The 255,489-nt window shown below is 41.1% G+C and overlaps 8 protein-coding genes across 15 annotated transcripts in view; 5 read left to right on the top strand and 3 right to left on the bottom strand.

Annotated features, from left to right (window-relative positions):
• Positions 1-35,527: 35,527 nt before the first annotated feature.
• Positions 35,528-43,115, top strand: LOC123958729 (carbohydrate sulfotransferase 8-like). Its single transcript, XM_046032297.1, has 3 exons — positions 35,528-35,645; positions 40,373-40,410; positions 41,852-43,115. The coding sequence occupies exons 1-3, from the start codon at positions 35,594-35,596 to the stop codon at positions 42,998-43,000; spliced, it is 1,239 nt and encodes a 412-aa protein (XP_045888253.1). The 5' UTR covers positions 35,528-35,593; the 3' UTR covers positions 43,001-43,115.
• A 7,733-nt stretch (positions 43,116-50,848) lies between these two features.
• LOC123958728 (BTB/POZ domain-containing protein kctd15) lies at positions 50,849-89,921 on the top strand. Of its 3 annotated transcripts, none has more exons than XM_046032295.1 (5): positions 50,849-50,991; positions 66,018-66,193; positions 72,559-72,703; positions 76,976-77,281; positions 86,474-89,921. In XM_046032295.1, the coding sequence occupies exons 2-5, from the start codon at positions 66,030-66,032 to the stop codon at positions 86,630-86,632; spliced, it is 774 nt and encodes a 257-aa protein (XP_045888251.1). In that variant the 5' UTR covers positions 50,849-50,991; positions 66,018-66,029; the 3' UTR covers positions 86,633-89,921. The 3 variants fall into 3 exon arrangements, with proteins under 3 accessions (XP_045888251.1, XP_045888250.1, XP_045888249.1); XM_046032294.1 differs by lacking the exon at positions 50,849-50,991 and adding an exon at positions 62,657-63,486; XM_046032293.1 differs by lacking the exon at positions 50,849-50,991 and adding an exon at positions 63,595-63,836.
• A 717-nt stretch (positions 89,922-90,638) lies between these two features.
• Positions 90,639-172,370, bottom strand: LOC123958726 (transcription initiation factor TFIID subunit 4). Of its 5 annotated transcripts, none has more exons than XM_046032288.1 (14): positions 170,987-172,370; positions 167,422-167,582; positions 157,959-158,111; positions 156,946-157,107; positions 156,356-156,445; positions 155,235-155,444; positions 149,128-149,203; positions 147,927-148,041; positions 141,332-141,501; positions 136,324-136,454; positions 132,229-132,354; positions 127,715-127,771; positions 115,102-115,224; positions 90,639-92,893 (listed from the first exon to the last, which is right to left on the bottom strand). In XM_046032288.1, exons 1-14 carry the CDS (start codon positions 172,356-172,358, stop codon positions 92,720-92,722), a joined length of 3,120 nt encoding a protein of 1,039 aa, XP_045888244.1. In that variant the 5' UTR covers positions 172,359-172,370; the 3' UTR covers positions 90,639-92,719. The 5 variants fall into 5 exon arrangements, with proteins under 5 accessions (XP_045888244.1, XP_045888246.1, XP_045888245.1 ...); XM_046032290.1 differs by having other exon boundaries at positions 156,985-157,107; XM_046032289.1 differs by having other exon boundaries at positions 157,959-158,108.
• A 605-nt stretch (positions 172,371-172,975) lies between these two features.
• Positions 172,976-183,337, top strand: lsm14ab (LSM14A mRNA processing body assembly factor b). The gene is made up of 10 exons (XM_046032881.1): positions 172,976-173,287; positions 173,989-174,152; positions 175,237-175,387; positions 177,819-178,013; positions 178,202-178,282; positions 178,814-178,990; positions 179,787-179,940; positions 180,318-180,344; positions 180,940-181,180; positions 181,282-183,337. The coding sequence occupies exons 1-10, from the start codon at positions 173,164-173,166 to the stop codon at positions 181,303-181,305; spliced, it is 1,338 nt and encodes a 445-aa protein (XP_045888837.1). The 5' UTR covers positions 172,976-173,163; the 3' UTR covers positions 181,306-183,337.
• A 933-nt stretch (positions 183,338-184,270) lies between these two features.
• Positions 184,271-185,473, top strand: ss18l2 (ss18, like 2). Its single transcript, XM_046032322.1, has 4 exons — positions 184,271-184,432; positions 184,761-184,837; positions 185,009-185,093; positions 185,182-185,473. Exons 1-4 carry the CDS (start codon positions 184,364-184,366, stop codon positions 185,236-185,238), a joined length of 288 nt encoding a protein of 95 aa, XP_045888278.1. The 5' UTR covers positions 184,271-184,363; the 3' UTR covers positions 185,239-185,473.
• A 114-nt stretch (positions 185,474-185,587) lies between these two features.
• Positions 185,588-222,330, bottom strand: LOC123958743 (granule associated Rac and RHOG effector protein 1-like). Its single transcript, XM_046032321.1, has 14 exons — positions 222,265-222,330; positions 209,324-210,784; positions 200,505-200,717; positions 199,615-199,755; positions 199,248-199,343; positions 198,327-198,488; positions 197,820-197,978; positions 195,764-195,861; positions 194,695-194,820; positions 192,417-193,507; positions 190,363-190,528; positions 189,307-189,444; positions 188,933-189,008; positions 185,588-187,648 (listed from the first exon to the last, which is right to left on the bottom strand). Exons 2-14 carry the CDS (start codon positions 209,825-209,827, stop codon positions 187,304-187,306), a joined length of 3,315 nt encoding a protein of 1,104 aa, XP_045888277.1. The 5' UTR covers positions 209,828-210,784; positions 222,265-222,330; the 3' UTR covers positions 185,588-187,303.
• A 1,352-nt stretch (positions 222,331-223,682) lies between these two features.
• gpib (glucose-6-phosphate isomerase b) lies at positions 223,683-232,674 on the top strand. The gene is made up of 18 exons (XM_046032501.1): positions 223,683-223,853; positions 224,062-224,152; positions 224,461-224,529; positions 224,737-224,856; positions 225,031-225,114; positions 226,742-226,888; positions 227,293-227,364; positions 227,454-227,498; positions 227,592-227,645; positions 228,340-228,400; positions 228,819-228,862; positions 228,986-229,138; positions 229,396-229,525; positions 229,719-229,795; positions 230,556-230,684; positions 230,975-231,050; positions 231,653-231,719; positions 232,250-232,674. Exons 1-18 carry the CDS (start codon positions 223,735-223,737, stop codon positions 232,371-232,373), a joined length of 1,662 nt encoding a protein of 553 aa, XP_045888457.1. The 5' UTR covers positions 223,683-223,734; the 3' UTR covers positions 232,374-232,674.
• Positions 232,675-243,544: 10,870 nt separating this feature from the next.
• Positions 243,545-255,489, bottom strand: part of LOC123958771 (WT1 interacting protein) — a 28,608-nt gene continuing 16,663 nt past the window's right edge. Inside the window, exons 1-7 of one of the 2 annotated variants that reach the window (XM_046032374.1) lie at positions 252,585-253,044; positions 252,221-252,288; positions 250,731-250,793; positions 250,308-250,438; positions 249,960-250,011; positions 249,115-249,183; positions 243,545-247,473 (exon numbers count right to left, since the gene is read on the bottom strand). In XM_046032374.1, coding sequence (XP_045888330.1) covers positions 247,321-247,473; positions 249,115-249,183; positions 249,960-250,011; positions 250,308-250,438; positions 250,731-250,739 — 414 coding nt within the window. In that variant the 5' untranslated portion in view covers positions 250,740-250,793; positions 252,221-252,288; positions 252,585-253,044 and the 3' untranslated portion in view covers positions 243,545-247,320. Of the gene's footprint in view, positions 247,474-249,114; positions 249,184-249,959; positions 250,012-250,307; positions 250,439-250,730; positions 250,794-252,220; positions 252,289-252,584; positions 253,045-255,489 lie in introns of those variants that run through there. The other variant, XM_046032373.1, reaches the window with a different exon arrangement.

Raw genomic sequence — 255,489 nt, 5'->3', positions numbered from 1 at the left:
AAGGCAACACAGCTCATCACCCTGAACACACCATCCCCACTGTCAAACATGGTGGTGGCAGCATCATGGTTTGGGCCTGCTTTTCTTCAGCAGGGACAGGGAAGATGGTTAAAATTGATGGGAAGATGGATGGAGCCAAATACAGGACCATTCTGGAAGAAAATCTGATGGAGTCTGCAAAAGACCTGAGACTGGGAGGGAGATTTGTCTTCCAACAAGACAATGATCCAAAACATAAAGCAAAATCTACACTGGAATGGTTCACAAATAAACATATCCAGGTGTTCGAATGGCCAAGTCAAAGTCCAGACCTGAATCCAATCGAGAATCTGTGGAAAGAACTGAAAACTGCTGTTCACAAACGCTCTCCATCCAACCTCACTGAGCTCGAGCTGTTTTGCAAGGAGGAATGGGCAAAAATTTCAGTCTCTCGATGTGCAAAACTGATAGAGACGTACCCCAAGCGACTTACAGCTGTAATCGCAGCAAAAGGTGGTGCTACAAAGTATTAACTTAAGGGGGCTGAATAATTTTGCACGCCCAATGTTTCAGTTTTTTATTTGTTAAAAAAGTTTGAAATATCCAATAAATTTTGTTCCACTTCATGATTGTTGTTGGTTCTTCACAAAAAATTACAGTTTTATATCATTATGTTTGAAGCCTGCAATGTGGCAAAAGGTTGAAAAGTTCAAGGGGGCCGAATACTTTCGCAAGGCACTGTATATATTATTTGTGTCTCCCTATATATTTGTATACTGTTCTGTGGTCCTCCATTTGTTCAAATTTCGCATCTCTTCTTACTTCTAACAAACCAGACAACTACTACTACTGCTACTGCTAATTCTTCTGAAACGCACTCTGTAGAGCAGTTTGTCAGTTTGGGCTACTGTAGAAATGTAGAAACAACATGGACCCATGATGTATGTAGATAGAAATGGCTCATTCTAAGGTAATAAAAACATAACGGTTCATTATGTAAGGTTTTTATACACCACTTGAAACATAGTTATGTACATTATATTGATTTCTGTCCTCCGTTAAATATCACACACTGGACCTTTAAACATTAGGTTTCTTTATTCTAACATACCAATACAAAAGTTAAGTAGTACAAGGAGGGCACAAAAGGTTATATAATGGTCAGGTTATCATGAGGTAAGAGGGATTACTTAGCAACTACTTGGTTTAATGTATCACTTAACTAGGGGGTGGACAAAAAGAGTAACTAATGATTAAGTAATGAGTCATTAATAAGTCGTTAATTTTGTGCCACTCAGTGGCTGATTCAGATCAGGAACGACTCATGAAGAAAGTGGTCAGTGGGCCGGTTCACAGATATTTATGAAATAATCATTATTTAATTATTCATTCAATAGTCGAAGATTCGCAATTGCCGCGCACAAAAAAACACACATGATTCGACTATAGGCAGGACTTGACGATTCTGATTCGACTATGTAAATCCTTAGTCGGGGACAGCAAAACTGAGTAAAATATACTGACTGCAGGAATTAAAGGATCTCAGGACAGAAATAAAGCCAAAGCAGATTAAGAATATGTTCAAGTTTTTGTTTTATTTGATTTGATATACGCTTCATAGCAGTTTCTATTTTTCTGGATCCTTAGAGCCATCAATATAAAAAGTGCAGGTATGGTCATTGTATAGTCACATGTTCAATACACCCTCCAATAATGTATGTCCATGATCTATCTCTATATAAACATTTGGCTCTCATTCAGTTTGCAACACTGAGCTCTGCAACCTCACTGCTACACTGCTGCTTGCTATCAGAAATTTAACTCCCTCCATCTCCCCAGCCTTCTCCTGTATTAGCATTTGTGTGTGAAATGTGTTCTTGGTCATTAAATACTTTCAAGCTCTGCCAGGGAGTTTGTGAGCTGAGGGACAGTCTGTGTCCTCAGCTTGTTCAGATTTGTTTCAGAGCATCACATGAGCAGAGTCACTAAAGAAATATCGCTGCAATACATGGTTAAAACCTTGACATGTGTCCTCACTGAACTAGTGTACTGGTTTTCTCAACTGAGAATTTAAATGCCTAGTCATATATTCCCATTACTCTACCTTACTGATTGCCTCCAGAAACTTTCCATTGATACCATGGATGTATAAAGACAGCTGGATACGGTGTCACCACTCAGCCTTTCTGTCAGTCTGTCCCAGTTGCCTCTCGATGTAGTGCAGAAAAAACATTTTCCATATAGACCTTCATTATAAAAGACTTGTCTATGAAACTGTTGATGGCCCCTCAACCTGCAAACAAGGTAAATTATTACTCTTTGTATTATACATTTTTGATCCATGAAGGCTTTATATTTGTAACACTGCAAAAGCAACTTTAAAGTTCATGACATCATCCCATTGTAAAGTCTACGAGCTGAGCAGGAACGTAGAGATGGGGCCAGCAGTTGTGCACATGTGCAGTGGGCTGCATAATGGAGAAGTTTAGCTAGAGAAGTGTTTTTGACTTTTGACACTTGGCAAGACATTTTCATTTAAGTGAATGGGCGCCATCTTCCGGTTTTACCAAGCATGGGGGAGTTTGTCTTTGTTAGATTAATTACTATTTGTTTGTTTTATAATGGTTTCTTGTGTTGGCTTGCTTGTTTGTACTGATGATGTTTACCGATACATGTAACACCTTCATTTACCTGTAAAGTTGTCAGAGACAAAGACACCCCTGAGTGGAATATCGTTCTGCCTAAGCTAATTATTCAGTAGATTTACGAGCCTATTTAAGGGAGTTGTTCTTTGTAGGACAAGAGAGAAAGATTCCCGTGTAACTGTGTGTGTATGTGTGTGTGTGTGTGTGCGTGTGTGTGTGTGTGTGTGTGATGTTGCCTTTAGTTAATTGCATTTTCCACAGTTAAGCCAAGTATGCAATTTTGTCTTTTGTTTGTTTTTTTTGTACATTTTTGTTATGTGCACTTTGCTTGTACAGTGTATATAAGTCACCTATTTTAGTCTTTAACAGCATCTCTGAATCTGCCTCCTGCCACCTTCTTAAACACAATAGTTTTTTACTTACACATGCTATGGGTATGAACATGAGGACATTAGGGTGAATATTAACGGACATTTTTTTTGTCTCGTTTCCCGCTGTATCGTCATGTAAACCATCTGTCTTTTGTCTCGCAATAAAAAAAGTGAATATAAACTTGAACATATGCTTAAACATTCATGTCTGTTATCAATAAATTACACCATCTATTCCAGTTTTACCTGGTTCTACAAAATAATCATGTAATTATCACCAATCAAAACAGTGATCAAACAGGGTGAGAACACCCTCAAGTCATCAAAAGCGAGGTAGAGGTATTCTGGTCCTTATTTCTGCCAGCAAAAACCCTCTCCTGAAGTCTAGAGTGAGTACAAGCTCAGAGGAGCTCTTATTTCATTAGCAGCTGGGTTCTGTGAGCATCCCCAGTATAATACAGGCTTTGCAGTCCCCTAGGAGAATCCAGAGTGGCTGTGCCAAAAGTCAGGAAATGAATCACCATCTCTCCCTCTAATCCCTTTCACCACCTTCACTAGAGAGAAGTCAGAGACTATACGCTCTAGTCTTCATGTGGCAAAGTACATGTGCACACCATTGTCTGGACCATTCTTCATTGTAAATATGCTGCAAACACTGGATTAGGCTTTGTCAGTGTTCTCCACGGACGCCACCCCAATAAACCATCCAGAGCCCCAGAGGCAGTCACTCACCATTACCCTGCCTAATCACTGAACATGCCGCTGTCTTCCATTAATGGACTGACAGTGTTGTGCAGCATCTGGCATGTGAATTGAGCGGCACACGGCCTGCTTTACCGAGCACCGTATTGGCCCGTCATCTCGGTGAGCTGTGTAGTGTAATGTTGTGTGATCTAATGAGATATCCTGCCTGGTAGTCACCGTTTGAGGAAAAGGGGCTGCTCCTAATGTTGAGATGAGCACCACTGGGGAGAGAAATGACACTGTGGCAGTGGATGATGATATCTCTCTTTCATAGATTAAACTGAGCCCTTTATGGTGTTATGTGCAAACAGTATGTAAGTCCTTACCCAAAGTAACAGTGGAGGTAAATTTAAATGTACCTTCGTTGATCCCATCCTCAGATAATGCAATTTTATGCATGCTGAACTCAGTTCCTTTTCAGTGCAAACTTTGGATTTACTAAAACAGACACATTTTACAAATAACAATTAGCGTACTGAACAATTTGAGAAAATAAGTAATATTAAATAAAAAATTTAATAATAAGTAAATCTCTAATGATGTACTCTACTGCCATGTTTTCATTCTCTCTGTGCTTCTATAACTCAGGGGCTCGAAGACCAAGGTGGTATAGTAATAGAGATCATATAGAGAACTGATACACACTCTCCTCTGATTTGCTGACACTATGAATCACTCACGTTACCTGTATATCTTCACATATAACATTACAACAAACTGAAAATGGTTTACAAAAGCATTTAATTTCTTCAAGATCAGTTATAAACAAAAAAAGGATGTCTGACATATGTGTCTCTTGTTTGAAACTCAGCAAAATGCTTGCCAGAATACATCAGAATCAAGTAGAGTAAAAAAATATATACAGTGCTACAGTACTCTTACTATACTGATACACAAACAGCCAATCAATATGTTGATTTAGTTAGTTAGTTAGTTTGGTTAGTAAGACTATGCATGTATTGAGCGCAGGACAATTTGCAGTCAGCCCTACTTTAATTTCTGGCATTGATATGTTTTAGCTAGTCCCTGCCTGTCAATAATTGAAACGTACTCTCCAAAACATCTTTCCCAAACATCTCTTAATAAGGCACCCTGCGGCAATATGCGCTGTGCTGGAGGAAAAGGAGAGTGTCAAGATGTTTTCTGTCTCCCACCGTGCTCAGAAATCCACAGTAATAGTGAAGAATTGAGTGTAGTAACCATTTTGCTTGTGACCTAGAAATTAACAGTCTAACTAGAATCATACAGAGACTCTCCTCGTAGACTGCCTTTCATGGTAACTTCTTATGGTTGGAAGTTTGCATGTAGACACCAGAGAAAAAGCTATGTTTCTGATTATACAGGTAACAACATCAATGTTGGTGAAATCTGAATGCAAACTATCCACAATTGCACTTATCACATTCTTGTGTGTGTCCTTTTTAAATTGTATATTATACAAGGTTTCTCTTTTTCTGCAGGTGCATCAATAAAAGCACAACCCCTTTTGCTGTCATGTGCACATGTTTGTGTGGGCAAGTAATATAATAAGTACTAACATAACTTTTATGTCCAGAACAAGTAGTAGAAGTATGTATGGTGCACACACCATCCAGGAGACTGCTGTTGGTGTCCTGTTTGAAACCAAAAGTCAGTTTTGACTTATTTTATATTTACATTAACATTGGCAATCTATTTAATTCGTGTCACATACTTATACATACTTCATACATAGCTTAACTTATGGGCGTAACTTAGAATGATTTAACCATATAAAAGTAGATGCACATTCAAAAATACAGTTGCAGTATAAAGGACCGACAAAAAAAATTTATTGACAAAACTGCAAAACTTTGGCTGTACAATACAAATGTTTTAGAAAAAATGTGCTACACTTAAATGCAGATAACTGATCATTATAATTGAGTGGCACCCGAGGCAAGTCCTTCCACATATTTAAAAATACATTGTTACATTGACTTTGTTACTGTCCTATTTAATATGACAGTCTGTGTGTACTTGAAAGTGAACATCACCTGACACCCACACACACACACCCCCAGGGGGTTGGGCCATGGATCATTTTAGACAATGAAGGTGAGTGCAGCAAGGTGGACGAGAGAATAAGACCATGCAAAACCTGTGAGAGCCTCTGCAGCTGTTCACTCACAGATGCTGTTTTGATCCAACAACTAAACCAAAATCTAAATGTCCTGATCTCCATCTCCACCCCTGAACACACATACATACTCGCTCAGTAAAAACAGCTTTACTACAAACCAGTAGTATGTAAGTATGCATGATGTGAATAGTCTTGAGTAGGAATTAAAATCCCATTAAGTCAAATGGATTGTTGACCTTCCCTCTGTTAGGGAAAATTATGCAAGCGATGAACTCTTAAAATTATTATGCAAAACCGCTTCTTCCCCATGTAATTTTCGAAAAAAGAGATTAAACCGCAAATATGAATCATTACCCACCCTTTTTAAAAAAACAGAAAATATCCTCATATTATTGCCATGAAATTATTATTCAGGGGTGTCACTTAATGCACTACATCTGCATTTGCTGTCACTAAATGTAAGTTCCAGGGAGCAGCGTCAGACAGAGAGATAAAAATGAATCCTGCTGAGGATATTAAATTATAAAGATATTAAAAGAGCTTCTCAGGGGGATATGAGGTACTGTCTATGGACCAGAGCATTTTAATAACAATAAAGTATTGCTTTGGATATTCATAATAAAAATGGCATGATCTTTTCAGGCTGCTTTCTTTCATTTTGAGAATTATTTATTGGTTTCTGGCACACTACAGCTCAATGAAGTGGCATCTAGAAACTGAGCTTGTCTTCTTTATCCAGCTATCCAATTTACATACAAAGAATAGCTGTCTTTTCAACTTCAGAAAGCTTGGTGAGATTAATCCCCATGTACGGGGTGTTTCTTTTTATATAATGCATTCCTACATGGCTTTACAATCTTCAAAACATTTTCAGTTTGACATAAGAAGGGCAGCATAAACACATTTATATGTAAAAACAATGATGAAACAAACAACTGTGAAATTTTCTAAATCGTGCTTTTGGTGCAGTTCATTCATTGTGTACGCAGCTGTCAGCAAAATATGGTTTATCTTAAACTGTGTACAACCACCAGGATAATACTTTTTTTTTGACAAAAACTGAGCAATGTTGAAGACATTTGATTATTGCACTGCAGTAGATCACGGTTTTCATTTACTTCTGATATTGATATATTTTTTCCAACTACCAAATATAGGCCAAATCTAAATAATTTAAACCTTTAGAAAACATCTTTGTAAGACCTGGAACTGGTCATGTTTGAGTAGCCATAAATGCATTGGAAACAAATCTACTGTAGATACTCATGAAATGGACCAACCTTTGTTATCTGTATATAAATATTATATCAGAAGGTAGCAGCAAAGCATTGATACTCACTATTCCTCATTTTAGAGATTTTACATAGCAACTTGTTTGCTTGGATTTTTAATACAGTTGTTTATTCCGTATTCACATCATGTGGGGAGAGTTAGAGTAGCAATAGGAAGTTTTTTTTTTAAGTTGCCAATTCTTTCTCTCTTCTACTCAAAACCTTACAAGCCCATATGAACCAGTTTTAGCCTGAGATCCTCAGTCAGGGATCTCTTGTCTTTTCTGAGTTGAGGCAAAAGACTTGGAGGGTGACTGAGCCTCTGCTGTCAGGGTCCTGTGGCTCTCGAACCACCTGAATCACTGCATAGATGTAGTTGTAATATCAATCCAAAAAAATAGGGAGAGCTTATTGTGGTTCCAGTCATGTTTTCAAAAAACATATATTTATTAACATGCTTTTACTTTTGGCTTTTGTTCTTATCTTACTGTTTTGTTTGTCTTTGCTTAATAAGTATAATCTGCATTGTTTTCCTCTTTGCACTTTTTTTTTGCTGTCAAGTACTTTGTGTAGTATTTTTGCATCAAGCATGAAGTGTAAAGAACATGTGTCTGATATCTGAGTGTAGACATAAAGCATTACTTTTGACACCCATGTAGTTGTAAAAGTATTGCTAATTGTTGCAGAGGAGCATTTCAAGCAAAATACAATTTGTGGTACATGCTTTGAGTTCAAAAAAGGCAACATCAGATATGAAGATGACTGCTGTTGGTAAGCCAAGTAAGTCTTATCTCTGAGTTTCCTCGTCTACCAGAACATGCAACTTTTCCCTCAATAAATATTAAAAAAGTGAGACCACACTAGCATCAGTAGGTGGGGAAAACATTTTTCAGATGTCTTTTCCTCTATAGTTTCCTCTATAGTCATGAATGGTAAATGCTACAGTATAATGAAACAGCTGCATGCATATGGTATTTTATATAAATTTTCGGGTACTTTCTGATACTTCTATTTCACCAAATATCAGAGGAAATATTGTACTTTTCATCCCACTATATTTATCTGACAGATATGGTTAAAATACAGTGTAGCTCCATGGGAATAAATTGTATAAATATATTTGTATTTTTCTTGAGATTTGTTAATCCTTGGCAAACACTCCAACAAATTGCAAAGACATGATGTCCTCCTTTTCTTGCCTCTCTTGCTCTGGTAAAAAAAAACAACAACATTGAACCTCCCAGGTGCATGCTGTTCCTTTAAACCTGAGGTGCTTTTATAGCTGTCCAGTTCTTATGAAACAAAATAGACAATTTGCAAAAGAAAATGCTCTGTGATTAAAATATGATCTAAATAAAGAAAATATCTATAATGAATCAAACATTCAAAAACACAATAAACCCTTAACCAGCTACAACATCATATTGCTGCTTGCACGTTAATTAGTAATATAAATTCTATGTATAATAATGAAGATATTTTATGTATATTTTGATAATAATACTTAAGCAAATCATACTAATAATTATTTTTGCTTGAATACAATGTAGAATGACAAGATTTTCAGTTGTAACAAAATATTTTTAGATTGACTTATTGCTACTTTTACTGAAGCAGTACTTCTCCACCACTGCTGCTACATTAGTGTTCAGCTCTTAATGTGAAACCTTTATTTGTGTGACCCACAGAGACAACTCTTCCAACCTTTTAGGGTTTTCCTCCAGCTTTTTTCCCCCTTCTATAGACTCCTGTTGATGTCCCAATAAATAGCCGTTGTACAGCTTTGGAAAATCACACAGAAATAGGATCTTCTTTTTTTTATGACTGAGAATCAGCAGACTCTCATTTCATTTGTCAAGCAGGATAGCACCCATCGATTGGTCAGTCGTGTGCAGCCAAACCATGACAGGTTTTCAAAGGTTGAGTCAGGTCCAGCTTTGCCTGGGCAGGTCTGCGTGCAGGCAAGTGCCTGAGACAAATACCAATAAAGTAGTTTCATTAGAATTAGACCATTCACTGCTATTCTTTGCACACGGCTCCTTCTATTGTTTATTTTATTTTATTTGCTTATCACTTCTGGGTTGCAAAAGCATACCATGTGAATACGATACAACTTTGGTTGTCTTTGGGTGTAACTAAACAAAGCTAAAGTTAAAGCAGCCATTACTGATATGTTACACAATGTATCAAATGTGAAAACAATGTGACGTTGTGAAAGGGGGAGCTCATAGTGATGATCCCACAGAGCATTATCACCTAAATCTGCAGCTCTCCTCTGCTTTATTGAGATTTAAAGTGAGTTTCAGCTCAGTGTTTAGCTGTTTGTTTTCAGGCACAACAGGCAGCTGTTTTCAGAGAAAAAGCTCTAAAAGCTTACTGTACACTACCTGCTCTGCACTAAACAGCAGTGTTTTCTAACATCTTCACCAACTTCAAAGCTGATTTGTTACCGTGATGCATGCTGGTTAGAAATTGTGTCCAACTTTCACCGGCACTGCAAAATATCAGTATGTCACGGGAGCAAGGCGGCTACAAGTGCCGAGTCCGGCGGCTGCAGTTGCTTTTCTCCGCCTCCACAAAGTTGGAACCACACTTTTGCCTGGTCATTCATTGATGTCAGCTCACAGTAAGCTCAAGCAGGTAGATTGTGTCTGACTTGACGCCGTTTTTATACCCCGTCCCTGCAGTCTTATGCAGCTCATGTTAGACTATCAAGTCGGCGAAAGTCAGCCGCTGTCATCTCGAATGTACCTAATGTTGTGTGTTCACAACTTGTCTCCGCTGCTGTCAAGTGGCCAGAAAATCAGTTATTGCCAGTTTGAATAAAATGCAGAAGTCTTTGTGTTGAAAGTAAGATGTTCTGTTGAAAGGAAATTCCACTTTTGTATAACAGTTGCACAAAAAAAGATACACACAAGGGACCCAACTAATGTTAGTAAGTGACTGACATACATTTTAAATAATGTGTGTTCTTGGCTTTCTTGATCCTGTGATTTCATTAAAGTAACATTGTTGATAGAAATCCATCCATCCATCCATCGTCAACCGCTTATCCTGCATACAGGGTCGCGGGGGGCTGGAGCCAATCCCAGCTGACATTGGGCGAAAGGCGGGGTACACCCTGGACAGGTCACCAGTCCATCGCAGGGCTGTTGATAGAAATCAACTTTTAAAAAAAAAATCTGTATTTGAGTATAAACCATGTTCACCTGTGGCATGCCTCAAGAAATCTTTTTTTTTTTAGCTCTTGGTGTTATCTTGTTTGGAATTTCATCCTGCTCCTTCTTACATACATGCATGCGTGCATGCGTGCGTGTGTGTGTATTTTTGTGTGTGTGTACCTTCTGTGGTGAAGGTGGGGGTACACTGACCTTTGTCTGATGGATTGTTTTCTCCCAAATTAAGACATAAAGGAGGCGGATGGGGTCATGGAGAGAAGGTCTGTGTGTGTGGGTGTGTGTGTGCCCTGTAGAAAAGAGGAAGGGGGTTCTTTGAGTACCTAGAGATGAGCTTCTGCTCTGCCATGTAATTATGTACTCCTCTTTCACCTCCCCCCACTCGCCTTTTCTCCAATACTGCGTCTCCTCTCCTCTTTTTTTCCTCAGCTCTCATTCTGCAGCAGCTCCCAGCTGAGCCGCAGGTGGTAGCAATCTCTCTGTCCCACTACTCTAACTGTATACACACAGAGCTGAGAGCTGGAGGGCTGCTGCCCAATAACACAGGCTTTACCTCTATGACAGCACAACCACAATCATGTGCACAGCACAGCACAGCACAGATACACGCACACACAAAAAACACACATGTGCACGAACATAAAACAGTGCTTTTGCACATATTGCTTATACACGGGCACACATGTAGATATATAAACAAAGACCCACACCCATTTGTTCGCATGGGTTCCTGTGAAATATCAGCTTTGTTTTAATTCCATAATCCTTCTCTTAACCTCCATCCTCTTCACTACAAAGCTTAAAGCTGCACCAGACGAGATTGTGATGTACAAACACATCCATCTCAAGCCTAAATCACAACCTGGGGCTGCGCAGACAGAAGTGTCCCATCCACACTCTTTGTTCTCGTACACTACACCTGGACACAAAGGTAGCTGTGACAAAATGAAGTATTCCACGACAAAAAAGTGAGTATGTTAAACAATAAACTGCACATGTGTTTTAGGGAAAGGGAATTCTGCAGAGATTATTAAAAGGATCATAGTTAAAGTGTTTAATCAGATTGCCTTTGAATTAAACAGTGAGTCTAACACGTTATCAATCTCTTGTAGTTTGCATGCAGTTTTGTCACACTGTTCAAAATGAATTAAATTCATTTTCCTCATCTCTTAATGTACCCCTTAATTTGGATACAACCACCCTTCCTGTGCTTGTCTCCATCGACAAATGGTTGATGTTTACATGGTTTAGGATTGAAAGTGCTGACAAGTAAAAGTGGCTCTGTTTTGTTTTATTAAATATCTTATCACAAGACATTGTGTCATTTAAATTTCAAAGTTGAGTGCCCAATCATAACCAGATGTAGTTTGATATATCTGTGTTCATATATACATACTTCCTATGCTATGTCTAGCCTGAATTTCACAGGGAGCATTTCACTATGCGGATACATTTTCTTTTCTTATGGAAACTTACAGTCATCAACTCTTTCTTTCTCTCTCTGTTCTTTCTAATGCTCACTCTAAAACACACACAGCTCCCTGTGGAATTATCTCTCTTTTTATGGGGGGCTGGGTTCATTGTATATGACGGTGGCCTTTCGTTTTGCTAATGTAGGTGATTTTCTCCCCATGAAAGCACTGTAATCCATCTCCTGCTCGCAGGGGTGGCGATTTATCGTGTGCACTGGGCGTTAACACACCACAGCTAAGAACAGATGCAGTGCTTTAACAGATAACACGCTGGAATAAGATGGAGCATTCAGATTAGCTGTGGTGTCAAATAAATTGCATGCTATTGGAGTAACCCCGGAGTTCTAAAACAGTATCCTCTATATCAGATCTGCCGTAGGTTTTGGCATGACAGAGACTAAATGAAGCGTGGCTTTGCTTGGGTTGCTTCCACATGGGACCCTCAGCATGCCTCATGTTTGACAGTGGAGCCTTCACATACAAACACATACACAAACACACTCAACACACGCAGTCACAAGCACATACATGTGCATACGCATGCAAACCTACGTTTCTCTCATAGCTTCCCCTCTCTGTCTCTAATCAGATGCTCTCGTCTCTCAGTCTTATGCTAATATTTGCTCTCAGTAGTTTCATTAAAGATCTACATGTGGAAATAGGATCAGCGGAATTCACTTCTTAAAAAGCCAGATTTTCTTTGGTGAATCCTTTATTTATGGCCTTTCATCAGGGTTTGACAAGCGTGACCCAGAGAGCGAGAGTATATAACTTTATACATTTTTTCTGTGATATTCAATTCCACTCCTAATATCCTGGTATTAATGTCTAATTTTCTGCACCATGACCATGTTCACTAGAAAATTAAATTTTTGCCTCAGAATGAAAACATTTAGGACTTCAATTATCTAAGGAGTAATTACAAATGCATGCCTGTAGCTGCATTAATGTTGTAATAATGTGCTTAATGTAGAAAAAAGTGGTTCTAAAATGAGACATCACAGCGCTGCTTAGCTTTCTGCTGCAGCTCAGGATTCTCCAACTTTTTCTTAGGTATGACAAAATGTTTCGAAACATTACACCTGCTGATTTGTCCTCGTCCACACTCTGCCAGGTCAGCAGCTTAAATCAAATGGCGAAGAGAGCATTTTATTTTGTTGACTCATGAAAACTATTGATTGAGTGGTGCTGGTCCAAGTCCTGATTTTCTCCTTTAATCACTTCATCACATTTCCTCAATAAAACTCAAAGTTTATATAGACTACGCCAAGAGACCCAGGGGAGACACACCCAAAACACAGGAATGCATGTGTAAAAGCAATACAATACAATACAAACTGCATCTGAGAATGGACCTTGACAATCAATGGCCACAACACTGAAGTACCCATTGGCTCCCGAATATTGTGGGAGAAGTGGCATCATCCTAAACAAACACACACCCGCCCTCGCCCCACGGCCAACCTTTTTGCCTTTCAGCCTCACAGCCATTAGAGCCCTTTTTGTGGTGTCGAAGCGATGGCTGCAGCTTTTCTTTATTGATGGGAATGTTTATTAATATTTGAAGGCCCTTTCAACTTGGCATGAGAGGAAAATAGGAAAACAGTGGGCCTTTGTATGTGGCATTCATCCTGCTACAGCACAATATGGTCCTCTTCCTAAAAGCCCTTTATAACAGCTGTGTGAATCCTGTTCTGTGGCGAAATGTCAGTATCACCCAAGGTCCCATCAGCCACACCCACCACAGTGGTGTAAATCACATCACCCTCTCCTTTCTTTCTTTCTTTCTTTCTTTCTTTCTTTCTTTCTTTCTTTCCATCTGTGTATTTAATATTAATGATTTTCCAAGAAATCAGACAAAGATGGCCACAGTGTGAGGAGGTGAATCCAGAGTTATTGCTCCAGTGATTCATCTTGCAGCAGATGGCCTCCTTTGTGTGAGCATGCATGTGCATTTTTGTGCACATTAACCAGCATCCGCGTGAGACATGGGAAGAGAGGCAAACAGAGAAATGGAAGAAAAGATGACCAGAGATAGCAAGAGGTACCCACACAGCCGGGGTTGCTGCCAGGTCAGGATGATTCGCCCTTCCACCAGCTCTCTCCACACCAGTTGCTTTGGAGTAAATCCAGCTTCAGCTGCCTCTGGTGAAAACAGAGCTGACCTTTTCCAGCACTCAGAGCTGCAGGATATGGACTCTCAAAGGGTTGTGATCCCCAACTTGGCATCACTTTCACTGATTTGTATTGCTTTCTCTTGTTGTAGAGCGTTGCAATCAACATAGTGCACACCATGTTATTTGGAATTTGTGTCCTTGCATATTCTTCTGATCCCGACATGCGTGTTAGCATCTCACCAAAAGGGTCGGAGCACAAGGGAAAGCCTCCTGTATCCTCTACTGGACATTTATGGGTTCAGGCTTTCACTCACTGCCTCAGGAAGCCTGCAGCCTGCCCTGACACCCTCCACAAGCTCAACCATGTCACTCCTCCTACACGGCTCCTTCTGGCTGCTTCAAACTCAGAACTCTGCTGTTGGCACACAAGGCTATGATACTGGTGATGTAGGAATTGAAGCTTATTCTATTGCTGCACTCACTGTAGGTTGCTCAGAGCTAGCACATCAACTAAATGACTGTAATGAAAATGTGACGCTCGAGACATCAGGATGGTTTCTACAGCCCACACGGCTGTCTCCTAAAAAGATAAAGTGATTCATTTTGTTCAAACCCACCAATATCAAAAGCTGTCCATCAACTTGGAGACAATTTGCCAATGTTAATATTATCCCCTTATCTGTCTCACATTTTATCAGACAAAGCAAAGAGAAAAGAAGCTGTGTTCAATGTCTTTTGATCATGACACAGACTGTCCAGCTCTGCTCCCCAAGAAATATAACACCATTTTCTTTACTTAGATGGATGCCAACTTTTTCTCTAAGATTTGCAGGAAAATTATGAAGACATTTGGAATACTCTTAATGAAATATTCGAATGATGGTAAAATAGAAAAACATTAGCAAATACCAGCATGAAACAAATCATTAGGCCTGAGGTGAAGTTATCTTGATGCACTCTCTTTTTGTGCGATCGTTTTACTTTAGTGGCAGAGCAACTTCTGGCTGCTTTCATTTTTTCATATTATGACCTTATCCCTGGGTACTGGGAAAAGACTGTCTCTCTGGAGCCAATCGCAGGGAGATTGCTAAATTTTAAGAGTGAAGAAAATTGGAAGTAAAATGTGAAAAACTGGCGAATAAGGAGAGTGTCTACCCACTGTGCTGTTTGTCACAGGCTGCAACATTAGAATTGAGCTTCCGTGTATATGCCAGAGATGCTCACAAGTCACTGAGCTAGAGTCCAAGTCAAGTCTCAAGTCACTCGTCGTTATAATGAATGTTGTATCACCTGCTGCGTTCAATCCAGGCTGTTTTTAATAGTGCTTAACTATAAGGGATTCTGTACCTGTAACCTGTTTTTCAATTAAAGAGCACAACCATGCAATATGCAATGAAATTAATGACAGCTTATAAACTAATGTAAGTCAACACACACCACGGACTCACAAACTAGTATAACATTAACTAAATAACACTGTAACGTTACATGATCAACAACAAACCTGTTTGCAGCCAGCCAGCAGGACGTAAATGATTCAGTTAATCGACCACCACAAGTTTGGCAAGCAAACAAAGGCTCATTCATCTTTTCATTACGAATGACAGTCAGAGTTAACCTCACGATGTTTGTAGCTAAAGTAAGAAGCAAGCTAACATTAGATAACCAATGCTGAACTAAACATGTTTAATAACCACAGGTTACTAACCTATTTTGCATTCGAGTCCTGCTGCTCAAGTCCGAGTCTCAAAGTCTTTTGAGGACGAGTCAGACTTAATCCACACTCGAGTCCGAGTCTCAAACTCGAGTCGCCATCTCGGGTATATGCCACTGTGATGAATGATGCCTCCCAGGTTTCATTTGTAATTATGTTAAGTGGCAGATGTACAGTCACCTTTACTATTTGTTGGCTGTGGATTATGCCTGTATGACAGAAGGACACCCTTTAGACCAACACTCAACACAAACTGAAGGTGAGATAATGACAATACCGGTAATTAGCTTACATTTGGTTTCTATTGAGGCCAAATGGTGCATGTCATTCAGCAGGTTCACATTTGTACCAGTGGGAGATACTTGTTAAGATGCATTTTCCCCTACCGTAGGTATGCATAATCACAGTCACATACTCAAAGTGTGAGGATGACAACAGGAGTGTTATATGGTCCTATTACAGCACAGCTGCTACAGTTTCCTTGCATATTCTTTCTCAAACTATAACTGCAGTTTGTACACACTCATGTAAACCACAAATTCTGGAAGATGTCTTGTGAAAAGTGGTGGTGCTATTTTTCAAACAAAACCACCAACTTTTGTTTTTAATAAATAAATCCTTACAACCACTAATTCTCTGTAATTTGTAATGATGCAATCTTTATGGCACTCACTGTATTTTCTGTGTTTTGTGTTACAGTTGCTAGTGTGGTGTATATATATATATATGTGCATTTGACGCATAACAGTTTAACATAGCACTGTAGCAGCCGGATAGAGATTAGTGACCTTTTAAGGGGAGAGCAGAGGTCAGTGGTTATGTGGAGACTCAGACCCTTATATGGTGTCTAACAGATGCCTACACTTATCCTATAGAACTGTGCCCTTATATGGATTGGTGCCTTAGTTTGCAGACTCAGACCCTTATATGGTGTCTAACAGATACCTAAACATATCCTATATAAGCTATGTTTGATGTACAGAGAGACAGAGTGGTCATCGGGCTGGGTCACTCTCCAAGCTGCTGCAGAGCTTGTAATTGAGGCTGAACTCCTTGATGTAATAAACTTTTATGATCAAGAACAGTGTCAAGCGGATTTCTTCTCAACACATCATCGCAGCATTATTGTCCGGACACCACACTAGCTGGTTATTTGCAAATCATCAACATTTGGTGATGGACCTGATGGCTCAGAGACAGTTTGACTCAATTCTGGCAGCTGCTGTCTGGTTCTGCAGCATAAACATCAGCAGAATGTGAATGGGCGTGTCTGGCACATATATCCAACAAAACAGAAAATGTAAAAGTACTCATACATTAATTCAGAAAATCCCATATTAGGGACCATAAGTTGTTTTGTAACAGAATTCATTTGACAAATTTGAGGTGAAATCTAAATGAATTGCATTGTATTTATATGACCTCTTAATTAATATTGTTGTTTTTGAAGCTTGACACGGCCCAGTAGCTTTACATCAGGAGGATGAACACCTCATCTATAACTATAATTCAGCTTTAACCCATAACAATGCTCTGCTCCTGAAATAGCCATTCATTTGTGATTATATGTCACATTTTATCTCTTTCATGAAGCACACTGCGCTTTTGTTCCCATTTGGTTTAATTATTACGGTGTTTCCTGGTAAATGTTTTAATTCCAAACGTTTGATATGGTCCACATGTACACCAGAGACCCACCTTAAACACAGGATATGGGATTAGATATTCAAATGAAGCAGCTCGTGCTACATCAAAGTGTCATAACCTTCAAAATGATGGAAACGCTCAATAGGAGGTACTCGTTCTATGCTGGCAGGCAGCGCAATTACTGCCCCGCACTGTGGGGGACAAAGGGTGCAACCTGGAGCAAATAACACTTGAAACTTCCTGTCTCCTTGCTGACTGCTGGTGCAGTTTTATTTCAGCTAGACACAATCTATGATACTCTCCATGTTAACTGGTTTGAAAAAAGAAGGATTGCAAATAGTTCACTAGCATCAAGGGATGACTTTCAATAAATCGCAGTGAAGGTGCTGCTCTGCTATGAACGAAACCCTGATCCAGCACCAGATTCTCCACAAATACGCGTGGCGAGATAGGAGCGGGGTGACCATCAGCCAAATACACCAAATGTCTGAACCTGGATTAGGAAATTGAAAGCAAGGCAAGTATTTGTATAACACCTTTCAATAGCACGGAAGTTCTGCTTTATACAGCACATACAAAATATTAAGACGAGCTATAAAAGAAGGAGGAACTTGGTGGTGCTCTCGAGCAAGCCCACATCAGCATTATGAACAGAAGGTGACTCACATTTTAAACATAGCACTCATACAGTTCTTTCCTTGGATAGCAATGTTTTTTTTGTTAGGTTTTCATTCTTTGTTTTGTTTTTGTTTTGTCTCCTCCAACTCCCGAGGGAAATATCTGGTTCTTTTATCAGCTCAGTACTCCGCTATGTTGACCGCAGCTAGTCACTTTTGTCTGTCTGACGTATTTTTTAGAGATTTATAGCTGAAAACAACTGTCTGCTCCTGCTGGAAACAATGATAAGGTGAACGAGAACCAAAACAGTAAAGTTGCAGGCGGTACAAACAAAACAAATAGCTGACAGATGCTAAAATGCTCCATGAAGTATGAGGGCAACTTGGGTGACAATTCTCTGTAGGATTGTCATTACCAGCAACCATTTGCACTTTACACATAGTAATTTGACCTATTGTTAATGTGAAAATATTGAGTAGAACAGCTTTAAAAAACCAAGGCAAGGAAAGAGATCAAATTAATGGTAGTCAAAGTCCACCACTGGCTTTGGCTGAATCTCTCTTTGGACACTAATAGAATTAGTCGCCCATTTTCTGTGAAAGCACTGTGAAGATTAATGAGAGGTATTAAGTCTATAGCCATGTCATACTTCAACTATTTCTTTTCCTTTCAATGTATAAATTGGCCGCGGGGAATAACATTATCCCATCAGCTCATAATCTCACCTGTTCATTGCTGCTGTCTGGCAGCCATCATTGTAACTTGGCTGCTATTGTTCTTCTTATGGAAACTCTGATTGTACACACTGTAGACTGTTGCTCTTTCACTTTTACAAACTCCCTCCTTTCTTTTCTGGTATTAATGTTGCGCAGTATTATTTTGGTGGAATGGTTAAGCATGTCATTTATTCATTACCTAGCCAATCTCCGCCAGGCTGAACCTCCGAGCTGTCAGGCGTACCCACAAGCTGAGGCTGTAATAAGATTTTGAGAGTCTGTCATTAATAATGCTCCGCTGACACAATGCAGGGCTGATCTATCCAGGTATGTGGGTTTGTGGGCCGCCATCATTAGGCGGGATGGCTGGCAAAGTGGTTGACTCCCTCCTCTCTCTTCTTAGTGAGCTATCAGCTGTTTCCTATTCATCTGCTGTGAATCCCCTACAAGTCTGTCAATCACCTGAATGGCAGCTCATCTTCCTGGTAGCTGATGCCATCCCAACTCTGTTGTTCACTTAAGGCTGCCACGGACAGCTTGCTATTACACTGATGCACAGGACGTATTAATGGCTTAAAGGTCCAGTGTGTAATATTTCTGATGCTCTACTGACAGAAATGCAATATAAGATCCATAACTATGTTTTCAGTGGTGTGTAAAGACCTTACATAATGAACCATTATGTTTTTATTACCTTAGAATGAGAAATTTATATCTACATAACCGTGGGTACCCCCTGCTGTGGAGGTCGCTGTATTTTGTCGTCAGGTTTGTACCGTAGCCGTCTACAAACAAACAGCGCTACAGAGCTTGTTTCGTCATCACAGCGTTCTTCTTCTGCTTGTGTAATTCCGGTAGTTTAGACGCCCGTCACTACATTGAATACGTACAAAGAAGAAGAAGAGGGAATAATAATAATAATAGTAATATACAGTCTCCGAGTAGTCTTCTGATTTATTAGAAGTAATAAGAAGAGAAGTGACATTTGGACAACTGAAGGAACACACACGTGCTATTTAGCACGAGAGCCGACAGCCAGACAGAGTCGAGACACACAGCTGATGGCAGAAATCAAGGATTTTGTGGATTTTCACAGATGGAATTCTATAACGTTAATGTGGGACAGATGTTTTAAAAGCGGTGCTGAAGTTTTCTGTTTTCTGCTGGACAGGTAAATAAGTTTGTCAGACTTTAGCAATTCAAATGAAAACTGTTGTTTGATAGCTATTAGCTGGCCATAATCACAGAGAGTCGTGACATGTTTCCGCTGTCCGTGGTGTAAAATATGGATTAATTTCATGGCGCCCACTTATTCTCCAGCCTGTGGTTTGGCTTTCCTGGTTACAGTTATGTTAGCTAGACAATCAGCTGATCAGTAACGTTAATTGGCAATAAAACCTTAAGGTTAGCTTAGAGCATGGAAGGATCAGCCAGCTAAACTTTTACTGACTGGTAGAAAAACATGTATTGTTAGTTGGATTGGTTTATTCTCCAGCGCTGTGCTTTGGCTTGTGGTGTTATGTCAGTTGGATTCATTTCATGTAGTTACTCTCTCTCTCTCTCTCTCTCTCTCTCTCTCTCTCTCTCTCTACAGCGCTCTGTTTTGGCTTTGTATGTTATGTTTGTGAGAATCAGTTGATCGGTAATTGGCAATAAAAGGGCAGCTTCCAGCATCGAAGCTCAGATCAGCCAGCTAAACTTTGAAAAACTATGTAGTTGAATTGTAACTTCATATAGATTTTCCACCGGTGCTCTGTTATGGCTTTGTTACATGGACAGAAATGCGCCGTTACCTTCCTGAGACAAACAGATGATGAATGTTATTGGAAATGAAACGGTGACAGTGGGGAAGCTCAGATCAGCAACTAAACTTCACATTTTACTGCACTGGTGGAAAAACATGTATTTCTTTTTACTGCTAATGGTGATGTATAACAAGACCGTGTGCCTATCAAGTGACCAATAATAAATACTTTTCGAATTTACATTAAAAAAACTTGCTTCCCACTGTGCGCACAAATATGTAATTTGTATTTTCACATGCTAAATGTCAATTAAAACGTTGCACCGTTTTACCACAAACTGAAATTATGGCTGTCAGTACTACTTTGTGTTTCTGTTGTTTTTCAAAAAATTAAATAGACATTTTGGTAATATTTGCATGCTTATCTAATTAAGCAAAGCGAGAGGAACCTTGATCCTCCCCAGCCAATGCCTTTGTAAACTTCATGTATTATGTGGTTTATAATGGGCTGTGGTGCAGAAACAGTGAGGCTTACATTATCCTGAGATCTGTCAGTGGTCTTACTTGATGCACTAGATGTGATAGTAAATAACACCACAGAGTACGGTCCAGACCTGCTCTTTTATGAAAAGCACTGCGAGATAACTGTTGTTGTGATTTGGCGCTATATAAATGAAATTGAATTGAATTGAATTGAATAGTGTTTGAGAATTTCTTCATTTACTTTGGTATGTTAGTCCAGATGAGCCAACCCTCCCAAGATGTAAAATACTGTATTACAGGAGCATGAGACATCACGTAGCACTTCATTTCTTCGTGTGGCTGTTGTTTATTAATGAAAAAGTAACAATAATATTCAAAAAAACATATGGTTTTACATAATTTAAATAATTTCTTAATATATCAAAAGAAACCTAATTTCTTGAATGGCAATCTCTTTTATCTCATAGATGATATCTTTGTCCTGTCTCAGGCACCATAGCTATACTGCTCGCTTGGGTAGGGGAGGGGGGGGTGCAATTTGCAACCCTCACCACTAGATGTCACTAGAACTTACACACTGAAAGTTTAAGTAGTGTGACAAGATGCTTTCGATTGCACAAGTATTAAGCTTAATCTGATGTTCAAACCCTGCAGGGACACAGTAACACAGCATTCAGCGCATTTTGTTTTTAAAAATTGTTAAACAAAAACAGAAGAGCACGAGGTATAAGCCTAGAATAACAGGTGTAACAGATACCAAATGTGGTTTGCAGGTATTACATGATATGAATGATGAATGATTGACCTCGGTCAATGAATAATTATAGTGTGAGAAGCTGAGGAGAGCATCTCATCTACCCACTTCTCTTTCTCTTTTATTTCATTGTCATATTTAGGTCACATATTGTTCTGTTGCACTTCACTGGTATTCTGTTTCTTGTGCTTCTTTGCTTTTTGTTTCTCTCCCTCTGCTTTCTTATTATCTGTCTTTCTGTCACTCTGCCCCTTCATATCATTTTTTCACTGCTTCTCTCTCACTTTGCTCTCCATATCCTTCTATCTCCCAGTCTCTTCTCTCTCTCTCTCTCTCTCTCTCTCTCTTTTTTGTTTACGCTCGACACCCCCCATACAGCCCACCAGGGTTTCTGTCCTGGTTGTCGACACTGCACAAACTAAAGATCTGGTACATTTGTTATAAGTCCATTGTCAGCCAGTTCAAAGTGAGCTCCATTCAATAACACAGATCTCCCATAGAACCAACACTCTCGCAACGCACCACCGGCCAAACTCCCGCTCGCCCGGAGCCCTCATCAGTCGAACCTGCTTTTCATGCAACATCAGAGCTGTCAGTCAATCGACCCACTGAGGGTAGAAACCGGCCAAGTTCTGCAGCACAGTCTCCTAGCACAATACACTACAAAACAAGACAACAAGACTTTGTTATAAAGGCAAACAGCCACAGCAGGTGGAAGGAATAACTTCTTCCAATTTTTTATTGTGGGCATTTCACTGATGCTGTGAATGCAATGATAAAATAAGCTTAAAGTTTTAGGTCAACAACATCAAACAGCCAGCAGCACAATAACAGTGTTGGGGAAGCTACATAGTTTAAACGTGAGATGACTGGGCATGGAGCTGAAGTGCACACTTTCTGCAACAAATTGTAACACAGGCTGAAGCACAGCTGCCAATCAGAGCCGTAATCCTCTACTGTTCACCAGCAAATAAGCTTCTCTAAAGCTGTTGAGAAGTGAAGGCGAATTTCAACCTCAAAACACGTCCACTATTATGTACCATCAGCCAGCGATATTTAATTTATTAAATTAAGATGAAAAATTTAATTTAAATCTCTTTGCCAAACCTTAACCTGCCTCAAATTTATTACTATTTCATAGATAGATTAGATTTTTTCAGGAAACACTAACAATGAGGTAGTGATAGCAGTTGCAGGATAGTAGGTTTCCTCCCTGTACAGTTGTGTTGTAAAGTTGCAGCTCTAACTATGTTCGACTCTGGGGGACTTAAAACTGTGTCAGACAAAATGACAGGGCTGAATTTTTTTGTTCCCATCCATTTTATAGTACAATGCACACCCAATTTTGTAGTAATAGACACCACTCTCAGTAAATCAGTCTCCCACTCTGAGCTCAGCTGGTTTCCTTCATCTGTCATTGCCCTACTCATGGCTTCTGTATATTAACAATCAAAGTGCACACTGTTAGTAATTGCAAATGAAACATTATGTCTCAATTTTCATTCAAGTGTAGACAATCTGGACATATCGAATACTGGACATGCTCACTCTCAGTAAGAGTTTGTGTTTTGCAGTCAGTTTAGGAAACAGGAACTAGTATTTTAATGTTTGTCACATAACAGGCCTCACACACTGAGCCTACAGAGTTCAGCGAAGGACGGCATTGAAGATTTAGTTGATTGAGTTAGATTACTTGTTTTGCATCTTGGAGTAGGCTAAATAATATTTGAATATCAAGGCACTTTCATTTCTGCTTCTATATAAAACACACAAGTGTGGGTGGATTTTTTCAAGTTACTGGAAAAGTATTAAATGCTCATTTTCAAAAAAAATCCTGAATACATTACAAAATAATAACTTAATTAGCTGAATACAATGACCCCAGAGCACATACAAAAAATGTGGATAGGTTTTAAACTTTATTTCATTTAGAGGTACTGACTCAGGAAAAGTGCATTAGATTAGATATCAATAGCTATGTCATTCAAACGACTAAAAGGTTCATTTCAGAGTTCCAAGGCATGAATGTGCACGCACACACTTTTTGTCTGACCAAAAGTGGAGTGTTACAGAAATCATATATATTATACTATATTCAACGCTTACTAAATGTACACTGATGTTTAGCTGGCTTAATTCCAACATAATTCCCCCCCAAAATGATAGCTATGTTCTTAGATGTAAACATTCATGTCACTGAAAACTTGTTGTACAAGTTTATTGAATATGATAAACCCTTGAGATGAACCATCTTGTTTTCGAGGGGGTCCTACTATACAATACAATACAAAACAAGAGACAAATCAAACATATTACAATCATAAGAAAAACAAAAACAAAACACAAACAATCAACAACACACTACAATGAAGAAAAAGAAAGAAACCTCAAAAAGATAAGTACTTAGGTGAATTCAACCAGGCCATTTAAGTGAGTTATACATTATACAGTGATGAGTATTATAGGAACATCCAAGAGAAAATCTACAGAGATTATTGTATGCTGTGTTGAGGGGTAGAAGGCTGGTTTTAGATGCATTTTGATAAACAACATCGGCATAGTCAAAAAATGGCAGTATAAGTTGTGTGGCAAGGTTTTTCGGACGCTAAGTGTAAAACAGTTTCTGGATCGAAATAAAACAATGGTTGCAAAATGAATTTTGTGAAGGAGGTGATCAATGTGAGGTTTGAATGTACAGTGAACAAAATTACAAATGCAACAAATTTGTTTTTGCCCCCATTCATCATGAGCTGAACTCAAAGACCTAAGACTTTCTCTATGTACAAAAAAGGCCTATTTCTCTCAAATATTATTCACAAATCTGTCAAAATCTGTGTTAGTGGGCACTTCTCCTTTGCCAAGATAATCCATCCACCTCACAGGTGTGGCATGTCAAGATGCTGATCAGGCAGCATGGGGATTGCACAGGTGTGCCTTAGGCTCGAAAATGTGCAGTTTCACTGTATGAGGGGGTCCAAGTGGGTCCGGAAACCAGTCAGTATCTGGTGTGACCACCATTTGCCTCACGCAGTGCAACACATCTCCTTCGCATAGAGTTGATCAGGTTGTTGATTGTGGCCTGTGGAATGTTGGTCCACTCCTCTTCAGTGGCTGTGCGAAGTTGCAGTCAGGTTGAGACCCCGATGAGGACGACAAGCCCAAGTATTTAACTTTATCAACTCCATACACGTTATGATTAGATTATTAGATTTTGTTGTAAGACTCTGTCTTGAACCAAAGACCAGTAATCACATCACAGTGGTGTTGGGTTGAGACTGTGTGTTAGAGATGGCCCAATCAGGACTTTCCCCTCAGCTGGATACAGCTGACAGAAGTCCTCAAACAATTCACTGCTGGCTCTCTCATTTCATTTCATTTATGCTTTTTCTACCATTTCTTCTCTCTCTCAGTATATTCCTTTACTCACTCTCTCTCTTCCTTTTTGTCTCTCACCCTTTATTTCCAACACAATGTCCATTTCTCTATTACCTCCCACCTTCACTCCCTCTACCTGTTTTCCTTATTCCTCTCTTGTCGTTCAATCATTTTTTGTTTCTTGCCATCACATTTGTCTCTCTCTCTCGACATATTGATCTCTATTTCACTCTCTCACTTTGTTTCCTGCCTGTCTTTCTCTCATCTGATTTCCCTCTCCTGTTTTCTCTCTGACAAGATATATGCTTGGCCTCCCACCCCAATTCACACATGCACACCCACACACGCACTGGTGCACACATCCCCTTCTCTCTTTCCGTCCATCTTATCTGGATCTCTACCAGCCCCGGGAGTTCTGGCCCGTTGCCCGCCCTCCTTGGAGGAACACAGCTGAGCGGAGAGAAAAGAAGAGCAACACCTAAAGCCCAGCCTCCTTAGCCGGATCATATACACACATACCCACACTGTGATATACTCACACCAGAAATGTGTGGAGTATTGCATGAGCACTAGGGTCCTTGCAACTTGACTAAATAGCAAGTCTCATGGGTACATTTCCTGATGAATCACAGTTTTCACTGGACTGCAAATGAAATTGCTTTTTTTTTTTTTTTTTTTGCTACTTCTGGAACTTTTGATTGAACTGAATTGGAACAATTTCAGCACACTCGCCTTGCAGAAATCTCAAGGTGTAGACCTATATGGTATTGGTAAAAAGAAGGCAGTGATGTGCCTCAGCCCTCTCAAAAGTCGTGACAATAGCGGTGACAGAGTGGCCGGCTAAATTTTTTAGTGAAGGAAGTGTTGCTTGGCAGATCACTTACAGACAAATTCAGAAAGACCTTGACTTACATTCGCTGACAAGCAAGGTCAGAAGTTAATAAAATGATTCTGGACACAACTTTAGACTTCTGTGTCAGATAAAACCCTGCTGTAACTAATAACATAATGATGGCTCAGTTTGATTAACTGTCTCAGTAGCAGCCATCATTAATGTTAATAATTACATTGTCAAAATGCCTGCCATGAAATGATCAATGATGACTAATGTTGGAAAACTTTAGATAGATATCGCTGTGTAATATCACAGTGTGATAGTGAGTCAGTTTGCTGACACTATGACCCTGTAATTTCCAAATGATTTCGTACGACATTTTCTGAAAAGATCTCTGTAATTTTGTACTGGTCACAGGGAAAATTGAGAGAATTCAATTTGTACATGTCCAATAAGGTTATGTGATTAACTGAGGGGGTTTTTGTCAGTGGAAAACAGTGAACATACAAAGTTATGAAATTTGTCTAAAGATAAGTACACAATTATATGGCTAAAGTTTCTATTAATAACAATTAATTCATATTTACTTTGGTTTAAATGGAGCTTGTCTTTCAAAGAAATAAATATTTTTTCCATTTTGCCATACAATTACGAGCAAATTATATGATTCTTTATGGGAAACGTCTAAGGAAATCACAAGGACAAATTACAGACCCATAAAATGAAGCATTACTCTTCTGTGTATTCAACAAATGGACTAGAAAATTTCCCATCATGTAAATGCAGAGTAAAAAAAATGTTGAAGTGCAATGAACCAGTTATTCACCACCAGGTATAAAAACACACATACATGCAAAGTCATCCTTCCAAATGCCAGCAAGCGGTCTATCTTTTCTTATCAGTTTGAATGGTCCTAATGGAGACATTGTTACTGCTTATCAAACTCACAGTGCTTAACAAGGAATTACCACAGCTACGACAATCATGGCCGAAAACCGGCCCACTACCAGGAGCCTGAAGGGCAACCACGAAGTGTGTACACAAAGTGTGTGATGTGGACACACACAAACATACGTACGCATGCAAACATACACAACATTCACGTGCACCTATTCATAAAGCACACACACATATACACAAACATGAATGCACCTACTCACACGTGCCAGCAGCAGCAGTGGGCGGTCCCCTGCGAGACAGAAACACACTAATGGATAATGACAGGGTTTGACAGCGGGAGAGTGAGCTGAGTCACTTTGGGCGCACAGGCAATGAATAAAAGAACGGGAGTGCTGTCTGAATATCCCTCACTGACTGGATTTCCTTTGATACCATACTATTCCTGCCAGTCTCCCTTGGTAATCCTGCTCATTACACTGTGCTGTCCCTCTATTGTGAGACTGGCAGCAGCAGCTAGTATGAGAGTGGAACAGGAGGGACAAAAAGTCATCCTCACTGGCTAGCCAGCACCAGAGAAAGGCAGTAACCAGTATTTGTATTTTCCTGTCTACGTCTTGATGAACATTCAGCTTACACTGTAGACCTATCTCACCATCACTGGCTGACACGCAAACACAAGATCTGATAAATTAATACGTCTCAGCATCTCTTCAACATGGCAGCCCCTTTTGTCCAACTCGAATGAAAGTATGTGTATGTGGTGTTTTCTTTGAAGCATGTTTTTTCCCCCCAGAACTACAGACGCTTGCTGTTTTGCTCCCGTGTCATCTTCTAATAGGAAGATTCACCCTTTTCACATCGGAAGCTGTGGATCGGTACTGTTCAGTGAAAGGAACCAATTAAAAAGTTCCGTGAAACCTGCCAGTCATATCATCGGACTGCTTTCTGATTTTGGCTTGTGTTTGACAGGCACACTTTAAGACAAAAATGACTTGCTGTTTCACTTCTTGCATCAGCTGATAGCAGGAACATTGGGTTTCTGAACAATATCACAGTAAAAGCTGCTATTGTCTTTGGGTGCATCTGCCCCACTGTGTTAGGTCCAATTAAAACCATCAGCAAGCTCAGCTCTGTCCAGCATTGGCTTATTGTTCAAAAGACCATGGTTTTGCCAAAGTCATCATTTGTATTGCCCCTGTCTGTTCTCCCAGAGCCTCAGACACAAACAGCTCTGACAAAAGGCCAGATGCCTAGTTTATCTGATTAACCCACTACTTCTTTAGCTAGGCAACTTGTGAAATCTATTCCAGGAATCCCCGACTTGTATATTTCCCCTCATTCCAGGTGGACATGTTAAATGTTGAGCTCTCTCCGTCAGTGTCACATTGACACATAAATGCTATTCCAATTATTCTGCGCTCTCTCTCTCTCTGCTCGCTGTCAAATTACCAGCACTGGGATCGGAGCGTGGTGCTCATTGCACCTCTCTGGCATTTTCCCTGACAGGGAGAAGAAAGGAGCCTGAGATAGCAGAGCGAGGGAGGGCTTGGGGCTCAATGAGCACTTTAAATGCTGAAGCCAGGTAATCAGACAGAGTCCGTGAGACCAGGGGAGAACTGTGGGGTTGAAGACGTTTTGCCTCGGATAGTTTTCAGCTGATTTTCCCGGCAAGACTGTAGTTTATGAATACCTCCACATAGGCACAAAATAAAATAAGAAATGCTTGCAAACTGAATTGCTGCTCCCTTATGAACTACCGTTTCTTTAGGGGGGGTTTACACAGTAGGCAGGCTTAGACAGGTAAATAGCATGTGAACTAAAGTCTTGTAAACTTGTTTGGACTGGCAAAGCAAATCTGAGTTTAGAGTTCAAAACATCCTTAAACAGTTGCTTTTGCAGTGTTTGCGCAAGACATAACTTCCAGGAGCCATTTATCGATCAACAGAAGCAGAATTTAGTTGAAAGATTTTGGTCACATTCAAAGTCAGTATCTGCTCCAGCAGTGTTGCTTTTATTTAGGTGCAGGTTGATTTTGGGGTTTTTGTTTTCTCCATAGTAGGCAGAGCAACGGGCTGGCAGTCAGCTGCAGCAAAACTAAACTGTGTTTCTTAAATGACACCTCAGCTCTGGGGACCTTGGGGCAACAGCCACCTGACGTGTGTAAGAGTTATTTCAGGCATAAGGGAGTGTCAGTCAGCAATCACACACAGGCACACACACACACACACACACACACACACACACACGCATACACACACACACCTCATTAGAAAAGCTGTAGAGGAGTTGAGTAAGTGCTGCTCTGTTCAGATGTTCACACATACTTCACTGCCTGTCAGAGCCCAACCACACAGAGCAGTGTGGGATGAGAGGCTTGTGGAAATAAAAGTGTCTAAGAAGGAAACTTTTACTGTCATTATTTCCATCGTTATTGCTGTGCAGAGCTGAAGAGAGGGAGACACCTGCTGTAGTCACAGGAGTTATAATGGTGCAGATTTTGTAGACGTGCTGTTATGTTTATTGTTTGGTGCTATTTTTATAGATTTACTGGTTATCAAGAACGTAGCTGGGAGCTACGCAGAGGGCACAGAGGGGAGCAAGAGGAAATTATAGGTTGGAGACTTGAGGCCAGAGGTGATGCGCTGGAGAGGAGAGGAGCGGAGGGGAGAGAAGAGATAAAACACTTGGGGGAGGATGGAGTAAAAGACCAGCATCTGGAGGGGAAAGAATGATAATGGAGGGAATGTAGAGGAAAACAGAGGCGAGACCAGAAGCGAGAAAGAAGAAAACAGGAAAGTGCTCAGGGCTAATCAGAAGTTGCTATGAAGGCCTGGAATGGTCTTGGTTGTGGGGCGGTTGGAGCCCAGAGGTGAGCTAGCAGGCATGTTAAGAATGCATGGCTTTAAGGCCACTGAGAGAGAAATAAGGTTGCTTGGAGGACTGAACCGAGGTCCTGTTCTTCCCTGTGTGGTTGCTTATGACAGTTTGTCAATCTGAGCTACACTTTCGTGTCAAAGAGACTTTCACAACCGTAGTCATCTATTATACTTAACTGCATTAGTTTTACTGAAGAGGATTATGCCATTTTTATTAGCAGTCTGTGTGTAATCCCAGAGGACTGCTCATGCAGGATTAGAGAACCTTGTGATTTCACTCAAATTAATGCATGTTGACCAGATTTACAATCACTTATCATCTACTCTTCCTCCTGTATATTGACCCATCACTAAACAAGCACTACTGAAAAAAAGTAATCCTCCAGAATCCATTGCTAAACCACAGGGGAGACACTGTAGCATATTATCACAATAGCTGCCAAAAGTGTCACACATTACATGTCCACAACTGCATTATTTTTTTTAAGGTAGTTCACTTTCTAAGCTCATGAAAAGTGTAAAATTTTTACTAGATCACAAATCTGTATGTCTCTATATACTTAAAATGATATGACCAGCCATTGTGAAACTAATCTGGCTCAAATAGAGCTTAAGCCATGTTAGCAAATAACTCATATTGGCCAGGATGGTTCAGTGATTTGTGAAATTCTCTGTGACTTGAATTAGGGTGAATCTGCTGTTTGTAAATTGTAAAGTACAAATCTTAAATTTCTACCATGTTTTATTTAAGTCTACGGTTCCCTTACTGTACTGACTTTTTGAAAAGCCATTGATTTTTCATCTTCTTTTACCTAATACATATTTTATCTTCCTCTTTTCAGTAGCAGTTTGTTATCTATAAAAGTTTTAAATATATTTTGCTGCAAAATCCTATTTTTTCAGAAATCAGAGAAATCAAGAAATAATAATAGATTCAATTATCATCTAAAAACATGAATATGGGTAGTATTTCATTGTTTGCATTTAGTTCCAAAGTAATTTTAATCCTTTCAGTGCACTGTGCAGGACTGATGTGAAATGTAGACAGAAGGTGAATGCTGACACTTTAGTATTCAGCCGCGGCCCCTTTGCTTTACTCACATGTCTGGATTCATCAGTCCCTGCTGTAATCAGTAGTGCTCTGACAGGAAAACAAGGGGTGTGTAGGAGAACGTGAAGCTAACTCAAATGAGAGGCCAGGGTAAACAGTGACAGGGCCAATTCCAGTTCCCAATCTCACTGCAAATAGAGGTGAACAGGGGAGCATAGAGACTTAACAAAGACATAGCAGCATCTGATCACAGCACCTCTGCGCACAGCCAGTGTACCAACAGGTCACAATAAAAGGATTTGGCATTGACTTTAATCTAGAAGAAATGAAAAATTGTGTGTGGGGGGGGGGGGACATAAAAGAGGGCATCAAACAACTCATGCAATCCCTCTCAAAGCCTGTGCACAAAGCCCTTAAATGGCTTTGTAAAAGGCAAAAAAAACATTATGTTTAGAATTCTTTAATTTGTTTGAAGGGTACAGTCAAAGTCAGCACCCCTTCTCCAATAAAAGCCATCAGTTAGCTCTCAAATCAAAGGAAACATATGGTGGATAATGAAATGAAAAGTTTTAACTATACTAAAATACACAGAGAATGACAAAATGTCTCTGCCCTTTTCAGCCAATTCCAGACTAGTGTCTTTTTAGTCAATGTCGCTTTTAGAAATATAATCATTTATGCAGCTGTTCTTTTGCAATAATCCTAAGAAAAGTTTGTGTTTGAAGAGATAAAAGAGATATGATATTGTTTATTTAAATAAGGCTGTTTTTATTTTCATGTTTCTCTTCAGGTAAATGTAGCCCTCATTTTAGCACCACCAACTGTCCATGGTCCAACAGTGTAAGGAATCATCGCCTCCAGCTCAATAAGCACGTTTTCAAACCTTTTGGAGATCTCATTTGTTTTGTATTTATTCATTTAGAATGTAACATCTAGTAGGGATAAGGGGGATAAAGCTTTTGCTGAAGCAGGCCCTCCTGTACGTGATTATCCTGCATCAGCAGGGGGGGGGGTCGAGGAGAGCAAAGCCACAGCAGAGCAAGTGGTCAGTTTGTTTCAATAGTGTGTGTTCTTTCCATGTTAGGCCAGAGGAGGTTACTTCAAGCTAATATGAGTGGGGAGAATAATCAGTTGGACAACTGTCAATTTTTTAGGACCTTTCCGTTTGTGATACCGAGCTTGTACAAAAGCAAATGGTTCCATATAATGTGAATTGATGGATGACTGTGTGGCATAGCAGGTGTACTTGTGCCGCTTTTTTATTTACAGATGATTGAAAGTTGTTGTTGTTGACAACCTTGCCGATGTCAGTGGTGTGTTGGTTAGATACAGATGGTGGAAGATTGGGTTTGTGTTGTGAGCAATTCCTTTGTTTCTGAGACCTTGAGGTAAAGGAAGGAAGGGGGGAACAGCCCATTACTGATTTTCTGACTCTGACAACAGAGTTAATGAGGACTCCAAGAATGGGTGATGGTTGTGTCATCTGCATATTTGTACTTAGTGATCGAAGGTGTGCTGTTACAGTCATCTGTACATATTGTATAGACGATTAGACTGAGGACACAGCCCTATATGTATTTGTGTTGGTGATGACAGTGTGGTGCGTGTGTTTTTAATCCTTACTGCCTTTGGTCCATTGCTTAAAGTTAAAAAAAAACATATTTAGAACAGAGCAGAAGTCAATGAAGAGTAGTCTGGCATGGTTACTATGACTGTCTAGATTTTGCAGAAGTGAATGCAAAAGTCAAGTAATGTCGACTTTATTGATACATCCGAGTATCACAAATTTGCTTCAAGGGGCTTTACAATCCGTACAGCACCCTTTATCCGTAGACCATTGATTTGGATAAGGAAAAACTCCCCAACACACCTTAAAGTATAATGGGGAAAAGTGGAAGAAATCTCAGGAAGAGAAATAAAGAGCTTCCAGGACAGACAGACATGTCATAGGGTAGTAAAATGGAGTTATTTCGGGGGGCCCTGGTTCTGGAGGTAAACGTTATGTTAATCAACAAGATTATGTGACTCACAGTTTGAACACTTCTACAGCTTTGATCAGCATACATCACTCCCAGTTAAATCACCAGTACAAACTGTTAGAAAATATCTGGTTCTTTGATAAAAATTTGAAAAAGCAGCCAGACTTGGTGTACTTAAAAACTTTGAGGTGACGGAGACTGAGATCTCGTTTTTCCTGAATGAATATTGAAGAGTTGTTAACAGCAAAACAGGCTTTTTAGATGTTTCCACCATGCCTGTTTAAAAGAGACTGAACTGTGATGATCACTGAGCTTGCACACTGAGGAAGCCTGGATGTTTTGAAAAAAATTTGCCCAATTTGCTTTTATTTGGATGTTTGGGCCATGAACAACATATCAAACTGGCTTTTGCATGGGAAAACAAAGCCCCCTATCAGTTTACATGCCGGATACCATTTTCATTGGGATTTCAATGGCCACAATAATTTAGCTAAAGTTGATTTCGTAAGCATGGTTAAAAGTTCTCATGTCTAATAAAGTCAAATTATTTTTGTGTTTAGGGCCAGATTTCTGATTATTATTATCCTACGTTATTAGTTATAGTATTACTCTAAGATACAGTAAATGTGATTGCCAAATGTTTTTTACAGTCTACATCCTTCGTTTTTTTACACAGCCGCCCATACAGTTTTTCAGAATTGCGGCTCTCTACACAGTGTGTCTGTCTTCTCTTCCCCTTTGAATAGTTGATTCAGTACTCAGGCTCTAGATGCGTTAGAGTACATTGTTCCCTCATGTCATCAGTAGCTCTGTTGAAGCCTCTTCTTTATCTAGCTGTGCCTGTTTAAGTTCCAGGACAGCATACAGCAGTGCAGATTTGACTGTGTGAACTCCTCTCACAAATTCCAGGCTTCTAACCAGAAAAAAATTAACAAAATCTCCACTTACTGTGTGGACTTTTTGAATTCCATCGGCTTCCCATTGTCATCAGCATCGGAGTGGTTCACAAAAGGAGCACGCCAGTGTGTAGTCTATGCCTAGGTCAAGAGCTCTGGAGCATCTAAATAAGATGTGCCAATTAAAGCCTCCTGCACCTCGTCTCAGCCGAGATAATTCACTTAACCCCAGGCTCGCAGCTGACAGGTAGCATTTGTTTACACATCCCTCCTCGTGCAAGCTGCCAGGCCCCGTCCTCTACATTGTATTAAAACGAGCCGCCTCTCACCACAGCCCCACAGCTCGCTGACTCTCTGTTTCCATGGAAATGTGCCCTAGGAAGTCTTTGCGTCTCCTAACTTTCAAAGTACCCCAAGTAGGATAGACTCTGAAAATATATTGTTGTCAAAATGAATTGTCATAACGGTAATCAGTCCCAGAATTGATGCTGCTTTTCAGCAGCTTCATATCGGTGTAGTTCATTATTTCCCCTCCTGCTGTGTTCAGTGCCCAGTATTACCAGCATGAGAAAATAATTTGAAGATTGAACAGAAAAAGAAGCCCAGTCTTGGAGCAAATTAAAACATGAGGCGGATTAATATAGCTACCTACTTCATTGCCCCACAGAGGCAGTTTCTCTTAGTTTCTCAAACGCAGTTTCACAATTTTCTGGCTCTGTATAGAGGGTTTTTTTGCTAAAGCACTGTACAGTATGTCCATTTAGACGAAAAAACCCGCTGACTCAATTTCAGTGTTAAATTAGCCGATCTTGTTATTTACTGCAATATCAAAGATAGCCTGAGTGCTTTTTTTGAGGTGTCAGTTTTCAAATCATATTTTTATACATTTTGAATTCAGTCTTAATAAATTTTAATTAAGTATGCATACCACTTTATAATGAAGCATCCTTAACCCATTCACCAACTCATACGCAGGAGGAAGATGTGCAACTGCACTGCCTCAGAGCAGGGGAGCAAAGTGCTCTGAAAATAGTGCAAAGGTGTTAATGCAGCACCACAGTCTCACATCATAAATAGTCCTCCACCAAGCTCAGTTTTTTATCTCACTGAATGTTGATGTACTATTTGTATGCTTAGCCTGTGCTCTGCCACAGAAAATTATGAGCCAAACCATGTGTTATTTATGGTGCATGGAAGTCACTCTGATTTAATGTGGCGGGGGATTGGAGGAAGTGTCTTCTATTTTATTTGAATGCCAGCTAATGAGAGAGCACATCCCTGCCGATTTCAAGTCTTCCCAACATTTGACCTTCATGTGGGGTCAGGAGGTGGAAGGGGAACCCATACATGGCATTGTGAACATCATGTAATTTATGGATTTCACTAATAACTCTATCCTCGGGTGCACCCTCGGAGGTGCAGTAAAAAGGAATTGGGTTGAAGAGGTCAGGAGAATGTCATGATGGGGTTTAGGAGTGAGCTCCAGAGGCAGGTTAATACACACCACTGGTTAGAAACAGTTTACAAAATTACATTGTCCTTTATCATAATAATTACCGCATATAATATACATTTTTTATTCAAAGCTACAATATGTATACAGCGGTGATCTACACTAAACAAAACAAAATCACACCGTTATTACCAGCAACTCCCATCTCACACCCTCTTGTCTCATTCTTTCAAATCACTCATGTCAGTCTCTCATAAATGTATTATAAAGTCATAGTACCATATCACCATATCAACTGTGGCTTCATTAACTAGAAGGTAGCTTTAAAGGAGCGTGGTCATCTATGATCTTTATCAACCACTGCTGATGAGCAGAAGGAACTGCAGCAATATTGACAGAAGTCAAAAGAAAAAGAAAAAAAAACTCTACTTCATAACCCCTACCATAAATCTCCAGCCTACAATTACCCTGTGTTTGAAACAAACAACAGACAATACAGACTAATAAGGTGTAATTAGAACACAGAGCCAGAAACAGAAATGTCAAATGAATACAAAAGCTATCACCATGCAACAACAATACAATACATCAATAATAATGAATACAGCTTTGTCGTTTGGCCTAAGAAGAGACATTTCATGTCTGATGCTTTAAAACTTTTGTAGGTGGTCTTCTGATGCCAGTCGCTTGCTCATGGCACTGTGCTCCATCAGTGAATAGTCCAATAGGTAAGAGAAGGAGAGTGGGAATTTCAGTGACAGAGGAGTAAAAGATTTTAATTGCCAGATGTCTCGGCACCAGGAAAAGTAATGTTTAGTTAAGGCCCCTGTAGATATATTAAATATATATATAAGGTTTATTATATATATATATAAAAAAAAATTGCTAACACAAAATAGCATCTCTGCTACAGTGGCACATGCATTTTAAAAAGAGAAGGAAAATATGTAGCTGACAGGCATTTGATTGTCAGTCAACCCAATCAGCAGACAAGCATTACAGCACTGATGCTGAATGTTGGCTTTGGTAGTGGTGGAAGAAATATTCAAATCCTTTACTCGAGAAAAACTACTAATACCACAATGTAATAACACTCCATTCCAATTTTAAGATCTGCATTTATACTGTTACTCAAGTACAAGTACAGAAGTTTCATCAGCAATATATACTTAAACCAGCCATCAATATTTTTATATTAATAACTGATCACATGAGTTGTATGTATATGTAAGAGGTCACTCATACTAACAAACCCACAGGGAATTATCAACCAAGCTCTGCAGTTCCCCTCAGGTCTACAAAGATTTATAGCATATTTTAGCATATATTTTTGGTTTTCAGGTCCACAACTTCACTGTTTTGGTTTAGTCTCACTGCTCTAACGCAGCTATTTTCAGAAAAATGGAAGCTCTGAAAACTTTGCGCTACCTTCCCAGCACTAAACAGCAGACATAGTGGAGCATTTAGTAGCTACAGAGCCAGATATTTCTCTCAAGAGTTGGTTGAGACCAAAAACAGAACTGAAAGGCCGTAAAGAGAATATTATGATGATGATACATTGTACACATGTAATTACTGTAAGCAGCAATTCAGTGTCATATTTTATATCTATATTCTATAGAACTCTATATACTATTGGGTAGTTTACCATATAGTACTGCATCATATTTTAAAATGTGATTATATGGTTTGTATATGAAATATTAATCTGTAATGTAAGCAGTGACTCTAGCTGTCAAATGTAGCAGGGACGTAAATTGTGACATGCAGATTTATGGACTTGGCTGAAGTCAGTCTGTGACCCTGTGTAACTGAATCCTAGACCTCTGATTGGACAGACTCGTTATGTAAAACGTCAATTAATCAAATTAAATTACAGTGTTTGTTGGCATTCATCTCTTCTAATACAAAATCCTAGTTACTGAATGAGTCGGGTATGGCGTCATTGTTCCTTCTACTACAGGAAGGAAACAGGGGGAATAGTCTGTTTCTTGGTGTCCTGGTTGTTTGTTTCATTTACAGTACACTGAAATCACTTGGATTAAAGATGTGTTATCGATTCATCATTTGCCAAACCTGTACTTTGAGTTGTGAATGCCTTAGAAAATCTTTAAGCTTCCAATACCTTCCTTCACAACACAAGCCAGTCTTCAGATGATGATACATACAAATTTTAGACTCCCCGTGTTTGGTTGTTACAGAGCCACTGCAAGCATGTCTTCAATCCTGAATCACTGATTGCTCACCCATCACCTCCTCCTCCCCAACTGCTGCGCTCTCTGGCCCCATCCTGGAGGATTTCAGCACCGACTGAAACATCGTTTTATCTCTTACCACAACAAGTTAAAACATCAATGGGCCAGAGCTTAAAGCCTAATACCTCTGTTCTCAAGCGTTTTTCCTCTGATAAACCACACCAGCATGCCAGAGCCCTGTATTCCCACACAGAGTCAAGTGAAGGAGGAGTATGTGTGCAGAGTGCAGGTGTGGGTGGTTCGTTGGGTAGAGAGAAGAGTGCAGCTGGTTGGGGTCACAGTGGCTCAGTGTGCTGAATGACTAATGAAAGGTTTATGGTGGCGCAGCATGACTGCCTAGCCTGAATAGTGGGCTGGAGGAGGACACGCCTTGTCTGGCTTTTAGCACCCTCCCGGTCTGTCTCTGGTTAAAAACAGGCATTTAACAAGTTCTCCCAGAACATAGGGACCACAATCTTTCACTTAACAAGCTCATTATTTCACATTGTTTTTGTCCTTTGCTCCTCCTCGGCAGCAGTGGCAGGGAGAAGGATGTTTGATGTGTGTCTCTGTTAGAGAGTTGTACAAGGATCTTTGAGAGGAAGGATGATAATGGATCTGCTAATGATGTGGCCCTTGCTTATATGGATCCTTGCAGTAATGCTGGGTCGTCCGCATGAATATTCAAAGGCTTTGTCTCTGAGAGAGAGGTGGTTGCTCAAGGTTACTTTAGAGGGCAACAGGGGACCAGACTCAAGAGGCGATTCTGCTTTTGAATCAGCTTCCGTTATCGGCAAAAGTACCTGAGAATCAAAGCAAAAACTTATCAGATGCCCTCTTTTTATCTATGCTGTGAACACTTTGTGTTTGTATGAGTTTACTGAAACCCCGTAGAGCTTCTAAAAGAAGATACCAAGGTACAACTACCAGAGTTTGACATTTTATGTCTGGGGATAAAACACAATATTGGTTGACTGTTCTCTTCCCATTTGATTCCCTAGGTGGTGCATTTATCCTAAATCTCTCCATTAGTGCTGCAGATGATCCTTTTTGTGAATGCTAAAGTATACAGTGGTAAAGTATACAGTAACAACAAACCTGTAGACAGTGTAATATCCAAATGCCTCTCAACCAATTACATCTTGGAAGAAACATTCACTTTTAGATAATTTACACAATTAGCTTTTCGAAAAACTTGTGTTTCTACTGTAGCTACTACATATATATATGTGGAATTACCACGATGAATTTTCTGCATCTCACAGATGAAACCCCAGTCGTGACAATTTATCACTGTTTCACTGCTCAGCAGTAAAAATCAATAGCATTGTTATACTGAGTGGAATTGACTGAGTGTGAAATTGCAATCAAACAGCTACTATTACCCTCAAACAAATAGACACTACAGAGATAAATGATGTTTACAAATCCTCATGAAATTTAGTTCACATTGTTATATTACTTGTTTCAGTTATACTTATTATGGAAAAATGTTCCTCTCATGAAATATAATTTTGCCTCCTTACTTTAGAGTCTATTGCATTTTCAGAGCCAGAATTCACGCTCTCTTTGCAAACATATTAAGTCTAGATTTATCTAATCAAATCAACAAACGTCAGTTTCATTTTCTTAACAACTTCAAACAAGACACCTGTGTCGCAGAGTGCTGAACAGGACAACAGGGTGTCATGTATGCTCAGTTCAGTGCCTTGGACTTGAATTTAATTTAGCCATGTTGCATTTCATTTAGCTTCCTGCTTCAAAAGCTTTCCCTTTGCGCAATAAAGGATTTAAAAGTTTACTCTGCTTGAAGGTGCCACATAGAATCACAATGTGTGACATGTATTGACATCAACAGCCGTGACAAACTTGTAGCAACGGACAGAACACCTCTTAGAAGGAACCAATTAAATCTTTGGAGATTTCAATTACCACCTTGATGGGGCTTTCAGGATCAATAACTAAGTCTGTACCTTGACAAGATAGTCAGGGTTACAAGGGGCTCGTGCAGCGCCGTCAGTTTACGACAGCAGACTACTATTGTTGCCTTTGGGCGTGTTTCCCTGGTGATGACATCTGTGTTCATTATATTATGATAAATAGTCATGTGCTGCACATGCGCCAATGTAAACTGAAATCAAAGATGCACACCCTACGTAAGCTTTCATTAGGGTTAGGAGATCAAATAGCGCTGCAACATCCAAACAAGATTAGAAAATGTCACCCGCCACCTCCCTACGCACTCTTTTTTCTTTTTTTTTTTCCTCCGCCGCCTCTTCCTCCAGTGTCTCGTTCAGAAGAATGAAGACAAGTAAAGATTTAACACGCAGAGCTAGACAGGAGCACAGAGCTCTCCAGTGCATACTAATCTAAAACAACATTGCATCTGGGCAACGCGTTTTTATTCCCCACCGAGGCGTTTGTTAAGTGTGAGATAGGGATCTGCAGATCTCATCACTTAGAGAGGGTTGCGGCCTGCATCTACATGCCCACCACCCCCACCACCCCACCCGTCCTCGTGCAGGTTCCTATCACTTCCACCCTCAAATTGGAAGTGACAGGCCACTCAGGCAGAGGTGTCTTCGCTGCCCCCATCAGCAGCCATGCAGCCCCACTCAGAACTGTCAGCCTGATTATACATCAGCAGGATGGGGGGACCTAAGGAAAGGAGATGTCCAGCTGGAGACAGACCACTAAACACATCGTCTGTCCTGCTGCTGCACATCTGCCAATACACATACCACCTGTCCCCAAGGCTGCCACAAAGCCACTCTCTATGTCTCTATCGCTCCCCTGCTGTCCTCTAGAAATTCAACAAACTGCACTCTGGTCAACAAACTATATCTTTTTCTTTCATTGGTTATGTTTCATTTCATTTTTTCTTTCTCCTCCCAAATTAAAACAAATAACATATTGTTTTCCCCTCTATTTCTTGTGCTCTTTCCCTCCCCTGTCTCCTCCTCAGTGCATGCTAGTGGGAGCACAACTCATTTACCAACTTTTCATGCTTGTGGCAGCTCATTACACAGACAGAGCTACCTGTCTTCCCTCTGTGGACTAGTTGAGCAGTGGTAAAAAGTAGATGTTCTAACTAATAGGAAGAGTTAAATTATTGCAGCCTCTGATGCATCAGCACCTGACTCTTTACCAGGAAGGACAAAAATACATGTTGTTTGCTTAAGTGCTGATTTTCTTGTCTTTTTCCTCTTCTCTCTCCCTAGGCGTGAAGCTCGGAAGCACTCCACGGCAGTCCAGAGAGGTATGTGTTTACTCCGTTCCTCCCAAAACACAGATACACAGGTGGCTCCCAACTGTTATCTAGTGCAAAAAGTGATTGTTAGCCTTGTAGCTCTCAGTGTGTCTGATAACATCTGTGTAGAGAGGCTGACCTCACACTGTGCATTCAGCCAGAAGGACTTTACTGAGTAAACGATCCCAGTCGCCAGGCCTAGATTCCTCACGGTGTGATCACACATATTGTTTTTTCGTTCATCTTCCACAGTAGAAGCTTCCTTTCTTGTATTAATGTGTTTTTTGTTAGTTTACATCCATTCTGGATGAATGATGAGCCAGCATTTGTAAAGAAAAGTCACATGGATTCATAAGAAGTTTATGTAGTCCATTAGGCTTTTAAGCATTAGTAATTACTGGATAGCACTTCTAAATTTGCATTTAGAAGTCAGTTCCTGTATTTTTTAGACAGCTATTTGCACAAGAATAATTGTGAACTGAATTGTTCTCATGTGTCTGAAGAAAACAAAATGAAAGTTCCAAGGTTTGAATAAACAATTGCAAGGGGTAAAATGTGTCCTAAATTGCCACACAGCATTGTAAAGGCATCAAGGATTTGAATCAGGGAGGTTCAGAAGACAGAGCAACATCATGTTTGACTCCAAGACAATACATAGACAAGATTTTTATATCAGACATGCAGCACCAGTGCTACTGTACCTTCTCTCAGCTGACCCCTGCTTGCTCCCATCTCTGCTGTCAGCACCAATGAGAGACTTACATCAGTGCAAACCCTGGAGAACGTGATGTCTGGTGCATACGTTGTTGCCCTGTGCTCGCGTTGCACATTAAACAGACAGAGGAGGACGCTCTCCTCTCCCCCCCTGCCCCCTCCAGGTGTCCCTACAGATGAAAGAATATGGCCATTTAAGTCAGTAGGGAGATGAGCCAAGATTCATGATGGTTTCATCACCTTGTCTGTTGTAAAATTAAAATTATACATCCAGTCCATTGGTTTTATGATGTCATTACAGCATTTAATTGAAATAAAATGTCAGAATGCAGGATGGCCTTGGGCATCATCTGATGATAATCAGGCAGTAGATGATTCTAATTTAGATTCACCATTAAGTGTTTATAAGACATTTATATGATATTACAGTTCAGTTTATTGATAGGTCATGGATGGCGTTGGGCAGTGTGTGACATTTGCCTGTAACGTAGACCTGTGTTTAAGATGTAGTGAAACAGCACCATCAAGTGGCCTATTTTAGTACTTAAGGCAACATGTGGGGTAAAAATGTGGTTGCTTCTGGTAATGAAGCACTTACCACTTCATTAAGTAAAAAGTACACATTTTATGTTCTTCAAATAATTACTACATTATCATCCGAAAATTTTGCTGTTTGTTTGGTCTAAAAAAATGTTTGCTACTGTCTACTACAACCTGTATTGTCATTTTTTTATAGACTCTATCAACGCAAGACAGAGAGAGAGGCAAAACTGACAATTATCAGGACCCTCGAGCAGCGGACAGCATGTTGTCCAGCCCGATCCCTCCAATGCAGTTCCCACACTTTGAGGAGAGTAGACAGATGGCCACCCCTGGATCTCGGGAGCAGGACATAGACTCCCTTCATGTCTCCAAAAGACACCGCAAACTGCTGAAAACAAGTCCTCCGATCCATCACACCAACAAAAATGTTTCCTCGTCCTTTTCCTCTTCTTCCTCCTTATTCTCAGTTTCCTCCTCTGCCTTAGGTTCTTTTTGCTCTGAGAGCTGGAAAAAGCTCTTCAATATCCTCGAAGCACGGCGGCAACTTATGAAAGAGATGTGTGCTAAGTACAAAAGCAGTATCTCCAGAACCATCACACGTCATCATGTGAAACACCTCTTCGTGGAGGACCGGTACAAGTTGTTGTACTGTCAGGTGCCCAAGGCGGGCTGTTCCAACTGGAAGAGGACCCTGATGGTGCTGGCAGGCCAGGCCCCCAATGCTCAGAGTATTAAACATGACACAGTCCACTATGGCCACCATCTCAAGAAACTTGACAGCTTTGACCGACAGGGAATCATGCACCGTCTGGAGACCTACACCAAAGTCATGTTTGTCCGAGAGCCCTTGGAGAGAATGGTGTCGGCTTACAGGGACAAGTTTGAAAATCCCAACAACTACTACCACTCCCTGTTTGGGAAACCTATCATCTCAAAGTACAGGGTGAACGCGTCCTGGACAGCCCTGAAGACAGGTAGCGGGGTCACTTTCAAGGAGTTTGTCCAGTACTTGCTGGATGTCCACCGGCCCGTGGGAATGGACATCCACTGGGAGCAGGCAAACCAGCTCTGCAACCCCTGTCTCATAGACTATGACTTCATCGGCAAATTTGAGAACATGGAGGAAGAGTCCAACTTTCTTCTGCGATTGACCGGGGCACCACCCAACCTCACTCTGCCCAGTTTTAAAGATAGGAACCCAACTGAGAAGAGGACCTCTATGCAGATCACACAAAAATACTTTTCACAGGTCAGCTTGTTGGAAAGACAGCGAGTCTATGACTTCTATTATATGGACTATCTGATGTTTAACTACTCCAAGCCTTTTAAAGATTTATATTGACTGACTCCTGTCAAGACGCTTGAATCACAGTCACATTCCACTATGTCTATATCTTTACCATGACAGAAATTTTAACATAAAGAGGCTCACTTACATGCTCACATGGATCTTTGCATCTAAGCAGAGAGATCAGAGAGACCACACTTCTTCTGATTTTTCGCAAAAGCTGCTTTTTATTAATACATTTCTACCAAATTATCTTCATTTTAAGAACAGCGAGATGAAAAGATTCCTGTGATGTATTAAATACTTAAATTTTTTTCTAAAATGCAAATTATTTATTCATTACTGGCACGTGGTGAGGTATAAAAATAAAATTATAAATGCTATGCTTCTAAAAAAAAGTGGATTATTGTTCAACAGGCTTTAAATTATGCCTTACTGTGAGTCAAATAGTAAATGCGTTTTATGGTATAATTCAACAGAGGTAACACATGGGGTTTTATATAGGATCCAATCACATTTCTAAATTCAAAAGTGATTTCAGTATACAATACAGTATGTTATGTGAGCCCCTACCACCTACCTTTAGAATAATCGTACCAACACATTCATGGATATAGTTGCTTTAGTCCTTGGTTGACCTCAGATGAAGATCCATTAATGATCACCACCATGTACTGTAATTTGTTCAAATTGCATTTTTTGGTTTAAATATATGCATTTGCTATTTGATTTACAGCAGGTTAGGCATCAGTATACCTCTAAATGTCAGTACATACTAATACAGATATTTCATGTAAATGGTTTTACTAAACATAAACCGTAACAAAATGAAACACTATAAATAGTATAAATCTTTAAAATGTGTCAAGTGCTGCCCACTCGGAAGCTGTGTGCACTTATTGTAGCATTTTTGTACTTCTAACTTTGTCAGTTAGGTTTGTGCTTTAGTCTAACACATACATGTGCTGTAGGTCCCCCATCACTAGAGGTATTTACTTTGGTGGCTGTTGTTAAATCCAGGTACTTGCAGGGTAGAAAGTGTTGCTGCCAATATTTCCTAATGCCTGTTAGTGTTACAGACACTAATCATTCAGAGTCTGTGGACACCGTTGGCAACCAAAAGGACAAAAGTCAACATTGCAAAAATCAGACTAAAAAAACATAAAAACAGATGACAGTCTAAAAATTTATGATTTGGACATTTTGACAGGATGAGAAAATGAAAACAAAGTGCGCAAACTTCTCCATCTATCACACTAAACACCCTGACAGCAATCACTTGCAAGTCAGTAACTCTGTATCCTTTCTATGTACCACATCTATTCTACTTCTACTTCTTTTTCTGACACTACTGTGTAAAATTGTACAATGGGCATTCAGATGACTATATATTTTTCTATGTATTTCTAAAATATATACTGTATATTCAGTGCTTCTTGGTGAAGTTATGTTTATTTCCTTTTTGATGTCATTGATTGTTCTTTCAGTAATACCAGTGTAGAGTGTCGTGTAACAGAAGAGTTTTTTTCCAAAAACAAAATATCCACCAGCTGTAAACCACAAGTCTAACTCTCAAGAGACTAAAGGACTACAAAAATCTGCAGTACCATTTAAAGTGCAGAAAATAAGTTTGATTGATGAAATGACACCACTCGGTGCTTTGGAGGTACCAAGAGATTTAAAAAATAAAAATAAAAATGGATATATAAAATTTTGGAAATTAGCTCTTTAATTACTTATGCCTAATCTGTTTGGTCTCCCCATAGGCTACTAGACCCTGTACAGATGAGCTGCATTCCAGCTAGTTACCCATCCTGGCTAATGACATTTTTACCCATAGCAACTCCACTGTGTGTGTGTGTGTGTGTGTGTGTGTGTGTGTGTGTGTGTGTGTGTGTGTGTGTTTCATGTTTTTATATCCCAGTGGGGACTTGAACCTGAATGCACAATAACCAATGGGGACAAAAAGCAGTCTCTACCCATGAGGTCCTCAGGGGTAGAGAGTTAAGACTTGGTTATAGGATTCAGGTTAGAATTAGGTTACCGTTAGGGGTAGGGTACGGGTTAAGGTTAGTATTATGTCAATGAGATGTTCCCACGGGGATAGAGGAACAAATGTGTGTGTGTGTGTGTGTGTGTGTGTGTGTGTGTGTGTGTGTGTGTGTGTGGGGTACTGAAAGAGCTGTTCAGATGTTTTACAAACTCGTGCATTGCATCTTTTGGAAACTTATATACACACACTGCTAAAAAAAATCACAAAGACACACTGAAGGTATACATTTAGCCTGTGTGTAACATTACTACACTGCTATATTCCTAACACACCACCCAGCTAACACTAAAATCATAAAACTTTTTTTTTTGATTTGCAGTTTGGACCATATAACAATGTCAACTAGTGGAAACTGCACTGGAAATCTTAGATCTTGAGCACTCTAACATTTTTAAATTATGGGATCTATTACAACTCTTTATACAGTAAGACTAAACACATTGAAGATGCTACAAGATTTAATTTTTCTTTATTTATATTGACTGTATGGAGACCTCAGCCAAGGTTTTTCCAGATTAAAGTTGAGTTTAAAGCTTCTTGTTTCAAAGTTTAAGCTTACTGTACAAGTGGGTGCAATGAAGAAGTGACTAAATAATAATATTACTATGACACCAAAATAATAGATGCAAGTGAATACTTGGGTTAAATTTTACAAACAGATATCTTGAATTAACAAAAAACAAAGTAAAATAAACTAAAAAGAAATCAAGAAAACGAGTTACTGAAGTGGGTAACAGTATATTTTTACAAGGGCACGATGCAAACATGAACTCTGAGCTATTGTGATGCTGGGAACTACCTTTGGCTAGTTTCCTGTAAAGTAGCCATCACTCTTCAGCTATACACTTTGCAGCTCACTAGAAATGTGTTTTATATAACCAAATACTTTATAAAGAGACATATTTGCCTATGAATAAAGGTAAATTTATGTTGCTTAAATCTATACACACTATAATCAACTTTTGACAACCTTTAACGATTTTGGTGGTATTACCCTTTCACGGTGATGGTAATTGTATGAACGTTTGTCAGTATAGTGCGTTGGCTTTTGCAATTCCAAAATTTAATCTTTCTTTAGGTTATGGTCAGATTCAGTGTAGGTATAGCCAATCTCTGGCCAAAACAGCTATTGCATAATGATGAGTATTACTCTTGCAAATACTCTGACAGCCTCTGCCCCCTGCTAATAAAGTTTTCTTGGTATGTGGGTGTATGGACAAATTTATCAAAAGCGTAATTACAGTAACAAGTGAATGTATAACTGTTTATTGTTGGTGCAAAAGTGTATAAAATATGATCTTAAGCCCTTTGCCTTATTTTACACTGCCAATCAAATGGTGTATTTCAGGAAGACATTCTTCAGGTGGTTATTATTTCTGGCTGATGAGTGTCTACTAATAAATTCTCTTTAGCATTTTCAATGTATGCTCTTTTTTTCATGCAGTTAGTTTTCTTGTTGTTTTGTTTGTCTCACGTCCAATGTGTTTTATGAACTTTGAAGAGTCAGTTAATGAGCTCCAAGATGAGAATCAGCAGTACAAAGCTTCGCTTTGGCTCAGTGTCTGTCAGTATATTTGTGTTAGTGCCTTTTTTTATTCATTGTTTTTGAATGCAGAAGTGTATGCAGCCACGGTAGAGGCTCTGTGACGCTGCATTTAGACACAGCAGTACTTTAAGCTACGTGCTAATGTCAGTGTGCTTATATGCTCACAATGTCAATGGTAACATGCTGATCATGTCAGGTATAGTGTTGGTGGAAATGTCATTAGTTTTCATCAGTGATCAGGTATTTAAACCAACATATTGGAAAGGTTTAAACTGATGCTGGTGCTATATAAAAAGCCAGAGGTTCACCAAAAATATTACAATTCATCCTGAGGGGGGCATGTCTGTTCTAAATTACACGGGAATCTATCCAATAGTTGTCAAGCCATTTCACTTAAAGCCACAAATGTCGCCGTCAACCTCATGGTATTGCAGAAGGAAAAGTAGAATACATGGTCTGTGAACCATGAATATCTGAAGATTTTGTGCCAATCCATCTAGTCGATGTTGAGATATTTCACGGAATAAGACCAAATGTACACAGAATCTGGCTGCGCCCCGTTCCAGCTGTACTTTGGCTCTTTTGCAGTTTCAGTGTCCACTGCTAATGTTTCAGAAGTGGATAGCCACATTTATAATATAGTTTAGAGTTGTTTTGACGACGATGAGTGTGTTTAATAAGTATAAATATAAAGTCGCAGCTTATCTAGATGTGGCAGCAGATGCTTTTTGGTTGTACTTGAATATGACAACTTTTTGTTGCTTCATACCTCCTCACTGATCACTGATTTTAAACGTCAATACAGTTGTTTATTCTATTTGAAGATGCCGTGATCATAAAATAATGATTTTATCTGCTGCTCAGCAGATTGGTAATGCCTGCTGGTCAACATAGTGTTTATAATCTGCAATCAAATTTTATACTTTTTCCGTTGTCAGACAACAGAAACAGAAAAATATGTTAATGAGAACAAATGTATTGTGAATTTGGCGAGAATGGCAGCAGATAATGTCTGGAAGGTGATGCAAATGGACCCTATGTATGTCAATCATAAGTGAAACATTTGTGGTGCAGCTAGAAGAAAAGTCAGGGGACCACCAAAGACATCCTCTGGGGACCATGTATGTCTGTACAAAATGACAATCATTCCAGTAGTGATATTTGAGTCAGGACCAAAGTGGTGGACCAACCAACCAACACACTGACCAACATTGCATCCATATTGCTATGCTGTCTGCATGGCTAAAACAATAAAATTGATATTGATCAGGTAATGCACATGCAATGTGGGAGCATATTACTACAACCCACTTCCTTTACCTGTCCTGAATCTTCTACAGCCTTTATTTAACCTGCATTTGTTTTCACTAAGAGCATGTTATTACTCAGCACAGACTTGATGCATGCATGCAGCTATCCAGTACAACCACATCTTGCTTCTGTTGGCCACTGCATAGCTTTACAGGATTTAATGAAAGTTAGAAAGCTACACAGAGCAGGTTGACTTCCTGACAGACCCAATTGATACCAAGAGGTAACTCTAAAGTGAGATCATAAAAACAGATAAAAATCATGAGATGAAGTCGTGGGTCCATAGCAGGGAGCTGTTTGTAGCACATTCATTCTGGTCAGTGAGTCTTTGTATCAAAAGATATCACAGAGATGATGGCAAAGTACGCTGCCAAGAAAATGGTTTCTATTTTACTCTAAAAGAAAAAAACTGTCATCAGTCTGTGATATTCTCTGTTCACCAGTAGGGATTTGTGATAATTGAAATTTCTGGTGCACCAGGTTCAGTCTGCCTCACCTACTTCTACTTCATGTGTTGGTTTTCAACATTTCCCACGATGGCTTTTGAAAAGTCTCAGAGAATAACTTCTTTCATGCAGCTATCGGTCTACATAAAGGAGAAGAGAAAAACTGCAATGGCAACACAGTTTCCAATTTTCCGTTTTGTTTATAACATTAAAGTTTTATAGTCACAACAAAGAAAAGAAGGTGTTGACTATTACTCAAAACAAATCTAGCAGTTGCGCTGCATTGTGGTCAACTGCCTACTTTGTGATGGATTCCTCAGTGTATAATTACTTAGCATTGTTGCAGGATGGTAGCTCTAAAAGGCTTTAGGATGGATTTTCCTTTTCATGCATTCATTTACTTCCACTGGGAAGACATGATTTCAAATCAATTTTGGTATTTTTAAATGTCACTAAGCAAACATTTAAAGCCGCACACAAGATGACACCTAACTAAAATGCCCTAAACTAAAGAATAAAGTGTGTGTGTGTGTGTGTGTGTGTGCGTGTGTGTGTGTGTGTGTGTGTGTGTGTGTGTGGATAGCATCTACTCACAATGACCTTTGCTGCCTTCTCTTGTAATCTAATGACTCGACACAGCTAGAGCACCACTCTTCAACTCACTACACCAGTGGTTTTCTGTCATTCTCCCCATCAGAAACCAAAAAAGTTTCATGCAACCCCACCTCATGAAAATGGACTGAATTCTTATCAATCATAAATGGTATTGGGGAGCAAAAATTTTTAAAAAGGAACCAAGTTGAATTTGATAAGCATCAGCAAACTCTTGTCTTTTTATTTACCTACATACATGAAGTTTTTACAGCTTAGTTCCAATTAATTTTTTCCCCGTTTTATCCACCCTCCCCCTCTTCAGTGGCTCTATGCACCCCCAGCCCCCCCCAAAAAAGAAATTTGAGAACCACTACACTACACTAAACACTAGGCCTACTCACAGAGAAATAGCTAGCATACTCAACTAAACTACACTCACTAGTAAATTAACTAATTTGAAATTTAGTAGTTATGGACTCTTTCTCTTTCTTTCAGTATTTTCAAGAAGATATATTTTATTATGTTGCTATAACCTATAAAGAAAATACAGTTGTACCGGAACAGATACAGTAGTGCACAGAAGCCATTTCCATGGTTACCGCACATAGCATCTGGTGTTTACTCGCGGCATGCTGGTTTGCCTGTCTATCTACATGGGGAATGCAGTGAGAATCCCATGGATCCAAGCGGGTATTAAGTCGGTGTCACTTAACATGTGAAAAGACCTTAAGACTGAGACAACAAGTCCTTGAGCTTATCTAATTAGCAAATCAGCTTTGTATGTTACCTTAGTCACCGACAACAGGTTCACTAGCCTAGCATAGTAGTGTGTAGCACTCTTTTCAACATCTCTTTTTCACAAAGTTATTGCAAAACTACTTGACTTAACTTCACACGTTTTCACCAGGGATTCAAAACACACTTAATTCTTACACTTAGGTAAAGATGGAAATAACTATCATTGCACTGTATGAAATGAATTGATCACAGACATACTAACTTGCAAGATATCTAAGTGTGTATAATAATAATAATATTAATAATATTAATAATAATAATAGTAGAAAAACATTTATTTTTTAGTTAAATGCTGATCACACTTATTTGTAGGAAAGCCAGTTTCTTCAGAAACAGATTTTGGAGTACTGCTAAGGTGAAATACAGTAGGTGCCTAAGTAGCCTTAATGCAATGGAACCCTACTACTCATGCTCAACCCCCAATTGGCTCACAGAACTGGGGTCCTCAGGAGGAAGGACTGCAGTTGGACCCTTCTTGGATTTTCACCCAGGAGTCCGCCATTCCTGTCCTGTATGAAAACAAAGATCAATGTTGACTTATTTTAACTTCCCTAACATATTTAACTCATGTAAATAACTTTACTGATGTAACTGTACTTTTTTAAAGCCAAACCATGATCTTTTCCCAAACATAACTAAGTAGTTAGTAGTAGGGTTGGGTATCATTTAAAGTATTACGGTATCAGTACCAAAACCAGTACAATTAAAGTGATACCAATACCAATAGAGTACGTCATTGGATACCTTGCGTGAAATGCCACCTGTTGAAGCCACAGTTGATTGGTAGCCTAAAATTATTTTATTGTTGTTATGGATGAGCAAGGAGATCTATGTCTTTTTTAAAATAACTCTTATAACATAACATATTGGGAAATTCTATCAGATCACTTCTCATCGTACTTTGGTCATCCTCAGAGGAAGGACGACAGCTTGGGAGTTTTTTTGTATTTGAATGAGAGAGGAGGAGTGAAACAGTTTAGTGACCAAATGAGTTGAGGAAAACAAATTTAAGTTAAATTTTTCTTGAAAGTAAACAACTGAGAATTAGTTTGTTAACTTTAACAAACTGAATCGAACGATCTCCACAAGTGTTTTTTCCTTTAGCGGTGAGCAAACCTCCTCTAAAAAAGACGACTGTAAGAAGTAGGCCTATGAAACGAGTAAAGAACCTGTTTAAACAAGTCACCAAACTACACTAAAGAGTCTAAAGAAGCAAACAGAGGAAGCGAGAATCTGCATGTCCAGCTGATCACACAGACTGCATCTGATATCTGTTGCGGCTGCAGCCGGTTGCTCTGTGAGTAAAATCAGCTGATCACTGCTGCGCCACAAAAGCATTTAGTTGATATGATGGAACGCATCGATCAGTGATGTGAATAGCAACTAAAAATGTACAGAATAGTGTTAAATGATACCAGTAGATGAAACCAATGGAAAGCCAAGACTGTGGTGATAAAATTGCAACAGTGACGAATTTGCCTGAGACCGCAGCCGAAGGTGAGCTGTTAAAATCACAGCCTTACAAGCGGGTGCAGGCACATGAGGGGCTCTTCTCTTTCTTTTGGTGTGCTTCTTGCATGTTTGGCTGCAAAACCATAAAAATAGTAATTTTTGCCGCGATCTGGCTACAAAAAGATTGATTGAAGTAGTGGTTTGACTGGAGACGTTTCGATACTACTCCATACTGTTTCAGTCGATACCATAAAGGTATCGAGTAGCGATACCCATCCCTAGTCAAATGGGGCATGTTCAATCTGAAAACAGTGTGCACCAGTTTCCGGATTTGGTGGGTGTGTCAGAGGTGATATGCATATAAACCTTACTGTATTAAAAAGGCAGTGCAATGCAGTGCACTTGCGTGACACAACAGGGTGTTTAATGCGCCACTGTTTACATTTAAATAAACTTTTCACTATGTTTTGTCGGGGCTGAGCGTGCCCCTGGTCACCTGACTTATTCCGTTCATGCACGTTAAAAACTACTGAAATGTGCCATCTTTAATGCTTTTAAATGACATGAGAAAAGCTGAAAATGCATGGCCATGATATCACGTTGCAAGTAGCCATAATGCCTATTCTGAGGCAAAGAATTTGCTTATTTCCATTCTGTGATTAGATCAGAGTAGGTAGGCCTACCATAGGGTGCCTGAATGTGCACTAGTTTGCATGATTCTCACACCCTCTACCTACATTTAAAAAGGGAGAAAATCTGTCACAGCAGCATTTTTGTCATGCTAGCAATTTGCCTTCCCAAATGACATTGTTTTAATAAGAACAAATAGCAGCCTTACTTCTTTTGCTGTTGTGCTGGATATATACAGAGTGTGTGTGTGTGTGTGTGCGTGTGCGTGTGTGTGCGTTTGTGTGTGTGTGTGTGTGTGTGTGTGTGTTTGTGTGAATGTGCGATTATGTGTATGCTTGTGTGGCAGATGAATATTGCAGCACAAATTGATCACTCTGTAGAGTTAGAAATTTGATTAAATGCTCAAGGCTGATTTCTGCAACAGCTCTTGTATAAGTCATGAGAGCACTTTGGGGGAAGTTAAAACTGTGAAGAAAACAAAAGCCATCCATTTACCTCATTAGTGTGCGTGGAAAATCTTGACATGCTTTGAAGAGAACGTGCTTGTGTAGCTAAATCAGCTTAAGGGCCCAAAGCAGACATACAAGGGAGGCAACCAAACATCATCCCAAAGTGATAAACAACCTCGCCTTGGTTGGGAGGACTGGAAAAAGAGACTTTGCTCCATTTTTCAAGTATTATTGTTATAGGTTCTTCAGTTAATCCTCATGTTTGCCTTCAAGCCAGCATTAACATGGGTGATGACAGGCTTCTGCTGATTCTCTCATGACAGAGCTCTATCACACAAACATTCACGGGTGGGCACGCATGCACACAAACGTACAGTACAAAGACACACACACTAGCATACTGACACACACACAGTCTACAATGGCAACAACTGCATCAGTACCTTCGCAAAATCTCCCATTTATTAGCATAGCAAAACCAATCTGACTCCTCGGTTCATTGGGGTGACATTTGTGAGGCAGAAAATATTTCCCTAAACATCAAAAACAAAACTTCCCAGCTTCACATGGATGCAAGGTTAAATTCCCCCCCTTTCACGTGAAATCCTTGTTTGTTTTTGGTAATGCGTTGCAGCATGCTCCAGACACATCTCTCTGTGATATAAACCTCATTAAAATGATTTGCCCAAACTCTGTTATTAATCAAGCAGAGCAAAAATGACAAGTGGGAAATAATTTTTATGGAGAAATCTCAAAACTCAAGTACTGCTGAGGACATGTGATTCCCAAACATCTCATTTGGTTAACTAGCCTGGCCCTTTTATCAACACGCTGCTCATTCTGGAAACAAGCACTTATGTATCACTTGGCAGGATGGAGCGAGTGATGGTATCATGAGTATGAAATGAAATCTCAATCTGTCATTATTTCATTTTTCGTTGTGTTCTCCAGCAGGAACTTTCAATGCCATGAATCACTCCCATTTGTACACTGTATTTAGCAGCTCCAAAATTGGACACTGAGATAGAAAAATGTGAATGATTTAAATGTGCTAGTATTGTATACTCTTTAAATTCACGCAAGAAAGAATGGAAGCATTATTGTTCAGGCATCACCACCTTCTCAGTGTTGGCTCTTCTCCTATGTTACACACAGATATCAAGTCTCTTTTCAGAAAGGATGTCTCTTAGGCAAAGCTTTTACAAGAATGTGATAAAGTTGAAAAGCCCTGCTGTGTAGTGTCTCATATTGTAGACTTTTTGTACATAACCACATGATGGCAGTACTGCATCTGAAATATTACAAACCCCAGCTCTGGTTTTGCTTTTGGAAGAATGATGCCTTGAGTATTCTCATGCACATGGAGGTATGTGTAGTATAGTAATGTGCACTTTGGTATCCAATTTGCTGCCACCACCTGTCAAGATTCTTTTTGACATTAAAAAGCCCACGAAAGCCACTGCAAGTCTTCTAATTAAGCTGTGCGGGGGCATTGACATGAATTATGCAGCAGCTTTAATGAATTCGAATCAATAAACACAGGATCTATAATGAAGCCAGTTACACAAGCTGATGTGGGCAGAGTAGTTCTTTAACCTTGGGGCTATATCTCGACCAGGCTGACATACCTGCCGGGAATGGCTGAGCCATTTGGCTGGATAGCCCTTCCTTTGCTTTTTTATATGTGTAACACCCCCCCCCCCCCCCCCCCCCCCCAATACACACACTCTAATGACAGCATATTGTTGATGTATTTTTAATGTAAAAACACATCAAGGGTTGAGGCTAACATCTGGGTGGTGATGTTGATGGACAGGAGGAGGAAGGAGGCACACCAAGATCCGAGTGTAAAGAACAGACGAGGAAATACAAAGATAGACCACACATTAATGTACTAGCTTATTGTGTTTTTCAATATAAAATTGGAGAGGTAGCATATCAGTGATTCACAGACCCACTAATAATGAATATTTGTCATTTCCTTTGTTAGCATGAGAACAAGGTCTGTGAGCTTCTGCAGTTGATTTGTGTTGCAACGTTGGTCGCTTGTTGCTCACAATGCCTTCCAACACTGAGCACAGCGTTCTAGTGTGGAAAACAATGCTGCCAACTCTCTTGGCTGAGCAAAAAAGTCAGATGACATCACTCACCAGTTTGTAATTCAGTATGTTTCATATGTGCGTGATGATCAGACTTGCTATATTAGAAGAGCAAATGATCAGCATAAAAAATGTATTTAAGTTGCCATAGACTGTGACTGAGAAATCCACCGACAATCTCTTTATTTGGCAACAGTAGCTGAAAATGAATGGAGAACATGATACATGGAATGAAGCTGCAGAACGAAGATGTCTGGAAATTCCTGTGGAGTTTTTGATATGCTACAGATTGCACTTCAGTTAACCAATCAGTTTATGAGGGTAAAATGCTAAGCAAAACATAGAAACCTTTCTCTAAAGGTAAGAAGCTTACCATGGAGAACATAAAAATATCCAACTCAAATCACCAAAGGATTTCATTCATATTTTAGCCATGTAGTTGCATTTGATCGGTATCTTTCTGCCTGTCATTTCACACACTCTGTCCAAACATATCTATATAATGTACACACATTTTGAGCCACAAAAAATCAAACAAATCTCAAACTAAACTTTTCTTTCATGTTTAATATCCCATTGGTGAACAGGCCTTAAACCACTGTTAATTTTCATGACTTTTTTAACAAACTGCAGCACCACAGTCTCCTTAACCTATTCCCAACAATACAGTGTTGATTCTCAAACAGAAATAACAAACATGTAGGTGGAAAACAGTTTGTGCTTTCCATAAACCAGCTGGGATCCCCTGCCAGTTTAAAACAGCTTGGGTTCTTTATCAATAAAGGTGCCTCACACATCACAGAATGCGTCAACGTCTCATTTTTAAAAGAAGTTTTATTCACTTCGCTTTAACAATAGTGAAAGCGTTTTTTAACTTTCTCCTCTTAATTCCTCGTTGCTGGCAGCTCTCACAAACACCCAAAAAGGCAGTCACTGCTTCTCTCTCCCTTTCAAGGAGAAAGGTGAGCTTTCAATGAATCACCCCCTACTCCCGCCGTGCTCTGAACTATGTCTTCCCTTCGTCAAGCAGCGTGAGTGATGGAAGTGACAGAGAAGACACCTGCCCTGAACCACCGCTGACAGAGAGGGAGAGAAAGGAGAGAAGTGGAGGGAGGGAGGGAGGTGCACTGCCTGATGGGAGAAACACACAACGAGGCAACAAACTTGCAGAGACAATCACTTATAGTGACAGGCCAGGAGGTGCCGTGCTATTAGCAGGCCGTAGGGTAGGCCCTGAGCACGGCCCGTCCTACCTAGGATGGATGGGCCTCTCTCGGGACTAAATTAATACTGGGAGTCTAGTGAATTGCTTTTGGAACAATGTCCTCCTAAGGAGCTAATCAGACAGGAGTTATCTAGAAGTGCCTGTAGGCTGGCTGGCGTGGCTGCAGCACTATGGCTGCCTGGCAGAAGGCAGGTGCACCACGCCGACTCACAGCAGTTCATTCCCGAGCAGGACGCAGTGGTGGGGTTACTCATTCGACTCTGGTGATGATGAATCCCAAGAGTCAGAGTTTCCAAAGAGAGAGTTTTCCTGGAAGTACTAATAGTAAAGCAACACGATCAGACAGGGAGGTTTTAAACTGAACCACAATAACAAAATTAATTTTCAATACTTATGTGAAATCTTTGAGAAAACAAATTTTGCCAAAATAGTTTCCTTTTTAACTTTTAACCTGCCATAATCAATTTTCCTAGCCACTGGGGGACCGCAGATCAATCTGTAAACACAACAAAGACATATTGCCACCTTATAATGTTGATATGTTGAATGTGTTGACAATTTACATCCAGCAGACACAGAGAAACATTAGCACTCTTTTTTGCTAAAAACAGTCTGCTGTGGTGTTGATGTGAGTCGAGAGTTTACTAATCAGTTAAGTTGTGGGCCGTAAACTTAACAATGCTAAACTCCATACTGCAAAAGAACTGCAGAGACAGGTAAGAACTGTCACTACAAGAGACCCCATTCTCATTATACCTTTCATCCATTGTTAATCCAAATATATTGATTTGTGCCACTTGAATCATTTCTCATGTCTCATTTGTCATTGACGAAATCAAATAAGCATGTAGCATATTTGGAATAAAAACTCAGATTTCCACATAACTGAACAGTAAAACAAATTCTAATTCAAATACAGACAAAGAAAAGGGACAGACACAGCCAGTGGAAAATGATTTTGTACAATCTTGGATTTATGCTTCCAGACAAACCAAAGAGGATCCAAACTATCTCGTGGCTGACAGTGCTTTGCAAGTTGTCTACACAGTGGCTTCACAGAAGCTCCATATCAGAGGTATAAACTGACAGGATGAGGTCAGAGCTGAAACAGAGGGGAAAGCAACACTGAGATACATACACGGGTGAACCATAATGATGTGTGAGAGAATAAACTCACTGGTTGCATGCACAATGAAACCCAGTGTTACTTATGGCCACTTAGCACAAAGTGTTGGTGAAAGAAAAACAATGTCTGCAGGGCACTGGCTTCTCAGCCTGCATCAGGCCAGCCTGGGAGAGATAGGTGCCTCTGGCGAGCCCCAGCCTTGGCTCTGTCTTACCCTCTGGAGGACGGCAAGCACATTCAGACTGGGATTCACTGCACAAAATAGATATGTCATAGGTTAACAGGCTTGTAACACCATGTTCAACAAAAACTGAGATGCCGGCTCTGGTTATTGTGTAGAAATGATGCCAATAAATGCTGCTCAGAGGAAAAGCTACTTTGTTGTATCAACCACTGGTACATTACAATTATATTTAGCCAGTGATGAAGGAAGTACTCAGATATTTGACTTAAGTAAATACAATGTCAAAGTACTCCATTACAAGTAAGTTTTGCATTCACCATGTAAAAGGTACAAAGTACAAAATGTACTACAAAGCAGTTTACAGTTATAGCTGGTAGTTTAATTCATTCCTGAGAAGATTAGTGGTTTAGGAAAAAAGAAAACATTCTGCCAAAAAAGTGTATAGTAATTTCTCTAATCTTTACTTTTTCATGAAGGACTGGATAATTCCATACCTCTTTTAGCCTCAAACTGTTATTAAGAAGAAAATGCCTAAAAAGTTTAGAAGGGAAACATCTCTTTGTTCTCAATCAGTGGCATTAAATGGAAACATTACTTTACACAAGTAAAGTATGTTTTTGAGTAAATGTACTTTTCCACCACGATATGTAGCTGATACTTTTATCCTTTAAGTTTGCCTTAAGCTGTCAACAATAACAGTCTATAGTACATTTCACAGTTAGGTGCAAATGAAAGCTCATAGTGCAATTATGCACAGCTCTTGTTTTTCCTAAATAAAAGCCACAGAAATATTTTTTTTAAAAAGTCTAGTATTCCTCCATATGGTATGCGTTTAGAGATTATTTTACCACCCACTGTTCTGTTTACTGTAAAGGGAGTAAAACTCAAAGGACATGATGACATGCAAAACTACGTCATTCCTTGTGTGTCTGTAACAACAAATAAAGAATCCACCTCCGTTCAGTGTATGAAAACTGGATTTTCACCAACTAAAGTTGGTGGGATTGCATGTTGTGACCATAAAATGTCATCAGCCAGCAGCCTCAGTCCCTATCAGGCAGTCTGCTGCACAGAGCACTCTCCTCTAGCCTTGGGCTCTGGCCACACTAGCTGGCACCCTTCCCCCCCGTCGCCTCTCTTTCTCTCTTTCTCTTCCTCTGTCTGTCTCTCCTTCTCTCTGTCTCTCTTTTACCAGGGTGCAGTGACCCACCCTTGCCTCCCACCCCTCCCTTCTTTGTCACCCTGAGGCACTCAGCTTCCATAGTGTCAGTGCAGAGGCCTCAGTGTTGACAAAGCAGCAGGCCTTCAGAAGACACATCAAACCCTGTCCCTCCTCTGTGCTGTTAGGGAGCTCAGTGCACAACAAAAGGACAGGGACTCCAGTTTCAGTCTCAGGCCATTACTAGTCCCAACAACATGGCTGCAGACAGAAAAAGGCCCTTGAGGATGCTGTACGTATCACGACTTACAAACACGAGCCGGATCAGCTCAAACCGTTCAAGACGAGATTCGTGTTTTCTGACTGTTGTGATGACAGTGCTGTGATGGATGATTGTAAATATAAAGCATAAGTCAAGGCTGCGGGTTGATGCCATCATGACACATGCACTCTAATGAGAACTGTGGGTGCTCCACAGTGCCAGGGACTTCCCCCAAGGCATGTTGAGTGGGGGGAATGGTATGTGATGCATACCAGATGTGATTGGATGCATCACACTGTTCACGTTGTTACTGCTAACCAAATTGTAGCAGCAACAAAAGCAAAGGATCATTTTTCCTCTGTTCACACATTCAGAGCATGATGCTGGATATGTGCAAGACTGGTTTGAGCCAGAAGCAGAATAACACATTCCAGAGGATTTTTAAGACTTTCAGAGAGAATTGAACTTCGAATAACTGCCTGGTTAGGAGAGTTTTGGTGAAGGATACAACAATGGACACAAAACAAAGCCACGGTATCACCACTCCCTCTCTGACCAAACAGGGAAAATGCTTGATTTCTGGGCATTTTGTAAATGCATCCTTTACATTCACACATCAAGATTTCATCTTTCATCTTCCAAACTTGATGAGAAAGGCCTCACTTAACTGACAGCCTTTTCCACAGGTACTGAGCAGTTACTTGCAGCTTGTATATATTCTGTGATTAGAGCATCAGACCACATGATGGCAGCATAAGAGATTATTTAACCAAATTTCAAATGCAGATCCAGATTTGGATGTTCTGTAAGACCAGAAAAGAGATCATATTTATAAGGTGACTCTGAGCTTGAAGCAGAAATTCTATCTAGTTTGAGCTGAAAAATTATAAAATCACATTCATTTCAAATCTGCCCATCAGCACTGTCACTAAATAATTGACTCTTTTCACTTTTGTGCTTTTTGAACATTTCTGCCACACCAGTTTTTTTCAGATATTTCTCTAATCCCCCCCCAAAATGACCCATATGATTGTTATATATTCTGTTATCTCTATGATATTACGGGATTTAATTGTTTTTATTGTTGCCTTTATGTATAAACAGCATTTTACTGTTGTAGCTGGTTGAGGTGGAGCTAATTTTAATTATTTTATACACTGTTATTAGTTTAATTTATAAAACCGCATCGTATTTTATATGCTCATTATTGTTATGTTATGTCTGCATTTTTTTATGTGTAATGTAACTAGTAACTACAGATGTCAAATACATGTAGTGGAGTACAAATGGTGAAATGGAAATGCTTTAAGTAAATACTAAGTAAGTAAACTACCTCAAATTTGTATTTAAGTACAACACTTTGAGTAAATGTACTCAACTTTCTACTACTGCATACCAGAAACTCTGACTACTGCTTTTTAAGGGGTAAAAATCGACTGCGTTAGCAGCACTCAACCTTTTTACAATTGGTTAATATTCACTAAACACCTCAACCAATCAACACGATAATCTGAGTACACCAAAGAGATAACTTGACAGCATCAGGGTCATCACAATTTTACCTGTAAAAGTGAGATTGACTCAAAACAGCAGCTCTCAGAAGTACACAGAAAGTACACACTCTCTTTATGCTCGGCTTTTTCGGAAACTTAATTGCTGGCATTAAGCACTTCAGGGAATTCTGCGCTGTGCTTGTTTGTGTGCAACACAACTCCACACATTCTATTAATAAACTGACACCCTCTTACCCTCTCTCTCTCTCTCTCGCTGAAATAATGAACAATAAGTGTCACTGCTGCACCTCAGACACACACCAACATCAAGCAGAATGTCAAATGGCTGGAAGAACGGAGCGATTGACAGCAACCGGGCTCCACAAGGCATGTAGATTACTAAAAGCAAGTTCTGAACGTTCTTTCCAAACTTTCTCCACATGCCAGAGGGGAAACAGGAGTGTTGATCTGATGTGAAATGCTTGAAAGAGATTCTTGATTCTTGCAAATGCCCGCATTTAGAAGGGTGGATGTGACTGTATTGTATCTACTGTTTTCACCTCAGTGCATAAGTACAGTGTGTAGGTGACCTGGGTTATGTGGATCACAAAGATACTTCCATGAGCCAGATGGCCTTGAGGCTTTGATGGAAATGACATGGGTGTGGGTACATGAATTTGGGCTCAGGTGGAAACCCCAGACATAAACAATCTTCTACCAAGCTCTACCTATGAATCAACAGGACTCTTAAATTACCACTAAGTACATCTGTATAGAGGGATCATTGAGTGTGATGGTTTCTGCACAGTGTTGCTGCTAACCAGCAGATGGTACTATGTCTCAACTTCATGTGATCTGTACACACAGAGAAAGCCAAATATTGATTCCTCGATGTTGGACCTTGACCTTGTTGCTTGACCTTGTTGTGCAATCTGTCTTTCCCAAAAAAAGACAAGAGCACACATTTAGTCCAACAAAGCACTGTTTCTAAGTCTAATGAAGTGTTAAATTGTGGTCATAATGAATGAATGTGCCAAAATAATATGGTAGCGTGATGAATGTTTTTTTTACCAAAACATTACCTCATCCTCTGTCAAAGTAAATGTGCTGAAGGATTTTTTAGTAGAACATAGCAGTGGTTATAACCTCTAAGGCACCAAGTGCTACTACATGCTGTAACTAAAGAGTTATTCATACAGTTTTTGTTAGAAAAGCTTTAAAAATCATAAATCATCATCTGGTGAAAGGACAATAAGCAATAAGGAGAAAGACACATTAGTGTTTTCCTCTGTTCCACTTTAGGCAACACCACTAATGGCACCTGATTTTGAACCTACAGGCAAAGTTATTATTGTTATAGGGTCATGCATTAATTCATACACTTCATTAGCATATGATGTCTGAAGGAGACTTTGAAATTCTGACAGATTTTCAGTTGTTCCTTTCATGTAGCCTATGCAGTTTAATCTTTTTTTGTTGCATAGCTTAAACATCTTAACTCAAAATTAAGCAAAAATCTATATTGATTTGACCTTTGTAGTTTAACAAAGGCAAACATCTGAAAATTGTGGGCGAATTTAGTGTAACAATCCTTTAATGATAACTAGAACAGAGCTGTTATCTCTGTCTGCACGTGCATCTGGGAGACCAAACATCAATAATCTCATTACTTGGGTCAAATAATCAGATGTTGCATTTTTTCTTCCCTGAAAACATGTGTTTTTGAATCACAGCGATGTTTTTGTACCGGTGACAGATGAAGAGCTTGGAGTGTCTTTCCCCTGCTGGGGTGCGGGTCAGGAGGGTCAGACATTTGGGTCTGTTGTGAAATCTTAAATCTTCATGCAAATCCTCAAGATGACCTACTTTATCCCTTCCACATAGACACTCCGCTAAAATCCATAAATTAAGGAAATTAACTGATGGGGCTCGGGGCCACTTTGTAAGCTATTTAAATCTTTAAATTTACAACATCCCTGCATACTTCATGTAATTGAACTAACTCCGGGCTTGTTTCCTTTAATGAGAAAAAAAATCCAGTTTCCCCTCCAGTTTGTACCTCTGGAAACAACAAATCTGTGCCTGAGGGGAAGATGGGAGCGCTCTGGGGCGCGCTGAGGTCTGTCTAATTATGAAGACTTGGCCCTCTTCGAGAACAGACGCATTCTCACACTCCCACTAGTCCTGCTGTCAGTTCACCAGCATAGGCCTAACAATTTTATTTCCTTTTGTTTAAATACTTCATTTTATACTTAGGCCTATTTTAGGACCTGCAGGAAGACCATGTAAGTCCCGAGGAGTCTCACGGTGATGCCGCATACTATTAGGGTAATTGTCCATAGGATTCCATATTAATAGGAAATCATACATTTTCGTCTGGGTGATAAACAATATAAAAGTTTCCCAAAAAGTGAGACAATATTTTCCGTGGACCAGTAACACGTTCCTACACTGGTTGGCGCCAAATATCAAGAAACGACTATCACACCTCTCTCAGGATGCTGGTACACAGTAATTACTGGGCTCAATGTTGCATCAATTATTCATAGTTATTTACCCGCTAATAAACAAACATGCAACTAAATAAAATAATCGTCTCCTTGGTGTGAGCACCTGCTTGACTCTCTCTCCCCCCTTCAAAACAGGCGCACTACTTCACCACTTGCATTGTGTCTTTATGAGTTGAAAAACATATGAACAATGATAAGCCAGAATCTTATTTTCCAAAAGTCTGGAGGCTGCCTGCTTTCATTGGAGAGTGAATGGTGTGGGGGGTGGAGGGGGGGGAGTTCTGGGCAGATATCTCCATCTAAGCCCTGCGCTATAATTGAAATGGCGCATTTGGCTGCAGGCAGGTTGTGAGGGCGCTTTCTGCAGCAGCGTGCATGCATGTCTATAGACGTCATTTGATTTTAATGGCCTGCAGGAAATTTGGCGTTACAACTCCAGACATTAAGGCAAGAGAGAGAGGGAGAGACAGAGAGAGCGGGAACACGGGGGAAAATCACCGCATGAAAGATATTGGTTCAAGGATATCTCTACATTTTCAACATATTTTTCTACTGGGACTTTATCAACAAGTTACTGCGCCTTTATTGCATGTTGTCTGAGTGAAGGACTATGGCAGCTCGCCTGGTTTTAAACTTTAAATCTGGGCTGGAGATGAAGATGGAAATGCATGCCTACTAGCTGGAACTGCCCTGGGGAACTATTACATCAGACGAAATGACAATGATTAAAATCTGATTTTTGCTGCTCTAAATCTATTGAGCAACTAACAGTTTCCTGTTAGGTTACCGTCCTTTCTAACTTCGCACCGTTAAGGGCAACGATCTACTTTTGCCAGAAAACAAGATAAGTTATTATATCTGTGCAGACATAATTTCGGGAAAAGCGGGGTATCACGTTTTCTTCCTTGAGAAAATTGCCTGGGCGAGAGAGTGGAGTTGAGCTAATTGTAGCCTAATCCCTGGCCCAGAGGCGCTTGGGCAGCCCGGAGCAAGAATTTTCTTTTTTAGCTCTGCTCTGTTATTTAGAGACGGATTATTGGCTTTCTTCTTCTCATAACAAACCACAGGGGCAGTTTCATTTAGGCAAAAAAAAGCAGACAAGAAGCTGAAATACGAAGCAGGAATCCAACAAGAGTGCACATTTTTACGCGTATCCAAATAAGCGCAGAGAAGGGGAAGGAGATCATCTCATCCATGTACAAGGTAAGGACGCTTCCTGTGCGCTTTGGTACAAAGAAGCTTGGTGAGGACAGGTCGAGGCAGCCTTGCAATAGAGCCTTTAAAGCCACAGAGACTCTTTGTAAGCAGTCCACCCCGGCCACAGCCTAGTGTCTTTTAAAAGGCGGTTTTGTGTGGGATACAGAGCAAAGACTTGGCTTTCCAGTGCGACAGTGTAGATTCGTGCTGGAGCTGGATGGCGTTGTAGTTGTAGCTTACTACAAACTCGGGGGCATTTGGAGAAAATATTTGAAAAATTTGGGGGTTACGCGGACAGCACCTGGGACTGACCGCCGGCACGGATTTCCTCTGGACTCCCTACAATGTTTGAAACGGTAGGGTGACAAATTTAATATTACAGAATCAAATGTTTTTTTCCGGACAGTGCGGGGCTTAGTCTCTAGGCTACAGTTATTGTAGAGCATGGTCGAACTGGCGCTAAAGTGTTATGTGAATACTGCTCGACCCAAAGTGGGTTTCCTTCTTTTATTACAGACTGGACACTTAGCAGTGGGTTTTATCAACCAGGTGATGGATTACACGTGTCGGGATTATGCTTTAAATTGTACAGCAGGAGTAAGACGCCATATTGAGCATTTGGTAGAATTAAAGGCAGAGCACAGGCTTGTTGTGTTCGTGTGGTGTGTGCTGTTGTATCGGATTGTTTCCTATTCTAACGTTTCCATGTCTGTTTTATGGTTATTTTAATTGTGGGTTATCAGGATTATTTTATGTGGTTGTCCTAAGTGCGAAATCAGTTACGGTAAAGCGTACAGGGTCTGTACGCAGCACCTCTGAGTAGAAAGTTGATGCCTTTACAGCTGCTGTGATCTTGTAGAGGAATTTATCATATGTGGTGTGTGTGTGTGTGTGTGTGTGTGTGGAGAGAGGGGGGCATGATTGATTGGGAGAAGGCGGAGATGAATGTGTCTATTTCTCTCCATTTGTTCCCTGGTATAAATCCAGCATATCGTAATTTAATTAGTTAATTGAGAGAGAGAGAGAGAGAGAGAGAGAGAGAGAGAGAGAGAGAGAGAGTTACCGGCAGTGGGACAGCCCGGTATATATGTACCCCAAACTTCTTAGGTCTTTCCAAGTTTTTTTTCCTTTTCCTGGGATTCGAAATGTGATCCCGTCCTCTTGTAATCGTTTTAAACGAACATGATACTGCTGTGAGGCGGCAACACCCGGCCAAAAAAAAAAGGCTCCAGTCTCACTTTGTGCCCAACGGCACTTCTCCGAGGGGCTGATCTGGACTTTCACAACGGCCTTCAGTTTATCAGTCATGACACTGAAACTGCCCATATGTGCAACAACGAACGGATCTAGTCTGCAGATGTACTGAAGGGTGGAATGGTATTATCTCAATCTGTCTTAACCCAGTTATAGTTTACTGTGGAGCTCCAAGTATTATTTAACCAAAGCCGGGGGGGGGGGGGGCTGTGACCTTTAGACAGTGATCATTAGGAAAACGTCCTTTGAAAAAAGTCTAAATTCTCTAATCTAAATCACTCTGACATTATGTTTTCTCCATGTACGATTTACACTAAAATGTGGTCAGTCAGAGAGTAGGTGGTTTACCTGCAGCTGTTGGCAAATAAAATTACGAACCAGTAAGTTGGAGATAAATGCCTCCTCTGCTCCTCCAGAAGAACTAAGGAATGAAATGTTGGCGTATCGAAGTGAATTAAAAATATGTTCTCAGACATTTTAGCAGCTAATCAAACTCCACCAGCGTGCATTCTCCCAAATCTGAAACTTATTTTATTGGCCTGTAAATAGTGAGGTTTTTTAACTAATTTTGTGTGTAGTTATTTCAAACATTATGCTTCTGATAGTGAGGCACGCCATACGTGGAGTAGGATGCTTCCAGCTTTGGCCTGTTAACGTGGACAGATGCTTGATCTTAACAGAATTCTGGTGCGTCTTCACGGAACTTATTTCTGGTGTGCCATAACTTACACAGTTCAGCAACATAAGACACAGCTGTCTGTCGTTAGATGTCAAACCATCACCTTAATGTTTTTATTTTGAATGTATGTGTGTTAAGAGAAGAAGTTGCCCCCCGCCTCCCCGCCGTGTTTTCCTTGCTCTCAGATTGGTGGTTGGTGTGTCTGGGAGCATCACGTCTAACACATAAGGCGACCTTTAATTAGAATATTGCAGCAGCAGTTTGTTTTATTCCCCTGGAGGCTGACACCTAGCATTCCTCCCTCTCTCCACCCCTCTCTCTCTGTCTATCTATCTGTCCATCTCTCTCTCTATCTCTCCCTCACCCCGGTTCTCTAATAAGCATCCTCCTATCCTCGCCTCCGGTGCTGCATGAAAAGATGCAAACATACTTAATTAGAGCGGTGGCAATAATTTCCAGGCGAAATATGCGACCAGACAGACATGGAAGTGATCTGATACCATTCAGAAAGGATACTATTCGCTTCCCTGTGTAGGATCACCGTGTTGTTGTTGTTTTTTCCTTTACCTTTATTCCCATGGCTTTTCTGTACACTTGCTTTCAGGAGGGAAGAAGCATGTCACGGCTGTCTCTGACCCGGTCCCCGGTCTCTCCCCTGGCCGCTCAGGGGATCCCTCTGCCGGCTCAGCTGACCAAGGCGAACGCCCCGGTGCACATCGATGTCGGGGGACACATGTACACCAGCAGCCTGGCGACCCTCACCAAGTACCCAGACTCAAGGTAAGACACGACCCTGGCTTTCTCACATGCTTTAGCCTCATTGCTGAAGTTAGTTCATTAATTCATTCCGTCTGTCTTAATTATCGAAAATAATATTATTATTAAGGAAATGTCTGCATTTTGAAGTGGATTTTCATCTTGTTTGTGAGACAATCAATATGTAGTCTCTCATTCTACTTTATAATGGCACACCTTTCCTAATTAAATCTCCAAAGAGATTTCAATCAGTGATATCTCAATTTAACAGCATTGTATTGCATTTTAGTCATTATGTCAATGATTAAATTATTTGGCTGGGGTTTGTCTTAATTAAGTCTAATTGGATTTATACTGTTAACAAGTCATACAACTGCACTGCAACTTCTATACTGACAGTTGTCCTCTGAAGTTACCAGTTTAATATCTTTTCAAACCATGTGGGGACATTTCTCTTCCCTTCATTATTTCACAACTCTCACAGCTTTAAAATGATGAATTTGATTGTTTTTGTTTGCTTTGGTCAGGATTATTTTAATTGTTTATTAAATACCTCCAAGGCTTTTGTTTTATCTTCTTTCACATGAGGTGGTTGTTTTTGAAAATCTAGCTGCTGTCAAACTGGCAAGTACAGAATGTTTTACTGCTGATTTTAATTTACACACCACACAAACATTTCTGAGTGCACTACACCCCCTTTCTCAGTCTTTTTTTTTCTTTTTTTGTCAGTAGATCAGGGTGCTGTTAGGAATCTTTGGAGGAAAAACAATGACGTAAATGTTCAGATCCCTGTCATCAAAGCTAATCTGAGGCAGGTTCAAATCTGATTAAAATCTAGTTCATTGGCGTGTTACATATTGATTTTCTTGACTATTTTATAACCAGCATTTTCCACCATCAGATCTTCTTTGCAGAAGAATCACGTGTTCAAACAAAATGTTTATTTTACAGATATAAGATAGATGTGTTGTAATAAAAGTTCTATGCCTTTAAAATATATATTCCGATTTATATTCCTAACAACATAGTTGTTATTATAATTTTTTTCAAAGAGCCTTGAACATTATATTGCAGTCAAACTTTAAAATGTCAACACCTAAAAGAGTGACTTTCTATTCACTGAATATTTATGTAGACAGCAAAAGAAAAGGACTCCAGCTCACTCAGGCATCTGATTCTCTCACACATAAAAGCAAACAGCGTTTTTATTTTTGAAATTTCATGATGATTCAGATTGTGTAAGAGCTGTTGGTAATCCACCCTCCCACTTTATTCACGTTTTTAGCTCCATCAACAAACAAGGTGGCGCCACCGGAGGTGGCTCTAAAAGCAAACGCACTAATGATAAAATTCTATGCATATGAATTTTACCCCTTTATAACTAGGGGATGTTTTAGGCCCCGGCTTTTTCCTCTAATGCAGTGTGTCATTCATTACATTATACAATCTTTGATTCTGCGTCAGCTGACAGAGTCCCATGTGGGGCACCATAAACATTCACCAGGTTGTTAGAAAATCTGCCAAATTGGCTACAGGAAACAATCCACAAAATCCCTTGGTAATAAAGTCTTGATATTCAAAGAGTCCATTGACAGGAAATCCCTGACAACTCTCCTTCTATTCCCGACTGCAACATGTCATGAGAAAAATAAAGCTCATCCCAGACAAGGGTTTATGATTGTTTTTGTTATTAAGAGGCCTTTTTTGGCCACTGTCTCTGTGTTATACTGGGTTTATCCAGGGGCCACAAGACAAGAGTTTTTTTTTTTATCAAATGTGATAATGTTATTTGGATCGCAGTGTTTTTGAAGGTGTCGGAGCCAATCAAAACTGCTAGGAGATTTTCATTTGCTTTAAAGCATGTTTGAACACATCTCAAATAGTTGTTAAACAGCAGGACTATTTTTGTTATTTAATTTGTATTAGGAGTTTGTGGATTGCTATTGTGTTTCCTTGTTTTTTTATGCTCCGGTGCAGCTTTACAATTTACAAAGAGGTTATTCATAGGGGGAGACACACAGGGCACCATGCAAATGGAGCACAGAGTCATGTCAGAGCACCCAAACAGTGTTTTTACAGTGAGAGTAAAGACCGGATACCAGTGTGAGTGTTGGTTGGAGTGCTCTTTCCTCTCTCTGTCTCTCTTTCACACATGCTCCTTTGCTCCCTCTCCCTCTCTCTCTCTTTTTCTGTGTCTTTCTCACTCTGGATCACACACACAGACACACACATACACTCACTGTTTGTCTCACTCTGACTCTCTCTCTCTCTCTCAGCCTCCTCAGTGTACAGTTGGCCTCAGGGCTTCACTTTCCACTGGAGCCAGTGGAAGGAGGGGCCCTTTTGTGTGAATTAGGATAATGGCTGACAGCAGAAAGCAAAACAATTACACTGGCATAGCCACATACGCTGCATTCGGCCTTGTCCAGTCGAGCAGGGCGCGTTGGTAAACGTGATGACTAAAAGACCAGGGTTAAAGAGTTTAAAGTTGATGATTACTTTTAATAGATTGGCTCCTAAATAATGTAGCATGCCAAGAGAAAGTTAGTCTAGTAACTAATGTGTGGTTATTCATCTTCTTCTGTGCGGGCCATATTAAGGGACAGGGGTCATAAAACATTGATGCACACTCTGTGTAGCTCTCAGAGAGACCGTCTGAGCAGTCACTTGAACAGAAGCTGAGGAAATTAGGGGAAATGTTCCAGAGACAAGGAAACTATTTTGAAAGGACCACTGGACATTTTTCTCTTTGATGACTGCGTCCAGAGACGATAGATCTCTACTGGCCTCATGCTATTTAGTGATCCCCTGTATGTAATAGTTTACATCTCTGTAAGCTGAAATCACCATAAATAATAGAAAATAACATCTCGTCATTTACCATATGTAACTTTCAGAAAATTTGATATTTTTCCTTTCATTTTTTACTCCATTTCATTATAAGGCCTCTTATCTGTTGAAACCATGGCCCCAAGTGTTTTTTTGCTTTTTAAAGAGGCTATATGGCATGAACACACTGCTATGATCTACAGTAAAATTAGCTCTTAGATAAGACTTTTAGTTTTAATCACTTAACATGAAATAATAATGAGAATTAATTGTTACTCTTGCACAGAATCAGTCAAGTTATGTAGCTCCAAAATAACAGACACAATGTTTTCATGAAATGCAGATAAACACTTTGATTTTTAGCAACACATATTGTGAGTATAAGTGTGGAGATGTTTGGTAAAAGCCTTAATACAGCCAATTCATCAGTGTATATGCAATTGAGTTTCTCAAAAACAATTCACAACATGGAGCCATGTAGGCAAATACTGGACATAAGAGCCCTACATGATGAAATGTATTCTCAGTGAACCATGTAAAAACGTTTGTATTTTAGTGTAGAAATGTGTAAAGGCATTAAGAATCATTGTCGTGTAATCATTCAGCTAAATTAAAATTACATCTCTTATTTTAAAACTTTTGTCACAAACCCTTAGGGAGAGCTTTTTGAGGACCGTCATTAAGCAGGACTCAGCGAATCAGAGCCAGGCACAGCAGCGATCTCGTTTTTAACTTTAGATTCCCACCTAATCAGAAGCCACTGTGGGCAGTTTGGACACACTCACCGAGATCCCTGGGTGTGTTTGTTTCACTTTGCAGGAAGCTGCTGTGCGTCTTACATTCATTAGATGTCCATTAGTGTTACAGTTTCCAGATAGCATCTTTTCTTGTAGGATCAGTTGTACCTGTGCTGCGTCCCCCTCCCACCTCCTGCAGACAGTTGCTGCAGCGAGGATCCTGCCAGATATTGCCCACCAACTGCCCCGCTGCCTGCCCTCACTTGGCACCACTGGGGTGGGAGATCTGAGCTGTTCCTGTCCTTGATAACCTCCCACACCCACCACCTCCCTCCCCGTCCCTGACTCTTTCTCTCTGTCTTTTATGTAGTTCTGTCAGCTTTTTTTTCACCCACTCTCTCCATCTCTTTCTGTCTCTTCTCTTATTCTGTTTCTTTCTTTCTCTCCCTCTTTCTTTTTCCCTCTTTACTTCCATCCTCTGCATTTTTCTCTTCTGATTTTTATGTCTAGTTTTCCTTAAATTTGCTTTAACCCCTCTTCTTTCTCCCTGTCAGTCTCCTAGTCTGTTTATGTATCTTCTCTCTTAATTTTTCTATGTAGCCCCCCCCCCCTTTTTTTTTCTCTCCCTACCTGTTTAAAAACACCCCCCATCCAATTCAGGGATTTAACAGAAAGGAGAAAAAATGAGAAAGAGAGAGAGAGAGTGAAGGGAGTAGAAGAGAGGGAAAGAAAAAGAAAAACAGGCAGCATTTTAATTGCTTTTTAAAAAAGTGGAGATGAAAAACAGAGTTAGCCTGGAGGGGTATGGTGAAATTCTAGCTGGAAGAATTGCAAGACCATATGAGAAAGGAACACCTCGGGCAAAACAGGGAGATGAGTATTGGTTTTTTATAAAGCATTTTGCATCGATTTCCAGAGAAAGCGAGTAAAGGAGAAGGACGGAGACGGTGAGAGAGAGAAAGAAAGAGTGAAAGAGAGAAAGGGTGGCAGGAGGGGAGAGAGGGAGGGAGAACCATCTTTGCTCTGCTTCTTCACACAGTCAAGTCAAAGAAAAAGAAACATGGTGAATTTGACGTGATAGCTGCAGTGTGTTGAGCCGACACGTCAGGGTCAAGAGATACCTGATACAGCCATTAACACACTTTTACAACGTAGCAATTGTAATTGTAAATTCAGTAAAAATGAGTCTGTGGGTGAAGCCAACCCTGCTGTTTGTTCATTGACATTCCCACTGCGGCTCCCTTCCAGTGTCTTGTAATAGAGTTTGACAATGCCAATGCTCAGGCAGTGGCTGGGTCTAAGTGTGTGTTGGTAAGCATGTTTGCAAATAGGTTTTATGATTTTCTTCGTTGTACAACTTTGTCAGCCGACCTAGAAGCTGCTACTGTGATTAAAGAGCTGATTACATCACAATTATGATATTAACAGCAACGCAGTGTCCTGCCAAGAGCTGTTTCTCAGAAAGACGATAGGAAAATTTGCAGCGAAACCGTTAAGGAGGTTACATCCAACAGATTTCTTGTGTAAATCACTAGTACGACTTGTTTACAGTGCACAGAGGTTCCAGGTTTCTCTGCTAAGGGAGCTGTGGGTTTTGTTTCTACATGAGTCAAAAAATAAAAGCAGATTTTCACACTTCAGAGTTACAAAAACATACGCTTTGTGAGTAATAAAGTTTAGCAAACACTCCAACAAGTTGCATCTTCAATATTTAGAGATGCTAATAAAATTATTTTTAATTATTGAATAGGGACATTTGGCACGTGGAAATGAAGAAACAGATAGAGTGGAGGGGCCCAGATGAGATTATTAGACCAGCGAGAATGGGACCTGCAGGTAAGCGGCAGGAAAACCACACAAAGATGAGGGGAAATTAATACCTGTCCAAGGGTATCTCGAGGCACGGTGCCAACATGGTGTGATGAAAGTTTAAAGATAACAGCAATTTCCACTCTTTACCTTGATGAACCCCTGTAGCCAACTTTAACTAAGCCCTTAATCTTGCAGTATACTCGTGGAAGGTGTTAACCGTGGGACACTATAGGCAGCAACAAGTGTCATCATTACACCAAAGTTTTGTCTATATTTAGTAAAAGCTTAAACACATACATCTAATTACTGTTTCTAGCTATTGTGTTTCTTTATAGGAAAACAGTGTGTGACTTCATTTTCATTTTAAGACAGTCCAATTTCACCAAAATATCTGTTTTAAACGGACAATGCAAGAGTCACAAATTTATCTTCAAGCAAACTCTTATTATATTGACAAAATTAGAAAGTGAGATTGAGTCTCGTATAAATACAATACAGAGCATGTGACCAATTGTAACCCTGTATTAATGGCATGCGGTATGGGTGCAGCTGTCTAAATTCATCTCACATTCATAACAAAGTCAAACTGTAAAAGTGAAATATTTTTTTCCCCCAGATGTCCTCCTCACATTAATATGTGGCCCTCCACCATGTCCTACCTCTGTTTCATTTCCACCCCTCTGACAGATGGTATAATAGAGCTGTAATGCTACATTCATACTATTAATTTCTGTAAGTACAAGCAGCAAACGTGTGTGTTGGTATAATCTCTCTGCAGAAGGGACACTTCAAACAAGTCTGGAATGGAGGAACTGTGCCTTAAGCCCCTTGTTTCAACCTGGGATGCTAATGCATTTCAAGCTTAGTGCTAATAAAATTGAAAAATAAATGGAGGGTAATTGTTTCATGCATTTGAAGGGAGCTGGCTCATTCCATTACGTGTGTGTGTGTGTTTGTGTGTGTGTGTGCGGCTTCTTGCGTGCGTGTGTGTTTGTGTATTTCAATTTTCAGAATCAGTCGTCTGTTCAATGGCACCGAGCCCATCGTGTTGGACAGCTTGAAGCAGCACTACTTCATAGATCGGGACGGCGAGATATTCCGCTACATTCTCAGTTTCCTCAGGACCAGCAAATTGCTCCTTCCAGATGACTTCAAGGTATACATCCACACCACAACATACTGTTTGTACTTGTCTGCACCATCACTTTTGTACAGTTTGAATAACATAACATAAAAAGCTTGAGTATGTAAAGCCATCTGCCCAGACATGCAGTAGTATTGAGCAAATTTCCTGATTCTTCTCATGATAATACACTAAAGTGTGAATATGTATGCATTTATGAACGTCTAACTGTCCTCTCAGGGGTTGCCTGTTTTCAAAATAGACCTAATACCACAACAGCGCCACCAGTTCTGTTTTCAGTGCCTAATCTAGACTCACCCTCCTTCTATTCAACGCATTCATTACGTAGTATAAGCAATAATTACAAAACTTTGGGGTGGGGTGTGGGATGTGGAAGACACACAGTTAGAGTTTAAAGTGGTAGAGAGGTAAAATGCTAACTGGCTAACTGGAGCATGGCCCTGTGTTGTGTGTGCCAAAGCCCTGAGCTGTTGTCTTTCACTCAGAGTGGTTTCTATAGAGGTGAGTCCAGGTGAAATAGCCTGTACGCCCCCCTGTTCCCTCGCGCTCTGATGACCAACTCCCACGCAGACAGGAAGTCTCACTGACAATCAAGAACTCGCCGGGAGAGCTGTGGCTTGATGGTGCAGTTTAATGCATACTAACACACTTTGTATCGGCTGATCGGCTAGCCGTTAACTTTGTCTGCTTGCTGTTTGGTTGAGCAGGTAGTATCAGTTGGTTTATCAGGGCTTTTTTACAGACAACAGTTGCCTTCTGCTGCTGAAATTGAGGTTGATGAGAGCAAACAGAAAACCATAAAGTTCGGCCTAAAAAAATCAAAACAATGAGCTCAAAGACGATAAAATGCTCTGTACAGCATTTACATTACGCTTAGTCAGTTAATCCATTGTCCATATAATTACTGATTAGTGCAGTTTTAAACCAAACTGATGGCATAACTAGCAAGCTAGTCTCACTTCACAACTTTCCACACAACAACATGTGGCTTTGTCAGAATTATTATATATTCCACCTGCAGTTCTTTCCTGTTTTTATTCAGTGATGCTGCTTCCTATGTGTACTCTATTCTTCACTTCTACTCCACCTTAACTTGCGTGACCTTTCCACCGGGTTCGCTTGTTCATCATTCTCTACAAGGGAACAAGGCGAGGCCAAGCCACATGGAGCCGGCGGCAAACTCTCCAGGCCTCACGGATAGTCTGAACAAGAGCCAAACCTCTGACAACAGAACATGACATGAAAGTCCTGCATATTTTCTGCAAATGATGGCTTGACTCAGTACCGATTAGTTTCCCCCCTTCTTATTCATGCCATTCCCTCCCTTTCTGTGAAGTCTTGACAGTCCAATCAGGCACCACGGTTGAAGAGAATGCATTGGACCTCATTGTTTCAACTCATTACGATCCCCTCGCATAAGCCTGTGTTGATCTGCATACCTTTCAATTTGCGTGAAGCCGGGAAAAAAAATGCAAATACTGCGAGGCGGAATTGAGCATGTCCTTATCTGAACACAATCAGGCTTGCCGTCGCCAGAGGGCTGGGTCTGTTCTGCTGCTGGCAGCCACGGCGCTGTGTGTTTTGCTAAATCAATGTGAAAGTCTGAGCAGAATAGGAAAAGAAATTTTTCAGCCTACATCAGTGGAACAAAATATTCACTATTAATATCCTCCCTCATCTCATTATTCAAACTACAATTAATCACAAGAGTGTAAGCAATGCTCAGTCATATTGAGGGCATGGTTATAACCGTTAAGAGTTAGTGGCTTCTGCATCGGTTTATTCAGGCTTTTCTATTGCACTTTAAATCAATAATGCTATGTTTCTTTAGGTATAAAATGTTACAAATAACAGTTTTGTGGGTGCTATATAAAAGATGAGAATCGGCTGGATGTTGCGTTGGTGGCCTGTTTAATCAACAGCCTGTGAACCTCTACTTGTGTGGCTTTAGTCATTTTTTGTCCAAAAGATACGGTAGGTCTTTATCAGCCCTCCGACTCCCTCATAGTGACAGTTTCCATCATTTTCTTGCTCTTCTTCTCTTTCGCTGCCTCCCCCTCTGTCTCTGCTTCCGTCTGTCCTTCCCTGAGACGTTGCCTTGCCAGTGGGCAATCAGGTCGGATCATTATTTTGAAGCTCAAACGGGCTGTCTGGACACAGGATTGGGGGATGAATTGTCTCATAGAGCTGGCAGCAGTAGCAGCAGCAGCTCCAGCAGCCAGGACGGAGCTGTTGGCCTGTCTCCCTCTCATCCTCACCTCAGCGCTTAGGATTACTCTGTTGTTTTCTGCACTGCACAGGATGACTAAAGTGCCTCGCAGACAGACCCCTGTTAAAAACATATCCATCCATGGCTTCAGACCTGTGAAGGATGAGGAGCTACACTTTGATACAGAGAGCTGCCTGAAGGGGAGTGTCTCAGTATGAGTTTTGTCAGCTGCAGCAAGAAGGCCAGGAGAGAAAAAGACAGGGAGAAAGGGAGAGAAAAAGGGGAAAAAAAGGACCCACCACCCCCCCTTCGCATTCTGAAATCTTAGATATTAGACCGTCAGCTTAAGATGTATTGCGTCAACGCTCGTCCAGATGGAGTTGTATTTGGGTGTCGTTCACATGCCTCAGATGAAGGCACAGCTTAGATGACAGGGTAACCCAGCGAAGGGAGGCTTTTCAAGGCTAAAGTGTCTGACAGAAGCAGCAGGGTTAATGAATATGCTGTTTGCTGCCATGCTCTGTTTCTATACCCAGCAGTGGCCCGGAGAAGGGAAGGGAAAAAACTCTTTTTAGATCAGGGATCACCGGCGGCCGCGGCACCCAACACCCACAGCCACCAATGATGCAGACTGTATGAAACATATGTTATTTCTGCAGCTCAAACACACATTGTTTCACTTTTCAAGCACTCAGACTTTGCACTGCACCAACAATATCTATCTTTAGCTAATTAAGATGTGCCCAAATTCACAATTGGGCGTTTGCTGTGGTTTGACAATGTCCATACACTAAAACAAACTATAGCCAGGAGCTAAGGAACATGAACATCATGTAAGAATAAACTTTGAATGGCAGTAATGGAAGTTCATAAACTGAGAATGTGCATTAAGCTGTCATTATTTGTCACTGTGAAACACAGAACACAGACTTATTAATTACTAATTGTTTAGTAGAAAGATTTGCAGCATTTAGGTGTATCCTAATTAAATCTTGTTCTAATAGGAGTGTAACATTAACATAAAACTCCCCCCATGTGAGGAATACATTAAAATCCTCCTTGGCTGATTGTCCTCATGTTCACTTGCACATATCTTTTTCCTCACCTCCCGTCTGCCTCCAATAGCGAACCTCCAGCTCCCCGTATTTTCTATGGTAGCGGTGAATGATAGTGCCATCTGGTCTTGTGGGAAATTAGAGGCAAGAGCGCAGGGGCAAATGGCCCCCAGCAAGCCCTGCCCAGGAGGGGGAGGCAGACAATCTGCTTCAGACTGTCTGCACACAGGAATGCACCATCCCACTTCACTGGAGCCCTCTTGATGGCCTTTCTAGAGTCGGCTCACTACGACATGCTAAAGGCTAGCACGGCTCTGCCAAGAGCCACTGTGGAGGAGAGCTGCAGCATGGCTATGCTGTGTTTATGAGTGTTGTCCTGCTGGTCGGAGGACATTACATAGAAATTGTTTTACATAGAAATGTGACGTATTTATCAAATTTTTATCCAGAGTAACTTAACATGAGTGCAAATTTTAACATGGCTGACATCACGAGAGTCCTTAGTAACGTGTTTATGGTTCAAAATCAATGTTTCTTTCTTTCTCTCTATTTGCACTCCTTGGTAATGGTTTCTTGTAACAGCCAGTGAGGACAAAGGGCAGTGTTGTTATCTGACACACATATATAAATGTGTTTTCTGACAATATATTCAGAAATATGGTAGGACTTATTTGTTCTCCCATGCATGCCTGTACCACGCAGTTAGTGTTTCACTACTTTAGAGGGGTCAAAGTGCAGATGCAGCCAGAACAGCTCTCCTTGAGTAATTAGAGGTTAAGTGTCTTGCTCAAGGACACTTTATCATTAGTTGCTGTAGGCCAGGCATCAGGAAATCTTGTAAATACACCTTCCACTGTCATTTTAATGTTGCACAATAGTGTATGTGTAGGGTTTTGTCCTGATGACCTTGGAGTTGGTGATGAACTGTAATGTAGTGAAACTCATAGTGTGTTAGTCACACATATAGCCAAGAGGAGGCAAAGTCACTGCGCTCATCTCCCTTGTCATCTGCCTGTATAGGACTTCCACCTGCTGTACGAGGAGGCCCGCTATTACCAGCTGACGCCCATGATTAAGGAGCTGGAGCGCTGGAAGCAGGAGCGTGAGCAACGACGAATGGCACAGCCCTGCGATTGCCTGGTGGTTCGCGTCACGCCTGACCTGGGCGAGAGGATCGCCTTGAGTGGGGAGAAGGTCCTTATCGAGGAGATCTTCCCGGAGACTGGAGACGTTATGTGTAACTCAGTCAATGCCGGCTGGAACCAGGACCCAACGCACGTCATCCGCTTTCCTCTCAATGGCTATTGCAGGCTCAACTCCGTCCAGGTAATACACTGGAAATCCCCTTCTGGTTATTGTAATTTTCTCTCCCTCTGCATGTGGCACATTTATCTAGTTGTAACTAAAACAATACCACATTTTTGTCATGTTAGTCAAGCAACCCAGCACAGCATTGGCACTGTGTTTTACAGGGGCTATGGGGTTATGTCCTGTTTTCTTGTTGGATATACAAGTAGAAAATACCATTTACATTATGTACTTAATGTTAGTATTCTGCTTAATTGCAAAATCCAAGTCTGAGTAACGCATGACAGCCCTGGACAGATAGATTTGGACAGACTGATTTGGCAAAATAAAGCAAGAGGATACTATACAAACAGTCACAACAGTAATACTATAGTGATATCATATGAGAAATAGACCATAAACATATATTTTGTTGTTACAGGTGTAATATAAGATATAACGATAAAAAACTAGATTATATTCAATATTGAAGGAGAATCATCATGAGGTTTTGAACTACTTTTAAATCTATTATGTTAACGTCACATATCCACTACGAGATACCAAGTTAATTTTAAGAATATTAAAGGTATATTATACTGTGATTGAAAAAGCTAAAGAATAAACTGAATGAAAGAATTGCTGTGAAATGGAAGAATATTACATTTTCAAAGCAGCCTGACATAAGTTTTGATTAAGCTTCATATCAGGTTCAAACCACCAAAAAACAATTTTTTTAGTTAGGTAGGTATGAAACGTTGGTTTGAAGGTAGAAACAGTTGTGCAAAACAACCTAAGTTGGCACAACATGCAACACATTAAATGGTAATGCATAAGTAGACATAACTTAAGGAAAACAATACAAAAAAATTTAACAAATGACTAAAAGGCTCTTTGCTAACCACAATACCTACATTAAGATAGCATCCAGCTAACTATGGAGCTTATCTCAGTGGCCACTGCAGGCCTTTGGTATGCAGGGTTGGATACTTCCTGGAGCAAGTAAACAGCAGTGGTTCGCAAACTTTTTCTGTCAGACGCCCCTTCATGAGTAAAAAGTTTAATGCTCCTCCACCCCAGCATAAGTGGATTTCGTTTTTATCAATCATTAACAATGATTAACAACAGCCGATTGAAATAAACATAAGATTCAGGTTAGCAGAATAGCTTTGCTAGCATCAGAGCACTTTTGTTTGTTTATGTCACCACATGAATCGTATTCAAGCCCATTCAAGTCCTCTCAACATCCTTGCTCCCCTGTGGTGGCTCCATGCCCTCCAAGTCTGATGGTGTCATAAGGTGTTCAGATGGATGTGAAAGCACATTATGTAATGCATGCATCTCTAAGATGTGACTGACACAATAATGCTGAAACACTTAATATAGGCCTATAGTTAAAGTGTCACACAGACTAAAGTGTTTCTTAATATAAGGTCTCCTTATCAAAACCTTTGTGTTTGTTTTGGCTTGACACTAGTTCTGCATCTGTTCAAATTTGATTTGGCACTGTACGTCTTTTATGGCATCGGTCCCGTCTTTGAGGTTAGCCATAGGACACAATTTCACAGAGAAGCTTTGCTATGAGTCAGTCAACATGATTTGTGGCCTTGTATACACTCTGCATGTTGCCACAGTGGAAACTTTATTTACCTTTATTTATCCAGCAAAGGATTTTGCTGAGCAAGCAAACCATTTTTTCAGCACCACTCTTCAACACTTCTATACACACTTAAACACCTGGCTGGCATTTGTTTTGTACAACTTTGATGGCTACTGTCCAGCTGCACTGGTGTTTATGAACCTTAGCTGCCTTGCTAAACAGCACTTTGATAACAGAGACTGTCAGGTGTTTACCCTAAAAGATACAGAATATTTTCTAGATTTTGTTTTCAGGCCACTAGCCAGTATATTGACTGGCATATACACTTAAGCTAGAACTTCACCTCAAAACTTTGCTTCAAGGCAGTTGGCATGATTTGTTGCCCTTTATACTTGCATTCTGCCACAGTAGAGATAATAGCTTGTTGTCAATAACTGAGATAATAACTACTATGATGGAGCAACAGTCAGTTTGTCAAGAGATTACCACAGTTAATGACAGGTGGCTCTTGCAGCCGTAGCCTGGAGCCTGGCCTGTCCTTTGTAGTATGTGACTGCTCATTATCTTTTGATTGTACTCACACTACGCGCAGTAAATGAATATAGTACTGATATGATCTCAAAAAACAGTAAAGACATTTAAAACAACTTCAGAAAACTAGTTTTGTAGTTGTGTTACCCAGAGAGGTCTGTGTGAGGGAGAACAGGGGGAAACATAACAGCCTCACACCACAGGCTTGATATAACACACTTCAATGCCCACAGCCATGAGCAGGCCAACACATAGAGGAGCCTTTTCCCCCCCCCCCCCCCCCCCCCCCCCCCCCCCCCCCCCCCGGCACCCAGAGGGAGCCTCTCCCAGGCAGGCTAGTGTGCTCTGACACCTCCACCTCCCTTCTGCCAGTGTAAGAGACCACCTCCAGGGAGGAGAGCCGAGCAAGCAGGACAAAGCACGCGTGGACTGCGGCCATGTTTTCCTGCGAAGAAATGAAGAAGAGGAATGGAAGGGGGGGGAATGATATGCATAATTTACGCTTTACTCCTTTTTAAGACACAGCTCCTTTTTAAAAAAGACTCCAATATAACACTGCTCAAGGCAATTGAAATACACGTATTGCATTTTTTAATACCATACTTACAATTTCTCAAACAGCCTAAACCGGTTTATACTTCTTTTATAGATTTTTAAATGACTTGCAATATAATTAATTGGCCGCATCAACTAACACAACATTTTCCCACTCTGTTTACCAGTGAGACTAGTTATGGAATGTGAGCGCGCATCTGACTAACATTGTCTGAAGGAGTTTTTATTATTTAGGTTTTTATTGGGCTGCTCCTCTGAAGGCGAGGAGAGCTGAAATCCTCTTTTCAGACGAACTACAAGGAGAGAGAGGAACTGGATCTTTAAGGTTTCCTGTAAGCAATGCTCCCTTTCGGTTAAGGTGGTGTTAGTTGTGGCATTGGGCTCTTTTTTGTCTCATGCTGGCCCCTTTAAGACACACAGATACACAAAATGCTGTTTGAAAAAAACAAAAAGTGTGAACACACACACACACACACACACATATGCAAGCACAGTAGAGGGGCCCGGCTCATTGAGTCGATATAGATGAGGACACAAGGAGCAGATGGAGGTGTTTTTCGGTGTAAGGGAGATTTTTCTAAACAACTTACTCATTCTGTCCTCTCTCATTGTTGCATGAAGGTATGAGAAGGTTAGGAAAATAATCCTCGTCTTACCCACCAGACAATGAGCCTCTGATCAGATTTCAGTCCTGGACCCCAACCCAGGGGAACACTCATACAACCGCACCCTGCCCACAGAGGAAGACAAGGAGAGAAGGGGGTGGGGTGTAAACAGGGCTGATCTGTCTGGAACAGAGTAGTTATGACTGAGATCCTGACGGATGGATATGTGGCAACTTTTAAATGTAATCTGTTTTCTATTTGTTGAGAACAGAGAGAATTCATATCAGTCTCAAATAATTTTATTAAAGCTAAGGTACGGTTGGAATCTGCTAGACCCTGTGATACGTTTGTCACAATGAGATAATATAACATCTCTCAATACTTGTACACTGCATGATTAGCACACCAACCTAGTTTCTGTGTTTATTATTCAGTTTTTATTGACCTACAGATAAAGTAGCACCCCTAAGGTCAGTAAAATTGGTTGTAATTTTGAGTAGATCATCTCACTCAATTACTTAGTGACATTCAACCATTTATTGAGTATGAAAGGTTACTGTATCATCTTCCATTTACATTTAGAAATATAACAATACGGTTTATAACAGTCTACAGAAAGAATATCTTGGAAGGAAAGTATTACAGTGCATATTGTAAATTGAGCCTCTACTTTAGTTCTTTATTCTGTGTATTCAAATGTGAGAGAGTGAGAATAAACAACTCCACCTTGGCGAGTGATTCTCCATGAAGTCATGAATGGAATTTAGAGAATAATGCAAACCACCTGCTCTGTGATGTGGATCCAGGGGAGAGAAACAGAGAGCAGCAAAGGCACTTAACGGAGGGAAAACATTTAGCCAAAGAGTCACAGAGGTGTACACACACGCGTCCCAGAGCTGGAGCCGGGCCTGCTGATCCATACATCACCGTGATGAAGCACTCAGATCAGACCAGAGCCAATCCGTCCTTCATCAATGTGACAACGGAGGCATTCGTAGAGAGGGGCCCCCTGTCCCCCTGCTGCCCAGGCGGAGAACGCAACACGTCGCAACACTCTCTTACATGTCACACTGCCACTCCATCAATCCTATGCTGGCTGGAAAGAGAAAGCACATTTCGTCAGAGCAGACAGGGCCACACAAACACCTGAGCTGTGCTTCTCAGTGGCCTGAGTGGCCAAGACAATGACACCGCTGCGGTTAGGGGTCTCTGTGCTGTCTGTGTGGCTCAGTGGGTAGAGCACAATATCAGGGCATTTGGGCCCAACAGGCAGCAGATTAACCTGCAGTGGGATGAGGATAAACACTGGACCACGTTGCCTGCTGACAGCTTTAGCAGTTGGTGCCAGAAAAATGTTTTTTGTTTGTTTGTTTGTTTTTTTATGTTGTATCTCTTTGTTGGACGCAGCATGGTCAGGTTGTGAGAAGTAGTTCTTTCTACGAGTGACCCTGGCAGCAGCCAGTTATGATACAGCTTGAGGGAAAAGAGACTGACCAGGAAGAGAATTAAGAGATGATGAAGTTCTCACACAGTTGAATTAGAAGAAATTAACTTCAAATAAAATGGAATGTAGAATGAGAAAGTGCCTCCAACCACATCATTACCTTGTTATAAATACTGTCAAAGAAGTGTCCTAAAACATTCTTCAACCGAGTTATACAGCTGTAGTAATGTCACATAAAAAAAGGTCTTATCAATGGTGAAAGAACTATTCAGATGCTTTATTAATTCTTTTATTCAAAATCATTCTCAGGTAAAGGTACAAATATATTACCAACAGAATGTATTTAAAGTATCAAAAGTTAAAGTACTCAAGAATGAATAACACTGATGGTTATTTAATGTCATATTATTGCATCATTATTTACCGATGCATACTGGTAAGCAGCAATTTAATGTTTCATTTGTTCGAGGTAGAGCTAATAACAACTTCATATGCTTTATGATTGATTAATTTATAATTTTATATTTTAATAGCTGATCATTTATTTTGTATGTAAAATATCAATCTCCAAAGTACGGTAGTAATCATTGCTGTCACATAAGTGTAGCGGAGTAAAAAGTTTCCCTCTGAAATGTCATGGAGTAGAAGTATGAAGTAACATAAAATGGAAACACTCAAGCTAAGCACCTCGAAATTGTACAGTACAGTACAGTAAATGTACTTGTAATGTTATTCAATTCAATTCAATTCAGTTTTATTTATATAGCACCAATTACAACAACAGTTATCTCAGAGCGCTTTTCATAAAGGACCAGGTCTAGACCTTACTCTGTGATGTTATTTACAGAAACCCAACAATTCCCACCAAGAGCAAGCACTGGGTGACAGAGGCAAGGAAGTATTTCCACCAGTTATGTTCCACCACTGGTCACCATAGTTTTAGCCAGAAACCACAGATGACTTAGAAAAGTTTACTGAATGAGTCAAGTCGTGTGAGATACTTCATCCTCATAAGTCTATTAAGCTTAGTCTGAACTGTACGTGCAGTCCCTTTGTTGAATGTCCTAACCCTAAATACCTCTGTTCCCTGTCTAGCTCAGTAGGTATTTACACTACCAGGGTTAGGCGTTGCATTGCATCCAGGGTCACCTGATCTAAACTAAACTGGATTTTTAAACAGACACTTTAAATAAAAGTGTCCATTAATCCAGTAATGTCAGCGCCACAAACACAGCTTCTTGATCATGTGCCACAAATGCTATGAGAATATATTACACTGTCAAAGTGTTTCTGTTGCTTATGTTTCCTAAAAAAGCTGGCAGATGGCGGAGAGAATTAGAAAGAGTTGGAGCTTCTCGGCTGTTTTATGCCAGATGCTCGCGATAGGCAGAGGATACGATGCAGAGACTGCGCTCCTTGTCACATATTAAAGACTGTGCATAGTTAAACAAAAGAGACCCCCTGAGTGCAGAACCCATCACATGCTACAGTGTGTGTTTGTGTCATACATGTCAATCAACTCTGAGCCCTGTGCCATGAGGAGCAAGTGTCTTCCAGCACCTCCTGAGAGGTGTTGCAAGTGTGTGTGTGCACTCCGGTGGCCATCAATATTACATTGTGCTCCGGTTTACAGCCCTGAGACTCATCCGCTTTGATTCCTGCCTCGCCATCTTCACTGCGTTGGAAATACAGTGCTGGAAGGTTAGAGTAGTGAGGCTGATATCCCTATTGCGACCCAAGATTGAGTGACAGCTCAGTGAGATGGTTATATGCTGAATGGTATGAGTGTGTTTTGGGGACAGATCCCTGTGCAGCCAATTCGACCCTGAAACAGTGAGAATGGTTTATTATGTTTCAAATGTAGGATCACTGGAGATGAAGAGTGTGACGAGAGGCTTTTGTTCAGTTTTCTGCTTCAATCACACAAGCAGGAAAAGACAAGAACAAGTGCGAAAGTTCAGGGTAGAACTTGCAAACTTTGGCAATGCACTGTAATATCTTCTGTACCTGTTGTAGTCGGTTTTCCTGTCTTGTAGGGGAATATCTCAAGCATGGTCACAGCAATACTGGACTCAGGGAAGTTCATCGCTAAGTTCAAAGAAGTTAACATGAAAAGGAAAAAAGCAAAGAATGCTAATTAGCTATAATTCCATTTCACGGAAATCATCATGCTTGGGATGAAACTTTGACCAATCAAATAGCTCACATGCAACTTGCTGTTGCTGTGAATATTTTGCTATGGTTTCGCTCAAGTGAGGCAGGAAAGTAAGCAGAGAAATCTGCATAAGTACAACATAAGCTGGGATCTGAAAGCCTGCAGTCACAAGTATGTTGCGCTGAACTGAGCCACCAGGACATGTGTTAGCTTTTTAAGAGGGTGCATTACTTTCTGTTGTCAGCTGGGATTGATTTCAGGACATTGTCCTGTGGACATTGAAACCTTTTGCTTGGATACATCTTAATTATTCAGTGTATTGTTTATTCCCCCATGGCACTGATTCACTGTCAAACTGAATGTTAAGTTTTTTTTATGACTTCTTATAGTCATTACAGTATCCTTGAATCAGTTACAACTATCTATAATAATATCCTTAAGTCTTTTGTGTTGCCATGCATTAATGATAAAAGTGTTTTCAGACTATCTTTATTGATCAGGCCATTCTCCTCTGTGACCAAATTCATTGCCGAACATGACAGAGTCCCACATGCGTTAAGAGATGATGGCGAAAAATGCAATGTGATGCAATGATCAAAGAAGGCTATGTAATATCATTTCCATAATCGTTAGGCTCCTCCGTCGTCTGTCATGGATTTGGGAGTGTTTGATGCTTGGGCAGGTCTCTTAATTAGCCATCCTCACCATCAGCTGTCTGCCGCCCCTTCTGTCTCACAAATTACAGAGTTGTCGTTGTCGTATGGCCAGAGGACGAAAAAGGAGGGGGTGTAACTTTTCCAAGTGGTCTTTTCTGCTTACAAGCAGCACGTCGGCCCACATTTTAGTTTTAATCAGGAAGTGTGTGTGCGTATGGGGAGGGCGGCACGGGGTGTTCAGGTCTGTTCAACTAATTTGTGTTGCATTTGTAAGTTTAAATTCTTGCCCACATATCATTAGTGTCTCCGTATATTTGTGTGTGTGATTTATCTGCTCTGCTCTTGTGCGAATCCCGGGAGAGGCTGCAGCCCTTCGACCTGGAGGCCTAAACGCCCCACTTTAGCCCTCCGATGGGGCCCTGGCTCCTGTAATTAGAGAGGTCATCCTTCGCCATGAGTGTATGTGTCAGTGTATGTGTGTGCATGGGAATCTGAAGAAACCAATCTATTTTGTGTGAACTTCTCTGGTTCTGTATCTGGCAGGAGGGGTTAGCCCTTGGCGAGACCTTTCATTTTTATGCGCTGCACACTCCATTAAAAAGGACGGGGGAATAAGTAAATACACAGCACTCCACGCACTGGGATTTAGATATACCCCCTACAAAAAAAAAAAAACAACATCCCACAAGGATTACAGCAGTTGAGGAGAGAAAAGCGATGTTGGAGTGTTTGTGTCTGAGTGTATCTAGTCTGGACTAGTGTGTGTATCAATGCCCAGACTTGAGGGCTAACATGCTTCCCCGTCTCCCGTTCTCTCCCTGCAGCTCCAACATTTTGTCCTCATGCAGATCACCCATAACTCCCTATCCTCATTCCCCACACGTCGCTCTCTCCTTCGCTCACGGACCTCACTTCTCCTCTCACCCCAGCCTCATTACTCAAATTAGGAGCTCCATTAATCACCACGCTGAGCTCCACTCAGCCCCTTAACACACCTCACTCACACTCTGCTTTCCTCATCCCTTTGAGCTCATGCCCTCGGTTTAGTAGCCAATCCAGTACAAGCAGCATGAATATTGCAGACCTGGTCTGATGTCGGCGTGGCCTCTGGTTTTCCTCCATCACTACGTGAGGTTGGAGGAGAGGCAGGTTAATGACACATGGTGTATGTTGAGACTAATGAAGATCTGAGGATGATGTGAGAATGGATGGCTATCCAAAACTATGTTTACATTTAAAGAAAAGGTTTGACATTTTGGAAGGTATGCTTATTTTCTTCCTTGACTAGAGTTAGATGAGAAAATTGATACCACTCATGTTGGTATGGAATATATGAAGCTACCCATGGCAGCTGGCTAGCCTGGATTTATTTGTTCAATTTGTACAAAAACTGAAGTGTAAAGTTGACAAATCATCATTTTACTGGAGAATAGCCAAGATAGCTGTATCCCCGTTTCCAGTCTTTGTGCGAAGCTAAGTTTGCTGGCTGCTGGTGGTAGCTTCATATTTACCAAGACTGTGGTCTCAGTCTTCTCGACGAACTCTTGGCAAAAAAAAGTATGCAACCAGAAACTTTAATCTTAATCATTAATACTTCTCAGTTAGATTTAGCTCTTTTGACATGACAGTTCTGATATTGATGCCCTTCTCTTCACTTCCTTCCTCTGTCTTCCTGCCTTTTTTAGGTTCTGGAACGTCTTTTCCAGAAAGGTTTCAGCGTGGCGGCGTCTTGCGGAGGCGGCGTGGACTCGTCCCAGTTCAGTGAGTACGTGTTGTGTCGTGAGGACCGGCGGAGTCTCTCCATCAACACTCCCATCAGGATAAAACAGGAACCACTGGACTAGAGCATTCTGGGAGAGGGACTGCCAAACCCCCCAATACTCCTTCTATCTTCTCACACCAACCCATCCTGCCTACCCCTGCCCCCACCCTGCCCTAACAGAACCGCAACAACCCCAACATACCTAAGTATTAGCAGAGGCTTGTTAACCTCACCAGCTCTGCAGAACTCTAAGGGGAATGTACCAAACAAAGGAAAAAAAGTATCAGCAGCAAAAGTTTTTGATTATGTTAAATAATGCCCAAAGAATCCGGGACTGTGATGAAAACAACAACAACAACAACTACCACAAATGGACTCAGCAGCAGCTCACTAGAACCATTTTAGCTGTCCTAACCCTTCTGGAGTGACACACCGCCCCACTCCTTGATCCCCAAAGCACTTCTAAACACACACACAGCCCACCCTTCAACGCCATCTTTCAGCGGTGTATCATCCAGGTCTGTGTCTGAATGAGGCCAATCTCTTGTTTGAGTCTGGCCTGTTGCGGGACAAGGAAGCTTCGGCAGGCAGGACGATGTTAATGATGACAGTAAGAGGACATAATCCCATCTCACGAGTCTCCCAAAAGGCCCCAGTTCCTGGGACCCCACAACCCTCCAACCCTATCCACCTCACTCCACAGGCCTCGCTACAGACAGCTGAGCCTCGCCGATAACAGGGTTGTTTGCCAAACTGATTGTTTACTAAAATTTTCATTGTTGTTTCTAAAGTATGTTCTTCTTGCTCCTTTTGCTGTTCTTATCATGACATGGTGTAAACAATTATTATTAATAGGATTATTTTTAATGTCTCTTTTTTCCTTTCTCCAATATGAAGGATGTATGAACGTTGTATTCATTAGGCTTTGAGAGCTTGTGAGGGAGCGTTTCTTGGCAGTAGCTGCAGAAACTCAGATGTCTGCAGGCTATGTGGCTAAAGCGATCTGGCTGGCAATGCATTCAGAGCCGGAAAAAGTCCCATTGTTCAAGCGGGGATGGAAGAGAACCTGGATGTTTCGACATTGTTTATAGTCAAATGTGTGGCCCACATTAAAAAAGTGCTCTGAAATTTCTGCTTATTAGCTGTAAAACATATCTCTGGTCTCTGATCAGATTCTCACTCACGAGCACAACTTCGTATATAGCAGAAGTTTAAGAAAGTTCGTCAATTTGAAGTTCAGGTTGAAGTTGCACAAGCTCTAAGTGTGTTGCAGTTTTAATGAGTTAGAATGTTGTAGACTTGAGGACCAACGTGGAACGCTGACGTTTACCAGTATGTCTCATGATCAGCAAGAGATGTACTCTAAATGCTTAATATTTCTTTGCACTTAAACATTTCTTACAGACCTGCCCTGTTCCCACAAAAACACTTGTTTGAATCCAGTAACAGTGCCAAGTCAGGTTGTTTATCTTCCCATGTTTTAGGAGACTAGAACATTAAAACATTTTAAACAGACAAAACTTACAACAGAACAAATATTATAGGTACCAAAGGAGACAAGGTGACTATTTTTTTGATTGTAAAAACATAAAGACGTCAACTCTTTTTACAGTTTATAGCTGAACAAGAAACAACGCATCATTGAAAACTGTGTGAAGGGCAGCAATATTAGTTCCTGCAGGCCACCAGTCTAGCTCACAGAACCTCCAGACAAAGTTTGAGAGACAAAGTCTCCTTTTGTTTTAATATTGTCACTTCTAAGCCAAGATTATTTCAATGGTTCTTCACATGTATGCATGGTAGAACCCTAAGTGAACTGTACTCCAGCATCAGTGTGTTATTCACAAAGAGGCGAGTGGGCGGCATTTACTCTATCCTGCTCTCATTCTTTTGGTCTTATTCTCAACGTTTCTGGATCAAAGACAGAAACAAGAAAGGCCAAGTTTTCATGCTTTATATTTGTGTGTAACTTACAGATGCTGTTTCTTCCATTCCAAAAGACTGATAGAAAAAAAGAAACCCATTCTGATCTTTGTGGGCTCCAGCAGTTGTTTGAGTTTAACTGGGGTTGTTTCTATAAACTAGCTGTTCATTAAAAGTGGGTGGTAGTTCTTCTGACCATGTTGCCCTAATATCTGCTCTCTCCGGATGGCCGCTGATTAAACAAGGCCACTGAGTGGATAAAGATGAGCTTGGTGTAAGTGTAGCTCCCAGTCCAGCACGCCCCTCCCTGGGGGACTCTCACAATCAAGCACATCTTTGTTCTGACCTGCCAGTGGCTTGCGCCTTTGCATCCAGTCGCCTCAAAGGGAATGGTCAACCAGGCCTTTCATGTGCCGGGGCATGTTGGGCTCTTCACAGTGCTCCTCATCCCCCTCCGCCTCCCCGAAAGCTCCCAGCTCAGTGGTGCCAGTAGAAACTCGGGTTGCACCCCCTGCTGCTGTGTCATCCCCATGCCCTGATTTTCAAAACACTCCAATGCTGTGGCTCTCTGGACCACATCACAACAAACCAAACAAACTGATGAGTCAAATCTGAGCATTCTCAGAACATACTGTCCAGCCAGGCGACTTGACTCTGCCGCTGATCCCGAGATCTTTCATCCAGTTAATCTGAGGTGTGGAAACTCATCTGAGTTAGTTCTTTAGGAAACAGGGGTAAAGCAGGAGCCATGTTAAAAAGCACATCTGCTGGAATTACTTTTTTTCAGGGGGGAAGGAAAAAAGGCATGCTTTCTCACCGATGTGGCATTTTTAAATCAGAAAACAAGCTTTTAACAGCTTTAAAGAGCCACAGGGTCATGCACACATGAATAAAAATAAAAACATAAATGACTGTTCACACCTACACTTAAAAGGAACAAAAATTGCAGTTTTGGGTTTCTCTGTCTGCAATAACCTATCCGGGGATGCCCCTTTCAACTTAGCATATAAGTGTCAGGTTACCTACAGAGCTAGACAAATTTGACAGGACTGGAAACTTCATAGACATGTTCACACATGCCACCCTTTCAGATGAAGTACTGGTCAGTGTTTCAGCCAGTTCAGATGGCATTCACTCCACCTCTGAGGCGGGTCAGTTGTACAGTTATTGTATATTGAATTATCAGGACTCTGGGTTTTACGCGACCCTCGTGTTTTTAAGAGACCTCTTAGTCCTCTTCACAAAAAGAATGAAAAGAATTCAAAGCATTACATTGTGTACATATGGATTAAACCATTTCAAAGGGTATCATAAGGTGCAAATGTATATTATTTAAAGTGTTTAAAACAATTAGACTGTGGTATTAAAGGGCATGTGTTCATTTACAGTGTCTCCGTTTGACTTTTCTTGCATATTTGCGATAATAAAAGGATGTACTGTATATCTGATGAGTGTCTAATTGCTCTCATGTTGTTGCATTAACTTTAAAAAGGGAACAACCAGGGTTAGTTTTAGTAGTTACCACTGCTGTGCAGCTCACTTTTGCATGTACTATTGGTGATCTATAGAAGCGTTTATCGCAGATAATGCCAGCTTGAACCACGTAAATATGTATGTGGCTGTTATATTCAGTAGGTTGATCTCTCTGTCCTGTAATTGAACTGATGAAACCTTATAAACAGCCTACTGTACCCACGCACATGTGGGAGGAGGGTCGTCTACAGGGCTGAATTCAGATCAGTGGGCTATAGCTCCAGAGGGACTGAGGAATAGCCAGAGATCTTGAAAAAACCAATATGCTCCCAAACTCCAATATTTTGCACTGAGTTAAACAGTTTGGTCTTTTCAAAAATGCTTCTGCTTAATTAGCAGCAGAAACCTAGGGGGACTTTTCATAGTTGAGCGCAGCAGCGCTTGACTCAGTTTGTACTTAACGTGCAATGTTAGAAATGGAAATGAAGCAGGCTGAATTAGTAGTTGACTTTGGTAAAACCGTCTTGCTAAATTTTAACAGTTTAGTTAGAGTGAGGCATCAACAGAGGGAACATATTGCTGAGTTATTAAGACATTTTAGAGTAAAATGTAAAAAAGACTCCTACATAGCTACAGACATTTTATTATGTATGAAATTAGAGTAAAACAAAGGAAGAAATGGACATGTCAGCATCTGCTCAGTTTAGTAAACAGCTTATTTATTCCTTTACAAAATAGGTACAAATACATAAGTATAGTTTTGTTCACACAAACAGGAAATTTTCAAGATATGTACAAGAGTTTACCAAAAATAACGTGGTTCTAATAAACACATAGTTTTGTAAACAATATTTACAAATCATCCTTACATTGAAATGTTATTTCTCCCATCTGTTTAGATCATTAATATTGTCCTAACATTTTGGCTAAAAAGCTGTAGTAGTAGTAGAAATGCCCTCCTGTGAAACCACCAGAAACCATAGAAATCACTAATAAAATCATTTGAAATCACCACAATAGATATTGTTGTGCTTGTTTTTAAAACATGGTATTTTGGAGATAAAAGTTATGAAAATGCATTAAGCATAAAAGCCAATCCAAAAAAAAGAAAATATATTACTTGTTAAAAATAAGTGTCTTGACATAAGTTGGCAATACCGTTTACTACTTAAAAGAGTAACTCCTTTGCTATAATACAGTGACAGCTTTCAGTTGTCAGATAAAATAGATTAAAAAAGTGCTGTCAAAATGTACAATGCACAGCAATTGTTTCAAATGTCACCCATAATTAAATAAATTTCAATATGACAAGAAAAGCTGCATAGAGGCCAAGATATTTAGTTAAATAGAAAAAACATGATGGACAATATTACATAATAACAATTTGTAAAAAAAAAAAAACCCAAAAAATAAACAAAAAACAATAATAATAATGACAAGGCGGCAATGCAACACAACATGTAAAAAGCAGGTGTTTTGTCTTATTCTTCTCTTCAATCAGTAATACAAAAACAAAAACTCAATTTTAGGCTGGAATCAACTGTTTCCTGCTACAGTTAAACAATACTTTACAGCTGTATGATTAAAATACAAACAAGTGCTGTGGACATAAACTGCTTCATCGACAACCTTTGTCATTCAGTCATTACCAAAGCAGGTGGGGGCTCCAGGGACCCACTAGCAAAATGGAGAATAGTTGAAATGTAACTTTTTCAAAGGTTAGTAATGTGCAGACAGGACAGTGAGAGGAAAAGATAATGGAATGTTTGTGCTGAGTGTTTAATCTCATCAACACTTACCTTCTAAACCAGTTAAGTGTTTGAAGAAGTGAGCATGATAGTACAAAACTTACACACATCTAGCCATACAAACAATGTTCACATTATGTGTGGGCAAGAAAAAAAGTGACTCACTCAACAAGGGTGACCAATCAGAAACTGGTGTCATAGTGCGACCATGATTTAGTTTAATGACCTTTGTAGAAGGGTCATGAGGACAAACAAACTGTCTGATTTTGACAATTCAAAGCACATGGTTTTATAAAACATCAGGTTTAATAGTATTGACACGGGTTATTCCTTTTCTTACAAAGCTAATACAAATAAAAATATACATGCTGTAAAATAATTCAAAAAGAACTATTTACACATACAGTAAGGAAACATTATGCTGTTATTTGGAATCTATATGTTTCAAAAGGGTGTCTCGGTATACAAATCAGTCTCTTTATTAGTTATTGAGTTCAGCTAAACTAAAAATTCATTGAACTATGTTCAACAAATAGCTCGTGGATAATATCGTAGGCTGTATAGAGGTGTGAACATAATTCTCTTGGCCAAAAAAATCATAACTTTGAGGTTGTTCATTGAAGCTACTGCCAACGACATCAAATAAATAGCTACCCAACATACATGGAACCAGTTCTGGGTCAAGTCGTGCGACACAAAAACAGCTTTGTTCCTTTGACAAATTCAACTTCAAGACAAAGAACATGATATGGCCTTTAAACTGAATAATCTAAACACACACAGTGAATCTAAACGGAGAAGACACGGAACAACAGTCTTATTTTTGTACGTTTTTTTGTCTCTCTCAGTCTCTCTTCCTATTAAAAGCTACATCAAACGTCACTACAGTACATATGGAGACACAGAGTTGAAACATTAGACCTGATCTGAAGGCACGTGGCTGGGAAGGAGGAGGAAGAGGAGGAGGAGGAGGAGGAGGAGGAGGAGGAGGAGGAGGAGGAGGTGGGTGCTGAGCAGAGCACGGGCTACTTCAGCAGGGCACGGTAAAGGAGGAGGGAGTGGGCGGTCTCTCTCTCCTGCTCCATGTAGAAAATTAAGTCCCTGAGGTTGACGCGAGTGATGCGTTGCCGTGTGTACTGGCGCGATGACGTGGATGGGGTGGAGGAGCTGGCCAAGGAACCCGCCGTGCTGCCTGAAACCTGCAGACACAGGAAGGGGTCAAAAGGTGAGATAGGGCTCCTTCACATTTTACATTTACAAGTCCATAGTTTTTGAAGATTGATATAGCTTAACTTATTAATTAATATACCACGACAGTGATGCAACCTATTTCCAGTTTGTTTCCAGTAACAGGAACAACGTTGTGCTTGGAATAAACAGAACACCCAGGTAGATACTGTGAACAGGGATAATTTCAAAAGCAGAGCATACAAACGGAAAAGGCACCATTCATGTAAAATGAAACAGCATCAACAAATGTAATAATGTAACTGTAAGTAACTTAAGTAACTTTTTAAACTTCTTAAAGATGGTCACTGATATTCAATTCTACAGCTGTTTGTAGTTTTACACGTAATCAACAAATGAACATTTATAGTTCAGGACCTTTAGCAACATTTAGCTACGCTAGCGGCATGGCTCTAGGGATGGGAATGTCAGTCAAAACAACATTGAATGGATTCCCATAAATTGTGTACAGATAGTTGATAGTCCTAACCTTTCTATTAGTGCCATCATCAGGTCAAATTTTCAGTATATTCAGTATTTTTATTTATGACTAAATGTTTGCAAAACTAATCACATTCCCATCAGCCTCAGCTGCTGATTATCACTTGTTAGCATGCTAACAAGGATAACTAAGGTGTTGAACATGGCAAACATTATACCTGCTTAGCAAGAGCATTTAAACACTGTCCTCATGTGCATGTTAGCAACCTGATGTTAGCCTTTAGCTGAAAGCACTGCTGTGCTTAGGTACAGCCCCACAGAGCTGCTAGCAGGGCAGTAGCCATACTCTTCCAAAGCTGTGTACGAATCCTAAAATTAATCATGGCAGGAGGAGAGTATCAACCTCTGAAGGTGCTTGATATTAATTAACATTCCAATAATGATCTTCGGCAACACACTGATCCCACTGCACTCCAATTGCTTGAGTGTACTGACTTCATTCATGACAATGTGACTTTTTAGGTGAGCTGAAAATAAAATCATTCAATCATCAGAAACATCAAATGACTGCTTTTTTTGTTTGGGTTTCATTAACCTTATTTTCTTCTCTATAAATGTTTGTTTTGCATTTTCTCTTTCAGGGAATTTGTCCTCACTTTGTCATTAGTGAAGAAAAAGATCTGTTTCTGTGTTGCGGTCAAAGGTGAAACAGTAACAGTTCAGAAGAAAGCAATTCTATGATTCCCATAGTCCCATAAATGAGGTTGTTGTTGTTGAACACATTGACAGAATCAATAGCAAGGAATGCTGTGGCCTCTAAGAATGTATACACCTCCAATTAAGAAAAATAATCCCTCTTGGAGAGCACGAATGAGATCAAAAACATGCACTAATAATGTCCAGATCTACAGGTGCAGCAGTGTTTAGAGATTTTTTACTTCAACTAGCTGAACACGAGGCTGAGAGAAACATCAGTGACGCGCTCCGACGACGGAGAGGGAAACTATCATTTTAACTTGTGTGTTCTATGGCTCTTTACATCCCCCTGAATATGAACAGATTTCCCTGCTGCTGACATAGATCTGAGCTGATGTCCCACTCTGAAATGAAGCACTCGTTGTCTTTATTTGATCCAGGAAAAATGAGAACGATAAAAAAAAAGGGAGTGTATACAGAGGCTGACACAAGTCAAGAGATGGATTTACATTTGGCAATGAGAAACACTGGGAAACAAATCCAGCAAGTGCCCACTTGAACCCAGGCAGAGAGAAATAAGACAGACATTTCAGTCAGGAACACCCTCTCACAATTACATTGATTGCACCACTCTGTAAACACACGGTACATGCAGGCCTTAATTGCAAACACATGATGAGTATGAATTTACAAGAACCAAACCAAAGTCCCTCCAGTACCCGCCCCCTCATATGCTTGTCTTTGTGTGCAGTGTATGATGGTGCTTTGTCTCAAATTTCCTTCAGTACACTCTTTGACCCCTGGATGCTGGATGATGAGTGAGGGTAGCCAGGCCACTGTTCTTGCCAACATCCGCCTGCCACATCTACAGTCTTTGGCATCAGGAGCACCGGGAGAATTCGCAGTGTCAGGCAAGTGAGTTTTTTTCCTCTGTACATATGATCCCATAGATTCATGTGTGTTTTTTCCAACAAAATATATTGCGTGTAAAAGTACCTAATATGTGTCTCCTTGGATTTCACTGTTTGTTTTAGCAGAAATTCCCTAACTGTGACGAAACAAGTAAGACTCTGAGGTCTATTCTGTACGTCTGAAAGTAGCTTCACATGGCTGGATAGCTCTGACTACCAGCTCTATGTCGATGTCCTTGCATTTTCTATTTTTTGCGCCCTCACTCCTGGGAAAGTCAGTTCTGATGTGTAGCTACCCTTTAAAAATGCAGAATGAAATAAATAAATGAGGAAATGTCAGGTGCAAAACAAAGAGGATTGTATGTGAATAATGGAAGTGCAACTGACTAACTCTAGAAAACTAATTTGGATGTCTGTTGAAGCCGTTTTTGTTATTGGCAATCGGTTATTGTGTTACTGGCATAAACAATGAACAGAAAAACACATTTCAACAAAATGGCTACAGAATACGCTGTCTTTTGGAAATTGGCCTTGGCTGATGTTAGATTCCCAGCATAAATTATTATTCCCAGTCCGGCCCTGGTCTCTGGTCAGTAATGCTGTCATGCTGGGAGGGCTGTGGGTTGAGGTGCAAGCGGGTACTGCCTGCTCCCCGGCATCCTGGGGCACACCAGACCCTCACGTTGGGGAGCGACCCCGGCGTAATCAGGTCATTCATGACTGACCACATGTGAAAGATGGGCCTGCCTACTGCCATGCCAATTACTGCCACTCACAAGTAAGCCTGACGACAGGGCCACAGATTTTACAAATCAAAGCCATCCGTCCACCTGGACTGATGGGCATTAGTAGCCAAAGGCACTCAGTGCTGGGGTGGTCACAATGGTTGATGGTGGGGAAGAGGGAGACAGCGAGTATAGCCAGATATCACTGCCTAGGTAGTGTGCCACAGTTCCCAGTATGCCTCATTCCCTTCAGGGACAGGGGCAGCCTTAAGTGATCCAAATACAGGCAGAAAGGTCAGCGCTTGTCCAGGAATTCACTCAACGCAGCCTCTCCTCTACCCTCTGTCTTTATATGCCCTCCACATGCCAGCAACCCAAACACCGATATGTTGTTGTTGGTATCTATGGAGACCAATCCCTCTCGCCAGTACATGCAGGAAATCATGTTGTGGAGGAGGGAGTGCGGATGGGAGGGGTAAACACCAACACCAAACAAAGCAGATGGCTGAGTGTCAGTTAAAAGGGAAAGCAAGACATCAACAACCACGCTTTCCCTGTCGCCCGCAATTACACAGCAATTGTGTCTGAAATTCACTGAAAAACAAAATGGCAGGCTTTGTAAGGTCACGGTGGATGAAAAGAAAAAGTGAGAAGAGAAAAGCAGCACAGAGAGAGAGAGAGAGAGAGAGGGGGAGAGCAAAACTGAAAGTCTCAAAATCAGCTTGGCCAAGAAAGATCCATGAGGCAAAAAACAGCATCTGTCATTTTATCTGTGACGGGCGCTTGGAGGCATTATGTCATATGACATATCCATCGTACAGAATGCGCAGGGATACTTCGATACATCTCTTCAGACATTTGACTTGTTTGGAGCGGGGGACAGAGAGAAAACACAGAGAGAGAGTGCAGTGCATAGAACCTGAGGAGAGGAGAGGAGAGGAGAGGAGAGGAGAGGAGAGGAGAGGAGAGGAGAGCTTGTCTGTAATAAGGCCTCTTTGCCGGCTCTGGTCTTCAGCCACATTCTGTTGACATACATGACAACGTGCCAATGGGCCAGACACATTATTTCACACTATTTCACTCTTCCACGGTTTCCCGCACACACATGTTCTTGCACACAAAAGCAGAAAGAGCGAGCCTGAGTGTGCTTGTATAGCTGGCAATTAGTATAATAGAGTGCAGTATCTGGAAAACAATCCAATAGAATAAAATACAGAATAAAGGAAAAACAGAAATATGTGACAAATTTCGCCCGTGCCCATTCTGACATGGGAAATTTCAATAACTCCTTGTGTGCATAAACTTACATAAGATTTATAAATGATCCAGCTACGTGTCAAGAGTAATGTAGGTGTAATATTAAGCAACTTTAATAAGGTTACTTTTAAATGATGGAACTTGGCAATAATTGAGATCTTATCCACAATAATTAATAAGAAGGATAAGGCTAGCGTTATTCTAGCGTATTTTTCTTATTGTCTACAAAATTCCAAAACCCTATACAGGGCAACATGTAAGCCCACATGTTCCTACTGAAGATGTTACTCTAACAAATACCTGTAAGTGTTATTATGTGCTTTTGGAAGGACTGGGCCTCCATGTTTGGACACCTCGTCCATTGTTGAATACATCTATGACACTCAGAGGCACAGAGGAAATCTGAATTTTTTTAATAGGAGGACAAAGCCAGCAGGTCATGTTCAAGGTTGAGAGGACTAAAATGAATTCCCATTTTGCTAAATTTACTTTTGATTAATAATGTATGTTTTCATCCTCTCTCTCTCTGCTTTTAATTCCCTGTCTCCAATTGTGCAGCGGCAGCAGTGGTGCTTGTAGGTGTCTTGAGGAATTTACATTCAGTCCTTTATTGTTTGAGAAGGGAAAGAGGGGTGAGGCAGGAGCGGTGGTGGGGTTCTTGCTGATCTGTGGCTTTGAACCCTGAGTGGCACCTGTGCCTTGATGCCGAAGCCAATATTGGATTTGGCCCAGGTCACACCTTAGGGCGGTGGGTTAATGGCCCGCTTTGCCAGGCACACAGAGCTGATCGGCCCTGCACAAGCCAACCTGCTGTCTCAGCACTCCACTCCTCACAGCAGAAGTTGCAGATGGGCTGCATGGTAGAACAACACACACGTGTACAGTATGTACCGGTATGTGGCAGCACCCTAGCTAACATACTGTGTTCACCAAAACTGCGGGGGAAACATTGCTCAGCATTCATGTTGAGCTAAAGACTAGCCCCATGTTGGTTGAGAAACAGATAAGCTGTTCATGATGCAACATTACTCTTTTGTTGTTACTACTTTGATGCTGAAAAATCCGTTTAAACTCTGATGTCTAGGCTTCAGGCAAGGAGGACATATATAGCACAACAGAGACAGACTGTTGACAAGCTAAACAAAGAAGCGAAGCAAAAAGCTGAACCAGGTGGTGTTTTTTAAAAGTTGAAACCATCGTGTTTAACAGCAGACATTTGTCCAATATTGATGAATTTTCCATATGATGCTGGCCACTGTGACAGGTTGTAAGCGTGGTTTGGTTATCCAGCAGTATTTGCTAAGTGCAACTGGCTGGTAGAACCTTTAAAGTGGGTTGCAGGTACTCTTGTACTACATGACCGACTGACAAACTGGCTTACATGCCGGCTGAGTGAAGGACACGCTGTTTGGCAGACTGGCTGAGTGCCTAACTGACTCACTGACTGGCTGACTAATTTACAGACTGAAAGACTGACTGACTGCCTGGTTGACTGACTATTTGCCAGGACACAAAGCTTTCCCACATGTTCTCCTCCACGCCGCATTTCAGTTGGGGAACGCTGCCTCGTCCCTTCACAGTGTTTACAGTGTGGAGCCCAGCCGTGGGAGTGCAGCCCCGCTTCATCTCCACACTCGGCCTGAAAACGCCTCTCCTATGGCCGCCATTAATCAGCAACAGAGACTTTCTCTCTCACTCGCTCGCCTCTCCTTTTTCTCGCTCCTCTACGCCCACAGACATGCTGGATGAGGCCATTTTGAAAGAGTTAACAGATGTTGGCTGATTTGCCCGGGGCTTTCTGACATTGCCCGAGTGATGTATTTGATGTGGAGTTTATTCAGCTCTAATAAACGTATAAAGAATTAGAATAATAATTCACAGATGTACATACCCAGATTATATGCTGGAGCCTCTCTTTGAAGCAGACAAGGCAGCCAAGATTAACAGAACCAGGGGAAAGGATGAAAAGGGTTTTGGTTCAGCCCACTGATAATCAGAGAGGTCAGGATGGACTAATACCACAGCTCTGTGTTCATGCACCGACACAGAACAGCCTTTGTTCCTATAACAGGTTCCTTTTCTGTAAAAACTATAAGCAAGAGGCTGCAATTGTCACTGTGCTTTTTTAAAAAATGGAGCAGAGAGAAACACATTTGCTATTTTCTTGTCTCATACATGCTTTAGTTAATTTGTCATTTTGTTAACAGCAGAAAGAAAAACTGAAAGAATAAAGGGCAAAAATACAAACCGATAATAAGAGTCAGGTCTAGCATTCTGATCATGGCAAAAATATGAGGGAATTACTTTCAAAACAAACAACTTCCATTTGCTTCACAGCTAAAGAACAACAAATCTGAAAAATGGCCAGTTGCAGAGCATCTTAATACCCACATAAACCATAAAAACAGCTACACAGCTCCATGGCAATGCATAGCAACCGTGCAGAATTTCAGTCAAGGAGAAAGAAGGCAAAAAAACACCTTATTACTTCTAACTCCTGCAAGCCATTTTGGTCTCCAAAGGTTTTAGAGCGCCGCAGGCCATGTGTCTGCAGTGTTTCGGGAAATGACTTGCCTTCGCACGAACACTGCTATGTTCTGCAGCACTGCTGCCCCCAGCATCCCCGCTCAATTTCTGTTTAACCCCTTCCTGCCTTCCCTCACACTGACTCACTGCAACAGAGAGCTCACACCCAGCACAACACTGTCACATTGTTCAGCCTCCCTCAAACCAAGGCGAATCAGACCAGCTTTTTCACGAGCTAACACATTAACTCCACGTCTAATTTGGCTACTTAAGCATGTGATGGCTTTTAACAAACATGGTGCAGGAAAGGCGTAAGGTTATTCGGGGCAGAGAAAGATGGAGCAAAAATTCCCTTCACCATTCCACTTGATCTACTACAATGTGCGACACAGTTTGCACACTTGAGTGTGTATCAACGGTGGATTAAATCTGCAAACTCGTTGACACAACACATAATTAAAACATCTTGCTCGAGGTCAGGAATTTTCTAATTAGTAGTGTACTGACAAAGCTGCAATTCCATCGCCCTGAGTTTCAAAGTCCACAGGTTACTGCTAAGATGAAAGCTGACCCTGGAGCACTATTCTGCAGGGCTGCTCATACAATTCCTCAGAAGACAGTCACAGGGTCACCGAGCTAAATAGTGTGCTGCACCCGGAACCTCGCTTCCAAACAAAGAACTTCAAACTTTCCTGCCTGGAAACACAATCTTGCCCCCCCACATCTCCCCCTTTCTTTTCAACCTGAGAGAAACAAAAGATTGTGTGAAGGCAACCAGATGAAGAAACCATAACATTGTTTTTAATCTGTTTAATTAAAATGCTCTTAGCCTGGCTAGCTGAACAACTTGTTAAGTACTACAAAGGCTTTATTAGCTGGGTCTTTGTAGCTTAGGTTGGCAACACCATATAGGATTGTGAGGTATTATATATATATATTGGTTATTATTATTTATTAAAAGAGTAGAAATTCCTATTGCCTATAATCACAGTAGTACAACAGCAATACAGCAGCTCATATAACAATCCAGTTGAGGATATTGTTGTTGTGATTATAAATCAGGTTTGTTTGTCTGAAGATCATAACCCAATCAATATAGTCCACCAAATAATGTGTTCAATGTCTTTCCTCTCTGTTATTTTCTATGGCGAGAGCAAAAGTAACAGAGAAATCGCTAACAGCTTGCCTGATGACCTGGACAATTAACGCAGGCCAAGTATCTTTGGCTACATAAAGTATCAGAAGTAGAACTTTTTCAGCATTAAATATTCAAGGCGTTTCATATATAAAATGAACCCAATTAGAGTTAAAATAGGAGAAGTGTAATGAGTCTCAAGTCAGAATGCTTGTCTTCAGAACTATTCGCTAATGAGCCCTTGTTGGTTTTGCACACTTTACTTTCAATGGTGTGGCACTGTCATTTCTGCTGGTTTTTAATTTTTAATTCAAGTTGAATGAGAGGGTGGTGACTGAGTTAATAATCAAGGCACTGGGGTGTTTTGCAGCCGATGGATAACTGGGAGAAGTTGCCAAATGAGGCTTGTGGTCCGCCCTTTGATGTCTTTGCGAAACGTTCCAAATAGGAACAACCAGTTAACAAAAAGCCTATCAGTTCAGAATGGCATCGAACATAAATGACCACACTAAGGGAAAGCATCCTGCAAATGGCCTAATTAGGTAAAAGAGGAGGCTAGCAAAATAGCATGGCACTGAATAACACAGAATCCGAGCAGTAACAGACACTGACTTGAGAATGAGATAAGAGAACGAAAGGCAGCACGACGGATCCCGTCGCTCTGCAGGCATGTGCTGTATGCTGAACTGTCAGTCTTCACATAAATCCTCATATGAGCAGTAAGACGTTTCACTTACAAGAAAAGGAACGCAACAAGGGGCCACAGTAGATATGCAGATGGGGGGAGATTAGACAGCACATTAACGGCGGAAGTTCACACTGTGAATTGGTCCTTGATCTCAAATTGACATAAATGGGGCCATTTTTTGACATCATTTAGCCATCACAGGCTCAGCTCCAGCACTGCTGTCACAGGTCCCCGTGCACCTGATGTGACGCCTGCTAAGTATAAGAGACAGGAAACGGCTGTCTGAAGAGCAGGTCTGATTAAAATCCAGGCTCTTCTGGGGAAAGAGTAGAGTTTCATGTTTTATATAGATGGCCCAGAAAGACAAACCAAAACTTTACTGGAGGATTCTTTTTTTGTAGAGTGCCTCTGTGAACATTTGTGACCAACAGTGACATTGTTTTTCATCCAAAAAGCTGCCAGGGTGAGAAGCTCACAGAGTTTTTATAGCTACTCAGAAATAAATGTTTCCTTTACAATTTTGGACATTTGGATATGTCAATTCAACTTGGATCAAAATATACTACTTATACTACTACTACTAGTTCTGCTGATAAATGTGAGATAGACATAGAAGTCTATTAATTCCACAGTTTGGTAAATTTGGCACTGCAATTTCAAAAATTAAAATCATACAATACACTGTCAATTAGTAGTCTAGGTGGGTTTGGTGGTAATAATGGCATGCAGCATCACAAAATTTGGATGCAGTTAAGGAGTTTCTCATTACAGTTTTTCTGGCACTTTCCTGGAGGCCTCATTCCTCCCATCAGGTTTACTCCTCTTCCACAGGCCCAGAAGGCTTCCTTCCTACCTGCACAGCATTTTGGCAACCTGCTTTATTATACCACCTACAACAGCATCATTTTCCAGGCAGCTGTGTGTGTATGTGTGTGTATATAACGCTTATCTACATATTGACTTGGTTTAAATCCACACCCTTGTCTGCCATAATAATTACACATCTTGTAAAAGGAAGTACTCAATTCTTCTGGCACCTGAGGCGGGCAGCTGCAGGAGTTGCCCACTGGCGCCCAGCAAACACACCTCCGGCGCTGCCTGGTATCCAAACAGCTTCAGCACACACCCACAGCCATTGCTTTCCATGGTGTAATGGCGCCTTTCTATTAGACTCCAACTGAATAGAAAGCGCCAACGCAAGCACGGTAAAATGTGTTTCTATGTATTGCAGGAACAAAGCAGTTGGGATAGGTTGGACAGGTAATAAAGACAGCAGGGGCCTGTTTTATAGTTGTCAACAAGTCAGACCACACACACATAACTGCACACACTTCAATACACACACATACACAAACACAAATCAGTGGTGTGTAGTGATACAGGCCAGCCCAGGAGGTATGTTTACATTTTGTGGCTCTCTGGACCTTGTTGTACCAGAAGGGCAGGCAGGTCTTATTCAGCCAAATCACATCTATAGCAAAGTTCTATCAGTGGAGGGCGTTCATTAGTTCAACAAATACATAATTTATGCAATCTAAAAAATACATGTGATCATGAATCAAAATGGGAATGGGAGACACAGACACACTCTGATCTCTGGTGATGCCAATTCTTTGTTTCGGGAAAAGAGAATAGAGGTCAAGTATTGGGCAACATTGTTGTACTTGCTTAGAGGCCAGACCGGAGCCAGACCTGGTGACACTCTACCCCATGACAGCAGCAATCTGTGTTTATAACAATTCTTTTTCTCTCACTACACTGCCATATTTCAGATTTCAATTGTTTCCCCTATTATCCATATAATGGTTTAGTACACTGAACAACAGCCACATCAAATCTAACCTATTGTTTAACTGAACAGAAAAGTATACAGTAGGGCATCATATATATGTATTTTAGTGGGCATGTACATTAAGGGTGGCCCCATTCAGGAACCGTGGGCATCATTAGGTTAGACTGCACGCTAACTGACAAGAACAAGACACCGCTGGGAGCACACAACATATTCAGCAACACCAGCAAGCATCTTAAACAGCATCAGAGCCAATAGCCTTTATGCTCTCTCCATTCAGGACCGATAACATTCATGCGCTTGGTGATGTCTGAATTCTGCTGAGATTATTTGTCAAAAACGCCTGAATTTCACAGTTAATTGGCCTCCCTAATTAGCACAGGATGTCTAATTCCCATTGCAGTCAGTGTGCTAAATGGTAAAGCTTTAGCAAGCGGATGCCATTCCTTTTTCGTTTGAGCAGAGAGACTCTCCGTGCAAACCGAGCTACACTGTACATTAGACACTCAATGATCGATTCTAAATCTTAATTAGGGAAACGACAAACAAGCAAGGGGACTTAATGAACTGTGTACCTTGTCAAACAGCTGGCTGATTATATTTATTGAGATATATGTTAAATTTAATGATTTGGGCAATTAACTGTAGACCCCTCTGTAATCTCTGAGGGACATAAAGGGGCCAGGGAGGAGAGCACCGGGGCCACCGACCTAATGGAAAGCAGCTGACAAATATTTATTGTCCCCAGAGTGCTGAAACCAGCACCAGTGGTACAGAAGACCTTGTGCTCAGGAATAAAGCTATCATACAAATTTCAGTCCCCCGTGTGCTTCAATCATCAGTCATTTATGGTCCCGGCTTACACTACTCTGATGCTCTAATAAGAAATGTTTCAGGCACTCTCGTTTTGCTGGGACCTCATCACATTTAATGATCTGAGATTTCCAGAAAAACAATACAGAAACATAACAAAAGATATCTAAAAGTGGGCACAGTCTTTATTATCAGTGCCTTTTTTTTCATGGCCATCCATTTCTAACTTTTTTTTCTAAATTGGTCAAATGGAAAGCAGTGAAAAGCGAGGAAAAAAAAATTAAGCCGAGCCGAAAAGTGCGACTTGGATTTAATATTTTATAATTGCCAAGGGACATTCTAAGATCAATGAATTTTTGCCCGGGACGCACATCAGAAAGAGATGTACTTCAGTCTTTTTAGGGAACATTGGTCTATTTAATTCCAGTGTCTGATGCATGTGAAATATGCCTTCCATGGCCTCCTTCTTCATCCCCAGGCACTGCTGCAGGCAGACATTACCACTTTTAATGGGCCGCCATGAGAAGAGGCAAGTCAGCCAATAACCCATCCTCACTAATGGATTGCCTTGTTTGTTCTCTTTCACCATTTTCTGAAGCTAATTTTAGATGTTCTGTTTTTCCGTTAAAAGACAAAATAGAGAACACTGTATCAGATAATATATTTTTGTACAAAACAATGAAATAAATGATCCTTAGACAGAAGGCAGGAGACTAAGAGAAAAACGAGCTTTTGGGCCAGTCTAAACAAAAAGGTTAGTGTGGAATAATGGGGGTAGTTAACAGAAGTACTTTCTAGGGATGGGAATAATCAACTCACAGATTGATTTATCACCAGCTGCTGAACCAGTTAACAATATATTCATTGGTAAAAATCTGAATTTAATCATTTAATCATCCAAAAAGTCCCTATGACTTGCAATTAACTCAATTAAAATGCAATTAATATTCTTGCCAATAAGTTGTCATTGGTTGCCCTGATTATGTGGGGAAGTTATATATTTTTGATAAACACAACAAATATGTTTCTATCATTCAAAAGACATTTGAAATATTCACTATATCAATTGAATGAGTGATCTTTGCACTGCAGTCTTTTTTCGTATAGCAATGTACTTTGCATCACTCAAACATCCACTGTTTAACCTTTCACATTTGTACAGTATTACTGAAGTGATAATAATATAATGGCTCATTGCCAATGACATTCCCACATACATAATTAAACACATTATTACAGAAGAGAAACAACCACTGCAAAAGTATGTGTGGAAAATGCAAACTGCTAGAGATAAGCCATAATGCAGTAAATGTAAAGATAGTGCTCCATTATTTAGTATTGAGTTTTAAGCAGAAAACTGCTGCTTACAGGATGCATGTACACCTCCACAGTGAAAAGTCCTGAATCAGATTCCACAAACTCAAACTATTCTCTATGTTGGCATTTCTGCCATCTAGTTGTAGCATTTTGCCTACTCCATACATATTACCACTTCTCCCCTGCCCTCCTTGGCATTCTTCTGCCCCCCTGCCAGCACCTAATGAAAGATCTTTTCCAGCCTTTTCTGCTGTCTTTCCCCGGGCTCAAACCTGACAATGGAGCTGACGTAAAACTTAGTCAAAGGAAAACAAACATAAATACATAGCGACAAGAAAATACACTGCTGCTTGGTAATCCTGTTCTGCACAAGGCAATCAGGGTTAAATCTAACAGCATTGCAGGAGGTGCTATAAAAAAAACGATAGTAAGTCACACAAAGACACAGGAGTTTCTTAAGTGAGCCATAACAGAAAAAACTCTGTGGGCTCTCCAGGGCTCCACCATGTAAGTTTCAGAGGCTCTGTGTCGACAACTTCATTAGCAGCGCCCGCATGCTAAAACTCTCAAGTCGTTCAACAACATTATCACATGTTAAGACCAAGAATTTGGAGGCCCAGAGTTTCCATCTCCTCCAGGATTGAGGAAACACAAGCGGGCGCAGAATGGCAACGCATTGATTGAGGCGTTTTCTCCGCCTATCCCTATGAGTAGTGAAGGCGTAGGATGAGGAGAGTGGGTTTGCACAGTGCGGTATAGCACAGCATGGGGCCCAGGATGTTAGGCTGTCCCCATGTCCCTGGCCAGCAGGCTAGCTAGAGAGCCAGCCATTATCGGCTCGCCTCCATAGCAGCGAGGCGGGGAGGGGAAAAAAAGGCAGCAAATTTTATTCTTCAGAAATTTAATTATATCAAGATTAACAAGGGAGGTAATTAATTTCTTTAAGATGGGTATCTGTTAAGTGCCTGGGGCTCAACTTTGTTGTCAAAACTGTATATTTAACCATTATTTCAGGGCAAAGTTTTAAAGGCAGAAATGAGGGGGATCACTACTTTGCCATGAATATGAATATATAGGAGGTTCTTATCTAAATAAGGAGATTACAGTGTTAACACTATTGTGTACATTTATGTACATATATAAATATAAGGTAGATTTAGGATTTTTCAGAAATTAAGCATCAAGAATAGGGTGCATTGACTACATTTACAATTTCCAAAGTGTATAATCAATTTGTTTTAGCTAAGAGTGAGCCCTTATATTCTTAGCCTGTTGTGGACAGGCTTAGCAGTCCACTCTGCAGAGTTCAAGGTTGAAACCGTAGACTACTTATTGGACCACAAGGCCATCCAGAACTTCAAATTGGATTAAAGCAGCCCTTCAACAGCACAAACACAAACATGACGGACAAAGGTAGCGTGACACTCTCAAGCCAGGTAGAGTTCATCAGAATCTCTGTAAGATCATGGCGGGTAAATTATAAGTGGTCCCAAACCTTTTCAGAAAGTTACCTTTTTAAGATAACACACTATATATCCCATTTAGCTATCTACATGAAAAGCATTAAAATAATTAATTAATTTTTTTTTATCAAACAATGATTCTAGCCAGTTGTGTTTTAGGCTTTAGAGTAAGTGCATACTGTTTTCTCTTTTGAGGGCGAGGTGACATTCCTTCTGATTTTCTAGTTTAGATGGAGCACCATCAGTTAAATGCTATTTATCAATATCCACTAATGTATCACAAATACTGTGCAATCATTCTTCATAGAATCAGTGATTTTCTTTTATGGTCTCATAAGTATATGGTGGTAGTACCTTTAATATGTAGGAATCCTCTCCCTATCACGCTGCATCTTTGATGAGTGTCTTATTTCTTTAAATGTGACTCACTAGAAAATTTTACCTGAATGACCTAGGTGGTGGTACGTGGACAGTGTCTGTGTAACTGATCTTGGAGGCCCTTTAAGCCCTTTTCCATGACTGAAGACATTAAATCCAGTGATGCTGAGGTGACAGTTACCATATATTCAAGATCTAAAAGGCAATAATAGCTGCAGAGCTACAGTATCACTTCTGCTCTCATTCTCTCAAACTAATATTTCAATATTTCAGTTAATGTGCAGAGTGCAAGATACAAACATGGCAGAAAGTAAAATATTCTTTTTATGCCTTACATCTGTTTTATAGGAGAAGTCACACAGCTAAAGTGACTATGAGAACAGAGATTATGGAACAAACAGGCTATTCAGAGATTCTCTTAAATATAAACACGTTGACCACATTTTAAGTCTTGGTAGACCCAACTGTATGAAACTTTGTACACACATTTATGTCTGGATCAGGATGATCTGTATTCACTTTAGTGATCACTTCTTTTTTCATCTGGAGCCAACCTGTCTAACATTTGATTTTGTCCAATGCTGTGGATCATACCTAAATGCTTTTGATCCTGATGAAGACAGATCAGTCGAAACATTGGTCTGTTTGCACTATTAAATGCTGTAAATTAATCAGTGTGTTCCAGTCCATTGGAAATACCTGCACAAGTTATGACACTCCCATTAGCTTCAATTGTGTTTAGTGCTAGTTAGCAAATGCAAGCATGCTAGCTAAGACGGTAAACATTATACCTGCTAAACATCAACATCCGCCAGGGTGGCTGTAGACTTACTATAGTCTTGTTTACTATTCATAATGACGAGGAAGTTGATATTTTTTGCTGTTTTAGCTTTGATTAGCTTTTTTAGTGAACTGATATATGCTTTCTGTTGAAATGCTAATTGCTGTACGTTATTAAAAGCTCTTACTATAACTCTGTGCTCCAGATCACATCTTTCCTGCCTCAGTTGACCTGGTTCAAGCTGATGCACGGGGATTCCGTCATCCACATGCCTTATGGCATATAAATTAAGATAATTCACATAGTATATAGGCTAAAATCATTTTACATATATATGTAATTTTAATATATTGTAATGGTTATGTTCGATTTAAACGTTTTTTCACATCTTATGTAGTTCTACTTACGTGTGTTTTATTATTTGAGCATTCCAATACAGAATTAACTGGGAGTGTATAAATATATTCCACACAACTTAAATTATCTGATTTTCATGCTAATGCTATAGCTGCATTTTAAATGCTTTAACCCACAGACCATAGTGCAATAACCACTTGTGGTTACCACTGTGCTCTGCATTGTGCAGGGGAAGGGAAAGTTGGCAAAGTGCACTGTGTTAAAGCTTTAAGAACGTGTGGCATCCGGCCAAGAAGCCCCTGTAACCATTCTGAAGACTCGGCTGTCTCCTTTGTGTCCTCGCTGGAAATACAGAATTGCCTTGAGAGGTAAAGTCAAACTAATATTACAATGTCTTAATGTCTTCTTGACATTATGAAACCCATAGCAGCCTCTCTGTGCCCTCTTTAATCATATTTATGTAGTATGTAAAGAAGGGGAAAACCCACACGAATCCTTATGTTTCAATACAGCCTGATATAAGTCATGCTAAAGTCATTGCATTCTACTTCAGATCCCAGATTACTTTTGTTGTGAAATAAGTAAATAAATACAACAGCTAATCAGAGGTTAATGTCAGTGCACCCAGTGCATTTTAGAGAAGCGTCCACATGGTTAATAGCAAAAGTGGAGCTCCACATGTTTAAGAAAGCTAAAAAAAGAAGGTCAAGTTAGCCGTCTCTTCCACTGTGTGCATTATTCAGACATGGAGAGGAATAAGAGGAAAGTAGGAATGAGGAATGTTGTGGTAGTAAACAGTAAACAGGAGGAGGCTGTACTGAGTACTGTATACTCGCACATTACTACCACTTCTCCGACTTTACCAATAAGCAGTCATGCTATCCCCAACAGATTGTGGGCATAGAAGGGAAAAAGATGGAAAGGAGGAAAGGGAGAAGAGACGGGGAGGAGTGAGCAAGTGATTTCCTCCCCCATTCAGATGGCCGGTCTCCTTCTTAACCAAACAGCCTGGTTGGTCCTAGTCCTCTGAGTCCTTACGCCCCCCCCTCCAGCTCCGGAAGCCTCGTGCTCTGCGAGTTTCCTGTTTGTCTGGTTGAAGACCTGGCCGTTTTACTCCCAGGCGGCACACTGGGAGGGACGCAGGAGGAGGAGGAGGAGAAGGAGAAGAGGAGAACCACAAGAGAGAAGGACAGAGGGCAGGTTGGCGGGGAGAAGGCAAAGGGAGAGACACTGAACACTCCCGAGTTGGGATTGATTTACTTCATTAACCGAGATTACAAGTTTAACTTACAAACCAGAGGTCAAAATTTCTCATTAACAAGGGGACCGTGGAGAACCTCAGGGCTTGGAGACCACTCTTATTACTGACTACACATTTCAATCTGTCTTTGATGTTCCATGTCTGCCTTTCTACCCCCTCTTTCCCCCTCCTATTTTTTTGGCAGCGAGGTTGATTTTAATTGTAGCTATAGAACAGAGCATAGTTTGCCTGTAAGCCAGCCTCCACATCTGTAGTGAGTGCAGCTTTAGTGATATTGGGTGCAGTCCATAGCTTGGGGCTAATTTTAATGGTCCCCCCCTCCTCCCTCCTTCATTGGAGACTCAGATTGTTTTCCACGTGATTCCTGTTAATTTAGCTGGAGGAAAGGGCATCAGTTTTCCTTGTGCTTTTCCCCCTCTCTCCCCATGCCTCTCACTCTATTGCCTCACTCCTTCTTTCTGATCTACAGCCTCAAAGAAAGAAGGTGAAATGAATTCAAATGGAAAAAATAGACTGTGCTCACTATTAAATCGCTCGCCTACCTTTGTCCCTTGCATGGCGCCTGGTCAAGGCAGATACCAGAAAGGCAGTGTGGCTGTACAAACCGAGGCAATTGAGCTGCTATTGTCGCTTTTACGTCAACAAACAAAAGCTCTTCCTTTGATGTGATAAATGGCCTCAGTGGTGGGATGATAACTATGAGCTCGTAAATGTGTCAAGGATGTTTTAAAGCTCTGAGCATGTTTAACACTGCAAGACATTGTGCACCGAGACACATTTTACATCGGAGATCCTTTAATGCTAACCATAGATGTACAGAGGAGTCTCTGTCTATCTTCCTTCTGTGTTGCTCTTTCCAAAGCGAGCAACACAGAAGCCACGCACTTGGTCGAGATGCACCAAATAGGGAGAGGAGATCATAACACACAAAAATCAATGAGCGGAAATGAAACAGTAAAGTGTTCAAATAATGTTAAATGTGTGAAAGGACAGAATATAGAGGGTGTGATGGAATAATCATTGTGAATAAAGCTCTATTCGACAGACTGTCCTCTTTTCCCATTTCAGAGACCTAAAATCCATTTTTATTTCTTCTCTGCACAATATACAAATACTGATGTGACTATAGGGAAGCAAAGAATTGAACATGGCATACAGTCTACCTATGTATAAGCTGTTACCACCTCACATAATGCTCAGTTGCAGCAGCACTGTATATATGCCAGTAGCTGAGCTGCAAAATATATTAAATACAAAGAATTAAAGAAAAATCAGCTTCTAGCAGTAATGAACGTTTAATTTTGTGTACATTTGTTAGAAGGGCATGTGTTTTTGGTGCCTAAAGAGAAAACATACTCTGGGAATTAAGATATCCTTTTTCAATAGCTCAACGCTTTTTAATCAGGCATTATAGTATTAGTGTCCACATCTTCAAGGTAATGTTTTGAGGGTATCCTCCTTCAGCTGCCCTTTGTCACAGCAATTCATCCCTCCACTTTCTTCAAGGTAGCACACCCTTGACTTATGTGCTGAACTTCAAAAAGCTGTGTGCGCTGATTGGAGGGTCAGGGCTGTAGAGGGTGGGTGACTACTGAGCTGGAGGGGGTTTGTGGTGTGTGTGCCTGTGCGGCCCCTGCCTGTGCGGCCCCTGCCTGTGCAGTGACCCACCACTGAGGCCAGAGCAGACCCTCTTCCAATGAGCCAGCCAGCAGCCCCAGCCATTGGCTCCTTGGAACTAATCCACCCTGCGGAGCCCTGTAAGGCCCCCTTTGTTCCCTCCTGCAGACTAGATCAGGCTGGAGACAGACACAGTCTTGACTGGCTATCACTTTCACAGCCTGTGGCAATCTACATCCAGGCACAGGCCCAAGCTCGGCCAAGCCACCATCAAATTAAAGGTGGGTGAGTGGGTGGAGGTAGAGCAAAATTGTGTCACCTGAATTCCGTCACAGTCCGAACATGGTGGAAAAGTGGTCTGATGAGGAAAAGAACAAGCAGGAGGGAAGGAAAATTGAAGAAGAGGATTTCAACAGGAGTTCTGCCTCTCGGTGAACAGAACAGGATCTCAACAAGGCCATTATCTGGCTCCTAATTTGAGCTCTGGCACAGCACTGAAGGGCTGCCTTTGTCTGGGATTAATGCGGAAAGCTCAGGATGCAATGTCAGAGGGAAATAATCAGCATGGGCCCTTCATAACGTTGGCTGCTTGTGCTCCTGGCCAGGGCCCCCCGGCTCATTTCTGTGGAGATGAAATCTATGACAAGCCCCTCAGTGAAGCTAAGAGCAGGCAACAGTCCAGTAACACCCACAGGCCTCCAGGCATCCTGTGACCCCCTTAGAAAAGTCACATTCACTTTGCTCTGGAGAAGGGAAAGAGAACGCTGCAGGCGCTTCCAGCCCATGTGAAATGAAGAAATGTGAGGAGGTGAAAACGAAGTGAAAATAAGTTAAGATTCCTCCTCCGCCCTCGCTGAAATCACTCCAGAGGAGGGGCACTCTGTGACTTCACTTCATTATGCCCCTCTAATTAAACATGAACAGGACATTAAAAAAGGGATAAAATAGACAAAAAGACAACAACTCCAGCATAATGTATATTCATGTTTATGTTGTATAACTGCATTTGGGAAAGCAGTTTGAGAAAGCAGTTTTTTTTTAATGCAGCAGAAGGTCGCGGGCTAATACCCATCAGGGTAAAACATTCTGAAAGAGGTTGGCACTGCACTCAAGGACCAGAAGTAATGCTTTTATTTTGTTATTTATGCTTTTTTACCGGGTGCATTACTATGCTCCTCTGCAGCGTATTGCTGCTAAGCGAAGGATGTGAAGATGCAACTCGATAAGCAGGTTATTAAAATGACCAATTGACATTCAAAATTCAGGCTTATTTTAGATTCATCATATTTACAGATGAATATGTGGAATTTAAATGTTTCCCCTGCTGCCTAAAGGAAAATGTGACTTGGTACAGCAACTGTGCATGACTTCATGTATGACCCTGCGCTGGAGAAATATGATACTCAAGTCGTTTCTTATGGAACATAAGAGGAGACAGTTCAGCTTAATTAAGAACAGACTAGGCAAGTCACATGGGTGTACGTCACCGTGCTCCCTGGAACATGCACAGATATTTCCTACCATCTTTGTCACGTTCACCAACTTAAATTGTGGAGAGTGGGTTTTTAGACAGATTCCCAAATTTGGCTCATGCTTAACAGGTTAAGCATGAAGAGGATGTGCGGTATAAAGAACACAATCGCTCTCAAAACCCTGCTGAGGAATGGAGACCCACAAAGAACGCTGTCCGCAAAACAAATCCACTCCATGGTGCCTCCAGAAAGGTACTGGCTCATGAAACTAATCTGAGATTTCCGATGTGTTCCTCTTCATCCACTTTGTAGGTGAATAATGATGAACAATGGTTCAGAGGGCTGCACACTGTGTCGCCAGCCCACCAGTGCACTTCACAGCTCCCTCACCACACAACCTCAGTTGTGGATACACATAATCTGCTTGAGTCTGTGGGAATAAGGATGCCAAACTGGACCTGAATTGTCACTCATATGGTGATCTATGGCCACTTGGCTAAAGCTAAAAATGCACACATACATATGAAATACAATAAAGGCAAGAGACTTAATCAATCAATCAGAAACCAGTTATTTATCCATTTACCATTGCTGTTAGAGTACACAAAAAAGGGGTGAAACATTATTGTGTAGTTACAGTCTAATAATTGTCTTACATTTCGTTCATCTTAGTAAACATTATAGCCTATAATACGTCGAACTGTCAGTGTTTCCTACGTGACAACCGAAGAGCCAGCCAAAGAGAAAGCTCTTAGAGAGGTTAAGGTCATACTCCCTCAGGGAGTTTTATTTTTATTTCCAATCTCCATTGTTATGTCTTCTTATGCATTCTGACATGTTGACTTCATTTCAAATGTATTACATAACTACTTTTAGGTTGACCAAAGAAAATTGATGTGTGAATTTAAATGAACTTGAAATAGAAGCTTACTGGTCGAAAGGAAATCCCAAGAGTGGGCTGTGATGTGATCACATCTTCCACCAAAAGAGGCCACAAGTTCATCTATCAGCCGTGACAGAAAACCAAATGGTTTGGAGGCCCAGACAACAGCATACAGTGGCTATACAGTGGCAATGCCTGTACAGATAATATAATGTAAACAATGGATGTTGTTAAGAAAGGAGCAGTGTAACATTGGCCACTGGGTGTTAAAATGCGCTGAGGAACTAAACTTGTTTCTGAATTGGAAAATGTGCTGTTGAACACTGATATATAAGAATTCAATAGCTATGATAGAAACTATTAGGGAGATGTAAATTTAGCTGTGGCTCAGGAGTTAGAGCGGGATGCCTGTTAATCGCAAGGTCAGCGGTTCAATCCCCGGCTCCTCCAGGCTGCATGTTGAAATATCCATGGGTAAGATACTGAACCCCGATTTGCCCCTGGCGGCTGTTCCGCCAATGAATGTGAGTGAATGGTGAATGCAGATGTAGTGTAAAAGTGCTTTGTGTGGTCGAATAGGTTATACAAATACAGAGCATTTACATATTAGGGAGACCGATAAAACAGGCAGAAAACTAGAGTAAATAAACAAACATAAAGTGTACTAAATTATCATGAACAGCGAGGGACAACTAAGCAAAAAGCTGATTTTGTACAATATCTTCAATACCACAGCCTACTGTATATGATTGATTAATTGTTCTAGGCGATGGACTGGCGACCTATCCAGAGTGTACCCTGCCTTTCACCCGATGTAAGCTGGGATTGGCTCCAGCCCCCCTGCGACCCTGTACGCAGGATAAGCAGTTGACAATGGATGGATGGATGGATGGATAATTGTTCTAGGAGCAATGTCGGTCACTACACTTTTTTTTAATAATGTCATAAAAGTCTCACAAGTGCAGAGTTTCTGAGTACCACAGATATTTATCTTCAGACAAATGTTTGGAGGATTCTGTGGAAAGTGACCGTCTCAGAACCACAGCACGGTAACTGGATTCAGGAGAATATCCTGCACTAAAACAATAAGAGAATAACATCTCTCTGACCAGCAACTGAAATAGGAAACCACTGCTTTACCTGCAGTTATGGATGTCTATTTTTTATTCACTGTCTTACAGATACATATTCAGTGACTCATGTTTTGCATATCTAGCAACCCTCCATGTTTGAACTTACCACCGTCAGGGATGACAGGAACGTGAAAATTACCACTGAAAGCTGTCTAAACAAAAAATACACTGTAATAGAAAAATGGGGAAAAATATTATCTTGGATTGGAGTGTTTTTTAGCTGGTAGGTTGTCATTATGTTAATTGTTTGTTATAGTATCATCAGTAAGGTGGTAAGAGAGCTGAGTTCTAAGTCAGAAAAAGGGATCATTAGTTAGGTGATGTTATCACACACAAATGGTCCCTACATAGTATTATGTTTGTCAGACAAATACAGTATAGCAGAAGTAAATTGCGCTTTTATGTCAGAAAGATTTCTAGAAAAGTTAATAGTGAAAATTGTGTTAATGAGGATAGATTTTGACTCGAACACCAGCAACTGAATATGGACAAAACATTTGATAATGTAAGACATTAAGCGAGTCTAGTTCTTACCTCTGTCCCTGATGGGGTGGCCCCTGGTGAATCCACTTTACGTTTTTTGCGGGGTCCAATTGCGGCTAGTGCTGTGAGGTTGGCGTCTCGCTGCCTCATCTGGGCCAGTTCCTGTTGCTGCATCTGGTGAAGACAACACAAAGATTTAGGGTTAGAGTCCAATGGCAACCTGACAAATTCAAGTACATTTAATGTCTCAAAAACAAAAAAAGTTTTAACCAATATTTACAACTCTTGAGTAAGAAGCTATTTGTCCTCTATGTGGTGGCTTTGAAGATAATAGCGCCCCACTCTACATAACAAACACTGCCGCAAAAAAAAAAACTGTAATACAGAACTGCCCTATCTTAGCTTTTTCACTTGATAACACTGATGGTCCCAACCATTGACTGGTGGCTGGCTAACGTATAGGTCATAAGCCAGTCTATGGATCCCAACATCCAAAGCACTACTTTCTTTGCTCGTTACATGTTAACCACATAAAGGTGCACCATGACCATTACTTGTAGCCACATACCTGAGCCCAAAATTACAATTTCCAATTTTAGGAGCATTTGCAACCAAAACTGTCACACTTTAGAGCACTGTAAGACCTGGTGAGAAAGATCAATAAGACCAAGAGTATGATTAGTTGTAGGAATTACTATATAATGGCATATATCTGTCCATCCGTATATAGTATAATCTCTCCTGAGCTAAACAAAATGGAAGCCGGTTGTCAGCCATTAACAGAGCTTTTGTCAAAGATCGAGTGTGTGTGTGTGTGTGTGTAGTCACATGGTCCATTGTGATTTTTGCAGTTTGTGATGTATAAAGAGGAGGTTGTGGGGAGGCACTGCCCAAGGTAATGTCATGTCTAGCCTCAGGGCTGAGGGGGAACCCAGCGTTGCTGGGAGCTGCCCTTTCTATTGGGTGGATGTGTGAGGCCCTAGGGGCATGGCACAGAGAGTGTCAGCACTCCCTCCCACATGCAAACACAGTGCACACACACACACTCACACACACACACGTGCCTATCAATCTTGGCCACAGCACAGGGAATGTCTACCCACCAGCTTGCCTGCGTGCCTGCCCGCTGGGAGAGAGAGGTCTGGGTTGAAGCGAACAGGGACAATCAATGTGCGCTTTCATGTCTTTCATGTTCTTTTATGTTATCTCTCAGCATGCGTTCGCTGGGCGCTGGTGTTTGTGTGAGGCATGTATGTTGTCTGATCAGGGGAAAATTTCATGTTACTTTCAGATGGTGCTCTGTAAAAGGTTGCTTTGGTGTACAAAGTCTGATCTAAAATGTGCATGCAGTTGCCTCTGATTTTTTCCTAAAACCCTGCTGGCAAGGCATGCCCTTTAGGGTGTTGCCACTTCACATTTAGCACGGTGGAACTGTTGAAAGATTCAAACACGCTGACAACACAAAGTAGGGGAAATAACAGCAGTAGTGCAAAACAGCTGAATATCTAAACCACATATATTTGTCCATTTTTAAAAGGGATGGTGGTGAAAATGTTTATATTGTAGTTAGCAGATAATAATTAGTAGCAAGGGTCATTGCAGGCAATGTGGAATTGGTAATCAGGCTCTTAATGCTATGTAAATGGAGACAGAAGGAATAATGGAGTCAGAAACTGGGGATCGTGGCTGGATGTGGTGATGCGTGGAGATGATTACTGCCCCTGTTCACATAGCAAATGTAGCATTAATGTTATCAATGCTAACCTTATTAGGCTTTGCCACAAACAACACACAAATCTCCCCAGGCCTGACCTTAAAGAATCCCTCTGCAGAGTGAGCCAAGAGAGACCGATAGTGCAGAACAGAGAGAGAGAGAGAGGTCCGCTATCTCATTGATGGCACCAGGATGCCGGCATCTCCGCCTGGCAGTTGGCACCAGGCATGGGCTCCCAGTGCCCACAGCAACTGCCTGCATTTTCAGATTTATGACTGTATGACAAATGAAGACTTCATTTTACCATCTGCAACCCTCCAGTCCGCGTTTCCCGTCAGTAAAGAGGCCGCCATGACACAGGGAGACTGATTTCTGATTTCAATCTGGTGCCAGTATGCCGGGTCTACCTTCCTTTAATGACTGCCAACTGATACAAGCCAGAGTTGGGCCAGGCGTTGATAGATTTGTTTGCCCTTAGGAGTTGTTTCAACTACCATTTAATTCATACATTTACATAGAGTATGTCCATTGACACACACAGGTGTACAAACGCTATGAAGTAGTGGCAGTAGATGTGGGTACATGTTGCCTTCAGAACAGTTTCAGTGCTTGGATTGTCTGTCCTGAACTGTACAGGGTTTGTTGAGATTAGGTCTCGAGGGTATTGGTACCATTCTTCAGTCACTATTCACTATGTATATGATTTTTTGGTGTTAAGAAACTCTCCTGTTAAGAATGCCATCAATCTCTGTTAGTGAGTTTTTAGGTACCACCACTCATCGCCTTTAGTAATGCTGCCTGTCTGTTATGGGATACTGTTGGTAAAGTAAATTAGTGTCAGTGACCAGGGCGTCTTTTTGATAAGGATATAACTATGACCTACAAGTACAAAGATCTCTTTCTACCTTCTGGACTACCCTCCTGGCAATGTTGAGCCACAGGTACAAACTGCAAAGGTCACCACAAAGATTCATCCCACACAGGAAGAAAAACTAGCTGGCAGGATGCATACATTTGCCAGGTCCGATCAATGGTACCGCATAAATATCTACTGTTCTAAAGTCACGTAAATACCAGTGCTTCCAGTGTGCCTGTATGCCCTTTTACAGCAGGGAACTGGAACTTGTAAAGTCAAATTATTAGCAAAGGTCAGGAGATGTAGAACATTTTCGAGATACCTGACAGAATCAATCTACAGCTTTGGTAGAAAGAAGTGATGATGTTGTGGTCAATGTAGGGAAATGATAAGTGTATGTAACATATACATTTCTGGGGAAACACTTGTCGCAGTTGCACAAAGCTCTCTTACAGATGTTGAGTGCCCTGCTACTGAAAAAGCGGATCAGTTCACATTATGATGGCACAATGTGCAAGTGCAAACGCTCAAGCTCTGAATCTGATATTCAGGCCTGTGTTCGTTGAGGCTCCCAGACTTACTCCTAATCTGCACCGAAAGTTTGATTAAAGATAAAGACACACTGTTGAATTAAGCTTCTACAGACACTCTCTGCAAGACGTTAAAGCTCTCCTTTGAGAATAAATGACATCGCCCCATGTTTTATGATATACAACACTAAATTACAGACAACCCATCCCCCCCAAAAATCTTTTTTTCTAGCTTTAAATCTAAATTAAATATGCTTGATAGCTTGAAAAATCCAGGCTCTGGATATCAAAGTATATGTATTCATCAGATTATTCGTGTCATGGGTATATGTCCTGGAAGATTCTTCCAAAATCATATTTAAATAAGACTAAGAGCTGTAGTTTGAGGGGAGTAAAAGTTAATATTTGTCAGCAGCATAGACGAGTGAACTATCTTCACAGTTCACAAGTTTAACACACAGCTGCTGAATCAGTACAGCTGGTGCTAACAACTGAAAAGGTGGGACTAAGTAAAATGAAAGATAAATAATGTTATACATTACTAATGTTTTTATTCCTAATGCATGTCACTGCCTTGTTGACTGAACTGATACCGGACTGATGGTGTTCACTGCATTCAAATAAGGTATAATCCATTTCTTAATATGGGGGGTTTCACCACTTAAAAAAATATTTATGTATTAATATTGGTGTAGGTAGTTTGGATAAAATCAGATGCTTTAATTTTATAATAGCCCACCACACAATAGACTGCCTGTATTTTCATAAGTAAGAACAAATGTGATTGTTTTATTGTTATTTACATTATTACAAACATATTTAACTGAGAAAATAAGAAAACATGCTTGTAAGAATGTGTGCAGCTGATAATAATCAGATCCATTTGTTTGTCTTACTATTCTTTGTTTGTTACCTTTTTCAAACATCTTGTCTAACTTCAAGCTCTTTACCCTTAATGTCCATCAAGACCTGACTAAGAAAAAAGGGCTTTTTTCTCAACATAGAAGAAAGTGCAGCATGTTCCCCTATGATGCAAAAATGTCCAAAATACGGCAAGAACCTTAGAGCGGTCTGATATGCTTGGAGTGAAGTGGAGGATGGGCTGCAGGAGCCATGATGGCCAACCTGCCGTTCTCCATCTCTGCTGTTTTTAACAAAGGCTTTTCTTTCCATCCTCCCTCCCTCCTCCTGGCCTGAGGGGCTGCTCACGGCCCCCCAGACGCTTACAGACAGATGTCCTTGGTAGAGCAGAACACACTCTGCTTGACGTCACAAACCGCTACAGGGTTGTAAGGAAGCAAGAGGGCTCTCTGCCCTGCAAAGACCACAATACAGAATAAAACCCAGACCATGGGTTTCAAGCTTATCTGTCTCTTAGTCTCCCCCTAGCAAGCTCTGGTCCAACAGGACACAGCAGGGTTTTGAGTATATAGACATAACATATGCCACTTATGGTGAACCTGAAACCAGAAATGTTTGTCCGCTGTCAGGTAGATAAGGCCCACAAGAGCAGGACAGACAGTTTCAGTACCATTGGAAATTGGTATCCTAACAGCTCCCCATAATCCAGCATCATCATTATTTTAGTTATATACTGGTATATATGACGGTCCTAGTGGCTTAGTGGTAGTGTAATTCAAGTCCAACCAGGACCCTTATTGCATGATGCTACCCTCATTTATTGTCACTTCTATTTCTGTAGAAAATAAAAGCAAAATTCCACCAAAGCTAATGGCAGATTGTATGCCATGCACCTTCTAATATCAAAAATAAAATGTATAAAGGGAAGGTCCTGTGAATTTTACACTGGGTGTGAGCATAGGCAGACATGTTCGAACATGTTGTTGGGCTACACGCAGACTGTTCGCGTGGACATGGGCAGATGAAAAAATGTATGTCACGTAGGCCCTCGTAGCTATGAGGACGCAGAAATAATACTTTTTTTATGATTTCAAACATTTTTTATTAAACTATAAATCAATCCAAAAACTAAAAATATTTTATTAGTTTTAGCCACGCTAGCAGCATGGCTGCAGGAGTGGCAATTCTAGTCTGTTGGTTGATCTACCACTTTGGTCCAGACCAAAATATCCACGGTACCCAGAGGATGAATCCTTATGACTTTGGAGATCCTCTGACTTTTCCTCTAGCGCCACCATGAGGTCCACATTTAGGGTTTGAGTGAAATGTCTCAACAACTATTGGATGGATTGTCATGTAATTTAGTAAAAATATGTTCCCCTTGTTCCCCTCTGGATAAATTGTAATAACCTTGGGGAACTTCTGACTTTTCCATGTAGCACCATTATCAGGTCAAAACTTTAATTTGTCTAATGCTTGTTTTGCTTTTTTTTGGTGGCAAACCTAATGACATTCCCATCAGCCTCAACTGTTTTGTGCTACTTATCAAATATTAGTGTGCTATCATGTTACACTAAGATGGTGAACATGGTAAACATTATGCCTGCTTATGCTTAACATCAGCATGTTAACATTGTCTTTGCCAATATACAGCCTGACAGAGTATAGCTGTAAACTCAGGCCTCAAATATGATAAATGACCATTTTGCGTTTCTATTTCAAATGCTGGTATCCAAAACAGTGCACCTTCTTCTCTCTACTTCACAGGAGTGTGTTGACGTTTTACATATGTGTTTTGTGCACGTCTGTAATCCATGGATCTCATTCACCTGACACCCACATGGCCGACATTACGGGAACATCTGGGAGCTGCATCTTGAGGCCTTTCTTCATGTGAAGTGCCTGGCAGTTAGTTTGCTGCAGGGAGAAGGGTCATTTGCAGTAACCAATCAGGTTTCACTTCTCCATCTGCGCTCAGACACTACAAAGATGTGAGTTTAGCCTCGAACTGCTAATGTAGGCTGGTCTTTGTGTTAAAACTGGATAGAGAGATGTATGACTTCATCAGCAGAACTCAGTAATTACATGTGGCAGTGTTCCCCAAGAGAAAATATTCTAATATTGAATATATATGTTAAAATATATGTCTCATGTGTGCATGGACTAACGTGTAGTATTGCGGGTCTTTTCTAATCAGCCTTAAAGGTATAAAGTTGCAGTGTATTGTATTCAGTAGATTCATATGTGTTTATTCAGTACAGCATGTTGTTGTAAAGCCACATGTACCAGTATGTATTGACACTTATAATAACCTTTACTGTATTTATCAGACACGGCACTATTAACAATTTGTGTTTGGACTATTGTGCCAGTACCACTCTTCTTGAGTAACAGATCATAAATTAATTTTTCAAGATTCAAAAAGGGTATAAAAAATATTGTTTCATCGCCTTTTTCAACAGACATAATTCTCCTTAAATATTCCAGTAAATTTGTCTGTGATTATATGATTTTACCTATGGAGATGAATTCAAAACACATGCATGAGCTAATAGTCTTGGCTCAGAGTGTTCCATTTCCTCTAAAGCCGAGTATGTCAGAAGTGTTTCCAGGGCCAAGGACCAATTATTCAGAGCCCTCAGCCGTCCCTGGAGCTAAGGTCATTATGTGAGTGTCACTATCATGACCCTGCGGTTCCTCTTCATCTGCAACTTATTTGCAGGAATTAAACCGTGTGGAGGGAGACTACGTGATATATGTGGATAAATTGAATATGACTAACAGACTTGATGCCTTTACTTCGGAGTAAGTATTATTTTTATAAATAATAACATTTGCGCTACACATTTTGCCAAAGAACAGTGTTTAATGAAGGAGCTAGAAATCAGTGATAAGCAGATTCTGACAGTGTTACACCGGAGCGTCAGGAGGAGAATGGTGATCATTAAAAATACTGCTTATCTAAGGGAAAATTTCCTACTTTAAATGTTCTCTCGCTTTGTCTCATTCTATGCTGGCATGCTTCGTCTAGCACTCTTCTCTCTCCCTGTCTCTCTCTTTTTTTTAACATTTAGATTCGCAGCTCGTCACCTTCTATTGATCACGCCTAATTTGCATCCAGGAAAAGATGAGAACTCAGATATTCACACTCCGAGAGAGGACGATCTCAATGATTTATTCATTTCCAAATCAAAAAAAAAAAAAAAGGAGTGAAAGGAAGGTAGATGAGAAGGGGAATCTTCATAGGCAGCAGGCGACTAGCAGGCTCTGAGGCTGGGCTCTTCTTCCCCACACTGCCCCCAGGCACATGGTGTGCAAGTCCTCCTAATTAACAAGGTGAATCATGCTGCCGCTCTCTAATTAGCCAACATGACAATCTAATGGAAACATGCAGGCCGAGCTGGCACACTTAGCATCACCTCACAAAGACCCCCGGTACTGTCCTTCCCATATGAATTCCACAAAAATGACACCTCAGATTTTAAATGGAGAAGAAGAGAAAAGGTGGGGCAGAGTGGTCCAGGGAAGTGTGTTTTTGGGAGAGGTCAGAAGGAAGAAGTTAGCTGGTGAGGGTGAGGTGTTTTTTTTCCCCCCTCTCCCATCCTCTGTGTGCGGTGTTTGTTGCCTAATTGAAACGTGTCCTGCCTCCTGCCTCCCTCTCACTTATATCCCAGGCACAGGAGGCTGACACCTCGCCACCAGCATAGCTCAGCACGCCCAATTCCCCTGTCGCTCGAGTCCCAAGGAGTGCTCTGGCGCACAAAGAGAAAAGTGAACCTACAGGCTTGTACAGCGAGAAGACGAGTCGCTATCTCCCTCTGAGGCAAAAAAAAAAATCTCCTTTTTTGTTGTTTTCCTTCTCATTACAGCACTTTGTAATATTCGAAAACACACAGGAACACCAAAGGTACTTTTAAAGCTTGATTCTTTTTTTCTTGTAATATGTCTTGAGGTGAAGAAGAAAACTCAAGTTGAGTCTACCGACAACAAAGCAACAAATAAACATAGGGTTAGCGTACTATTTAGTAGCCTGCGCATCTTGAGGACCCTTATTATGTGATAATTAAATTCTCCACATCAACCTTTTGTATGATTTTTCAAAAAAATACAAATCCCGTTAAAGTTATATTAAATAAAAGGACACATGCTAAACTAATGCATAACCTACTTTGTTAAAAATAAACAGGGTTAAAAACACATGATCTTTCCACTTGAGCAGAACATGAGCGTACTGTTCTTCTACTCACAATCCCACGTGTTGACCATGAACACTGCTGCTCTTTTCATACTAAGGTAATGTGTATCTGTGAGGCCAGAAGACAAGAATATAACAACTATGAATTGGGACACACAAAACAGCAGGAATTCTCTTTGAAAGTCAGCGCAGAAAGGGAGAGAACGTGGAGGAGGGTAGCAGGCTTTTGCCCTGGGGCCTGCCTTACGGGGGGAGAGCGCCTCTTTGAGCAGAGCAGTTTGTGGAGGGCCAGAGGATGAGAGCCTATGAACTCGCAGATATAACTGGCACAGTAAAAACAAGGGGCTACTACATTGTCCTCTGACACACAAGAGCCTCTCCTCTCTGGAGAAGTGTGAGAGCTCTGGCTGACGGGGCTTTCAGTGTGGGTGGATTCCAGTTTCTCCGTGACCTGGTCACTTGTGGAGGATGCCAGACCAATCACAAAACATGCACAGTATGTGTACATTAAGGCGTGGTGCATACTGGCCATGCAAAGGGTTTTGATTTAAATAACATGCACAGCATTATTATGTGAGCAATATTTTATTATGTGAGAAATAAGGCAAAATATACTAAATTTGACCACGGTTGGGCACGTCTCACACGAGTATTAGTCTAATTCGATTAATAGACTCATATATGTTCGTAGAGCATAGAAGGATGTATTGTAACTACAGGCTTTTAATTGGAGCCATGCAAAGTTGAGCTAGGGCAGAATTAATTCGGTAGAGGTTCAAGACATTTCTAGCAATGCTGGTGCGTCAAAATGTGCAAAAACTCCTCTCTCAATGCCTGAAGAAGAAACACTACTTGAGGGAAAAAACCTTTGAGATTCCTATTGAAGTTCACATAAGTCTTCTGGAATCACTCTAAGCTAGGAGCGGAGTCTTGCTGCAAGGGCATGGTAATGTGGAAGACTGGAGAAAGAGCAATAGCATATGATGGTGTAGTCCATAACCAAGTCATATTAACAATTCTATACAGTAGAAATAGTGATCTTGGCATGATGTGGTTTGCTTTAGCAGCTGAACAGGCCATAACAGGAGCTTTTGGCCAGATTTTGGCCAGTTGTAGTAGCCAATTTGTCTTTCCCCTCTTCCCTCGTCTCTCTTCGCCTGTCCTTGCTCCACTCCTCTTCTCCAGCTCACTCGTTTCCTGTGTCCAGTTGTGCCTGCAGACGCGGTTGCGATGATGAATCTGTGGCTGCAGTGTGTCTGTGTGTCTGACATTGTGATGTATCTCTACTGGCCTTAACTCCCTCTCTATCTCCCCCTGCCTCCCCTCTCTTCCCCTCCCAACCCAAGTCTCCTTTTCTCTCCGTCTCTTTGTCTCTGACTCGCTGTCTCTCGGTCTTTCACCCTCTCTCTCTCTGTCTCTGTCTCATTCTCTCTCTCTCAATGAATAGGCATTGCCTGGCCTCCTGCCTCAGTGATGGAACAGACAGAACACACAGACCCACCACCACCAACAACAATAACAGCAAACAGGAACTGAGCTCCACGATTTGCCCATTGATTTTCACTGGGGGCATTTCTGAAATAGCCCATCTGACCTTTCGGCCAAATGCTAGTGAATGGAGGAAACAGAGGCGGTTAGAGAGGGTTAGACTACTCTGGCTTTCTCTCTCACGCAAAAACCTCTGCCAGCGTCTATCTGACCAGCATGCTCTGCTGGTGACATGGTTGTGGGATAGGTTGTTGGTGCAAATACAGATACACAATTATAGGCATAGCTACGGATATATTTCCCTTAGATACAAGACTAAAATCTTAAAGCCCTGTTAGTGACACGTAGCACCTACAATTTTCATCACCCTAGGAATCCACGCAGGAAAGGTGGTGGATCCCACTGGTATATTGACTCAGGATTCCACAAAACAACCCGTTTAAGATTTGGTGGTAACAATCTATTTAATCCAATCTGTCCTTATTGTCACCATATAAACGTGTATGCACTGTGAAAAGGTGAGAACTAATAATTCTGTATTGCTATCAGGCTAAAATGTGAGCAATGCCAGTGACTTAACTGCAGCCATTCAAGCACTTATGTGGCCTTTGTGGAACTACAGCGTGTAAGTGATATCACTTACACAATAAAAAAAACCTAGGTATCACCAGGGATCATGGGTTTTTCCCCCTTTATTGTGGATTTTCTCCTCATATACACCAGGGTCTAAGGATAAAGTTGAACAGATTGTAGAGACCTTTGAGGCAAATGGTGGCCTACGTACTGTAAATTAAATTGACTTGACAATCAACCCTAGCTTGCCCATTCATACCATTCATTTGCTGGTCACGGGTTGATACCTGGCCACTAGACTCAGTAATGCAACTGTAGTTTCACAAGACGCTGCACCTGCCTTTTTAAAAACAAATCATGTTCCAGCTCAATTTATGTGCCGACACTTGGTTCAAGTATAAAACACGCTGTAATTCCATATCACCAAAATGATGATTGTTTGGTGGTGGTGGTTGTTTTGTGTGTATGTGTATAGGTGCATGTGTGTGTGTGTGTGTGTGCTTGATCAGGGAGAGGGACTTAAAGAGACGCTGGCTCCTCTGCCCGTCGCCCGGAAGAGTAGCTCGGGCTCATTATCCTGATGAAATTTGCACAGATGTGTGAGCTGCCGACAGACTCTGCAGTGACACAAACAGCCAGCTCAGGTGATGAAAACCAGAGAGGCACGGGGGCTGAGAAACGACGGCCATTAAGCAAAAAAGAAAGAGGTGAGGGAGGGTGGAAGAAGGTCTCTGTGTGTGTGTGGGGGGGGGGGCTCTAGCTAGCGGGAGAAAACATTACATAAAGTAACAATTTCTAAACCACCTTCTTAAAATTCCAGATGAAAATGAAAATGTGCATACGTGCACGCGGCTTCTCCTCACGAGGCACTAATCTGGCCGTATCCAGATGACGAGCGGACTGCCACTTAACAGGGAGGAGATCCACTTTGATCACATGGCCCCTGGGGCAAACCTATCGCGCTGCCTATTACACTGCTTCATTTGCATATGTGGGGCTTATGGGTAGGCTGAGATCTAGTGTGAATGTTCTAAACTGCAGCAGGGCTCAATGTTGCTAGAAAGAAATGTCCCGGAGAGACACAGAGAAAAGACAGAGCGCTGCTAGTAGCCAGAGGTGAGAGAAGTTGGCTTGTCACTTGAAGGTCACAAGTTCAACACCACAGACTGGCAGAGAGAAAATCCTAAAAAAGAAATACTTTGGCCCAATAACAATTTAAATTTGCCCTTGAGCAGGGGATTTACAATTACCCCTATATGTAAATGGCTGAGTGACCAACATTAAAAGATAGTGGTCCCACTGGGGAGCTGTCAGGTGGAATTCTGTGAAAGAATAAATTAGGGTTAGTGTTAGTGAGAAAAGTGCATACAAGCTCAGTAAAGTTTACCCGAATGAATAAATCGCTTTTTTTAAAAGAGCAAATGACTTAAAAGAAACCACGTCTGCTCCTTAACTTCTACATCAATAACAACAACTACAACAGGTGAACAGTGCTTGTTTTATCCTTCTGCCTATTCAGACTACTCTATGGAAGCTCCACACAATCCTCTTGATCCTTGTTAGTGAGCCAAGGACTGAAAGCACCCGGTGAAGTTTTTCCGGAGTAAACAAAGAAAAAAACAAATACAAACTTCCGCTGTGACAGAACTATTTCGTCTGCGTAAACAACATTAACCAACCACTAAAAGAAGAGTGGTCTACTTTTCGAGTTCCACTGGGAATTTTTCCATACACAAGACCTGCACTTAAAATGAGGAGGATATAGCATCGCTCTGCCAACAGAAGTGCACTACATCAGTAAAACATTTCCCAATTTGTTACACTATGTGTTATGCCATGGCCTATTACTTGAAGAAGGAAATAACTCTTTTTAATCCTTTGTAGTAGTAAAAGTTAATGTAGAGCATGGATTGGTACATCTGAAACCCTCATTCACCATTCACTTTCTTTTCTGTTTTATGTTCTTACTGAACTATTGTTGCAGTTTGACTGTCTTCCAAAGAGAAAAGACAAAAACATGTTTTTTTTTGCTCTCTTTCAAGTCATAACGTAGTAAGTAGGTTGAGAGACAGATGTTATAGTTTTGTGTTACAACAAAATGGCATTAACAAATATTATTAACAAAAAGTTGAGAAAAGGAATGCAGAATAAACCTACAAAAGCTATGACAGTTATGACTGTATGTCCTTCCCAAATTTCAAACTGGTGAAAGATGAAGAGGCTGAAATAGACGGGGGAAAAAAGAAAAAGAAGGGGGTGGAGGAAGTGGAGGGTCTCTTTAGTGCACAGAAAATAATGTTCCACACATGGGCATCAATCGACGCGAATAATTCCTCAAACTTTTTTAAGTCCGACTTTAAATGGCATTACATATGTAGTGAGGCATGAAAAATTAATACGCTGGAGTCGGGGAAATGTCAAGGGTAATGATCTCCGCAGCAGCTTACCTCCTTAGCTTTCTGTTTCAGTCGAGCTTGCTCTGGGTCCTCTTGCCTGGAGCGACTCTGTGGAGTAAAGCGGGGGAAAAACACAGGTTAACAGCTGGTTTAAGGAGCCCACCCCCCCTCGCTACTCATCTGTTGCTGCTGCAGCAAAAATAGTGCAAAATGGGAACAGGATACAGAGGTGTCAAGGACATCGTATTTGAATTCAGAGAAGTGCAATGGAGCGCCCCCCGGGGGGCGGTGGCCTTTAAACCCGCTCCAAATCCAGCCCTAAATAAGCCGCTGGAGGGGGATTCTAATCAAAAGAGGTTATTAAAAATTCTGCACGAGCCAGCACACACACACACACACACACACCCACACACACACACACACACACACAGGGCAAAGGATGTTGGTGAGTATCAGTGGCAGTGGCTGCGTGTGTGTCATTGTGAGCCAGTGTGGCAATCCATTGCTCTGTGTGTGTGTGTGTGTGCGCGCGCGCGCGTGCATGTGTGTGTGCATGAGTGCGTGTGTGTGTGTGTGTGTGTCCCTGGCGTAACAACACAGCACTTCTATTTTAATCAGCAGCCAAGATCTGGGTGAATGTACTTGTCCCTGGGAATCCTTCACCACAGGCCCAAATGTACACGTACGGCTGACCACTGCGGGCAATACGGCCAGATTATGGTACTGCACACTAACCGAGTGCTGTTATTTTGTGGATCTGGATACAAAACCCCAATTATTTCTCGCAAACATAAATTTCCCGTATTGTCCAATATGTCTTTTGGCAAATATTCTACAGCATCAGTCCACATTTCAAAAGGCCTACAATGTCGGCCTATACAATAAAATCATAAAATGTCCCTTGAATATATATTATTACAATACACTCTGTACATCATAGAATATTAATCTATTTTGATTTTATACTTAATTTCTCCTTCCAATGCCAAATCACTCAGAGTGAGTGCTGGGCATCCCTCCAAAGCAGGCCTCAACCTTCTACCTCCCTTTCTCCCCTTCCTCTCCTCATCTTTTCTGCCTTATGGATGGAAAGCTGCTCCTCCTAGCCTCCACGCTAATTGGCTTTAAATATATCAGGCAGTTCACGTACTGGTCGGTATCTCAACTAAGTCTAATGTGCTTGCCCTCCGGTCGGCCCGAGCATCCCTCTAGACTTGAGTCATATTTTAAATGGACAGAATGGAGGGGAGGGCTTGTTGTGAAAGAAGGAGGTGAGAAGACGGGGGTGGAGGGGATTATTTTAGTGGGCTTCTTATTCAAGAGGTCAAATTAGTGAGAGAGGCAGGCGGCTAGGGAGGTGGGTGGCGGAGGGGTGGAGGAGTGGGAGGGGTTGGTACAGATGGACTGTTTACAAAGGGCAGCGGTGCCACTGGCATGCTTTACATCTCCTCTGTCAGCTGCCCTGGTTTTCCCACTTACAGGAGAGAACAGAGGGGAAAAGGGGAGAAGAGGACTGGGTAGTAAGCGCAGACAAGCTCTGTGGAGTTTGGCAGAGTAGAGTGTACTGTATGTAAATAATAAAGAGAAATCCCACACCCCAAAATGGTGCTCTACAGTACATAATCAATCTGCAATGTTGATCATATCCCAGGAGTTATATTTTGATGGTGTATTTTTTTTACCTTGAGTAGTTTTTTCGACACATACTTCTTAAACCCCTACAGGGTTGTACTTGTTGCATTTAGCTGTGAGTTGTATGTGGAAAGAGTGAAACTAACTCCATATGAATATCCTATCAATAAATTCTCCCAGATATTAAGTCCAGTGGGTGAAACTTCTATTGCATTAATCGCGGATACATTTATTCATCAATGTGGTTTATCTCATCTGCTTTACATCAAGCTTCATTTTATCTGTTTTTAAACACGAGCGCAGTAGTGTTGTACGTCGCGAAGAAGTCAGATGAGCCACTTATGCAAGATGTCTTCTGGCTCCATAACATTATGGAGTACAGATGAAAAAGAGCCTTCTGGCTAAACCTAGCATATTTACGTCATTGACGTTCATTATTTTGTGCACTGTCCCTTGTAAATCAATAAATTGAACTGAATTGAAGTTTTGAGGTGTATGATGTATTCAGTGACGTATTTCTCTCTGTATAATGGTTGAACGTTGGTCGTGACATTTAGAGCTTGGGCATTTATCATTGGAACTAAGAAAAATACAACAACAAAACAGTGTTTAAGTGTTTAATGATGGATTTTCCCTATTTCCTGCCTGCAGGGATCACAGTGAGGGTTTGTTATACAACAGGTGTGATAAATATGCCTGTGTCCACATAATAATATAGAAAAAAATACTACTGTAGTATTTTATCAGGCAGTGTGGTGGTGTAATATATCGTAAAATCATTAGGCAAATATTTGCTTTCCAAATGTCTCCTTCAACTGAAACACCATGGCAACAAGGGCCAAAAAGCCATAGACATGGCTCTGAGGTGAAGTCAAACTATCCTCAACACTGCTCATGCAATCCAAATAGCCCCGAGGTAAGCCCTTCCAACAACAACTTGGCTAAATTTGCAAAAGTTCTTCAGTAATCCTATTAACGAAGACAACTGTTCTCAGAAGATTACACTGTTCAACCATGTAGAACTGGGCACTGACAAGAGGACATAAAAGCATCATGATTATTTTTTTTAACAACACACTTCACAGTTTCAGGAGGTGTGTTGCTAAAAAAAATGCAATGGCCATGTCTTTTTTCACAACCAGGAGTGAGGCTATCTGGTCTCTCTTCAAAGAAAAAACAGACAGGTCATAAGGTTTGGTGGCCAGAATTCATCAGCTAGAGGATTTTCTAATATCCTGCATGGCAGGACTGAAGCGTAATAATGCAATTAAGACGGTGAGGTGTGCTGCAATGAGAATCTTTACTGTGGGACATTGGCTCCATTCAAAATTAATTAAATTAACCTAGCTTTCTGCTAATGTTGTACTGCGGGGCATTTTCATTTGCAAAAGATTCTCTCTCTTTTTTTTTTTTTGGGGGGGGGGGGGGGGGGGGGGGGGGGGTGTCAGTGGTATCTTTCCAAATTTGAAGACTTTTTTTTTGTGCAACAGTGTTCAATCTATCGACTGGATGAAAGTGACATCTACACTCTGTAGGGATACACCTTCTAAATTAGCAAGGATTCACACAAACTGTACTTCTTCCTAAAGAACTATACCAGCGATTGAATTTTATTTGCACTGTGTAACGGAAATGTCACAATTGTACAAATATTTTCACCTACTGTAGCCTAATAAAACAGCTAATATTATGTCCTGTGACCTACCCTTGAGTACTTCTGGACTATCAGTAAATGAAACCTAATACAGTGAGCTGAGAGAATAAATAACAATGGACGGAAAAACGCTTGTGACATGGAGCCAATAAAAAGAAACTCTACATGTTTTAAGGTTTGTTGATTAATATTAGATATAACGCTTGCTCTATTCCAGATGGTTAAAATTATGTTCTGCCTTCGCAATGTAGGTGTTAGCAGCTGGTAACTGCTGAAATAATGGCTTAGGAATTAGGTTTCTCTTTACTAAATATATACTAATTACAGGCCCATAAATTAACCTTTACCACCATTCAAGATTCAGGAAAAAACAATGCCTGTAGTTATGATTGTGTTTGAAATTGATTGTGTGACAGCTAAAATGAAGTGCACACTACTGCGCAAAAGCCAGTTTCTCTCCATGTTCAACAAACTTGTGTAAATGATGCATGTGTTGATTCATTGATGTTTTTTTCTATGTAGTGTTTTGAAAAAGGAAATTATGTCTAATTTTGCTTAAAGTTACAATCTGTGACATCTGCAATTTTATTATTATCTTTGGTACTAAACGGTTATTGCCGTAGTGAATTTGTTTCTAAAGACCATCTCTACATCAAGCAGTGCAGCCAGTATTATGAGGCATAAAGTTTAAAGCAATATCTTTTCCTGTTTTTGGAAAAATGTAAAACTTCCTGTGTGCACAGTGCAATATTCTTGGTACTTTGAACCAGATGTTTAGAACAGCATATGTAAAAGCCATATACAATGTATTTTTAGATGGACTGACAGAACAATCACATGCTGGCCTCTCTGACACAATGAGAAATCTGTACTCTCTTTTTTTAACTGATGCCCTGTTTCACCTGAGCTTTCAAGGCTAGTGATAGAGGGATGTTTTGCAGTTTGTACATGGGGTGGGTGAGTGTGTGTTGGCTGCATGGTGCATGGGGTTTGCATAGTGTAAGAGGTCCCCCCTACCCCCACCCTCGCTGTGTCCGGGGAGGAAGAGCCAGGACAGAGGAGCCCTGGGGCCAGGAGCCTGGGAGGACACAGGGAGGTCACTTCATCCACTGGTGTCACACTCTAATTCATCTGTCAGGGCCTGCGCAGGAGCAACATGCACGCACATACACACAGCAGTACACAAAAACACACTGTTGCATGGGGACATAAGAGCCCTCTCTCTCTCACACTCACACACACACTCACATAGTAGGATGGTGAGGTGACAGTAACTTACTTTAGCGGCTTTCAACAGGATCTCTCTCTCCTGCTCGTCCTTCCTCTGCTTCTCGATTCTCTCCAGCTGCTCGAAGAAGCGGAGCTGAGAGCGAACGTCTGCAGACTGCTCATAGCACTCATCATCCTGACATGGAGACAGAGAGTTGAAAAAGGCTTTCAGTCCCATCAGTGGCTGCTTCTGATGCTTTGGGCACACATTTCAGAACTTTAGGGCAGTCCATCTATACGTACTAAATGATCTCGAAACAAAAAAATAAATTACATCATCTACTATGAAACATTTATTTCAACCAAAGCTCGAGTATTGACAGAAAATTGCAGCTTAAGAGAGAACAAGTTAGGTAAAATGAGTCATGTACTCTCCAGCAATCTCCTAATTATTTGGCTACAATAGGTAGAGTCATGTTGTACTGAACAGTAGATGAATAATCAGTTCTGATAAGATTGTTGTTAAGTCTGCAATTAATGATTATTTTCATTATCAATTGCTCCTTGTTATTGTTTGATTAAATATTTATGTGTCAGAAAATTTTGAATACTACCCAGCACAATTTGTCAGAAGTCTTCAAATCACTTCTTTCGTATTGCCAACAGTCCAAAACCGGAAGATAATTTTAAATGATGTAGCAAAGCAGCAAATCAGAACTTAAATTATTAAATATTATATAACTATAACAGCAGCTTTTTGATTAGAAAAATTAAATACATTTTCTGTCTCTCATAGATCAATCAACTACTTGTTACAGCACTACTCAGTGAATTTAAGTAAACAGGTCACTTTCGGAAGTAGCTACTGAGATACTGTACAAGGAGGCACAACATGAGACAGAGAGGAGAGAAAGCCAGACAGGTACAGAGCAAATTGACAAAATAAAAGATGTGTGTGACCATAATTAGGTGTGCTTGAGATGATGCGTGGCTCAGTCCTCATTATAAGTGAAGAGTGATAATAAATAATTGTGCTTATTATGTGAGAAGATTTGAGAAGGTGATAACAAGCACGAGCCTTCTGCTATTTCCATGTTTTACGTGACTCGTGAAGACTTTGTAAAAATGAAATCTATTTTTCTGACACCAGATTAAGGAGACACTTTGTCCATGTGTGATTTATTGTATGCATTGACTGGCATTGTGGTGCAAGTGCTCCTTGCCACAGCACAGCTGTCACTTCAGGCCAACCTGATTAAACGCAGCATTGTTAAAAATTTGATGATTCATCTCCCATACAAAAAGATATATAATGGACTACCATCACTATTAAAAGCTATGATTAAAATCATTGATTACTTTAAATCAGGCGTATGACAAAGACCTTCATCATAAATGCACATTTGGTTGAATCAACCTTAAGCTCATCTGGAACACCACCAGTCTGATCACAACAACCGACTTGAACACACTGACTTCTTTTTATTTACAGACAACGCTTCTCTTTGCATATGGCGCATCACCTCCCACTTGGGAAATGGAAAGGCAAGTGTAAAAACAACTTTTGTAGGTCATCAAAAGTTAATAGGATAATTGCTTATTTCACATGTTTGTGTGTGTTTGTCTGCGTGTATCCTATGCAGCTCCGTTCTCCTCTTGCACTTGATTTCTATATCAAGTGTCTGTTTCCATGAGTGGGTGAGAGAAGCTGGGTGGCACAGAGCACAAAGACACATCAGAGGAGGCTCATCGCCAGCACCCCCCTCACCCCCTCTCTCTCTCATCCAGCGTTCCTCCTCTTTGTTCCAGCGCTGAGCCTGCACTCTTGCCGTAGCTCCTGCCGCCCGGTTGCTGTTTAAGGCCGCTTTGTCTTTTGGTCTTTTGTCCTCTTTTCTTTTTTTTTTCCGCTGATGTCAACAGAGTGGCTTCACAGAGCTTCATGTCTCTCTCACACACACCTCATTTACAAAACCACAAAAAAGGAAAAGAACGAAGGAATAGAAGAAGCACAAAACAAGATGGGGACAGCTGTAGCGATGCTGTTCCTCCCTCCTCCTCTTCTTCCCTTCTTGGTGTCAGGAAAAACACATTTTCAAAGTTCTCCCCCAGTTCTCCCAACAATGCCAAGATTTAGGCTTGTAGTCGAGATGGATTTGCGCTTTAATGTACACCAATTAAATGTGGTTATATAGTTATAACAAGGACTACAAGAGATAAAGTCACCAATAAAGAAGGTGCGCAGGTGAACGCAGACGAGCACTTAGAAGTTTCTTTCATACCTCAAGTTTTGGCTGACTGACTGAAAAGTCTGAGCTCTCCTGTTTATCAACTTCAGGGTGAAAAATATATCCCATATTAACTTATATGTGTTTTTGTTTGTGGTACACCTGCATTGTTGTCTGACTTTATGTGTGAGACAGATAAAAGTGCATTTGTGTGCATGCCACTGTGTGTTAGATTTGAGTTTGTGTGTTTAAATATGTGTGTGCTCAAATGTCCTGATGAAGTTTTTTCCCAGTTTGAGTGATTTAATGTCTGTTTTCTGTATATTTTCCCTACAAAATGGCTTGTACATCATTTGTGTGAACGGCTGCTTGGATACATGCCACCCATTTTCACAGTAACAGAGGTTCAAGAAAATTGTTTGACTTCATATGGCTTGTTTGCCCCACAGATCAGTGCACGTCATTGTCCTCTGTTGTTAACCCAAATACAACGGCAGCTTCAGTGTGTCGTGACAATGCTCAAATAAATAGGGCGTCATTTGGATTTTATCAATTACATTACTGATTAATGATACTTATTTGTCAATACTCTCAACAATACTTTCTACGATTCGAAATAGAAACATAAAACACAATGTATTGTTGGTGTTGTTTTCCCAAAATTAATAATTACAGAGTTGTTCCATAGGCAAATTAGAATTAACAACATGACAATTCGAACACAATATTTTCGTATTGTATAGGGAATCAAAAATTGGAAAATTTCAAAACAAATGTTATTTTGTTATTCATTTATGAATCCAACATACAAAAAACTGAAATAATGGCTTGCTTTTTGTACTTCGATTTTATGCCCAGGAAATGAAAAAACTAATTTAATGTGCTCGATATGTGTGACCAGGAAGTTATTGACTTCTTTGTGTGTTGCACTTGAAAAACGTGCAGCAAATACACTTGGCCGATGTCAGTACCTGATTTAATGCAATGAATATGAACTTGAACTTTACTTTCCAAAATGTAAACCAATTTAAAATGCGGCTCACGTTGCTGCCCCACAATCTAGCTCACTGTATCCATGGCAACATTATACTGTTTCATGTAACAGTGACCTCTTCACACAAGTGACGACTTTTAACATTTTTCAAGTTTTTTGTTGAAAAAAACAACATATTGATGTTCCAACTCATGCTCATTACATTGAATCAGGTAGTGCTAAGGGTATTTGCTGCAAAGTTAGGCTGTCAAGAGCAACTCACAAAGAAGTAAGTCACAAAATCCATTTCAGTCTGTGGCACGTTTTTTCATTTCATTTATTTCTGACTTGAGCATAAAACAAATGATGCACTGATTCTGCGATCACACCAGATTTCGCTCCTCATTTTTTTCAATGAGCAAAGTGAGGCCAACATGTTCACTTTGTGCACTCATCGCATCGCATTTCAATCTGACTGAACTCTGACCTACAAAATCACGAGGCTCCCAATGTCCAGCCAGTTATATAGAGGGTTGGATTAACCTCACCTTCTGATTCAGGCAATACAAAGCGCTTTATAATTTTTGCATCTCATTCACCCACTGACACTCACGCACACTGATGGAGGCAGAGCTGCCACATAACGCGCTGGCCTGACCATCAGGTCTCGCTTAGGGACACTTCGACGTGTGGACAGGAAACTGCTGGAGGCAAGGCACAGCCTACTGTGCTTAAAATGAACTAAAATAATTTATAATTCTCCCAGTGTCAGCTGTATATTAGCTACTAGGCTAAGCAGCTTTAAAAATGTGGCAGGGAATTTGAAAGTTGCTGTATCTGGAGTGCAGTGAGTAAGAAGGCACTGAATTACTTAAACAGAGATGTTATTAGCTCTGCACATCTCTACCTTGTGGGTGTGTCTGTATGTGTGTGTGTGTGTGGTTATGTGTGTTTGCATCAATCCTACCTTACAGGAGTCCAGTCGGTGCTGTGCGATAGTAGAAACCTTTTCTACCACAGTACGGAGTCGTGACTGCGTGGCGTGTGAGATGAATGTCACCGCCTCCATAGGGACCTCCGTGACTCCAAACTTCTTTGCTGTGAAGGATACACACACACACACACACACACACACACACACACACACACACACACACATTTAGAACAAGATGAAACTTTTGCAATCAGTACATCATTAATATCATTTTAACACCGCTTTATCATACGACAGATACAGTTAGAACTTTTGCACGTTGTAATTAAACCCAGATTTATCATTCACCTCATTGACTCTGTTGCAATTAAAATTTTGATCCTCCACTTTACCATTGGGGGTTTAACAAAATAACCTTTATACTCACTTTTAATTTACTAAAGGGATAAACTGGTCAAAATTGTTTTTCGCTTGCCATTTTGAGAAAAACAACAGCTAAGCACCTAGAAGGTAACTGTTTCACTACAAAAACACATCCAACTAAACAGCTCATAAAAACACACCAGCAGAGGACCACGACCTTCATTCAGTACCTCCACTATACATTACACACATTACACACACATTCACACAGACCAACTGTCTGGATTAGTACGTGCAATTAACTCCCAGAAATAGGACTCATCACGCATTTAAAAGTTAATTTGTTTCACAGTCTTAGTGCAAATTCCAGAGTGGCTTTACTAGCTTAGCTCCTTCAAGTGTGTAAACGACATTGACCATCTCTTTTTGTAGGAGAAGGATAATTTAGTTTCCTTGGAGCAAAACTCATCTTAAGTCATAACAAAAGAGAGGAGGACAGACTTTGGTAGGGTTGCTATCTCTTTCCAACTTCCTCTTAAATTATTCCATTACCATAATTTTCTCTCTGGCACCCTTTTAAGTAAACCACACCAATTATTTAAATCAGCTGAACAATACACTCCTTACCCGCTCAAGCTTTGAAATGGATGGAGCGAGCTCTGTTAGCCTTATAATTACAGTGGCAATACATGTGACAAAGTCACAAGGTCAAAGAAAAACACTAACAGGCTTTTGCTTCCCAAAAAATAAGATCTTTCAGGGACATTAATATTTCAGAGAACGTTTAAGACACTTAGCCAGAGAGACACATTTCTCTGAGCAAAAACAACTGCTCAACCGCTTCAACGTGAACTGAGACAATGCACAATTATTCACCTAGAAAAAAACGGCCTACAATACAAACTAAAAACAGACTAATGAGCTGGATGGCTTCAATATTTTAATTTCTACATGAAACACATAAAACAGGAATAACCTGCACCACAGATTGTAACATCTCCAATCAGGTGGACATTTAGCCATCGCTCTGGGGATGTCAGTCAGTGGGTCATGTGGGTCCACCACTTTGATTCAGACTGAATTATCTCAGTCAACTATTGGATGGAATATCATCAAATTTGGTGCAGATATCCATTCTTATGCTGCAGCTGTCTGCTTGTCACTTGCAACACAATGGCCAACATAAAGAAATCCAATAGAGAGACACAATCTGCATTAAGGCCTGGTAAATTGAATATCTATTTAGTATAGAACTGAATGGTATCCATAGCAACAAGGATCCCACTCAAAAAGTAGCTGGCAGTGAATATGGAAAAGGTCCTTAATGACCCATCTATACTAGTTTATATTTATAAAATCTTCTATCCTCAAATGCATAATAACCCACGATCCTGAGCTACCTCAATTGTCCTGAATTGTCCTTTCTAGTCATTCCGACCTCTCAAAGCACATTAAACTACATTACACCCCATTCACACACATTCATACACTGATAAGCAGCAGGTGCCAACTGCTCACCAGAAACAGAAACTTCATACTCATTAATTCACAATTTGGGGTGAACTGCACTTGGAGCAGCCGCTCCCCCTCACCTGAAGTGAGAAAACACCTTTTCTGGTAGGGAATCCTGGTCACTTGACTCCGCTGCACATCAGGAACAGAAGTCAAGGTCATTGAAAGCAAGGACCACACGCATCTTTAACGTGCATTATGTGATGCCAAATATTAAGAATATAGCTTTTGCTCATAACACACAGGGAACAAGTGGCTCACAACCTCTGGACACCATGCGACCGTAGCCGAGGAGCTGAATATGGTCATGAGCTTTTAACAGATATACAAAACACACACTGACCTTGTTTGCAAAGTGTAATGTCCCCTTTGATGATTAGTGATAGGTTAAAAGTTAGAGTAGTGTTCTGTGACCTGGAGTATCTCCTTTCAACCACCCTGACATAGGCATCCCTGAGCAGTTTGATTCCTCCTCCAGTCAAAATAGGGACCAAAAACCATTTGCCAATGCAATATTCCTGACATCCATGCAATATTTAACATGCGTCAACTTTGACGGCGTAACAATATCCAGAGACTTTTGCATTCCTAAAGTGTGAAATGTTTTGTTTTTATTTTTTGATATTCTATATTTACTGTTTTTTTATTTTAAAAAAATGAAAATCATGCAGTAGAGCAGTAAAGGGGGAAATGAAAAGTAGAAAATAAATTGTTGGGGCACATTTTTTATTGTTCTAATGCTAGTGTGATCTAACAGCGGATGTAGCATAAAAATTCCACAGCATGGTGAAAAACAAGGTAAACTGTATTCAGAGCTGCTTGCCATAGCAATTTGATTATTTAGTGGCAGTGTCTGTTTCAATGATGTTTCACTCTCAAAAAAGCTCAAGCAGCTTACATAAGTGTCAAGCAAAGTGAGACGTTAAGTGACTGCATCATTCCTTGGCAGTGACGTGCTATTTAATGACGCCAACATGCTAAACTAGGTTAGATACAGTAGCTTAATAGTCGTAATTATAACATGCTATATATATATCATGCAAAATTAGAAACCCGCAGACCAGACAGACTAAACACACTCCACTCTTTCTGACTACTGGAGCTCATATCTAACAATTAGAAGGCTTGTGAACAGCGTTTTCCCCAGTAACAGGTCATGCTAGGTTCATGGTAAAACTGACATGATGTGAGCGTGGCATGAGGCACTGCCTTTGTTTTGAAAGTGAATCAAGTTCAAGTTGCAGGAACTTATTCTTGAGAACACATAGCATCCAATCAGAGTAAACCATATTTTGTGCCAATGCAAGCACTGCAAGAGCCTCTGTGTGTGCGTGTGTGTGCGTGTGTGTGTGCGTGTGTGTGCGCGTGTGTGTGCGCGTGTGCGTGTGTGTGTGTGTGTGTGTTGCATATCTGCTCTGTGTACCAATGTCCTGCCAGTCTTCTTGTGTCTGTCCACTTGTGTAAGTTTATGTGATAAGCCCATGTGCATGTATGTGCACAAGTGTGTGTGTGTGTGGTAGGTATCAGTGGACTATCATTACACTTTGAGGAGCTTTTCTAGAGAGCTCCAGCTGTGCTTGTGTTCTGGTTGTGGAGATGGTGGGGGTGGAGTGCTGTTTTGCAGCTTTACACCACCATTCCCCACCTCAAGGACCAGCCTGAAGAGTTATTCAGGGGAGGGAGAGAAGTTTGGGAGAGATGGGCGGCACAAGTGTTTGTTTGGAGGGGATAAATAAGAGAGGAGAGGAAACACAGAGAGCCATAAAGAGGAAAATAAAGAAAGGGACAGAAAGAAGCAGCCAACATCCTCTCCTGGAAACAGTTCTCACAAAAGTATAAAGAAAGGAAATACTCTCCACTGATTTGAAAATTAACAAGGAACAAAGAAAAGAAAGATGGTGGAACCCATCTTTTTGTGGGGGCAACTAGAGGGGACGAAAGGCCACAGTGTAAAGTTTTAGCGGGATGTTCAGCAGTAAATGAGACGGCAGAGCAGAGTTGAACTTAGTGCTTGTACTGTAAAGAGGAGCAGCCGAGGCTTTCTGATTGAGTGGAGCTGGCAGGCCGGGGGAGCCTCCCTCGGACTGCTGTCAGCTGAGAGCGTGGAGAGGCCAATCACTGACACAACAAAGCTGCATAAGTGCCACTTCCCCAGCAGGGGGCTCCCTAGACTCCTGCCCTGTATCATGCTGCGCGCCCCCCCTGAGGAAAGATTTATATTTTTAAACAACCCCTCTGCCCCAAGGTGACGGAATAACAACCATGCCAAGAGTCCACATAACGAAACATGACCTGCAGGCCTCCATGCTGCTACACTAAAGATACTTTAATTGAGATAAAACAAGATGAGGGCGCTAGACTCCCCGTCACGTGGAATTACGCTGTGTGTTTTTTGATCTGATGCACAGCAGCAAGAAGCTAGGCACATCTTTACCCTGAGTAATAACGCTCATTATATGTTCTCACAGGTTTCACTGTGCAGCAAGAGCCTAAAGTATATTTCAAGCAATAAAAGTAACTGCCCGTAGCAAAAAGAGGTAATGAAGACACTATCACTCTCGTGTGGTGCTGCAAACAAAACCAAGGCCTCTCCGCCTGTATCGATTAGCACACGCAAAACTGTGAGCTATCAGAGAGTCGAAATCAGAATCAAAATCTCACTGGCAAGTATCATTTCTCTAAACTCTGTTCCTTTAGTCCAGAGGACAATCTGACAGCCAGCCTTCAAAAGACAAACCCATAAAGTATTTATGTGTGTGCCTGGGGTCCAGAGAGTTCAGACAGCCACTGAAGAATTCATTAAAGGAGGTGAAAGAATTGTTAAGTGTATCAAATTTAAACCGAGGCCAAACAAGAAAAGGCTCAGTCTGAACCACAGAAGGAGAGAAAATCATAACTGTCTTTAGTGATGACACTATAAACACAGAAATGACATGTTCCTAACACAAAGACAACAGATAGTGATTTCATCACTACTTCCAGTGAGGGATTGCTGTTTAGAGTGGAAGGGTGGAGGTAAATTGAGATAAAGATTTTTCCAGCTGCTATTATATAACCACTTGAGAGGCTAGCCTTCTTTAAGGGCAGCTAAGAACATTTAAGAGTGAAATGTTTATGAGCCTCAACATTGCTACCTTGGAAGACAAGCGAGGCACACTTATCTTACCTGTTTCCAGAATACGTCGATGGAGCAGTCCTGGATGGAGAAAGGCCTCGTCTTTACATGAGCGGATCTGTGTTCCCACTAGTTCAGAATTGGTGGCGAGTATTCTTGCGCTCTCCTCATTCAGGTTCACCCCGGCCATTGAGGCTACATCATTGATGTCATCGTCATCCCTGCAACGTGGGTGATGTGAGATTAGCAAAATACTTTACAAATTCCAACTAAATGATCTCTTCTGCAAGAGAGGGTACTGCCTAAGTGATTCATGAAGTGAACAAATTTTTTATGAACCGCCCAAATAGAAACATTGCGGCACATTAGATGTCCTTTATCTGGTTGCGATTAGAGATTTTGAAGTTTGAACACATCTTGACTGTGCAACAAGACACTCCAAAATAGACGTACTGGAGAGGTACATGTGCACCTATTCAGGGTGAATTAAAGGGTAAAGTTACTAAAGTCAGCAAAGGTCGCACACTGATTAAGGTGCCCGAACAGCACAGGGGAATGGCCCACTTGGGAAACTGTATTTAGGAATTGTGTGTTTGCCGTGTGCATTAGCGACTCCTACTGTTTGGCCTGTCTACACTGTCTCCTTCTGTCTACACCCTCTACTGTTAGCAGAAACAAATGCTCTAGCACAAGGGCAAATGATCATTACAAAATTTAAGAAAAAAAGCAAAACATCCTGTCCTTTTTATCTCTTCCCAGGAGACTGAACAAACGCTCACATTTGGCCTCACATGACAATGCCAACGACGGACGTTCATACTTGTCCTCGGGTGCCTGCAACGATCAGCAGCCAGGAGTACTAATGAACCAAGCGGTACCCATTACCTCCAGAGGTTAAATAGCTGGGATTCCCTGCCAGTCAGTCAGAACTGAAGAAGTCTCTTGGATGAGAAACCCCTTTGAGTGTGTTCAACCAAGTCCAGTTGCCCTTAATTATAACCCACACTGGATAACTATGACCTGGATCACTGAGAAACTTCCAAGAGAAAAGACACAATTCTGCTTCATTCACTATTAAAAAAGAATTCACTTTGACTTGGAGGAATAGCCTTGAACACAAACCCTTACCCTGACTTAAAATCAGTATTCATGTCATAACATTATCAAAATATGTTCCAAAATCCTGCTTTTATTCATGAATATTTCCTTGGATGACAATATGCATTAGTTTTGTTACAGAGTGCTATGCTTTGGTCATAATGGCACCGAATTCCCATTCCAGGGTCTATTTGTGTTAGCACTCTGTGAGGCAGGGAGATGAAGAGCATTTGGACGGAGTTCAGCTCAGTAAGGATGCTCCTGAGGATTGGCACGGAGCTGTGATGAATCTGGCTATATTCTAATGTCAACAAACTCTATTTGCATACCGCTTTGCTGCACTTTCCTTTGTATTTTCTTGATGTGCTGGTCATTTCTTACAGGCCTAATAGTGACTCACACTGTTTATATGATATTACACATTAGCAGAGACACAGAAGGGGATATACATGCAGAATTTGTGTTTGTGGGTCATTGCATGTGACAGTCAGTGAAGGCTCCACATCCTTTAAAGGCTGTAACTTTCTTTGCGAGTTGTCACAGAGTCAAATTCCCCTACAATTATTGCACTTGGCAAGTAATGATTCTGATTCTGGCCTGAATTAGCTGAGCGGTCACGTGTTGTGCTTACAGGACTGGCCCAAAGCAAGCAGCAGATTTTCTGAGTGGCTTTGACGGAGGGAACAAAGAACCACAGAACACACACAGAGTGGCCTCTCGCCACTCACTGGCTCACCTCCACAGTCATTTACGTTCATGCCAACGATGTTGGTTGCGACAGAGCTTGTGCGTGTGTTGCTGTGCTTTTGTGTACGGATGTGTACAGCGCGGCTGTGTGTGGGCACACACCGTCAGCCAACTCCAACCCGCTGAGGACCTCCTGCTCATTGGTGCGGCCATGGAGAGCCGATATGAAACTTGACACCACAGCAGGAGGTTGACAAAGACGATTAGAGCATCTCCCTGAATCTCACACACTTCTACCTTCTCTCCTCTTTTCCTCCTCTGCTCCAGCACTAATTATGCCTTCACAGAGAGAATCCACACAACAACACAAGCATGGATACAAAGGATTATACCCTGTGCTGCACCTCAGGCTGTGCACCTTTCTTCATCACGTCCTCATGGATAACTTGACCTGTCCTAAAAAGGAACATGCCAGAGGGCATGTTCACTCAGGCAAAGAAGAAACGCTGCTACTTCCACTGCTTAAAACTATATATGTTGTCAGGTTATATGCACCTGTCATGACCTGTCATATGTGTAACACTGTATTGACAACAAGCTGTGTAAAGAGGAGCAAAGCCTCTTTACACAATCGCCATAGAAGATAACAGTTGTGTTTTGCCTTACTGAAGTACACCATAGTGCTGTAATAGATCTTTTTCATTTTCACATGTTAAGTAATGGTGACAACAAATGAAACACTGTGGACAAATGCACAGTAAGGTTACCTTTTAACAATTTGATAATCTCCCCTGGTTTAAGAATAAATGATTTATAACATATACCTGTTCAGACAGATCCACACTCTTAAAGCTGAGCAAAGTACCTGGAACGCTGAGGTTGGCAGAAGGCAACACAACAGGTTAGATTAGGTTATCTCGGTAAAATAGGGCATGTGACTTTTGTATAAATCACACATGATTTGCATACTATTTATATACACGTAAATATTTAAGTTGGAACTCATTCTTTCTGTCATATGATCTGGTCGGCCAGATTATTCACCTTAGGGGTTGTAAATTGAAATCTGAAGCATAGCTAGCTTGGTAGTAAGTTACTGAATCTTTTTTTTTTCAAATAATGAGACAGATATTAATGACAAAGACAAAGTTAACCTCAGCACATCTTTAGAATAACGGGTATCACGCACTCGAGGAAAGTAAATTAACTGTATTAACAACTGTGTTTTATGCAGGTAGGACTGTACTTGTCACATTATGTGGCATTAGTCTATTGAGTAGATATCATATGCTTGTGTATCTGTCCCTTTTAAAAAACATAAACATAAAAGTAAATTTATAATTTTGTTACAAGGCCTCTGGTGATCTGTTCATATCGAAATAGCCCTGATAAAAGTGGGAATACGCTACAATAAGTGCAGAAACTCAGTCAAAGCAAAACCACTGTATAGATACATAAAACATCACCCAGTATCCAAAAACGCTGGTAATATTATGAATGTTTCTTTTTCTTGAATGGTCTGATTTCTGGCCATTTCGGATCACCGGGGCTCAAATCAAAAGGGAATGCCAAAGACAGGTCTGACATTAAAAGGAGGGAATGAGATATGAAATGCAAAATATTCCCAGCTATACCTCTGCGCTAATAAAGCAGAGATGCAATTAGCTTCCACAGAAGCTAAAGAGCAGCCTCTCAGTTATTGGGTTGGGTTGGCTCGGGGACACTGAGCCGGCGGTCACATGAATACATATGCATGTCGTTTCCATTTCAAGCTTGTGTTCCAGACAGGGCACGCCATAGCTGGTGAGAGGATTGCTTTGCCATTTAGAGGTGTGTGTGTGTGTGTGTGGATAGATGAGGATGAATCCAGATCTCCTGCCCCTCCTCCCCAATCACACCAACCCCCACCCCGTGGATAAAGGTCTGTGTGCCCAGGCAGGGGGCCCTGATTGATCCCTGTGACTAACACCCAGGCCATGCAGGCTTGTTGCACCCATACTGAGAGGCCGCTGGAGAAGTATTCTCCGCAAAGCAGCTTGGGGTTCACTGGGCAGCTGATGGGATATGTATTTATGACCCAAATGGATGACAGCATCGGTGGCACAAGAAGGCCCAATAAACCCAGCAACAAGCTAAATGTTGTTAGATGTTCACTCAGTAACTGTTATGAATTCAACAGACCACCCACACTCAAGCTGTAATTATTCACAAATATAAAAAAACAGGCTTGATGTTATGTGGATGATGTTGTGAAGAAGGTGCACTGTATGTCAAAATACCTTGCTGTGATGTGGCTGTCAACAAAAATATATCAGCATTCCAGACTGTTCTTCCTTTAAGCGTTTTGACGTGCCTCCATTTTCTTCATGGATGTTTCGGAGCATCTTTAAAGTGGCACGGCACCCAATCTGAACATAATCTAATCTTGTGGCTGCTGTGTTTCCAAGTCTCTGCATCAACAATTTTTGGGAGGTCACTTTTAAGTTCTAATTGAGTCAAATGTATTTATAAAGACTTTTTTTTTAAGCAAAACAGGCACATCACAGAGCAACAAAGGATGAACCACAAAGAACAGAATTAACTTAAATGGAAACTTAACACTTTTGTTCCTTATTTTCCATGTGTGTCTTTTCCAGTGCAACTATGTGAGTGTTTGTGCGTTTATGCACACGGATGTGTGTCCACCATGTAGGACAGCGTTGGATTTGAGGGGCTGAGGCTGAGCTCGGAGGTTGGCAGAGGGCTGAGGGCCCCGGCTGGCTTGCCTGTGATTACAACGGATGTCGAGTGTTTACAGAGAGATGAGGAGGAGGGGGGGCACAGAGACAGCTGCTTTCACTCTGTACTGTAAACTACACACACACATACACACACACACACACACACACACACACACAAACGCTTAAACAGAAGACTGTAGCTGCACTGGAAACCCCACAAGCCCTGCAGTGTGTATGTGTGTGTTTGAGCTACAGCTGGCCCGCTGGGACCAGTGGCTCAGAGTGACAGCCATACACACATCAGTCCCCAACTACAGCTGTACACAGTGCAGGCAGGATGGGTGAGGGGCTGGTGGATGCTGACTGACCAAGCCGGCCGTACTCAGTGAATGTTTTTTTTCTTTTCTCACTTTTTGTGGAGTTTGCCCCCTCTCTTATCTTAAACCTCTGTTGATCTGTAAGCGCTTTGTAAAATCAGGCCAAAAACACACAGATTATGAATAAATCAGACCTGACTTGGTGATACTATGCTAATAGCATGTTGTGAGTGTTGAAGACCAAAACCCATAGGTGAACTTTGAACAACTTATAAAGTAAATATAACCTAATTTTTTCCCCACTGTGAGTTACAGGAAACACTGTGGCCAAGTCATTATGTTCCTGTTGCAGGTTTCTGGAGGTGGGCTGAAGACACAGCAGCGTCCGACAGATCGCCTTGTAACCCTGGGCTCTGTTCCAACATGTTTTTATCCTCAGGTGAGAAAAAAAACAACAGCGAGTGAGACTAAGAGGTTTCAGTAACCAACTAATTGTTTGCAGTGTATACTAGGAATAAAGGTGATAGTAAAGAATAATTTGTAGAGCAGTTTCCAAGACACTCAAATGCCTGACTTAAGAATGAGTGAAAAAACACAAAACAAATGAAAGATAAAAATAACGTCAACAGAGGTCTATTACTCGTTAAACACTAAAATTGTTTATCAGCCTTAGCAGACAAACACATGGAAGCAAAAATGGTGTTAAGGGACGACGCATAGTAAGGCTTGTTTAAAACGTAACTGCAGACCAGACAGACGATCACCTGACCTGGATAAAAGGGAAATATGCTATAAAATGTCAGTGACATGCTTCTTGCATGACTGTGGTGCTGCTGCGTTATTGGGCTTATGCTGAAACCAGCGCATTTGTGTGTAGAAGGCCACTGTGATCACTGCAGGGGGGGAGAAAGGTCGTCAGTAACAAGCGAGCCTGACAGCTTAATTACCAACGCAGCTAAAGATTTATTGGTTTATCAATCAGAGCCTCAGGCACTGCCTTTCCCCTCAGGAGACGGGAGCCATTACCATGAACCCGTTGGCCCATGTGACCCAGACTCTTCTTGCCCCAGCACGGTCACACGAGGGCAATCCTAAACCCCTGCGCCTGTCAGTACACGCATACACACATTTGATAAACACACACATAAACAACATTCTTAGATTTTTAGGATATACGCATATGTTCACGTGCAACAAAGCAGGGACACAAACACAAACAAACACAGAGAAATAGAGGCATATATGCAAACATATACATACACACTTGCATGTATATGTTGCGCACACAGAAATACACAAAGGCCCACACAAACCACGGACCACAAAGGGCAGCATGTGGGCGATGAACCTTTCATGTTTTGAGACAAAAGCCCAGCTGAAGCAGACAAGACCAGAGAGAGAGAGCAAAGCTGCGGGCTAAATACCGTATGTTTGACTTAACCAAAAGGTATTTTCAGAACCGTATCCAGAAATTCCGACCATCTGGACACAATTATCTTATTTCTAAATTAAGATTTGGCTCATTTGTAATCCTGTCGATGAGTTGTGGCACTGACACAAGGAGGGTGATCGTGAGGGTGATCTATTGGCTGGCAGTGTGTTGCTATGTGGTGGGCGCAGAGAGAAACGACCATCAACCAGCCTGGCAGCCGGGCAGGCAGGCAGCCAGGTGGCCAGGCTACTGGGATAAACACTCATAGCCTTAGCTGAGAGTGTAGCCTGTAGTCATATGGGGGCATCTTAGTGAAATGCTGCCCCCATGTGACGGCTGCTGCGAACAACAGGCGCGCAACAGTCGGGGTCTCCTGGTGAGAAGAGTTGTACCTGAAAGAACCTCCTCCGGGGTCGTTGAGCTTGTTTTTCTGATTCCCAGAGATCTGAACAGCCAAGCCCACGGGACTTTTGCCTGCTTGGATGATGGCTCCCTTCCCCATTGTGCCTGTTAAGCAAAGGAGAAAAAAACAAAGAAGAAAACACTAAATAAAATAGAAAAGGAGTAATGTTATCATTGAAGTGTCCCTTTCTATCCGCGTCAAATATCCTCCTGTCTAACGACTACCTTCAACTGTGTCTGTCATCCTCGCAGGGGTAGATGGAGGGGGGGTGGGGGGAGCGGTACTGTCGCTCTCCCCAGGTTGGTGCGGAGAGCGTCGCTCTGTCAATACCACTGCGCTTCACCGGCTCTCCTTACACTCCTAAACCGCATCCTGCTCCGAGACACGTTTTCCAGAGAGGCACAAGGACTGCCAGAGTGAATTTAAACTTGATTTTAACAGGCATGTTCCTAGCCAAGAGGCACAGAAAAGTATTTTTAGAACTATCCCCGCATTCCAATTTATGGGCATAAAACAACCTACAGATCTTTCACTGCAGGCAATCTTTGGGAAGGGGGCAGATCAAATTTGTATGCACCTCCGATCGCACACACATGCACGCACGCACACAAGCAAAAACAGGTACAAACACGTACACACATGATACACACCACCTGAGAGCACACAGCTCTCTTAGGGGAGCGTTACGCCCGGTTGGTGTTGGGGCGATATTTCTGGGCTACTGTGGGAAGAGTGTTTGTGAATCAGTGTGAGTAAGCAGCAGCGCAAATGTTTGAGAAGGCTTTATAACCAGACAGGGAAAAAACATCTGTTCTCTCTGTGGCTCCTGCCTATTTACACATCTTACTGCCAACTGAGAGAACATTTAGACTCTAACTAATGGCTATCTTTTTTAATCTATTTCGCTGTCTCTTTATTTATCAAGAAGGTCAGGCTGAGTTTGAAGTCATCTGGCCAAGCGTGCAGCCTTACTGGGAGACATAAAAAATTGCGAGCCAGAAACAGAAGAAAAGTGTGTCAGAGGACTTCATCAAAGATAAAGGCCTGAAACTCAAACCTACCAGTCTTTAACTGAACTTACTTTAATCTTCTCTGAGACAGACATAAACAAAATAATGCCTGAAATACAAACGAGATACCATACACGTGACTGAATTCAGGAGGCTGGAGAAGGCCTGCAGATGTCCTACCTTGCGCTCTGACAGACTGTGTGATCACCACGGGCATCCGGACCTGGCCACCGACAGCGCCTGCTGTCTTGTTACCCTGAGGAAGCAAAAAAACAAAAACAATAACAAAACAAAACAAAAAGAAATACAGATTATGTACTTCACTGCATTATTTCAAAGAATGAAACAATTCATTAGTGAGAAGGGGCGATTAAAAAGTATGAAACTGCATACTGAACCACTTCTCCACTTTTACGCCATCCCCAAGAGGAATTGTTCAGGGGGAAATTCAACTTTTGCTCCCCTTTCAGACTTAGTTACAAGAAATGATGCGGAGTCAAGCTGGCCATGAGCCACTTAAGTTTTGTCTACTGATTTTTATTCTACTGTAACATACGCAAACACAAAAAATCTGTGGTAGTAATGCACGACAGATGCAAAATAGATAGACAGAATAGGCAGAATTCTACAATAGCTATCCCTACACACTGTACTGGGAATGTGGAGATCAATTTAAATGCACAAGAAGGATGGATTTCTGTCACTGTACATGACCTACATTTGCTTGCATTTCCAGATAAGACAAAGGCAATAAGAAGTCAGGACTGCAGTGAAAAAGTAGTTTAGAAGAAGGAGAAGTAGTAGTGGTAGAAGAAGAAGAAGGAGCGGGGGGAGGGGGGGTGGAGGGCTGTGCTGGGCTATTAGAGTCACTTCCTTCCTTGCTAGCAGCCACAGGCCCGGCCTCGGGCTCAGCCATCCATTCCTACCAGTTTGCTTCTTGCTGCATATTTTTTAGCCTTGTTTTCCATTCCCTGACACATGCTATATTACTGTTCAAGCTAGTGAAAAAAGACAGAGGCCATTTTTCCCAGAGATCCACTGCAGGGGCCTGCAAGAGTGGGAGGGAAGGGGGAAAAAATTACATTCAGCACAGGCAGAGATGGCTAGCACCTCTGGCCAGCCGGCGACACAGTTAAGAGGGGAAGAAAAGTCATGTAGAAAGTTTGGGAATTAGAAGGTAAAAGGGAAGACAGTGATATTGAACTCAATGCTCATCTTTCATTTCAAGTGATAGTAAATGTTGGATTTTATTATAATTACTTTAGATAAAGAAAAAGATATACATTATATTTTGAATACTAGTGGTATCGTTAGCAATAACTCTATTAGTATTAGCTGTAAGGACAGCATGCTCATTCAATGTAAAACAATATTCATTGTAAAGTGATTGTGCAGATCCCAATCCAGAAAAACAGAATTTATGACTGGAGGTGGCTGCCAATCATGTCTGCAATGACCTTGTTTGTATGAAGTTATCAAAAGTCAAGACCACACACATTTGACTTATTCAACTAGTAACACTACAACAATTAATGGCTGCACACATGTATTGTACTCTATGAGGTTGCAGCAATTTATATTTTGCTTTGTTTGTTTCCCAGGAGTTCTGATATTATTATATTACTCAAAGAACAGGGTTAGAAATATAATTATTAATTTGGTCGGGCAATTACTCAATGAGAAGCCTGAAGCCTTGAAGCCTGAGAATTTCTGTTGGACTTTATTAAATATCATCAACTGAACCTACTTTGCTCTGGTGTCTTGCATTTGGATCCACACTCGGTATTCCTGCCTCAGCATTCAGCTAACCCTGATAATATATTTGTACACACTGTTGCAGTGAAGGATAAAGTGCTATGTCGTAATATGACCTAGTTACTTCTCTCCATTCATTTATTGTTTTATCAAGTCCATTCACCATATATATATTTTGCCCTGAGGATGTTTAAGGTCCAGCAAATCTCATTATAAATAGTAGTGTAATAAAATAATAATCAAAATTACATTTGACATTTGGAATTCACAAATGTATTTTGTCTTTTTAAACAGACATAGCTCAGGTCTTATGCCATAAAAACAAGTTACCAATTACAGTGTATTTACCTATTTAAAAAATCAATATGCATAATTGTATTCCATTGTGTATATATATATATATATATACATACATATGTATATATATATATATATATATATATATATATATATATATATATACACACACACAAATATATATATATATATATTTATTTGTTTAGGTATTATAGAGGTATTATACATCTATACACTTTACAAGACATTTTCCAAACTTACCCATACTACTGTGGTAGAGCAGATTTTTTGCCTAATTCAACTAGCTGTCTGGTTTCAGACTGTTGATGTGCCAGGGGTGATCATTTACTAATGTTTTGTGTGATAGCTTATGTTGGGGTTTTATGCATGTGTGTGCATTAGAGAAAGAGAGGGAGAGGGAGACAGAGTGAAAGAGACCAGAGGCATGTTCTGGACATAGACTGCGGCCGCCACATTGCTTTAAAATTGACCCGGGGCTGACCTAGTTACCTCGCTTCACCCTTCAACGGTTAACGGGTAGAGGGAGGGAGGGAGATGAGAGAGCAATGCAGGGGTAGATGCAGCGAGAGAAAGTGTTGGAAAGGGATGGAAAGAGAGAGAGGGAGCAAGGGAGAGAAGAAAAATCTAGGAGGGAAATGGTGAGAGAAAGTAAAGAGGGAAGACAAGGAAGACTTAAAGGAAAGATGCAAAAGAGAGAACCCTCTAGCTTGCCCATTCCTCTGCCTGGACCAGACCAATCTGAGTCTGACCTCACTTGACCGATGCATAGATGCCTGTTCTCGCACATCATACAGTTTACCCACACATCCACATTGTAATGCGATACAGCTGTGCGTTGAATAAGGCTGCCTCGTGTCCAGTGCTGGAACCCTGCAGGTTACCTGTCCTAACTTCAGCTGTATCCCCACACTGGATGATCTGCTCACAACCTGGGGTAATACTAGTCCAGGTACCAAGTGAAAGGCTGACTAAAAATATCTTTGACAGGGATAGAGCACACAATTATCCTTGGTTGAAAGATGTCGCCACAATATTTTCTCTTTCTGACTTAAATTTCATTTTCAGGAGCAATTTGCAGTGTAATGTCAAACTATTGAAGATCCACAGGGAACAATGGAAGAAGTAGATTTGGTCAAAGAAGATTACTACACAGAACCATATAAACAATTTAATTTACAGAGAAGGCTGACGTCCCTGTGCGCTCAGTTAAGAATTGGTTCCCGTCGGGCGTACAGTAACTTAAGGTGTCTTATGTTTGAAAAAAATCAGTTAAAGAATCCTGAATTATTTTGGTTGCTGTCTAAAACTGATGTGCTGAGTTGGCTCTTTAATGAGGAGATGTTTGTTTTGGCAAAATTAATAGAAATTCCATGACAGCTAAGATAGAAAACACTGTATAGGTAATAATACAATAGGACAATTCTGTCAAGTAAACTGAATCTTTTGAAATGTTTCTTTTTTGAGTTTGTAGAACTGTAGATTATGATTTGGTTGATTGTGGCCATCCTGGTTGTTTATGCTGTCTAGCGTCTTGTAAGCCCCAGAAGGGCACCATTTAAGTCAGGACACTAAAATAAACATATCAATTAAAAACCGTCAGAGGCGCTATACAATGCTGCATATCAAGAGTGTGTAGGACTCATGTTATGCCATTTTATGCAGATTTTTGAGTAGTTTTTTTTTCAACCAGAGGATAGCGGTATAAACCCTGTCTCTGAAACTAAACAAGCAAGTGCACAAATGTGTAGAAGTTATGTGTAAATAAAACTTAAAATTATTCTGACGGCATTTGTTTTTGTTTGTTGTTTATATAAAATTGAGACAATCCAAGTGAAAATGGTGCATCTCAGGTCAAACATGTAAGACGGGTGAGAGTGTCTACCACACCTATATATCAAAAAACTCTTAAAGTACTTGATAGGAAATATATATATTATAATCATTGTCATGTCGAAAAAAAAAATTACCTTTTAAGTTTCAAAAACTTGATTACATATACAGATCTCTTTCTTATGTACAAATTTTTACATGGACTGGCTCCTCCTGTATTGAGCCAGTTAGTAAACGCAGCACCAAATGCTTCCAGATCTACAAGGAGTGCAGCAAGAGGTTACTGCATTGTCACACTGAGGAAAAGTGCATTCGGTCAAACAGCTTTTTCAGTCAGGGCTGCTTATGAATGGAACCTCATCCCAATTCTAAGTCGCTAACAGATAGTCAGGACTTTCAACATTACATTTAGACACTAAATCTTGCTGCTAACTTGTCTTTTCTGTCCTGCCTGTGTGTCCTTCTTGTGCTATGCCTATGAGGATGTCTGGCTCATTTGTGTTTAGATAGGTTAAACCTCTGTTGTTTTTCATTGTCCCAGCTATATTGTTTTTTTGTGCATGTCCAAAAATGTATGCCATTGCTATAATACAATGTTTGTTATATGGACACTTGGCTTGTGTGTGTATGTGTGTATTGGTGTTGATGTTGATATTGACCAACTGGTCTTGTTTTTAAGTTGGTTTAGTATTTTTTTATACATTCATAGTCAATTTTTTTCTTGTGTTAACCTGTATGTACTATTTTAATCATTTTTTCTTTTTAGGTGTGACATATTGCGATCTGTCCAGGGACAGCAGATCTAAAATAGGCTTTTGGGTAATTCTGGCACATTATACATTTATTTATGTATTATTAGTGTGCATTGTCTCTGTTAAATAAACCTGAAATAAATAAATAAAAACTAAATAAACTTTAACTCCGATACTACCATTACTAACCATAGGCTTTTCACCTAGACAGCAGCTAGGTTTCCATTCTTTTTATTAAAAAAAAAGTTATGATATATTGAATTAACAGAATAATGGAAGTACAAGACAATAAAAAAATGTACAGCTAATTATCATTAGCATAGAGTTGCATTGATTAGTCAATTACTTGATTAGGTAAGTAGGCAGGTAGGTACATTTACTTGTCACAATATAACAACTTATATAATGAAAATCTGCAACTATTTTGATAATCAAATAATCATTTTAGAAATTCTTTTAAAGCAAAAACGTCAAACATGCTGGTTCCAGCTTCTAAATTTTAAACAATTTATTCTTTCCTTTGCCATACAAGATAGTAGAATGAGTATCTTTTGACAAAACAAGACACTTGAAGACATCACCTTGGGCATATTTAGCTAATTAATGATATTTTATAGACAGAACACTTCATTGACTAATCAAGAAAACAAACGGCAGATTAATCAATAATGAAATAATCATTATTTGCAGCCCTACCTTGGTGTTTTAATATTATAATTACATTATCTTTTTAATTATCCTACTTATTAGCAAGTCACACATTTTGTTAACTATTTATATGTCAACTTGCATAAATGAAACTTAAAAGGGTGGAAAATGATCTTGGTTTGTTCCTGCGTCAGATAATTCTAATCAGCTGTCAAAGTCAAAACAGGAGTAAACAGTTATAAACAATATGCCCTTGAGACACCATCTGCTCTGATCAGTGGCCAGTAGTACAGTTTGGTCATACAGAGCATCTCCAAGGTGTGAATAGGTTTACATTATGTGTGAGTTTGCACATTCTTCCTGTGTCTGCGTGGAGTAGTACAAGGTTGTACTCCTAATGATCTTGTTTGACAACTGCTTTTGAAGTCCAAAGCCCACGTCCTATTCTCCTAAAACATTTTTTCCCATAAACTGAGAGCGATTCCTCAGTGAGTTTGTGAGCTGGGTGTAACTCTAGCTCACTGTTGGCTGTGTGACTCCCAGCCATGGCACACTGACACTCTCCAGCCTGATAATTCAGGCTTGTATAAGACCCATCGACAAACACACACACACACCACCAACCCCCGCAGCTCTGCATCCATCACATTCTAGCACTTCTCTATTGAATGTAGAAATATTGTGGGTAAATATTTGTCACATCTATTACCTGACCACAACAGCTCTTACCCTCTCCTCACACACCGTACACACATTTCTGTACGGTGTGTACATTTACACATTATGTGTCAATGATACAGTTTCCACATACACAGGTTCATTTAATGTAACTTTAATGTTAGTGATCTAACACTTGAAGCTTATTCCTCTCCTGCAATCAATGTAAGTCACTGGACTTCAATTCAAATGTAAACTGTAAATGTGAACAGTGTGGTAATTGTGTCTGCACTGGAGTCTGTTACAGCAGGTCCGCTCCATACATACCATGACAGCTGTATGCCCAAGCGTCCCGGCGGGGAGAGCACTGGCACCCGTTGTGGTGCTGACGCTGTTAGGGTGCCGTATGCGGACAGCTGGCCCAGCCACGATGGCAGGAGGCGTGCCGCCGGGCGCTGGTTTGACTCCCTGCTGCGGGGGCTGGATCAGGGACTGCTGACTATTCAGCAAAGACAGCCTCAGGGCCGGGAGGCTCTTCTGTTGACGGACAGAGAGAGGCCAGAGTTTATAGTCAAAGGGATAATCAGACATGCAAGTACAATACACAGCTGCATTTTTCCCACAATGATTCATGTGGTTTTATACGTTGTAAAAAACACTGGCTTACAGTATGTTTAATGTTGTATACGCCATGAAACATGTTCATCGGCCATTTCTGATAACCCACTGTAACAGCCAAGCTGAGGAGCTGATGCTGCTCCATACAGACTATTTCAGGCAGCTTTTTGACATAAGCGACCTAACATTACATGACAACATGTGTTTGTGGCCGGGTTGGGTGGTCGTGTGCCTTGATGTGACGCTCATCGCGGTTGGCTGGAGAAACCTGCTGGCTACTGGCAGGGACGGCTGCGGGGGCCACTGTCACACACAGTCAGAAGTCAGGCCAGAGGGGTGTGTGTGTATGTCATTCTACTGTCAGGCCTAGCCATCACTGGCACTGGTGGTAGGGAAAGGACTACTTTAGGGGGTCATGTTTAGTTTACATGAAAGGGCCAGCTTCAGGAGCCAGGTTAGGGGATGGTTTAAGGGGCAGGTTAGGGAACAGTTCAGGAAGATGTTAGGGATCAAAAGTAGCCAAGGGGTCCAGTAAACTGTCAATGTAGTGGCCCGTTAAGGAGGACTACTTTAAGATCCAGGTGTAGATGACAAGCTTGCAGTTAATTGTCAGGTAGCCAGTTTGAAACAGCAATTTAGAAATCAGTTTGAAGAATTGTATGGAAAGGCACTTTGAAGCCACCAGTTTAGAGAACCAACATCAGGTGAAGTTTAGGGATCAGAGTAAGGGATCCAGTTCAGGAGAAATAGCCTCAGTCTGTGTTGGAAGCAAGTCGACTGAGCAAGCTTAAAAAGAAGGTAAAAAAAAGGTTTACAAGCAAGAACCACACCTTAAGAAAGGGCACCAGGTAAGGCTGAGGAGACGACTTGAGCTCAGTCTGCAGCCGGCTGGTGAACTCCTCCGGTTCAATCTTGGCATCCTGTTAGGTGAAGGGTATATTATAAACACCACTTTACAAGAGAAGCCAGACAGTAAAGTAAGTACACAACAGTGACTTGAACACAACAAGATTAAATCCATCAACCACTCAGCTCCAATCCTGGAACCTCAGGGTGCAACTCATGAATGTGTGACTGTGTATAAGATGAAGATTCGTGATCGAGCAGGATGTTTCGGAAAGAGTTTCATGCTGCCATCTACAGGTTTAAAATATTCAATACAACAACACATTAAAGAGCCAACATTAACTTAGTTCTACATGTATATTGCAAAAAGAAAAGTCTATGTCATAAAAGTCATACATAACAAAGAATGATTGACTGAACATTCCAGTCAATTAGACGTGTAGGAAATGTGGCCTCATAAAGGTCTTGCTGAGGAAAAGAATCACCAAATTAGAAGCAAAATGTTAGTCAAGACTTTTAAAAAGTTTGGTTCTTTAAAATCTTATCTTTGTAGAAACATTGCACAACCACATACTTCCATGATGTCCATAAGAACAGTTGTTTTGAAGCTCACCAGCAGGTCCTGAACAAGAGCCTTGACGTTCTTGGAGGTCTCAGGGGACGGAGAATTGTGAGACGCCAGTTTGATAAGTGTAGCCAGGAAATTCTTACACTTCTTGACATTCTCTTGCATTTCCTGTAGAAGATAAAAAAAACAATTATTTACCTTCTGTGCAAAATAGAAATTGGCAGTTTGAGCTATAAATTGCTCACTGTCTCAGACTTCAGGATCTAAAATCTTATTTCTAAGGTGCTAATCAACATTTAATGAAATGACTGTCTTTTGCTATTAGTCTACGATGAGCATCAGTTTGGGCCCAGACTTTGATCTTAAAAGAAAGGTGTTAGCTCCAATCCCATGCAGAGAAGAAGTCATTTTGTATTTGTGTTGCACTTCTATTATTACTGCCTAACAACGCTACTACAGAATGAAATTACTTGGACTGATAAAGAATCTGACAAGCATCAGTGACAAATCAAAGCACAGTGCACACTTAGCATGTTATCCAGTCATCTTTGTAGCCAAATGAGACATGGCACCTGTCCACTCAAACTGCCAGTGGCAACAAACTGTTGCCCTGTGAGGGCTCTCCGGCCTGCATACAAGGAGACATGAGAGTCTGTGTGTGAGATTCTGTAGCTCTGTGTGAAATATGTGTATGTGAGCCTGCATCCATGGCTGTATCCCTGAATGTGTGTGTATATATATATATATATATATAAAAATGTGCGTGTGTTCATGATGTGTCCAATGTCTGCGTCTGTATGTCCTTGGGTTCGTATGTGCTTGTGTGAATGTATGAGTGCAATGTGTGTGGGCATGTGTGAGACTCTTGGTGCATGGCCAGCTGTGTGAGGCGGTGAGGCTGTGGGTCCGGGGCTGAGCTTGTGACACAGCCAGCCTGCTGGCAGCTGTGACAGTGCTTGCACCCTTGAGGGTGGAGTGTGGGCTGTGGGGGTGGGGGGTTTATGTAGGGGGGAACGGACCTGGGACACGACAGGAGCTCCGGGGGCCGGGGCGATGGCCGTCTGCGGAGGCTGCACTGGCTGAGAGGCAGGCTGGGCCGGGGCCTGGGGGGCCATAACCACGGGGGTCTGCTGCGGAGCCGTCACAGCCACGGCCGGTGCCACGGGGCCCTTCTGGAAGAGCAAGGAAGAGACAGAGAGATAAACAGGACGTGACGCCTCGCTTGCAGCAAGGCCACAGAGAACAGGAGGCAGGCGCCACAGCGCTCCTGTCACATCTGGTGTCCTGACTTGGGTGGACATCCCTTAACAGACAAGGAGGAGGAAGAGGAGGTGGTGACAAGATAGAGGCTGGGAAAGATAGGAGGCCATCAAAGCTTTTCTTAACAGTCACATACCTGGCAAGCAAAACCTCCCATCAAGACATGTTACTGGTCATTCCAAACATTAGCCACCTATTGTCTACTTCCTCATAATGATATGTGAAAATATCTCACATCCAAAACACAAATTGTGCTCAAACAGATGAGGTGCCATCAGCAGTCTCTCACTCTAAAGCCCTCATCACCTCTTTAAAATCTCTCAGGGCCTGTTCACACTTGGCAATAAAATATATCTTGTGTGATGTAATCATAAGTGGACAGCTCTAAATACAGGTGCGAATGCACCCAAAATGCATAGAGGACACATTAGTGTCTGATCACTCAAGCCACATATGGACGGAGGGCAAGGCCATATCTACATCCACACACATGATGTAGCTGTGCAGTGTAGTGTGGGCCAAATTACATTTCTATCTGCGCTGATGGGTTGCCGAGTTAGTGTGTATATAACAAGAAGTCTCCCAAACATAAGGGACAGGTCTTCGAGTCTGAAACCTGGACGAGCCACAACGATCTTCTACTCTGAGACCAAATGTACCGCATACTGTACGTTTCTGTTTAGCAAAGATCACAGTTTCTCCTCAGATGAATTTGATTATGAGCAGGGAAATCAAATTCTGCACTGCATCTCAGCTGAATTAAGATAGGAAACACTGGGTCTGACCAGAGACTCAGTTCCTCAGAAATCTCCACCAGTGCTAGTGTACAGTACAGGATGTCATGTTGCCAGAGTAGTAATACCTGGCAGCTATACTTGTTTCAGTTGGTGGAAATCAGTTATTATTCCCATTTTTCTCTGCAAACAAATAACTTGCTTGCAAAATTATGATTGAAAATAGTTACTTGATGTTCTATCTTTAAAAATCAAAGGATTACATCCAACAGCAACTTTATAAATGCTGAGGATAATTAAGTACCACAGCAATAATGAATTATGATTGCTCCTTCATGTGTTTAGCATTCGTACGTTTATTTAGAAAATTTAACTTAAGACAAACAAAAAATTGACAATTTGCAGAAAACTAATGTCAGTAATAGTACTTATCATGGTTAATTACAAACTTGTGTATCTGTGCATGTTAGCCGACAAGAAACTTTCATCTTCCATCATTTTGGGATTCATTTTTTCAAACGTATGGTAAATTTCTAAATGAAGGATTGGGGTCGCTTTTTCTCTAGTGCACAGCAAAAACTGAGGCTGTAATAAATCGGACTCATTCATTTTAGCCCCACTTAGATTCTCCAACCTGGCTCGCAACCTACTGTATAAACTCTAAACTACCACTAAGCCACAACACTATTTCTTGGCATCACTCATCAGGGATGCTTAAGAAAGAAAATATGAGGTAGGAGACTGAAAAATAGGCGAGTTATCTCACAGGGCGGAGTGCAGGACAGGAAGAGGAGGAAGAGGAAGAGGAGGAGGTCTGCAGGGCAGGGCTGGAAGGAGTGGGAGAGGCAGACGGTACCATCTTGGCCGGGGTCAAAGAACACTGCCTGGTGGTCTGAGAGGTCACAGGAGACTGCAGGAAAGAAAGAGAGCAACAGACAGAGGCAGAGAGAAGAAAAAGATGAACAGGGAAACAGAGAGCATAACGATATCAAAGATAGGGGGTGAGGAAGGGGAACCGAGGGAACTAAATGAATACAAGGTACTCCAAAAGAAACAAAGAGAGAAAAACAGCCAAGGTGAGTCCATGCCAGTTTCAGAGATGAAACAAAGAGTAAAGACGAAGTGAACTGACGGCAGAGAAAAGACTGGGACAGCATGAGAGAGATGGAGCAACAGAAGAAGAAAGGAGCAGTGGCATGCCTTGCAGACAGATGAGGGAAGGTCGTGACAGCAGGAAAGAAGAAAGACAGTGGCAACATGTTGGTGGTGTTAAAGACTGAAACAGAGAAGAGCATGTTTGGTCAGGTAGCAGTGGGTTAGGGTGACATCTCATGGCAGGCACGGACGGACATCTGTCCACATCCCAGCAATACCAAATAACTTGTACCTATGCAGAACCTAATGAAGGACGGTTTTACTAAGATGGAGAATTATGTCACTTGCATTCCTGTGTAAAAAATCACTGTTAAACATTTGATTATAAAGTCTGTAAAGAACAGCAGCAGCTGTCGGATTGGCTGTACACGCCAGGCAGCATCTTTTTAAGTGCCACAGCTAACTCAGCGAACTAGTTGCCACTTTTAAAAGTACTGTAGGTTATGACAAAGTCTTACATTGTCTTCATTTCATTTTACGGCCCGAAGCCTTTACAAAGCATTTTCTATAACTAACAGACGTAAGTTGGAGTATGCAGAGGTAGAATTAAATTGCTGTTTTTTGGAACTCTATTTAACTATAACTTGTTGGGAGTGAATAGCATTAAGATTAGTTCATTCAGGAAAGTATGAAAAATGCATTGATTTGTGGCACACTCTTTAAAATACGATCTGTACCGTTAAATCTTTGGGATTTGGTGAAGGTATCAAGTATTTTCAAGTGAAGTCATGAGTCACTGATGTCATGAGTCCAAGTTGCAAGTATTTTTTGATTTTGTCAAGTCGAGTCTAAAGTTTGTGGTTTTGGAGTCTGACTTGAGTCCCAGTCATGTGACACCAGTCCCCAAGTCTGCAGGAAAACCTCTTCCCAATTCCGCCTCGGAATCTCTATTCCTGATGCTGTTTAGGATAAGAGACCTTACCTGGATGTCACATCAAAGGGAAGCATGGTAGGGTAAGGGTTTATAAATTACAATAAATTAACAGTATCAACTCTATACATGTAGTTACATTTTAAACTTTATAACGAAATGTCAAGCATGCAAGATGTCTAGTGCTGATTCTAGACGTGACATTTTATTTGGAGTCTGTTATCTCTTTTAACCCTAATACCAAAATGTGTATTGTTAGGTTAGAGTATATGTACACACAGTAAAGTATATACGGTATGTGGAATGACACACTGTATTTTCCAGGAATGAATTGGAACAGTATACTCGATCATGCGATATATATTCAAAGTAGGCTGTAAATTTGTGGAATAGTATGGAAATACTTCAGAGTCTCTGTAATGATAATAAACAACATGGACTTGGAAATAAAAGACAAATAGTATTTTTTTTTTAAAGATTTACATTGATGGATGCTGAAATTTGTCTTTCAGATACAGTCTATGGCTCAGGTTTGTGTATTGGCATATTAAAGGCACGACAGCAAATGACATGGCTTGGCGCTGAGTGCCAACTGCCACAAAATCACAATGATGCCAAGTGGCTCATCAAACACCGACACACACAAACATACCGACACTCATACACACTTCCAGGCTGCTTTCCTGTCTGTGGGCCAAGACAACCCAAGAGGGCCTCTGCCCCGACCTCTGGCACACAGCCCTCCATTCACAGACAGGCCAAAGCATTTACACACACACATTCAAGCACATGATAAAACTGCGCTTGTCTTGCACACAAAGGAAAACACACAAACAGACGCACACAGTCATGCCAAGGACAGAAGGAAACAGGCAACGAAAAAAGGAGAAATAGGATAAGAAAGAGGTGGGGGGAGTTTTCCCTCCACTAAAAGTTTTGTAGGATGCAAAAGAATGTTTTACTGAGGAGGTGGGGGAAGTGGGTGTATGAGGGATGAGGGGATGGGGGTGATGGTAGGGGTAAGGGTGGGGGGGGGGGGTAAGAGCCACGGGGTGCATCCCACCTCTAGCGATGCCTCTCTCTTGCTCACGCTCTCTCCCGCTCTCCCACACGCAGACAGACACACACAAACACACTCCAGAACCAAAGCCTTGTTAGCTTTTTAAAATAATCAGGCAGTTGGATGATGAATGATTTAACAGGTATGGAAGGAAGGAAGCTCAGGATGCCTTCCGTTTCTCCCCTCAGGGTCATGGGAAGAGTGACAGGCCGACAGAGGGGTTGAGCTCTGGGAATAAACACCATTCCCTTTCATTTCCCTGCTACTGCTTTTCCTGTCGAGACGGCAACGCCGCGGCCCGCTAATTTGTCATCAGTGTGACTGTGAGAGGCGATGACAATCTGCGACTCTCTTTTGAAAGGGGTTCATATCAGGATGGATGCAGGTTGGCGAGTACAGAGGCAGGAGGGGGCCGTGGTTGTGTAACTGATGCGGACTTCTGTCTGTGATAGTGATATTTACACCTGCCATAGGATGCATCAGCATGAAGTTTTTTATAATATGCAAGTATCAGAGAGGAAAGCCACTTTTCACCACAGTTGTGAATCGTGTTAGATGGCCTCTGACAGCTCAGTCTGTAATGCAGCAATACTGCCTAAGAACATAAAATGACCCACCAGTGTAATACTGCTGGTGTATGATGGGTATACCAAACACTAGTATGACATACCCACACTACTCCAGCACACACTGCTATATAATATATATGTGTGTTTGGTACTGTAGGCTGTATTTCCTGGACATTTATTGTAAGATTTGATAATACTAACACTGTTTTAATTGGTTTCCTTTTTGCATTCATGGATACTGTAATAATAGTAGCATAAAATAGGATGAACGCATGTCTCATTGTAGCCCTGAGTACAAGATGTTAGAGGAACAGGAAAGAGTTTAATTCAAGTGAGGGCAGAAGTAGGAACACAGCGGAATGTCTAGCCAAAATGAAAAAGACAATGAAATGCTGCCCTCTCGTGTCAGTCTTTTGTCCTCACAGTTAGTGATATGATGAATAGAAGCCTAATAGGATCAGAGATAAGAGGGCCTCTTTAGTCCAGCCTCGAGAGGCCAGAACAAAAAGTGTGCAGGAAGAAATTAGTTTGTAACTTTTGAACACTTGAATGAATAAGTCTCAGTCTCAAGCAGTGTGTAACATTAATGTTCTGTATACCTATAATCTGACCAGATGACTATAACCAACAGTTATTTAAAAGCCAGTATTGTATTATTAGAAAACCTATGTGTATTCCCGATTCTAGAGCTGAAGATTCAATAAATTGTCTAACTTGTCAGCAAAATAAACCAATTTAACCAATTGTTTGTTTTTCATCTTCTGTGATAATAAACTAAATATGAATAACGACTCAATTTGGTCTTAGAGAAATTACACTGGGCACTGTTTTATTATTTTCTGACATTTTATAAGATAAGATGAGATATAACATCATTTATACAGAGGAATGTAAATCAATTTATCAAGAAAATAATTGGTAGATAAATATAAATAAATATATAATGAAACCAATCATTAATTGCAGCCCTACCCGATATAATGTCAACTACCCCATTGCAGTTAACTGAATAACAATGTTGAATTTCAATTCGCAATGTAGCAGGATTGAACTGCAATGCAATATTCTAAAGGAATCAAATGTACCATAACAAATCAGTTTTAAACACCTTGCAGACAAATTATGTCAGTGTTGTATGTTCTGAGGTCAATAAGACAATAATCAAGAGATGTTCCGGTGCTCTAATAATTTAAAAAAAAATGTATCTGTGCCATTTCAGCTGTCATACTTGATTCACAGAGAAACTGTGAGAGACATACTATCTACTAATCTCATTATTAAAGGCAATTAAGTTCCAAAGGTGTGGACCCAGCAGCACAAGCTCAAGTTTTTACATGAATGATGTATCCACAGGTGATAATAAGCAAATTTCAATTAATGATTCAGTGGCTCGTTAAATTTTGATGAGAGGACCCCATGGAGTCATTACGGAGCCAGGAGACATTAATTCACCTATTAACTGCAGTTTAATCTATACGTAAAATAATCAAGGATAATCATTCATTATAATTACACAGTTTAACATATTAATCACATCCCAATTAGGGTCTAGAGCTAAGCTGTTCACTTAATGAGGTGGTGCCTACCCAACATCAACTGTGTGTATTGAATTTAATCAGTCGGATTAGTGTTGACAAAGGTCACCAGTGGTGGCATTAACACTGACAGAAATTCAGCAAACAGGAAACGTGCCTGTGTACAGTGTCACACTTTCAGTCATGGTTGCTCTCATACAAGAAGGTCTTAGGTTGATGCCCTTTGCATTGTGTAAAATAAAAGAAGTGAAGTAGGGATTTCTGGCGTAACTTCACCTACTTCCAACGTGCATGGAGAATGGAAAAAGTCTGAAGAGGTCAAAACCTCAGCAACACTTGTAGTACAAATAACAACTTTATTGTCTACCAGCGTGTTCCAACTTGTAGCTTTCATCAGGGTGATCATAAAACACACCACAGAGCATACTCAAGCATGTGATGCAAAAAAAACAAATAAAAAAGCTTAAAAAATGTCAAAGACAACATACATATCAGTCAATGGGGCACCCACACACAGATGGGCTGGGCACATGGCCACGTGGCTTCAGGCCAATCATATTCTCAAAAAAAAAACAATAAGGTTTACAGGAGTGGATACGAACATCTGTATGGTTTGGATTCTTTTGTTTGTTTGTTTTTTTATTTTTTTTGTAATTGGTTTAAAATAAAATGGCCACATTTTCAAAAATGGTTGGAAAAAGTGTTTCTGTTTTCTTTGCACCAAAACAGCTGCTAGTCAATAATATAATCTTACCATCATTTGTGTCTTTTAATCAAATACTGATTCATGAAATATGTTTACAATAAAAAATAATATTGTTTTATTAACTTAAAATTTTATTTTTCATCTGTTATTCATATGTTCATTGAGTTAACATTTAATTAATAAAGTAACTTTATTTATTTACAAGGAAGTATTCTGTTTTTACAGATTATCATACCATTAGCTTTGCACTAACCTCATTCCCTCTTAAGTTGTCTTTCTGCACTATTACTTTCATATTACACTGATATTGCACAAACTGTACATGTTTTCGTGTGTATATATGTATATACATAACTGTATATCTTTCCTACTAAATATAATTTAGTTTTTCCCTTTAATTTCTTCCTTTAGTGCAACTTTTATATACTTTGTTCTATTTCATTGCCTATTTTATTGTTTTTATCATGTTCTAATTTAAATATTTGAATATCTGCTATGCAATTCTGTACTGTATGAAGCCAATAAACCTTGAATTTCAGCACCAGGAGCTGTCCATAGTCCTGCAGTATTTGTGTGATCAAACTTGTTTCTGCTGTCCTGGATGATAACTCTTCCTTATCTTCACACATAAACCAGTTTTCAGTCCGTTCTATATAACGTCACTGTCCAGTGAGAACCATGTATCTTCAAAATGTCAGCTTTTTCTGAGTTAAGAAAAAATGCGCGTTTTCAGCTTTCTGACAATGCATTGTTCACAAAGAGGTTTTTATAAACTGCATTGTAATATGTAGGGGTGACCTGATAACAGTTTTTTTGGGCCGAGATCTCAATCGGAGCCCACAGCAGCGCTGCAACACAGGCTGAGGTGGACAAAACACAGTAGAGTACAGTAAAGAAAGGATTGGCATTTCAGCATTATTCCAGCCGACATCCCATATCTTGCGGCTAAATCTGAACAAGATTCTTTAGTTTGGACCCTAACAGAAACACTTACTGCTGGACTGTTTCTACAAGCTAATAATGGTGGTAACTGGCACATTTTCTGATGTCTGTGAATTATACATTTTCAGTCCGAAGAAAAGTGCATACACGCATTCAGACCCTTTAACTAGGACATGCTAACTGCCAGTGGAGCTGTATATCACTGACATCAAAGTAACATGTTACCATACACATGGAGAAATTAATTTAGTAACTAACTATTAGAGACAGTGGGCAGCCACAGCACTGGGCTCAGGGACCAACTCCAGGTTTAAGGCCAGTGCCTCTTTTAGGGGCAATGACTAATTGTACTTCTGATACCTAACATGCATACTTTTGGTGTGAGAGCAGATCCACTCAAACATGGAGAGACCATATACAGAATAAACTATGGTCGAGATTCATACCCAAGACCTTATTGTCACGAGATCTGAGAATAGATTTGACTCCATATGTAGGAACAAAGCACACACTGGGGAATACGGATACTGAGACTCGGCATATTCCTCAAAATAGTTTCTGGATTTTCTGTTGTCTAAACAAGCAAAGGTGGCATTATTGGTTCAAAAGTACCGACATGCATTGAGCCAATCCACAGAATCTGAGCAGACCATTGCATTTTTTCTGCATCAGCTAAATAAAGCATGATTAATTTATGATCCTTTGTTCTTTACAATTAACTTCACTGTTCTGTTTTTGCCAGGTGGTGTTGCGCAGGTGGAGTCTGGAGTAGTTAGTGAAACTCACTTGGGAATGTCCTGTATACTGTAAAAGCCTATATGCATTGAGTGTTGATAATTGTTTGTTACACATAGCTATTTTTCATTATATTATACGTGCACTTGACAGTGATGGACAAGTACAGGGAATACGCCGATATGCATTTGATAAATATTTGCTATTTTTGGACATTACCTTTAGGCCAATTACTGATCCAAGTCTCATTCATTAATGTTGCAATGTTGCAACATCTTTACCTCAGCAAAGGAATTACAGTTGGTGCAGATGGCAGCCCTTCTCTTCTACTAAGTTGTTACTGTCAATTTTATTAGTCTCTTTTTTTGTAATAAAAAAAAAAATAGAAGAAGAAGAAGATATCCCCACATGTAATTCAGGAGACAGAACACTGATATCTTCTTACCCAAATGAAAATCACCATGTTAAGATTAAATCTCTGCATAGGAATGCTTCACGGGTAAAGCCCATTGTGTGTGAGGCAAGTGTGGAGCCACAAATCAGATGATCAAGTATCTGTTTTGTGAATGAAAACATAAATGAAACAGAAACCGTTATGCCGGGTTGAGGAGCACAGCTCACTTCTCCTCTTCTTGTTCTTGTCTAGCTGTAAAGAAACTTTATGGTGCAGTAATGCTGTGTGCTGTGCTCATACTGACTTACTCTAGTTTACTGACTTACTTATTTACTTAGAACTGTTTATTACTTGTATGTAATGTGTGCGTGTGGTATATTGTGCTGTGTTTGTGGAACCGTACACGCACTGATGCTCAGCACGAATGAAGTTCCTAACGGATAAATAAAGTTCTTTGAACTGAATATTAGGGAAAGCCTACGGGTGGCGGCTACTATGCGGGTTTTGTAGCAGACTCTCACCTGTGGAGTTGTTACTCTGAAGGATGCTCCTGTCGTAGGGGTGGCAGGTCGTGGAGAGATGTTATTCTGGGCCTGGGCCTGAGCTTGAGCCTGAGCTTGAGCCAAAGCCTGCTGAGGAACCATCACTAGCTGGCCCAACTCCGTGCGTACCAACACCATGCCTGAAGAATCACAGGGAACATTCATTAGAGGAAAAACTATAACATCATAGTCACTGAATGGTATTTAAACCAGCTACTGGCCAGATTCAGATACATTTTGATGACGGGTTTGTGGAATCTACTGTCCGCTTGCACAGAAGTATCTCTGCTTTTAAGGGAGGTTTGAATTTTAAAACTCTGGCAAGTTAAATAGCGATTTAAAACAAATACTCTAAACAAGCAGCCAGTGAAATGCAATGTTTAACCTGAAAATTAGAGTCTAATTCCAAAAAGGGAAATCCATAGCAGTTTTTTGAGAGGCAACAAACAGAAACTATTAATTAAAAATGTTATGTGAAGTGGACTGAAGGGATGATAACTGAACGGTGAATGATCTTATACAATGGGCACTGAAAACACTTGTTTCTAATTAGTTGGAAGGTGTCTGTTAAAATCGTAAAACAAGTAGTCCCAGTCAAATGTTTAACCACTGTCCTTAAATCAGGCATTAAGTAATATTAAATTGCAGTTAACCATAGCAGCAGTAGTTTGCTTTGTGCTATATGTCCTGCACAAAGTGAACGATACCAAGGTCTAACAGCCCTTAATCTGACTACAAACAAAATGGTGATCTTATTCTGTTGTAAGAGCACATGGTCTAAATGTGAGGCATCTTAACATAGAAAACAACGTACTGCACCTCATCTGTTATTTTCATAGATCTGGACAACCCATCACGTATTATTGTTTATTTCACTGCACTACAACACTGCTCACAATGTGACTTCCTCAAATTAACATTCCAAGTTAATCTAGACTGTGCTGAGTATCAGACTACTGCATAAATGACAGTCTAAGGTTTAGGATTAGTTGAAGCTGTGATCATGAGCTAATTACGCAGACTCTTTGCTATTTCTGAAAGGCTAAGATTGCTGTATCACAATGTCACGCTTGTGACGTTGCCCATGTCAGGTCAAGATAAAATGTTTTATTACACATTTGTTTATCATTGCAGGATTTCCATAAAGTAAAAAAAAGACATGAGGTGAACAATGGTGAAAGGTTAATAGCATATTCTGATCATTCTCTTATCTGACTGAGTAATTTTTCCTGATGTGAGCTGACTCAGGGCAGCAGGGCAGTACTCAAACCCTCCTAACCACTGTCCACAGTTTATTTCCTGCCATTATTACTAAACTACACAGTAAGAACTTCATAGAGGTTGGCTACCAGGTAAATTGGGTGACAAAATACAAGTATCTGTAAAGGAACTCTATGGAAGTCATAAGAGGCAAGTGAAAAATGACAGTACATGATAGTAATGTTACATAATGTACCTTGTGTGTAGAATGTATGGAGAAATTAAAACTCACCTGGAAGACATGAATGATTTTAGTCCTTTTTAGAACACGGGGTAGTGGTGCACTTCAGCCCTTTGTGGCTAAAATGAATATTACAACAACAAACACTAATCCTGACCACAACTTTTTTTTTTCACCTGCATAAAGTTTTTTTCAGGTTTTCAAAGGCGCAAAAAAAAGTTTGAAAACCCTGGAAAAATTCTTTTTTTAACCTGGTAAAACTTTTTTTTAACTTGACACAACTTTTTTTGTCACCTGTCACCAAAGGGGAGAAAACAATTTACATCAGACTTAGGAAATGGATCACCAGAAATGTTTTCCTCTCTTGCCTCTCAGTGCTTCCGTACACTTCTGCTTGTTTATTTAGGCAAGCATTAATGTTTGTAATGTAAGTTAATTGGATGAGTATGTAAGGCAGGGGTTTTCAAAGTCTGAGACTGTGGGCCTCCCCTCAGACAAAGCTTGGGAAAAGGTGCCGCCTCACCGCACCCCTTAATTTACTTGTTTGGTTTTGCTCAATTCTTGGATGCCTATGGATTCGTGATTATGTTATTTGATCCCACAGACACAGCCAAGAGAGCCTAATATTGCTGTTTGACATAACTTCAGACTGCACCAAATACATTAAAAAGATCTGTCTTAAGGCATTTATTAGTTTCTGACTAAAGTGGGAAAAAACGTTTGCTAAAACTATTGTATCTATAAACACTCTCTTTAACAAAATCACACACATGTGGACTATTCTCCTATTGTGATCTCCTTTTGATAACTAATGTAATAGTGTTTCACTTCCATTCACTACCCCTCTGTCTGGAGCCCCCCTGGGGAGGCCCGCCTCACACTTTGAAAACCTCTGATGTAGGGCCTTTGACACGCTTTATAATCTTGGAACAGTGTAGATCATTAATTACCCCAGTATCAGGAAATAAAGTGACCTACATGATAAAACAAAATCTATCAACATATTTTCTAACAAGACACTCAAAAGTTATGAAAAACACGGAGGGCACAAGCAGAACATTTTCCTGTTAATGCCTAACTTCACTTACAGTAACTAAAAAACACTAAAACAAATTATGTATGGAGGGCAACAGGACTCCACTTATAAAGTAGCTTTTTCTTGAGCAGTAGTAATGTTATTCACTAAAATCCAATGAAAAGTACGAGCTATTGTATCTGAAGTACTTCGAAGGACTTTAGTTGCTAGCAATGTATGCTAGCCACAGTATATGTTTGTCTGTCTTTATGCACCAATGGTGATCATTACAAGCTGTTGATGTGTTTGTACTGATGTAAAGACATATTTTTAAAATCTTTCTATTATTATTTTTGTAAATGCTATGAGGATCAATACAAATGTTTGAAACGTCATGAGAGTAGCTGACATTTACCGAACTATATGAAAAACCTTCAAATGCCTGGAAATGTGTGTGAATACGTTGGTGGCCACATTTCATTATTTGATTGGAAAGAGAGTGAACTTTGCCCTGGCCTATAAGTGTGACGGCATGCGCACATTACATGGTTTTATTGTTTGATCTCTTATGTATACTTAATTCAAATACTTAAGCGTTAGTTAAATTACTGAAATGTACAGATTTTATTTGACACAGTTTCATTGCAAACTTCATGTATGTGTTGTTTTATTTCTTATTATTAATTTCACAATTGTGGTATTAATGTCATGTTATGATGCTTGGTGTAAATGTAAAACTTTGCAGGGCTCAGTTGGCACATCATAGCGCTTACATTGCCGGGTAAAGTGTTGGATTCCCAATGGCGCCACCCATGCTTAAAGTGACTATTAAGAAAAGCATTTATCAAAAGGCATATATCACCTCTGGAGCAGGCACCACCCTGTAGCACATACAATATGTACGCAGGGTAACTTGGAAAGACATTCAGACAAACATGGTATGAAACAGGATGTCACACACACAGCCTCTTCATACTGAAGACAGTCAAACAAACACAACTAAACCCACGAGCCTCCGGTAAGGTTATTTTAACACAGGCATAAATGGCAACTTCTTGCTGCATTCCTCCCCCTCCTGCAAACCTTACCAGGTGGAATGGTAAACCCAGGGGGCAGCTGAATGGTCGTCTGCTGTTGAGGTGGTCTGACAATCAGCTGGGGGGCTACGATCCTTTGAGGTGCTGTAAGTCCAGGACGGGGTTGAGACTGGGCAGTGGTGGCCACAGCAGGTGTTGGAGACGGGGCTGTGGGCCTGACCACGCTAATAGTGGTAGTCACTGATGTTGTTTGACCAGCTCCACACACAGAACCTGTTGCCACCCCTGTAACACAAGCCGCAGTGGTGGCCGAGCTCAGAGGCTGGGTTACTGTTGTGGTTGTTGTAGCTGCTGCTGTGGTTGTTGTTGGTGTAACAACAGAAGGCGTTGGGGAAACAGTGTTTATTACAGAATTGACACCACCAGACTGGCTTGACATTACAATTTTGGACTGACAATCGTCTGTTTTGGAAGCCCCAGTGTCTGTGACCGTTTTGCTGTGGTTCCCCTGTAAAGCTGAAGAGGGGATGGGTCCTATGCGAGCGCCCTGCTGGGCCAAGGCCGAAACACTGGTCCCGTTCCCGTTCTGGGATATGCTCGCTACAATATGATTGGGGAGTCTATGTAAAGCAATGGTAGGAGTCCCCCGGTCGAGTGCAATAGCAGACTGACCTACAGGGAGGCTAGCGTTAGATAAGGTGAAAGTCGAAGTGTTGATAGAGGATGTCCCCGGCCGAGTAGAGTTTGGTGTAACGTTAGTTGCACCGGTTTCCACAGAGCTAACGTTTTCAGCCACCGCGGTGGTGCTGCTCCTTCTCGTCGTCACAGCTGCACCGTTCAAACTCTTTATCCGAGCCGAAGCGCTCCTCCGCGGTGTGCTCATGCGTTTTCTCGGCGGGTTAGCTTCCGTCGACGTCTCACCTGTGCCCGGGGTAACCTTAGAGTCCCGACTGGATGCGGTGCTGATGCTGGCAGGCGGAGATGCCAAAGTTGACAGCCCAGATGCAGTCAGTGTTGTGATGGATGCTCCATGTGATTGCGAACCGCTGGAGGTGGCGTTCACACCGGCAGCCGAAGTGGCGGACGGCTCGCCAAAAGAAGGGGTGCAGCCCGGAGACGGAGGTTTGACAGTTTTATCCGGGCTGATGTCTTTAGAGTTGATCTCCTGGCGCATCTCAGGTTTATTACGCCGTCCTTGTTGTTGTTGTTCTAGTGTTGTGGTGTCCAGTGGAGCTGGTAGCGTTTTTCCTAAGTGATGGTTAGCGGGGGCCACTGTGCCAGCGCCTCCGTTTTCGTCTGTTTTACCAGCCGGATTGCTTTGGCCAGCAAGCTGTGACTCCAATGAGCCCACTAGGTCGCTCACAGCTTTTTCATCCACCTCTGAAAAGAGCATATCTTCCAGGGGGTCGGAGGCGCCCGCCATCTCTGATCACAGATAGCTGTCTTCAATTTTTCTTTTTTTTTTTTTTACACTGCGCCTGCGTGTTGCCAGGCATTGTGGGAATGCATCTGACGTCATTAGATGAGGGGGACATCCTAGCTTTCTTGATTTTTCTTCTAATGTAATTTATAATGAGGTATAGAGTATAATGAAGGACGGTTATATTAGTGTAATTACATAACAAACCCACAGTAGAATATGTGGCACCCGTGACATACTTTGTAGGTGTCGACGTTTCAGGGTTCATAATGAAAAATCGTCCAATGTGATGTGTCAAAAACAAATTATGTGGTATACTAACATTTTCTACATCGACAAATGTATAATCTGGCAATATGGGGGCAGGATGGAGCAAGAGGGGGGCAGCCTTTGTACTATCGCGATATCATAGAATGGCTGAATCTCAAACCTTCAGCATCCTATGATAGTAGTGAGTCATTTTCTTCCTCAAAAAGTCATCGTAAAATGAACAACACCGCATGTGCAATCGTCATTTTACTGTATTCACCACGTGTTCGCGAAATCACCCATTTTCATTTGTGAGAAGGCGTAGAAGTGGGAGGAAGAGGAGGCAACTTTAAAGAACAAGACACGGCCTTTATCCCAGCATCCTTAGCGGCGGGCGAAGGAAAATGAAATCGGCCATGTCGTGGTAGAAATCTGTTCAGAAACAAGCGAGTGTGACTCACGGTGCAACTCACTTACAGCTCTGAAAGTAACACATCTGACCTTTCGTTTGACAGAAAACTGCTTCTGTGGAAGTAATTATTAAAATTGGAGGACAAACATGAGCGGAGGAGGAACTCCATACATCGGCAGCAAAATTAGCCTGATCTCCAAGGCCGAGATCCGCTATGAAGGAATTTTGTACACCATTGACACAGAAAACTCGACAGTAGCTCTTGCGAAAGGTAAGTTAAGTAACCAAGAGGTGGACTATGGTACTTGGGGAGGGTTGTAACATGGCTTAATAAAGTGTAAAGCGATGGAAAACAAATATTCAGCGCAGTTAGCAGTGTTAGCTAGCTTTGTAGCCAACTAGCGGTGATAGCTAAGTGGTGCCGTAGTTTCCACTCTGCGTCCTTTGTTTACCTTGTGTTTAGCTACACTTAACTATGTGGCCCTTACTGCCGAGTGACGTTACTGAGACACGGTGTAATAGCTAGTAAATCCCGTGTACTACCAAACATCTGTCGATAACGTTTCATTTACGTGTTATTAGCCAAGTTACATTTTCAGTCTTTATTTTGAACGTCTGTTAAGTGAACAAACTCACACTTTAATGCTCTGTAACGTTAAGCATATTGGCTACACACTGTAAAGTAATAGTTGATTATTCGATGAAAATTAACCATGCAGGCTAACGGTGGCTCTTTGCAGTACTTCTCTGTTGAACTGTTAACATCTCCTTGACAAAAATAACTTCAGATGAAATACAATACATTTTATCCATACAATTGTGTATCCCTATCACTGTACATTATCTTGTGACAGAAGTGTTAAATGTGGATATGTTGCCCAGTGCATGATCTACACCAAAGCTCAGGTCTACTCGGCCTCAATAAAAAGACTAGTAGTGTCATTTGAGTTATGCTGTGAATTTTCCCAACAGTGCGCTCTTTTGGCACGGAGGACCGGCCCACTGACAGGCCTATTCCACCTCGGGAGGAAGTGTTTGAGTACATCATCTTTCGGGGAAGTGATATAAAAGACCTAACAGTTTGTGAGCCACCCAAAGCCACTAGTACCCTTCCTCAGGACCCTGCCATAGTTCAAGTAAGTTGATTTTGGATGCATTTTTGTACTATAAAATGGCTGTATAAATGGCAGTTTGTCACATATTCTGTGTATTTTCTATCAAAGTCATGGGAGCTCTGTGCGTTCTGGCTCACTGTCACACTGTCATGGCTTACTGGGTGGGACACTTAGTAGAGTGATGCATTTTCATAAAATTTCACTTATGTATTTAGACATGAGAACTCCCAACCTCAGTATCTCCTTTTGAGAATTTTGTCAAAATACTACTGTTATATTGAAACACAATCCAATCTTCACCTGCGCAGGCTTAAAAAAAATCCTTTTTTGTCACTGCAGGAAAGGCACAGGTGTATCTAACAACATTAATTATGAGTCCTCTTCGTTAAAGTCTCCTAGTATGCCGCCGTTCACGATACAAGGGCTTTGGAAATAGCTTACCTATTCAGAATTCAGCCATCGTTAATTAATATTATTGATTACTAAGTAAGAATATGATTTGCACAGGGACACACATTTCATACATAGAAAAGCAGAATAAGAAACAGGTTAGGAACATAGCCAGTCACATTTTAGCTCATGAAGTATAAATATAAAATTCACTTGCACTAAAAACTTGCACTGTTAATTTGAGGTAACAGCATAGTTTAACAACTGAGTCTAGATTCTGTTGATCCAACAAAAATGTATAACTTGCATAGACGCTTGCATATAGAGCCATTTTTGCTGAGACCAACGTACTAAAATATTGTTGTACCTCCAGGGGTCAAATGTGTTGATCTTCTTCATTTATAATCATTTCTGTTTTCATGGTGTCAATAATCATTAACCGTCTTGTATATTGGTGAGTTTTGCTGAATGCTCTAGCTTTTTCACAAAATAGTTAATAGCAGTAGAAATGCCGTATAGCGGACTGCCGCAGCATTTGCAACTGTGATAGTGAAAGTCACATTTTATCCATGCCAGTGGTCTGAAATGAATAGATAAAAAAAATAATAATAATTAGTTTATTATCTAACAAGTAACTCATTTGAAATGTGAAAGTGCTGTTTTTGACAGTCAGTGTTGTCATGGTTTTTCAGTTGACTGTATATTTGTCTTTTAGTCATCCATTGGATCCACCAATGCTGCAGCATCGTCATCATTCCAGTCGGCTGGGTCCTATGCCCCATACAGCAGGGCCCCTGTCGCACCATACAGCCAGTTCGGTGTTTCATCCCTTGCAGCTCAGCAGTTTGTAACTGCTGGAGCAGGAGGTAAGAATTAGTTCTTGCTCAAAATAAGTGTCTATTTACTGTATGGATTCACAGGATTCACCACAAAGGAGAGCTGTGAAGATGGTTCCTGTTGGACCACAGTGATATGGTTACTCTTTATGAGAAAAATAAAGGCAACAAATTGTTAACTTGGATGATTACAGTGTGTTGCAGTACCAGCGTGTTAGCTACTCTGTCACTAGATAAATGGTTTGACTTGCTAACCTCAGATCCGCTGCACAGATGAGTGCAGTGCGCACCGTAGCACACACAGTATTTTCTTACTGTATATACCTGCCGTTTATCAGTATTTATTTTCTTGTCTTTGGTAATTAGCAAATGCCTAAAACAACCTCAAGCTAAATTTAAAAGCTGATAGCTAAATAAGAGGCATTGAGTCATTTTGTGATTCATAATCCCTATAGTTGATCATTTATTTCAATAATCGATGGATTAATCAACAATCAAAATAGTGCTTAGCTGCAGCCCTACTATACATAATGAAAGATAAACCTTTTTAAAGTTAAGTGAAACTTGCTGAACTACTAGTGCATGGGACTGCATGTCGGTGCAGTGCTTGTATGAATCAGTTGGCACACAAATATTATCTAGGTATTGTGAAATGAATTGTGCCTGTATAACCTAGCTCTAATTCTGTATTCAGAGCACTGTGTTTAAGAACCACTTGCCATAGTAGATTAATGTCAACAACAGAGGCTTCATTTAAAGTGGCACACATCCTAAGAAAGCACAAAAAGCCCTTCACCAGTGGCGGGATTGTAAAAGAGTTTTCGGCTGCGGTGGCTGAAACATTTTTTAAGGAGCTTAAAAGTAAGATAGAAGTTATGTCTGCTATTGCCAATATGCAACTTGGTGTTAATACTGTGGCAAGGAGAGTGTCTGCACAGATGCTTTGTGTCATTCATCAACGTTTAATAAGGTCACAAAACCTATTCAGATTATCAGCTCCATTCGAGGCCAAGCAACACAGAAGCTGGAGATCTCATTCTCCACACTGAAATCAGGTGATTAAGCAAGGGTGGGATACCACAGCACTTTCTTTCCTTGCTGAGTGAGATCAAGGGAGGAGGACACCACTCTGTAGTCTGATGCTGAGGGTCTTCTTAATCTCATGTTCTTGACAGATGTAACTGAGAAGCTGAATGAGTTGTGCCTACAGTTACAACGTTAAGATAAAAACGTGATACCAACAGTGCTGTTAAGGCATTCAAAGCAACTGTCATGTGACATTCAGGCCAAATGGAAAAACGAGGTGTCAGCACTTCTTCAGTCTCAAAGATGATGGAAAGCCAATGTTTTGAATGTACAAAAGTATTGTGTTAGCTACGGCAGTTTGCAAACCAATTCAGTGACTTTGAGAAACTTGTGTGACATTTATTGCCAAACCCTTCATGATGTAGGTGAGAGTTGAGGACATTGGGCTGAGCTGTTCTGTACTAATCATGGAGGTACAGGTATAAAATCTCAACAGCCTTTCTGGAACCTTGTAGAGCAAGAAAACTATAAGAACCTTCACCAAGCCCTAAAAATGTCTGCTTTGTTTGGTTCTACATAGCTTTTTCGGACATGAATGTCATGAAATCAAAGTTCAGAACAAGAGTGGAAGATAAAAATTTAAAAGAGTGAACATAGGTGGAAACAGCTCTTTTGTTGACTCCATGCAGTGCCATATTAAAATGAAAAGAAACGCATACAGAAAAAAAATGGACATGTTGCTGAATTAAAGATGTTTTGATACAAAATGTGAGTGTTGGATGTCAACATTTTATAAATGTTTACACAAAAGAAGCTTACTCGGCTGGTTTGGGTGGAGATCAGCTATGGGAATAAATGTACTAATAATAATATAAAACACGAGTAGCTCTCTGCCACTTTAATTTTTCCAAATTAGCTGTGAGGAAAAACGGTTGGAGGCCCCTGGTGTAAGCCCTTTCTAATGACTACTCAAACAGTTGAACAAATTTCAAACAAGCCTCGTAGGCAAGGCATCTGTTTCTCAGGCAAATGGGGAGCAACACCTGATTCCTGCTTATTTGAACAGAGCACAGCAGCTTGTCGTCTCTTGAGTTTCCTGCTGTGCACCTGAACAAATTATGTATTGAACTGGGCTTAGCGGAGATAATTATACAACATATTTCTTATAAACTGTTCTGCTGAAACTTGGCTTATGGGGCATTTAGCAGACACTGGCCTTATTAAATATTAAGTGTCAATTGCCAAAATAATGGATGAATCTTCTGGTTAGAGTTATATTAATTATTTCCAGGTATTTGCCACATTCACGTCATGTTAGTTTGTGTTATATCACTCAACATCAACTCTGATGGCCTTTGTCAGCTGCTGAAAGACAAACTATGCTGCCTCTACGTTCAAGAAAATCGCTTGAATCTCACTTTTCTGTTTCCTGCAGGGTGCACTAGTCCCCAGCCTGATCCTTTAAAAAAAAGTTCCACCCTGGAGCAGACAGTGCAGGCCCCACCGTCAGCTGCCCCAGCACCACCTGCACCTGTAGGACAGAGGAGTCAGACAGGGGCGGCAGCCCCCAGACCCACCAGCACCGCCGCTGGTAGCCAGAAACCCCCAGACCTCCTAGAGCAGAGAAAAGGTAAAGATACCTGCTGGGCTTATAGTGGTTCATTTCTACACAGAAGAATTTATACTGTGTCTGAAGTAGTCAAAGGATTTATAGCAGGTTGGTTAACCATTGTGTGCTCATGCACGTAGTGCTTTGTTTGAGCGTTCCCATTTAACCATGTATTACTCTGATGGTAACTGGCGCCCTTTGCTGTCCAGCTCCTGAGGTTCAGAAGGTGTCACAGCCAGAAGGTGAACAAGGTGCTGTTGAAAACCGGGATCCTAACCAGCGTCACGTCGGTGAGTCATTTTACGTCATTGCGTAATACTTATTAACAGACTTAATTACATCCACTAAAGTATTGATTAGTTGTATTGATAGATGTAATATGAATGTGTTGAGGACAAAAAAGTCATTTGTCATTTTATTTTCACATCTCCCTTGATTTGAAGTTTGTTTACAAATCTGCCTTCTTCTTATCTTCATCACATCAAAAGATATTTGGACAGTGACACATTGGATTGAATGTGGTGGAAGATCGGCATCTAAATATTACATTTTGATTACCTTACTGTTTTTGACTTTATGTTAATTTGTTCAGTTACTTGGGCAGAATTTGGGTGTTGAGATACTGAAAGGGCTGCAGTTCCTACTCTAACATCTTCAAATTGAAGCGGATAGTCAGCACGTAAAGGCATGGTTTCATTATAAATGTGTGCTTTAGTATAAAGCTAGTGCAGCACTCTCCCAATAGGTTTGGTTGCACAGTAGGGCAAGATGTTGCTTGTTGGAGTGTTGCTGAATTTCACTTTTCCCATGTTATTTCTCAGCTGCTGCTCAGTCCACTCGCCGTGGCCGTGGAAGAGGAAACCGCAGCAGAGGCAAAGTAAATGTGCGTAGAGATGGCCCCATGAAGTTTGAAGAAGACTTTGACTTTGAGACTGCCAACGCCCAATTCAACAAAGATGAGATTGACAAAGAGCTCCAGAACAAGCTCAAACTGAAAGGTACGGCTTCAACACACTGAGTCCTAAAGGGCAACGACGGGAAACTTGCCAGAACTTAAGAGAGAAATCTTCTTCAGCATTTCCATTGGCTCACATAGACATTTTCTTCTGATGATAAGACACTGACACCAGCTACAAGTGGGGTTTTTTCACCAGTGCAGGACTTTTTTCATCAGTTCCATTGGCTTTATGGTCTGAAACACAGATGATGATAATAATAACAACAACAGATCCCATTGGTCAGATGCCTGATCAGGAAAATACCTGCTGTGACACAGATTAATTTAAACACTGCATGTCAGCCTTTTCCCTGAACTGGAGAGCCAGTATTTTTACTGAAGTACTTGACTTAAACCTTAAAATAGTTACGATGTGGATTAATTCCGTCACCGGAGTATTTTGCAATAACATAAGTCAGTGTGGGCCAAAGAAAATAACTGAAACGATTTACAGACTTTAACAACAGTCTGTAATGTAACCATTTCTTACTCGTACATGGCGTAAAACAGAAAATATAAAACTGTCAAACTTTACATGACACATGGTGTTACACTAAGTTACCATGACAGCAGCGGTGCAGGACTTTTAACGCGTAGCTGCCTCTGCCGTCTTGACTAAGCTCTCCGGGATAATTTCACTCCATGTGTTCGTGCACAGCAGTTGTGCTACTGTGATGTCATTTCCAATTTCACCGAGCGTACGGGGCACCACATTGTTCAATGTCCTTATTGTTATTAGGTGACTTTGTCTTTAAGGTGTTTAATTCTTTACACAATTCCTTCCAAAATAACCACAGATGACAAGACTGAAAAGGCGCTGAATGGAGAAGAAACTGCTGACTCAGAACATCCGGCCAATGAGGGGACCACTGAGGAGGAGGAGGCTGTGATTAACACATACTATGACAAGTCCAAGTCTTTCTTTGATAACCTGTCCTGTGGTGATTTAAGGTACCTCAACATGTCCACAGTTCAAATTGTTGTTTAACTGTGGGACTAAATTTAATAAAGGGTCCGTGCTGGGACGATTACTCGGTAAAAGAAATGTGATTGGCCAGCAAAGTGTTTTGGCAGGGGGCGTTGGACTGAGCTGCAACGCATATCACCAAAGATTGAGGCAAAGGACGTAGGGGAAAAACCAGAAGAGTTCCTCCATAAAATATGATGTAGTTTCACCAAAGTCCGTGAATAAAGTTTGGTTTTTGTACTGTAATCAGTGAGGCAGAGGACAGTATGAGAAAATGTGTGTTTTGAACATTAAAGCATGTAAAGATTGAGTGAACTATACTCAATTAATGCACTGAAAGACTTGTTTTTATCTCTTTCAGTAAACCGGGTGAAAGAGGATTTTCAAGGTAAGGAGACACTCTTAGCTGTGTTGAGCGAGGCACCTCGGGTGAATGGCTCCGAAACTTAGAATGAAAGTTATTTATTATATTATGAAGAATAAGCACATGAATGCGCAAACACTTTTTGGATTCTGACTTTATCAGGGCAACATTTGTTTAGTGTTTTGTTCACTTGGTACAGTTTTAAATGTACCCAATACACCCAGTCTATCAAGGCTCTACATGTTACGCAGACACAGAGGTGGCGATTGCACATACTTGAATTTTTGTTAACCATAAAACCGCACAATGTACCTGTAACGTATTGCATAACAAAGTACACAAAGACTCAGAGTGTTGTTAGTTGTCAGTTGAATGAGAGAGCCGTGCCTCAGTGAGTGCTAAATTGCACAGTGGCCTGCACATTGTTACAGCATCAACATAAACCTCTTTCTGCAGAGACACATCAATACACCAATTCATAGTCTTTACTGATTATTATTTAAAAAACATTTTTGCAGGATATGATCAAATTGAACGCCAAAATTTTACCCCACAGTTTCTTTTTTTGGTGAGATGTGTTATCTAAAAACATGGATCCTGATTGGTGTGTGTGTCACAGGGAGCGAAGGTCCACCTGGGCAGAAGAGAGGCGAATGAATTCTGAGACATTCGGCATCCCTCTGAGACACAATCGAGGAAGAGGGGGTTTCCGTGGCCGAGGCTTCATGGGGCCCCGTGGAGGCCGAGGGCGACCGCTGAGCAGAGGCTCCTTTGGGCCACCCCGGGGTGCTCCACCAGGTTTCAGAGAGGGATTCAGAGGTGGCAGAGGAGGCCGGGATTTCTCTGACTTTGAATACAGGGTAAATCTATCAGCTTTAAAAGCTCATATAGACACTTTCCTCCTGTATGTAGGAAAAAATAAGAAGACGTTCTCAACTTTTGTTGTTGTTTTATTTTCCAGAAGGATAACAAGGTGGCTGCATAGTACTGCAGCATTGGATCCACAAAGAATTGTAGCCCCTCATCATGAAATTATTCCTGTTGAAGAAATGCTTTGGTCTCAACATTTGACAGAAAGAATGAAGACATCCTCTCAGTCACCAGCACCAGGGTTGGCTGCTTTACACGAGGGGGTGAGAGTGCAGCTCCCTTTTCTCCGCTTTGAGAATTAGGCTTTTTTGTTTTTTTGCCCCAGTCACCAGTTTGACGACGTGTGTAAATACCTTGCTTTGGAGTAATTCTGTATTTTTGCATCAATCAAGTTCATTTCTTACTGAAGTTGTATTTGATAATAAAAGCTGTATGTAATCCCACGGATACTGTGAGTGGGTCACAGTTCATGTGATCATAGCTTTATTTTTTATTTTCTTTCAGTTTTTGATATGATGTATGTTGGCACCAAAATTCACAGCACTGCCTGTTGTACCATGTTTCTCTGCTCAGACTTACTTAGTGTGGTTGCTGTGTGCTCAGCATTTTTATCCAGTTTGCGGGAAATGTTTTTTTGTTTTGTTTTGAACATGCATTCATTCTCAATGAAGTAGTAAGATCAATGCCAGCTTAAAGAAACAAAATCTGAACTGAAATTCACTATGAATGAATGTATAACTAGCTCATCTTCTGCTTAGTGACCCTCCCCCCCCAAGCAAATTGTGGCTTGCCAGACAGACTTTTAGTTTAGTTTTTAGAAATGTGCATTCAGTATTTAGAATCCCTCAAACCTCCCTCATCAAATGATTTCTGTTTCTGCTTTACGTTCGTAGCTGGACGTCCACAGGCCTGTTAATGATCAATAGGAACCAGTTGTTGATGGATATATGGGGTTTACAGCATTAGCTTTAGAAGTCTTTGATAAGTAGTTTTTTTTTTTTTCTTTCTAAGTCTGTTTTTATATAGTTGACTGATCAAAGAGCATTCCCATGATTTGTGTCTGTGAAAGAGGAACATCCGATGCTATTAACGCCTGAAGTTCTTACGAGAGGAAAGCCTTGAGTTTATTCGATTAAAACCTGCAGTCAGAATGACCTTGAACAAGTTAGATTTGAATCAGACATGTTTTGCTGTCCTGCCAAAAACAACATGTAAGCATTTGGTTGATCTCAAATAAGTGACAGCCAGTAAGTACGTGTTTTCTCATTTTAGTGCTTGTTGAATCTACCTTCCTGTGTCCCAAACATACTGAGCCGTCTGTTAAAGCATGTTCTTTTTCTGTTATCAGCGTCCTTTTTAATTGTCTTACAGTTGTGTCATATGCATAGTTATTTTCCACTGTCTCTACAGTCAGCTGTTGCCACTGCAAAACTAAGTACTTGCAGTGTTGTACGGATTGTTTACTGAAAATGGGAATCTTGTAAATGGATTGAATGTCTCAAAATGTTCAATACAAATGGCAAAATGTCTGATAATTATCAGCCCTCTGGCTTGTTTGTATCTCCTCTTTTGTTGCATTGTTGTCAATGTGATGTTCTCTGGAGTGAATTTATCATTATTATTATTATTACGGACTTGTGAACAAAAGAACTGGATGTGGTGCCAGTGTGTTGGGAGGTGGAATATTTTTTTCTCATTTGTTAGTACTTTAGGGACTTCAGAGTACTTTTGCCTTCAAAGTGGTGATTTTTTTTTTTTTTTTTTTTTTTTTTTACAGATTTCCCTTTTAACTTAAAGGTTACCTTTTGACAAAAGTATTGATAGCACTACAAGGTGAAACTAGATCCTACTCAGTAGCTGTGGTTGTTTAGGATGAAGCAGTCCAGTTTAAAATGTGCTGTTTAACTGGATATTGCACAGATTGCTGATCACTGCATGATAGCCTTAGGAACCACCACTTTAATATGGGCTTTCATAACGGCCAGCAATGTTTAATTTGAGACAAAAAGTATTACTGAACTATTGAAAGCTGACATGTTTTCATGTTTGTTACTCCTTCCAGTCACTGGAATTATAAACCAGTAATTGTTTTCTTGAGAATATCGGCAAAATTGAATTTTTACGGAAAATAAAGAGTTGAACAATAACCATGTCTATTTTTTTCTTAAATCAACAAAATACTACTTCCACAAGCACCCTTCACTTGTTTTACATTTTGTTAACTTGCATCATCAATCCACACTCAGTGGCCTACACAAAGCAAGAACACAATTTTAAAAAAGTTTTGCAATTGTATTAAAAAGAAAAATCTGAAATATCACTGTGACAAAGGTATTCAGACCCTTGGGCAGCAATTACAGCCTTGCGCCGCCTTGTGTATGACCTATGAGTGTCGTGTGTCATTAGCTGTGTTCTTGGGGTCATCCAGTTGGAAGGTGAACCTTCAGCCTAGTCCAAGTGCTCTGAACCAGGTTTTCATCAAGGATTTGTATCGTTTCTGAGACCTACAGGTCCTTCCACCCCATGGCCTGGTTTTTGCTCTGACATGCACCGTCAGCTATGGGACCTTATAGACGTGTGTGTGCCTTTACCTATTTCCAGTCCCTGCACAATAACAGAATACACAATGGGACAGAGCCGCTGTTAATCGGATTAATCACACAGAGGGGTCATAGCTGGTCCTGGGTCAGTATTTACATTTCGGCCTGAGGGTGGCACAAGCTGACAGTTCCTTGACTGTTCAGCATGCAAAATGTTATCCTCTGGAGATAAAATGTGATAGCTGATTTAAGTATTTGTATAAGCAAAGTAATTGAACATAGTATATGTAAAATATTGGACAGACTGTGGTGCTTGCTGAAAAGTCGTGTCCGGTAAATCAAATCAAATAATCCATATTATGAAAAAACTTGGATTAAGTCACATTTTTGCCATGTTAACATTTGAGTAAACATAGCTATGTTGAAATAACGGGCCGTATCTATAAGTGAAACAGATGATTTAAGACACGCGGGGTTTTGTTGTTTTTGTTCACGGCTGCTATATTGCAGCTCTCCAGGAGGGGGCGGAGGTGACACGGCCGTCGATCAAAACAATCGACGAAGAAGACAGTGCAAAAGATGAAGCCCCCTGTTGTAAACACAAACAAGTAAATCAACTGTGTCTACACAAACATGTCTGTTGTTTTTGTGCCAAAGAAACTACGAGGAAAGGCGAAGATTAACCAAGAAACAATACAGAGGGTAAGACACCACTAAAGGATGTTTAACGAAGCGGCTAACTAGCTGTTAGCTTAAATATCCCTGTGCGTTCACCAGTGGCGCCAGCGGTAGCAACTAGCCACTAGCTACTTACTTTACTAGTTCATCCTTTCATTCACTCATCGTTTACAGACATACAGACTCCATGTGTGCCGAACAGCATTGTAGATTTAGTACTGTACGTCGTGAAAATGTTTAGTGTTGCACACAGTGGCTTTATTGTTTCTATCTACGGTCAAAGCCTCCTTAAAATCCACATAATAGATACTGCTTATTGAAGTTGGCTCATGCTTTGTTTCGTCTCTCCCAGTTGCTGGATGAAAACGACCAGTTAATTAGATGCATCACTGAATACATGCAAAAAGGACGAGCAGTGGAGTGTGTTCAGTAAGTCGAAACAACCCTCGTCTCTCAATTTAATTGTTTATGCATAACGTCAATTAAATTTTTTTTTTTTTTAGTAGCTACAACCGTAATGCAGCGTGTCTGGACACTGTGTGCAAGTTGTTTCTTTCACTGGGTATTTACAGCTGCTGTGGTTTTGTGCTTTTCCGACAGGTACCAACAGATCCTGCACCGCAACATAGTCTACCTGGCAACCATAGCGGATGCCAGCCCAGACAACATGCCTCCCTCTACAAATGTAAAGACCAACCACGGGTATCTCGAAATTAGTAGTGTTGTTAACTAGTTGCCTATTCCTAATACTCCGTTATTGTTTCTGTTTCCAGTCCACATCTAATGCAGCCTCGGCCTCCACACCAAATGTGAACGGGCAGGGAAAATGATGAAGGCAGCTTGTCAGTGCAGTTGGGATGGTCGGTCAAGTTTGTGACACCACAGGAAAATTTAGTAACTATTACTGTGTTTAGTAATGTTACTCATTCCAGGATCACTGGTGTTTCTGTTCATAAATCCTATAATGTGTGTATCGCATGTGGAGAAAAACTTTGAATTCATAATGTCATGTTTTTAGTATTATCTGAATTAACAATTGTACATTAAAAATTTGTTTTTTTTAAAGTTATGTTGTCCCTCAATTCAGAAACCCCATTACCCAACATGTTCCCAGATTGAACATCTTCACATTCAGAAAGGAAAGCGATCTACTTTTCAGCAGAAAAACTACAGACAGCATTTTGAATTGCTAGTCATTTTTATTCATTTTTTGCATTGCTGGTACACTTGGAAAGATTCAGTTGCCAGCTCAAGAGAACAATAAGCAACATAAGCCAAGCAGTCCCCCTTCATATCTTCTATCAGGGCAACATGTTTTTATTATTTTTTCTCTTTTGTAGAAGCCACTAGTAAACCATTTGACACAGCTGAGAAGCTAACAGTTACAGTCCAAGGTCTGTAAGGATGTCTTTAAAAAAGGCTGCAACAGTTAGGGAGAGAACACAGACAAAAAAGCAACAAACCCTATATCTTGATTGTGCAAAGCACATTAACTATAAAAAGATATATATTTATATGTATATACAGCAAACAAGTCTCTGTAAACATGTTAAGTATGTTAGTTTTCTGAAAACATGGTGTCATTTCATAAATACAGGCAACATTGGCATCCGCAAACATCACAAAAAGATAACATTCTGGGCTTTTAAATACAGCCCATTGCCATAGAAACCGAAGAAACAAGGGCTCGAAAGCACCCTCATCACACAATGTTTTAGTGTTTAGCATGGCATATTTGGTAACCTTTATAGGTGGATGGTGTAGTTCAACTCTGTAGGAGAAAAATGTGCTTTTTCACATATTGGGAGGTGGGAAATAATGTTTTATGTAATATGCCTACAAGAATACTAACATACAGTAATGATATAACATGTAAGAAAATACAAAAATAAGATTAATACTGTCAATAAGTGTACAAGAAAAATATTGTATTAATAAACAGAAGAAAAGTTAGGTTTATGGGAGTTAGTGTCAATCTGGAGCAAACAACTGCCAATTAGAGGGGAGGAAATAAATGCGCTTCTGGGTGTGAAGATGTTCCCGAATGCTCTCATCCAATAGGGTGTTATAACTTCACTGTTGCTCAATAATCTCAGACCGCCTCTTTTTTTCTTCAGCACCATTCATCTTCTGAACAACGCTTTGGTTGGAAATAATATTCTGCAAGTGCTATCAATACCAACATGGCACATTGTTACTGCTATAATTCTATCTAATAACTCTGGTCAGTTGTTGAAAAAGTAGTGTATTTCTCTCAAATTACACCTCTGCAGTGACTTACTATATGTATGCTGAGCCTGCTCAAAGCCTCTGAATAAAAAGAACTAAATATTTATATTTCAACTTCAGTATTTTACAAGCTATGAAACAGTAGATGATAGCTGTATTCTGAGTCATCTTGCGTGAGATTTGGCAGTTACAGCTATGTAGACACAGTATATTTATTATGGGCAAAATGAGAGCATTTCAAGCCCCTGCCCCCCCTTGTAATCCCCTCCTTTACGCGCACAGTTCAGCTGCAGAAGCAAGTGGGTGGCGGCCGTGCACGTCTCCAGCTCTTGTCTGAGGAGTTATCAGCTCAACAGACAGAGAAACGACCGCTAGGCTAACTGCTGCAGGCATGACACATGCACCTTTTTGTAGTTAAAACATGGCAGTTCAAAAAACTTCAAAATACGTCTCTTTTTCAAATGGGGATGTTTAACATGGAAAAATATAGATACAAAAATGTTGAGCCAGTGTGTACACTTAATTTTGCCTCTGTGGCTTTGATATCTTCCAATTCAGTGGGTGTGGACTCTAATGCTGTAGCGCAGGCCCACTCAGTGGCTCATCTACAGAGCTAAAGGCCCACGGTGGCACTTCACCATGGACTTGTTTAACATTAGACTGTGATCAGTACTGGTGAAGGTAGGAGGGCCTGTGCTCGTGTTTGAGGGGGAAGGATTTGAAGCCCTTGGTCATGGGTTTGTGTTGCTGCTGTTGCTGTTGTTGTTGTTGTTGTTGCTGCTGCTGCTGCTGCTGCTGGGTGAAGGGAAAACCAGAGGAGATGCCGGTGGAGGGGGAGCAGTCGCTAGCAGTGGACCATACAGGAGACTGCAGCATCTGCATGGAGTCGCTCCACTGGGAGGAAGGAGGGATGTTCATCTGGTACAAGGAAGAGCTGGGATTGGGCATGGTGTTGGTGTGGGTGGAGTGCTGCCATGGCGCTTTGGGAGGCCAGGTTTTAGTTTTGCTGTCCTGTGGAACACAGAAAAGAGGCGATCAGCAATGTTGAAAAGGTCACTATTCAATCAAAAAGTCACACAACACGATCCCAATGGTCTGTAAAATGTACCTCATTCCCATGTTTCATTGACAGAAAAAAGCTGCACATAAAAGGCTGCTCAAATCATGTTTACATAAAAACATACTTGCCAACTGTGGCACTTTAAAAATAAGGAGGATTAAATAACGCAACAATTATTTAATTGCACGTGAACGCAGTTAAACGGCAGGCACTCTATGGAGAGTAACCATGGCAACGGCTTCTGTGTGCTACACAGCTGTAGCCTATTTAACTTAAGTTAAAATTATAGGCTACATAACTTTACCTGATAGGCTTTCATCTAGTTTTGCTACTCTGCCATGTGAATTCCCTGCTGTTGATGTCCTATTTAGTAAACAGTAATAGATTCTGGAAACTCACAAACAGCGAGGTTCAGTCTCTCTTCCACCTTGTCGCTACACCTTGTGTTTGACCACTTCACCTCACTCTAACAGGGACACTTGCTACTGAACATAGACTGTTTATGCTGCTTCTTGATGAAAGAAAATGTTTCTGCTACCTGTTTGGAAAAAAAACAAACAAAAAAACTGGACTCTGATTCTGACTTGTTTTAACAAGCTAGATAAAAGGTAATGCCCTGGCAGTGGCAAATAGCTTTGGTTTAATATTTGATTTAATTCAAATTAATTGAAGAAATATTTTATTGCTACTAAGTAAAGGGAATACTGCTGTTACCAGAGCAAAGAACCTTATTTGTTTTAAGTGTTTGCAAACCACACGTTATTACACTTTTGTGTACATTTAAATTAGAAGTGCACAATACACTACTTTAGAATTCATTATTCAATTTTGCACCTAATACAATTAATTGCAAGAAAATCATGCAATTAATCGCAATTAAAAATACCAGATCTGGTAATGCCAGATTGGTAAATGCAGCCACACACTAGCATTATTCCAGATGTAAAAAATAAATAAATAAATACAAAAAGACCATGCATCCCACACAAGAAAAATTATTCCAAATGTTAAATAAAATGTAGTTTGCACCCAATTTATTTTTGTAACCCTTTGTTGTGTCTCAGCTGTGGAACAAAGTTTAAGCAAAGATTTTGGTTTCATCAACCTTGGGAAGCAGAACAACAAACAAAACCTTCCTCAAAATAAAATAAAGAACAAAAAAACTGACATTTGCAAACTTCCCACTCTAAATGAGCACCAGCACCATGCTCAATACTGGAGGGCTCAGAAGTTACCTGGTTGTCATCGCCGATGTGATGGAGTGGTGGTGAGGGCAGGGTGCACACCTCCGGCTCACCACAGCTGTGTTTTCTGAGAACAGAGAAATAGACATTGAACCTCAGCAGCGCTCACATACAGCTCGAGTATTTTTCTCACAGCCGAGCTCCAGCAGGCATTTCCACTGTGACAGAGTGAGCATAATGGTGAGAGAGCAGGTATAAGGTGTAGTCAAGCTTTCACATCCTCTTTCATGCAATAATTATCAGTACACGTTTGTGGTAAAACAAGGGATGAGGGAAAGAGATCACTATTTGGTTGATCCTCCACACACAAACACAAAACTAAAGAATTGCATTTTATGATAATTATAATGTTGGCTCCGACTTACCTCCTCTGTTTAACCGCGGCTACAAGGTCTGGCCCCGAAAACATGGAGAACAGACTGTCTCCATTGGCTGAAGACGTCTCATCGCTGGAGCTGGCCGAGTCCCCCTGATTGGCCGACCAGCTGCTGTTCACGGCCTCCCTGAGGACACAACCAGAGGAGGAGTTAGTGTTGTTCCCGTTATCCTCTAAGTAATGCGGTATTTAAAAAGGTATTGCAGGTTTCAACTTAATCTGATGATGTCTTTACGCCTTGATGATACACAATTTAAGAAAAAACCTTATGTATGACATGTAAAAACAGGGCAGGTTTTAAAGACATCTAAGCTAAGGGGGCTAAATGTGGTTGACAAGTTTTAGGTTTTTGGACATCTTGGTTACATATAACTGGTGATCCTGAAGCCTTTGATGACTATGTATCAACATATAGCAGCTTCTAATCTACAGGATCTGATGGTCCTCTTTCTTGGCAAGCGCTGTAACAAAGTTGTTCAAAAGTGAAATCCTTTTCATGAACTACATTATTGCACTGGGTTTACTGCTTCTAATAGCCGCTTGTTTACATCTGCCTACTTTCTCAGATTGGTCCCTAAGCAGGATGGCGTTATCTCACACTTGTGGGCAGAATTCGATGACAACAGTCCTGTCTAACGCGGTGCGTGCCTCGCATGTTGATGATGTCTTCCACATTAATAACTGAATCAAAACATTGCTCACCACTCTAGCGCACTACGATGAAACTAAGCTTTAAATAACCCTCCAACAGTTCAGCATTATACTGCTGCACAAAACAAATCCTGAGACATGGCATCAGAGATTTTATACAGCGGTCTCTGTATGCATCTTGTTTTTAACACTTTGAAAAACTGTCAGATTTGTAAATGCAAGAAGGATACAGACGCACTGTACTGAACACTGCCACATTTCAAAGTTCAAGAGATCGGTAGAAAACTGTTTGTATTTGTGTTCTTTTCAAAATATTCTCTTACAACTCCTGATAAGGGACACGTGTTAAAATGCCAGTTTGCCTATAAGGGAGATGTCATGTACAGATACCTACCCCTCACTGTAGTACTCTGGGTGGGACCAGGTCCTGTGCTGCTCATCAGGCATTGGCCAGTTGCTGCGCGGGTTGCTGGGGCGACGGATGTGCTGCACCTGCCGTTTCTGCTGCATGGCCTGACTGACACCGGCAACGTAACGTGCAAACTCTGGATCAGAGCCAACTGCGCATGGAAAGGCAGGATAAACACAACTATGAGTTTCTGACAACCTCAGCTTTTCTCTTTCGCTCCCTGGAGCTCAATCCGTTTAGCCAGACTGTCTACCATAGCAGAAAAATCACAATGGCCGTAAGTCAACTCTGCACAATAGGCCTAGACTGCAATCAAAAGAGTCTGTTGCACTGTAAAAATAGCAACTGACACAGGCATAAATCAGCATAAATAGTCAACTTACTGTCGCAGCTACATGCAGGGGAAAACAACTGCTCTACTATCTGACCTACATTGATTATGTGACTCAGATCAGGGTCCAAAGTCACCTAAAATCTGCTTGAATGGTTACAAGATAGTTTATAATTAGTAGCAACAAATAGTGACATATAGATAATGTATTATCCACTGACTGGCATTGTGACCTGTACTGTATAGTGATGACATTTGGCACACTTTTTCACAAGATGTCTGCTGTACTGACTGCACTGAATAAAGCCTAACAAATGTATGTAGTCCAACTTGTGACAATCCTGATTATTGCCTTTCAATTCACTTTGCCCATTGCTTCAGACAAAAGATAAAAATAAGCAGGGATATCATTTATCCCTACTGCCATTACGCTGCTTTGTCTGGATGTAATGATGTTGCCTTTTCTGATAACAGTCTTTGTTGAGTAGTCCCTGGACGTTTTTTCATCAACTGATGACTGCAACACATTTTCTTTTATGGGTCAGTAAAGATTTGAATTTAGATGAGTACATTTTAATGTCAGCTGGAAACCCACTGCAAGCATCTTAATGGTTTCAACTGGATTACTTGGACACTTCAACAGGGTCATTCAGAACACTGAGACAGTGTTGAACATTAGTCTCCTGGTATAATGAATGACTACTAACTGCATTGTAAGTCATAAAAACATTGCAAAGCTGCTGCTCTGAAGGTTTGTTTGATGTAATAAAACGATGCAGTCAGCAAAGCCTGCCCCCCCCCCCAAACACACACTGCTGACAGAACAGTCTGACTGAGGAGCATCGTAGGTCGAGACCAACACTCCGATTTGCATCTCCTCGTGACAAAAGGAGATGACAGACCACAACTTGGCATCTGGAACCTTTACATGTTTCCTGGAAGAAGTACAAGGTCCAATACAGGGGGCGAATATTTACACTGAAAATTCATGAAATCCAATTTTGTATAATATCCAATGACACTACCTAATTTAGCTTAACTTGAATCCCAAACTCAATTCGACCAAAGGCAATAACATGAAAACATTACTGAGCCTCAGTCAACTACAATTCAGCCATAACCCACTCGTTGGGTGTCAGCTTCGACTCTTTTGAAGCTGCAGGGACGTTCCCTTACGTCTGGAGAATATGATTTGTAGGCCAGGGCCATGCTCTCTGTAGCACCACACTGCTTCATTTATAATGGTATGTTGTGACGCATTTTACCTTTAGCAAACATTTTTACCTTCTGCGATTTGGATATTGCACTCGGCCATATTGCCATTTCAATAATATTTCAAGTAATTGTGGGGCTGAAGAAAAAGACCCTGGCAATCAAATCATCTTCTCCAGACGTAAGGGAACCTGATTATTTGGTACAAACAAAAATCTCATCATGATTTTATATTTTCTTTCAGAGAAAATGAAAAGTAAAATTTCCATTCCCACTCAAATTGGGACTCATATTATAATATCTCCCAAAATAATTGGAACATGATATTTTTTTGCTTATTCTTCAGCCCTGGTGTGAATGTGTGGATTACTTCAGGTTTTTTTTGTTTGGGGATGAACTGTTTTTTTTAATGAAACTGTTATTTATCAGTCTTAATATGATGTGCATGATCTACAAAAATACACCTCAGTCATATAAAAACAGGCATGGATCTCACCTGCTGGGTCAAAGGGAAGCGTGTCTCCCAGGACCCCAAAAACTCCTTCACTCTGGTCTCTGTTGGGCCAAGTGTTGTTGCGGGGCCCCTGTGGCTTCTGACCCAGCATCTCTGACATGACACTGTCCATGTAGGTGCTGACCAGGCCCAGACTGTACAGGTCCGAGCTCAGATCTGGCAGGCCAGGAGAGCCCCACTGCCCGATTGGACCCAGGGGCGACAGCCCTGCTGGGGGGCCTTGCGGCGGAGGCTGTTGCCCAGAAGTGCCAAGCCACTTGCTTGCCACTCTTTGCTGTGGCAAGATCTGGGGAGGGTTCTGCTGAGGAGGAAGCTGAGGAGGTGGCTGTTGCTGACTGATAGGCTGCAGGAGGTGCTGGTAGTACTGCAGAGCCTGTGGGGAGGGCTGTTGAGGTGGAGGAGGGGGCTGCTGCTGCTGCTGTGGAGGAGGTGGCTGCTGCTGCTGTGGAGGAGGTGGCTGTGGTTGTGGCTGAGGCTGCTGCTTCTGAGGCTGGGGCAGGGTCTGAGCTGGGGCCTGTAGGGCATTGTGAGAGATAGATTGGGAAGTCGGTGGAGGTCCACTCGGGGGCTTCAGCTCAGCAGGGTTTGCAGACGCCACAGAGTTCCTCCTCTTGACCAGGGGCGAAGCCTGCTGGGATTTTCCCATGTTGAATCCTGAGAGAAAGTCGATGACATCCTGCATCTCTTGATCAGTCGGCAGGTTCATCCCCTGGTCCTCGGGCATGGCACCGTTGGCCAGCTGGCTTTGCTGGGTTGAGTCAGGGGTGCAGGACAGGCTGCTCATCTGCAGGATACTCTGTAGCCTCCCATCACTGTGGCACAGGCTCTTGGCCTTATCCTCAGAGCTACTTGTTGTTAGCATGCTGCGAGACGGGGTGCTCGGGATGGAGTAACTGCCCCCACTATTAGAGCTGGATGAGACCTTCTTGGTAAACTTTGAAGTCAGCTTGGATATTGTTTTGGGCAATCCACTGGAGGTCTTGGAGCTGGTGCCTGGAGGCAGGTCTGCCTGGCCGCTGTAGTCTGGACTCTCCCGCTGCAGCTGTATCTGAATAGTGGGCAAGGCTTGCTCTCTTTTGAAGGGAAAGGAAAGATAACAATGTCATTATTTAGTATTAAAAGTACTCAATACAGAAATCAGAATTCACTTGGCTAAGGCTGCTTTCACACCTGTAGTTAGGCAGGGCTCTACAGTGCGACCATTTTGCATAAAAATCAATTTGTGCAAACCGGAATTCCTACCTACTGTAACCCCCTACCCCTCCCAGCGAGCCGTTAATCATTCTAAATATCCCTTCCTGAGTCCTGGGCAGGACGCGACGCAAAGCTGGTGTCAGTCAAATGACAGTTATTGAAAATCTGGCAGGAAAAAAGCCAGCTAGTCGCCAGAGCACTGGGAGAGATCCCGGTGGGCGGTTGATTATTGATTAGATAATGTTAGTAGCATTAACAAATTAAGAGACAAATGTAGGCCATTTTTCTTGCACAAGGATTTAATGAATGAAAACATGAAAATGCTGTTTTGCCCAACGGGAATTAAAATTATTCCAGTGGTGGGCTATATAGTATTCTATTACATAAAATGACAATGTTTCAATATTTTAAATAGATTCGACTTCGACAAAATTTAAGGGCCAATTTCAAGTGTCCTGGGATACCAGGGTCTTCACCTCCATGGTCCTCCGATGGTTTCACACCACAGTTAAACAAAAGGAGAAGGAGCAAACACGTAGTATAAATATGTATATAATAAATAGTTTGTTAAACTTTGTGTTACTTGAACATTTTTCACAGTACTCCTCAATTTTTTCCATTTAGGAGCACATGTGCTCCTGGGGAAAAAGGTTAGCGTAGAGCCCTGTTAGGTTCATTTGGTCCAGACCAAGGGGGGAAAATAATACCTTGTTGCATTTTAGTTCTGGTCCGGTTCCTGTTCACACTGACCTTTTACAAACAATACCAGATAATTGTCATCCATCATCATCAGCGAATCATCAGGACCACATGGCAAGTTTATGCAGCATTTTAATGCTTCTGATGTATGTTTTTTGGTGTCAAGCGGTCTCGGCCCAGTTGTTTGATCCGCACCAGGGTTTGATTGACAGCTCTCACACTAGCCTAAATGAACCGTACAAACGGGTGTGAAATCCCCCAAAATCTCAACAGATAATATACATATCACCTCTACAAAAAGCTACCTGGTAAAGCTACTTGTTTGGAAAATTAATTAGTTATTCATTATTATTTAACATTCACTCACTTTCTCTCCTTCCACCGGTTGATGTCAAACACTGCTGTGTAGAGCACGTCTACTAGACCAAGTGTCTTCTCCGGGTCCAAGCTCCGCTGGAGCAAGGACATAGTGGCTGGGTCCTCCTTCAGACACCTGAACAGACGCACACACAGGCACAATTTGACAGGATAGAACGCGAACTACAAATTCATCCCAAGGTCTTGAACACAAAAAGCCCAGGTGCATTTGCTGAAGAGATGAATGCGTGACATTTCATATTCATAAAAAGAAGAGCCCAAAACAAAACCTGCTCACAGACCACAAATTTGGTGTATTTCATTGTGGCCCACTGCCTGTCCACATCTCAGCTGATCACACATCTCTTTAACTGGATGCTAATTCAAACTTCTGAAATCATCGGACAACAAATGGCAACTAAGAATGAGGTTTATGAAGTGAAAAATACTTTCCCCTTTTCTTAAATAACCTGCCAGTACATCCAGTTTAACTGAGATAGGTAAAACGTAGTTCTAATGGGCAGCTTCTCACCATGAATGTATGCAAATATCGCAAAAACCCAGCACAGAGCTTATAACAAGATGCTCCCACAACACAAACAAAACATTTCTATTTTAAGACGTGATAATGCCAGTACCCCAGTTTAACAATATACTAGTGAAGTGTGCTTAATGCAGTATGTTAACACTATATTACAAAAAGGTGCAGCAAACAGCTTTGTGTACTCAGTCTAATAAATTTGGTGTATTAACCAGATTCCCCCGTTCCTCTTCACTGTGTTGCGAACATAGAAACGCTTCCCCAAAGGAATATATAAATCTGTCAGGATCTGTGTACACTGAAAACAACATGCTGTCAATTTGTTCTGTGTATGTTAGAGTTACATAATGCAACTTGTCTTGTATTGTGTGAACACAACCACATGATAAAATAATGGTAAATGTAACTGTACCTGGATAAAAATCCAGTTTTCATGTGCGTCATATTTCTCATTCATTTCAATTTTTTTAAATTGTCTGTGACAAACAATAAGATTGTTTTTCATGCAGTGCTTTTGCTCCAAAGTGTCTGGACTTACCACGTAGAGGGGACCTGGACCACCACCTTGGAACCCTCAAGAGTGATCTGGGGAGCATAGGCCTCCTTGTTCTCAATCTGAGCTGTATCAACAACCACCTGTTGGGACACAGAATTTCACCTGCATAAGCATCTCCAGACTGAAATGCTTTCTTCTCAGCTATTCATTTACTAAATGGGAATCCACAGAAGTTTAAAGCTATACTATCTGTTGACACATTTACACATAGCAACTAAAACATATGTCTCCTAACGGACACAATCTTCAAATAAAACCGAATGGTTTTACCCTCTACAGTATGTAAACTAATTAGACTTAGCACATTTGCTAGCCATGATAACATAACATGAAAAAAAATTGGTGTCTGGCATTCATTTCCCACTAGTCAGTTCAAGGTGAGGAAGCTGACCGAATTCAATCAGCCAGTGACGACAAACAGGCTCCCCTTCCTGCCTGCTGCTACTCAAATTTACTTGTTCTTAGTTCTTTGAAAGCGGCCTTGGCTCCTTGAGCCCCAGGCAAACGGGTCACAAAGAGGGAGGGAAGGTGGGAGGAGTCCATTTCCTGTATTGCAGGAAGTTACCCTATTGTTATTAAAAAAGCAGGTGTATCCTCGGAAACCCCGGGCTGCCCATGTGAGAGAGCCACGCATACACACAAACAGTCTGTCAGCCACCTCGAAACACATATAACAAGGTCACTGTGGGCAGGAAGGAGGAGGAACAGCGGCAGAATAGACTAGGTCAACTTCTTTGCTGGATTTCAAAAGCCAAGACTAGTAGGAGGGGGGAGTCGCTGGTGAGAAATGTTTCCAGGAATGACAGTGGAACAGATATAATGATTCTTACTGTCAGTGTTGTGTTAGACTAAAAGAAAGAAAGAACAGAGGGAGTGTGGGCAGATATGAATAGTGCATGACAGTGAATGTACAAGTATGTATATGCAAGTGTTTTAAAAAGAAGTGTGGAGAAGATACTGTGTCTGTGTGCGAGTATGTGTGTCCTTGCACCCTGCTGTGCGATCTATTTTGGGTTGAGTGGCCATAGGTTCAGATAAGGAGCTAATGCAAAGCGCTCATCCATCATCCAAGGATTGTTTTATAGTTAGCACAGGGCTGGATGGGAACACTCCCTTGGCTGGACACACAAAACAGGGCAGACTGCACAGAGGAAATAAACATCAGAGCATAAACAGACTGGTGTTACTCTGAGGAGAGTCCTGCAGCTGACCCTCCCTCCCCGTGACGCTCCCTTTCAACAGCAGGGAGGGGGGTTCTGTTTGCAAACCCACCCAGGCGAGCCCATCCTTCACCCAGATGCTGCAGGAATGTTTCTTCCCTTTTGTGTTTTTCTGGTGTTTGTTTACACCTCTCGGCTGCCTCAAAGCAAGCGGACAGCTCTTCTCATCTCCATTACAAATCTGACAAACAATGGGATGCAAGTTGCCAGACGCACAAAAGGAGAGGTAACTTAAGCAGAGGTGTCAGTGAAGTACAACAGGCCTGTTCATGTCAGCATGCCACCTCCCTTCCCCTGCTCTGCAGTATCAACTACACTGTGGTGACGGATGTTAAGAACAAAATAGTGACTGAGGATTCAACAGAAAACTTTATGCACAACTGTTCAGCTTAGTATGTCTTGCCCAAACACAAAAAAAAATTATTATATATATATATAAAAATATGATATTTTTTCATACAAATACTCATATTGAATAATAAAAATGTACTTAATACTATTCAGTATTGCCTAGGCACTACCACCTGACTTTTGAAAACCATACTATTGTTTGTTTAAAATGAGGGCAATATACTATAGCAATTGTGGCTTATTTTATGTTCTACTGAATTTGTCCTGGTTAAGAGCATTAATTGAATACCCAAAATGTGAACTTAATTCAAAAAATATCCATTTATATCCAGCTAGTATAAAAGGTGTTGCACTCCCTTTAAAATACTATATTTCTATAAAAACAGACTAAGAATTTGAGAATTCCCTGTCATCACAATATTAAAGCTTTACTGTAGCAGCCCTGGTCTTTTAACATCTCTACTCACCAGACCAGCCTGAGCAAACAGCAGCTGGACAGCTGTTTTGCAGGCTCCTCTCCAACTGGATGGGCAGACTTGGTTGAGGACCTCAGTGACGGGAGATTCATCCCGGGGGGTCACTCCGTTCTGGCCCAGTGCCTCCTTAATGAGCTGCAGCATCGTGTGCTGAGGGGACAAAACACAATGGGCCATCAACAAAGCAGTCCGCCATCACTGTCTGTTGATGTTACACTGCAGATGCCACAAAAAAAAAAAAAAAAAAAAAAAAAAAGCAACTAGTGCTTTCATTAATCCACATATTTGCTGAGGTTATCACTCCAAACAATGACAATGTCTTTAAACTGCTGACCCAGAAAAGGTTGGTGACTCTGAGAGCGACACAGGACAAAATCATGGCAGAAACGTGGTCGACATTGTTGATCCTTTTTTGCAACTGACAGGGCAACTTGAACTTTTTGGGACAACAACCAATAGAAGTAAAATGAATCTGACCAGTCGAGCCGGGGACCATACCGTTTTCAGTTTGAGGTTTTCAGCCGCTGACTCGTTGAAGGACACTCCTTTGAGGAAATGTGAGCCGATCTGTACAGGGATGGTGGGCAGCTCGCACTGGATGGGCTGGGAGGTGGTCTGCATCCTGCCCGCCTGCTGTGCCTCCGCCTCACTGCAGCAGCTCTGCACACACACAAAACAGCATGTAAACACATTCACAGTGAAAGAATAATTTTTTGTTTATAATTAGACGAGATTATTGCAATAACGTCCGGCTGCAGACTGTAACACCTCAAGCCGCGCCCCCTCACGGTAGAGTCTGTTAGGATTTCATCAGGGTGCACATGTGCGTTCTTATTTCCGCCGATTTGTACCATGCAAGTGGGAACACTGTAGTTGCGGTAAGCCAGGGATTAAAAAATTTTTTAATACCTCAATATTATACAAATACATTGTAACGGAGTCAAAGCATTCGTATAAAGACTGAAATTAAATTTCAAGTCTCACTTGCTCAATTTGTTCATGTTTTCACAAGCTAAATGTTAAAGGGATTTGGGAAAGTACGATATAAGAAATGGATGTATGTGAAAATGATGTAGATAATAAGAAATAAATAAGAGTTCTAATAATACATCAATGGTAAGCAGGCGCTAATAAAGAATCTTCTACGTGTTTTGGGCGGACAGCAATCTCAAATGCAGTCTTCATTTAAAATGAACTTTGACCTAGATTAAATAGTGATGTCACAGTCATCCACTGGCCCATTGTGGGTTTAGGGGTTTAACTGGAGGTTCAAGCTGCACCCCCTCACGCAACGCCCCCTGGTCTACAGGCCACAGCCAGACCCTTATCAGACTGTCCAACGATTGTCCCTCTCCCTACTTCACATTCTATCCAACTTGAGATTGAAGCTTTTTCCTGACGTTTTAAGAGTGAACCCACCTGTAAGGCTGCCTCCACAGCTTTGGGGTTAAGATGAAAGCCGGCCTTCAGTGCGTACTCACTATGGCCCAGGCTCTCCAGTGCTGCTTTGTAGGCCTGGAGATAGAGATAAAACATGACCGGCTAGTCAACTTTCACCATCATCATGAACAACTGATTTTGATGCTACTCCTCCCTGATAGTGTCATTTCATTAATGACTATCTAGTTCCACCCAGTTTATTAAATCAGAATTACTGTACTTCTACCTGAAGGTGAAAACATGTATTTTTTTTTAACTATGCATAGATAAGTACATTATATTTAATTATTAAAACATAATGACAGTAACTGTAGTGAATGCCCAGGTTGTTAGGGTAATACTGTGCCTGCAAAGCGTGGTCAATCTTCATGTTGAGCTCCTTCAGCTGGTGCTCAGGGATGGAGGTGTTGTTGGAGCAAAAGAGCTGCTGAACCTGGATGCCTGCCAGGCAGCCGTCCCGGCCCCTCTCTCTCAGCCTCGCCATGGCCTGAGAATACAGCAGAGTACAGGGTCAGAGTGACAGCAGGAACATCAACCCTACTACAGCACACAATCTCACAGAGAAATGCAAGTAATACTTGAGAATGAGTGGATTGTACTGCAAAATTAGAGGAAGAAAAATGTGATTGTTTATAAGGATGTTAATAACAAAACTTGTAGGTGTTTTAAAAAAGTAGTGGGGGGTTTTATTTGGGGGGAATACTGCAAAAATCTTTGAAAAATAATAAAAATAGATGTTAAGCACTGGGAAATACAACCTTGTAGATGATAAAAAGCATGAGTGCTGCTTCTGAAAAAGAATCCTGGCAGCCTAGCTCTGCCTAAACGCCCCACCAGCACATTCGACCAGGGTCTGTCCAGGCCTAGTCCTCCAGGGATAACACTATGCATGCCAGGGCTTAATAGATCAATCAACCCACTTTTCTCCTCTCTGCCTCACTTTATACAACAAAGCTCAAAATAGGCCACTGGGACTGATTAGCCTGGGGATTAGTTAGGCAAAACTACCTCTTTTACATTTGTTGGGGGGTTAGAGGCATACAGAACATTGCATGCTCACAGACAAACCCAAAAAAAAAAAAAAGAAGAGGAAATAGGAAATTGAGGCTGGAAATCCTAAATGGCTGGCATTTCTCAGGAATGTGTAACAAGTCCGCTTTTCACCTCACACAGACAAACTCCATCATTCCAAGGCTCAGACGGAGACGGGTCCTGAGGCGCCCTGTGGCTGCATACCTGAGCTGCACCTTTCCATGAGCGGGAGGCTTCCTCCAGGTCTGTGAGAGGCCCGAGGTCGGAGCTCTGGGAGCGGGCGTTGGCGCAGCGCTCCTGGGCCTGAGCAAGAGCCTCTGCCAAGCAGGACTGAGCCACAGGCTGGACCTTCTGCAAAGCCTGTGATAGAAACTGGAAATGGACCTGCATCACCGTGAGGAAGCACCGACCCAGCACCTGGAAACACACAACAGAGATTACTATTACAACATACCTCATTGTGAGGGACATCAATCATCAACTACCAGAGTACCTAAAGGCTCGTGCAGACTACACGAATTTCAGCGTCGGCCGATGGCCGTGCCGTTCGCACTTCACAGCTTGCCGTCTTGTGACAGGAGTCTTGTCGTTGTGGCGTTCGCACTACGTGACTGATCGGTGACAGGGGGTCACACACTACACGAGCTGACAGCGACTCCGTCACCTGACGCTGGTCTCCAAACCACGTTTTGTCAAGAAAACACACGTGAAATGTGAAACAGGAAATGATGCGAACATACACACGAAACAGCAGTTATTTGTTATTATAAAGATTAAATAAAGACAAAATATCTGTGTGAAAGAATGGATTAGCACACGCAGTTAGCAGGGATTGTCTGAGCTACAGAGAGCGCTGAGGGGAGTAAAAAGTGTTTTGCAGTGAAAAAGTAGCTGCCTGCTCTCATTCGCTGGACGTGGAAGTCCAGTCAGCCGACTCCTCCAAATATACCCCCGATCACAGCCTGACGGTCGCCAAGCTCGCCGAGCGGCAAATCGGTCTACAAATCGTGTAGTGTGAACTAGGCATAAGTCAGGATGTTTGAGACAAAACAACAACAAAACAACAGGCTAGGAACTAACATGCATGTCCACATGCCTCAGCGATTGGTTAAAACCTTCTGATACTTTACCAACAAAATGCTGTTTTGTAATAAAAAATTACTTGCTGCCTTACCAATCCTTTGCTTTGATATTTTGTACATTTACAGGTATGTTCAACCAAAAGGATCCAGCAACTAAGACTGTCTTCAGGCTGCTCCATTTTCATGCTAATAAAAGAAATCATTAAAGAAGACCCCTTTGATAGTCGAGTAAATCACAATCTGGTTTATCCAACAGCCTAAATATAAACTCCTCTCCTCTTTAGACAACATTTGTCCACCTTGTGTGCTTGCCACAGAAAATACCTAATGAACTAAAAATTGGAGAGGCCAGGCCGTGTCATGAAGCACAAATCAGGACCAGAGATGGGGACTCGAGTTAGAGACTCGGACTCGAGTGCGACTGAAGTCGCACACACACAGTGACTTCAGACTCGAGTCGGACTCAAGGTGCAGGACTGTAGTCGATTAACGTAATCCTTTAAATCCTGCTGGCTGCCATCACGTTAATTATTAGCGTTGGCTGGAAAGAGGTTACAGGTCTATTGTTGATCATGTAACCTTACAGTTTTATTTACGTTACACTGGTTAGAGTCTGCAGGGTGTGTTGACTTATAGTATTTAATAAGCCGTCAATAATTGCATTGCACATTACATGGTTGTGCTCTGTAAGTGAAAAACCGGTTACAGTTACAGTATTCCTTATAGCTATGCAGTTTTATAAGCAACCTGGATTGAACGCAGCAGGTGATACAACATTCGTAATAACCACGAGAGACTTGAGACTTGACTTGGACTCCAGCTCAAAGACTTGTGAGCATCTCTGATCAGGACATCTTTCAAAATAAAACCATGGCAGCATTTCAGCAAACTAAATGTGAATGTGTTTGCATTTGTGGTAAATTGTGTGCTGTAAACAGATGTCAAACATCTGAGAATGAGTACAATGTGCATTTCTATTTGCAAGCAAAAGACAGAGGGAGAACATACTGGAGTGGATATGTATGTCAGTGTGTGTCTGAGAGGGAAAGAGGGAAGGTTTGTGTATCTATACTTAAAGACTGGAAAATTGCAGCCAGGAGAGCAATGTGTAATGCTACAGATCCATGTACCTGTTTATTAACGGATTCTGATTAATTATGAAATATGCGTCCCATGCTATCCTTTCTTTTGGTCATCTTTCCGTCTCACCAGTATCACCACTGTTTTGGGGTTTTTAAAATGATATACTTTGATCTTTGCATTGCTTTTAACTTCTACAAATGTAGAAAAAACAAGAACAAAATTGGTAGTCAGAGTTGAAACAGTTTGTAGACAAGAAATAACAAAAACAACAACAACAACAGTAGCATCCCAGGGAAAGTTACTTGGAAGAAAAAAAAAAAAAAAAAATACATCCTTGTAAAGATATAGATTTGTGGTTCAAAAATGTTCTTTCGCTCATTGCCTTGCACACAGCGTACTGAACATTTATCAAGGCTCATTCATATATATCTATCTATCTATATATTATCTCGCTTATCACAGTGGCTCTGTTGATTTCTTAACTTTCTTTAAATTGAGACTGAATAACACAATTTTCAAATCTAATTTGAGGGAAAACCAGATATACTACATATAAAATAAATTATATTTATTAGAACGCTGGTGAAATATTCAAACAAACAAATATTTCAAGGTGGCAGACATCGCTCCACACGTACTGAGTTGAATGTCTAAGTGTGTGCGCGTTTGTTTGGTGAGAGAATAGTCCAGGCTTAGAGGCCGTTTGTTGTCTAGTTAGCAAAATAAGAGAAGCAGGACACCACAGGGTCGGCCATGGTCGCAGGGTTTTCTTTTTCAGGTACCTGCTTAAAATATCTCAAGAGGGAGGCTGAGTTGTAAAGACAGAAATATGCTGCTGCTTTCTGATGGCAGACAGGAAACAGCTACTTTCCTTCCTCAGCACCACACTTCATGGAAACCAAAACTAAACTGTGTAAATGTTAGTCATGAAAACTCATTTTCATTGTTTTCATAACAACTGTGATGTGTTGATAAATCCAACGTCCTCTTTGGAGTGTTTGAGCCATGACTTTTAAGGCTGCTTTACCGTTCTGTCATTCGATGTACTGGAGGATAATGGACCATTATTTCTACTGTAGCTGTCATGAAGCATCAAACTCACTGATGTGGGGATGCCCTGGTGGTATACTGGCTAAGACACATTGCTGTAATCTTTTAATTTCCTATCACTGCTCTACTGTTTGTCAAATTAGGTAAAATGCCCAAAAAACTTAAAAAATAAAACAACTTGCTGCTGGCCAGGTGAGTCAGTATTTTAAAAATGTATGTATCTCTATTATTATCCCTATTTATATCTGTGTTCGAGCAGCATATGCTGGCTGTCCTGCAGAAGATCCATGGAAGAAATTGTCAGAAGTCAAATAATAACCATACATTTGGATATGTATATTTGCATGATACATCAAATTCATTAATATTAACATTTTATTCATCCACCACATGTTTACACACTCTTTCTGATGACAAAATGTGCTTAAATTGTAAAAATACAGAATTCAGATAAATGAAAACGGAAAATAGAATTTGGGAGAAAATAAAATGTTCTGCTCTACTTACTGTGTGTACTGAAATTTCTTTAGTTAAATTGTCATCATATAAGCACAGAATGTAGCAGGTCAGAGAGCCATTCTCAAAACCCAGGACGTCACAGGATTAAAAGTCAAATTTGTTTTTTGTCCATGTCGACATGTTAACACATTAAAAACATGCTTGCCCCAGAGGTATCGCTATCAGCTGTATGTGTCTTCAAGTCATATGCAAAGAAACTATTTCCTTACTGTCGTGTTGCCTGAAAATGAAAGCAATAAGATGGAAAGTTGAACAAAGATTTTGGGGGGGGGGTTGTGCCCTGATTCAGAGTCAGTAACCTAAGTAGTGATGGGTGATAATGTAAAAAGGTCATGTGATTGTATTCCTCTATTCCTTTCTACTAAAATGACAACGTTTTGTGCGTTGGATTAGAAAGAGTGGTGCTTTGGGCTCAATATTAACGTCAGCATGCCAACATTCTCACAGTGATAATGCTAGCTATTTGAGGTTTGACAGGGTTAATATGTTAACGATCTTCATAAATGTTATATTGGATAAATGCTGGCACTAGATGAAAGGATCTGGGAATCACCTTCTTTACAAATAATCCTCGGTGGACCACGAATGTCTGTACCAAATTTCCCAGCAATCCATCCAACAGTTAGCAACATATTTAAATAAAAAATTAAAATGTCAACCTCCCGGTGGAGCTAGAAGAATTCAATCAGGGGGATTCCCAAAGTCATTAGGATACATGGTCCGGGAACCATGAATATCTGTACAAAATTTGATGCCAATCCAGTTTGGAGATGTTGAGATATTCCACTGATTAAGTGAAAGGTTTTACCTAATGGTGGCGCTAGAGAAAGGTCAGAGTATCATTACATTATTCAAGCTCTAGGGACCTTGGGTATCTGTAGCAAATTTAATAGCAATCCATTAAAGAGTTAAGATATTTCACTCTGAACTAGAAATGTCACCCTCATGGTGGCACTTCAGGAAAAGTCAGCAGGATTTATCCTCTGGAGACCCTCTGTACACAATTTCATGACAATCCATCGAATAGTTGTCGAGATATTTCAGGCTGGACCAAAGTGGCTGACCAGCTGACAGAGCCGTGACGCTGGCATGGCTAACAAAAACAACAGCTGTAAAATGCTAGTCTGTGACCTTAAAGTCAGAACCATCATACCATTTATAAAATAGAGCGATATACTGGCCTTCCCTCCGCCTACTCCGAGCTTACTCTGGGAGGCTTGATGAACACAGGCCCAGATCCAGTGTGCACAAGATGGGAAATTCCTGCTCCTGCTGTTGAGCTACTAATCAGAACTCAGTCAGTCAACAGGGATTTATAGTGTGTACGCGAAGTAGACAAATGATAGACAGGAGAAGACACACATAGCCTGACAGGCCAAATAATGTAAACTGATATCACCTGAAGTGTATCCTAATGGTGACCACGAAATAGCGTGAGCACCAGCTGACAATGGGATAAAATGCAAGTGTTACAAAGTCGTCTACAATAACCAAGTGAGGAAAAGAAGAGAGGCCACGGCTGCAGCACAAGATAATGGATAACACATGTGATTGGCTGTGCAGTATCCCACACAGTCATGGAAAATATGAGAAATACGAGTACAGCGGAGCCAAGCCGATGTTGGGCCCCTCTTAAGCCCAAACAAGGCGAATCACGAATCAATCAACGTTTCTGCTTCTATCTTCTGGGAACACCTGCACCGTGAGCACACCGGATCTAGCAGAGCGGTGTTCCTGAGATCTAGACCTCTTCTAGGGAAAGGGAGTGTGAGGCTGTTACAATAATCCAGATGGTAATGTCATGATGCACCGCTGTCTGATCTGAGAAAAAAAAAAAAAACTGTGGTTGGGTAATGTCAATGGCTCACTACCTCTTTTTTGTCCATTTATTTTTCTGGGTCTCTCTCTTTTACACAATCACTCTAGGGAACCAGGAAGGTCACAATTGTCTTGACCCCTGAATTTCTCAGAACTGGTCACTTACATAAGTTAGTACACTAACAAACTGTGGCACTCTAAAGTCATTCCACATAATGATCTCATCTCTCCATGTCTTTTTTGCTCTCTAAATTTGTCTCTTCACACAATACCGTAACTCCAATAAATACGTCACATGTTTCACCGCAAAGCCCTCACATGATATGACCACATTACATCAAAAGAAGCAGCAAATGTATAAATAAAGTTTAAGAGCAGCTGAAGACAAAGGGGTTGTTTTTCAAGTGACATATACGGCTGGGAGAGCATATGCAGTTGTCGGACTAGAGCAGCCACAAAGGTCTCCCTGGTCGTGGGGACCTCTTCTCCATCTGCATCTGGTCTTTGCTCTGTGGTTTAAACTTACAAGCTCGGCAAACGACCTCTAAACAAACCGTGACATTTTCATGCATATTTGGCAGCGGCGTGCCTCTGAGCAGCCAGGAAGCCAGGCTCTGATTTGGGGGGGTGGGGGGTGTGGGGGTAGTGGTTTGTTTTGCAGACTGCACTGACCTGAACTTTTGGGGGCTCTTGGTAAAAAAGTAAGGAGACGTGAGCTAGGAAAGAGAGGGGGAAAGCTTCACATACCACAACTCCCCATACTCAGAAATGCATTTGGTTCTTCTTGAAGACCTCATAATACATCAAGCTGCCAAACAGCATTCCTCGACTCATGCAGACAAAGGAAAACCCCTTTTACACTCACAAAGACATCACATCGTAAGAGACAGGCTGAATTAGCAGCAATTACTACAACCTAGGTCCAAACAACTTCAATCTGCACACAACTTTCTTCAGCCAAAATGAAACATAGTGGTGCAGATATTTGTTCAAAAGCAAAGCTCTACTCGAGTGAACGCAAACCTAGGCCATGACTCATCGCAAAATAATTATCATCTGCTGCAATGGAAGTTAATTATAGGTGTACAATGTTTTGATCACTTTATCTTCATCATCTTTGACTAATATTTTTCCATTTCATTTGCCAACTCTATAAAACTGTAAAATTAAAAAAAAATTAAAAATCACTTTAACTGTCACCATTTTGTTTTATTGTACCATGAATACAAACACCTTTCGGGATTAAAAGACCCCGCATGCTGTGCCAATTAACCCCACTATCTTTGCTAAAATTTAACTGGCACATTATACTTCACTCTACCAACATAACATCATTGTGTACCTGCAGTGTTTTCTCAGAGGTTAATACAACTAACATATTCGAATAAGGCCTTTGTAAAAGTAAACTATTAATGTGTTTCCTAAACAAATGTACCCTTTATGCCCGGGGCCAGACAGCAAGTGTGAGCGCCAAGCCATGCGGTCTAAACTTTCACAGACTTGGGCTTCCTCTAATATTCATCTGTGCATATCCAAGACCACAGAGAGTCAGATTTACTGACTGCGGTGCAAAAGTGTTTCCTGTTTTGGGCTCAGCCACATCCACTGAGGTCCTGCAGCCCCTCCAGTGTCTTGGTCATGTAGCCATGTACCCGTGGCTTTTCTTTGTCTAAAGTCTTAAATGCATTTCAAAATTCTGCACTAAGTAGCAAATATGAAGGCTGACAGGTGACAGAGAAATAAAGGTGTAGCAAGGTGAGTAAAACTGGGGAGTCTGAATGAAAGCAAGTAAATATGGCAAGGCAAGATGGTGGTTAAGATTTTAGGGCAGAGATGGAGATGCTTTGCCATTTTCAAATGTTTAAGTGGCCTTGGTTCAGCCAATATTTACATGTGTGAAATATCTTTATTTATTCATTTCCTATGGGGTATGTGTATTGTATAGTGCCCAGGCAGTAGTTTTTATACTGACCATGAGAAGAGGAGCGTCAGTCTAAAACTGTCCACTTCCATATGCAATTTAACTTTGCTTTTTAAACATATTCTTCTTTCAAATTTTGTTATAACTGCATTAAAAGCCCAACACCTGCTGACCTCAAGTCACAATGTGATATTCAGGTAATTGTACGTCTCTATCTGCTGCCAGTAGACAACAGCTAAAGACATCTTCTCGTAATCTGCGGGATAGGTGGGAGTTCCACTGACTCACAATCTGTGTATTACATGGAGGATAAATAAACAGATGCAGTAATCATGCGGAAGGATGGGGTTTAGGCTGCTTGGGTGTGGTGTACAGCTGAAAATACTTCTTGCTTCTTAGGGCAGCACAATTACAGAAATGTGCCAACTGGAATTAATCTGATAAATACTGTAACTGTGATTTTCCATCACAATTACCAATTGATGAGTATTACTTTTCAAGGCAAGAGTACCTTTTGAATCGTTGTGTCCAAGTCTTCTGCAGGTGTCCATTTCGGACTGATGCTGTAGCGTGAAATGAACCTGTGTTTGAGGTCTGACGGTGTACACGTGCGTTATCCAACCTGGCTTCATGAACATCCTGACCTGGGCTTAAAGTGGGTACGACACAACCTACATTTTGTAGAAATGGGTGAGCAGGGGTTTCTCTAACAACTATGGGATTACTACACCGTTATTAGCAAGCTAATAAAATAAGGTCTGCTGAGCTCTGCTCATCTCAATAATGTTCACGGTCCTTTCTTTCTACTTTTATGGAATCCTCATCTCTGTTGAATACATTCATGCACAAGATGTGACGCTGTGCAGACACAGTCTGGAATTAATGGAATTAATGGTCAGACACAGGTGCATGCGTGCTTGTGTGTGTGCGCGCGTGTGTGCGTGTGTCCCTCTGTCACTTGGTTAATCAGGAGTGACAGAAGACAAATGGACAAAATAGTGCAAAGGAGAAAGAGACAGAGAGAGAAAAAGATTCCTACATCACACCTCGATTAAAATCACGTGAAAAACACCTCAGCTACAATGTTATTTTACACATCAGAAAAGTCAGTGCTGTGGAAAGATGGTGTGACAAAAGACTTTTCTTCTCACATCCTCAGTGTTTTTTACACCTCACCCTCAGATATTGACACCAGCTTAACACTGGGCGTGAGAATCCTGTTTGAGCCAGGAAACACTGATTCATGGAGCCTGCCTTCTGACAAAGAGCAGCTAAGCATCTTAGCACTACTGCTAGAAGACGAGTGATGAGTAATGAACCAGGGGTTCATCACATTCATTCAGTCTGAGACTGTGGGCTTGGACATTTTTTCCAGGAGAGCAAACAGTACACTTGTACTGTCAATAATGTCACTACATTTTTTTGTTTAGTGACAGACATGAGACAGAGTCATTTTACTTAAGTCAACACACTAAGACATAATCCAGCGTACAAACAAGTTCAACAAGTGGCTATAGTGCGATGGTGTGCGATTCTGTGTGAGCACCTACCTCAACATCCTGCAGGCTGAAGTCATTCTGGTCTTTGAAGTTGGCGGCCCCGGCGCTCAGCTCCATCAGCATCTTGGCAATCTCAGGCTTTATTGCTGCAGTCAGCCTGCTGGCCGCCTCCATGACGTGTTCCTGCACGTCCTTCAGTTGCATAGCTGCTTTGGAATAGTGAGAGTTCCTGAACACACTGCTGAACAGGTCTGTGAGGAAGGCGCTGGCCCGGCAGAACACGTTGAGGGCATCCAAATATTTGGAGATGCCTTGCTGGATGTCTGCAACTGCGGTAGTTGCGCCAGAAGGAGGTGGGTGGCAGCTGCCAGGCATGCCCACCCCGGTGCCAATGGGCGAAGAGGCAGAGCAAGAGGAGGCCAGGGAGGCGCTCAAGGTCCGGCTCAGCTCAGGCATCTGGTACTGCTGGTGCTGTTGCACTTTCTGCTTGGACCCGCCGAGCAAAAAGCGACGCTTGTAGTCCATTTTATTTTCCTGCGCACTGCAACAATACATAAGTGGTGCAACAGCACCGGAAGCTGCTGTTTTTAGCTCGTTTTTCCCCCTCAGTGCTCTTGTCCTCTTTACAAAACGCCAAACCCAAAGGTCCTGTTCTGTTCAAGTTACGTAAAAAGACAGCTCAAGGATTCCACCTGCCAGAGGCTCATCTCAGTGTGCCTTGTAGAGAGGCAGCGCAAACTTGGGTGAGGTCGGAGGGCGATCAAAAACACTGGCTGAGTTAAATGCTTACATGCAGCCCTGCTGCAGATACATCAGGCCCAGCTTAAAAACAGCACAGACACACCTCCAGATTCTCTGTTTCCAGCCTCAAACACAATTATCATAATAGGGGAGGGAAAGTCTAAACCACTCCTTAATATACTTAAAGTGATCCTAAAGCCAAGTTTTAAAGTGCACTAATTCCTTCAGAATGGGGGAAAAAATCCTTCTTCATACAGTATATACACATATGTATGTACATATATAAACCTATGCCGGCCTGCACTAATAAAAGTAGAAAATCTTTTTAAAAGCTGAGAGCAAAAGTGAAAATGAATCCAAGGAAAATGAAACACTGGTCAACAGCACAGAGGTAAATTACTACCAAAAAAAAAAATTAAACAAAACAAAAAAAAACAACAGGTAAATAAATGCTGGAATCAAAGGATGTGGTTATGGTTCTTCTTGTGCACTGGCTGGTAGAAGAGCTGCGGGAGGCGAAGGGCAGACAGATCCAGTCCGTCTCAAATCCTCTTCACAAAGCAGGACTCTGCAGGCAGTGAGCAAGTGGCCAGCTGATGGCTCCGTCTGAAGTCTCCAGCAGCTTCCTGGTTTCCCCCCCCCCCGTCTGCTGGCTGAGGTAGATATTACTCACCGCGGAAACAAGTGTGCTTCCAGATTTCGCTGTTCTCCGCGGATGCAGATTAGAGTGACAAAAGCACAAATGTATCTGTAAGGCCTCTAGGTCATTTCCTAAGGGAGGAAAGGGCAGAGACATGGAAGAGAGGGTTAACATCACGTCAAAGAGGAAGGATGAGCTTCATTTCAACAGCTTTACTGTTACACCCCAAAACAGACTACAGTTCAAAACTTGACCAACACAATACTGTAGATACACAGCTACTTTACTTGACTTGTTACTTTATTGCATTATTGGTAAATATTAATACTGTATTTCAAGGTTTTTATTAAAGTTTTAAGAGCAGGCCTTAATGTTATGTCGAGTGACAGGAACACAAATATAAAACTGTCAAATAATATTCGTCAGTCAATATGCTTTTGAAAATAGTAAGTCTTGTAATAACTCATATTCAGTATAAAAACCTCATTGGCTGATCACACTGAATGCAGGAGAAAGTTCACACCAATGATTTCACAAAACAAAAATCTGCTAAACATGAGAGGTAAAATTGATATTTATATCATCATTATTATACCACTCGGGAACACAAGACCAACATGTTGGTGCTTGGGTCATCACATTTATGAATGTATTCAAACTGTGTTGATCTACAGGGGATGACCATTGGCCAGAAATGGCACTGGGTTTCCTTTTCCTGGGGCTGATCTGTGGTGTGCAAATCTTTACTATGTGTCCTTTAGTGAACGTGAACTCGCGCACTCTTATGTTGAACTCGATATAAACTACTAAAATAAGAGAAAGGAGTCTACATTTTGAAGAAAGGAAATGATGACAGGCGGAACTTAAGTTTCACTTCCACTGAGCTAAAAAATTGGCGCACAGCAACAGTTCAGAAAGTTATGATACAGTCTATAGTTAAAGAGCATTATTTTGACCTACACAGAAGAGAGGAGGATCTGACGTGCAGTTGTTTGAGCTGAACGGAGCAATCGGATCGCAAAAAAAAAAAATATCAAATTTCTCCATTTTTGGTTTCTGATTTGTTTCTCAAAGAACACAGGAAAAGTGGTTCACAGAGCAGATGTGTTGCTGTAGAAGACAAAAACAATGCAAGACACAACTTTACAGCTCTTGTAGCAGAGCCTTGCCTTCCACGTACACATAACATGCTGCACCAAGGCCAACCTAATCAGTAACAAATGCAAACTACTTCTTGTACAGTAAATGTTACACTGAAGTTACATATATGACTTCCAGAAGTCCCCCCCGCAGAACATTTAGGGGGCATTCACACCTGAAAGTCCGCACCAAGGCCCGAAACAACGGTCATGTTTTCATACATTTTGATTCATTCGTTTAGTTTTGGTTTGGTTTTCACACTGCAATTCTGCAACCGCACTAAAGGACTTTACATGACAGACTTGCGTCCTGTCATCATCTATGTGGGCTGCGTCTCCCTATAAGTTACTTGACATTGATTGGTTTATTAAACAGTTCAGCGGGTATCTTTGACAAAAAAATGAACATATGCATATTTTCCACTATAGCATCATTATTATGGCATTACTACCTGCAGCACCAACTATACTGAAGGCTAGTTCCAATTCGCAATTAAACGTCCTCATTGTGCGAACATTATACCGACAGGAAAGGAGGAGAAGACAGCAAGCAATCCTTCTGCACCTCCATTTCAGGAGAAACCAAAGATGTATGTGGCAGTGTGCTTCTATAGTGGCCGTCTGTTTGAAAAGATGATCTGTCACAGGAGATTATAATTGTGTTCCTATTTCAATGTATTTCTCCGTGCATTTTTTATTTTCCGGTTTACACGTCAACGGCCAAACTTCCTGTAAATAGTTTGAAAGTCTGAAAAAAAAACATCCAAAAAATGCTTTCACACCAGAAACAACCCCATGGTTCAGTTTGATCCGGACCGAGATCACCTCTTTTCGTCTGACCAAATTTTGTCTGTTTGGTCCGGACCGTGGTCCGTGGGAGGTTTCACACCTGCAATTTTGATTCAGACCAAACTGAAAGGTCCGAAAGTCCGGACCAAATGAGGTAGGTGTTAAAGCCCCCCGAAGGTAACTTTATAAAGTAACTATAACAAGGAGAACCTCTTTAGAGTGATCTAACATGTTCCAGTTTTTTTCCATATATCAAATTATTATACTTGTCTCGATCCATGCTGCTCAGCGTTAAGACTTGTGCAGTTAAGACCTAGCCTATTTCAAGGTTAGGAAGTGCAAACTACCCAATAACTGTTGTGTTCAGTTGTAGATACACCAATACAGTAATAACTTTTAAAAATGTTCCTGTTCTGACTGGAAGAGGATATATTTAGGCACATTTCTCTCAACTTGGTGGTAATATTACATTACAGTTTGGTAAAGAGATGTGGTGAAAGTTGTACATTTCTAGACGATTACTAACACCATACCTCACACAGAGCGCCTCTGAAAAGAATCTCTGGCAGTGTCTGCTTTAGCAGAACACAGCTGCAGAGAGAAATTCCTGCAAGACGCCATTGTTGGAAGACACTGCAGGGTTTGTTGAGCTACACGTAGTAGGAGTGACAATACTCTCATTCAGTACCCAAGCATTATGACTGGCCCTTCTCCCTTAGGCCTTTTTTCACTTGATTATGAATATAATATTTTACATTGTCAAGATCAAGAGGGATTTGGCCTCACATCTCGTACTAAAAGAACTCTAATTCAGCTGGTGACTGCAGATTTCAGAAAGACTTAAGATTTAAGACCGAAAACAGTTTGGGGACAATTCTGAGAAGGAAATAAATACTACTACTGATAACCTTAAAAGCAACATGCAAACTCCACAAAAAAAAACAGAAAACTGTCCGTGTCAATAAAGCCGACAGGAACTTGAAATAAAACAACCAAAAAAACATTAGTTTGTCTTCTATCCATTACGATTCATTAAAAATAAACAAATACAATGGAAAAGATAAAGAGGTCTATAATAACTTTTGTTTATCTAAGGTTAAAAAAAAAAAAATGGAAAGAAAACTGAATATTCTGAGTTTTTGTAACACTTTCAAACTGTTTCAAAGAAAACAGTCCATCACTAAATCGGTTCCTTTGCTATGCAGAGCCCTAGAGGCGCTGAAGTTGATACAGGCGGACTCCTGTTGATATTACACTCAATGGGACACCAAACATCAACATGGCAGACTAATCTGTCAGACACACAGCTCCTGACACAGCATGGCAATAATTCTGTGCACCATTCAGACTTGTGTTGTTATCCTGTAGCACCATGCTGAACACTTCTGTTTACCCGACAAGATAGCGCTGCTGTCATTGTACGCTAAGCAGCTGAGTAGCGGCCTTACTTGCGTAGCTTCCATTATGCATCCCCGCCAACAGTCTCCTGACCTTCAAACCTCACTTCCTTTCACAAACAGCAGGGTACTCCCGGCAAAAAACAGCCCACCCTTATCTGTCCCTGTCCGTAAAGCTGAGAGACAGAGCCAAGGGAAACTAGTGACCTCCTCATGAAGAGACAACAGAGATGTGCTTCCCATTTTTTAACCCTTATAGTACAGGCAAGTTGTTAGCATTTCACTTACTGAATATTTAGTATTATTAAATAATTACTATTATATATTATTTAAAGAAGGTGCAAAGAGCGTCATCTACTTAAACAGACACGTGCATGTACACTTACACTAAAGCCAATTGGATTTTATCTTGCTAACAGGTTCCACAACAACAAAATACCTAAACTAGTTCAATCATAAAATCACATCAAAGGTTGGTTGTCGGTTTACTGAGGCAAAAATTTTTTAAAGATCTTTGTATACAATAGAGAACCGATATGCCAGATCAGTATGCCAAGCCTTGTTAAGTGCAATAGCCAGCAGCCATGATGTGGCAGCTTTCTTTCTCAAAGTCAATATTCAATTCAGTTTCCATTTACGTTCAGTCACATCAGGCTGCCCTGATCCATGCCCTTGCGTTTTCCTATGTAAGCAACTACCATTCTGCTACCAAACCTTTTTTAGCAGTACATTAAATTGCTCAGCAGAATACACACCACAGATCTACTTTTCCACCATCACTTCACAGCCTTTTAGCAAAAATCAGGAGTAAAAAAAAAAAAAAAAAAAGGTTTTCCGTGCTTTGCACAAACACACGCCATTAACCAACAAGCTGGAAAGATAAAACCAAGATACAGTCCATTGCCATCTCCTTTAAGACGCACTTGCCCGGTGAAAACAGTTTACTTGTTACTCAGTGGCAGTTTGAGAGAGCAGCTAACTAGTGCAGCAGTAACAGACCTCTAAATCCCAGGGATTACAGCCACAGCGAGAACCTGCCAGGTGCCCCAAAATGCCGGCTTGTTGACACAGTTAATAGGATATTGAATTCTGCGAGGTAAACAGGAAACCTGAGCTTAGCTAGCCTGGGGCTAGCCACCATAGCTCTCACTCTTTCAGGCTAAATAACAGGAAAGAGAGGTGCATCAAGTTGTTTGGAAAAAGACTACCATAGGGAAATTTTCATTGAGTTTTGTACATTTCATTTTAATTGTGTGGACTGTGGTGATACAGCTTCAGAAATGTGGGTTGGAGGACCAAAAGTTAAATATGTCATAGTTAAGAAAACATTTAGCTTTTTTGTGTAATAGTTTAATTAGCAGTGGTATTCCACATTCACAGTTTGTTAACTCGCGTCTTTTCTCATTCCCTGACAGTACAAACATGCTAAACTACACATATGTTTTGTCTAATAAATGTAAAAACTATACTATACTTTGCAGATTTGCATATAATTCACACTTTAGGCTATTAGTACATAGTATGGTATTGAGAAATGTCATGTGGCTTCAACTAGTTCTGTGGGTTTTGACTTTTCTGAGAGTGATAACCTCATCTTTGTTTGATGTAGTTCATGCCTCCATGCTCCTTAGAGTGAATAACAAAAGTAGGAACTGATTAAGTGCAGTGAGTCACAGTCCATTCAGGCTGAACAACAAAGCCAGATTTTTGGAGGAGAGAAAATTGTGGGCTACATGCTTTGTTACATGGTTGTTCAGGCAGATGCAATTTATCTATGGAACGTTATTAGAGAGTGTTAGTGGTCTACATTTCCTTCCTGGCAATGAAGCTCAGTAAGCAGAGGTTATCCCAAGAGAGGCAGACATGGCATCAATATTAATGAGGCCTGCTGGCTTCTCAGGGTAATTCCATTGGCTGCCGGCCTCTTGTTGCAGGGCACACTGTCTTACAGATTGCACCCAAACAAACACATGTGATAGGAGAGTCCCTCTGGATGCACTGGAGTTGTGCCAGCCCACTCTAATGTCCTTCCTCCAGCACAGGCTGCTTCGGGCTAATGTTAGCTCTACTTCCCCACTCACAGAACATGTCAGCTGCTCTGCTTCAACAGGAAGGGGGTTAAGGTTTCCTGGAGCAAGCTCCCTGTCGCCAGTAACAAAAACGTCAAACCAAGTATGCCATTAGGTAGGGGTTTGTAGTAAATCATAGGACCTTATACAATTTACCTGTCTGTGCAAACCTCAGGGAGGGCATTTTTTAAAGTGGTAGCATTCTAGCAACAAGATCCAAGCTGCTTTTTGTTGTTTTCACTTAAGTAAATCTAATAACCCCCGGAAAAAACAACATTGATTGTTGCTGGGTTCCTTTTCAGAAGAACTACAAGGCGTGTGCGTAGCAACTTCTCCACAATAAACTACTTTGCTTTCATTATGGGAAACATATTTACACCTGGTACAGTGTCCAGTACATCTGCACCCTTCTACCACTGGCCTCGGAGCAGCTTCACTCGAGCATATAAGTGCCACTGCTCAAAGGCACCTTCACACCAGCTGTTGAGAAGCATTTGCCTTTGATTTTATTCACTCCCCCCGCAAACACACACATTTCCCAACAGATTTGCCAAAATAAACCAGTCAACCCTCTGGTCACAAGCCCACTTCTGTAACCTTCAGGATAGTGCCGCTCACTATTCCAATAGTGGTTCCTTTCGGATCTCCAGCCATATTTTTGCGGCCGTCACATCACAGCTAGGTAGCTTAATGGCTGTGGATGGGGCAGCTGTTACCCACGCTGACAGCTCCTTATCCATCTGCCACTGTGAGGCAAACACAGGCTCTCTGACGCTCCAGCCACAGGCCCGACATTAGCTCTCTCATGAAGTCTATTTCAGCCTCCATGGGCAAAACAGCTGCCCTACAGTCCACACCGCACTGTTTTTAGACACTCCAAAAGGTTCAGCTCAAAGAAAAAAAAAAATGTTATCCCCTACATCTGTTGCCAATGAAGCAAAGGAATGCATTTCCCCAGAACCCTCTTAATGTGGGTTCGAACGAGCACACAAAAGCAGATCAGGAAAACCAACAGCATCCACTGAAAAACACCTCCTAAGAATATCATGTCATTGTGTAAAATATACAAATAAAAAAGCAAGATGCAGGCCGTTTATTTGGTAGGAGACGCTACACTGAAGACATTCCACAGAGCAGATAAGCCACAGGAAATACTGAGAATCAGCAGACAGGTCGAGGAGGTCAGTCCAAATGACAGGACAAGTGCCGTGAGCAACTGTGTGACAGGAGCTGAGCCAGGCTCCTCTTGCCCACAGAACACAAGGAGAGTATTGTGGCAGGCCCTGGTCTTCTCATACCAGCACACAGAAAAAAAAAAAAAGGAAAAACAAAAAAAACACACACACACACAGCTGCATGACTTTGTGAGAGGACGAGAAAAATAAAGGCCGTGGCTACGATTTAATATTAACTACAAGAATAGATTTTCTGCCATCAATATCAGTGGTTCTCCTGGAATTATTTTGAAGGCAGCTGCAGGTTTTGGTGGTTTCAGAGTATTGTCTGGTTTTATTCCCACAACTAATCCTGTTTTGGTCCCATTTTACTTTGATACAAAGTTATTATAAAAAAAAAAGGTTCTGCATAGACACATTTCGGTGATAGTTAATTCAGCAAGATTGTATTTTTCGGCTTTCTAATGCAGAAGTGAAAGTTTTCCTGCTGCTGGATGAAACAAATGTTGAGTAAGTTTGGATAAAAACAAATACTCATCTCAGTCAAGAGTCTGATGAGTTGGTGAACAGGCTGGATTATATTTAGGCTAACCTGTACCATCATAACAGACATCGTAAGTAGCTTATGGCTCCAATAAAAATAGCAGACAAGCCACGCTAATAAAGGACATACTTGAGGGCCCCACAGGTATGTGTCGCATACTCAAACACACATTTCAACATGTGTCCTTGCCTTAATCAAATGATAATGGACTTCTTAATGGACACGTGTATGCCAATAAATAAGAAGTCCCATCTGATTTGATGTGATCACAGCCTTTGCACAAAGTATACATGCCTTTCAGTATTCGACTGTCAGCAAACAGAATTAGCTCAGATATATCCTCTCCAGAATAGCAGTGTGTAATAAGAGTGTGTTCAGTGTGCCCAACCGGTGGGTTTCAACAAGTGAGAGCTGTGATGAAAGGCTCTGACGTCAGTTCCATTCATGAAAGGCTGGTGGCAACCTGTGGGGATGAAAATGCTTCCCTCAGCCTATATTGAGCAGGCTATATACTGAGGTTGCAGGTTGTGCTGCATGCCAGCCACCAGGGTGCTGTATTTTTTAGCCTGGACAAAAATTAATTCTTCAACATTAGGCACAATGAGACAGGATACGGTGGTGCTATAAAAGTCAGAAATTCAGGGCTGGGCACACAGACAGCAATACTATTGTAACACTAGACAAATCAAGCCAAATACACAAGAAAGTGCAATAACTTTGCGTAATTATAAATCACAGAAACCAACCTTCTGCACAGAAGAGAAAGAAATGTCTGCTTTATTACTGATGGCTTGAAGAGAGTATGTGTACAGTACATTGACAGATATGATAACAGCAGGATATAGATTGGGGGTGGAGTAAGGAACCATACGTTTAAACAGTGGAGCCTGGTTAAAGCCAATGCTGAAGTGCCCTTGAACAACATATCAAAGATCTATCAGCACCACTATTCACCGTTTAGTAGCTGCCCCTGATATGGAAAAGCACACGCAAAATATCTCCTGCAGGGATTAAGAAAGATAAGTATCACCTTACATTAGAGTTTTGTGGTAGCCTTGATTCCTGTTTTATTTGATCATCTGATGTGCACAAGCATTCATGCATCTCACTGGGAACACTTGTGGTGGGGCAAATAGCTGACCACAAACTAAGGCTAAACTGGTTTCCCAGGAGACACGGGTGAGATTTTCAATGCTACAAGCCCTGTCCCCCTTATCTGTAAACCCGCGAGCTGCTTCCTTCTGGATCAGAACTGGCATTTTATTGACTTCTACCTTGGAAAAGGCTTATTTGGTTTAAGTGTACAAAATAAGCTGTGCTAACCAAGCAGTTGACAAAACAGCAGCGGACTTGGCTAGATGTAGAGCTCAAACACCCCCTTTTACAGAAGAAGCAGGCCTCCGCCGGTTATAGTGTGCAAATAGTTGTCTTACTTCACAGTATTGTCACATGACTCAAGACACAACAGTCTCATAGTTTTAAAATATATTTCATCAACAAAGCCTCACTGCCAAAAACATACATAAAAAAAACTATATAAATACTGCTCCATCAAATCAGCAAAATATTACATTAAAGTATCATGCCATTATAATATGATAATATACACTGAGTTATTTTTCCATGCCAAATTTGTTTACAATGAACAGACCAATTGATTGAATTGACTTGAGTCTATTACCAAGCTTTATTTCTGAGCCCTGCCACGGAAAATCGTGAGTTTACCAAAGCATGAAAATGTTGAGATATCCCATACGTGCGCTAATGTAAGATTAAACAAGCCATAAATAACTAAGAATATTTCTGTAAAAGAGAACAAAATGTGAAAACCCAATTAATCTGAGAGAGAAGAAAGTAAACAAATCAATACACAAAATGTTTGCAAGTTCTAATAATATCTGAAGGCCCGGGTTGACGCACCCCTTCACCTAGCAGAGACTCCTCATCTCTCTCATATGTATAATCTAAAACTGTGCAGTAGATAGACACTAAAAAGTTCCTTTGTTGAAGGAAATATCATTCAGGTCTGTGGAGACAGTGCCAGTAAAGCACAGGCCTGTACTCCACCCGAGGCGAGCTCAAACACTAATCTTGTGACTGCATGTCGACTTCCTCACACATGCATCCGGATTCAATATTAGACTAAGGTGAAGTGTCACTCCTGGTCATGTTGGTCACATGTTGGCAAATACTAAACACAACAAAAAGAGAGAGAGAGAGAGAAAAACAACTGAAGCCTTAGTGCTACTCCACTGACGGTGGTGACCATTCAGGCACACAGTTGAATAAGCTATTGCAATGAGTTTAAACAGAGACAGGAATTCTGCAGAGCAAAGCATGTATTTCAATAGTGACACAGCTGCCGCAGATGTCAACATGGACGTTCAGGGTTGTTTCAATGAAAGCTGTAAAGCCTGCAATGCTCAACAAAAAGGAAGGCAATTGCCTTAACATGATTGATGATGCTCCCTTCTAAGTGAGAAATTACACTTTATTAAGATTTGAATATCCGTCAAAACTGTATTGGCCCCCATTCAACATACAATCATATAACACCATTTTGCAAAAACAAATCAATCTCTTCCACCATATTCAAATTAATGGTTGGAATATGCTGGTCAACAAGGTCAAAGGGCTACAAGCAGAATTTGATTTCCCAATTGTGTTTCTTTCAAGCACTTTCCCCAGTAAAATACAAATGATATCATGACAATGGAAGCTGACTTTGGGATTTGAGCAGCTGCTTATGACAAACCTTGCAGCCCTGGATAATTTTTCCTCCAGACATCCAGTGCACAAACACCGTGAATCAGTGACTGTGCCCATGAGCAATCTCCTTGTGCTGTATGATTAAATCCTACAAGCAACTAAAGGGCCCCTTCTACATTCTTATGTACACTCCATCGACCAAAACGTGCAACACTTTCCACATGATGTCAAAACAGGCATCTCTGGCTAGACTGTTGATGCCTACCCTGTTGAGAAGTGGGGCAACATTATTTATTAATGCAATGCCAGAGATCTCCTCTGTACTGTGGAGATTACACGAAGCCACGTATTTAAAGTCCCTGTGGTTGTGTAAATTACTACTTAGTACGATTATTTACAATGACTCTATAGAAAGAGATTAAATAAATAGTTTGTATTTATTCTGGTGCATGATCCAAGCATTCATTTCTGAACAATGTTGATGTGAAAAGCACTTGAGGATAACATTACAAACACCTCTGCTGCTCTCTATACATTATCAAACACAGCTGACGTTACACGGGCGATTTCAACTTCAATGGAGGTGGAAAATAATGTAGGGTTAGTTGGTTAGTTTTGTACTTGGCTACAGGGATTATTTTAAACCCCGATCACTATTTAGCAGGAAGGTGTAACAGAATCCCCGCAAGCGCAGTTAAGCCGGTTTCATCGAAACTCCCTGGGATGACATGGCCCGAGTCATGGGTACATTATGTCGCAGCTATTAATACGGCCTTTGAACGCCCTAAATGCAGAGTCGGCTTCCGCGACATCAGTTCATCAACACACCAAACGTGAAACGCGGGTGACACAACAACGCCACAGCGTACACAGACAGTAGGTACCCGGTACACAGGGTCCACTGCCTCCCCGGGTCTGACACTCGCCCACCGGCCACACAGAACCAGACACTCGTCTGTTAGCTAGCGAGCTAGTGCACTCACCCTGGAGCCTATCAATACTGTCTGTGAAACGCCAGACACAGGTTACACCGCCACACGAGCTGTAAATCACGCCTTTGCCGCCCCGTTTGTCTAATGTTAACCTACAACTCCATTTTTGTGCGGTGGGCGACTACCGACTGCAAAGCATAGCTTCCAAGACCGCCCAGGTCCGTTATCGGACATGCAGTCAAACCAGATAACGTTACAGACTATGGTCGCTGCTAACGTAAGTTAAGCTCATTAACCTCTGCTTTAGCTGCCACGGCGACCCGTTGTCAAAACATGGATCAAATCTGAATCTCAGATAAACTAAACGAAACCACCGATCGCGCCTCGTTAGGCTAACGTTAGGCGGATTCGCTTTACCAGCACATCAAATTGTGTTTGTATTCCAAAATATTAGTGTGTAACGTTAGTCGCTCAAAAAAATGTCAACCATTTACAGCCCTTTCTAAAAACACGCGTCCGACTGTTTATGAGGGTCTACGATTTCAAATATGAAGTACAATTTTGATATAAGCATGTCAAGAGTGAGGTTCGTCCGATAACGGACGCATCAGGGTTTCATCGGTTCTAAGCAGACTAGCTACATAGCTAAGCGAGCTAACGTTAGCTGCCCAGCTAGCTCTCTGCGACACGGTTGTAGGCGCTGATGGAAAGAGTACGCAAATGTGAGCGACCCAGTGGTACTCCGATACGGGCCAACAAGAAGTCAGTGCCACCGTAACCAGGAGGAAACCAAACAGCGTCAGTAAAACACAAGAAAAAATGTTAGTACACGTTAAGTTAATCACCACATCGCTCACCAGCTCTAAGCATCCACCCTCTTGACAGCGAATCCCCTGTCTGTGTGACCACCGTGAAGAGCGCGGCAATAACAACAAACACTTCCGGTACAGCCTTCACAATAAATCCGTTACAGAGAAATCTTTTTAAAAACAATAAACATCGCTGTGTTGAACCTGGTATTAAATAACATATGTTTGCATTTCTTTTATGGGATTGCCAAATATTATTTTCAATTTAGTTTCATACGATTACCGATTTATTACACCCACATGCAATAAAAGACTATGGGTGGCATAAATTAATTTTCAATTGATTCACTAGGTAAATATGAAATGCTTGTATTAACATTTATATAGTAGATCAGTGTGTTTATCCAAGTAGAAGTGGATCCACAAGTATGCCAAGAACTGTGAATCTGTGGTGTAGGATACTTTAGTGTGGAAGCACTTTGTAACCATAGGAAATAATGATGCTAAAATACAAATATTAGGTGTAGTGATTTTTATTTACATCGTTCAGTCTTCATCAAGAATACTGGTTTTCTTATCTGAGTCATTTACTCAGTGAAAAGAAGAAAAAACAACATTGCAGTTTAGTGTCAAAAAGGCATTTCACCTTTATTTCGAAATTAAAATGCTTATAATCAACTCACAACACACCCTACAGACTACATTTTAATAAGTGGTATGAGAATTATTACAAGTTTTTCCCCCAGGAACAAAAGCTCCTCTCCAGAAAGTCTAAAAGGCTAAAAGAAAGTGGGTAGCTAAATGTTATTATAAGTCATTTGGTCAAATCATTACCCCTACATGCCCTAAAAATGTTCAAGCTACAGATTAAGCCTTTCACGCCCTCTAACGTTGGAGAAAGAATATTACATCTTGTTCTCCATACATACAAAAACGGTCACTTGGGGGCGTTGAGCTCCACAAATTTCTGTTTGTTCTTCATTATTAAAATGTTAAGAGTCTACAGAGACCAGTACATCTTTAAAAGCAACAACTTACTCTCCCTTTTATTGATAGCATTGATACAATAATATTGACCTGCAATTCTTTTGAAAAGGGTTTCAACCTTTCTGTTCAGATGGCAGGTGGCCACAGGGGCGAATTTTTCATGTCTCTGTTAGTGGGAACAATAAAAACATCCCCCAGTTCATGTATACAGCAGATGTATGTGCTGCAGAAGGATTGACAATGAGTGCAACAGTAGAAAGAAAGCAATACTGTCAGACATTTTGAGCAACACATTGATCTCACGCCACTGTGCTGTGCTGTTGACGCTCCCCATTCAACATGCACTGTAACCCTGCAGGACAGTGTGGAGGTGTGATATGCACAAGCCCTGAATATACCGTGTCTCTTGTAGGAGGGGCAAATGTGGATCTGCACTGGATGCCCTTTAAAAAGCTTTGCCTCTGACCTGCTTGGTCCCACTCAGCCAGGCTAGTTGAGCACAGCGGAGCACAACAAGCCCCTCTAGACATCATGGGACTCACACAGGACCCCAACTTCCAAAAGCTGCAGGACTGGTACACAGCCCACGCCCTGAACCTCAACATGAGGCACATGTTTGAGGCTGACAAGGAGCGATTCAACAAGATGAGGTATACATCCTATTAAAACTATTTTTACTGGGTAAACATGCAGCGTGCACAGCATCAGTGAATAGGATGAAGATATTTTGTATGTTTGTAATTTTGCATGATAATGCTCTGATGCATTCCTGTTACAACAGTGCAGTTTCTTTACATACTGTTGACCACCATAACCTTTGGCGGTCGGGTCACTCACGTCTTCCTACTGTTTGGACAGCCTGACACTCAAAACCGAGGATGGAGACATTCTTCTGGATTACTCCAAGAATCTCATCACTGATGAAGTCATGAAGATGTTGGTTGATCTGGTAAAGTCATTTCCATCTCAATTATCCATGGCTTTTTAGATGCCAAAGTAGGTTTTCTTTTTAGCTTCCTAATACCATTAGATCAAGAGTTGAAATCCTATCACTTCTTGTAGCAATTGGGGGTCGATTCATTCAGGCTTCATCTTGCATCTTCATCAAATATTTGTCTTTTTATGTACACAGAAATGCTTCGCATGGAGACATTGGCCATCAGTTTGATTATTAGCCACAACCATTTTATCACCGACATGTACAATTTGGATATTTATCTGCTGCTGTAAAGTATTAACATTTATTGTCTTTTTCAGGCCAAGTCAAGAGGGATTGAAGCTGCCAGAGAGAAGATGTTCACTGGAGAGAAGATCAACTTCACTGAGGTGCTCACTGTTGTCCACACGTCAGCTGTAACTTATATATAACACATAAGCTTATTTTTGGCTTGTTTAAAAAATACACTGAATACACAGCAACAATCTCCTTGATTACCAATAGTATAGGCAGCCAACAGTGATTGGATCAATGCCACACTGCTGAGCGTAAGTGTGTCTGAGTGTGTTTTGTTTTCTGGTGCTGCGGGCATAAAGGGCCGCGCTGTGCTCCACGTGGCTCTGAGGAACCGCTCCAACACTCCCATCATTGTTGATGGCAAGGATGTGATGCCAGATGTCAATAAAGTTCTTGAGAAGATGAAGGGCTTCTCTCATGTGAGTGAAATGCACCAACGGAAAGATGCAAAATCACAAAGTTTTGGTGTGCTAGGGTTTATACACTTTACAGTATGAGGTTTAGTATCCTGCTCATGAAGGTCAGATGCAGCTATCAGCATTTTGTAGAAAAATCTGCTTCATGTTCACAACGATTGTGTTTATCTGTTGCAGAGGGTCCGCAGTGGTGAGTGGAAGGGCTACACAGGAAAGGCCATCACAGATGTTGTCAACATCGGCATTGGAGGGTCTGACCTTGTGAGTGCAATTTATTTTCAGATGTATTTTTGATGCATTTTAGAGGAACATTTCAATGAGCCATCCCATGATTGACAGCTCACATATACAGCATCTCACAAAAGTGAGTATACCCCTCACAATTTTGTAAATATTTGATTATATCTTTTCATGTGACAACACAGAAGAAATGACACTTTGCTACAATGTAAAGTAGTGAGTTTACAGCTTGTATAACAGTGTAAAATTGCTGTCCCCTCAAAATAAAACATCACACAGCCTAATGTCTAAACCGCTGGTAACAAAATTGAGTACACCCTTAAGTGAAAATGTCCAAATTGGGCCCAATTGGGCCTCCCTGGTGTCATGTGACTCGTTAGTGTTACAAGGTCTCAGGTGTGAATGGGGAGCAGGTGTGTTATCGCTCTCACATTCATACTGGTCACTGAAAGTACAACATGGCACCTCATGGCTAAGAACTCTCTGAGGATCTGAAAAAAAGAATTGTTGCTCTACATAAAGATGGCATAGGCTATAAGAAGATTGCCAAGACCCTGAAACTGAGCTACAGCACTGTGGCCAAGACCATACAGTGGTTCAACAGGACAGGTTCCACTTAGAAAGGCCTCGCCATGGTCGACCAAAGAAGTTGAGTGCACATAATCAGCGTCATTTCTAGTGGTTGTCTTTGGGACAACAGGTATGAGTGCTGCCAGCATTGGTGTGGAGGTTAAAGGGGTAGGGGGTCAGCCTGTCAGTGCTCAGACCATATGCCGCACACTGCATCAAATTGGTCTGCATGGCTGTCGTCCCAGAAGGAAGCCTCTTCGAAAGATGATGCACAAGAAAGCCTGCAAACAGTTTGCTGGAGACAAGCAGACTAAGGATATGGATTACTGGACCCATGTCCTGTGCTCTAATGAGACCAAGATAAACTTATTTGGTTCATAAACGTAAAACCATAAAGTGTGCTGTGTGGCAGCAACCAGGTGAGGAGTACAAAGACAAGTGTGTCTTGGGTTGCATGAGTGCTGACGGCACTGGGGAGCTACAGTTCATTGAGGGAACCATGAATGCCAACATGTACTGTGACATACTGAAGCAGACCATGATCCCCTACCTTCGGAGACTGGGCCACAGGGCAGTATTCCAACATGATAACAACACCAAACACACCTCCAAGACGACCACTGCCTGGTGGAGGAGCGCAAGGTCTCAAACATCCACCAGCTCCATGATGTCGTCCTGGAGGAGTGGAAGAGGATTCCAGTGGCAACCTGTGAAGCTCTGGTGAACTCCATGCCCAAGAGGGTTAAGGTAGTGTTGGAAAATAAAGGTGGCCACACAAAATATTGCCCAATTTGGACATTTTTACATAGTACTCACTTTTGTTGCCAGCGGTTTAGACATTAATGGCTGTGCAATGTTATTTTGAGGGGACAGCAAATTTACACTGTTATACAAGCTGTACACTCACTACTTTACATTGTAGCAAAGTGACATTTCTTCGGTATTGTCACATGATAAAATATTTACAAAAATGTGAGGGGTGTACTCACTTTTGTGAGATACTGTTTGTATTCCTGTGAGCCGCCCAGTACAGCCACAGTCTTATCTGACTTTGAACTTGAATTGATTTGAATTGCAGGGCCCCCTGATGGTGACCGAGGCCTTGAAGCCTTATTCAAAGGGTGGGCCACGTGTGTGGTTTGTGTCAAATATTGATGGAACGCACATCGCCAAAACCCTGGCACAGCTGAATGCTGAGACAACCCTCTTCATCATCGCTTCCAAGGTAGCTGATTGCACCGGATTAACATCTCACAACAACTCATATTTATGTTTCAGTTTGTAAATCTTTCATGGACCGACCAGTTGTAAATTAAGTTTCCATTCAGGCCGATGAATCAGGTTGTGCTTCACACCACGAGATGCTCTTTCCAGGCAGTTGAGCCAAGCATGGATAAAAATTCTATATGTAGTTATTCAAAAATACTGCGCACCATCCCGGAAAATTGTTACCTCGTATTTACTGGTAAATATCATTACCAGCACAGAAACATCATTTCTATTGATGTCATTTTGTAACGATACTGTCAAGTTCCTCTTTTGCAGCAGATCTATACCACAAGTATAGTTGCATTATATATAAACACTTAGTAATCTATGTATTTTGTCCATCTAATTCTCCATTTAAAGACATTCACCACCCAAGAGACTATAACCAACGCTGAGTCGGCCAAAGCATGGTTCCTTGAACACGCCAAAGATGTGAGTAAGCAGCAGGCTCACACAGCAGCAGCATTTTGTTAGATGGCTGATTGACATTCTTCAGTCATGTCTACTCTATGTTTCAACAGAAAGCCGCTGTTGCCAAGCACTTTGTGGCCCTTTCCACAAATGGAGTAAGTCACAAAACACTATTTACAGATTGAACATTCTCTCTGTCCAGACATCTGGTCCTAACTGTCATGCTTTTCTCTGTCTCCCCCCTTCAGCCCAAAGTGAAGGACTTTGGCATCGACACAGAGAACATGTTTGAGTTCTGGGATGTGAGTGCCCTTTAAGCCTTAAAGCAGACTGTGTGCAGCAGGTCCTCTCTTCATCCACAAACTGTGATGGGGACCGTAGGCAGCAGCTATAAATAAGATAGACTTTTGACCTGTGAAGTAGGTGGGACGAACACTCTGGCCAGCAGCTGCTGGGTAATCAGAAGCCTCTCTCTTCAGACTCAGTTATTATTGGTAGCGACCTTCTCCCTTGCAGAGGTTACTGTAAAGGCTGAGTTGTATCAAAGGTCAGGGAGCTACATTTACTTACATTGTCGGTATTTAAAGGGTAACAGCTATAAAATGCCCTATATGTCACAGGAAAAAAATGGTTGCCACTGTTTTACATTCTCATTACTTGTACAGAGTATTATTTACTTATTATTATTATTATTATTTATGTCCCTAACAGAGAGAAAGACTAAAAGACCAAAGCTAAATGATGAACTGTGAGGTGAACTGAGTTGCTCACTTATATAAATATCTTGTATTGTCCTGAGTTCACAGGTAGAACAACACAAACATGTGTGGCTTATGGTTTATAATTACATTGATGTTCCTGTTGCAGCTACCAGGACCTTCTGTTATGTGCAAAGCTTGTTTTTCTCTTTCATTCAAAAAAACAACACATTTTGCAAAGGAGGTTTGTATAAGGCATTGATATTATTTCAGCATTTTGTTCATTTTTGTCTTTCAGTGGGTTGGTGGCCGCTTCTCCTTGTGGTCTGCTATTGGAATGGCCATTGCCCTTCATATTGGTATGTACAGTGAAAATGTTTTTAACTAAATTATTGAAAGCCACTATGTTTTGAACATTTCTGAGTGCTAGCAGCTCTGTGAGGTTGTACGAAATGTTACAGTAGTGTCTGCTTTCTAACACGCTCACAAAAATGTTAAAATGCTGATGTTTAGCAGGGATAATGTTTCTCATGGTCACCACCTTACTAGCATGTTGGCATGCTAACATTTGCTATTGCTAAAAACAAGTACATGTACAGCTCATCAAGTCATTATGATCCACTGTCTTTGAAGCAGAATCTACAGAAATATTCTACTCACTGCAGCTCTAGTAAATATATCGGAATTTGTCTCGCTGATATTGGTGGACAGACGTCACTGTTAAATTAATAGTTTATTCATTCAGTTAACTTTCCTGTCACATCTCCTTTCCATCAGGCTTCGACAATTTTGAAAAGCTTCTTTCAGGGGCTCATTGGATGGTAGGTGCTTCTCCAACACCCGCAGTTCCCCACCTCTGTAGTGTAGAACAATTCACACAAGCCGTCCTGGAGAGAAGATACAGAATACATAAATGTAAATGAGCATCCTTCCCTTTGCTGCAGGACAACCACTTCCGCACCGCTCCTCTGGATAAGAACGCTCCCGTCCTGCTAGCTCTGCTGGGCATCTGGTACATCAACTTCTTCCACGCTGAGACCCACGCCATGCTACCCTACGACCAGTACATGCACCGCTTCACTGCCTACTTCCAACAGGTCAGCGACCACAATGCTCACGTTTTCTGTGAGAACATCAGAAAGAAGATTACTTTATGTTATCAAATATTTAAAAGATGATTTTGAATTAGCTAGTTGAGGTTCCTCAGGCAACATCCTTCATATTGACCAAAGAGAGAATTACTTTGTGGATACACCTTAGTATGCATGGTGCTTTTAACACGGACTGTCTGTGTCAGTAGTCCGCAGACAGAATTTAACGCATGTGACAGCTTTGATAAGTATTTGTTATCTAGGGTGACATGGAGTCAAATGGAAAGTACATCACTAACCATGGAGCACGTGTAAACTACCACACTGGGCCAATAGTGTGGGGAGAGCCAGGAACCAATGGACAGCATGCCTTCTACCAGCTCATCCATCAAGGTAACGCCAAAGATAATCATTCAATACAGCAACACAGAGGTGATTCTGTCAGTCAGAGAGTTACCAACCAAGTATTCAGTTATCCTATATTTACTGGTAGCATTTTTAGCTGGTTACCCTCATGCCATGAATCCAAGGGTTAGTTATGTGTACTAAATATGTCCCTAATGCAGTCCAACTGTGTCCAACTCAGGTACACGCATGGTCCCTTCTGACTTCCTGATCCCAGCTCAGTCACAGCATCCCATCAGAGACAACCTGCACCACAAGGTATCACTGTGTTATTATGTCTCGTCAAAAGCAGTGCATTGAATGGGTAGAGACCAGCATCGTGGATCGAGAGTATATGTGCTGATATGTAGTTCCTCACCTTCTTTAATAGAATGTTGAATTAAGTGTCAGTTCAGAAAACATTTTATTTTACATTTTTAGTACAGTTAATTATTCGTAGTATGAATTCAAGATATATTTTTTCACATTCCCTACATTATCTCACAGACCGTAAAAAACACACTTGTGACCTCTGAGGAATTTTGAGCCCAAAATTGTGTCATCAAAGCTACAGCTGCTATGTGTGTGTGTGTGTGTGTGTGTGTGTGTGTGTGTGTGTGTGTGTATTAATTGCCTGGAAAACCTGAGGAATACATATTTTTGAGAGATCATCCTTAAAGGTCACACATTCTTGCGCCAGCTGAAGTAAAAGACACTGAATCTCTGTGTGCTCCAAGAAAGTCGTTGGGACTTCCACAGAGCTCTAACCCCTTAGGTGACAGGTGTAACTGAATATGTATTCATAGTCAGATACACAGAGAGCTCAACAATGAAGAAATTCACAGTTTAACAAAGTGACAAGATGATAAAGAATTTGGTTTTGCAACCAAAACTACATATTCAGCGTAGGCAATCCAGGTCTGAAAGGCAATATGTCAACATATTACAGTGCAGAGATTACTGGCTTGCATCTATATGACTGACTGTAAAACACATGCTGTACTGTATCTGAAGGTGTGTGTGTTTTATGTGGCTGTAGATCCTGCTGGCCAACTTCCTGGCCCAGACAGAAGCTCTGATGAAGGGTAAGACCACAGAGGAGGCCAGGAAGGAGCTGGAGGCCAGCGGCCTGAGTGGAGAGGCTCTGGAGAAAATCCTTCCACACAAAGTAAGTTAAATCAAGAAAAAAATTACTGTAGACAATGAACACCCTGTGCTCTGCAGCTCTCATAACAACTTAAACCTGAATTTGAGAAGAGGCAGTCATCTCATGTTCTTATCAAGAGTGCTAAGGGTCAATCACATGAAGTTCCAGGACTAAGAAAGCATAAGAGGTAGTGCCCCCCGGTGACCATGAATAAACACAGCAATCCAAACCTTGTTAAGAGCATTTGTGACGATGGCATGCACAAAGTGATCTGTATACTATAATGACACATTGCTCTTTGTTTAACCCAGGTATTCCAAGGAAACAGGCCAACCAACTCAATCATCTTCAAGAAACTGAGCCCATACACACTTGGAGCACTTATAGGTGAGAGCAAACAATATCAAAATGAAGCCCATGAATGAAATGGTGCAGTTGTGTTACTGTTAGTGGTTAGCTCAAGGCTACCTTCCCAATAGTCAGTATGTCAAAAAATAAAGGTCTATCTATTCCAGGTTATATTCCTGGTAATACATAATGATTTATACTATGTATTATATGTTGACAGTTTGTCCTGTCCTATAGTTTTTTACTATATTTTTTCCAAAATATATGCAATTGAATGCTGTCTTGCATGTTTCACTACCACAGGCCATCACATTATGTAGTGAAACCCACTCACTCCCGAACTGCACAGCAAAAGCTGATATGACTATAAATTAGACTTCAAGATTATATTCAGATGGCTATCTTTAGATAGTAGTAACAGTAATGAGCCCATATTGTTACAACACTGGACACTGTTGCATAGTAACAGCCAGTCTGTTTGTATTTAGGTCACCAAACTAAGAACAGGTTATGTCATGTACAGAGCCTTTGTGTTACATCTGAAATCCTATTTAATTAAAAACAACCACTTAACCCTATTTCTAGTCTATTGCTTTTTGTTGTTGTTGTTGCAATAATGATAATTCTGCCTTGTTTTACAGCGATGTATGAACACAAGATCTTCATTCAGGGTGCAATGTGGGAGATCAACAGTTTTGACCAGTGGGGGTGAGACAGTTTTACCATACACATACACTACACACGTACAGTTGATAAACTACAGACTTTTGGGGTATATGTGTGATAAATGATCCAAGAGCCATCTAGAATATTTCCATGTGATGGCATGGTGCAGCCATAAAAACATGAAGTCTTGGGTTTGAATATTTCTCTTAGTGAAGGCATCACACAGCTTCAATGAAGAGCTGCAACAAACTGATACAGAATATGTGATACTATGTATGTGATGATTTTGAGGCAATAAAAGGGGAAAACCAGATGTTAAGGGATTAATGTGACAGTGTATCAGGGAGCTGGTGAAACAAAGCATAACGAATCCATGCCTTGTATTTAGCCAATTTATTCTTCTGTTTTGGTACAATCCTGCCCCTCATCTATAGAATGAGCACTTTGAAAAAGAATGGGACGTACGATTAAAAGCTTTCTTTTATTAAACCCTTCATATGTTCAAGCATCCACCTCACTGAACCCATCGTCCCTGTTTGTGCTCTGCTCTCCTCCACCGTCTGTTTTATTAGAGTCGAACTGGGCAAACAGCTCGCAAAGAAGATTGAGCCTGAGCTCAAGGACACCGCAGAGGTCCACTCCCACGACTCCTCCACCAATGGACTCATCAACTTCCTCAAGAATAACTTTGCCTGAGTCGAGTCTCCCCAACAACTTCCACTTTACTCCACATCATTATCCATCTCCCCAGCTCATGAGCTGCATGGACAGGAGACTCGCAAGGCAGCTGGTCCCTCCCACGCAGTCGAGCTGAAGCACTCTGTATGTTCTGTCTCATTATGAATATCGTGACTGTCTACAGTCTTTTCTGTTTGTTCGTTCACCACTGTGACGGGGAAAAGCTTCTTAGAGTGTTGTGGATGTAAAATATGCTCTTGCTCTCTCTCCACTGTCACAAGAAATTTACTTTCTGGAATAAATATCTTTTCACAGTGTCCGCTTCAGTGTCAATCATAACTTGTCTAATAGACATACACAAAGACAGCAGCTGGTCATTGTGCTCCTACATACAAATGGCAGTTAACTGCAATAATGTGCATTAAAGCGCTGCTAAAAAGAAATCATGAATTCTCTCAACCTAATGAGCAAGTGTAAGCAACACGCCACTAGATGGCATCAGAGTGCCAGATTCATTTCATGGGAGCAAATAAGCCACCCAGTAATCTACCATTTATTCAGTGGAACAAAGGGTCAAAGGTCAATGCATCTGCACTGTTCCTCCCCACAAATCCCCAGACTCCACAGCATCCATTTAGAGAGAAAAACAAACAGCTGGACTACACAGCATCTGGACAGCTAGCCACTCCTCACTGGCACAATATGTAAACATCATTAGACTTAATTTGCTAAATGTTTCAGTAACGTGTGCCAAGATTTGCCTGTGAATTGCTCCTGTAAACCTAGAATCACATATCATAATGGTATGAGAGACAACATCTAGCACAACATCACAGTCATGTGATGCTATTAACCACGATGCACTAACAAGATAACATATATTTCAGCATGTTTCATACTCACTGCTGGTATAATGAGTGTGTGAGAGGACAAACAGAAAGTTAAAAAAAATAAAACTCCTAGACCCCCAGACACTGCTGGGTTTTCAATGCTGTTGCCAGGCAACAATACTTTACTTCAAATCTAACTTGTCCTTTTTATCTCCGGCTCTGAAACAAGATACAGAAGAAAGTGAGTTTGACTGAGAATAGAAACACCTCCCCATTGTCATTTTGAGGATGATGAATCTTATTAGTAAAATGCATTTCAGTTTCTAAAACTCAGGACTGTCAGCTGAGTCATGGATATGCACAGTGTACACTCACTTATTAACTGGAGCACACTCTGAGTTAGGACTCTGTTCCAAACTATTTAAGATAGGTGAAATAGTTTGAAATGTACAAGCAGCAGGCCGCCATGAGGAAATAAGTGATTAGGCCCGAGCTTGGCTAATTGGAGAGCAGAATAAAACAGCAGCATGAAAGCATGAAAAAAGTTCTGTGTGCGTTCCAGAGATGTTTGTTGAACAATGGCACTGCCTACCCTCACATTCCACTTCATGCTTTATTGGTTGGGCCTGTCAATCATTTTTTTTCTCTCTCTGGCCAGTTAAAGAGCTGCCCCCCTGGCTCGACCAGGGTCACAACCATCGCAAACCTGCCCCAGTGCGGTGGTTGCCATGGCGACGTCACCCCCTGCCAATTTCGGCTGCGTAGTCCCAAGTTCATGGCCGTGTCAGACGAAGGGTTGGAGCAGTGCTTGGGATTCTTCTCACCTGACTAACTATACAGCTAAACATCTTCCAGAGAGGCATGTTCTCCACGCATTTGTATCATTTGTATTCATCTTGAGCCGTAGTGCTGGAAGCAGTTTGAGGGTCAGCATCCTTGCATGTAAACAAGCTCGGAAACTCGGTCTCAGAGGAGAAGAGCGGCCTGCAGGTCTGCAGCCAGTTTTAATTCTGGCTTGAAGTTCACTGGAATGCTTTTATTGTGCGTGAATTCAACTATCCTCCCCTCCCAGAGACCTCAAGGGAGCATATTCTCTTGGGCTAAACATTAGTCCTGTAAACACATGAACCCTCCCCCCCAACACCACCACCACCCAACACACTCATACTACATTTTCCTATATCAAAACCAGTGAATGCTCCCTCTTAAGTTCCCAGTCTGCAATCTGAGGCTCCCATTGACAGCAGTGAAACAGAAACCCTGCAGGCTGTGGAAAAAAGAAGAAGAAGAAGAAGAAGAAGAAGAAGAAGAAGAAGGAGGGGGAAAAAAGCCATCGATTCAAGCCCAGCTCCATTTTTCCCACGACTACTGGAGTTATATAAAGATTAACTTAAGTATGTGGGCAGAGATCGTCATGCTGCAGCATAGGAAGCCAGCAGCAGTCCCATGAGGCTGCAGGGTGCTTCAGCTGACCCCTTGTTGTTCAGGCTCCATGTCCTCCCCTGAATAAGTTTCTTCAGATCCCTGTTAGCTGGGACCATCTTGGTCCACATGGAAAACACAACACACCAAACCTCCTTGGCCTTAAAAATATGCTATATGTTAAACAATAAGATCTGAGATTATAGTGTTATGCACATCTATGTTATTGCACATCTATGTGACCATCTGGTGAGGGGGACAATTTAGCAGCACAATTCTCACTCAAAATATTCTTAAGCAAATGTTTCAAATGTTTTGGTATAAAATATCACATGAATATATTTGCATGCTCCGTATCTGAAAGATTTCTCTGAGATGTCTCTGACTTCACAGAACAGTCAGAGGTTTCTTTCAGCAGTTCATCTCTGCCAAACTACCAGACAGCTGGGCTTGTTTGTCCTCCTGGGACACCTCTAGGTCCATTATCTTGTTATCTGTGTAGGCTTCTGACTACTTTTTGTCTTCACTGCCTCTCCTGAATCAACAGAAATACACATATACTGACTGACATCTGTCTCTTATCCTGCAACACAATGTGACAGCTGATAAACTGAAAACAACTCCCACGCTCATTTCAGCCCCTGTTGGTCCGCTGGTAATACAATATAGCATAATGTTCACAGTGAGAGTGACAATTGGTATCCACATTTTTCAGATCAAGGCTGTTTCTGATTGTGATGACACATTTGGTGCCAAGCAGCCATGACTGTGGGCTTTTTATCGACAGCAGTGGAGGTAGGATGAATTCTTTTTACCTTTGCAGTTTTATACAGCTGTTTCAGTTCAGTATTGATGAAAAAATGTTTTTTTTATTCTCTCCAAGGGCTGCAGAATAATATACTCTTCTGAACAAGTGAGTTGCTCACCTCTGTTTCTATTGACAAAGAAGGGACCACTGGTGTAGTCTATACACCACCTGAGAAAGGCGTAGTTTCAATTCAGCAACTTAACCCTACAGTAGCAACCGCACCATACACTGTTAAACTTCAGTAATGAAAGGGAAAACTTAGGAAATGGGGTCATGTTCCAAAAAATTATGGCTCCTACATTTCCCATGAAGCAAGTAAATAGCATAATTAACTTGGCTTGTGTTTTGAATCCCACAAAAAAAAGTTTTCAGTTATGTTTTTATCATTTAAGTATTATCGCCAAGGGTAACTCTTTTATTTCACCCAAAGATCTGTAGAAACTCATCCATGCCTTTATCTCCTCCCGCCTCAACTACTGTAACTCCCTATATACATGTCTCAGTCAGAAATCAATTCATCGCCTACAATTAGTCCAAAATGCTGCACCTCGACTTTTAAACTGTTGCAAAAAAAAACCCAAAATCACCCCAATTTTAGAATCCTTGCACTGGCTGCCTATTTCTTTTAGGATTAATTTTAGAATTATTTTAATAACTTTCAAGCCCAGACACGGGCTAACACCTTCATACATCTCTGAGCTTTAATCCCCCTATGAGCCAGGATGCAGACTGACATCCTCTACTAGGGTATGTCTAACTATTCCAAGGTCTAGGCTAAAAGCCTTTGGTGTCAGGGCCCCTACCCTCTGAAACAGTCTACCAGAGGAGATCAGGCTCGCAGAGTCTGTTCCTGGTTTAATCTCACTTCTTAAGACTCATTAATACAAATCAGCTTGCAATGTGTGATGTGTAATGTATGTATTCCAACATTATTTGGATATTGACTGATTTATTTTTTGTTTACTTGATTCAAACTATTGATGCATAATTTAGATCTGCTTTACTTGTACATGGACTTCTACATGGTTCTATGTTTTATTAGTTGCGCACCACTGTGCGTGATACTGTGTGTGTCTACGTTTTACATTGATTGCTGTAAAGCAATTTGTTATATGTATTGTAAAAAGTGCTATACAAATAAAGATATTTTTATTATAATTATTATTATTATAATTATTATTATTAAAATGTGTGGACTGGCCCTTTAAACTGTCAGTCGAATCCAGAAAATGTTATTTCCTTTTGATCCTTTTGGTATCCAACCATGCACCCACACAACACGGTAGTCCATGGGTTAAAGGGGAACATTTACACATCAAAGCGTGTTTACAGGTCTTACAAATGGGGACACCGGCATGTGTAAATAAATGTTGTATAAAGCCTTTTTGGAACTGCGCAAAATCTGATCAACTGTCACATCATGGGGCGGCATTAGCTCAGTCTGTTTGGGCTTAGCTTGGAAATCAAAAGGTTGCCGGTTCAAGTCTGGCACGAGCCAAGGCCCTGAGAAAGGCCCTGAATCCCGAATGGCAGAGAACTAATGTCCCCTTCCTCTTGGGCAGCACTGACCAGACAATGACATATACATCTGATTGGTCCCTGGGCGCATCCCTTGAGGGATGGGTTAAATGCAGAGAATGAATTTCACAACATGTATGTGACAATAAAGGTATCTTTTATTCTATTCTATCATGATGTAAACGTCAGTTGGGGCTGAAGACTGAAAAATGAAAAAAAGTTGAAGAAATTTGATTTGAATTACTTTCTTCAAAAGAAAGTCTCAAAGGTATGCAGATTGCCCAGAGAGACTGGGATGTTACTTCTGGTAAGATAGAAGTTTTTTGAGATTTTGTTTTTGGCTCTTTGAGCAGCATAACTGAAATTCCATTCACCTCCATTGTGTTGACGTGACACTTCAGTATCTGAATATCTCATAACATTGGCAAATAAAACCAAAACCAATTCTCCAATGGCTAGGTAACACAAGGGTTAACATAAAAATATGTTGAGCTACTGTTGCTGCAGCAAAAATATTTCACCTTATTTCAGGATTTTCCCAGACAGAGCTGACATTACGTGTTTATAGCATCAAATGTGAGAGCCTTCATTGAGACCACACTACTGCAATCTAGACCTTTTGCTATCTTTGCACCTCCTGTCCAGATAAAACGGTTAAAACAAAGACCTAAAACGGAGAACTTTGAAAACGCTGCCGACCCCGTTTTTCATTTTGAAACTCGCGTTATAGTGAAAACGGCAAAAGAACAAACGATGACACAGACACTCACGTTTGGCTCTCTGATTGGGTCATCTAAGTCATGCAAAGTAGAAACACAATGCAGCAGACAGAGTTTTTGACAGGGTATTTTTGTTAAAATATTTTGTACTGTGCATATACCACTTACAGCAGTATTTACTTTATGACGACTCCCAGTCTGTTTTCAGCCGCCACAGCCACTTCTAACTCCCGTGTTACATTCAGTAACAGTCCCCGCTCGTTATTGGTCCATGCAAAATAAAATCTAGTGTAGTTCTTCATCTGTAGTACTTTATTCTTTCGACAGATCTTCTGTAACTACGGAACAGACCATCTGCTTTATGTTTACACTGGCACGCACATTCCCAGTGTACGTGAACGGCCACTAGATGTGCATTTTCAGTTATTTTAGCATAGATGGAGATCAACTCTGATACGCAGCTAAAATGCTGGTGTGGACAGAGATCGTATTCGTTTTAATTCTCCGTTTTTTGGCTAAAACGGAGTAGTGTAGTAGTGTAGTCTACACAGGCACAGGTATTTTTATAACCAGAGTTTTTCCTCCTTTGTTTAAAAAAAAATCTGTCTACATGAAAACGCAAAAACACGCTATCAAGCACTGTCAAGAGCATGCCAAACCACCAGGCTGCGATATGACCCTAACCGTAAAGCCATGTTGGCCAAACGGAGCCTAATAAAATTTTAAACTAAACAGGTGGTGGTGCACATCAAACACAGCAGATAACGACCCACACTCTGACGTCGCAAGGCAAAAACTCCGGTTTTACCGTCTACACGACAAACGCTGCAACCGGCGTTTCTTAAAATCCTCACCCTGGCAGGGGTTTTCAAAAATTTTTGGTTTCAGTGACCTGATACTGCATTTTGTTGTGGACGAAAGGCCAAACCGCGTAGAAAAAGTCACAGCTTTGAATATACCCGTGCTCGTATAGACAAGGCCTAAGTAAGTTGAATTGCTGTTGCTATGTCTCACAGAGGAAACTTTTAATTGAAAATGGCATGCTAGATTACTAAAAAAACTGCTGTATAATGAGTGAAAAATCAGACAAGGGTGGGCAAACAGAAACAAAAAAAATTGTTACAGGAAAGGGACAAAGTGTCAGCAACCAAAGATTCAGAGTGTATGAGGTAATCCTGTGGCGAGCATATTTTCACTCATTTAACTGGCAGTAGAGGGACCTGTATGCTCCAGAGGGAAGGTGTTCTTTTGTGCTGTGTAACAGAGCTCACCTCACAGCGGATCTCCTGGGGCTCAACACACACACACACACACACACACACACACACACACACAGCTCTCTGAGTCACAGGGTGGAACCCTCACACACATAAAGGGCGCTTTGTGCCCCAACTCATGGAGCTGACAACCAACACCAGAGAGCTCCTCACACTGAACACCACTGTTCAGCTCACAGGAAAGCGCAGTAAGTGGGCAGACAGCGCTTTTATGTACACCCACACGAAATGTAGCTCTAACTATCTGTGTATCAGTGGCTTATAAATACAGCTGTACCTACTGTCATTGAAATGTGAGACTCAAAGGGTGATAGGGGTGTGCATTTTACGTTTTCAGCTTTTATCCTCAGTGCAGGTGCAGGAACTGTGTAAGTCGACTTCCGCCATTTCCCCCTTTCCTCTTTTTTTGAATACAGTCATATCTAACTGGCATCCTTGAGAGTCTGTCAACCAAGTATTCCCTTTAACGGAAAAGAGAGGATGCCTTGGTTCCTTACCCTCTTGGGGATTGAGCCAGGCAGCAGCATTTCAGCAAGTGAGCGGTTAAAAAAAATGGGACTTCTACTTCTGCTGAAACCCACCCACTCACCTGCAGGATCCTCTGAGAGATGACGCCAGCACTGCACTGTTCCTGTAGTTTCAAACCGCACTACCAACCTCATGCAGAGGCATCAGTAGTAACAATATTTTATCAATATAATAATCAATATTTTTGTATAACAGTGGTTTAAATATCTAATGTAAAAGGGCTCCCTTGTAATGATAAACCAACAGAGAATTACCACCCAACTCTGCAGTTCCTGTCATTTCTACCGAGCGTTTAAATTCCATCCAGTTCATTGTTTTGATTTAACAGCCTGCAGCTTTACTGTTTTGGTCAGCCTGGGGCCTGTACCACGAAGCCAGTTCAACATAACTATTTATTATTTATTTAACACACTCAGAAGTGTTGTTTTAAATTAACTTCATAAAGCAATGAAATGAAAAATCCATTCATGCCATAAAATGTGGTCAGATAATGGTTGAAAGACTGAATCTCAACATTTAGGCTGCTGAAAACTCACCTCACAAACTAAAGGTGGGGAGGTAGGCTACATGACCAGTCTCTGTAGTAGGCCTATAAGAAAGCTACTAACCTAAAATAGATAGCCTACGTTCGTATTAAAATGTATTTCAATCCCTACCAAACTGCTCATAATATTCAGCCTAACATAAGAAAAATGAAACCCATTTAACGGCTGCGACAGGTGTCAAACGGACTAGGAGCAAATAAAAAATAGGTAGGCTATTAAACACAGTTCAAAGCAGTTAGTAGGCTACTGTAAAAACCTGTAGGCAACAATAGCCTAAGGCTTTTAATCAGTCTCTGTAGGATGATATCGCTTTAGTCTCCAAGAGTTTCTCCGTATCACCGCAGCAAACATAAAGCAGCCTATAAGATGGTGATGTCATTTTCCAAGAGAGCTGATTGGTCGTTGGCGTTTTCACAGAGTTGATCTCTTATCTGGAACATAACCTGCTCCGGAGCAGGTTAGCCGTTCAGCATAAGTTACCATGGAGATCTACCCCGGTAAGAAGTGAACCACCTTCGTGGTACTGAAGACCCAGGGTTAACCCCAAGGTTACCTGGATAAGCTCGAATCCCACTTCGTGGTACAGGCCCCAGGTCTCATGGGAAATACATACCTCTGACTACATTTTTGCAGCGCTTTGCCACAGTTTTGAGAAACAAATGTCCGCTGGGGGCGCTAAAGAGAAGGACTGTACTGGAACACTACGATCACATTAGAGATGGGCTGTAGTTGACTTATTAAAAAGGCCTAAACCTCACCTTTTATATAAATATACTATTTTACAGTAGTGAACATGTGTATGTACTGTCACAGCCCAGCTCTTGGACTGTAACAAAAACGGGAGACACACGGGTAAACTAAATAACAAATTGATTTATTGATAAGAAAAATAAGCAAAACCAATGGTGTAGGGAGTGGATGGGTGAACATGTGCTGCATGGATGTTGTGCTGTAAAAACAAAGACAAGAAACCAAACACAACATATCAAGCCTTGAGATGAGGAAGTCCAACCAAGACTGACTGCCGCTCTGGCTTATATGCATGGGGCACACCTGTCCCAGGTCTGTCCCATGCTAGACTTGTGTCATTGTGACCTGTTGTACTAGGGCACAACCTACTTCAGAGTCACTGCAAATAAGTGTCTTCATTTTTTTAGTTCAATTTAAATTTTTATTTAAGACATAGGGTGATCTTAATTAACTTGCCTGGTTACATAACGACGAAAGCTATCTAATGGTGATGCAATCAAGAAAGCCTCAGTTATTTATATTCCGACTATATGTATAAATGGAAACACAATAAAAAAAATCAATTTGATGACTGACACCTTGTAGGCTCTTGTAGGAATGTGATTTATTCAGTTCAAGGGTTCGAAGAAAGATTCACACTTTCATATTTGACATTAGAAGTCTTGTAATCAACATACTTTACGCTCCAATTAGCCCAAATGTTGCACAATACCACACCACAGGGGTGCAGTTTCCCAATTCATCTCACCAGCCCAACTGCTTTACTCAAGGTGTAAAAACTAAAGAGCTGTTTAAAGCCTATCATCCATAGAAATAGGGACAGGAGACAACTTTAATGCTGTGACTTAAGTTACAGTCGCACATAGTCTGAGTACCAAATCATTTAGTATGTAAAATGAAAGATAATATTTTGTGCTTTTAAATCCATTGTAAGTTAATCAATTTTTTCTAGCTTTTGCGACTAAAAATCTAAACAAACATCATGGACATCCCCACACTATCAGTTTATCGTGGCTGTATGGTATTTCCATGAATGTTTATGTGTTGGAGACATTTACTGAAAGGGTCAGAACTCCCTCACCGGTGACTGTGTTTCTGTTGGCTGCTCTGTATCTTCTCATAGCCTACTATCATGTTTAAATTCATGTTTGTCAATTGTTGCTAGTTTCTCTCCTTTTCTTTATAGTTTTTAACCTTGTTAGATTGTTGGATAAAGGGTTTCTGACAGTCATATCTTTTCCAGGGTTCTGATTATCTGACCATCAGAGTGCTGCATTCCAGGAGTGAGAGTCCATCATATGACACGCTAAGGTTGCGTGCATGAATGTAATTATACAGCAGTATTTTGCTAACTCTGGACAATACCGACCTCGAGCACATATTTAATGATGATTCGTGGGAGTTTGTGTTGTTCCCATTGGGAGTCTGATGTTTTGTTGTAATTGCAGTTTTTAATTAACAGTTTTCTTTTCTTTTTTTCATGATGTGGGTGTTATTAAGCCTTTTGAGACCATTGGCTGCCATTACAGAAATAAACTAGAATGTTAACTTGACTGGAGTAAACTTCAATTTGTAAAACAGCAACATTAGAGGTATGCAATATTAAAAGAGTAACACAGCCCAGTACAGTAGAGCACAGTAAAAAGAACCAGGGTGATCCAACAGTAATCCAGTGACCCCTGGATGATCATTTCAGGGAGACACGTCAGCAGAAGACATTAAGAGCTACAGAGAAATACTTCACCTTCAACATAAAGTGTTTCTTTTGATTACTGTTAAAATGTCATTACATTGGTTTAATTGAATGATTTCCAGGATTACAGTATTACTTTAGCTTACTGTATTTTCAATGATTACTGTAGGAATACAAGTGAAATATCCCGAATATCTTGAATAAAAAACAAAATCGGCCTCAGCAATTTTATATCTCTCTAATTAACACCTTTACCTTGTTTCATGCACTCCCTTACAAAATATAAGTGTGAAAACATGCATTTTAAAGTGGATTAAGCTAAGCTAGCCAGCTGCCAGTAGCCAGATGTGAGAGTGGAACAAGAATAAATGAAACTCCGTTGTGAAAACGGTGTTAAGGCAAATGTAAAATTCTGTACTACCACTTACACTTCCACTGCATTCCTGGTCCAAAACTGTCCATGTTGCCATGTTTTCATGACTAGCCTGCTGTTTAGATGCGACATGTGTCTATGTTGTTATGAATCACACAGCTGTAATTTTACTACACTGTGTCCTCAAAGATGGTTCAAAGATAATTATAGGTAATTATAAGTGTCTCCATGTGTAATATTTAGTACATATTTCTGTATCATAATCTGTCACTGATACAAACCTGTCTGCAATTCAGTCAATGGAAAATATTTATATATTTATAGAGAGTATATATTGTGATCGTTTAATTTAGTCTAATATTTTCATTCACTAGCTGTATCTATGTTTTAATGTCTTGTATTGACTTGCCTCCTGTTGCTTCCTCTTGGTCAGGTCGTCATTGTAAATGAGAATTTGTTCTGAATTGACTGACATGGTTAAATGAAGGTAAAAAAAAAAAAAAAAATGTAGTTACATTTCTGCATACCTAAAATATGAGAAATGAGAGTGATATCATTTGATGTGTGAGACTTCCAAAGTAAAACCAATCATGAAGGATGTTATGGGAAGAAAATTCTTGGGCAAAACTCGTTCATGTCAGCGGCATTTTGTAACTGGGGTTCTTAACTCTTGATTTGCTAAACATGGCAAAAAACAACACACAAATAAAAGAGAAAAAAAACAGATTTTTTGCAGTTAGCTACAAAACCACTTTATTGAAAAAGCAGATTATGTCATCTACAGTTAAATGATACGTCCCGATTTTTAATACATTAAATAACTTTAGACTTTTTTCATGTTTAGATAAATAGATCTAGTTTCCTTTTTTTATGAACCATCTAGGTAATCAAAATACAAAAGATGTTTAACAGGTGTCGAGATGTGCTTGTTGGAACTACCAGTAAGAGAAGAAGTCGTCTTCTCTTTCCAAGTGATTTTTGACAGAAAAATAAAATAAAAAACTAGCCTCTTTATTTACAGGGTAACTAGCTGTGTGCTATGCAATAGAAACTGAAGTACTTTTAAAACAGGTGAATCAAGACATCTTTAACAGGGGATACACTCTGATCATTTCCCGTTTTATCTTGGGCGTAGATATTGTGCAGACTAGTTAAAAAAAATGCCTCATTCTTCAAGTATGGCACACGTTACTTGACCAGAACCCTTGAGGTTAATCAAATGACAAGGAATGTCTCACATATTGAGTCCTTTTCTTTTCTGTTTTAACAAATATACAACTGGGAGGAGAACAAACACGAATTATTATTACATTCGAATGAATCTCATTAGATCAGGATAAATCAAAAATCACTTTCTGCCTGTGGTGACCCCTGGCTTCAGTCTCTGTCTTTGACACATTCAGTAGTATTTATTCAGACCGGTGTGCACGGTAATGCAGTATGAATAAGAGCTGGGCCAGTGCATATAATAGTTGGTGATTGTTTTATTCTCTTTTAGTTACCAGATGGGTTTGCCACTATCAGAGGATGATATATCAGCCACTGGAACATTTACTGGAACATGTGTAAGCGCCACCAACATGGTACTAGACAGAGGGTCGAACAAACACCAAGAATTAGACACAAACATCTGGACAAAGGTACGTGATGAACGAACAATGTCATCAAAATCAACACTGGGGTACAACAGACAGAGCAGGGGTCACTGTGTTGGATGCTGCCCTGCCCTGCAGACACAGTGATGTGCATGTGCCATGGTCCTGCCATTAGTACACACACACACACACACACACACACACACACACACACACACACTTAAGACATTTACACAATTTGCTCATATTTAAAATAAGCACACACATGGTGGGGGTTTATCTCTATAATTCGCATGATTGAGGCAGAATTTTCCTCAAAAACAGAAGTTCCCTAAATTATCTTGAATTCTGACTTTCAAAACTTTTCATGTTACAGGGGAGGATTAACTGAGTGCCAATCTGGGGGAAAACAAACTCATTGTGACAGTAACCCAGTGAAGAGAGGTGAGACAAATTTTTCAGGACCACCACAGCTCGGCGTTTCAAGTGATTTTGTCTCATTTAGTTTTTGTTTTGCATATTATACACATACATACATGACTCACTGCAACACATACATGCAAGCGCCTGCCTGCCTGCACTCCCCCCCCACCCACACACACATAAACGCATACATCCAGCAAGGTTGTCCCATAAAAATGCGGGTGGGACCAGCAGCTCCGGGTTTTTCAGGGACGTCCTCTCAAAACACAACAGCAGACTGCATGGCAAACCAGAGCAAGACACAGAACATACCCGTTCTGTCTTAAGGTATGCAGACTAGTGGAGGTTCCTCGTAGTGACACACTTTGTTCTCAGTGCTCATATGACAAAAAACCAGTGTCTTGAAAACATACCAGGAAACAGTGTCCTGAACAGACCTGGTGGAAAAAGGTATTTGCGATTGTTTGATTCCTGTTTGAGTACCAGGTGCCACATTCCTGACAGTGTCAGGGCAGACATCGGTGATAGAAAATTACTGACTTTAGGCTCCTCTCTGGAGGAAAGTAGCAACTGGGTGTTCAGAAAATTATCAACAAATGCTTGTGAACACTGTTTTTAGCATGGAAAATGATATATAGTTTAAAAGTATAATTAAGGTGTAAGTTCATTAGTTTATTTTTAGTGCAGATCTTCATCCCTCTGAGGTGCCTAGTGCACACAACATGCTATTTGTCTCACAATTTCTAGCACTTTGTTTAGCCAAATATTTTCCAAATACCTTTTTTAATAAATGAAACAACATCTCTGTAAAACAATCTTTACAACCGTTTGCATTTTCTCTGTCATGAGCTGACATTTGATTTCTGACTGCTGTGTCTTTTAGTGTTCCACCAAAGCGCCTAAATCTTAGTATTTAAAGACCAATTTGTAGCTAAGCTCTCAGATTTGACGATTAAGCTTAAGTCTTAATCTCACACTCTGTGTGATAAAATAGAGGCCTTTGACAGAAAGTCAGAAAGTCTAAAGTTAAGGTACATAAATGCATTGTTACATTTTGTAGGAATTAGGTTACATAGAACTTCAAGTGCTGCTTAATTTAAGACCATGCGCTGGAGAGGTTAACCAGTTCAAATAGTCAAAATCATTATTCAATTCATTTTGACTTTTTAGTGTATTTACAATAAATACATTGCTTGAGGTTTAACCAAAGGCAGTGAAATGTAAAAGTATGCAGGAATGTTCCAGCTGTATACACTTCATATGCAGTCTAAAAGGAACACATCTGTTGCCAAAAACGTGATTCAGGCACTGAACATTTGGTACTCAAAGTGGAATAAAAATAACTGAAGGCAAATGCTATTTGAGCCAGGTCTGCTCCTATAAAGCCTGTGGACCTGTAACCCACTGACAGACATGAAGAGGCTCTGTGTCCTGGAGGAGAAATGATGCAACAGACCCAAAATCTTCAGAAGCGTCAGACAACATGACAGACGCTGTGTTTCACCTCCGAATCTATCGCGAACGCAGCAACAAAAAAACCCGACAATCTACATCTATGATGTCACGTGGAAAACATCTGCAAAATATATATTCATATATAAAAGACAATCTATGTGCATCTAACATTTTCTTTTTCTGTCATAATATAATCATTAATTAAGACACTGCATGTGAATCTCTCGAGGTCTCGTCTAAGACTTCTAAGTGGAATGTCAGTCTGTCCTCTGGGCTTGTGGCGCTACGGTGCATCTGTTATTTCGGGGCGGTGCGGGGTGAGGAGCGATGACTTAATATTTTTTCTCACAGCCCTGTGTAATGATGCTGGGTGTCCTTTGCATAGCCTTTAGCAGGACTCCATTTCAGTGTTAGGGGCCGCACAGAGAGAGCCCGCTCCGAAGGCACAGCATGCCCACCCTGGGGTCTGTCAAGTCCAGCCAGTACTTGGACATAGTGGCTTGTCCCCTGGCCTTCCCGACGCAGACATCAGCAGTGCACTCTAGGTGTGACAGCACAGGTGAATCCACTGTGGTAAACTCCTTCAGTCAGAGCATAGGAATGAAAAACATGGAAAGGAAGAGAGAAAAGCAAGAAGAGAGACAAGTTCACGTTCTCTCCTCCGATCCAAAAACCCTCTCTTTGATGAATATGCAGGGGTCAGGAGGTGTGACGTCACGGGGGCCTCTGGGTGAGTAGGCGTGTTGGCTTTCAGGGTTTAGCCACCCCAGGGGAGCGGGGAGGAAAGGACCACAGATGAAGTAGGAGGAGGACCCTTTTTCCCAGCCCCGTCATGTGACATGACATGGCTTGTGGTGGGACCTGCACTGTGTGTTAGTCCACGGCCCAGCTGTTCAGTTGAAGACAGGGGCTGTAGCTCAGAGGCTTCCCTGGTACTGCTGCAGGCCTTTTTAAAAAATTTCTTAACCGCTGCTGGTGTCTCAGGTCACCTGGGAGGCAGGGCTTGGTTGCTGCCCACCCTCCTCCCCCTCACAGCTCTGTGACATGGAGGGGGTAACTGGGGGGCAGGTGGGCAGAGACCTGCGACTGGAGCCGGTGGATGTGGCAGCCATGACAGAGCAGGTGGCCTTCCAGTGGGTAACAGCGATGGCCCTCTTCGTCATTTAGCTGGAGACCACAGTCCTGAAAGAGTGCCATAAAGACAGAAGCATGAAACACCATGAAGACGAAAAAACAAAACCCAGATGCATGCGTGTGTGTGTGTGTGTGTGTGTGTGTGTGTGTGTGTGTGTGTTTTGTCAATGCAACATTTATTTAAAGGAATAGTCTGACAGAGAGTTTGATGAGAAGATTGATACCACTGCTCACATCTCTCTGTTACAGCTACAGCTACAGGTTAGCCTAGCTTAGCGCAAAGACTGGAAAGAGGGGGAAAGAGCTCACCTGGTGGTGTCCAGCACCACCGAAACTCATAAATGAACACGCTATATCTTGTTTGTTTAATCTGTACAAAAAAATGAGTGCAAAAACGGCAGATAACCCCATGGAAAATACTTTTACACTTCAGCTTTGGTCAGATTAAATAAATGAGATTTTGCATACCAGGTGCTGGCGCACAGATTATATACAGTATATTATCTTTATACAGAGCCAAGGCTAGCTGTTTCCCCAGTTTTTAGTCTTTGAGCTAAACTAAGCTAAGCTGCTACTGGCTGTAGCCTTATATTTTATGTACAGAGAGTGGCATTAATCTTCTCACTGAGCCTGAAGGCAAAGCCCTTATACAAGTGACTACATGTCATTTTATGTCTTCCCCTCACATCCTTAGAGAGTTCAGATGTCCAGAAGGAATTCCGAATATGAAAGTAGCCGGTTTTAAGCTTAGTTTATACTCACGCGAGACAACATGGCACGACCCACCGCAGATGGCGTGCAAGCTACGTGCAGGCGCAGAGGCGTTTAAGCTCAACGCGTTGTTCGTTGCAGTATTCTCCAAAATGCCAGAGGGAGTATGAACAAAATATTCTGTGAACCAGCTACAGGTGCTGCCTTTGCAATTGTGAATGAACACTCTTAACCTTGAAACTGCGGAGGAATTTGGTGTACATATGACAGGGATGAGACCCTGAAGATGCTGGAGAGCATTGCATAAACTAACAGGCCCTTAACCACTCTGCTGCTGTCGTGATTCAGAGGATAAGCAGCTGAAAATGTATGTATTATAAATGAATTTGCAGTAATGCAGGTGTGAATCTCGCTGTATCTTCTGCTCAGTATTCAGTGATTCACCCCCCACCCCCTCCAACTCCAACCCCCAATATGTAATGAATTTACCATCAGCTCTGGACTTTACCCTTCCTCTGTACACAAACATTTCTTTCACACTTGAATTGCAAACCGTCTGACGGAGGTCAGTGGCAGTCTGGTTTAAGCAATATGTCCCCAGCTGAGTTCAGAGCTCAACACTGGAATGTGCTTTGTCAATGAGTCACAACGTTGAGCTGTAACCTTGGGATTAGTATCCGGTGTGTTTTTTCTGTGTGTGCGCGTCTCATTCCTTCCACAACAGACTGCAGGGGTGACTCACACCAGCCGCCACAAACTGAGTCTAGTCTCGTCCCATGATTTGCAGATCTGAGTCAGGATCATTGTGTCTGATGTGTCCGTGAATGTGTCTGTGCACGATCGGGGAATTTGTGTGTGCCTGTTTTTCACGACAGCATGAAAAGCTGAATCATGCACCCTAGTCAAATCACATGCATGGTGGACTGCTCACACTCATACCCTGTGTGTGTACGTGTGTGGACAGATTGCAGGACTCACCTCACAGTGGTAACACTCCACATGGTAGTCCTTGTCCATAGAAACTACCCGGATGGTTTCCTCAGACCCCTGGTGGGACAAACACACAGTAAGACCATCACATTGCATCATTCTAGTGTCTTAATAAAGTGATGGTCCAATAAGAAGCAGGCCGCAGGTTTGATCCCTGCAGCTGCCACGTGTCCTGAAGCAACACACACAATCTGCTCCACTCTCTCAGTACAGAATGCAGCACCTGAGCTGCTCTATATACATGTGGCTTTATGGCAAACAGGAGGAGAAAGTTTAGGATTGTTTAATTGCATTTTTATTAAAATGAAAAATTGTCCGCCTTCAGCCAGATTTATTTAAGTTTAAGAAGTTTTGGCAGGATCAGTATTTCAGATAATATATAGGTAATCATATTCACGTATCAGATAGGACTTTTGAAAACAAAATGAAAAAAAATCCTCTATATTGAACTTCAGTAGACAAGCTTACTTTAGCTCAGTCCTTTCTCATTTCTATTTAATTCTTCATATTTTGTAAGTTTTATCTTGTAACATCCTCACTGCTATTTATTTTGATAAAGGGTGACTAATAACAGAGATAATAGTACTTGGCATATTCATAGAAACCAAGATGATCTAAGACTTGACGCACATTTGTCTCAAATGAAAAGCAATATTTAAAAATAATATACATTCATTTGGTGTTTATCGCTGAATCTTTAGAATATAGTCTGGAAAGGTGCCTTCATTTTAATAAATACATTTTTTTGTGGAACGCATATTTCTTGGAGATGACAAACTTAACAGATATGTAAGTCATGTCACAACTCATTTGCATTTAGAGCTACTCCTTACCTGGGCTGGAAGGATGGGCTGGTTGCAGGAGGCACACTTGGGAGCAAAAACCCTGTCACGGACGAGACGATGAAAATTACAGACTGTAAGATGTCACCAGTTTCTGTGTAGTGTAAATCAGTTGACTTCTTATTCAACACATTTTTCCAAATAAAACCAGGACAATATAGGTTCAAAGTAAAAGTAACAGCAGTAAGAATAGCGTGCAAATCGTGCATTTTGTGACAAACTGTGCTTTTTCCATGTTCCAATTTTTCCTTTTCGTACTGAAACAGCTTGTTAGGCCACATTTGGTCATGCAGCAATGACATTTTATCAGTGTGCAGAGTGGACAGATGTCTTCCTTACGTGTGGTAGTCTTTGACACAGTAGATGTTGTTCTCAACGTCCACTGTGAAAGGCACTCCATCTAGACCCTCTTTACACACCACGCAGCGGAAACAACCAGGATGGTAGGACTTGCCTAGTGCCTGGAGGATCTAGACAACCACACACGGAAGAAACGCACACACAGCACACACTACAGTAAGACTTGGGATTGAGGCCATGGAGTTCATGCAGTAACATAAAGAGGGCTAAATAAATTCATATGAACTTACAATGTTATTAAGCAGGCAGCTGAACTGACTCAAGATTGTGAGACACAAAAAACTGTAACTTTACATATAGTCATTTGGGAGTGTCCTAAACACAGTAACGCCACAAGTAGATGGCGGAATTGTACATGCACTCGCTCTTTGCTTTACATATTGTGTTTGATAAAGCTCTTACCATCTCCATGATGAGGTGCCCACACACGAAGCACTTCTCAGCCGTCTGCTGGAAACCAGAGTACTGTGGATAAAACAAGACACTGGATTTATTGACCACAGCAGTGATGTTCGGAGGATTTTGTGCGGGCCATGCCATCAGGTAGAACATGTACTGCTTCACTGACGCATGAACATGTTTAGGTCCAGGACTCATCTATAGAGGGCGCTGCTGCGCTCTTTAAATTAACATGAGAGGGGTTTCTTTCAAAATCTATTGTCCCTCAGCTGACATGTTCATCAGGCAGCAGTCACTTGTGGCGCCTAACCTAATGTCTATCTTTATTTTTCGGAAGAAGGGTGCTGCTGCTTTTCCGCAAGGCCCTCTGTCACATTCATACTGTTAAATCCATCCACATTTGGGATTTGCCACCTGTTTGTTGGTCGGTGAGTATCTCCACCGGACCAACTGGGTGTGAAGTGCCTTCTGTGTGTTACAGGAAACAAAACACCCCGTGTCCCATCGATTGCCCCTTTCCTTTAAACCCCAAGCACAGGCAGATAATGAAGGTGACCATCTGCAGCTCACAACTCCCTCAGGGTCGTGACCCGATGAACGGGGGCTGTTAGAGGAGACATGGTTACCAGGTGGAGGTGGGAGGTGGTGATGGGCAGCCTGCCCCCTGCCCTGACATCTCCACTCCAGATCTACCATCTGCCACTCCCCCCACCCCTGAGACACCCCTGGGGTGACAGGCCAGATGAGTCCAGTCTTAAGTGTGTGAGGAAGGCGGAAGAACATTAGTCTCACCCCAGGATCAGTTTATCATTTACAGGCAGTGATTGCAAAGTGTAAAACAGGAATTTTAGCACTGCTTAATCAACAGGTTAAACTCTAAGGGGAAGTTGCCTATAAACAGGAAGTATTGCCAGCAGATGAGGCCATGTGTTAGGACAAAGATGTTTTCAACATTTATGTTACAGGAACCTTTCGTAAGCTCCTTCCTCAATGTTTGCTCTGTCACATTTCATTCTAGTTCTTGATCTTAAATACAGCATCACATGCAGCTATAGTACACAAAATGTGATGATCAGAAAGGTGATACTTTCATTTGCATCTTGTTGTGTTAATCTACATTACAAAATTTCCGAACAGAACACGAAGGCATCGTGAGAGCAGGCCCCTTTGTCTGTCCTGTTAACCTGAAGCAGATGGAAAAGGGAGCCTGAGAGCTACAGCTGTCCTCCTCCCACTGTTAATTGTAAGTACCGGGGAGCAGCTCATGGGGTAATTGAGCTCCTTGGGGAAATTTGGGGGAAATTAGTGTGAATTGGAAGGGTGGTGCTAAACTCCTAATTGTAGCAGCAATGTCTGTTTCCTCTGGAGGGTTGCAGAATGTAGCTTGAGATCCTAATCCCTCGCTCTCTGCTCTCCGTTCCTCTGTCGCCCCGCCATGATTTAATGACACAGTGCTGCCAAAATCAATAATCATGACCGCACAGGTGACTTACCAGAAAATCCTCCTCACAATAGACCTTCCCGTTGACGTTGTAGAATGCTTTGCCGCGAAGCCTCCGCCCTGATAAGAAAAACAACAAATGAAATCTACATATTCAAGCAAGGAAGAGTTTCTCTAACGTGCTGCTGAAGATACACTATATGGCCAAATGTACGTGTACACCCCTTTATATGCACTTTTGGTTTGGGGCTAGACTCCTTAATTCCATTAAAAGGCAAAGCTTAATGCTACAGCATACAATAGTATTTCAGATAATTGTATGCTTCCAACTTTGCAGCAACAGTTTCCTATTTCAACATGACAATGCCATAATGTACAAAGGTGCATAAGGAAATCATTTTCTCAGTTGATCTGACCTCAACACAATCAAACACCTTTAGGATGACCTGGAACGCTGAATGTGAGCCAGGCCTTATCGCTCAACCTCACCAAAAGGCCTGGTCACACCAGCCCTGAAAATGGCAGTGAAGTCAATTCATTCCAATGGAATCACCGCGACCATGACCGTGAGCTATTGAAACCAACTTGAAACCGACCGTGAGTTAGTAGTCAGCTCGCCAGCTATAGCAGTTGACCAAGTAACCCTGAAAGTATAGTCACTACGTCACCAAGCTTCAAGAACCCTATTTACGCAAAGATGCGCAGACTTTCGCTGCACTTTCTTGTGTGTGACCAGGCCTTAAAATATTTCTCTGGCTGATTGGGTGCAAATCCTTGTAGCCAAGTTCCAAATGTTTGTGGAAAGACTTGACAGAAGAGTGGAGGCTGTTTTAGCAGGTGCACTCTGGGATTTTACACATCAAGATCAGTTTACTCGTCATGGGGACTATCCCTCAAAAGTGTGAAAACAGTTGTAGAGTGTCTTTTGTGTCACTGGAGGGAGCTTTTAAAAGAAAACAACCCGATGTCATAGTGATGTCATCGTGGTTGTTTTCTTTTCTTGCTGGCTTGGATACTTTACATTTTTAACAGAAAGTTTGCTTTACAAACTGAGGTTGAGTATAGAGAAAGGTGTGGACATTTACCAGGCAGGGAGGTGTCTATCAAATGATGCTATGAAGTTGCATCATGGGAAATGTACGACAGAGCATTTTTGAATACACTGCCAAAATCACAATATCGCAGCCTCTTTTGACCATTATATTTTTATTACAACTCTTGTTGAGTCCCCCATCTTCATGGAAGTAGAATACTTACCTGGAGTATCACTTAAAGTCATAAATGTGAGTTATGTAATGTTTGTGTTTCAATACATGCTATGTCTTAAAAAGAACTAAAAGCTGTTTACAATAAATCTCTAATCCTTGATGCATGTTCATGCATCTTTATAGCCATGTGATGTCTAATATAGCAGAAACCTATTAGTCTTTATAGGAAAAGACAGATCTCAAAGCCTTTTTCTACTACTACTACTAATGTTAAATACCTATGAGTTATGACTTCTTTGTCTAAAGAAAGAGCTTGCTGACAGGAACAAGTACTATAGTTGAGCTGGATATTGCTATAAAAACATCAGTGTCAGTTAAAATTGGAATTTCTTCTGAATTTTCTGCCCTTAATGTGCTGGGAAAAAACAAACAGATTATGTCAGACACAGCACACTGAAGAACATTTTGACACAGTTTCTCTTAACCTCTTACACTCAAGTCAAAACACATCATACTGTATGCCTCTTCCTTCATCTCTCTACTTTACAACCACAAGAGCAGGTCAGTGTAGAGCAGCTGGCTGGCCGAATGTAGGTGACATCCTGTCTGTGCCTTCATTTAATTACACGGTCCATTGATCCCAACAGGATTCCATTCACAACCCATGCACAATCAATACAGCAGGCTGCTTACCCCCAAAATCTCTCCTCCTCCCTTTCCTGCCATTGTGTACTGTTCACAGACAAACCAACAATTCCAGACTGGAGGGAGGATGTCCCCAACTTGTCAAATCAATTTCATTATCCATTTAAAAGTGCGGCCATTTATCAATATCCATGACCAAACCTTGGCTTTACTCTTTGTTTCACATCATTTTCAGATACAAACTCTGAGGTTTTCTTCACTGCTGAAGTCCTTCACACATTATTTTTGACATTTTAAAGACCAAATATCATTGAAAACAATCAATGGTTGCAGCCCTACACCTTGCAAACACATCCCACAGACACGTGAGCATACCACGCCGGATTCAGGTTTAGCACACTGAGCTTTCAGCTCCGAGTGTCAAGACTGAATTCCTCTTGGTGAGTCTTCATTCATCAGAATCCAAGTTTGAATCCAATCTAAAAAGAAATTCTGCTGCGGGCTGGCTTCTGCAGCCCCCTGCCATGCACCCCTTACAGCTCGCCCATTCAAATTCATTTAACAGCAACGGTGTCTCTCTGGCAGCGTGATGACTTCACCCGAGCCTGGCAGACGAAGCACAAGGATCTCATAAATCTGCTGGATTAGTCAGATTTAATTGTCGTCCCGAGCCACCATTGATTTTATGGGCATCCCAGCATGGGAAATCCCCCCCCCACCCTCTCTTTTTAACACTGAAATTTATGCAATCGCTGTATTTCACACACAAACACAGTGTCACAATGCTGGGAGATGGCAATACATTAACACCCACATAAATGGCTGGAGAAGCCGAGGAATGCTGTCCACACAATAGGTGAGATTTTTAAGACTTTGAGACTGAGGAGGAATTAGCATTTTGGTAGCGTGGAGCAAAGAAAAAGCAGGATCGAGGAAGAACTGCATGTGCAGAGACACTGTCTTCAAAACCAAGACTTTGGAGAGGCTAAACTTGCAGGAATAGTGAGATTATAGTGAACAGTGCAGCAGCAGGGGCTGTGAGGTGTTGCTGTGTGCTCGCCTGTGGCCTCTGCTCTGGAGTTTGGGGTCTGGAAGGTGAACACAAAGGACCCAGCGCTGATGACTGTGTGGTGCGCTGCTAGGGGAGCGGGCCGACTGAGCAAACGGGGACATTCTTTCTGCCTGAGGTCACTAGCTGGTCCCATTCAACCCCCCACACCTCTCCAACACCCACTCTCTGCCCGCTTCCCTCACTGAGAAAAGGAGGGGGAGGGCTCCATGCCTGCCTCTCTCTCCTCTGGCCTTTTGTCACCAGTCAGAGAGTCCTCCTCACAGCGCTACAAGTGATAGAACCAGCAGCCCCGTTTAAGTTCTTATCTATCTGCAGGCTTTAGAAAGCCACATTTAAGACCTCCTTAACACTAAATGGAATATGATGCATTACAAACTGAACTGCACAATGTGAGAT

This window comes from Micropterus dolomieu, linkage group LG20, assembly GCF_021292245.1.
Source record: "Micropterus dolomieu isolate WLL.071019.BEF.003 ecotype Adirondacks linkage group LG20, ASM2129224v1, whole genome shotgun sequence".
Taxonomy (NCBI): domain Eukaryota; kingdom Metazoa; phylum Chordata; class Actinopteri; order Centrarchiformes; family Centrarchidae; genus Micropterus; species Micropterus dolomieu.
Note: the sequence above shows the minus strand (reverse complement) of the source record. Positions and strands in the feature narration are given on the sequence as shown.

Coding starts and splice junctions, on each gene's coding strand:
- lsm14ab (XM_046032881.1), top strand. CDS start 173,164: ATGAGCGGAGGAGGAACTCCATACATCGGCAGCAAAATTAGCCTGATC. Junction 175,388..177,818: donor TGTAACTGCTGGAGCAGGAG/GTAAGAATTAGT, acceptor TGTTTCCTGCAG/GGTGCACTAGTCCCCAGCCT. Junction 178,014..178,201: donor CCTCCTAGAGCAGAGAAAAG/GTAAAGATACCT, acceptor TTTGCTGTCCAG/CTCCTGAGGTTCAGAAGGTG.
- LOC123958726 (XM_046032288.1), bottom strand. CDS start 172,358: ATGGCGGGCGCCTCCGACCCCCTGGAAGATATGCTCTTTTCAGAGGTG. Junction 148,042..149,127: donor ACAGTCTGTCAGAGCGCAAG/GTAGGACATCTG, acceptor TTTGCTTAACAG/GCACAATGGGGAAGGGAGCC. Junction 136,455..141,331: donor TCGACGTATTCTGGAAACAG/GTAAGATAAGTG, acceptor TATCCTTCACAG/CAAAGAAGTTTGGAGTCACG.
- LOC123958728 (XM_046032293.1), top strand. Junction 66,194..72,558: donor ACCAAGTACCCAGACTCAAG/GTAAGACACGAC, acceptor TTCAATTTTCAG/AATCAGTCGTCTGTTCAATG. Junction 77,282..86,473: donor GCAGGCTCAACTCCGTCCAG/GTAATACACTGG, acceptor TGCCTTTTTTAG/GTTCTGGAACGTCTTTTCCA.
- LOC123958743 (XM_046032321.1), bottom strand. CDS start 209,827: ATGTATTGTTGCAGTGCGCAGGAAAATAAAATGGACTACAAGCGTCGC. Junction 194,821..195,763: donor GTCCAGGTCCCCTCTACGTG/GTAAGTCCAGAC, acceptor GCGTCTGTTCAG/GTGTCTGAAGGAGGACCCAG. Junction 189,445..190,362: donor CCAGAGTACTACAGTGAGGG/GTAGGTATCTGT, acceptor TTGTGTCCTCAG/GGAGGCCGTGAACAGCAGCT.
- ss18l2 (XM_046032322.1), top strand. CDS start 184,364: ATGTCTGTTGTTTTTGTGCCAAAGAAACTACGAGGAAAGGCGAAGATT. Junction 184,433..184,760: donor ACCAAGAAACAATACAGAGG/GTAAGACACCAC, acceptor CGTCTCTCCCAG/TTGCTGGATGAAAACGACCA. Junction 185,094..185,181: donor ACATGCCTCCCTCTACAAAT/GTAAAGACCAAC, acceptor TTCTGTTTCCAG/TCCACATCTAATGCAGCCTC.
- LOC123958729 (XM_046032297.1), top strand. CDS start 35,594: ATGCCAGTCGCTTGCTCATGGCACTGTGCTCCATCAGTGAATAGTCCA. Junction 35,646..40,372: donor ATCAGTGAATAGTCCAATAG/GTAAGAGAAGGA, acceptor CTCTCTCCCTAG/GCGTGAAGCTCGGAAGCACT. Junction 40,411..41,851: donor CTCCACGGCAGTCCAGAGAG/GTATGTGTTTAC, acceptor ATTTTTTTATAG/ACTCTATCAACGCAAGACAG.
- gpib (XM_046032501.1), top strand. CDS start 223,735: ATGGGACTCACACAGGACCCCAACTTCCAAAAGCTGCAGGACTGGTAC. Junction 224,530..224,736: donor AGAAGATCAACTTCACTGAG/GTGCTCACTGTT, acceptor GCGGGCATAAAG/GGCCGCGCTGTGCTCCACGT. Junction 229,139..229,395: donor TCACTGCCTACTTCCAACAG/GTCAGCGACCAC, acceptor TTTGTTATCTAG/GGTGACATGGAGTCAAATGG.